The sequence below is a fragment of the Eptesicus fuscus genome, chromosome 2 (genome assembly GCF_027574615.1).
Source record: "Eptesicus fuscus isolate TK198812 chromosome 2, DD_ASM_mEF_20220401, whole genome shotgun sequence".
Taxonomy (NCBI): domain Eukaryota; kingdom Metazoa; phylum Chordata; class Mammalia; order Chiroptera; family Vespertilionidae; genus Eptesicus; species Eptesicus fuscus.
This window is the reverse complement of record NC_072474.1, coordinates 82850864-83134189: the sequence shown is the minus strand read 5'-3', so window position 1 is coordinate 83134189 and position 283326 is coordinate 82850864. Positions and strand designations below refer to the sequence as shown.

Genomic DNA, 283326 nt, shown 5'->3' with positions numbered 1-283326 from the left:
CCTTTTATTATATAGGATGTTTCTATCTCCCTCTCCCTTCAATTCTGTAATCAATAAAAATATATTAAAAAACAACCCCCTACTATAATCATTGAGACCTAGCTTCTTCTAGGAATTTAGTTTAGGGCCAGAGTTAGGGTCAGAGTAGATGGAGCTGCCTGGTTTTCAATTTCAAACACTCTCTAAACATCAATAAGTTCACTCCTAAACTATCACACTCTGGAATAGTACAGATCTTTGGGATATGCTAATACCTAAGATTAAAAATTTTTGACAATTAGTCTTTCATAGTTTTAGCAGCTGTCTTTTTTCTTCCCACTGATCTAACAAATAGTTCTGTGAATAAAGGAAACAAAATATTTACTCTATGGTGTGTTTCCAATGATGTAGGTCTACAGAAAATAAGCTCTTTTTGAAATAAAAATAAAAATTAAAAAATGGTTATGAATAAGAAGCACATGAAATTAAAAAACTATATTTTACCAATTTATTTTAAAAATAAATCTCTTGAGAATATTATTATTAAGAACATATATAATTAAAATTTAAAAAGTGATGAATTAAATATGTAGGAAAGAATCTATATTCTCAAAATAAGAAAACCAAAACTCATTCATATTTTTAAAGTATTTATCTTACAGAAGATCTTAAATTTTGGATGCAGCAGAGTAAAATGTCTCTTGAAAAACAATTAAGAATTCAAGTTCTCCCAAGGAAATTTTCTATTGATTTGTAACCTGGCCTTGAATTTGACCTTGGTGTTCATGTCATGATAATTTGGGTCACTCTGAATATGCCATCTCTTGAACAAGGGCCTCTGCTAATTTTAAATGAACCCAGTTGCCAATTTGCATTCTTCTACTTGTATCACCGTATGTGGGAATGAATTCACAATTAATAAAACATTTCCAATAAGTAGTAAGAAGAAATGAAGGACATTTCTAGTAAGTTTAAAAGGAGATGTTTCATTTTTTGTCTTTTTGGACATAAAAAGGGAAAAGAAAACAGTTTATGTCTTTGAGGGCTTTGATAGAGGCCATGCAACCTCAAATTAGATTTTAGTTAGAGGGAGAGAGAGAGAGAGGAGAGAGAGAGAGAGAGCAGAAATTTAAAAAGAGAATAAATGTAGAAAAGTTTAGGCCTAAATTATTATTTTTTTTTGGCTCTTTCTCTTTTTTCCTCTTGTACTTTCTGTGTTTCCTTCCTTCTCTCTTTGATCAATGAAAATTAATATTTCTCAAGTTTGATTCATGGAGAGAGCTTGTATTTCATAGTAAGTAGTAATCAAAACCTTTGGGTGTTACACATCCTTAAGGCCTACATTCCATCTTGCATCTGACGCTGAATTCATCAATAATATATTGTCAGATACAGGAAAACAAAGGTCCTGCTGAGGAGTAGACCAGGAAACTTAGGAGTCTGGGAGCTCTTTCATCAGAGAAACAAGTGAAGGAACTTAAAAGAAAAGAAACTGGGGAAACCAGGGTAGGCGTTAGGAAAGCCTTAATAGATGGGTTTTCGAGCTTGCTGGTTTCTTTAGAATGTTCCTTCACCTACTTCCCACTTGTTGAAATTCTCCAAGGCCAGATTAGAAAACCATCTACTCTAAGAAGTTTCTTAGATCCTTTTAGTTAGGAACCATCTCCCTACTCTGAACCCCTATTTAGCACTTGCTGCTACCTCTACTATAACACTAGTGGCAGTCCAATTTACCTACCAGTAGATAAGACTACTCAGGGCCTTGAATGCCACCCTAGGTGGTTTATGGGAGCCATTAAGCTTCTGAGCACTGGCATGATTTAAAGTATCAAAGACAGACTAAGAAGGCAGTTCTGGTGTAAACTGAAGGAAAGGGGTGCATAAATCTCTCTCCCATATTACTGTGTGCCAGGCATTATGCATGGTTACTCCATAAAACGTGGGAAGCCAGGTTCCTTCCCGACACATGGTCACCAGGCAGCCTCCACGTCCTCATCACCCCGCTGTACCCTCTGTAATCTGAGGGTAATTTCTCCACTGAAGTCGTGCTTTGAAGGCTCAGCAATGACCTACTACTACGTCTACGGATTGGTCCGCTCATTAACTCATTCTGTTTTGGGCCCGCGATCTTCCCGAAACATTTTCTTCGCACCACTCAAGAGCCGACTGCATTTTTCTCGTTTCCTGTTTTAAAAATTTAGAATGCATTTTTACTGTTGAAACTTAAAAGCGGAGTTTAATTAGTCAAGTGGCTATGGGTGGAGCCTCGAAGAGATTAGGAAGGGTATTTTCGAGCGCTTTAGACTTGAAAGGCGGGTGACAATAGTTCTCAAGAGTCTGGTGTAAGCCTGCAGATTTTTTCTTTGAACAGCTCTATTCTCTAGCGTGCACGCCCGGGCTGGGGGCTCACTTCCCTGTTGTTTATGAAATAAGAAATCAAGGCGAGCTGGGCTTGCTTTTTTGTTTGTTTGTTTTGTTTTTTTGACCTAAGGGCAGCAGTGAGGGTCCCGGCGGAGGAGGTGGGGCTGCCCCTAGGCGCACCCGTCCCCAGCCCAGCTCAGGCCCAGCGCTCCCCACCTTTGCCAAGGGGCGGGGCGCACCCATCGGCCACGCGCGCGGGGCGGCGGAGTGGGCGTGCCCCGCGGGCGCGCGCGGGCGGAGGAGGGGGCGTGTCCCGCGGGCGGCGGCGGCGGCGGCGGCGCGGGCCGGGTGCGCGGCGCAGCCTCCTGTGCTGGAATGTGCGGCTCCCGCGAGCTTGCGGCGCAGCAGCAGAGCGAGCGCCGCCGAGGCCCCGGACCCCAGACCTCGGCGGCGGCCGGGACAGCAGGGCGAGAGCCCGCGGCCTGAGCACTCTGCGGCCCCACTCCCGGGCCTTCGCGGGCCCCGACGGCCCCAGCGCCCAACTTTTCCACCCTCCCTCTCCCCTCCCCCGAAACTCCTGCAACAAAGAAAAGTAGTCGGAGAAGGAGCGGCGACGCCCGGTCCCCAGCCCCTCCTGGCCGAGGAAGGCCGGTAAGCGCGGCGCGGGGCCGGGGGGCTCGGGGCGGGTGGGGGAGGGCCGGCCGGGCGGCGGCGGCGGCGGCGGCGGCGGCCGCGGGAGGGGGAGGGCGCGGAAGGACGCGGAGCGAGGCGCTGTCCAGGGCTGATTTGCAGATACTGTGGCTCCGGCGGCGGCGGCCGCGCCGGACGGGGGCGGGCGGCGGGGCGGGATCGGGTTACACCGGCGCGGCCCCGGGGGCTGGGCCGGGGGCGTCCGTGGGGAGCGGCGCGGCGCCAGGACCCCCTCCCCAGCCGAGGCCGGCCTCTGCCTCCGCGCGGGCCCGGGCGCCTCCCGGAGTCGGGTCCCGAGGCCGCGGCGTGGAGCTGCCTGGGGCCCTAGTCCTGAAACTTCCTCCTCGCCCTCCCGCCGCTCTCAGGTCCCGCCGCAGCCCCTCGCTGCCCGCGGCCCACGTCCCCCTCCCTCTGCGGCCTCTCCCTTTCGCCGGAAGGCGCCGTTGAGTGCGGCTGGGCGGGTTGAGTCAGCCCGGGGCCCGGGCGGTTCCGCCAATGGGGCTGGACAGCGATTTCTGCGCTCGGGCCGTTTCACCGCCGCGGCGCTCCGCGCCCGGCCACCTCGCCGCCCCGGGTGGCAGGACCGGGGCGCGCGTCCCGCGGGGCGCCGTAGGGGAGTGAGTTCGCAGACTTCCGGGGGGCGGCCGGCGCGCGTGGGGGGCCCCCCTCTGGCGCTCGGGGCCGGCGCCTCGGGAGGGCGCCGCGGAGCCTCGGGGCCCTCGGCGGAGGGCTCGCCCCGGAGCCGGGAGAGGAGCAGAGAACGCCGGCGACGCGGTAACTTTCCTCTCCTCGAACGCGGGTCCGAGGGCCGGAGAGAGAGGGCTGCCCTGGGGGGGAAGACCCGGTCTGGCCCCAGCGGCGCCCCGAGTTGGTCCCCCTTGCCTTTTGTCGTGTCGGGGAGCCCAGAGAAGGCTTCAGGACGAGGGGTTGGGGCAGCTCCCGCGAATTGGTGTGCAGATGTGCGCCGCGAGCGGGGCGAGCCGAGAGGAAGCGAGAGCGCCCGAGTTTGCAAAGAGCTGCTTTGTGTTTGGTATTTTGAGAAAATGGCCGAATGCCTATTTCAGCCCGGAATGCCGCCGCCGAGGCAGGCGCGGGCGGCTGCAGCCCATAGGAATCCGCGCAGCGCGTTGGGGGTTTGGAGCTTGGCTTGGACGGTCTTCCGGACAAACGTGGACATTTCTTTAGGGGCGGTAGCTGGGGTTTTGGGGGGGCTGTTAGAAAAGTCGATGTTTGGGTGAATGCCGAGTAGCCCGGACTAGAAGCCTCGGGACAGCTTTTGCCCTCGGCTTGCTTTCTGTGATGGCATTTTGAGTCCAACTTTTGCGGGTTACGGATAGCTCAACCGGTTTGCGTTCATACACTTCGGTTGAAACGGATTACTTTTTTTTTTAATCTTTTTGTATTTTGGGTTAAACTTTTTTTAGTTCTTGCCACTTGTTTTTGATGGGTCTCATGGGCAACAGAACACCTACTCTGAGAACATAGTGCCTTCTGGTTCAGGCGATTTAACAAGCCCTGCATGTTTTCAAGGAGGTGATCTTGTAATGGCTTCCACCAGGCGAGTAGGCCAAGTCAAACACAATGCAAGCAAGTGGCCGGTTGTCGAGCTGAATTGTATGATTATTTTGGTAGGTGGCTGGAAGGATTGTTTTCACTGGTGAAGTTTTGGGTTCGCCAAACTTACTTTTTCGCAGGAAAAAAAATTTCGTAATTTTCCCCCTCCTCTCCCCCCCCTCAAACAGGTCAAATCAGCAAAAGATAAGAAACAAAGTGGTACTTTTTCACAGTAGTTTGCTCCTCCGGAGTTGGTTGAGGTAATGTAAATTTCAGTTCAGTTGACCGATTTATTACAGGCTTCTACTTTCTAGCCATGTTTGCCTGGCTTTTGGATTTCTCCCTTTTCTGATTCAGACCAGTAAATGTTGAAGGGGGGGGATTTGGGAGGCTAGCTGTTTACTCTTCACATACTGAATTTTAAAAGTAATTTTAATCAGCATTACAAACGAAAGCTTCCGTTTTGTTTGGTTTTTGCACCAGAAAAATGAAAAGTGCTTGCCTGTGGTAGACCTACTTGGTGGACCTAGTTATGTCACAAATTTGATAAAGTTTTTCGGAGGGGTGATAGACAATTTTTTTTTCGGTTATGCAGTAAAGAATTTGGAATTACAGAAAGATTTTAAAGGCTTCTTTTTAGTAGTTAATGAAGTTCATTGAGTTTAGAGATTATATTGGAAATGTATTTTTTAAAAGATATGAAGAATTATGGTAATGTTTTGGTTTTAGACCAGTAAAAGTTGTGTTTAAACTGGTGCTTTTGTGTTTTGTTTTGTTTTGAATTCAGAACACAGTGATGGCCACCCAGGTAATGGGGCAGTCTTCTGGAGGAGGAGGGCTGTTCACCGGCAGTGGCAACATCGGCATGGCCTTGCCTAACGATATGTATGACTTGCATGACCTCTCCAAAGCTGAATTGGCTGCTCCTCAGCTCATCATGTTGGCAAATGTGGCCTTAACTGGGGAAGTCAATGGCAGCTGCTGTGATTACCTAGTTGGCGAAGAAAGGCAGATGGCAGAGTTGATGCCTGTTGGGGATAACAACTTTTCAGATAGTGATGAAGAAGGACTTGAGGAGTCTCCTGAAATAAAAGGTGAACCCAATGGCCTGGAAAACATGGAACTGGAAAGTGTGGAACTCAGTGTTGCAGAACCACAGCCTGTGTTTGAGGTATCAGCTGCCCCAGAAATTTACAGCCCAAATAAAGAGCTTCCTCCTGAGACACCTGGAGCAGAGGACAAATGCAAGACCTTGAAGACCAAACCCTTTCGTTGTAAGCCATGCCAATATGAAGCAGAATCTGAAGAACAGTTTGTGCATCACATCAGAGTTCATAGTGCCAAGAAGTTTTTTGTGGAAGAAAGTGCAGAGAAGCAAGCAAAAGCCAGGGAATCTGGCTCTTCCACTGCTGAAGAGGGAGATTTCTCCAAAGGCCCCATTCGCTGTGACCGCTGTGGCTACAATACCAATCGATACGATCACTATACTGCTCACTTGAAACACCACACTAGAGCTGGTGACAATGAGCGAGTCTACAAGTGCATCATTTGCACGTATACCACAGTAAGCGAATATCACTGGAGAAAACACTTAAGGAACCATTTTCCAAGGAAAGTGTACACATGTGGAAAATGCAACTATTTTTCAGACAGAAAAAACAATTATGTTCAGCATGTTCGAACTCATACAGGTAAGAGGACCTTTGTAGTCCATAACTTCAAATCACCTCTGATAGTTAATTGAGTGGGTAGTTAACAATAATGCTAAAAAAAAAGGGGGGTTGGGACTAGGTTCAAACCCTGATTCGATTATTTGCTGTCTTTGTGACCTTTGAACATGTTATTCTCTGTGCCTCAGTTTCTTCATGGAGGTAACTATACTATAGAATTAAGGGACCTAGTGAGGAACACAAATCAAGTACTGACTGTTATATGGAAGAATATTCAAGAGAAATCTTATCAATGTTCTTTCTAAAATACATACTCTAACAACTTGGGATAGACCATTTAACCAGATTAGACTACTGTTTTTGTTAAAACATGTATTTAGTTGGCAGTGAATACATCTAGATGCATACGGTAGTTTCCCAAAGGAATTTAGGACTTTGATAAAAAAGAGAAAAACTAACCCTTGCATAACCACATTTAACAGAGCCTCAAACTATTTAAAACATTTGACTTGGGATATTGAGCTCCTAAATGGAACAACTTGTCCCCAAAACACAGAAATGTGAGAAGTTTTTAAAGCATTGGTGGCATTATCACTCAAATTATTTTCCTAAGAAAGCAACCACATGTGGAAAATGCAACTATTTTTCAAACAAAAAGTAATGTTCAACATATTTGAACTCAGCGGTAAGAGGACCTTTCTAATTTATAAGTAAGTGCCTTCTTTCAAAAAAAGTGGGACAATCTTAAAAATATGAACAATTGCAAATATCTCAAAAGTAAAGAGAATGCTAACACTGCACCAACATATACCCCATCATCTATACCCAACAATTAGGAATATTTTGTCACATTTTGCAATTCATTTAAAAAAAATAACAGCTTTATTGAGATATACTCTACTACCACACAGTTCATCCATTTAAAGTTACGGTTCAGTGGTTTTAATATACAATGCTGGAGAGAATTATGCTAAATGAAATAAGCCAGTCAGAGAAAGGCAAGTGCCATATCATTTCACTTAATATGTGGAATCTAATGAACAAAATAGAAAACAGACACCATGGTAATTACCAGAGGGGAAGGATAGTGGGGGAAGAAGTGTGGCAAGCATCAGTCCCACGAAGTAACACAGTACAAGAAGGGCAAGGATTCTCTGAATGCGCAGGGAAAGCAGCGTTATGACAGGAAGTAGGGTGGCTATGGTGGGCAGACTAAGCCGATTTTCCTAAAAAGGGCTAAAACTACAAAGAAGATTGCTGAGGTTTGAATGTGTTGAGCCCAACTGCAGATCTCAGAATGCTGGCTATTAAGAGATGCAAGCATTTGAATTGGGAGGAGAAAAGAAGAGAAAGGGTCAAGTGATCCAGTTCTAAGCTTCATATTTTGTTTTATTATATGACAATAAAATCTTGATATGTTCACTTCAAAAAAAAAAAAAAAGAAGGTATGGGGATAAATGGTGATGAAAGGAGACTTGACATAGGGTGGTGAACATAATACATTATACAGTTGATGTATTAAACCTGGAACCTATATAATTTTATTAGCCAATGTCACCCCAATAAATTCAATTAAAATATATATATTCACAGTGTTGTGCAGCCATCACCACTATCAATTTTAGGACATCTTCACCCAAAAAGAAACTTTCAGTAGTCACTTCCCATTTCTCCTCAGTACCTCTTAATTGTTGGCTTTTAATTTTACTTTAAAATTTTTGTAATTAGGAATCACACATTTTTCAAATAAATGTTTGTAACTATAGTTATTTTTTTAAAAAACATTTTTATTGATTTCATAGAGGAATGGAGAGGGAAACATTGATGAGAATCATTGATTGGCTGTCTCCTGCACGCCCCCTACTGGAGATTGAGCCTGTAACTCAGCTTGTGCCCTAACGGGAAGTGAACCCTGACTTACTGGTTCTTAGGGTGATGCTCAGCCATTGTGGCCAGGCTGGTAGTTATTTTAATTTACATTACATTTTCCTGGTAAGGGTTGTTACTTTTGAGGTCTGATTACTGGTCTGAACAATCTAGTACTGTACTCTTGGGTCACAGGTGAAAAGGGACTATTGGAATGCTGTTTGGTTGTAGGAGCTGTCTCTAGAACTGAATCCCACAGGTAAAAGTGGGACACGGGGGAGGTAAATTGATATTGCATTGCGTGAGTAGTAGATTTTAAACTTGGAGGTGAAATTCCATTGAAGGAAAGAAGTCTGCAGCAAGCTTTCTAAGCCCCAGCAGATGGCGTCTGCATTTAAAGTTTTACAATCTGGTCAAGTATAGCCCAGCTGGTGTGGCTCAGTGGTTGAGCATTGACCTATGAACCAGGAGGTGATGATTCGATTCCTGGTCAAGGCACATACCTGGGTTGCTGGCTCGATCTGGGGTGGGGCGGGGGGAGTGTGTGGAAAGGATGTGCAGGAGGCAGCCTATCAATGATTCTCTCTCATCATTGATCTTTCTATCTCCCTCTCCCTTCCTCTCTGAAATCAATAAAAATACCTTAAAAAGAAATATAGTCAAGTAAAAGAATTTGTAGTCCTTTGGAATTTGTTGTTAACCTATAAATGAATGTCTCCATGCCAAAACATTTTATTTCAAAACTGAAGTTCAAACATTACAAAAATACTAGAACTGAAGTGCATGACTTTCATGTGTACACCTTGATGAAGTTTTATAAATATATACATACTCATAACCACTGTGCAAGTCAACAGAGAATATTACCTGCACCCCAGTGCCTTTGTCATATTAAATTTGTGGCGGGGAGGGCAGTTTCAGTTGGATAACTTCAGAACTGTTGGGTCACTGAACTGTTTTAAGAGTCCTCCAAAGCTAAAATTGTTTTATTTTTAATTTTTATTCAGTTTATTGGGATGACACTGGTTTAAAAAATGTAAAATGTTTTCAACAATAATCTAAGTTGTTGATTTAAGAACATTTTTAGGAGAAAAAAATGAAGACAGTTGGAAAAATTTCAGTTTTTGTATATTTCCAATTTTTGGTGTAAAGCGTTTTTAAAAACAGGAACTCTACTTTTTGCCATTTCTTAATATTTTTTATTGTAATGGTTATTTTAATCTAGTTATAGTATAGGTGACTAATTTTTCATGGCTATATTTTACATAGTTAACTACACCATCCATTACTTAACATTTTCTCCACATGAATTTGAGGTTGATATTTTCACAGTAAGATTATACTTTACATAGCTAACACTGGTTGTGTGGATTTCACATTTTGTTAAACCGATTTGGTCTTTATGTTTTCTAAAAAGGTTTCTCCATCCTATTGCCTTGTGATTTTTATTTTATTTATTTTATTTTTTTGGAAAATTTTTATTTGAGCCCAAACTGATGACAGTTACTAGGAAGCAAGATCTCCAATGCTTCCTACCTTGTGATTTAAAAAAAAAACACAAACCCACACAATTTGGTGGTATATAAATGGAAGGATAATTTGATTATGTAAATTTTGAGAGTATCTCTGCTGTTAAATGCATGGCTCTAAAAATTGTATTTATGAAAAAATTAATCTAGTGCTGAACAGTAGAGATAAGAAATGACAGCAGAATCACTTATTTCTCATTTTTCATTATGTAGCTGACAGTAGCCTAGTTTTCAGAGTCGGTGGGTTTCTTCTTTTATTGAGTAATAAATGCTAGGTACTTTATTCTTTGCTAATCTTCAGAACAATCCATTAATGAAACAGGTTTGCCAGACATTAGCCTTTGATTACTTACTGAGAGGAAACTTCTGGTTTAAAGCTTGAAGTGCTGGTCCCAAGGTCACATACAGGAGATTCAAAATCCGAATCTCTTTATAGGTAATTCTTTTGGTAGGGGCTGAGGATTGTTTTCATTAGAGTCTTAAATGAAAAGATTTTTAATTTTGTGGCTTAGATATTTAACCAGTTCACAAATTGTACTTTATTTTTTATTGATAAATTTTTTTTTAGAGAGAAAGGAAGAAAGAGAGAGAGAGATTTATTTTGTTTCACCCATCTATGCATTCATTGTGCCCTGAACGAGATCAAACCAGCAACCTTGATATATCTGGACGACACTAGAACCAACTGAGCCACCTGGTCAGGGTCACAAATTCTACTTTAAAAGAGGACATTTTTTGCCTGTATGTGTGACTGAAAAAATCACTGTTTTGTAGATTGTGCCTATAGTGTAGAATTGCACAGATAGAATCAATCTATTTTGTTATAAAGAATTTAAAAGTAAATTATCCTTTATTGATTCTTCATGTTAATCTATACTAGTATTTAATTTTTATTTCATTAACTTTTAGAACATCTTGATAGACTTTACATATCATACAATTCACTATGGATAGGCCAGTTCTGGACATTTCATATATAAGGTGTCCTCAAAAAATGTATACGCACTGAATAATTATAAAGGCATTGTTTATTTAAATGTATATTTCATTTTCAAAATTGAGCTATCAGCTTTTAAAGTGTGGATACATTTTTTGGGGACACCCTGTATATGGAATCATTCAATATGTGGTCCTGTGTGACTACCTTTTCCCCCTTAGTAAAATGCTTTCAAAGTTCATTCATATTGTGTACAATACTTATTTTCCTTTAATTTCCATATAATTTCTTATGGTTACACAACATTTTTTTAAAATTTAAATTCTTTATTGTTTAAAGTATTACATATGTCTCCTTGGGTACACAACATTTTGTTTATCCATCAGTTAATGGGTGTTTGGATTGTTTCCATTTTCTGGCTATTATGAAAGATGCTACTATGAACATTTCTTGAAGTTTTTGTGTGGACAGAAGTTTTGTTTTTTTTTTAAATTTATCTATCTGTATGGAATTGCTGTGCCAAATAGGTAACTATGTTTACTCATTTGAGGAACTGCCAATTATTTTCTGAAGTGGCTGCATTAATTTTACAATCCCGGTAATGTATAAGGGTTCCAATTTCTCCACATCCTAGACAATATTTGTTAATATCTGCCATTTTGATTGTAGGCAACCAAGTGGGTGTGAAGTCTTTATCTTATTTTGATTTGCATTTCCCTCATGGCTGATGATATTGTGCATCTTTGCATTTTCTTATTGGCCATTGTGGATCTTGGATCTTCTGTAAAGAACTACTTTTAATATTTTAAAAACTATCTTAAAATTCTTCCAGGTAAAAGTAGTCATTCTATGCTATGAGTTATTTACAGCTAATCTATAGCTACCAGCCAATTACAGTTGAGCAGTTACATTTACAATTCTCACTGATCACCACATTCTTTCTTCTTCCTTTATTCTGTTCCTTTCTTAATTTTATTAGACACATGTGTTGCTAAATCTTACTATGTAGACAAAAATAATAACTGATATTTATTGAGGGCTTTCTATGTGCCAAGACACAGTGTTAAGTACACTGCTTGTATTAAATTCTCACAATCCTAAGAAGTGAAGGTACTGTTACTTTTCTAGATGCAGAAACTTGCTCAAGGTTGTAATTATTATTTTATGGCCAAAGACTAGATGAAACAAATTTTCAGACTTAAAAAAAAAGTTTTGTGGTTGACAACCCACACTCAAAAACAGACACATTTCCTGTCTTTGTGTCTTAAATTCTTCAGTACTAAATCACTGGCCTCTCATCTTCAATTGCTCTATCCCTATGGCTTTATGAATAAAATTTGTTTTAACACATTTCATAACAGCTGTATCTACCACTGGAAATTTTTAGCTAAATGCAACAAAATCCCTGCTCAAAAGCATTCTTGCTTTAAACTAACAATTTCAAATGGTAGATTTATCCTTTTTTTTTTTTAAGTTTTTTTAAAAAATTGATTTCAGAGAGGAAGGGAGAGGGGGAGAGTGAGATAGAAACATCAGTAATGAGAGAGAATCATTGATCGGCTGCCCCCTGCAGTGGGATTGAGCCCACAACCTGGGCATATGCCCTGACTGGGAATCGAACGCTGACCTCCTGGTTCATAGGTTGATGCTCAACCACTGAGCCACACTGGCTGGGCTAGATTTATCATTTTTACAAGGATTTTTAAAAAGTTAGCCAACCATTAGCTGTTTTGGCTCAGTGGTGGGATAGAGCTTGGCCTGTGGACTGGAAAGTCTGGGTTTGATTCCCAGTAGGGGGCTTGCAGGAGGCAGCTGATAATGATTCTTCTCTTTCATCACTGATGTTTCTGTCTCTCTCCCAATCCCTTCTCCCAATCTCCCTCTCCCAATCCCTCACTGAAGTCAATAAAAAATATATTAAAAAAAAAAAGTTAGCCAAAACAAAAAGAAAAAAAGTTACCCAAGCCATAGCATCAAAAAATTTGGGTAGATTTTCTTTAAGGATAATTCTAAATTAAAAAAAAAAATGCTCCTTGATGCCTTATCAAGATAATTTCTCAGTAGTTAACATTTAATATAGTCTGGCCAGGTAGCTTCAGTTGGTTACCCAGCCTGTTAGGGCACATAAAAGAATCAACCAATGAATGCATACATAAATGGAACAACGAATTGCTGTCTCTCTTTTTCCCTTCCTCTCTCTTAAAAAAATCAAGTTTAATGTAATAATATGTAGTATTTCTGTGAAAATTAGAAGTGCTGTAGAATTCAGAAAGCTAATGATAGTGTCAGCAAAGTTGAAATGATGTAGTTATGTAAACTCTATATGAAATAACTTACATTTCTAATACATTTACACCAATTGACTATGTGCCAGGAATAGGAAAATAATTTTTGTTAGAAAATACACAGTACTGGTTATTGCATATATTAGTGAGAATTATGCTTGCCTTATTTTATCATATTTAAGCACTAATTATATTTTTGCAGGAGAGCGCCCATATAAGTGTGAACTTTGCCCTTACTCAAGTTCTCAGAAGACTCATCTAACTAGACATATGCGTACTCATTCAGGTTGGTAAGAAATGGGAACTTTTCTGTCATTTATAGTAAACTACCATTATAAGGAAGTTCTAGACCTGGAACTGGGTAATTTATGATTCCATTTTTAAAATATAATTTAGAAACTAGTTAAAAATCAGTATTCTATTACTGTGGAGTTGTATTTAAAGGGGGGTTCTTAATGAGTCCATAGGTGGAACTCCTGTAAATGTCAATGTATGTGCACTTTTCTGGGAGGAGGGTCCTTAATTTTCATTAGCTCTTCAATTAGTTCGGTGACACAGAAGTTGAACTGATGTCGTAGACCACAGCTGGTTAGTGCTTTTTGAACAACAGCTACTTTCTCACACTCCTTCAACATAGTATGACACCAAATTTCATAGTGTGTGGTTGCCAGGCTCTAGGGATTCCTTCTGAGCTTCTCAGGTCTTGAAGTTTGGATTTGTTCTATTTTGAAAGTTGATAGGACTGATATACAAAAGCCTACCTTTAAAGAATTATACATAATCTGAGATATTAACTTATTAGCCTATAATAAAAGTTCAGACAGTAACAAGTAGAAAATTCATACTAAAGTGAAAGATCAAGATCACCAACCAGAATTGGACCCCATTATCAAGCTGGCCAAGTTAAAAGTATTAGCATAGGTGGTCTTCTGATTGGTAATTATTTCATTTTGGACATGATTGATCCTTGGTGAACTGCCATTTCTCTTTTCAGATTTAGAATATATGTATATGTACCCCTGTGGGCAAACTATGCTAAATACAATTTTGTTGTTTACAAACGTCTATGTAGACCAAGTATGTCAAACTCGAAGGCTAACACGGGCCAAATAAACAAGTTTTTTTTTTTTTTTTTAGAAATGGAGTTACACTTTATTATTATTATTATTATTATTATTATTATTATTATTATTACGTGCAGGTCCAGAGAAAAATGTCTTTCAAATTTCTGGGCAAAAACATGGAGGAAGCTTTCTCTATTTATAGTTTTTCCAGTTCTTTGTCTCCCAAATAAGGGTTTTTTCCAGTCCCCTTTGCAAGTTCTTAAAGAGCCCTATGTGCTGGGGCTTTGAGACCTCAACCAGCACTTATAACTTCGTCTGGGGAAGGTTTATAAACGGGTCTTGCAGGACCAGACAATTAAAGGGGCAATGGCTAGATTCAGATTTCTAGCCCCCACAAATGTCTCATTTTCCCCATCATCACCTCACAAGTGAGTATGAAGTGATAGTTGCTTAATCTCCTCATTATTTCCACTAATAGAGGCTCAAAATTGAAGATCTATTCATAGCAAGATTCTAGAAGTAAAAGTTTTAAGGTTAAAAAGTCCACTTGTGTTACTAATTCATGTTACTCAAATTTCACTCCATTCTCATTTTTATATCCCATTGCCCTTTGTGCCGACTCCCTTGAAACAGTAACATGCACCTTGTCTCTCACTATACACGAAGGAGATGTGACTTTTGAGGCCCTGGCTAATTATCATTCAGGGTTCCTGAATGGGGAAGGAAGGAAGGAAGGAAGGAAGGAAGGAAGGAAGGAAGGAAGGAAGGAAGGAAGGAAGGAAAGAAGGCAATAAACAAGTTTTAAGTTTATGTGGGCTGCAGAAAAAAGCTTCAATTTTCATAGAAACGTAGGTTTATTTTGATAGAGACATGCTGAATACAAAGGGCTGAAATAAATGAGTAATCATTAACAAAACAATAGAACATTTTAGTAAAAATTAATATTTTTTCTTGAACGTTAACTTAACCAGATACTGAATAACTGCACAAATTAAAAAGCGTAGTGCAAATAAACCTATTTTTCTTGTTTTCCGAAAGCAAAATATTTTCTGTTGTGCACACCAAACAAATCAGTACAAGACTAATGACGGCAAACAGCTGCTAAAATATTCGCTGCTAGTATTAGTGGAGAGAAATGGTGCACTTGCGTGTAAGGCACATAAGGGAAATGAATGCAACACGATTATAGTAGTTAGTCATTAGCAAACTACTTGTAGTTTGTTATTAATAATTATGTATAACAGGATATTGTAAAAGTTAAGTTACAAAATTTTTATTAAAATGTTTCTTACATACTGTTATATTGGCTGGGCCACAAAATTATTCATTGTGGGCCGTGAGTTAACAGTTAACTGTAAATCTGTGTATCCAGTTGGGTAGCCACGAGCTGCATGTAGTTATTGAGCTTGTGAAATGTGGTTGATTGGAATTGAGTTGTATAAAATACTGAAATTCAAACAGTATGAAGAAAATGCAAATACTCTATTTTTAAAATATTGATTACATGTTGACATAATATTGAATATATTAGGTTAAATAGTAAATTCATTTTTACATTTGTAATGTGACTATTAGAAAATATAAAATTAAATGTTGCTCGCATTTAAAATATATATATATATGTTTTTATTGATTTTAGACAGGAAGGGAAAGGGAGGGAGAGAGAAACATCAGCTATGAGAGAGAATCATTGATTGGCTACCTCTTGCAAGCCCCACACTGGGGATCAAGCTGCAATTCGGGCATGTGCCCTGTCTGGGAATTGAACCATAACCTCCTCGCTCATAGGTTGACACTCAACCACTGAGCCACGCTGGTTGGGCTTGCTTGCATTTTATTGTTATTGAATATAGCTGTCTTATGTCAGTGATAACACTGATTATAGCACAGATTTTGATTTGAGTAATTATGAAGGGTTCACATAGTATGCTTGCTAACCTTTCTTGACCCTCCATGCTTGTCATGTTAATATATACTTTGAGTGTGCCTTGTAAATCTCCAGAGCTATTGAGTTGGATCACTTAACCAGAACCTGGCTATGTTACTTTTCAGTGTTTCCTGGTTTCGTTTTTTGAGGGTAACTTGGATGATATCTCAAGCTTTGCTGAGGCTAGTAGACATATGTCCTGTTGGTAGACAATATGCTCTATCCCTTAAATAAAACATTTAAGAGCTTTATATGAGTTAATTCATATAACTATCCTATCCTATATAATAAAACCCTAATATGCAAATTGACCAAACAGCAGAACGACCGATTGCTATGACATTCACTGACCCCCAGGTGGCAGACGCTCAATGCAGGAGCTGCCTCCTGGTGGTCAGTGTGCTCCCACAGGGGGAGCGCCACTCAACCAGAAGCTGGGCTCACAGCAGAGGTGGCAGGAGCCTCTCCTGCCTCCGCTGCAGGCGGACAGTAAGGAGCGAAGGGTCTCGGACTGCAAGAGGGATGTCTGACTGCTGGCTTTGGCCTGATCCTCCCGTGGACATCCCCCAAGGGGTCCTGGGCTGCGAGAGGGCACAGGCCGGGCTGAGGGACCCCAAAGTTATATTCCCATTTTACAAATGTGGAAACTAAGGCATTGAAGAAATGTGGCCATTTTTCTTGTAGAATGCCCTCCTTCTGGATTTGTCCTTATTTGCTTTTTCATGGTGTCATTTAGTTTTTTCTCTGTCCCTGTGCCTTGTATTATTTATATGCCAGAAATTAAATCTAAATGCTTGATACTTCATGATTTAAAGTCATATATCTGGTTGACCCGTACTATTAGAATGACAAAGTACTTGTATCTTCATTGAAATACTTTTGTCATTGTATAAGTATCTATGGTGCTTTAATAATCTTTGCCTGAACAATTTTGAGTGTGTTAACTGTTGCTTTTGGATTTTCTTTGCTATATATATATTTTAAAATTATTGTTATTTTTTAAGGTTTTTTAAAAAATACATATTTTTATTGATTTCAGAGAGGGAGAGAAAGAGGGAGAGGGAAAGAGCGATAGAAAATCAATGATGAAAGAATCATTGATTGGCTGCCTCCTGCATGCCCGCTACTGGAGATGGAGCCCGCAATCTGGGTATATACCCTGAGTGGGAATTGAACCTTGACTTCCTGGTTCATATGTTTATGTTCAACCACTGAGCCACACTGGCCAGGCTTCTTTGCTGTTTTTTCTGAACTATTCTTTAAAGCAAACAAAAAACTATACCGTACTTCATTTTTTTAAAAAAAATGTTTTTATTGATTTTGAGGAGAGGGAAAGGGAGATAAACATTAATTGGCTGTCTCCTGCATGCCCCCTACTGGGGATTGAATCCAAAACCTGGGCATGTCTGGACTGGGAATCAAACCAGCAATCTTTTGGTGCATGGGACACTCAACTGAGTGAGCCACACCAACCAGGGCTGGATTATTTTTGATAAGAACATGTAAAACTTGTAAAAAAAATCTTTCCCCGTTTGAATTTGCCATACACCTATAAATTAATTTGGGAAGAATACAGTAGATAATCTGATACATTTATAAAGGTGAAAAACAGGTAAATACAGGGTGGGGCAAAAGTAGGTTTACAGTTGTTTTGTGGAAAATAATCTCTATTATAAAAACCCCTTGGCCCTGATGCCGTCACACTGTCATAACCAAAGACTGGTCACCAGGAGGCTGCATGCGCAGCGAGGTGCACGCGGGTGGGCGGGTACTTGACTCTGGGTCCTGCGTCTCTCCTGATGCGGCAGGAGTCAGTCTGGGTCCTGCTGGCGCAGCGGGTCTGGTTCTCGTGCAGTATCGCACACTGGGCTCTAGTCCTATATAATAAAAGCCTAATATGCAAATCGACTGAACAGCAGAACGACCCATTGCTATGATGTGCACTGACCACTAGGGGGCAGACGCTCAATGTAGGAGCTGCCCCCTAGTGGTCAGCGTGCTCCCAAGGGGAGTGCCTCTCAGCCAGAAGCTAGGCTCACAGCTGGTGAGCGCAGCAGTGATGGCAGGAGCCTGACTCTCCTCCGTGGCAGCGGCAGCACTAGTGAGCATCGAGCCGAGTGGTAAGGAGTAACGAGCAGGCGGTCGGTAAGGAGTGAGGGGTCCTGGACTGCGAGAGGGTGCTGCTGTGCTCCCTACCCCACCCCGCCCCCAGTGTATGAATTTCGTGCACCAGACCTCTAGTAAAATAATAAACAGTAAATACTGTGTTTTGTGTACTCACAACTGTAAACCTACTTTTGCCCCACCCTATATTACTAGAATTGGAAAAGGGAGTTAAGACTATTGGTACAGGGCAAGGGGTTTTATATTCAGCTATAAAATTGGATGAATAGGTTTTCTAATACAGGCAGGATTTTATTACAATAGAAGGAAAATTGGAGCAAGTAAATTATGCTGCCATCAAATTTTAAACATTTCTACATCTTCCCATACCTTGACTAATGCTTGCTATGTAAATACCCTCATTCACTAGGGTTTTCAAAATGGTGTTGTTTTCCTTATAATTATCACAGATGTTTATTCAGAGGTAGGGTTTATGTGGATAGGCAGGATATGATGACTCCTCCCTTCCCCCCAATACTAAAAATTTAACCAGTTTGTTACTACAGATAATGTATATAGGGTGCCTGGCTAAATTCCCCATGCTAAGTGTTTATATGGCTAAATTATCTAAATATTAGATTAAGTGTACACCTGAGACCCATATAATTTTATTAACCATCAAGTCACCCCAGTAAATTCAAATAAAATTTTGAAAAAGAAAAGAATATTTTACAGATGAGGAAATGAGCCTTTAGAGAGTTTTCAATACCATGCTCAAGATCTCACAGTAAGTTACAGAATCCCACATTTGATCACCTAGATATTGTTACTCCAAAACAGTTCTTAACTATTATGCCACCTATCTTTGCCTATTCTTGTCTGTATGTGTAAAATAAATGCTTGTCTCCATTGTGGTGATTCACTGGAGAGAGGACAAGATACAACCAAGCACTATGGAGTAATGTAGCATGTTGTAGAAACCTATTTACAAATTTGTTAGTGAACTTACATGGAAAAGAGTTGTCCACTTAGCTACATGTCCAATCTGATGTACTTGGATATGTATTTGTTTCTGTGATCGAGTGTTTTATCATCAGACATTTTCTAATCATGTAAAGCATGCCATCTACATCTACATGGTTTTACTTAATGCCTGAGTAGCTTTGCTTTATGAAAATATTAAGATGTAATATGAATTTGAGAATGTTTGAGAGATGAATTTTCATAAATTTCAATTTCCGTTTTTCTACTATGCATTCCATTGGACCAGTGGGGTATGGATACCATTTGGTAATATTTACTAGTGTGTGATCTAGATGGGTATGTATTCAGGTAGAATATGTTACTCTTACGACTTTAATTTGGGGTTGTGGGTTGTTCTGGTTCTGTAATGTACCTGTGATTACTTTGTTTGCTTATTTTTACATACCATATCTATTTGTATGCCCCTTCAAATTTACCTAGTTTCTTTGGCCGTTTTTAAAAAGAAGAAGGTGGGTAAAAATCAAGGAAAGATTTCTGACTAGGCTATATTTTTGCTTTAAAATAGCATCTTTGGCATTGGGAAAATTTGCTGAATGAAGCTTGACTCAGCTTTTGCCTTGATGGATAAAAGGGTTAAATTTAAAGGGGGAAAAAGGCCTTTTGCTCCCTGTGAGGCTAACACAAGTGTTTTAAAACTTGTATCAAAGGTCTGGGAGTGTAGCTTAGAGTATAAGTTATTTCTTTGAAGTCTCAAGACTTATCTTTAAAATATCTGAATTTTATATTCCACTCCATTATACTTTTTTTAACTAAACATAAAACATTTGAAGTTATTTTCTTTGAGGGTCCTTGCTCCAAAATTGAGAGCTGAACTTGGCCAGTAATTTCTGTGTATTAACAAATGTCTGCTCTTTAATAGTTGTTGAGAGCCCTACTTTGATGAAATTTTTAGATGATGATGGCTGACTGTGAGATACTTATTTCTTCGTTTAGTTTCACAATCAATGTCAAGGGATGGAGAAAATATACAAATAAATATGGTAAATGTAAAGTGCATGAAATAGTCTTTTCAATATATAGTTTTTGTGGGTTTTTTTGTTAACATAATCCAATTCCTTATATTTTAATAATCTTGAATTCATTTCTTAATATGTCTTTAACGTCTCCTTTACTTTTAGGTGAGAAGCCATTTAAATGTGATCAGTGCAGTTATGTGGCCTCCAATCAACATGAAGTAACTCGCCATGCAAGACAGGTTCACAATGGGCCTAAACCTCTTAACTGCCCACACTGTGACTATAAAACAGCAGATAGAAGTAACTTCAAAAAACACGTGGAGCTACATGTTAATCCACGGCAATTCAATTGTCCTGTATGCGATTATGCAGCTTCCAAGAAGTGTAATCTGCAGTATCATTTCAAATCTAAGCATCCCACTTGTCCTAATAAAACAATGGATGTTTCAAAAGTGAAACTAAAGAAAACCAAAAAGCGAGAGGCTGACTTGCCTGATAACAATAATACCAATGAAAAAACAGAAACAGAGCAGATAAAAATAAAGGGAGATGTAGCTGGAAAGAAAAATGAGAAGTCTGTAAAAGTGGAGAAAAAAGATAATTCTTCAAAAGAGAAAAAGCCTTGTAATAATGCTTCAATCCAGGTGACTACCAGAACTCGGAAATCAGCGATGGAAGCTAGAGAGATGGATGTGCATTCAAGAACCAGTTCAGAAAAAAACTGTAAAACCAAGAAAGGCAAAAGGAAGATGGAAGCTGAAGCCCATTCCTTACAAGATCCTGTTAATGATGAGGAACCTGTGACAAAAAAGAAAAAGAAGACAGAAAGCAAACCCAAAAATAGTCAGGAAGTACCAAAGTGTGAGAACAAAGTGGAGGAGAATAAAAAACAAAATACTTGTGTGAAAAAAAGTACAAAGAAGAAAACTCTGAAAAATAAGTCAAGTAGAAAAAGCAGCAAGCCTGCTCAGAAGGAGACTGTTCAGAGGGGGCCTGCTCAGACAGCGCCGCCGCCACCCATGGAGCCTCCTCAGGTGGGGCCTGTTCAGACAGAGCCGCCTCCTCCCGTACAGCCTGCTCCGATGGAGGTTGTTCCGATGGAGGAGCCTCCTGCCACGGAGCCTCCTGCCACGGAGTCTCCTCCTCTTGTGGAGCCTCCTCCTCTTACGGAGCCTCCTCCTCTTACGGAGCCTCCAGTTCCCAAAAAGTCTCCTCGAAAAGATAATAAAAAGGAAAAGTCTAACATGCAGAGTGAAATGGCAAGGAAGGAGCAAGTCCTTATTGAAGTTGGCTTGGTGCCTGTTAAAGAGAGCCAACTTCTAAAGGAGAGTGCAAGTGCACAGGATTTCTTACCACCATTGCCAAAGGAAAACTTAAAAGAAGAGGAGTCAAAAGACCAAAAATTACTCACCGAATGTGAAGGAAGTAAAGAAACCCCTCTTCAAAAAGTAGAAGCAGAAGAGGCAGATAAGAGTCTAGCTGTTGTCCAGGAATCTGCCAATATTTCATCCTCAGAACAAAACTTGAATGTGCTAGAGGGTGAAACTTCAGATGGTAAACATCAGACTGACACTAGGCTTTGTGAAACAGATATGGATACAGATGAGAACAAAACAGAGGATCTCCCTGGAAAAGACTCAGCAGTTGAAGAATCAGTTTCACCACTGCTTCTTCCTCTACCAACAGAAAAACAAGAAGCAGTGTCCAAAACTGCTGTCGCATCACCTCCTGTTACCGGGGCAGTAAATGAGTCTCAGGAAATGGATGAAGATGAAGGTATTCATAGTCATGATGGAAGTGACCTAAGTGACAACATGTCGGAGGGTAGTGATGATTCTGGCTTAAATGGGGCCCGGCCAGTTCCACAAGAAGCTGGTAGGGAAAAGGCAAAGGAAGCCTCGACGGTCAAGGTGCCCGAGGGAGATTTTGTTTGTATCTTCTGTGATCGTTCTTTTAGAAAAGAAAAAGATTACAGCAAGCACCTCAATCGCCATTTGGTTAATGTATACTTCCTTGAAAAAGCAGCTAAAGGGCAGGAGTAATTAAACTTTGGAAAAGGCTTCAATTCTTAGTTTGTGAGGTCCTATTACATTTTATATACCTTTATACTAGTAGACAACCATTTAATTTTAAAATTGCTTTAATTAGTGTCCAATGTTGATTTTTAAGTGTCACTCTTTTTCTTAATGACTCTCTCTACCTATTGTATACATTTTAGCAAATCCAAGGAAGTTAGTGTACTAAACCAGCAGACACCTAAATCTGTTAGCTTACACATTTAATTGAAACTAGAAGGCCAAGGTGGCATAGCATTTTATTGCTTTGTCTAGCTATAACTTGTCAGTTTCCCCCTAATGTCTGTCTTCCTATTTCAGTTTATCCTTAGTTTCTTATGTAGCTCTATAAAAATTGGCATGCTTAAATAGCAAATTACTTGAAGAATTTGCCTGCTTTATATACAGTTAGCACTTTAAAATTTTTTTAGAGATGAGAAGAGACATTTAAATTGAAGAAAAATTCTCCAAGCAATGGACATTGTTTCAGTCCAGGTATTTACTCCTGAGTTTTGATCAATATTTCTTATTTGTGTATGTTAATTTTCGTAAAAACAATGATTATGGTGTTTCTTTTTATTTTTAATTTTGGTGCTTTAATGGCTTAAGATATTGCACATTGTTTTTTTTTTAACCTATGCAGTTAAATTTTTTCCTAGTAGTAGCATTTGTGTTGAACAGTAACACTTTATACATATATATGCATGTTTATTTTGTCCTCTTTGGAGGGATGCTTTTAGTCTTGTTTGCAAAAGGGCAGTTTTTCTTTTGCTGCAGTTGTCTTTTTTGCAGAATATTAGTGTGTGCAAGTTGGTGAGCAAATGAAACATACAGGTTCAAGTCATTGATTTTGATTTTCACATCTTATATCTATGCCAGATCTGTATTTCCTATAAGTTATTTATTTTAAATGGATGTAGTAAATTCACAGCTCTCAGCTTGAACTTTGCAATAAATGAACCACTAGACTATATTGATGGATTTTTCTCTCAAATGCCAACCATAAGTAAAATTTATTGGCCTGTTTTAGTACACTACTACTTAAATGTACAGTGTTAAGTCATATCTTTGAGGAAAACCTTTTTTCATAGATGGTTGGTATCCTATGGCTACTCAGCTGAGTAAAGAATTGTAAGTGACATTTGGGAAGTATAAACCTGGAATTCAGAGATATCACATCTTCAAATTATACAGAATATCAATTGTGAGATTCCAAAGCCATAACAATTATACAAAAAACTTAGGATGAGAAAAAGGTAGTATAGTGCTGATAGACCAGCCACAACTTCCTATGAATACAATGAAAAAGGCTGGTGAACCTTAATTACAGTCCAGATTTAAAAATCACACTTTCTCAGGGATCTCCACAAACGCGAGTGGGTTTCCTGGCTGTCACTGTGACAGCCTCTTTGTACAGGTGAGGCCTCAAATGAATTGCAGCTATCTTGGTGTTCCTATACTTTGTAGGGAAAAATGTGTACTCCCAAACTTATTTTGTTTTGATAGGTTCTTTGGCCAGTCGCCAAAGAATATGAAAAAATCCAACAGGATTTTTCTTGTTGATAGTAGTTATTCATTGCAGTAAAAATAAACTATGATCCCAATAGGGAATCTTAAACAATTCTGATCTTCCATTTCCTGTTCTGAAATAACCATTTTATATTTCATTTATTTTCTTCTCTCTGGTGATCTCTTTGAGGTGTAGGTTGCAGAGTGTGGTAGTGCAACATGAAAAAAGATTAGGAAAAGCGTTGATGAAGTGTGGGTGGAAAACTTGTTAAAAATCTAAGAGTGAAGTTTGAGTTAAAAGACATTTGAACTTTGAATTGACTGGGAGGCCAAAGATTCAAAGAAGATGATTCTCTCAAGACATGAGGAGTAAATTGTGTGTTAATAGTGTGTTTTGTGTGCATGAATGGAAATTTGTAAATGATGTTGAATTCTAGGTGAATTCTTGGCTCCGACAATCATTGTCAACAGAAGATCAAGCTGCAAATATTTATGTTTTAAAACTTAAATTATAAAGCTAGTTTAATCTTTCTAACAACTAGTTTTGATGTTCATGGGTACATTTTATGTAAGATACCTTTTACATTATATATGAAAAGATTCATGTTAAGTACAAATTGGAGATTGGGAATCAATTTGGGGGAGAGGTTTTTGTAGATTCTTTTGTACTAAAGAAAAACATTTGACTTCTTGGGGATTGACTTATTTTCTTATCTAGTTTTAAAGACGAGAATGCTAGACAAAAATATGAAAACCCCCTATTGTTAAATTGATCCGTGAAAACATTGTTATTAGAAATTGAGTAGGGCTTCTGAGGCCTTTCTTCCAGAAAACAAGAACTTGATTGTCAGGCCTATATTAGGTTCTGAGCCTTAATGCCATGTATTTGTACTTATTAAAAATTGTTTCAGTGAAAAGCATATTAATAATACGAACTTCTGGTCTAGTTGGGAGTTCTTCCATTTGAAAAATGTGATATTTGCATGAAACTGAATCTTTGTGTTTTCTCCTCCACTGGATAGAATTTAAGCTAGACTTCCCTTTTGATAAAGGAAAAAAAAAGTGAACATGTTATTTGTAAATGGATGTTTAGTGACTAGAGATAAACTTGAAATACTAGAATACATTATAAGCCTAATCCTAGGTAGTCTTATGAAAATGTATCTCTTAACTATCTTTTGAATCTATTGTTTTCAATATATTTTAAGTTATATATATTTTTTCCTCTTTTCAGAGCTGCTTCTTTCAGGCGCTTTTTATTTTATTTTATTGAAGTGTAATTTACAAGGGGCAACATTTTTTTTTTTTTTTTTTTACAAGGTTTCTTATAACTATGGCTGGATGTTTTCACTAGTCTTCCAAGAAGGGTCATTTTATTTTTTAGAGTCACTTCTTAAGTCCTGTGGTCTTTAACTTAGGGACTATTTTTTATATGAGTGCTAATATTTAAACCCAAGTAGACCTCATTACATGTCACCCTATGAATGTTGACAATGGAAGGGACTACCTTGTCTGTAGTATATCAGTTCTGGACTGAAAAGCTGGGGAAGGAATATAATTTTCTTTTTTGCATAAATCAGAAAAATAGCTAGTGTGTGGAGTTTCCTTCTTGACCTCAGCAGATAAACTGAGCTGATAGTGTTAATTCAGATTCAGGAAATTATCTGAATCCTGGTTTGTGTAGATTTGCAATCTACATGCAATATTAACTAAATCAAATAGCTTTTCAGTTTCACATGTATACATAGGCTTTCCCCACTCTTTTCAGCATCCATTAGTTAGTTATTGAACTTTGTAAACTGGCATTGAAACATTGCAACACTGTTTTGTTGTACCAATTTTATAAACTTACAGTGCAATACGTGTTATTTTTCAGAGACAAACCAAAGGTTAATTTCTCAAGGTTCTTGCTGCCTGCTTTAGCAGCCTTTGGAGGATCTTTTATATACATTTGTAATAGATGAAAAATAAAACATTGCAAATCTTTTTTCTTTTCTTTTTTTTTTTAATGTTTAAACCATGTACCAAGTTTTTGGTCCAAATCATGTAAAATAAGTTAAACTTAAATTGCATTCTATTAACCAATATGAGTGTATTTCTGTAAGCATAGTTATGTTGAAATAAAGTTTTAAAAAGCATGTTATGCCTTTGTTTATTATTGGTACATCAAGTATCAAGGAATCCAGATTTATTGTGCTGAAATTACAAATGTATTAATAATTTTCTAAGTTATTTTCTCCAGACAACCCATAGTATCTAAAAAGGTCACAGCAATCTTTATTGCTTGGGGTAACAATCTGGTGGGTGGTAGTTCAAAGCATATCTTCCTGTCTCTGGTTTCTGAAAGGTGGAGGTTGGGAGAAACAAAGATAGGACAATTCATAGAAGGTTTTATGTAGTGAATAGTGTCCCGGTGCATGAATTCGTGCACATTGAAAGGAAATTAATTAGAAGAAATATTTTAATATCGCTATTCCCATCTTGCTAATGAAAAGAACACAGGATTCTACTGAGTCTCCTATCTACCTATTCCAGGACTTTGGTGAGGATCAAATGAGATGAGGCACGGGAAAATGCTTCACAGACATTTGGTTAAACTGGAAAATGTTTGCACCTGGCTATAAAGCACGTCAGGTTCCTGAGCTGAAGAAACTCCTAGGATGCCAGTCATTAGGGAGAGGAAGCCCGGTGTTGCTATGTAACGTCATTACCTGGTACCCACAGCGACTGTTTCTGGGCTGGGCTGTGGTGTGGGCCACATTTTGTGCCATGGGGTCTTGGCAGTGTTGGCTGCGATTTGGTGGGTTGTCGCTCCAAGGTGGTGGGAAGACCTGTGTCCCACTTGGGAGCCGAGTTTTGGTTGGCGCCAGGTCCGTTTATTTTTAAATGGCCAATGCGCGGAATGGCAGCTCCTAGGCTGAACATCTGCCCCCTGGTGGTCAGTGCACGTCATAGGTACTAGTCAGACGGATGGACACTTAGCCTTTTATATATAGAGATTCCTTCCCAACCCCAGGTCACTTTAAGAGTACACTGCCTCTTAGTGACAGGACTGGTATTAGTACATTTTGACTTACAAATAGAAAAGGATGCATTGAAAGGAAGGTAATCGAGATATGTCATGTTCACCGAGTGCCATGACACTTTAAGGATTTTTGCTGTATTTAATGGAACTCTGAGAAGAAAATGAAACTCAAGGGAAAGTGATAGACCATTTTGTTAGGATTTTGCTTTTGTTAATGGGAAAACACAATTGAGCTTATATTTTTGTGAGGTTGAGAGAAAAAGGGAGGAGTTGAAGAACCTCTCTGGCTATGCAAAGCATCAAAGCAACTGGATTTGCATTCTGTCCAGATGCAGTGAGAGACCTGGAATATCCTGAGTCTTACAGCATGGCTATTTTATATTTGAATTGATGAGAGTTATTCACTCTTCTCCCTCCTGTAAGATTCTTTAATAAGCAACAAAGCAAAATGACTTTCTAAGCATTTATTGGCATAGTAGAATCAATGACAAGGAGCTTGGAAGTTTCTGCCTGATCAAGGATATATGGGAAATTTATCTTGAATATACAAATGCTATTGATAACTGGTTTGGTTTGTTGTCTTCAAAGAATCAGAATGATTTTATTCCCTTGGTGCTACTTTCCTAGAGGCCTACCCCGATGCGATTTTTACATGTGACATACATTCGCACTTTTCCCCCACCTAATGTCTCAGGGCTTGACCCTAGTAGTATGAGCTCTTTATAGCTCTCATCTTCAGCTCCATGAAGGCAGATTAGTGAAGGTGCTAAGAACAGTTTGCTAATGTTTGCTAATAGGGAAAATTTCAATATTAAATTGTCTTTGCAAAGGATTTTGTTGCGCACTGTGTCAGGTGCTCTGCAAGACCTAGAGTTAGAGCTGGGTTCACAATAGGGCTTTCTTCCTTACCACTAAAATTGGACAAATGATTTCAACTTTAATAATCCCGTTTCTTCATCTATAAAATGGGGACATCTATACAGTGGCTTTGAGTTTTTTTTTTGTGTGTGTGTGGCTTTGAGTTTTAAATGTTTATTAAACACTTAGCCTAGTGCTTGGCATACAATTGTAAGATTTCTTCTAGGATAAACTGAGTATCCTTAAGTATATAAAATGTTTCCTCTATTTGAGCATGATCAAGTTGTATAATTTTAAAAAAGAGCTATATATTTCATCTGGTTGTCCTGCATGTCTTGCAAAAGTGGGCTTTAAAAAAAATTTCTTTATTGATTAAGGTATCACATATTTGTCCTCATCCCCCCATTCCCATCCCACACCCCTCCCCATGCATGCCCCCACCCCCCTGTTGTCCTTAACCTCTGGTTAGGCTCATATGCATGCACACAGTCCTTTGGTTGATCTCTCCCCTTTACCCCCACCATCCCCTACCCTCCCTCTGAGGCCCAACAGTCTGATTCATGCCTCCTTGTTTCTGGGTCTGTTCTTGTTCATCAGTCTATGTTGTTCATTATTTCCCCTAGATGAGTGAGATCATGTGCTATTAGAAATACACTTATAAGAACTGAAAATGAGACAAGCAATAATGGTTATGCTGACAGGCAAATGAATAAGTCTGTAGTGAGTTTCTTTCTGGGCCAACAGTTCTTTTGAGACCCAATTTCAATGTCAAACAGTTCCTTATGTGTACATGTCAGCAATGACATTTCAGTTCTGGATGGTGGAAAGAGTGGGCTTTTAATGTTAAAGTAGTATGTGGGCTTTTGTGTCCGTTATATCCTTTAGAGTCAGTATGTGCACTGTTTTTTTTTGTTTTTTTTTCCAAGCACCGAAAACAGTATCTGGTCCTTAGTAGGGCAAATACTTGTTGATTGCATAGGCCAAGAATTCTGTGTAAGATGCATATCTTTGTTTTCAATGAATAAATATAGTACAATGGTAATTTTACTATTTTTAAATTTCTGATAATGCAGATATCTCTTGGTTCATAGACAGATTAGGGTATTTTTTCTGGATGGCTTAACATTAAGAAGGCGAGGAAGGTCAACCCAAGTAGCAGAAAATAGCAAAAATTTTAAGAAAGAGACTTTGATAAACTTTATTTTGAGGTGTGTTCAAGCTTACAGAGAAGCTGCAAGAATGTTCCCCTTAAAGTCTGTGTACCCCTCACTTGGATTCACCATTCTCATTTACTTTCTATACGTATTACCAAACCATCAGAAATTATTGCAAGCATACCCCTTCCTCTTTGAATATTTATATCAGTTTGTATATCCTAAAGATAAGGGCATATTTCTGCACAACCACACTAAATCAAATTCAGGACTTTTAAGATTGGTGTATCATTTACTATACAGTCTGTTCGAGTTGTGCCAAATGTCTTAATACTAAACAATCACCCAGTTCCTAATCACCCATTGCATTCAGTTGTCACATCTTTCCAGTTTTCTTTAATTTGGAACAATGCCTTTTTTGTCCTTAATGACAGGAGTTTGAAGAGTACATGCCTGCTGTTTAAAGAATGTTCCTTAATTTGGATTATTCTGATTGTTCCCTCATGCATTTTGTCACAAATACTAACCTTGTGCATTAATTACATAGGAAGGCACATGATGTCAGTTTATCCCATTGTTGGTTGCGTTAATTTCTATTATTTGTTTAAGGTGTTGTCCACCAGGTTTCTGCACTGTGCAGTTATTTTTTCCCTTTATAATTAATATTCTGTGGAAGGATATATTGGAACTCTTATTCCTCAACAAAGCAAATGACCTTTAAAAAATTTTTTTGTTAATCCTCAGATGATATTGTTTCCATTGATTTTTAGAGGGAGGGAGAGAGAGAGAGAGAGAGAAGATAGAGAGAGAGAGAGATTGGTCCCCTCCCACATGTGCCCCTACCAGGACGGGGAAGCAAATTTGCAACCTAGATATGTACCCTTAACCAGGATTCGAACCCTCGACCCTTTGGTGCACAGGCCTAAGCTCTGACCACTGAGCCAGATGGACCAGGGCAAACCCAGTGCTTTTTGCCTGGCTCTTGTACCTTCTGTATAAGCTGATAATCTGATTGTTCCCTTCTCCCTGGAGACTCAGGTTCTTTTCATGTGTATCCTGACAATCATTTCACTTTACCCCAAGTTAGCCAGTGTGTGTGTGGGGGGGTGCCCTTTCCAGCTCCCTAAATGAGACTTCTTACAGTCTGTTAATACACTAAAGAATTCTTATTTATGACCAAATACTTTGGAATGCTGGCACATTAAATTTCTTTCTGCTTAAGTCATAACAGTACTATAACATTTTTTAAATTGCAAATGGAAATTTACTAGTGGTCAAGATTTTCCCACCAGAAGGGGAAATTCTAGAGAACAATAACCTACTTCTTTTATTGATTTTGAAATATCACACCTTTTTCTAATTTTTTAAAAATCACATAATGCATACACTACTACATTTTCATAAAATTTAAACAAAATCCATCTTGACTAGCTTTCTTCCTCTTCCTCTCAGTTTTCCACCTCTTACTCTCATTAGCTTCTTTAGAGTTCGCTACTTTTGATGGTTTACTGGTAACTGTTCACCCCCATGTGTATGCATGTTGAAATGCATGATTTTTATGCTTTTTACATAAATAAGGTTTTGATATCCTGCAATTTGCAAAACTTTTAATTTGAAGTTCATTTTTTATAACTACTGCATAATGTTCTATAGTTACGGATGTATTATGGTTTAGTCACTTTAATGTCTTTTTCTGACATCCTTATTGCCAAAATTTGTTGACAATCTGGAAGTATTTGTGGAGTGGTTCAGAGGACCCATAATTTCTTAAACCTTACAAGTTAAGTTTATGCTTGTGTTATTATGATAGAACTTGCAGATTTGCCAGTAGTAGTCAAGTCTTACACTCTTTATGTTTTGTTTTGTTTTTCACACAGAAGATGTATATATTTGGAGTATTTAATTTAGTGTTGTTTAAAATAACAGTGAATAACATGTCCAATAGCTAACGTTCAGCATAGGTATAGTAGGGGAATAGCACCTCGGCACTTAACATTACTGGGCTGAATGAATTACACACACACACACACACACACACACACACACACACACACACACACAATTTGTTATTGATTTTCAGAGGGAGGGAGAGATAGAAGATATCAATGATGAGAAACGGCTGCCTCTTGCACACCCCCTACTGGGGATGGAGCCCACAACCCAGGCACCTACCCTGACTAGGAATCAAACTGTGATCTCCTGGTTCATGGGTCGATCAATACTCAACCACTGAGCCACAACAGCTGAGCCCTCATAAATGGTATAGTAGATCACAGTTTGATATAAGTAGAGGCTCCTACATGAGCATAAGCTACAACCTCAGCTGGAATTCAGCCATGTCTAGTGGACCAGTGTGGGGAATCCAGTGGGAGCCTTCTTTGCATGAAAGAACAAAGATTTTTTCTGACAAGATACAGCTTACCTTAAAATACTGAGAATAAGGCAAGTTTACTCAGGAGCAAGCATGGGTCCTTGGAGTTAGACGTAGCCGAGGTAACTATGGTGATTGCAGTACCTAGAATCCTGAGAGGGAAGGGCCGTAATGGTCAGAAGCAGTGTTAGAAGCACCGAGAGAACCTCTTCTGTAGGGACACTAGAGAACATGATAATCCCCCTGGTCAGTAATGACAGTAGATATGGGAGGCGACATTGCATGAGGCTGCTCTGCCCTGTGCACACAAGTGGGAAATTCCATTAAAGGGAGCTATTTGGGAGGAAGAAAGTGGCTCATTTCATGAAGAGTAGGCAGATCTTAGTCATGAGTCAGGTGAGTCATCTGGGGGTTCCCGGTATTGGAGAACATTTTGTATGAGACTGGAGAGCCTGCATTAGCATTACGAGTAATCCTAGATGTTCTAACTACGTTACGTGAACTTAGACCCCTTAACATCCCGAAAAACAGGTTATTACTCCCTCCTTGCTTCCTAAAGACGAGTTGCTTGATGTCACACAAGTAGTAAGTGGCAGGCCTGCTGTCACTGACAGATTAAGTGAATAATATAATGTGGGGAAATGGATGCTAAAATAAAAGGAAGAATAGGATGGTTGGTCAAAGGGATTTCAGCCTAATCTGCTTGTTTTTAATTAACAAGGTTGATTATGTTAACATGATACAGAGGGCTCTCTTTAAATAACCTTCCCTCTATAAATAGTCTTCCCTTGCCCTAGCTGGTTTGGCTCAGTGGATAGAGCATCAGCCTACGGACTGAAGGGTCCCGGGTTCCATTCTGGTCAAGGGCACATATCGGTTGCAGGCTCATGGCCCTGGTTGGGGACACACAGGAGGCAACCAATTGATGCCTCTCTCTCACATTGGTGTTTCTCTCTGTCTCTCCCTCTCCCTTCCACTCTCTCTAACAACCAATGGAAAAAATAGCCTCAAGTAAGGATTAAAAAAAAAATAGTCTTCCCTCGATCACAACATCTAACCAGTTTATATTTACTAAAGACCTTAAGAAGCTTACCAGCAGTAATATTACACCATTTTCAGATAAAAGTAAACTAGGGTAAAACAGTGTGCCTTGATTCTGTTCATGCCTACAACTGAATATAAGCTGGCGTTTTTAGACAACAAGCGATATTCATTATCTAGTACCTTTTTGAAAATGTTAAGAACTGGATTTACTTGAAAATGTCCTTGGTTCTGAGTCTGCTGTATTGGCATTGTCTCGTCTGATCAATTTATTAGAATATCAGTTGAGTTGCAGACACTTACAAGAGGTTTACGTGTCTGTCTCCCAGAATTGATAGGTAGTGGTGGAGACATGCCTAATTAAACAGGATATCCATTCTAGACAGCAGCACAGGTGAGAGCAACAAACAGCCTTGACATGGTTGTGTTTCTGCTTGGAATCCACCAGACAGACTGACTCCCTTTCTCCCCCGCCTTCCTCCCCTCCCAACGCCCCCCCCAAACACACACACACACACACACACACACACACCCACACACACACACACACACACCCTCCTGTAAACTGCACTAACACTGGCTGGAGTGCTGGCTGATAAGCAGATGGCTTGTTGGCAAGCAGCCCCAGGTCAGCTCACCCCATGCAGATACAGGCAGAGGATACAGACTTATGTCAGGACTTTGGTGAAAGCCAGAAGGACCCCTGGTGGAGGTAGATCCCCTGGATTTGCTCATATAAATGGAAATGTGCTTTACAGTAGAGCCTGGAAAATCAGAGTATATCCCCAGATCCCAAATCCTGCAAGAACATTTGGTCACTTTCACTAAATGTCAACTAAGTAGTCTTTACAAAGTTAACAACTCTATAAAAATAGGAAATCCATATGTATTTAAAAATCTTTGATGTTACACTTTTTTTACCTAATTTTTTTCTCCCCCTTCCCCCCATTTTGATTTCACATTAAGTGGTGGGGACAGTTCAGTTTCTTTTTGGGTTTCAATCGTTTTGTTTTTCACTTCCAATCCATGTCACCATCCCTCTCCCTTGGCTGTGGAGCCAGGAAAAAAATTTCTAGGGCCTCAGCTTGGATTCTTCCTGAAACCCCGATCCTTTTGTCATTATAGAGTAAACTTTTTAAATTAAATTTATTGATTTTAGAGCAAGAGAGAGAGAAACATCGATTTTGTTGTTCCACTTATTTATTTATTCATTGGTTGATTCTTGTATATGCCCTGATGGGGGATTGAACCTGCAACTTTAGCATATCCGGATAATGATCTTAACCAACTTCGCTACCTGGCCAGGGCACTTTTTTTTTTTTTTCTCTTCTCTTTTAAATTTACCAAAGTAAGAATTTCGCAGCCTCTTCCTTCTTTCCTCAGTCTCATAGCTGCTCTCTATGCATCTGATTCCTGAGGTAAATTTAAATTAGCATCATATTTCTTTTTTATTTTTAAATATATTTTTATTGATTTCAGAGAGGAAGGGAAAGGGAGAGATAGAAACATCAATGATGAGAGAAAATCATTGATCATTGATCCGCTGCCTCCTGCACACCCGCTACTGGGGATTGAGCCCCCAACCCTGGCACGTGCCCTTGACTGGAATCAAACCTGGGACCCTTCAGTCCACAGGCCAACGCTCTATCCACTGAGCCAAACCAGCTAGGGCCACATCTTATTTCTTATTTGATAGATTTACAATGGATTCTCTTCCTATAAGGTCATTAGAACAGGTAACATACTGCATTTTCCTCAAAGTGATCAACATGCTGAAACCTTTTGTTGGATAAAAGTGGCAATGAATTCTTTGCAGCCCTTCCAACCAGCTTGAATCTGTGATGCTATTAGGACTTGCTTTGGCCGATAGAATGTGGCAAAGTGACATTGTTTGGCTTCCAGAGGCCTTGCAGCTTCTACTCTCTCTTACCTCTCTCTCTCTCTCTCTTTTTTTTTTAATATTTTATTTCATCGAGGAAGGGAGAGGGAGAGAGACATAGAAACATCAATGATGAGAGAGAATCATTGATTGGCTGCCTCCTGCACACCCCCTACTGGGGATTGAGCCTGCAACTCAGGCATGTGCCCTTGACCGGAATCGAACCTGTCCACTGAGCCAAACCAGCTAGGGCTACTTATCTTTTTGAACAGTCACCTTGTGAACAAGCCTGAACTAGCCTATTTGAGGACGAGACCCTAGATAGAGTAATGGAAAGAGGCCCAGCTGTTACAGCCATCCCAGCTAAAACTCCTGACATGGAGTGATGTCTGCAAATGCATGTCTTTATAGAGCAGAATCACTGAGCTACTAGCAAGCCCAGATTACACTGCCAAACTAAAGAATGGGAACAAATAAATGCTTGCTTAAAGTCACCAAGTTTTGGAGTGGGTTGTTACTCAGCAATAGATATGATGCAAGCTTAATTATGCCCTCAATCTAGTTAATAAAAAGCATTTCCAAGTAAACTAGCAACTGTACCTGGAAGTGACTTACCCCATGCCAAAAGGAGTTACTGGGTAAATGGGAATGTTAAGCATTATTTTCTTTTGTGGAACAGTTTCATTCAAGTTCCTATGCTAAAAATTTTCAGCACATTTCTCAGAATTAGCTTTATATAATAGCTTTATTCTGTGAAAAAAGACATTTTCTTTAGTGTTTCAATAAAATCATAAAATAATCTTTTATCTGGCATTTTAAAGGAGAGTGATGTTATTAGGACTTGCTTTGGCCGAAATTTCTCTAATTTTCATCCCATTGAGTATTTAACCATAGAGTTTAAAGTCAAAGATAGGAAAAAGAAAAAAAGTTCAATCTTTTTAGGCCAGATGTTAAATGCTGAAAAAAACTGGAGATAATAGAAAGTTTTTCTTGGGCAACCAGGATCCTCTTTTAGTGAAAGTCCGATGTTACAAGGAACAGGAAGCAGGAGGAGTGCTACACAAGTAGAAAAGACAAGGCCATTTAAACAAGGTCAGGGCCAAATTAGTTTTGTTTTTGAAGCTATTTAATTTGCCAGTACTTGGGGACCACCAGTTCTTCTAATTCTATGTCATCAGGAGGGCCAGGATTAAAAATCAGTTTATTTTCTCTGATAGTTTAGTGGTATAATACTTTAGATGTTTCCATTCCAAATTTCCTGTATCTTACAAAATTTTTTTCTTTTTATAAAGTTTTATATATGTATCACTTTTTAAACATTTAAAAATATATTTTATTGATTTTTTTTACAGAGAGGAAGGGAGAGGGATAGAGAGTTAGAAACATCGATGAGAGAGAAACATCAGTTGCCTCCTGCACACCTCCTACTGGGGATGTGCCCACAACAAGGTACATGCCCTAGACTGGAATCCAACCTGGGATCTTTCAGTCTGCAGGCCGATGTTCTTCTATCCACTGAGCCCAACTGGTTAGGGCTTAATTTTTTTTTAAAGGGCGGGGAATAAATCTTTTCCCTTGATTTTAAAAATATTTTCATTGATTTCAGAGAGGAAGGGATAGGAAGAGAGAAACAATAAGAGGGGATCATTGATTGGTTGCCTCCTGCATGGGCCTCCCTCTAGAGACTGAGCCCACAACCCAGGAATGTGCCCTTGACCGGAATCGAACCCGGGACCCTTCAGTCTGCAGGCCGATGCTCAATCCACTGAGCCAAACCAGCTAGTGCTACAACTTTATTTATTTTTTTTAAAGGCAATATTTATGTCACAGAGGTACTGTAATGATCAAATGGGATAATGTGGGAAACATATCTCACATTTAGTACATGTTCAGTGATTAATAACAGATTCCTTTTTTTAAAACGATATTTTCATTGATTTCAGAGAGGAAGGGATAGAAACATCTATGATGAATCATTGATTGCCTGTATACCCCCTACTGGGGATCGAGCCCACAACCTGGGCATGTGCCCTTGACCAGAATCGAACCTGGGACCCTTCAGTCCGCAGGCTGATGCTCTATCCACTGAGCCAAACCAACTAGGGCAGGGTTATAATTTTCTTAATCAGAATTGTAGGTCAGGATCTCCACTCATGCTGTGATCTGTCCGTGGTACTTGGCAAAACTCACTAGCAAATGTGAAAAGATTCCCAGACAGCCATGAAAGTACAGTCAATTTAAAGCTATCTGAGATGGTAAAGCAGCGTGGAAATCACACTGAGACATTTGTTTAGGTTTGGGTAGCACTGGTAAAGTAAGACTGCAAGGATATAGCAAAACACACACACCTTCCCAGCTCTGAGAGGTAATTTTTAGGGTAGAATTGTATATGGTAGGATTCAAAGGAAGCTAAAAAGACAATTAAGTGGCAGTTACAGTTAACAAGAAAATTGTGTCATTACATTTTTGAAAATATATTTTTATTGATTTCAGAGAGGAAGGGAGAGGGAGAGAGAGATAGAATGATGAGAATCATTGATTGGCTGCCTCCTGCATGCCCCACACTGGGGTTCAATCCCACAACCTGGGTGTGTGTCCTGATTGGGAATTGAACCATTACCTTCTGGTTCATAGGTTGATGCTCAAACACTAAGCCATGCTGGCTGGGTTCATTACTTTTGAAGGTCTTCAAAGTGAGCTACCTTTCTTTTTTGAGATAGCATGTTTCCCTCCTGAGGTTGAAAAGTTCTGGCCTTTAGACTTGTGATGGGTTCAGAGAGGAAGTACTGTCCAGTGGTTAAAAACATGGGTGGGTGCTGATGGGCTTGTTCTGTATTCTGATTATTAAATGAACCTCTACAGATATTAAAACCCATAGAACTATATATCAAAAGGAAAACAAGCCAATTTAACTGTATAATTTAAAAAACCCACATGGATGCTGGTTTGAATCAATCACTTATTAGTTGTGTAACCCTGGGCAACTTATTTGTGCCTCACTTTCCTCATCTGTAAATGCAGGTAATAATACATCCTACATGGGGTTGTAAAGATTCAGTTAATATATGTAAAGCACTTCGAATAGTGCTTGGCTCAATACAAGAGCTAGCTACTATCCTATATAATAAAAGCCTAATATGCTTTTATTCTTGATCATCAACCAAGGTACATGCCTTTGACCGGAATCAAACCTGGGACCTTTCAACTATATTTGTTCAGTTTTTTTTAAACTATAGTCCGTCCCTCCAATGGTCTGAGGGACAGTGAACTGGCCCCATTTAAAAAGTTTGAGGACCCCTGTCCTAATTCATTTATTCATGTATTCATTGAATGCCTATTTTCCAGGGACTTACTGAAAAGTAAGAAACTATCTTGGCAGGCTTTCACTGATGGTGTGTTCTTTAGCATGTGTGTGTGTCTTTTTTGTGTGGCCTTAGTTTTCTCAAATTTACTTCAGCTACTGGCCAAAGGTACTGACAATGTCTGTGATTAAGCATCATACCTATTGCATCTACCAATGAAATATTAAGACCCAATACATTCTTCCACTAGGTTGATTCTGAGAATTATTTGGGAAGTAAAAGGAAGCTTTTGAAAAGCAGAAATCAGGGGGTTCAAGCAATGGTTGTTTTAAGGATGATCTAAACAAACTCAGAAATATTCAGATCATGAAACTCCTTTACTAAATATATTTTCAAAGAGAAAATAAGGATGCTCTTTGACATGAAAGAAAACCATGAGGCATCATTCCTAAATGATGTTAAAGTATTAGTCTTGAACCATTTCCTTCCCACTACAGGGCATCAATGGGGCAGACACGATGGAGAGACACTAAGAGCAGGCAGAGGTGCTCTCTATTCGAGTCACATGAGTCTGAAGTCTTGTTTTTAATGTTTAAGCATTACTCTTTGACAGTTGAGAGAAAACAATCCCCCAGGGAGGAGGAAAGCAGCCAAGACAAAATGGAACAGTCTGAGAAAGAATGGAAATGATTCTATTGCTCCACGAGGCAGAGCCAAGTGGGAGGGAAGCCAGGGTAAATGATCAGAGGCTGTCTACGAAACAGCTCTCCCAGCACTGGGTGACTACTCAGTGAGGCAATAACAACTCTGCCATGGCTGGCACAGCTGAAGCTCCAAGTTAGTCATCTGCAGAAAACTAGTCTTGATCTCCATTTTGAAGACGTGTCTGAATGATCAAAAAACACAAGCGCACAAGCTTGCATCTGTACTCCACTTCTTGGTGGCCATGGGAAGTGAGTGTCGTAAGTAACAAACAAATTCAGACTCTGGGGAACTACACAGTAAAGCTCTAAGGATCAGTATGGCTTACCATTTATGGTGATTAAAAATACAAAATGTGTTAAACTTAATTTTGTCTCAGTAACTGGAAAAAAAAGGTGCTGTTTTAAAGGGGGGAAAAGGAGGTGTAACTTTTAAAAATAAAACTTTGACTTGAGCCATGCCGGTGTGGCTCTGTGGTTGAGTGTAGAACTATGAACCAGAACCAGGAGATCAACGGTTCGATTCTCAGTCAGGGCATAAGCCGGGTTGCGGGCTCAATCTTCAGTGTGGCGTGTGCAGGAGGCAGCCCATCAATGATTCTCTCTCATCATTGATGTTTCTATTTCTCTCTCTCCCTTTCCCTTACCCTCTGAAATCAATAAAAATATATTAAAACAAAAAACTTCTGAGTTTAACATTATATTGAAGTAAAAAAGCCCTTTAGTGGCACATACTTTGTCTTTTTAGGTGTCACGAATACAAAGAAGTGACATATTGACCACCACAGGGCTGCAGAGCCAAGTAAATGACCTAATATAAACTTGCTTTTTAGTCACTCAGAACAACCTGTTCTGTGGAAGTGAGGGGGCTGTCCTGACCTAGCTTCAATGATTACTGATTCAAGGGAAGTCTTTATACTCTAATGGATTAAGAAGTATCAGTAAACTGACTAAAGCTAAGAAACCAATACAGTAACAGAATTTTCTTAAAGCACAATCCAGTGTGGAACAGCTGAATAGGCAGCTGTGATCTGGGCTGCATTAGGTTGGCAGGATATGAAGTAAATTAATACCAGATCCTAGCAGAAGTCCTTGACTGTCTAGGCATGGTCTTTTTTGTGTGAGGTTTCAGAACCACCCATTTCCTGCCTTTTGACTGAGAATCATAAAAGGTTCAGACTGAGAAAAATCTGCCATTTCCTCACATTATAGGTGAGAAAATAACTAGGAATACAAACTTATTTAGTAAACTGTAATGTTCAAAACTCCTAGCAAAGCACCCTGGAACATTTTAAGATATGCCTCAGTCAGACTTTATGAAACAAAAGCATTGAATTTTAGAGGCAAAAGACCTGAGAATATGTTATTAATGTTTAAAAATGGAATCTTTGGCCCAGCCGGTGGGCTAATGGTTGAGCATGGACCCACCAACCAGGTCATGGTTTGATTCTCATGCCTGTGTTGCAGGCTTGATCCCCAGTAGGGGGCGTGCAGGAGGCACTTGATCAATGATTCTTATCATTAATGTTTCTATCCCTGTCTCCCTCTCCCATTCTCTCTCTGAAATAAAAAACAACAACACAAAACCTTAAAGGCCTAGAGAGAAGACAAGGAGGGAGAAATGTTTTACTTTTTGAAATACATATTTAGAAGTTATCAGGTTAATGATAGCATCAGTTTTTAGGTTCTGTATTTCTCTGTAAATGCCAATTTTACCATATTTCCTTCATTCTATCTAAAGAGTCAGGCCTAAGCTTCAAACTATGAACAGTAGATATAATGGCTATAATTTAACTTATAAAATTAATGGTATTTCATTCTGTCCATAATGGAAAACTAGAGCCCTGACTGGTTTGGTTCAGTGGATAGAGCGTCGGCTTGTGGACTGAAAGGTCCCAGGTTTGATTCCGGTCAAAGGCATGTACCTTGGTTGCAGGCACATCCCCAGTAGGGGGTGTGCAGGAGGCAGCTGATCGATGTTTCTAACTCTCTATCCCTCTCCCTTCCTCTCTGTAAAAAAATAAAAAAATCAATAAAATATATTGAAACAAACAAAAATAATGTTCTCTGTTGATGTGTATCCTCTAGCCCCCTTCTCTCTAAGGCAGTGGTTCTCAACCTTTCTAATGCTGCGACCCTTTAATACAGTTCCTCATGTTGTGGTGACCCCCAACCATAAAATTATTTTTGTTGCTACTTCATAACTGTAATTTTGCTACTGTTATGAATCGTAATGTAAATATCTGTGTTTTCCAATGGTCTTAGGTGACCCTGCTAGCGGTTCTCAACCTGTGGAACCCACAGGTTGAGAACCACTGCTGTAGAGCCTCTTCCCTCTTCCCTCTCACTGGAAAAGGATGGCCACTTAAACAAGCACCAGAGACCTAGAGATGGAAGCCATGGAGTGTTCCACCAGTTGGATCCTTGGATGACTACAAGGTGCAGAGCCACGTACTCACTTCTATCTTACTTTGGAGAAACTGATTTTCTGCCACTTTTTCATATGCCAATTGCTAAGTGGTTCTCTCATTCAGACTCCAAATAAGAAATGACATCTGGTCTCAATAAAAAAACAATAGTGAAAGAAACTTGATGTAGCAGAACTCCTTTTTAGGCATATTTGGGTCACACATGCATACACACACCCTACAAAAAAACAACTTATAGTTACAAACTCAATACAAATAGGCACAGTTCTGAGTAGTTACAAAGGGTGGGCACAGGGGAGCTTTATTATAGCTATATAGTTAATATCAGCATGAGCAAGGTCAACTTCATATTTTCATGTTTTTCTTCTTCTGCAGATTGCACACAAGGGAAGGAAGCTTCTTGGTTTTATAGGCCACAGTTCCTTTGATGCGATTTCCTTTGATGTTAACAATATGTGGCAAGAGAGGTGGCCGGACCGTCAGCACTGTTCCTTGAGGTGTATAGCCTCGGAGATGCAGTCTGTCTTTAAACTGAGGCGTTACTGCAACCCAACCTATGCAGGCACGCAGCAGAACACAATCTGGTGTTAGCAACTATCTTTCCCCTTGCCCCCCACTATCACAATCATGCAGTTGGGTTTCCCACATTTGGAGAAATCGCAGGGGTCAGCACATCTGGGGTGCAATGGATAAGACTCGCCCTGGGAAGACCACCTTCATGATCATGGTATCTCCCCTGCCAGGTATATTAGTCATCTTATTGAAAACACTAAACTAAAGCTTAAAATGGAGCACAGAGGAAGCTACTGTTCTTTCCCTCTGTATTTTAAAAAAGCATTCCATGCATTTGTGAAAGGTACAAATTTATTTTCAGAGAAGGTTGCATTTTATGAATTACCTAGCATGTATATCCTATCTAACAATAGACAAATATGCAAATTGACCATACCTCCAACACACCCACAAGCCACGCCCACCATCCAATCAGAGTGAGTATGCAAATGAACCCAAACCAAGATGGCTACAGCCACAGAGAGCAAGGTTTCCTAGGTAACAGAAGAAGCCAAGGTTTCCGCCTGCCCTTGCCAGGCCTAAGCCTCCACTCAAGCTACAAAGTTTCAATTATAGAAGGTAAACAAATTCAAACAAATGGCGGCAGAATGGAGCTTGAGAGAGCAGGCCAGGGTTGCCGCCGGCAACAGGGGAAGCAAAGCTTTCTGCACACCCTGGCCAGGCTCACCCGCTTAAGGCAACAAAGTTTCAATTATAACCCCAACATAAATGGCTGCCAGCCTCCTCGGAGGGAGCCCCAGGCTTGGCTCCACTCCAGGCTAAAAAGTTTCAATTGTAGAAGGAAAACAAATTTTATTTTTTTATAAAAATAAAAAAGATACCAGGGCCTCTGCTTGGGTTGCCAGGGGGCATGGCAGGCCTGCAAACCACCACAGGCCCCTCGCTCAGGCCGCCCCACACCCCAAGGGAACCCCCATCTGATCCGGGATGCCCTTCAGGGCAAACCAACTGGCCCCTACCCCTGTACCAGGCCTCTATCCTATCTAATAAAAGAGTAATATGCAGATTGATCATCACTGCAACACACAATATCACTGCCCCCATGTGGTCAAAGATCCTGCCCCCATGTGGACACAAGATGGCCACCACAAGATGGCCAGCAGGAGAGGGCAGTTGGGAGGCACCCGGCCTGCAAGGGAGGGCAGTTGGAGGTGATCAACCCTGCAGGAGAGGGCAGTTAGGGGTGACCAGGCCGGCAGAGGAGGGAAGTTGGGGGCAAACAGGCTGGCAGCAGAGTGGTTAGGGGGTGATCAGGCTGGCAGGCAGAAGCGGTTAGGGGCAATCAGGAAGGCAGGCAGGCAAGCAGTTGGGAGCCAGCAGTCCTGGATTGTGAGAGGGATGTCTGACTGCCCATTTAGGGATCCGACTACCCACCGGGATCGGGCCTAAACAGGCAGTCGGACATCCCTCGAGGGGTCCCATGTTGGAGAGGATACAGGCTGGGCTGAGGGACAACCCCGCTCCGTGCACGAATTTCGTGCCCCGGGCCTCTAGTCTTAAAATACTCACCTTATGTTAGTTAAGATACATTTCTACAAAAATATAAAAAGGCTACTTCATTCATATTTTAAAAAAGTGCTTGGTGCCCTGGCCAGTGTGGCTCAGTTGGTTGGGCATCATCCTGTGCACCAAAAGGTTCCAGTTTGATTCTGGGTCAGGGCACATGCTTGGGTTTGGGCAGATCCCCAGTAGGGGGCATGCAGGAAGCAGCTGATCCATGTTTCTCTTTCACATTAATGTTTCTTCCTCTTTCTCCCTCTCCCTCTCTCTAAAATCAATACAAACATTAAAAAAAAAAGAAAAAAAAAAGTGCCTGGTATAAAATTACCTGCAGAGGAAAACTTGATGTCAGCCACTGCTTCCAAATTCTCAAGTCCTTCTTCTAATGTAATGTCCTCAGCAACAAGAGGAGGAAACTCTGCCATTCGCTCTTTTCCACCCATTGGAACCTTTCATTGAGATAAAATGAAGATGTTTGGAAGTACAAATTCAATTCCCTATAACTCTAATATAAAGTAAAGCACTGATAAGGTAATTCTGTACATGATCAAGAATAAAATCCTTTAATGGTTGAAAAAGCCCCAAATCACTTCTAGTCAAATGAAAAGCACAGGAAGCCTACAGTTCCCAGTGTCAAGGGTCACATGTGTGTGGTGACTCCTGATAGCAGGATCTGCTTTATTAGTTTACACTATTTTTACAGCCCCCTATACAGCTCTACAAAGAGTAATGTTGGGCAATTAAGGCAACATCTTTCCAAATACATTAGCTCTTAGAGTCCTGGCTGCCCACAAAGATTAACCCCTGCCTCATGACAAGTCAAGGGTACACATATAAAGATTCAGCATCTATGCTTACAAATGTTTCCATGAATGGGACGTGACTGGATAGTAATCTATATATATATAAAAGACTAAGCAATGAGCCAACGTGCAGATTGTCTGGTACCTATGATGCGCACTGACCAACAGGGGGTAGATGATCAATGCAGGAGTGGAAACCACAGGCATGGAAACATGGAACAGACTGATGAATCTCAGAGGGAAGCGGGGAGGTGAGAGGGCGGGAAGAGATTAACCAAAGATCTTACGTGCATACTAGAGGCTCGGTGGGTCCCTTGGCCTGGCCTGGGGGAATCGGGCCAAAACCGGCCCGGTGCATGGATTTGTGCACCAGTGGGATCCCTCGGCCTGGCCTGCGGGGATTGGGCTGAAACTGGCTCTCTGATATCCCCTGAGGAGTCCTGGATTGTGAGAGGGCATAGGCCAGGCCGAGGGACCCCACCGGTGCACAAATCCGTGTACTGGGCCTCTAGTTTATTAATAGATGTCTCTGTGTTTAGCACTAGGGACACAAAGATAGATGTTACAGTATAGTCCTGTCCCCCTAGGAAATCAGAAGGTGGAAATAACAAGTAATCCAAGTGCAAGGTAAGAAATGTGATGAGAGGCATATATTACGTATTGTGGTTGTGGAGGCAGTACTGACATTTTGGACCAGGTAATTCTGTGTTGTGAGGGGCTGTCCTGTGCACTGCAGAATGTTTAACATCATCCTTGGCCTCTACCCACTTGATGCCAGTAGCACCCCCCAGTTGTGAGAAAATCTGTAACTTCTCTTCACTCAGCATCATCCAATACAACTTTCTGCAATGATGTGACTACTGAGCAGTTGAAAAGTGGCTAGTGCAACTGAAGAACTAAATTTTAAATTTTATTTAATTAATTTAAATTTAAATAGCCACATGTGGCTACCATATTGGACAGTGTAGTCTAGGGAAAACACAGCTCAGTAGCTATTCTAGGATCAGCCCAACATCCCTTTTCTTACAAGGGTGCACGTCACTTCATAGCCAAATCCTCAAGGAGAACAAGGTGAGGGGAGAGCTAGCTGACAGTATAACAAAGATGGTTCTGACAAAGGCTTTCTTAGCAGAGCTGTGGGACTATCACGGTGTATGTTAACCTAACCATGCAATCATCAGTGTGTCGCCTTACCTTGAGCAATGTATCACCTGCGTGCCTCTGATATATAGCATCTGCCTTCTCCAAGGAGGTAATGTGCACAGGAAGGAAGTTGGAAGCCACTACTGTAAACCAAGCTGACTGACTTCCCTTAAGAAAGAAAGAAGTTATTTTACACAATGAAAAACTTGCAAAACCAGCAAAAGGCACAATTAAAAACAATAACAACACAGCTCCCTTGTAAGTACTGGTAATAAAACTATATTAATGCCTAAGAATAAGGGAACAATATGGCAGAAGCTGTGCATTTCAACAATTGATGTAAAACTATAATTCCTTCTCATAGGCTTATTGATAATTGTTTAAAGAAATGGTAATTTTTTTTTATTTTTAAAATATATTTTATAGATTTTTTAGAGAGGAAGGGAGAAGGAGAGTTAAAACATTGATGAGACCACCATCCAGAACTGAAATGTCATTGCTGACATGTACACATAAGGAACTGTTTGACACTGAAATTGGGTCTCAAAAGAACTGTTGGCCCAGAAAGAAACTCACTACAGACTCATTCATTTGCCTGTCAGCACAACCATTACTGCTATTCTCATTTTCAGTTCTTATAAGTGTATTTCTAATAGCACATGATCTCACTCATCTAGGGGAAATAATGAACAACATAGACTGATGAACAAGAACAGACCCTGAAACAAGGAGGCATCGATCGGACTGTTGGGCCTCAGAGGGAGGGTAAAGGAGGGTGGGGGTAAAGGGGAGAGATCAACCAAAGGACTTGTGTGCACGCATATGAACCTAACCAGCGGTTAAGGACGACAGGGGGGTGGGGGCATGCGTGGGGAGGGGTGTGGGATGGAAATGGGGGGATGAGGACAAATATGTGATACCTTAATCAATAAAGAAATTAAAAAAAAAATAAAAAAAACATCGATGAGAGAGAAACATCAGTCAGCTGCCTCCTGCACACCCCCTGCTGGGGATGTGCCTGCAACCAAGGTACATGCCCTTGACGGGAATCGAATCTGGGACCCTTGAGACCGCAGGCCGACTCTCTATCCACTGAGCCAAACCGGTTAGGGCAGTGGTCGGCAAACTCATTAGTCAACAGAGCCTATCAACAGTACAACGATTGAAATTTCTTTTGAGAGCCAAATTTTTTAAACTTGAACTTCTTCTAACGCCACTTCTTCAAAATAGACTTGCCCAGGCCATGGTATTTTGTGGAAGAGCCACACTCAAGGGGCCAAAGAGCCGCACGTGGCTTGCGAGCCTCAGTATGCCGACCACGGGTTAAGGCAATGGTAATTTTATTAAAAACAAAGGGAAATACTGTCTGCTTCAACTGTCCCTGTTTAAAAAATTAACTTTCTGTGAGCTTCAAAGAAATATATAAGGGTTTTAAGTGTGTAAAGATAAATTTCCAACAAATTATGAACAAACACCAAACCCAAGAAATGTACTAAAGCAATGGCCTGCAAGTTGCAAAATGTGTTGTTGAACATATCCATCTTTCACTTTCCTTGTTCGGGGAGCAGTCCTATAGATACTCTAAAATCCCCAGAATGATGCTATATAAATGAACTCCAAACAAAACCATATATAAAAGCATACATAACATGGGATATAAAGAAGTATGGAATTTATTTAATGCATATTAACCCTGTACTTAAAGGTTTGACCAATGATTTTCCCTGTGAAACAATATCACAGGATAGGGGCAGTATCTTTTCTTAATGCTAAGCTGTATGGGGCCTGAGCATCCTATTGAGGATATAGTTTTAAGCCCACCTACTATATTTCCCTCCCCCCTTTAATTTTACCAAGTTTTTAGAATGGGCATTTTAAAAAAAGAGAGAATAGTATATCAATGTCCCACATAGTCATGATCAGCATTTTGTCAGTCTTGTTCATAAGTCTGCTTCCTTGAAATAAATCTGAAAACTGTCACACTTTTTTAAATTGATTTCAGAGGGAGAGGGAGAGATAGAAACATCAATGATGAAAGAGAATCATTGATTGGCTGCCTCCTGCATGCCTCACACTGGCGACCAAGCCTGTACCCAGGCATGTGCCCTGACCAGGAATCGAACCATGACTGCCAGATTCATAGGTCAACACTCAATCACTGAGCCACACCAGCTGGGCACTAAGTAACTTTTTAATGATACAGACTTCCCTTACCTGCAGAAAATCTATGCGTCCTAAGGCACCCAAAAATAGAACCATTCCAGGTTTAAGCACAAAAGTTCTTGGAATAATGGAGTGTGTTGGCAAGACAATATTCACTTCTTTTTCTGTTAGAAGTTTTAAAATCTGTGAATTAAAGGGTAGATATATTGGGAGAATTACTTTTATTGAAGATATATGATTTACCTAAGAGATAAACAGTGATGAAAAAAAAAATTCCAGACTTCACAATAAACCAAAGTACGTCATAATTTTGCTGCACATTATCGTTTCACAACTTAATCTTGAATAATGACAAAATAAATTTATGAGTATGAGATTTTTTTTATGTCAGTAGAATCCCCCTAATGTCAAAAGTGGCATGAACTGAAAACAATGATGATTCAATTCCAAAATAGAATGTTCTCACAATCAAGGCTTACAGGAGCAGCAGTTCTCAGCTAAATGTAAGGTAATAAGTTATCTTATGTTCTAGTGGCAAGTATGTACAAATTAAATGCAAAATGGTCACAGCATTTTAGGAGCAGGTAAAGAGCTTGAACAAGCTCTTCCTAAATTCTGGTCTTTAGTTTCCTTATGTCCCCCAAATACTCAGCAAAAAGTGAAAGTTATGAATCCTCTGGCTTCTAAGGATAAAGAGTTCCTTAATAGACTAGAGAAAATAGAAAAGGAAAACCAGGAAGTACAATATTCTAGTAAGATTTAAGGAACCAAAATTTGATTTAACAAGAAAAAGAATAGGGAAGGTAAAAAATAGGAAAAAAGAAAACTTTTGTGAACTTGCTTAATGAAATAGAAAATATGTGCTACCACCCTGGCTAGGTGGCTCAGTTGGTTGGAGCGTCCCCCTATACAGTACAAGGTGGTGGGTTCGATTTCTGGTCAGGGCACATACCTAGGTTGTGGGGTTCGATTTTCGGTTGGGGCATGTGTGAGAGAGAAGCAACCAATGGATGTTTTTCTCTCATCCTTCCTCTCTCTAAAATTAAAAAAAAAAAAAAAAAAAAAAAAAGGTGATACCTAGGGAGGCTCACAAGAAAATACATAAGAGGTCGGCAAGTAGTTTTCCCCAGCATTTGTGTTTGAAAAGCATATTAAAAGCCACTTGCAGCCCAGCTGGCATGGCTTAGTGTTGAGCATTGAACTCTGAACCAGGAGGTCATGATTCAATTTCCAGTCAGGGCATATATCTGGGTTGTGGGTTCGATCCCCAGTATGGGGTGTGCAGGAGGCCTCTGATCAATGATTCGTTCTCATCATTGATGTTTCTATCTCTCTCCTTTCCTCTCTCAACTAAAAAAAGCCACCCGCAGTAAAGAAACCTTTAAACACTTTTTAGACCCTAAGACTTCCATTTCACAACAGAATTTCTTGGTTCGGTTTGGGAAACTGATTTAAGGCATCAAATAAATTAATCAATAAGCTAACACTAGAAGCAAAGTACCTTAAACACCTTAAAGACCCTTTATATCTCAACACTTAAGGGTCTGATTCTGCTGGGCTAGAATACTTAGCAAATTCTTGCCTTTCTGACTATTTGACACATGTATATGACTAAAGTAACTGTTATTCTTTTTTTTTTTTAAATAAATATATTTTATTGATTTTTTACAGAGAGGAAGGGAGAGGGATAGAGTTAGAAACATCAATGAGAGAGAAAAATCGATCAGCTGCCTCCTGCACACCCCCTACTGGGGATGTGCCCACAACCAAGGTACATGCCCTTGACCGGAATTGAACCTGGGACCTTTCAGTCCACAGGCTGACGCTCTATCCACTGAGCCAAACCGGTTTCGGCATAACTGCTATTCTTGACCTGATTCTAAAAGGGAAATGTGAGTTGAAGTTAAAGTGATAATACAATTCTGAGAATGAAACTCTTAAGTAATCCTGATGAGGCAAAGGAAGGAAAAGTACCTAAGAAACCAATGTTGTTTCACAGGGAGATACAGAGATTACAGAGATAATTAGGCGAATTAGATTCTGATCAGTAACCAGATTCAAAGGAAGCTGATTAATACATCTGCAGTAAGGCTGTATCCTGGATGTACACTTGAGTCAATGAATGGACGATGATCATTCATGATGATGATCAAAACTGCAAATAAATAAAAAGTTGTGAGACTTAAAAAGTATGTAGGATATAGGTTGAATTTAATGATAGGATCAAAGCTGCCCAGGAGATATTGCAATTGGATTAAAAAGCTGTACAAGGGGCCCTAGATGGTTTGCATCAATGGACAGAGCATTGGCCTGCAGACCAAAGGGTCCCGGGTTTGATTACAGTCAAGGGAAAGTACTCTGGTTGCAGGCTCCTCCCTGGCCCGGGCCCCGGTCACCATGTGCAGGAAGCAACCAATCGATGTGTTTCTCTCACATCCATAGCTCTCTGTCTTTCCCTTTCTTTAAAATAAGTAAATAAATAAAAAATCTATGGGGAAAAAAATGTACAAGGGCAAGACAGGTAGAATTAATCCTGTTCTAAATTATGCTGCAATGAGGGCACTCATACAAAAAATTCCATTCTTTTTCTTTTTTGAATCTTCACCTGAGAGATTTATTGACTTGAGAGAGGGGAAGCGGGGCAGAGAGAGAGAAAATATTGATGGGTTGCCTCCTATATGCACCCTGACCAGGGATAGAACCTGCAACCTTTTTGGTGTATGGGACGATGCTCCAATCAACTGAGCCACGTGGCCGGGCAAGAGAAATTTCATTCTTAGTGTCATACTCTTAACAACAAAAACAAATTAGAAAACATTCTGAAAGGGGCCTGGTTGATGAATAGCCTATCTCTCAGAGAGAACATATGTAGAAAATAAGGACAAATAATCTGGATTATGTCAGCATAGAAAATATTCAATGTTTGTTGGATGAACTAATGAAAGAATAGAGGGAGGAAGAGATAGGACATTATACTTCAAAATATTTCAAAGCTTTGGGGAACAATGGGTACAAGTTATAGGAAGACTGTTCAGATCAATACAAAGAGAAGGTCAAAATCACACAGGTTACCCTGGGAGGCAAGGTGACATTGCTTCAGCTGATGAGGAGTCACTCCTTACTTCAGTTCAAGCTGGGTGCTCTCTGATGGATATGTTCTAGAGGTACTTCAAGCATGGAATAGGTGGCTGGACTGTAGTAATATTTATAGTTTCTTCCAACCTCAAAATCTAAGATTCTATAAATGTCTCCCTAACTAAGGTAACAAGCACAATAACACAAGTAGGGTGTCAGTAGTGAAGCCCAACAAATTAAATATAGAACTTGATGGCATATAGTTTCATCCCTGAACCATTTCCATGAATGAATCAGAACTGAGTCTATCATGAAAGTATATCTCCTTTTTTGTGTTCTACCAATTAAGACAGTACTCATGCAATTGAAAGTTAATGTTCCTACAGTCCAAGTGCCTAACAGTTGATGAGTGGATAAAAAAGCTGTGGTACATTTAAACCCTGGCATACTACGTAGCTGTAAAAAAGAAGGAACTCTTACCCTTTGTGACAGCATGGATGGACCTGGAGATTATTATGCTAAGCAAAATAAGCCATTTAGAGAAAGACAAATATCACCTGATCTCACTTATATGTAGAATCAAAAGAACAAGATAGGACCAGAGGCATAAATAAATAGAATAGACTGACAGATCTCAGAGGGGAGGATGGGAAGAGAGCAATCAAAGAATATATATGCATAACCCATGGATACATACAATAACGTGGTGAAGGCCTAATGGGAAGAGGGGGTGGGACAGGTGGAGAGAGGAGAAAATGGGGGACATCTGTAATAGTCACCAATAAGAGAAAGAAAAAATTAATGTTTTCAAAACACATCAAATACATACACAATTTTCCTTTGTAATTCCAGGGGTGTCATAAAACCAGTGGGCATCTTTCACATCTTCTGGGGTCAGTTCTACTTTTTTGGTGGAATTATCTGCAACCATAACAGGTTCATTTCCCATGTCATAGGCAAGTGAATCAGCATCAAACTCAAAGTCAGCTTCATTCTTTTGTTCTTCTGAATACAAGAATGTTCTTCCAACTCTTCCTAGAATAAGTTATATTGAAATAATTATTACTCCTTTAAAGCCTTTGATTCCAGACAGATAATTCTTATGTTTGCATCAAACAAGTTACTATAACTATGAGCTATGAAAGTGAGACTACAATGATATATAGCTTTGGTTTTTAAAAAAAGGCAGTGGTGGGGGTGGTGGTGGGGAGTAGAGACATAGAAGCATTGAACAGACTGTCCAACGGGATGGCAGGGGAGGGGGAGTTAGATCAACCAAAGGACTTGTATGCATGCATATAAGCATAACCCATGGACACAGACAGTAGGGGGGGTGAGGGCATGTATGGGGGGTGGGAATGGCTGGGGAGAGCTCAATGGGGGAAAAAGGAGACATATGTAATACTACACAACAAAGAATTAAAAAAAAAAAAGTCAGTGGGCCCTGGCCGGTTTGGCTCACTGGATAGAGCTTCAGCCTGTGGACCAAAGGGTCCCAGGCTGGATTTCAGTCAAAGGCACTTGTCAGGGCTCATGCAGGAGGCGACTAATTGCAGGCTCCTCCCCGGCCTGGGCCCTGGTTAGGGCTCATGCAGGAGTGCAACCAATTGATGTGTTTCTCTCATGTCAATGTTTCTCTCTGTCTTTCCCTCTCTCTCTACTCTCCCTAAAAGTCAATGGGAAAATATCCTTGGGTGAGGATTAATAACAACAAAAAAAGGCAGCAGGAGTCACACTCTTGCATTGATCAAGTGTGTGCCTGGCTGTGTACATTGGGCATGAGGGAAATTACTGTAAATCAAACTGTTTTTAGTAAATGAACGTTGAAAAGAGATACCAGGGAAAGGGAGCATCTAATTTGCAGCTGCTGCATGGAGTCAACAACTGTACTGTTCTGCACGGAGGGGCCGTATCTTAGTGGAAATGCTTTTACTGTTGTGTTCCAGGTTGCTCAACAAAGAATTCTAGCATAGACCACACAAGAGTTTCTTGTAGGAGATGCTTACCTACTACATAGCCATGCTTTTTTAAGAGATTAAGTTTTTGTTTTTCTAGCTGACTAAGATCTTCTTCAGCTTCAGATGCATATTTTTTCAGCCTTTTCCCCCTTTCAAACATTCTGTAAGGAGTTGGGTTGCAAATAGGAAACTTCAGAAGGTTTAGTGTAGTACCTGAAATACCAAAAAGGTATATTTTAATAAAATTGCACAAGGGAATATGGGGCAGAAAAGTAACATTTCTGAGGAGCTACACACTGAATTGGGTACTGTGATTTATTTCACTTAACTTCATGACAAAATTATTCTTACTTTATAGATAAGGAAACAGGTTCAGAGACTGGCTTACAGGCTCAACCAGGATGTGAATCCCAAATCTGCAGATCTGATTTCTTTTCATTTTCACATACTACCACCCTACATAAAAGCACTTCTGTGTATAATTCAACCAAAGTCCACAACAGGGAAGTTAAACACTGATTTCGAAGGAACGAATTAGGCAGTTTTGTCAAATCTTAAAAACAAACAGGGTCATCCAAGGATCCATTCTGTAATTACAAAAGTTTCTTGAAACTATAAAATCGAGCCCTATCCAGTTTGGGTCAGTGGATAGAGCATCGGTCCATGACTGAAGGGTCCCAGGTTCAATTCCAGTCAAGGGCATGTACCTCAGGTTGCAGGCTCAATCCCCAGTCCCAAGTCTGGGCTCCTGCGGGAGGCAACCAATCAATGTTTCTCTCACAATGATGACTCTCTCTCTCCCCCCACTCCCTTCCACTCTCTCTAAAAAAAAATCAATGGAAAAATATCCTCGGGTGAGGATGAACAAAACAAACACAGCACAAAATGGACATTTCTTTCAACAAAGCCACACATCATCCTACTGCATTAGTGAATTACTCAAAGGTTAAATGTGTAGAGTATACTGATCACACGAACAAACTCAAGATAGTGGAGGTAGGTTTAGAAAGTCAAAGGACCTCCATGTCAACATCCCAAGTAAAGCTCCAAGGGAAACCTCAGCGAGCAGGCACTCTGCTGCCTCGTTTATCTCTAGGGCCTAGAACAGTGACTGGAACATAGGAGAGCTCCATAAATATTTCTATTAGAAAATGACTGCAACTACTACATTTCCCAGCACTGCGCCGACACAGAAGAGAGGTGTTGTTAAAGTAGGGAGAGAACTGTTAAAGGGAAGACTGCAGACAGTTCCTGGTGGACTTGAAGCATCGCAGAAAACGTAGGGGGCGGACCTCCTAAAGCTCACCGGGCCAGGAGGAGATGGTGGCTCGGTCGATAGCCTCAGCGCCCTTGGCGATGCAATAATCCGACTCCAGGAGCGTGTTGAAGAGAGTAGACTTGCCGGCGTTGGTGGCGCCCACCAGGTAGACGTCGCCGCGGTAGCGCCAGGAGCGCTGAAGGGCGGAAATGAACTCTTCCACGCCGTACCCGGTCTTGGCGCTGATGAGCCGCACGTCCCGGACTACAGTACCACCGGCCTTGGCCGAGGGACTCGAATTCTCTCCCCCACCAGGTGGCCCGCCCCTGCCGGGGGCCAGCTGGAGCCCGGCGCGGACACAGTCGTCCCACAGGCGCTCCCGGAGCCGCTGCAGGTAGCCGGGAGCGTCCTGGGGCAGCAGGTCCACCTTGTTCCCCAGCACGATCAGCTGCTTGGGGCCGACCAGCGCGGGCAGGTCGGGCAGCAGGGCGTCGGGCAGATCGAGCAAGTCCACCATGTAGAGCACCAGGGCGGGCCCGGGCTGCCGCAGCGCCGCGCTCACCAACTCCAGGTACTGCTCGCGGCTCACCTGCAGGCGCAGGGCGCGCCGGTGGTGCACCAGCAGCCAGCAGCGCTGGCACACGGTCCGCGCCAGCCCGTCCGACTGCGCCCTCGCGCTGAGGAACTTCTCGCTGGGCAGGTAGCCGGGCAAGCCAGGGTCCTGGCAGTGCAGCTCCGCCCCGCAGCCGGAGCAGTTCAGGCTGCTGGACGGCACGGTCGGGTCCGGGTGCCCGACGACCGGGTGCACCCGGAGTTTGGCGCGTAGCTTCTGCTGCCGCCGCTCCTCGCGCCGCTGTAGCTTCTGTCGTTCCTCCTCTTCCTGGCGCTGCCGCAGCTCCCGCAGCTGCTCTTCCACGGTCGGAACGGGCTCCGGCTCCAGGACGTATTCGGGGAACAGAAAATGCTCCTCCTCCATGTCATCCCTTCCTTCGTAACCCGCAGTCGCCGTCGGGCCACGAGGAAGCCCGTGTCGCAGGCCCGATGCGTGCTGGGAGGAGGTGGGGGCCGCGCATCTCCTCTCGAGGAACGGCTCCCGGAGGCCATGGCGCGTTACCGTGGAAGGTAGTCCCCGAAGTAAGGGCCAGAGCAGTCTGCGGGTGAAGCGTGCGGGCAGCATGGGGAACCTGGCCCCCGGACCAAGGGGCGGAGCCAAGGGCGCGCACGCGCACTGAGACCCAAGATGCGCGCGCATCAATCCTGACTAAAGCCCGGGACTACCAAACGCTGTCATTAGCCAGCCGCCACACTTCAGCTCCTCCTCCTGCCCCTAATCCCGTCAAGGCTCAGAGGCTTGAGAGCCCGCTTAAAGCTGCGACAAAGGTGCCAGGATCTAGATCGTGCTCCCCGGGCTAAAGAGCCTAGTGAAGATTTTGTCACTTCTCAGGCTTCTTCAACGCGCCACCGCTGGCGCCACCCGCCCATAGTCACGTTTTAAAAAGCACTGAGTTTTGGCTTTAAAAGTGCAAAAACTAGAGCATTAAATGCCGCGGATTTACGGCGCAATTTAAAATTTTTATTAAATATTGGATTTCTTTTTTTCAGATGTCATTACTTGTGTAACAACATTGAAAAAACAAACAAAACCTTCATTGGCTGGATCCGATCCTCAAGACTGTACTTGAGGTTCCCGCAATCAGCCGTACATGGCGTTGGCCCACAATCTGCGCCTGCGCATTGCTAACCGTTACCAAGCTAACCTACCATTCGCGCATGCGCGAACATTACTTGGGCTTTGTAGGTGGCCTTCGGCGGAAGACGCAGAGTGTTCTGGGAACGCCGGATGCGGAAATCACTTTGTCTCACGCTCCAGGTGCCGGTGGTTGCTGCGTGCATTTTTGTCTGATTTCCAGAGTCAGGAGTTCGGGGATCATTTGCCACAATGTATGACGCAGACGAGGGTAGGTGACCGCGGAGACCCGTCTAAGGGGGGAAATGTGGGGAGCTGGACGAACTGAGGATTTGCGGACTTGCCCCAAGCCGGCCATACAAGTGTCCCCAGTCTTGTTTCCCATTTACCCCAGGTCGGGAACGAAGCCGGGATTGCCAGAGGGGGAGGGTGCAGGGAATGTAGTGTTAATGTTCCCCGTCAGGGCGACACTTGTTTCCTCACTGCTTGCTTCTTGATGAATCATACATACTACTTTCTCCTATTGAAATAGAGTGCAGAACCATACAGTCAAAATCCGTTTTGACTTTGAAGTAAAAGGCTCTTTTTAAAATTTCCCTTAAGGCCAGAGTAAATGGATTAATTGGATAGTTTAATTTTTGAGCGTCAACCTGTGCCAGACAACCTGTGCTGGGGCGGGGGGTGGGGGGCGGCACTGTGTGTGGGGTGGGGCTGGGAGTGCGGGGAGGGAGGTTTAGTTTGGCATTTTTTCATGCTGTCATATGTCTAAGTAATTTGTCTTAAAAGATGGCCTTTAAATTTCCTCTTCCCACAACAATGACACAGTTAACTGGGCCATATGTATTTGTGTGTTTTTTCTTTTCACATATAGTAGTCATGTCTAGTGTGTTTTCATGTGTATTTTTAGAACTCCCTCTTCCATTCTCCACAGCTACTGTTTCAAACTTTATTTTCTTCTGCCTCCCAATCCTGTGGCTACTCCTCGCATTTCTTATTCCCTCGATACTCCTTGGAGAAAATAGAAAGACAAAAGCTTAAACTCTACTGATTAAACTTGTCTCATTTATATCTGAGTCTAGAAATTTATTATCATTACGACGTTCTCCTTTCTTAACTTATATCTCAGTGGAAAAGAAATCCAGAAAAGATTTTTTAGCTTTATTTTTTTGAGTAGGTAATACATTCTTGTGTCTCACAAACCAGAAAATATAAAATTGTCAGGTCTCTTTCTTGTCCACCACCGTCTTGTGTGAATCTCCTTCATGGCAGGTAGCCACTGTCCCTCAATTATTTTTTATTTTTTAAAATACATTTTTATTGATTTTGGAGAGGAAGGGAGGGAGAGAGAGATAGAAACATCAATGATGAGAGAGAACCACTGACTGGCTGCTTCCACATACTCCATACTGGGGATCGAGCCTGCAAGCCGGGCATGTGCCCTTGACCAGAATCGAACCCAGGACCCTTCAGTACGCAGGCCGACCCTCTATCCACTGAGCCAAACTGGCTAGGGCTAGATACCTTTTTCTTACCCCTCCCCCCATGTGTAGGGATCAGTAATTCTAGTCTATTTAAGAAGAATTTATTAAATAACTTTATTTTAGATATGTATTCAATTTTGAATCAGAAACTCAGAATATTAAAAAAAATACAGTACACTTATTCTTTAACATAAGATGAGAGATATGTTAGAGCAGTGGTCGGCAAACTCATTAGTCAACAGAGCCAAATATCAACAGTACAATGATTGAAATTTCTTTTGAGAGCCAAATTTTTTAAACTTAAACTTCTAACGCCACTTCTTCAAAATAGACTCGCCCAGGCCGTGGTATTTTGTGGAAGAGCCACACTCAAGGGGCCAAAGAGCCGCATGTGGCTCTCGAGCCGCGATTTGCCGACCACTGTGTTAGAGGATCAGTGCACACTGATTTTTCAAGTGCCCTATTCAAATTATAATTGCTGTATAATTACCCCAACATTTGGCTGTCTAAAAATTAATATGTTTATGGATTTAAGTGGTCAGGAATTTGGGTAGAACATAGTAGTAATGACTTGTCTGCTCCATGTCAGTAGTTGGCCTGGGAAGATTCAAAGGCTGGGTGTTGACTGCTGGGGGCTGGATGATCTGGAGTGTTTACTCACGTGTCTGGCACTTAGCTTAGAAGGACTCAAGGACTTGAATTGCTGACTGGAGTATCTATAAGTAGCTCTCCATATGATTTGGGCTTACTCACAGTACACAGTTTTAGAGTACTAGGACTTCTTAATGGCAATTCAGGGCTCCAGAAGAAAGTGTTTCAACAAACAAGGCGGAACAACACTGCCTTTCTGACCTAGTTTCTAAAGTCACATAACATCGCTTTAGCTGCACTGTTTTAGTTTTGGGAGAGTAAAAAAACCTGCCCAGATTCAAAGGAAGGAAACATAGCTGGTGTGGCTTGGTGGTTGAGTGTTGACCTATGAACTAGGAGGTCACTGTTCAATTCCCCATTGGGGCACATGCCTGGATTGTGGGCTTGATACCCAGTAGGGGATGTGCATGAGGCGGCCGATCAGTGATTCTCTCACATTGATGTTACTATCTTTCCCTTCCTCTCTCTTCCTCTCTGAAATCAATAAATAAACAAACATATATATATATATATATATATAAAGGGAAGGAAATATAGACCCCTATATCTTGTAAAAAAGCTTGTGAAATGGAAAATACAATTGTGGCCATCTTTGGAAAATACAGTTCATATATGAAATGTTTCTGTAATGGACCACCCCACCTTAAGGTATTGCTCAACTATTGGAACTGTTTTCTGTCTCTACACCTTAATCTTTGACCCCAGCCTCTGAGGACTATGAGCTTGCTCCTAGTTACCTGCATAGATTCTGTTAATGAATAGAATAAGAAGATGAGAAACTTACAGATTCACACACTTAAGCTGAACCTTTGTAATGAGGCCTCTTTGTATATTGGGTGAATACCTGTGTGTTGTACACCTATGTGTACATAGATATTTACCCATGTGTGTTATTTCATTACAATTTTATTAATGTAATTGAAATTTTAGAAGAGTGAGGTAAAAGGGTTGCTTTTTAAAAAAATATGTTTTTCATTGATATCAGAGAGGAAGGGAGAGAGAGAGAAACATCATTGATAAGAGAGAATCATTGATTGGTTGCCTCCTGTGTGCCCCACACTGGGGATTGAGCCCGAAATTTGGACATGTGCCCTGACTGGGAATCAAACCGTAACCTCCTGGTTCATAGGTCGACACTCAACCACTGAGCCACACTGGCTGGACAAAAGTATTGCTTTTTATTTAGCAGATTGTTACCTTTGGAGCAAGATGTTAATTAGTAACATTTTTATTCCAGATGAGTACAATATTTTTTTTTCTTGCAGATATGCAATATGATGAGGATGATGATGAAATCACCCCAGATTTGTGGCAAGAAGCATGCTGGATTGTAATCAGGTAATTTAAGGCTTAACTGAATAAGCTTAAAAGGCACTATAACCTATAAAAGGATTTCCTGCTTATTCGCTTCTTGAAAACTAGATGTTCTGTATCAGTGTGCTCCATGAGAGCCAGTTTCTTATTTTGTTTATTTATATTTAACTTTAAGTATTTTGGGCTTATAGAAAGGTTACACAATGAATTCATGTATATACTTCACCTAAATGTTAACCTTATACTATATTTTCTTTGCCTTTTTTTGACTCTCAATATTTTTTTCTGAAACATTTGATAGTAAGTTGCAGACATAGGAACATCCTTTTACATAAATCATCAAAATCAGGAAATTAGTATTAATGTAATAATTTTATTTAATCTGCAACTAGCAATAGTTGTTGCACTAACATTGTTTATAGCAAAATAATTTTTTTTTCTGATTCTGGATCTAACCTAGGATAACATATTGTGTTTTTCATGATTTATTCTTTTATCTCCTATAATCTAAAACAGTTCCTCAGTCTTCCTCGTTTTTTGTTTTTTTTTGACCTTGACATTTTTGAGAAATACAGGACAGTTATTTCCCATTTATTTACTTATTCATTCATTCATTTAAATATGTTTTTATTGATTTTAGAGGAAGGGAGAAGGGAGAGAGAGATAGAAACATCAATGATGAGAGAGAATCATTGATCAACTGCCTCCTGCACACCTCCCACTGGGCATTGAGCTTACAACCAGGGCATGTGCCCTGATCGGGAATTGAACCGTGACCTCCTGGTTCATGGGTTGACGCTCAAACACTGAACCGCACTGGCTGGGCCTGGCCAGTTACTTTTTAGAATGCCCCTTAGTTTGAGATTTGTGTGATTACTTTTGTCAGCAGTGAGGCTCTCCTCTGGAAGTACTATCTTCGGAGCACATGATACCTATTTGTTTAATTATTGGTGATATTAATTTTATTTCTTTGTTTTTTCTTTATTTTTTTATTTATTTAAATATATTTTATTGATTTTTTACAGAGAGGAAGAGAGGGATAGAGAGTTAGAAACATCAATGAGAGAGAAACATTAATCAGCTGCCTCTTGCACACCCCCTATTGGGGATGTGCCCGCAACCAAGGTACATGCCCTTTTTTTAAAAATATATTTTATTGATTTTCTACAGAGAGGAAAGGAGAGGGACAGAGAGCTAGAAACATCGATGAGAGAGAAACATCGACCAGCTGCCTCTTGCACACCCCTTACCGGGTATGTGCCCGCAACCAATGTACATGCCCTTGACCGGAATCGAACCTGGGACCTTTCAGTCCACAGACCGACGCTCTATCCACTGAGCCAAACCGGTTTCAGCGGTACATGCCCTTGACCGGAATCGAACCTGTGACCCTTGAGTCCGAAGGCCGACGCTCTATCCATTCAGCCAAACTGGTTTCGGCAGTTTTTTCTTTATTTTAAATGGATACATTTACAATAGATTGTATTTCAACCCAAATTCCCCTGATTTAAGTGTAATTAAAATGTAATGAAACTCGGGAAGAAACCTTAACTATAGATAAGAAACCTAACTTTAAAAAATATATATATCTTTGTTGATTTCAGAAAGGAAGGGAGAGGGAGAGAGAGATAGAAACATCAATGATGAGAGAGAATCATTGATTGGCTGCCTCCTGCACATCCCACACTAGGGATTAAGCCCACCACCTGGGCATGTGCCTTGACTGGGAATCGAATCAGTGACTTCCTGGTTCACAGGTCGATGCTCAACCATTGAGCCACAATGTCCAGGCAAGAAAACAAAATTTTAAGTAATAAGGTAACATCCTGCTATGTTAGGATGTAAAATGCTGCAACTCTGCTGTCATCAGACTGACAGTTGCTTTGTATGAGTAACATGATGATGTCTCTTTGATCCCTACCTGCTCCAGGATGCACATCTCTTGGTTGACACTTTCTCCCTTTTCAAAGAACACAGGCTTCTGACATTCTGCCAGTTGTATTTGGAATATAACTGAACCTTTTTTCAACATTGCTTGTTAAAAATATTTTGAATTTTTGAGATGTCAGTATATATTTTTCCTATTAAACAGAGGCTATAAATAATTTGTATTGAGACATTAGGATTTTCTATAATATTTGGATATTAAACACCAAGAGTCCTTCTACTAGGAAACAAAAACCAGGTAGATATTCTGTGGGATATGCCTATATTCAAAGAATATTTTGGTTTTAATTGAAAAAGAATTGTTTTCAACATATATGGTAGATTGCTCAAGGATAAAACACTATTGTGAATAGTCACCGCATTTAATATTTGTTACAAAATAAATGATTTGATTTTTACATTTTTTAAAGCATAGTTTATTTTTATTATTTATTTTCGTGTTTTTTTTAAATTTTTATTTTAAAAAAATATATTTTATTGATTTTTTACAGAGAGGAAGGGAGAGGGATAGAGAGTTAGAAACATCGATGAGAGAGAAATATCGATCAGCTGCCTCCTGCACACCTCCTACTGGGGATGTGCCTGCAACCAAGGTACATGCCCTTGACCGGAATTGAACCTGGGACCCTTCAGTCCCCAGGCCAACGCTCTATCCACTGAGTCAAACCAGTTAGGTTATTATTTATTTTTTAAATCCTCACCTGAGGATATTTTTCTATTGAATTTTAGAGAGTGGGAGAGGGAAAGACAGAGAAACATTCATGTGAGAGAAATACATTGATTGGTTGCCTCCTGCACAAGCCCTGACCAGGGCCCAGGCCGGGGAGGAGCCTGCAACCAAGGTACATGCCCTTGATTGGAATCGAACCTGGGACTCTTTGGTCCGAAGGCTGACATTCTATCCACTGAGCCAAACCAGCTAGGGCAATAGATTATTGATTTTTAGAGAGGGGGAGAGAAACATTGATGTGAGAGCACAACATCAATAGGCTGCCTCCTGCATGTCCCCTATAGGGGATAGAGCCTGAAATCAGGGCATGTGCCCTTGACCAGGAATCGAATCCACAACCCTACTGTGTGAGGGCCGATGCTCTACCACTGAGCAACACCAGCCAGGGCTCCTGTAGCCATTCTTAATGCTGTACCTTATACAAGCATTGTGTACTGTGTTACCTACCAGAGGATCAAACTTCTAATATTGCTGGCTGTAGTTGATTGAATAAGGGTGGGACCTTGGCCCAATGCCAATCTCTAGGCATGCCAGTGATCTGTGAGTTGACCTGATGATGCCAAATGGGTGACTGGTGATTAGTTGGGCTATTCATATTGTATCAGAAAATTGATGTGAGTATGGGGAAGTCATTAGGTACTAGGGAGAGAGGAGCAGAAGTAAGGGGGATCACAGATATAAGATGCAGGGCTCACAAGGTAGAGGAGTTGAGATGTGGCGGTGCTGATGGGGCAGCTCCTGTTGCTATGGGGTGATGATCTCAGAGCTCTTGTAGTCTCACTAAAGTCTCACCATGCAGCTGTTCTTGGGTGATGGTGAGGAGTGAGATTCCTCTTGCACTTGTATCTACTTATTTCTTTTTATATATCTCTTTCCCCGTCCCTCACATGAACAAGTATCTATTCCTTATAAACAATGTCTGCTCTTTTGGATTCTCCATCCTTCTTTAGGGCTTGACTGTGTGATTTCTGTATCTACACTACTAGCACTGATCTCTTACCCATGCTCCATCTTTTAATATTCATTCATTTGCTGAGTATTTTCACTTGAATGACTTACTGTCATCTCACCTTTAACATACTCAAAATAGAACTAATAATCTTTAACCTGAAATGGAAATGCTTAATACATTACATATTTTAGTCATTGCTATCTTCCCTCTTATTCAAATTAGAGTTCTTATTTTTATCTTTGACTGGATTTTTTTTAGTTTTTGTCCTGACATTTTTTTGAAGAAATATTTCCAAGAGTTTGGATGAAATTTATCTATAAAGGACATTTGTAAATTAGTGCTCTCTTACTTTTTATTATAATTCTTATGTTGTGCTTTTTTTCTCTTTCTTTTAATCTTTATTGTTGAAAGTATTACATAGGTCTTCCTTTTCCCCTCGTTAATCTCTTCCAGCCCTCTCCCATCCTCCCCTTACGTTGTGCTTTAATTATTTTACTCATATGTATAAGTCTTATTTCCACAAACTTAAGTTATACAAAGACAATATTCATAGTTTTACCTCTTTTTTGGATACTTCATAGTATCTTGTGTAGTGATGGGCATATAGTGGTTGGTATTTAATAACTGTTCGTTGAATTTAATATAATGAAAATGGGGAAATATATTAGAAAACATCACTCACTGTGTTGTAACTAATTATGAACTCAAATATTTTCCTAGTTCCTATTTTGATGAGAAAGGCTTGGTCAGACAACAGCTGGATTCTTTTGATGAGTTTATTCAGATGTCTGTTCAAAGAATTGTGGAAGATGCTCCACCTATAGACCTACAAGCTGAAGCTCAGCATGCTAGTGGAGAAGTTGAAGAACCGGTAAGATAATTATTCTAATAAAGTAACGTAAGTAAAGGAAGACTATTGATATGAAATTTCAGTTCTCTCACCTGCCTTGAAGGCTAAAAAAAAGTTAGTTGGTGTTTTTAGCAGAGTACTTATAGCATCTTCAATCAGCTCCTGATTTATTCTTCTAAGTGGAGAGATGCATTTTTGTAATTATAGTTGACCCTTGAACAACATGGATTTGAACTGCATGGGTCAATGAAATACATGGGTTTCTTTCATTCTTGTACACAAACAATGTAAACTTACAGTATTGGTAAATACAGTGCAGTACTCTAAATGTATTTTCTCTTCCTTAACATTTTCTTTTTCCTAGCTTATTTTATTGTAAGAATATTGTGTTATTGGTAATGCTTCCAGTCAACAGTAGACTATTAGTAGTTAAGTTTTGGGGAGTCAAAAGTTATAAGCGTATTTTTAACTGCATGGAGTGGGGTGTGGGTGTTCAAGGGTCAACTAGAATCCAAAACCCCAATCTTTATCAGATAGTAGGTATTTGATAGTTGGGAAAAGGGAATTCAGAAATAAGATAAAGCAAGGCAGAAATAGTCATATTTCTTCAGAAAAACCCACTTTTTTTCTTTCACAATATAAGAAATCATTAAAGAAAAATGTATTTGAAGGACTTTTTCTCTTGATTATTTGTTGAATGAAATGCATTATAATAGTATAAGAAATTATAAAGGAAAATCACTTAAACATATTAGCTATTTTATTTTTTCTAAGTTCCTTAGTCTTTGTTGACACGTGCATATTTTTAGTATTGTTAAAATCATAGCAAAGATGTAATTTTAATACTCTGGTTTTACATGAATGATTGTAAGGAAGTATATAATCTAAAATAATGACTAGTATTTCAGCGATAGAGAGGCAGTGTGAAAGGCCTCGAGATACAGGTCAAACTGAGAAACAAAGTGAGACAGGGAGAGCCTCAGATACAGAGGTACACTGAGGGAGAGGTTATTATTTTTAGTCTTTTCTGTAGTTAGCTCCTAGGAGCTGATACATTATTCTCATTCTAGTTGGAGATACTGTAAAGACGTGCTGTTAAGAACAAAAATAATAGGCTCTTCAGTCAGTGTGCTGGAAAAATAAGCATAAAATGCCTTTTTTATACTTAAGACATTTTTCTTTATTTTTAAAATATATTTTATTGATTTCAGAGAAGAAGGGAGAGGGAGAGAGAGATAGAAACATCAATGATGAGAGAGAATCATTGATCAGCTGCCTCCTACATGCCCCACACCAGGGATTGAGCCCATAACCCAACCCGGGCATGTTCCCTGACTGGGAATCGAACTTCGACCTTCTGGTTCATAGGTCGACGCTCAACCACTGCTCAACCACTGAACCACGCTGGCCAGGCCATTTTTTCTTTATTGTCTTTGCAAAACAAGAGAGATAACAATGTAACATAGCATATTCAAAGTGCTAGTACCGTAAGTACTGTTGGAGGAAAAGATCTCTGAAGCTGGGGTATCAGAACTTGGTGGAAAAGATGGAGAGACTTAAGCAGACCATGAAGGGCAGGGTAGAATTTATCTTAGTAGAGAAAAGATACTTAGGCATTTCAGCAAGAAAATGCTTGATGTATTTGGTTTGGGTATGGCATGGGGACCACCACAGTCAGTGTATAATTTTTTTTTTTTTATCTGTTTTTTGATAGGTATTAGTGGAAAATAAGATGGAACCAGATGGTCCCAGGCTTTGGATGTCTTTGGGTGACATGGGGCATTGTTGAAATATTGTCAAGTAAAGTGTATATAGCATTATTTTAGAAAGATTACTTTGGAAATGATAGGAAGAGATTGGAGGCAGGTAAAAATCTTGGAATAGCCTAGGTTTAAAATAATAATGTCCTATATTAGGGTAATAGTGGAAATAAGGATACAGATACAGAGGTACACTGAGGGAGAGGTTCTCAGAGAAGAAGATGGATGGCTTTCCTTTGGTTCATTATCATCACTGGTTCTCTGCCCTTTACCTACTCCATTTTAGTAAACTTGAATGTCAATAATTTACCTTCAGTAGTTTGTTTAGTCCCATCTTCCCCTTCTCTGAGATTTGATTAGAGAGAAATTTATTATCCATTTATCTCTGGAAGTTCTCATGGATCTTGTTTTATTGGGGAGCAGGTATATCTTTAATTGAAAAACTTTTTTTTTTTTCTGCTCTGGACTGAGCTACAGTCAACTAGAGTTGGTAGTTCTGGTCTTTCATAGAATAATTAGAATTTTTTGGAAGTTTAATTTAAGAATTAAATGAGGTGCATTCTTTTTTCTGGTGTTCTGTTCATTAGAGGACAACTCTAATTGTATGAATTTAACTTTTCTTTTTTTTCTGGTAACTTTGTACTTCTGACGCTAAGGACAGGGCACATGAGACTATATATATCTTTAATACAAATACTTTTTTATTGTTTGATATAAACTTAGAGCACATGATATGTCCATAGTCTTTATTTACTTATGATATATTAAGTCTCGTTTTCTGCCTTAAGAAACCGATTAAGTATAAAATGGGACATCTTGGAATATGGATGTTGACTTTAGAGAGTCCCTGTATTAGTACAGTGGGTTAATTTTGTCAGTTTCTGGAGTCTTTTCTACTAAAAACGTTAATGTTGATTGAAAAAGAATCATTAAAACTTTTATGGAAAAAATTATTTATCCTCTGGTTTCTTTGGTTTTATTTCAGCCAAGATATTTGCTGAAGTTTGAACAGATTTATCTCTCCAAGCCTACCCACTGGGAAAGAGATGGCGCTCCTTCACCAATGATGCCAAATGAGGCCAGGTTACGAAATCTCACGTAAGACTGTTTTTCCAGCAACTGGTAGTGAAATACAATTCAGAAAATGTAATTTTAACTAGTTGAGAGTTTTAGCAAATACCCACTATTACTAAATTGTGTTCTACTTTTATTTTTGAAGGTATTCTGCTCCACTTTATGTTGATATAACAAAAACAGTCATTAAAGAAGGTGAAGAACAACTTCAGACTCAGCATCAGAAAACTTTTATAGGAAAAATTCCAATTATGTTGCGTTCAACTTATTGCCTGTTGAATGGCTTAACAGATCGTGATCTTTGTGAGTTAAATGAATGCCCCTTGGATCCTGGTGGCTATTTCATTATTAATGGATCAGAAAAGGTATTGTGGTATTAATTTTTAAAAAATTGATTTTAGAGAGAGAGAGGCAGTGAGGGAGGGAGGGATGGAGGGAGGGAGAGAGAAAGAAACATCGATTTGTTGTTCCAACAAATTCATTGGATGATTCTTGTATGTGTCCTGACTTGAGCAGGATTGAACCTGCAACTTTGGTGTATTGCAGTGATGGCGAACCAATGACATGCGTGTCAGCACTGACACGCGTAGCCATTTCTGATGACACGCGGCCGCTGAGGCGGCCGCATGCCGAGGATGAAACATTTGCTGCTCCTGAGGATGAAACATTGGCGAAATAATGTTTTTTCCTCAAAGTGACACACTACCCGAGTTATGCTCAGTTTTTTGGCGAAGTTTGACACACCAAGCTCAAAAGGCTGCCCATCACTGGTGTATTGGGATGATGCTCCAACCAATTGAGCTATCCGGCCAGGGCTAGTTGCATTATTTTAAAAAAATTTACAAAATGATGATTAAAATTTGAAAGTTGAAATTAAAAAGTAAACTTATATACAGAATAATCTGGAAGTGGTAGTTGAAATATTTAGGGTGGGTGACAGTTAAACTTAGGTAAACCAAATATTTGTTTTATTTAAAAAATACATTTTTATTGATTTCAGAGAGGGAGGAAGGGAGAGGGAGAGACAGAAACATCAATGATGAGAGAGAATCATTGATTGGATCTTTCCTGCACATGTCCTACTTGGGATTGAACCCACAAACCAGGCATGTACCCTGACCGGGAATCGAGCCCTGACCTCCTGGTTCATGGGTTGACGCTCAACCACTGAGCCACACTGGCCGGGCAAACCAAAATTTTATTTCGCTGTATTATATAATATTCCCTAAATTGTCTATTATTTGGGCTTGCACATTTCTATGACGCATTTATACAAAATGGAGTTTGTAAAGTTTAAGAATTGATGTTTTAGTGAGCCTATAAAATCAAATTAAATTAAGATACTGATTTCACCTTGTGGGTTTTATGGCTATAACTTTTTTTATTGTCTATATAGGTTCTAATTGCTCAAGAAAAAATGGCAACGAACACAGTCTATGTGTTTGCCAAAAAGGATTCTAAATATGCCTACACAGGAGAGTGTAGATCATGTCTGGAAAATTCTTCTCGACCCACCAGTACTATTTGGGTTAGCATGCTGGCAAGAGGAGGACAGGTAAGGACTGGGTTATGATGTTTGAGTTAATTCCTTTTTGTAGTTTATCAGACTGCATTTTTAGAAAGTTTTTCTTGAACATATTATCAGTGTTACATGATAGGCATTGTATTATTTACTTATTGCTCTGTAAGATTACTCCAATAGCAACATCTATCATTTCATAGTTTCTATAAGTCCAGACTCGGTGTGGCTTAGCTGGGTCCTCTAGTTGAACATCTCTCACAAGGCTGCAGTCATTGTGTTTTCCTGGACTGCAGTCATCTTCAGGGGCAGTCCTGTGGTTGGTGGCAGCATTCAGTTCACCATGGGCTTTTGAACTGAGAGTCTCAGTCCTTGCTGGCTTTTGGTTGGAAGCCTGTCTCAGTTTCTTGCCACATGGGTTCTCTCTATGCAGAAACTGACAACATGGCAGCTTGCTTCAGAGAGAGTAATTGAGAAGAGCCATAGAGTGTACAAACAAGGTGGAAATCACAGTCTTTTATAAAATAATCTTGGAAGCAATATCCTCTTTTTGTTGGATGCAAGTCAGTATCCTCAGCCTCGTACACAATGGGAGGGAATTGCACAGGTAATAATAGTAGTGGATGACAGTTAGGGTGGGTGACAGTTAAACTTAGGTAAACCAAATATTTGTTTTATTTAAAAAATACAACAATCGTCAGGCACTATCTTAGAAGCTGCCCATCATAGGCTTGTTACTTAAAATAATGTAATCTAATAATAGCATTTCTTGAATATTTGCTATGTCAATTATGTTATTTAGATTGCTTGATTTAGTCTTTACAACTATCTTGAAAAGTAGTTGTACTAGTAATTACCTCTATTTAATTTTATGTACATTTAAAAATATATTTTTATTGATTTCACAGATGAAGGGAGAGGGAGCGAGAGATAGAACATCAAGGATGAGAGAGAACCATTGATCGGCTGCCTCCTACATGCCCCCTACTGGGGATGAGCCCACAACCCGGGCATGTGACCTTTACTGAAATCGAACCTGGAATCCTTCAGTCCGCAGGCCGACACTCTATTTACTGAGCCAAACCGGCTGGGGCTCATGTGCATTTTTTTAAAAATTCTCTTTTTTTTTATTGTCTAAAGTTTTACATATGTTTCCTTTTTCCCTGATTGACACCCCCCCCCAGCCATTCCCACCTTGGGCAAGCCCCCACCACCCCAGTGTCTGTGTCCATTGGTTATGCTAATATGCAATGTGCATTTTTTATTAAAGTTTTTTTGAGTAAGTCATACATGCATGTTCAAATAGTTCAAGAAGCACAAGAAAGGATATACTATAAAAAGTAGTCTTTGACTCCCAGATCTCTTCCTCAGAGGTAGCTGCTTTTGATAATTTTTTATGAATCAGTTCAGAAACGGTCTTAATGCAAAAAATACAAGTGGGAGCATACCACATACACTTTGCTGTTATCTTACAAAGATAAACAACTTGAAGATTAGAGAGTTTTAACTGCCTGAAGTTAAATAGAATGTGTTAATTGAAAAGGTTTTTATTAAATGGTGGTGGAATGGGGCCCAAAAAAGATCCCCAAGTGGTTGTGATATGCATTTATTTTCAAGAAGCATTGGCCTTGGTTATGGAGGGCAAAGATAAACGCAAACATATTAGAGTGGATATCATGTTAGCTATGGGCAAAATGAACTAATTAGAGGCAGAGAAAGGAAAATCATCTGGATTTAGTGACAGGTTTGCTATAGTATGAGGATGGATTACTTAAGATTTTATGATTTCTATCCTGAGGTTCTGGATAGAAATCATAACTTTCAAGAATTTATTTTTAGAGAGACTTTATTAAGTTCATTTTTAGACAAAATATATTTTGGGGTTGGGGTGCATGATGTAGGCATTACTTCTTAATGTTTTGAAAAAAATCTATAATGAAACAAATAATGGACTAAATGGAATAATTGATAGAATCAGCCAAATAGTAGTTGGAGATATGAGGGTTGAGGGTACAAGAAAAAGATCAAGATGAAGATTTGGGTATCATTTATGAAGAATTGTTAACTGGACACCCATGAGATGGGATAAGGTTTCTAAGGAAGGAGGCCTGAAGTAGGAAGACAACAGAAACTGTTATTAGAGGGATATGATAATGTAGGGTTTTGAGGCCAAGGGAGGTTTGAATTTGATATTGAAGGAAAGAAATATGATTAAAATTGAGAAGCCACATGGTTGTATACCAGTGTAGGCTAGTAACTTTTATTTCATTACTGTGTGTGTGTGTGTGTGTGTGCAATTAAAGTGAGAAAGAAATTGGAAAAAATGAAGCTTGTGAAAGAGGCTGTTTATTCAACCAAGAAAATACCACACAGACCAGCTCTGAGCTAATACTTCTTTCTCATTCTGTGCTTAGCTTTTTCAACATTTGTCTGTCCATATTCTCTCTCTCTCCCTCTCTTTTTTTCATATTCTCTCTTTTTGAGCCCTTCTCTATTTCTTCCAGATATGTTTTGTTTTTATTGGTTTTCTTGGTGGATGGAGAGGGTGAGGGGTCAATGTTCATGTTCTCTTGCAGCCAAAAGTCATTTCCAGATACAGTATTGGGTAATTCTGATAAAATCTTGGCAGGCCGATAGTAGAGAATGGAAGTTTTTTCAGGTCTAAATGACCAGCCTGTCCATAAAATTAGTAAATCTGTTGCAGTGGCTTTGAAAAGCAGCCATTCCTTAGAGTATAAGAAGCATGCTTCTTTTGAAATACATACAGTGATGAGCATATATGTAAAATGGTTCTCACTGATACTTTTCTATGGCTGTGATCTCTGTACACTCATACACTAATGTTATTTTTTCTAGGGTGCAAAAAAGAGTGCTATTGGTCAGCGCATTGTGGCAACTCTACCATATATCAAGCAAGAAGTTCCCATTATTATTGTGTTCAGAGCATTAGGTTTTGTGTCTGACAGAGATATTTTAGAGCATATTATTTATGATTTTGAAGATCCAGAGATGATGGAAATGGTAATGTATAAGCAAAATATATTCATAGTGTTTTATAAGAGGTTTAAAGTTACTGACTGTTGCTAATCTTTTTTTTAAAATTCTCACCCAAGAGAGATAGTACGGGAGAGTGAGAAACACCCTTGTGACAGTGAAACATTGATTGGTTGCCTCCTGCATGCCGACCAGGGATGGAACCTGAGACCTTTTGGTGTACAGGATGACTCTCCAACCAACTGAGCCACATTGGCCAGGGCTGTTGCTAATCTTAAAACAAGTAGAAAGCCACTCTGAAGAGCAGTTTACTTGTCACAAATCTCATGCTATTTACTGTTACATTTTCACTTTTTATTTTGAAGTAATTTCACACTTACAGAAAGTTGCAAAGAACTCCTATATACTCTTCACCCAGATTCACCAGTTGTTACCTTTGGCACATTTGCTTTAGCATTCTCTTTATATACATACTAGAGGCCCGGTGCATGAAATTCGTGCATGGTGTGTGTGTGTGTGTGTGTGTGTGTGTGTGTGTGTGTGTGTGTCCCTCAGCCCAGCCTGCACCCTCTCCAATCTGGGACTCCTCGAGGGATGTCCGACTGCTCATTTAACGGGAAGTCGGACATCCCTCTCACAATCCAGGACTGCTGGCTCCCAACTGCTCGTCTGCCTGCCTGCCTGCCTTATTGCCCCTAACTGCTTCTGCCTGCCAGCCTGATCACCCCCTAACCACTCCCCTGCTAGCCTGATCGACACCTAACTGTCCCCTGCTGGCCCGATTGCCCCTAACTGCCCTCCCCTGCCAGCCTGGTCGCCCCTAACTGCCCTCCCCTGCCGGCCTGGTCGCCCCTAACTGTCCTCCCCTGCAGGCCTGGTCACCCCTAACTGCTCTCCCTTGCAGGCCTGGGTCTCCCCCAACTATCCTCCCCTGCCGGCTCGGTTGCCCCTAACTGCCCTCCCCTGCTGGTGTGGTCGCCCCGAACTGCCCTCCCCTGCCAGCCTGGTCACCCCTAATTGCCCTCCCCTGCTGGCCTGATCGCCCACAACTGCCCTCCCCTGCTGGCCATCTTGTGGCAGCCATCTTGTGTGTTGGAGTGATGGTCAGTTTGCATATTGCCTCTTTATTATATAGGATTTATGTGTATATATATATGTATATACGTGTGTGTGTATTTATATTATTTTTTTCTAGAACATACCAGAGTTATTTCATGGATCATGCTCTTTTACACCTAAATGCTTCAGTGTATATTTTCTGAGAACCAGGACATTCACTTACATGATCAAAGTACAATTATTAAACCAGGACATTTAACATAGGTACAGTTCTAGTAACCCACAGACCTTTTTCAGGTTTTTGCCAGTTCTGATAATTTTCTTAATGGCATTTTATTTTCTGGTTCAGAATTCAATACAGGATCATATACTCCATGTTGTTTTTATGTCTCCTCGTCTTTTTCTTCAGTGTTTTATAACATTGAAATTTTTGGTGATGATAGGCCATTTATTTTGTAGAATTTCCCTCAGTTTTTCTCCTTCTGTTTTTTGATATTTCCTCCTGATTCGATTCAATTTATGCATTTTTTGGCAGGAAAAATACAGAAATAATATTGTGTGCTTCCCAGGACATTGCATCAGGAGTCACATGATGTCCTTTTGTCCCATTATTTGGAATGTTAACTCTGCAGTGTGGTGTCTGTTAGGTTCCTCTACTGTAAAGTTACAATTTTTGTGGGAAGGTTTTTTTGAATCTAGATAAAGATTAATTTCCTTATCAGTCTTTCCCATTAATGATCTTTGTCTCAATAAATAGTTGATGGTCTTAAAGTTGTCCTGAATTGTTCAGAGACTTTAAAACTACAGAGAAATAAGGTAAAATACAGGCTAAGCATTGGTCACAAAGTTAGAAAGTGGAGTAGGATTACATTGTAATTATTAGAGTATTTATTTATTGATAAGTTACATGAGAAAAATGAGTTCTGGTTATATTTTACTTTAAGCTTTCACCAATAGTATGCTTTAAATTTTATTTTATTATTTTATTTATTTGTTTATGTTAATCTTTATTCGAGGATATTCTTTTTTTTTTTTAAGAGACTGAAGGGAAGGGAAAGGGAAGGGGGCGGGAGAGACATCAATTGCATGCATCCCGACTGGGGCCCAAGATAGAACCTGCAACCCACACTCTAACCACTGAGAACCACTGGCCAGGGCTGCTTTTTAAAAATTTAAATACTTAATGTGTAAGTTTTTAAGTATTTAAAAGAAAAGATAATACATGTTATCTTTTATCCAAAAAGCATTCCAAATGATTCGAACTGGATTAAGACAGTATTCAAACTGGAATTTTCTTAGTAAAGTGAAAGACCTGATTTGCTTTATGTATATTGTCTTTTTGAAAAAACTGTTTGTTCATATAGCTCCTATGAAGCTTAAGTCAAATTTACAAGTCTGTGAGTCAAACATTCACTGTGCAAAAGTGTTTAATTTCTTCTTCTGAAAATACATTATTATTATTATACCTTTTTCCAAATCCATATTAACCTTAAAACAATTTCATAACAATGACAATTTCCTTTAAAAAGATCATTTTTCTTTACCATACTGTGGCCTTACTTTGACTGGTTTACCTGACCTTTTTCTGATCTTTGATTCTGTAATTGGAATTTGGATGCTTAAACTAGTGAATCAGTGATAATTAGACATAGGAAGTCAAAGGCGGGAAAGGCATGTCAGTATATGTGATAGGATTTAAAATGTATTTACAGGGGTCAAAGTTATGAAATGTTACCCCCATTTCTCATGCTCATTGTTGTATAAAATTGGAACTTTAGAATGTTAGAAAAAGAGTGGAATTTAGATATTATTTTATCTAGCCTCTTTGTAGATGAGGAAACTTATTACATGGCTGCTCAGATACCAGAGGTTTGGAATGCAGGTCTCCATAGCAATGTGTCTTTAAAATATTATCTTTTACAAAAAACTGAGTGTTTTTATTTATAGGATAAAAACCTCTTAAACCAAGTTTTTTGTGTTTTTTTTTAAACAGACAGTTAACTTATTTTTAAGGTGAAAATATGAATTTTAAAGTAACTTATTTAAATGATCTGATAGGTTAAACCTTCTCTTGATGAAGCTTTTGTCATCCAAGAACAAAATGTTGCACTAAATTTCATTGGCTCAAGAGGGGCAAAGCCTGGTGTCACTAAAGAGAAAAGAATTAAATATGCAAAAGAAGTCTTACAGAAAGAAATGCTCCCTCACGTTGGTGTCAGTGATTTTTGTGAGACCAAAAAAGCTTATTTCTTGGGGTATGTTAACTTTCATTGTTTTAAGTTCTTTGCAAAATATGTATTTGAGATAAAGCTTTTCTTAAAGCCCAAAATGTCAAACATGATGTTTTCAATATATAAATTTTTAAAAAATCCCAAAACCATGTGTTTTCTTTTTCTCACCTTTGTTGTTGTTGTTGTTGTTAAAGGTATATGGTGCATAGGTTACTTCTAGCAGCTTTGGGTAGAAGAGAATTAGATGACAGAGATCACTATGGAAACAAAAGACTGGATCTTGCTGGACCACTACTTGCATTCTTATTTAGAGGGTAAGGAATTATAAGATGACATTATTAAAAGAGATTTCACTTTAGATTGGCATTGTACGTTGAAGTGCTGAACTATCTTGGCATTCATATTGGGTGCATGTGAAGTTAACTTACGTTCTCTTTGCCACTTGCCCAGATTTAATTTTGCTTCATGTCTAAGAATTTCAAGTTTGTGAGGACAATTTATTATAGTCCTTGCTTACATTTTCTCTATTCCTCTGGTAGTTTTGCAAGGCTTTTGAAAAAGCCGAATTACTGCTTTAACCTTTTGCACTCGGATGTCGAGTGTGACGGTTATCGAATGTATCAATAATTTGAAATATTAAAAAATCCAAATAAGTTGGTATGAAAAGAAAATCCAGCTTTTTAATTCTATTGCCACGCTTTGTAAAATCTGGGGTATTTAAAAAATTAAATCCCGAGTAGAATAAAGGAATCGAGAAAAAAGCAAGAGAGTGCAAAGGGTTAATTTTTGAAGGCTGATATTAGAACTTTCGTTACTCCTGTTTTGTATTTTATAAAAACACAAAGGCTGCAGGGAACTCTATCAAAATATTAGTAGTGGTTGTCTCACAGTATTGGAGTCATATGTGATTTGTATTTTTATTTTAAATGTTTTTATACTTGCCATAATGAACATATATTTTTATAATTAGAAACAAGTTATTTTAAAAATAAAATATGTAGACAGTTTAATAAAAAGATGTTAGCAATGTTTTATACATGTTCTGTTATTTAGTGTGTTGCAGATTAGTATTTTTCAAATTTATTTTTGTTATCATCCCACTAAAGAACCTCTTGACACTTTTCCCCCCAATTGCTCTCCCCATATATGCTTATGTTCTGTATGTACATCTGTGCTTTATACATAAAAGGAGTAATAACTCTTCTCTCTCTCTAGTCCAACCACTTTTGTCCCCTTATGGGCAATATTGTCCCTGTTGAGAATGTATGCTGTAGACCTTCACATGTTTAAAGCAGTACCATTTTATTTGGCAGCATGTTTAAGAATTTGCTTAAAGAAGTACGGATCTATGCACAGAAGTTTATTGATCGAGGAAAGGATTTTAACTTGGAGTTGGCAATTAAAACAAGGATTATATCTGATGGCCTAAAATACTCTTTAGCTACTGGAAACTGGGGTGACCAAAAGAAAGCTCATCAAGCCAGAGCTGGAGTATCTCAGGTAAAGATGTCGACTATGATTACAGGCCTGATTGCAAAATGTTATGGGACTAACAGATACTTTCATTCGTTAAATATAAATTATTTTGTTTATTTCCCCCCATTTGGTCAGATGTAAGAGCATTGGAGACTTTTGAATTATGAAAATGAAATTTTTCTTTTTTAAAAGCCTTTATTGTTAAAAGTATTACATATGTCCCCTTTTTCCCCCATTGACCCCTTCTAGTCCACCCCTATTCCCCCTGAAATTTTTCTTAAATTAGCTACTACTATTACTAATAGAGACTTAGAGTTTTGGCATGCATCAAAATAGTTAATAAAGTAGAGTAGCCATTTGGAAGGTGAGATAGACCACGTTAGTGAAATTTTTATGTCTTAAAAGCTTCATATTAGAAGTTGACAGAGGAAAATATAACACTGATTTCTAACACTGATTTCTTTGTTGGCTGGTCGTATGTACAGGGACTGCAATAGCTACTCTTAGATGGAATAATGGGGGAATGTTTCACAAGGCACTTTAATTTTTTCTATTTATTTTTCATAGAAGATTGAAAATCTATATGTATATGTCTAGCTTTATGGAACTTTTTCTTTTGGATCTTGGCCTCTGCCTTTTTTTTTTAAAACTAGCCTGTATCACCTGGTTAATTTGGCATTCAGACACCAACTTCAAGTGCTTGATTCCTAGAAACCCAGAGGCTCTGAGAAATAGCAAAGTTAAATTTCTAATTCCTTTTAATTTAGTAAGGATTTATTGAGTATACTTGGTGTTTGTGATGCTGGATTCACAAACACGAATGAGATACTATTCAAGCTTTCAAGGAGCTCACCATCTATCAGAGGAGACAGATTCATCTGTATACAGCCTACTAGGCTGTGGGCTGCATTATGATAAATGCCACGTTGCCAGTTCAGTTCAGTGGATGGTTATTGGAACTTTTGATGAGCCAGTCACTGTGCAACACACTTGAGTTACACACATGAATGAAACATGATCCCTGATCTGCAGTAATTTACCATCTGTACTCATAGATAGATGTAAACAGATAGTTACAACATGGTGCAGTAAGTAGTATAATGAAGGATGTGCACAACCTGTCTGTGGGAATGCTGCAGAAAATCACTTTATGCAGCTTGAGAGGGTGAAAAGTCTTTCTTTAGCAAGTAACACCTAGCCGAATCTTGAAGGGTAATTGGGAAATAGTCCAAGCCTGGGAGGAGTGGAGAACCAGTGGCTCACAGGAAACTTGGAGAAAATTTCTTAATATCCTGAACAAAGGGATGGAGAAAGGAATGAGTGAATGTAGGAGGAGCTAGAGCAGTGTAGGATTTTCAACTCCAAGTGGGAGAATTAGGAAGATGAGGTTGGAGAGGGGAGCTGGGAACAGCTCATTGAAGGGAATGACATACTCATTTTTGATTTTTAGGTAAAGTCGCAGTAATTGGCAGTGTGGAGAAAAGATTTGAGAAGGTTACACTTGGTGGGAGGAAGATTGTTGCAACAGGCTTAGTGAGAAATAACTAGGGCCTTGACCAGACTGTCTTGTAGATGGAGTCAAATGTGAGAAATATTTAGGAAGTGCATTTTGTAAGACTTCGTGATTGATTAGCTAAGTGTGGCTTGGTGGTTGGATGTTGACTTATGAACCAGGAGGTCATGGTTCAGTTCCAGGTCAGGGTATGTGCTAGGGTTGCAGGCTCGGTCTCCAGTGTGGGGGGTGGCTGGTCGGTGATTCTCTCTTATAATTGATGTTTCAGTCTCTCTATTCCTCTCACTTTCTCTCTGAAATCAGTAAAAAATATATTGAAAAAAGAAAACTCCATAGAGTATAGAAAAGGGAACAGTTCTTCCTGGAAGTGGGTCAGATGGCTTTTGTAGAGGTGGTAGCATTTCAGCAAGCAGAATAGAATGGGGAAGTGCATTCCATTCTGTGGCAATAGCATGGACAAAGGTGTGGAGGTGAGAGGGTGTTTGGCAATGTTGATGAGTTTAGGAGTTTGGAGACTGGTAGGGGAAGGTCCTTTGGAACTTTGTTGAGAAGAATTTTAATGTCATGCTCCTCTCTAGTTGGTGGGGAGCTGTTTTAAAATTGTATAAATGGGTGAGAGATGTGAACATATCTGTGTTTTAATCTGTAACTAGGAGTATAGGTCGGGGGGACATTGCAGGGACTTGTGAGGTGTTGGCAGTAGTATAGGTAAGAGGTAAGGGGCTAGTGTATTTCTGAGACATTGGGAATGGAGGGATTGGGTTTTTGAGGAAATTTGAAAATAGAATTGACAGGATAATGTTTATTGATGTGTGATACGAGGAAGTCAGAGGCAAAAAACTATTTTGAGATTTCTGGATTGGAAGATTAAGGGAAGGATGATGCCATCAACCTTGAGGGGAGACTTAGGAAGAGGAAGGAGGTTTGGGTTGTTGTAGGGCTAGGGAAGATAGTGATTTGTTATTGGGCATATTGAGCTTGTATTGCTTACTCTGTATGCCTTTAAATGTTACCTTATAAGTATTACCTTGCTTAATATCCTGTAAATTTTGAATCTCCTTATTGGATTTAGAGGTCTCAGGATGGATTAGAGATGTCTGCTATGGTCAAAGGAATGTGAGTGGATAACTTGATATATGCCAAGTACTGTTTTAGGCACTGGGATGCAGAGAATAAAACAAAAATCCCCACCCTTGTGTAACTAATGACCTAGTGGTTGGAGACAGACCATAAAGAAAACATGTGGTATGGTGGTATGTTAGAACTATATATTAAATATTTACCATTCCTGTTTAAGTTATGGAAGTTATGGGGGTGCACAAGATTATCCAGGGAAAGATGGAGAAAGGAGGGATGGGCTCAATTTCAAGCTCAGTGGATTATCTGTAAAAATATGACTTTGCCTCATTCTAGTATTTGCCAAAAATGTGATAGTTTTACAGAAATGCCCAAACTTAAAAGATTTGCCATTGTGTTGTAGGTATTAAACCGCCTGACATTTGCATCTACTCTTTCTCACCTGCGTCGTTTAAATTCTCCAATTGGTAGAGATGGCAAGCTGGCAAAACCAAGACAGTTGCATAATACATTGTGGGGAATGGTGTGTCCTGCTGAGACTCCAGAGGTAATGCATTAAAATTTGTGTTCAGAACAAAGAGTCTGCCAATAATTATATAGGATATAATTATTTTCAGAGTGAGTTTTTATGTAATCATGTAGTGTGGTTTAGAACTAAGATAATTTTGTTCTTAGAAAGTAGAAGTAAATCCTGAAATCAAATTGAAGGAAAAGTGTTTATGGAAAATCATTTTGGTACTTTGCTAAAGCAGTGTGGCTAATACTTTGTTTGTCATTTTAAGGGCCATGCTGTAGGACTTGTGAAGAATTTAGCCCTGATGGCTTATATTTCAGTTGGATCTCAACCTTCTCCAATTCTGGAATTTTTAGAAGAATGGAGTATGGAAAATTTAGAAGAAATTTCTCCTGCAGCTATTGCTGAGTGTGTATAAATGTAATTTTTAAAAAAGCTATTATTAATCTTTGGTTATAGCTTAATATAGAGTTACTAAATGCAAAATGCTTTTGGTTTTGTATTTTAGTGCAACCAAGATTTTTGTTAATGGCTGCTGGGTTGGAATACATAAAGATCCTGAACAACTTATGAACACTCTAAGGAAATTGCGGCGTCAGATGGACATCATTGTTTCTGAAGTAAGAGTCTTTAATTAATAGGCCAGGATCTGTGGGATTTCTAAACAGGGAATAACACTAGAGAAAATTATCTTTGTATTGGCGTCTTTCTTTAACTGATTTCTCTTTAATTGTAAACTACATTGTCAAAAGTGTAGGTAATGTTTTGATCTAAATTCAATTAGTAAAAGGTATTGCTTGCTCTAAGGCTTTAGATATATGCTTCTAAAAATTTGACATGTAAATTTAAGTTATTAAATTATATTTTAGAACTCAAATTATATTTTAAAGTAAAAGGAATTTTTTTGAGGATCTTTTTGTAAGGCTGACAACAATGCTTTTAAAAGGAATAAGCACGTCTGATTCTTTGTCTAAATTCAGAAATTCATACCAATAATAGACAAATATGTAAATTGATCATATCTCTGTGATGCCCACAGCCAATCAGGAGTGAGTATGCAAATTAACCCTACAAAGATGGCGGGCCTTTGGGCAGCCTGCACGTGCTGAGCAGCCAGCGTGGGGTGGGACACCCACCCATCCTCTGCGTAGCCGGGGTGACTTGGCGGGTGTCCCCAGGACCCTGCCCACTTCAAGCCTGTGGCCAGCGCACATGTGCTGGCGCTGAGTGGGCCGCGGTGCCCGGGACGCCACTGGAGTGTCTGGTCCTGTCAGCCCCGCCTGGAGGCCCAGGTGGCTGGAGATCGCAGTCCTTTTGGTTTGTGCAGCCCCTGGACCGGAAGCGGAAACCAAGAGCGCAGGGAGCTCCAGGAATCCTGGGAATCGTAGTTCTGGTGACAGCCCCTGGACTGGAAGCGGAAGCCCAGAGCAGGGGGAGCACCAGGAATGCTAGGAATTGTACTTCTGGTGGCAGACATGTTGTGGGATTTCCTAGACACTAGAGCAAAGTGAGTCTGGAGCAAGTTACTGTTGTGGGTGGGGGATGGAGGGAAAGCAAAGGTGAGGGACATAAGTAAAGTCAGAGTGTCGAGGAAAAATTAAAGGGAAGATATTCTGCAACTTCTAGGAAATCTCCACCAATGGAGCAAAGAAAAAAAAAGACCTCTATTATTCTGCGAGCACCAAACCAAACTGGGTTGGGGTCTCAGACAATTCGCTCATAGAAACTCCCGAATTGGAGAGGGCTCCCCTGAGGGCTCCCAGATTGGAGAGGGTGCAGGTCGGGCTAAGGGACCTACCCCCCTTCCGTACACGAATCTTCGTGCACTGGGCCCCTACTTCATTCATAAAGAGTGATACACCTCTAATAGATTGTCATATTTAGTTGGGTATTGAAATACTTTGGGATAAGGATGGATTTTTAAAAAAATCATTAAAATGTAGTATATACTTTATTACTCTCCAAAATAGAACTTTTGCTTTTAGTGTACTGTATTAGGGATATGGCTCAGGCTTTTGATTCTCCCAAATCTACCCTTGGGGTCTGTTTAGGTGAAAGTGGACTTGAAAGAAAGCTACAATACACTTCAGCCAATAGTTGGCCATCTTTTTACCTAGCAAAGCAGAGAAGAGAGTTTTGTGGCTCCAGACTTTCCTCTAGAAGGCAGACACCCTAGGTTTTGACCCAGGCATTTTCACAGCTTGAAGGCAGTTTCATTTGAGGGCAGGCAGGGCTAAGAGAAAGCCTAAGAAACAAAATTGGCTGTATTTTTATGATTGAGAACTTTGTTAATGCCATGTTTTTCTGCTGAGAGCCTCCTTTAGATTTTCTGTATTCTCTGAGGTAAAATTAAATTCCTCATGCTGTTTTAGGCCTTTTTACTTTCAATGGGCCCATACCTTAAACCTAGAATATTTCTGCTCCCTGTCCCCCAATGGCTCCTCAAAAACAGGCTGAAAGGAGAAAGGTAGCTTATTATTTTTTCAGGTAAATCTCATTTATTCTGCAAAACATATATTAACACTCATCTTTTTCAGGATACCTTACCTGACCTCCCAGTTTGACTTAGATCAAGACAGACATTTTCTATAAAGGCCAGATATTAAATATTTCAGGCTTTGTTTACAATACAGTGTCTGTTGTGTATTCAACCCTGCTGTTGTAGTGAAAAGCAGTCACAGACAAAATGCGAACGAATAAAACTTTATTTACAAAAATAGATGGGAGGTGAGGGCAGATTTGACCTGTAGGCTGTTTTCTGACCCCAACATTAAGATGTCTGACTCACGCACTACACTATTAACTCAGAGACAGGAAATATGTCTTACTGTGACTGTTATTTTCCACTTTGAGCATGGTGCCTGACATATAGTAGATTTTTTTTTTCTCCAGAGAGGAAGGGAGAGGGAGAGAGAGATAGAAATACCAATGGTGAGAGAGAATCATTGATTGGTTGCCTCCCGCACACCCCCTACTGGGGTTCAAGCCTGCAACCCTTGCATGTGCCCTTGACCGGAATCGAACCCGGGACCCTTCAGTCCGCAGGCTGACACTCTATCCACTGAGCCAAACCAGCTAGGGCATATAATAGATCTTGAAAGTTTGTTGAACATTATAAATGGACCTGTGTAGGCACTTTAGAAGTTGTCTGGTACTTTTTCTTTTCCTTCATATTTTCTGATAACCAGAAGTTCTCATTTTACCCATTTCTAACTTGAATCATCTATTAGGCTTGTTCGGCTTTCCTGTCAGTAGTCCTCTGTATACCTACAAAAGAACACCTGTTTCCTTTGGAATGTAAGATACTGTTTGGCCTTTGGGAGGACACACTCAATTTATGTCCTCCTGGTAAGTTAATAGAGCTATATTCTACTAGGAATTCTCTAAGGATTCAAGGCAGTGCATTGAAAGCAAGGTCTTTTCTGGGACTTGAGAATGCCACTCGTCATGTTTTGCTCATAGACACAATGTTTCTCCTCAGATTGTTTTCTAAGGACAGGAAGTGGGCTAAGAACTTGGAACATTTTCTTTTTATTGGCTTTGACTCTAGTTTTGAGGAACTTGATGTTTTTGATAAAGCTTTTATTATTTTTACTATTGTTTTTAAACTGAGTAATCCAGATCTTTTCTTAAATAGACCCAATCTTTTCTTTAATAAAAGTATCCAGATGTGATTTCACTTTTTAAAAGTACTTTTGTGGAGAAATAATAGCAATAGAATATGTTTCCATTTTTCAACTCCTTGGCAATTTATTTCATAGTTGACTTCCAAGATTACTAGTATATATTAGATTTAGGCAATTCACTTGAAAATCTTTTTTCCTTTTGACTTACTTTTTAATAAATGTATGTGTACTCCAAGTTCTGCAGTGCTTTTAATAATTATGTTCTTTATTGAAAATTTTTGATATTGTCTAGGAATATATATTTAGCACTATTCAGTAGAAATACAATGTTAGCTACATATTCATTTAAAATTTTTTTAGTTGCTATATTATAAAAGTAAAAAACGAGTGAAAATAATTTAAATAATATATTATTTGACCCGATACATCTAAAACATTAAAATTTCAACGTATATTCAAAATGAATATTAACGAAAGTTTTTACATTTTTTTTCTGGTACTACCTTTGAAATGCAGTGTTTAGTTTATACTTACAGCCTGTCTCATTTCCCATTGGTCACATTTCAGGTGCTCAGTAGTCACATGTGGCTGGCAATTGACTACTGCATTGGACGGCTAGACTGTAAGCCAGGCGTCCTCAAACTACGGCCCGCTGGCCACATGCGGCTGTTTTTGCCGTTTTGTTTTTTTACTTCAAAATAAGATATGTGCAGTGTGCATAGGAATTTGTTCATAGTTTTTTTTAAACTATAGTCCGGCCCTCCAACGGTCTGAGGGACAGTGAACTGGCCCCCTATTTAAAAAGTTTGAGGACCCCTGCGCCATTTGTCTAATAGGTGACTGGGAGGAGTCAAGCTTATTCCTGGGAAAGTATTGTCAAGGCAAAGTGATACAGGGCTGGTTATTGAAAGGTTACAGAGTGAAGTATATGTGATTATAAAAGAAACAAAATAAAAAATTGTCATTTACTAGTGTTTGTGATACCTGAAACAGTTTTTTATTTTACTTTATCTTGCATGACATTATTACCAGATGTTGTTGTTCAGGTCTATAATTACCAAGGTTAAATATTTATCCTTTATAAAATTTTACATTATACCTAGCCTTTTAATGTATTAAACAATGGTAATCTATTAAGATTTGTCCATTTTATTTGACAAGTGGGTACTCCTGGAATTCATTAGGAGCTTTATTGTATTTTTAGCTAAGCCTTAATGATAGAGAAAATAACAGTCCATGCGACTTTTGTTTTTTTACATCTAGGTTTCTATGATCAGAGATATTAGAGAGAGGGAGATTCGGATCTATACAGACGCAGGTCGTATTTGTAGACCACTTCTGATTGTGGAAAAACAAAAGCTTCTTTTGAAGAAGAGACATATTGATCAATTGAAAGAGAGAGAATATAACAACTACAGGTAAGTACATGCAGTGAGAAAAAAGTTGAGATACAATTCACATACAATAAAATTAATGATTTTCAAGTATATAGTTCAGTGGTTTTTAGTATATTCACAAGGTTGTGCAACCATCACCACTATCTAATTCCAGAATATTTTCATTGACCCAAAAAGAAACTATTCATTAGCAGTGATATTTAAAAATATACATATTTTTTATTGATTTCAGAGAGGAAGGGAGAGGGAGAGAGAGATAGAAACATCAATGATGAGAGCGAATCATTGATCGGCTGCCTCCTGCATGCCCCACACTGGGGATTGAGTCTGAAACCCGGACATGTACCCTGACCAGGAATTGAATCCTGACCTCCTGGTTCGTAGACTGACGCTCAACCACTGAGCCATGCCAGCTGGGCGAGTGATATATCCTATCTATCTATATATATAAAAAGCCAGTGAACCGTAATTGCCAGAATGACCGGTCGCTATGACACCCACTGTGGCCAGCAAACCGGCTGATCAGGGGGTGGGGCCGGTGGCCAACCTCCCGCAGCCCCTCCCCTGGGCTGGCCCGCCCCCCCCAACCCCCAATAGGACTCTCCCATGCTGATTAAGGGCAGTGTTGGCCAGCCAAACCTCGCCCCCCCTGCCGTCCCCCCTAGCCCCGCCCCTGATCGGCCCACCCCACCACGATAGGCCTGCAGCCCTTTCCCCTGGCTGGCCCTGCCTCTGATCGCACCCCCCACCTCAACAGGGGCAGGGCCAGCTGGATAACCTCCCGAAGCCCCTCCCCCAGCTGGCCCCGCCCATGATTGCCCCACCCCAATAGGGGCGGGGCTGGCTGGCCAACCTATAGCTCCTCCCCCACACCTGGCCCCACCCCAGATTGGCCCCCCTGACCCCAATTGGCCCCCTTGTCCTGATCAGGGGCAGGGCCGGCGGGGCAACCACCCATGGCCCCTCCTTCAGGCTGCAGGCCCCTGATCGTCACCCCCAACCCCAATCGGGGGCGGGGCATGCTGTCCAATCACCCGTGGTCCCTCCAGCCGGCCCAGCTCTGATCGGCTCCATTTGGGGCTAGGCCAGCCGGACCCCACCTGTGCATTAATTCATGCACTGGGCCTTTAGTACTAGTAATAAGAAACCACAGTCTCTTCTGTGATTTTGGGATACTTTTTATTAGGTAGAATGCCTAGTTAAAAGAGTTCAGGAATTAAGGAAATTAAGAGAATTATTCTTTTTTAGTTGGCAGGATCTTGTGGCCAGTGGGGTAGTGGAATATATTGATACTCTAGAAGAAGAAACAGTGATGCTGGCAATGACTCCAGATGATTTACAAGAGAAAGAAGTAGCTTATTGTTCCACATATACACACTGTGAGATTCACCCATCAATGATTCTTGGTGTCTGTGCATCTATTATTCCATTTCCTGATCATAATCAGGTTGGTAGCCATTTTTAACTTCTTACTTGTGAGGAATTAGGGGAAATAGAATAAAAGTTAGAGATTAGTCTCTAGTTTTTAAAGAAAAGCCTTTTAATGAAAGGCTGCAAACTCCTATAGAATCAGCATTTAACATGCTTATTCTTGTGTTTCATTGTTAGAAGCCATAATTAACTATTCCAAAGGGTTATCACTTACCTTTCAGAAAACCCCCCAGAAACTTTACCAATCCTTCTGATTTATGTCATAACCTGTAGAGTCTGTTCTTTTAGGAATAATTACATTTTTATTGATTCTGCTGTTCATTTCTACCTTTAGTCCCCTAGGAACACATATCAGTCTGCTATGGGTAAGCAGGCCATGGGAGTTTATATCACCAACTTTCACGTCCGTATGGATACATTGGCCCATGTTCTCTATTATCCTCAAAAACCGCTTGTGACTACACGGTCTATGGAATATCTACGATTTAGAGAGCTGCCAGCGGGTATGTTCAGTTTTGTTCTACGTTTTTTAAGGTCCTGTCATGCTTAAGGCACTTTTCTGGGTGCTTGGGAAGGTTAATAAAATGCATATGACATAGTCTCTTTTTCCATGGAATTTATAATGTGGTGGGAAGCATGAACACAATTAAATAAAAATGTAGATATGTCAAAAGTGTTATGATGGAGATACAGGGTCCTTTGGTAGCACAGAGGAAGGGAATGATGTATTCTTGTTGAAAATCTAGAGCCAGTTTCACGGGGAAGGTAGCATTTTAGACTAAAGTTGATGAAAGGATATTTGAATTTGAGAGAAGGTTTCAGCAGGGCCTAGATCCAGGAACACATGAGATATGGGAATAGTCAGTAGTCATGTCCTTTTAATATGACTGAAGTATAAGTGCATGTGAGTAAAGCTTGGTCTCACAGTGTGGAGGAGAGCAGGTTGAATTTCATTTTGTGAATGAGGACCTTTTTGAGCAAGGAAGTAATACAATTAGAATTTTATTTTAGGAATATCATGTGGCAGTCATCTGAGGAGTAGATCAGAGTCAGATACAATATTAGCACAGAGGTAATTTAGAGGTTTTTGCCTCGGTCTAAGTGAGAAATGGTAAGGTCCTAAAGAAATGAAAAAGACTAAGGGGTGATACATGTTAGAATACACATGATAGGACTTGTTGACAGATTGGATGTGGAACAATGAAGAGATGGTTCCGGGCTTGAGTGAGCAAGGAGAGAGAGGTGCTATTAATAAAATTGGTGCACATCAGAAGAAGGAAGAAGTTTTAGAGGTAAGATAAATTCAGTTTTTGACATGTTGATTTTGAGTTGCTACCAGAGTATCTAAGAAATGATCTTCCAATAGTGAGTTGCAAATATGGTTTAGAAGAAAGTCAGATCTAGAGCTGTTAAGTTTTTGATCTATTAATGGTAACTATAGATTACTATGAAATTGCTGAGGTTAAATTCAGAGTTAGAATACAGCCAGAGACAGAACTTTAGGCACCAGGAAAGGAAATCGGGAGAGGGGTTTTGAGTCGTAGCTGATAAAATAGGAGAATCAGGAGTTTGCCGGAGGAGATTCTCAAGGAGACTGGACAACAGACAAAAGGTTGCTGAGAAGCTTAAGGCTATGAGAGTGTTGAATATCAAAGGAGACAGCATAGTTCTTTGGCACAATTGTCTTGTTAGTATTATTAGCAGAATTTTGTCTTTGGGGGTAACATTTATTTAATAAAGTGTGCCTTGTAAGTAGTGCCTTTAAATTATTAACTACAATAAAGGATCTAACATTTTAATAACAGATTCTCACAGGTTAGAGAATGATTTATTTTTAAAGTCCTCCACAAGGGGTTACTCTTGTCTAGAACAGGGGTCCTCAAACTTTTTAAACAGGGGGCCAGTTCACTGTCCCTCAGACCGTTGGAGGGCCGAATTATAGTTTAAAAAAAACTATGAACAAATTCCTATGCACACTGCACATACCTTATTTTGAAGTAAAAAAACAAAACGGCAAAAACACCCGCATGTGGCCCGCGGGCCGTAGTTTGAGGACGCCTGGTCTAGAAAAACAAAATGATAGGTTTTCTACAGTACGCTCATATCTTTGGGCTTACAGTGCTGTGTTTTCTTCAACATTTAGATACTAGTTTCTTTATAGCTAGAGAAGAAAAGAAATATAAGTTAAGGGTTGGATTTGAAATAAAATGTTCCTTTGGTACTGAGATGAAGTGTTGAGGGCATGGCTGGTAGGAACTATATGCCTTTTAGTTCTGTTATTATTTCATGCCTTAATCATGTTATCTATTTTAAAAGCTTTTATTTTGAGATAATTTCAAACTTAAAGAAAAGTTGTAAGACTAGTACAAATAACTCCTATAAACTCTTCATCCAGATCTCCTAGTTCACATTTTACCACATTTGCCTTATTCTTTCCCTTTCCCTCTCTGAACCATTTGAAAATAAGTTGTAGACATGAAGCCACATCACTCTTTAATTCTTCAGTGTATGTTTTTTAAAACAAGGACGACTCCATACTGCAGTCTTCAAAATCAGGTGGTTAACATCAATACTCATCTAGTCATTTGTTGCCAGTTGTGCTCTTAATGTCCTGTTTGGGTCTAGGATCTAATTTAGGACTGTGCGTTGCAATAGTTGCATGTCTCTTTAGTCTCCTTAATCTGGAACAGTTCCTTAGTCTTTCCTTGTCTCATGACCTTGATGTCTTTGAAGAGTTCAGGCAAGTTACTTTGTACATTATCTCTCAAATTGGGTTTGACTGTTTTCCCTCATAATTATATTCAGGTTATGAATTTTTGGCAGAATTAGCATGGGAGCGATGCTGTATTCTTAGTGCATCATAGAAGGCCCCATAGTGATTTTAACTTTTATCATGTGGTCAAGATGGTATCTGTTCCTCCACTTTTCGTTAAATAAAGTATTTTATACTTTTAGTAAGTAATAAGTCTTTTGTGAGGATACACTTTGAGGCAATGTAAATATCCTGTTCCTTGCCCAACTTTCAGCGATTAGCTTACCATGATTGCTGCCAAATGGCAATTTTCTAATTCCATAATTTCTCCCATTTGGAGGCTGAAATTGTTCCAGATTTTCCAGTGGGAGCGTCTTCAAGATAACTCCTCATTATTCTTCAAGTACTTCCTTACATTTTGCCTCGGCTTGTGCTTTCCTCAGCTATTTCTCCTTTTAGTGAGGATAGTATGTAGAAACCAGAATTTGGGTGTGAGATATGCTACATGTTATTAGAATGTCATCTAAGTTCTCTCAACTGACAGAACTAGGAAAAAATATATATGCATATGCCCCCATACACACCCTGTTCTCTATTTAAAAAAATGTTTTTATTGATTTCAGAGAGAAGAAGGGAGGGGGGAAGAGGGATAGAAACATCATTGATGAAAGAGAATCATCGATTGGCTGCCTCCTATACACCCCCTACTGGGGATCAAGCCTGTAACACCGACATGTGCCCTGACTGGGAATTGAACCGTGACCTCCTGGTTTATAGGTCGATGCTCAACCACTGAGCCATGCTGGCCAGGCCTTTTCTCATTTTTATATCTCTTCTTGCTGGGGTTCTTGTTCCAGCATTAAGAAGGGTTCAGCAATCTGGAGAAAGGCCGTGTGTAACTGAAGTAAGAGTCCAGAGACAAAAGATAATTTTGAAAGGCATTGGGGGTCAGAGGAGCTTTAATTAAAGGAGCTAAGTTCTCCTTGTCTCAGGACCCCTTGCTTTTTATTAACACAATTTGTTATAAGGCAAGGTGGAGATATATACTTCAAAGGCCAGGGTTTCCATACAGAAGCATTATCAGATTGGGGAATAGCCTACGGCTGTTCAGGTGTTTGGCCAGTAGGAGGCAATGCCATGTAGATTAAGATGCCCTGAGCTGTCTGGCAGCAAACAATTATCTATTCAAATCTTTTTCAGGTTTGGGGAAATGCCTTTAGCCATTCCAACAGGCAATAACATGTGACTCAGCCCTTGTTGAGTCCCCAAGTTCCATCAACCTTTTGATGAAACTTGCAATTATGACATGCTGGAACTGACTTCCGGTATCTACTCGAGGCCTGGTGCACAACATTCATGCACGGGACAGAGGAGGGCGGGGGGTCCCTCAGCCCAGCCTGCGCCCTTTCACAGTTTGTGAGCCGTCGGTCGGACCACCAGGAGGCAGATACTCACTGCAGGAACTGCTGTGGAGAAAGGAGAGACTATCTCCACCACTGCTGCGCTTGCCAGCCATTAGCCTGGCTTCTGGCTGAGCAGCGCTCCCCCTGTGGGAGTGCACTGACCACCAGGGGCAGCTCCTGCATTGAGTGTCTGCCCCCTGGTGGTCAGTGCGTGTCATCGCGACCAGTTGTTCTGCAGTTTGGTTGATTTGCATATTTTTTATTATATAGGAGGATATATCAAAGAGTCATGAGTTCACACTTAATATCTCCCATCCCAATCCAACACCATAGTGTTTATTTTAGACTGCATTCTCCTATTGTCTTCAGTGTATTTACTTCTTTGCTCAATGTACTGATGGATCCAATCTCCTGACCATCCTGGCTGAATTTTTGGATCTGGCCCCTGCCTAACACACCAGCTGGCAGTGGCTAAATTCTGAGCCCTAACCAATGGGAATAGGCTCATCTGTTTATTATAAGGAATGTCTTTTAAAAAATATACATATATATATTTATTGATTTCAGAGGGAGAGAGAGATAGAAACATCAATGACGAGAGAATCATTGATTGGTTGCCGCCTGCATGCCCCCTACTGGGGATTGAGCCCACAACCTTGGGCATGTGCCTTTGACTGGAATCGAACCCGGGACCCTTCAGTCCACAGGCCGATGCTCTATCCACTGAGCCATACCGGCTAGGGCAGGAATGTCTTTTTGATTAGGATCATTCCTATTCCTGTAGAGTACTGTTATCTTGATTTATATCTTCTGCGAGCAGAGATCCTTGTGACAAGTTCACCTTGACTTAAAGTGGGTCGGGACTTAGAGCTGAGGCTTGAAGTGGGTGAGAACAAAGTGGCAGGAAGTGTTTGAACTTGGCTGGCAGGTGGGTTGCAATCCCAGATTTCAAATGTATATAGTCCTTGAGCTGACAGATATTTTTAACAAAGTTATTAATATTTATTGAGCATTCAGTTTGTGTGAAACACCATCCAGGGTGCTTTTATACATATTATTTCTAAGCATCATAAAAGCTTTTTGGTGTTTCTTCACCTGCAAAATGAAAACGATAATAGTACCTACATTATAAAGCTTTGGGGATGATTTAATGGTTAAATCCACTTGAAACTTGTAGCTTAGTGCCTAGCAGTAAGGGAGGAATAAATGTTAGTTGATTGGTAATAGTGATGGTTATGTCATCTCTGTTTTACAAATGTGGAGACAGGATCAGAAAGGTTATTTGCCTACAGTTACATCACTTAAAAATATAAATCCAGAATTTAAACTGGCTTATTTTTTTCCTTTTTGACCAGATGTGGCCTTGACCTGAACCCCCTCTCCCCCCATCTCCCTTTCTTATGCTCTTTCCTCTTCACTACATTGCTTCCTGATTTTGGACTTTTAAGCGAAGAAAAATTATTGGATACATAATTCAAAAGCTCACTGTTTTTAGCTAAACTTAGCTGATCTCTCATACCTGCCTAAATACCATGGATAAAGGTTGTAGGATGGAGGATGTTGCCTCCTGGGCTGTAGTAGATGTGGCCTATGCAGGCAATCTAGGGATTGTCACCCTCACAAGGGCCCATACAGTTGAGCACATAGGCTGTGCATACCTGGAGAAGAGTGGCCATAGAAGTGCTCCATGGAAACGTGGGGACTTTCTGGGGAAGTCTTCCCATGCCACGTTTCACAAGTGCCACATATCTCCTAGGATCACATAATTTCTACCCAGACCCTGAGATTTCTGAAAATTCGCAGTTCTTTTTAGGAACCCTCGCCTCCAGAATCCTACATTATGCTGCTTGACGGTGTGAAACTTAAAATTATTCTAGCTCTCCCAAAGAATGCATACAAAAGGATGATGACTAACGTGGATGTTACTAAATAGTTCTTAGAGGAGGAAATAATTTAGATTTCAAGAGGAGTTTTTATTGCGCACCTGAGAAGTGACTATTTGACTTTTCGGATCTCTTCTTGACTGCCTGCTACTGGGAGCTTTATCTCTGGCCTTTCCCAGGAAAGGCTCAGCTTCCCTGACACTACCCTTCTCTTGGAGAATTTCACTCCCCGCTTCCTCCCTGAGCAGAGGATTCTGTTTTTCTGCTCCCAGTGTAAATATACCAAGCTATTACTCTCAGAATAACAAATGTACTCTTGTTTCTGTGATCCTTTTTCCTTAGAGAGCAGACAAGGTTATATTTAGCACAAGTATTTATAGTGTTATCTGTTAAATGGGTTTGCAATCTCAAATTTGTACAAGGTTAAGCCGGATTGGTGAGTAGTAGGTGAGTGGAGAGAGGTTTTGCCTTTCTATTGGGTTTAGCCCTATTAAGCTTCAGCTGTGGTTGTGATGTGTATGTGCAGACCCAGTGATCTGATCAGAGCTGATCTTTCAAGTAAAGTTTGAAATCTAAGCTTTTGTGTGAATTTACTTTTTAAAATGTTAGGAAGGAATTCAGGTTAAAAACTAACTGGAATCAGCTACCTTGGGCCAGTGTGTTTAAAACAGCCAGTAGAAAGCTTTCTATGGCATAGCAGCCAGAGCTTATGAGGAGCAAATGTAGTTGTCAGGGAGGAGGACCTGCCCTTTGCATATATCTCTTTCTCCAAATCTGTTTCTAGTTTGGGTTGGGAATTAGAGACTTGGAGGAGTGTGTCTAAAGTGTCCCAGACCCAGTCCAGCAGCACTGCCACCCCTTACCTGCACTCCACTTGTTTAAACTTACATTCCTGCTGTACACATAAAGGAGTAAATGAATGGTCTGTCTTTCTATGAAGGGTAGGTTGTTTGAAAATTGAATTTAGCTTTAAGGAAGCAAATATAAAAGATTTATTATTCAGGATTCAGATAAACAGAACATCTGGTCATCCAGATTGTGGGTTCTTTATATTCTGTGGTCATAGTTTTTATTCCATATTTGAAATATTTAAGTCACGATATTATGTTAACTACCAGAGGCCCGATGCACGAAATTCATGCAAGAGTAGGCCTTCCTTCCCCTGGCACCTGGGACCCGGGCTTCCCTCTGGGCTTCCCTCCTCTGGCCACTGGCAGGCACCCGGGACCCGGGCTGCTTCCCTCCTCCAGCTGCTGGCAGGCACCCGGGATCCGGGCCGGCTTCCCTTGGGCGGCCCGCAGACACCTGGGACCCAGGCCGGCTTCCCTCTGGCCCCGGCTTTGTCAGGAAGGATGTCCCGAATGATGTCTGTAAGAGGTCCAGACTAATTAGCATATTATCCTTTATTATTATAGATAGCTTTAGAGTGTATTTTCATTTTTGGAAAATCTCTTGATTGACAAATATGTGGGTTATGTTAATTGAAACCGCTTTCACACTGAATAATAGTTCCTTATATTGTAATCTAGTGTGTTTTCAACTTTTTTCCTTCTTGATTACTTGTTTTTTTTTTACAGTCTCATCAAAAGTAGTCTTGGCAGCAGCAACTAAGAGTAAGATTGTGGTGGCTAAGATATAATAGCACTTTTTTGGTGGTGTAGGGAGAGGATCTAGGAGCAGAGTAGCGCTGGAAAGAAGTAGTACCAGGTTCAAACCTAAAAACAGAAATCAGCTTAGTGCTTTTCAACTTGGATCACGAATAAATTACTTAATTAGTGCTTTCTGATAATGAGAATAATAACTACCTTGTTTATGGCACAGGGTTACTGTGAGAATCATGAAACTTGGTTTGGGGAGTTACTTTATAAGTCAGAGGTAACTTGTATGTATAATCACTAATTATCAGAAAGGATACATTGGGAATGACCGCTCTTAGGGTTTGCTTGTGTTAAATGTTAAGCCATCAGAGTGGTTGCTCACAGACTGCTATTCCAGGAGGAGTGGACTTTGACAATTACCATGGTGAAAACCTTTGTGGCAAATATGGCGAAATAAAATTGATGTAGAAGAGGAGGGCAATTTTTCTTTGTTTCCCAGATGATGCTTTAATGTATGTTCTTCAATGCACCACAGGTATCAACTCAATTGTGGCCATTGCATCATACACTGGATATAATCAAGAAGACTCTGTTATCATGAATCGTTCAGCTGTAGACCGAGGCTTTTTCAGGTCAGCTATTTATAAAAGTTGTCAAACACAGATACAGTGGAAATACTAATATTTTAATAAAAAAAATTCTCTAAAAATAGGTTTGACTTTTCTATGTTCAGACTTTTTGGTGATTTTGAAGGTCAGCTGGAAGAAATTTTGATCTGACAGCAGATAAATTTTTCTGTTAAGAGACCTAATCTTTTGCCTCAATTCATGAAGCTTAGTGGCAATCTGGCAGGCACATGCTGTTGTGTGGATGCCTGTATAGAGTTTTGTGTGTGAAATGAATGCCTTACTCCAGAAAGCAGATGGCCTGGTTGATGGTCATGAACAACTGAAGACACTGCTTCCTGCATCTCAGGATTTTCAGATGCTAATATTTTGACCCCACCCCCACCCCTTTTGTAAGCAAATAACATGTTTGCATTTTGATATAGTAGAAACATCTAAGAAGTAAAAATAAATCTATAATCTTAGGACCATAAATAATTGTTAAAATTATTATGTGTGTGTTTTTTCCATCTTCTTTTCTATTATGCTGTTATTTTATTAACAAGCAATTTCAAATCCACTGCATATGAAGATTGGTTAAAAAACTGGGAATTTAGAAGAGGATGAATTTTTTCTTTCTGTGTGGTTTCAGATATAGCACTAGGACCAGAGGTTGGAAATTATAGCTTAATATGTCACAGACTTCTCATTTGAACTACTGGAACAGATCCTGGGTGACCATCTCTGGAGGTCCTATGGAAGGATTCTTATTTTGGGGAGGTTGGACTCAGTGACATTAGGTCCTTCCTGTTCTCACATGTAATTCCAGCTGTGTTCAGGTTATGGGTCAAGTGCTACATGTATGACCCATGTGACAGCATTTAGGACTTCACTTTGACCCTTAATATAGTTAAATAACTCTTACCCTCGATTCATGATTTAGATTATTTTCCAAATATCAATTAAGTAAAAATTATTGGTATATTCTAAGTCCTATTATTAGAGGAAAATAGAAGTTACCTTCAGAACTATGTGTTTTTTAGGTCTGTTTTCTATCGATCATACAAAGAACAGGAGTCTCAAAAAGGATTTGACCAAGAAGAAGTTTTTGAGAAGCCTACACGTGAAACATGCCAGGGTAAGTGATACTGGCATTTAAATTATGGAATTCAAACTTAGCATGGTTTTCCTAATTACTTTTTCTGGGGTTTATTACACCCCTTTAATTTTTTGCTGCATGGGAGTTGTTTTTATGTCATTCTTAGAACTCATATTTAAGAAAATATGCGTGTTTGCCAAAATATTTTGTACCTAGGAGTGGGCTTGGTACAAGTTCTTCTATCCTGGTAGATCCTGCTTTGAGGAGGGTATTTGGAAATCAGAGAGGTTGTGTGATATCATGGGACACACTCAGCTTCATTTTCACTTGTTCTGTGTGTGTCCTGTCCCTCAGTTTATGTATTAGCATGGGAACTCACTCCTCTCTTCACATAGTGGTGTGACCATATTTATCTACTCACAGTATTTGTATACATTTAACAAATAAATGAGAGGATACCTAGCTTTTTTTTTTTCTTTTTTCTAAAAACTCAAACTTCTTTTCTAGTTGTTACTATTTTCACCGACACCCACAAATATGTATACGGTATTATGGATAGAATGTCCTAGGGAAATGGGGTATCTTTGCTTCAATTTTGACTTCTAATAGTATTGCATGAAGTACAGTGGGTTTTGTTTCCCTGGGCATCTTCCTATTACTCCGTTTCCTGGGATGGTTCTATATAATAGTGAATTGGTGTCCCGATTTACATAAGATAACATTGAAAATTTCTGTGGGAGGATGTGTGTAGAGGCCATAGATATATTCTCATGTAATATAGAGGTCAGAAGATGGCAACACACTTATCCAAGGTCACCCAGCAGATGGAGAATTTGATTTTCCAGTGCTCAGTCTAGTGCTTTTTAGAGTTCAGAATAATTTATAATATTTGGAACTAGAGGGCCCAGTGCACGAATTTGTGCACGAGTGGGGTCCCTCGGCCTGGCCTGCAGGATTGGGCCAAAACCAGCTCTCCGACATCCCCCAAGGGGTCCCGGATTGCGTGAGGGTGCAGGCCAGGCTGAGAGATCCCATTGGTGCACGATTGGAGCCAGGGAGGGACACGGGAGGGCTCCGGGGTGTGTCCGGCCTGTCTCGTTCAGTCCCAATCGGCCAGACCCCAGCAGCAAGCTAACCTACTGGTTGGAGTGTCTGTCCCCTGGTGGTCAGTACACCTCATAGTGAGTGGTTGGTTGTTCCGCTGTTTGGTCTATTTGCATATTAGCTTTTCATTATATAGGATGGTCATGGTGTGTTAGAGATTCCTGTTAACTTCTCAGACTTAGAATTGATTTATGTATTTGGTTTTTAATCTTTGTGGAGAGGATTATGTGACATTTTAAATACTTTTCTATGTGGTAGTACCATTCTAGAAATGCCATGTCTGTTTCTTTTTAGGTATGAGGCATGCCATATATGACAAGCTGGATGATGATGGTCTGATAGCTCCCGGGGTCCGTGTATCGGGAGATGATGTTATTATAGGCAAAACAGTCACCCTGCCTGAAAATGAAGATGAACTGGAGAGCACTAATAGACGCTATACCAAGAGAGACTGTAGCACTTTTCTCAGGACCAGTGAGACAGGCATTGTGGACCAAGTTATGGTAACTCTCAACCAGGAAGGATATAAATTTTGTAAAATAAGGGTGAGTATAGCTTTGTCATATCGCTATTTATGGAAAATAAACCAGATTGACTTAACTAACCTATTTTTATATGAATTCAGGTACGCTCTGTTAGAATTCCACAGATTGGAGACAAATTTGCCAGTCGACATGGTCAAAAGGGTACTTGTGGTATTCAGTATAGACAAGAGGTAGGTATTTTTTATCTGCCTCACTCCTAACCCAGAGTTTTAACATTTTATAAATCAAATGATTTAACTTAAGAGCCCAAAGGTGATAAAGGCTTGACTTTTAATTTTAGTGTTGAATAAGTATATGAACATGCTGTATTGGACAGAATTTAGGACACAGAAAAGTTCAGATAAGAGGGATCAGTTCTTGTTCCATAGCTAAGAGATTTAAGTTTAAGATTTTTTTAAAAAATTCATTTATAGGATATGCCTTTCACCTGCGAAGGAATCACCCCTGATATCATCATAAATCCCCATGCCATCCCCTCTCGTATGACAATTGGTCACTTGATTGAATGTCTTCAAGGGAAGGTAAGAGGTTTTCTTTAACAGTATGGGTTCCAAATTGATGTTCTTTCCAAAATGATGATAGGTAATTTCTCTTATATTTAACTCAGGGTACTTTGGAAAAAGCTAATGTGGCATAATCATAACCAATCACAAATTGTTTATGATTAATTATGCCTTTTTTCTTTTTGCAAAAAAATTGCAGTTATAGGTAAGTCAGAATTTTTATAAAATTTACTATATCAAAGCAGTATATATATATAAATATATATATGTTGATTACCCTTTTTACTGGTTCTTTTCTATAGATAAGAGTTAACTCATTGATGGTTAGTTCGTTGAGAACTTAAATTTATAGCTATATTATTAGCTGTGTGTGCATCTTTTGGTGGAGGTTTTTCTATTTTTAAGTATCTTGTTAGGGTAGAATGGCTGCAGCTTAACAAGTAGAGTAATTGGTTTTAGGGCATTAAAATGTATTTTCCTTGAGCCATAGGAAGTGTTTAGAAGTCTCTCTCTTTTTTTAAATTTTCTCATGGATAGCTTCCTATTTGAAGACTTATAATTGAGTTTTTATTTTTTAGGTAACTTATAAATACTATGTTAATAAAATGAACCTATGATATTATACCTTTCCATAACAGATTTTTTAAAGTTCAGAATGAGCTTTTTTAATTGAATATATTTTTGATACAGCTTTCTAAGGGAAAATAGAAGGAAGCAGCCTTTTAAAGATTACTTTTTTTGGTAAAGGTTTCAGCTAACAAGGGTGAAATTGGTGATGCCACTCCATTTAATGATGCCGTTAATGTGCAGAAGATTTCTAACCTTTTGTCTGATTATGGCTACCATCTCAGAGGAAATGAGGTATGTTTGTGCTTATGTATTTTTTTGTATGTGTGTAGTTTCATTCTTTTTTTTAAAACATATTTTTATTGATTTCAGAGAGGAAGGGAGAGGAGAGAGAGATAGAAACATCAATGATGAAAAAGAATCATTCATCGGCTGCCTCCTGCATGCCCCTTACAGGGAATCAAGCCTGCAACCCTCGTATAAAACTGTGACCTCTGGGTTCATAGGTTGACACTCAACCAGTGAGCCACACTGGCCAGGCCCTTATTCTTTTGTATGCTTACATTTTATTCCATTGAATGGCTGTATCAATGTAGTTTCATTCTTAAAGAATTTAAACCTTTTATTGAAGTATATACTTCAAATATGTGTACAAATTATAAATGTATAGCTTGAATTTTCACAAAGTGAACATACCCATGTGACTGGCCTCCACATCCTGAAAATTAAATGACCAGAACTCTTTTATGCATAGATGCCCCCTCTTGTGTCTCCCTCCAGTAACTAGCTCCCCCGCTTCACTCTATTGACATCTAACAGTATAGATTATTTTTTCTGTTTTGATTTTTATATAGATGGAATCATACAGTGTATGTACATATATTCTTTGAACTTGTTCAATATTTTTAAGTCTGTGCTTCAAAATCTGTTTCAGGTCTTGTACAATGGATTCACTGGTAGAAAGATCACATCACAAATTTTCATTGGCCCCACTTATTACCAGCGTTTGAAGCATATGGTGGATGACAAGATTCATTCTCGTGCTAGGGGGCCTATTCAGATTCTTAACAGACAGCCCATGGAGGGTAGATCCCGGTAAGAGAGCTGTATCATTGTCAATGACATAGTTCACATAGTAAAGGCAAGATAAATGTTTATTTCATTCCCTTTACTTATCAGCTAATGAGTTGGTTATCTAGCATCCTTCAAAGTTGACCAGTGATTTGTTTTTCAGTAATAACATTAGAAACTCAGCTGATTTCATGTTTTTGTGTATTAAGAATACTAAGGAAGCCATCACCATCCACCAGTCTGGTGATCTGAACAATGCATTTTATTTCACCCCCATGCTGGGAAAACCTCTCATTCACTCGTTTTTTCCACTCCTTTTGCCAGCAGCAGTTTATCATTTCAGGCTTGATTGCCTGGGAGACTCATTCATTGAAAAGCTACTTTATTGAGATCAAATTTTGTTACTCATTTTTGAGTACAGAGTTGAATTCTAGTAAGTTAAATGATAGCATGATAAGACTCAACTCTGTACTACATTGTATTTTATGAGGAAAATTACCTATATATATAAAAGGCTAATATGCTAAGTGTTCCTCCCTCCATCCGACTGGTCACTATGATGTGCACTGACCACTAGGGGGCAGACACTCAATGCAGGAGCTGCCATGACGTGCACTGGCCATTTACAGGGAAATGGCACCACAGACCTGGCTCCCACAAAGCAACATTCGGCTTCCCCCAAGTGGGATACAGGCCTCATCACCACCCTGGAGTGACAGCCCACCAAATCACAGCTGATGCTGCCGAGACCCCATGGTGCAAAACGCGGCCCACAGCCCAGTCCAGCCCAGAAACAGCGGCTGTAGGCTCCGGGTAATGATGTCACGTAGCAACGCCTGGCTTTCTTTCCCTAGCGACTAGCCTCCTTGGAGTTTCTTCAGCCCAGGAAGATGACTTTGCTTTATAGCCAGGTGCAAACATTTTACACTTTAACCAAATGTCTGTGAAGTTTTTTCCTGTGTCATGCCTCATCTCATTTGATCCTCACAGAAGTCCTGGAGTAGGTAGATAGGAGACTTGGTGGAATCCTATTTTCTTTTCATGAGCTGGAAAATGGAGATTTAGAAAGCTTAGAAACTTGATCCGACTGAAAAGAAGTAAGAAATGGTGGACCTTGAAAATGACTTCAGGTTTTCTCACTGCGCAGAATATAGTCAAACACTGCTGCAGTTAGATATTTTACCCTTTGTTCGTCCTGCATGATCTACAATAATAATGTGCTTTGTGTTGATATTTACTGCTGTGTTGCTGACAGTTACCTGAAAGAGAAGTTGGGGTGCTTCACTGGACTGGAAAAAGTTTAGCTACATCAGAAAAGCAGTTCTAATTAAAGCAAGTTTATTCTATATGTAAGGCTAAGTTTACTCGCACATGCGTGATACATATAAAGCTCTTGTGCCAATCACATGCTTGTGTTTCGATCTGTCATTGATGATTGTGAATTTGGTTGACAATTCTATTATAGAGAAAGGGCGAATAGTGTTGTTAAAACACTTCTTCTAATTAATTTCAACGTGCATGAATTCGTGCACTGGACCACTAGTATGCTATATGAGAGAATCTAATGTGTTTACTCTATGTTGGGACCTTCTAATGCACATTAAATAGTTGGTAGACTTCTCTGCTTCCCCCCATGTAGAAAAAATGCTAGTATATACAAATTAGAGTCTAATTCTTCTTTACTAATGTCATTCTTTACCTATGCCATTAGTCACGGTGCTGTTGATATCTATATATATAAAAGGCTAATATGCAAAGTGCCCCCTTGGGAGTTCAACCAGGAGAATGGGAGCTCGTTCGCTTGCTATGATGTGTGCTGACCACCAGGGGGCGGTGCAGAACATGGCGGGTGACCAGCGGTGACGGTGGGGCGCTGAGGGAGTGAGGGAAGGTGGAGGCAGGGGAAGCAGTGTGGGGGAGGCGTGCAGGTGGCGAGGGAAGGAGGAGGCAGAGGCGGGGAACCTGATCGGCCCTAATCGCCGGCCAGGCCGAGGGACCCTACCTGTGCACAAATTTTGTGCCCTGGGCCTCTAGTAGAAAATAATACAAAATAATCTGTTTTTCTCTTAACAGGGATGGTGGCCTGCGTTTTGGAGAAATGGAACGAGACTGTCAGATTGCCCATGGGGCAGCCCAGTTTTTAAGGGAAAGACTGTTTGAGGCATCAGATCCATATCAGGTTCATGTTTGCAATCTTTGTGGAATAATGGCGATTGCTAACACCAGGACCCATACGTATGAATGCAGGGGCTGTCGGAATAAAACCCAGGTGCGTATAGACTTTCTGGCCAGTTGTTAACTGTTTAGGATATAACCATGTTGGGCTAATTACCCAGGCAGATGTAGTGTGATGGGACAGATTGGCATTTTCACAATTTTGAACAGCATGCCTCTGTAAGATTCCTAGTTTTAAATGAGGAAAAAAAAATTTGATTTTTTCCTAAAAACAGTTTAAACATTACTATGTTAATATCACTAAGCTGTTCATTTTTTCAGAAAAAGCCTTGTACAGGAACTTTTCAAAAGCGGGTTTTTAAAAAGCCTTTTACTTAAGGAGGGTGCTTATGTCTGGCAGAAAGGGTCAAATACCAAAGCCTATTAGGAGAAAGAATCACCTTGGGCCAAGTTAGTAGAATGAGTTGTATCAGCCTTTCCATTTGTTCATCATCTTCAGCACCAAGTCTTTGCCTTTTTTTGGGGTAGGGAAGTAGGCTCATTTCAGTATAACTTTGCTAATTACTTTTTTTCTCTTTCTTTCAGATTTCTTTGGTGCGAATGCCTTATGCATGCAAACTGTTGTTTCAGGAGCTTATGTCTATGAGTATTGCACCTCGAATGATGAGTGTTTAGCTCTTTCAAAAGATTCTCAACAAGACACTTATAAATGCCTTTTGTGTCTTATTTTTATGATACGGCTTTTAAAAATAACAAATATGTGTTACATTGTGAGAAAAAGCATTTTATTTGTTTTGTTTGATGATATGCATGCTTTTCTTCTGTAAATAGGTAATAAATTTTTGTAGATAGTCTTGATGTGTTATCTTTATGTAAAGTTGGTGATATAACTAAGGTGTTAGTGGACTGGATGAAAAGAAACTGGTTATTAGGCAAGAACAGGGTAGTAGTTATCCATGACTACGTTTAGCTATGCAGACTAATATATTCTTCAGGTTTATAGCTTGGCACTTTCACCTGTTTAAAAAAAAGAAAAAAATTAGTTACATGTATGTACATGGTTGACTTTCTAATTTTTAGGTAGCTTAGTGTTTCCAAATAAATGATGTTAAAATGTGGGGGATAAAGGATATGTAACTGTATAGATGATAGATGGTGGAGTGCTCTTTAGAATTTGAGCTATACAATTTTAAATGTGGAAGGCAATTTTGTTGTATTGGTCTGTGTGTAAGAGATGGACTTTTTTTTTTTATTGACTTCAGAATGGAAGTGAGGGAGAGAGAGGTAGAAACATCAATGATGAGAGAGAATCATTGATCGGCTACCTCCTGCACGTCCCCTACTGGGGATTGAGCCCGCAACCCGGGCATGTGCCCTTGACCAGGAATCAAACCTGGGACCCTCCAGTCCGAAGGCCGACGCTCTGATCACTGAGCCAAACCAGCCAGGGCAAGAGATGGACTTTACAGAACTGGCAGAGCACATTTCACAAACCAGCAAGTTGAGATCCAGAGAGGGTAAGGACCTTTCCTTTGTCATCCAGCTGTCATTCACAATTTAAAGTGGAATAGTGGCAGAGCTGAGACTCAAACATATGACTCTTAGCTCTATCTGTTTCATCTCCTGGCTTTACACATCTTGGCTGAAGAGAATCTGATCAAACATCTTTACTTGGTATTTCTTCCTTTCATACCACAGATGAGTGATCCACACAGAGGAATGGTTTGACAAATGCTGATAATAAATTTTGTTCTTATTTTTGGCTTAAGGAAAAGCCAATCCAGACATCAGTCTAATAGAACTATATACTTGTAAAGTAGTATCATTCTGATACTACTAGGATGGGTGCTTAAGAGGAAGCTTTGACACGAGAGTGGATAGAGGCAGAACAGAGTTGGGTACTTGCCAATATACTCTCCTCTCTGGCTTTTTTAAACAACGAGCTCAAAGGGAAGGACCCACAATCATTTCCTTTTAAATGGGAATTTAATATAATAGTCACAACACCAAGGAAAAATGCCATGTGGATAGTCATGGGAAATGTAAGCCATCCCAGTCAAGTTTGAGTTTTTGTCTCATGTATAAGGTGAAAGCATCTGAGTCTACTGTAATAACAGCATTCCATCAACCGCCCGGATGTACTTCTGGAGCTGTGTGCTCTACATTTTGATTACACACTTAATGCCCCTGTGGATTCCTGACATTACAGAATTTCATTAAGGGCTGTCGGATACTTTCTAACTTGGTTCTGTTCTTCATTAAGCAAAAGCACTAGTCCTTAAGTGGCCTTGAGATTAGTGCCTACCTTTAGTCACTGGTATTTCATGTAAGCTGTCGACCACTGTAATTTTTGCTGATGCTGAAGCTTGTCCTTGGGAGTTGGATGCATGGCACTCATATTCTCCAGCATCTTCCTTACTGAGTGGAGATAACTGTGAACGGAAAAGAATCTTTAGTGCCTCTATGCTGGTCCTCTCTTTTTCTAGTGGTCTCAATGAAGTCGTTTTGTTTCCTAAGATAACTAGGGAATTCACAGCAAAGATACTGCTAGAAATAGTGCTAGACCTGTCCTAGGAGAATTATACAACTACTGGATTTGGTCTGCTGGGGAGATGCTGAGGAAATGTTACCTACAACTTTCGGTCACACTGCAGAGGTTAACAACTGGAGAGGTGCACACAGCAGTTGGAGGAAGACCTTGATAGGGTGGGTGTATGATCTTGGTACTGCACAGTGAGTATCTACAACTATCAAAGGTCAAGTAAAATAACTATTAATCAGTACTTGATTAAAGTACTTAATGCGTGGATCAGGTCTGAGAGAATTTTGCTTTGAAGTAGAGGGAAAAAAATTAGTTCTTATTTGTTGGTCATTGCCAAACATCCCATGAACTTCAGCTGTTCTCAGCTGCATCTGGAAGTGGAGCAGCAGCTCCGTGTGAGTGCTTCCAGCCGGGCAGTGCACCGGGCGTCTCTGCCAGGCCCGCCGTGTCTGATTCCAACAACGAGAGCCCTGCCAGCTCCTGCTACTCACCAGCACCCAGCCCGTTACTTCATGCTTTTCTGGGCCACCTCGGGTCTGAATGGCCAGGTTGTCCCGGTCACCAGGCAAGAGTTCTGTCCTGTGAAATCTGTTATCGTCCTTTTTTACCTGCAAAAAAGAGGGAAATAGTCTGCATTCTCTGCCCTGAATCATCAACTTGGAAGTGACCACATTTCTATAATGGCACAAGGAGTACATCAGATTTTTTAACTGGATTAAAACTAGCAATTTTCATATTACTTTTTCCTGAACAGGTACATAAAATATAGATCCTCTTATCCCTGTCAGTTTCCCTCCCCATATTTTAAATTATATAACCTTATATGTATTAATGTATTTTTCTGCATGCTTGGGGAATACACATCATACTCCTGCCACTGGACACCATCATTTACTTATGCCCTTATAAATCCTGCTTCTCTGTGCTGGGCCTTTTCTTGCTTCCCAAGACGTGTTTGAGTGGCAAATGGTATCACCCAGTGCTAGGTAGGTTTGATGCTTGGGATCTTCTGCAGGAGCCCAGATGCCAGGGGTTCTTTCTGCAACAGCCTCATCAATGAAAAACAGTAGGTTTAGTTAAATACCACTTCTTTGTTTTGAGGGCTAAGGGTTCATCAAATATTTACTAAAGTCCTGAGAACAAAAACGTCTGTCAAATAAATGCCTATGTCATTCTCATGACAAAACTTGCTGCCTATCCCTGTGTGTATCATGAGATTCAGGATGGGTTAAGAAATGCAGTTTCCTTGGTTTGAGGCCAATAGTAACTTTCCCCCTTTTTATGAAGGCAAACTATGGCCTAGGCCGGGTGGCTCAGTTGTTCAGAGTGTCGTCCCATGAACCAAAAGATTGAGGGTTCTATTCCCAGTCAGGGCACATATCTAGGTTGCAGGTTAACATCACAAGATAACTACTGACCAGGAAATCACAGACCACTCAGGCTGTGACCACCATAGAACTGTTGCTGTTGCCTGGTGTCTGGAGAGAAGGGGTGTCCTGATAGTTCAGGTGTTGCTGAGAATCCTGGAGCATGAAAGACATGCCACCTTTGAACCTCAGTGTTCTAATATTTATACCCAAAAACCAGTTCTGTGCTTTAAAGTGGAGTTGGACATGGGAATGCATAGAAAGCCTGTATTCTCAGCAGTTTGGTTACAAGGACAGTGGAGAGAGAACAAAAGTCCTGTTTAATTATTTAAGCCATGACTTTTAAAGTGAATTGACATGGCCCAAAGTAAGAAATACATTTTGCATTGTGACGTGGAACATACCAAAGGAAGGTTTTAGGAAATGATGCCTTTACTAAAAGTGATGCCTTAAGATATTTTCTGTTCTATTTTTTATTTTTAAGAAAATGCTGGCTGTGATTCCTACATTACACTCAGAACTCACTGGTGGTTCATGATCTGCAGGTTGAAACAACTGCTTTATGCCACCCATGTGACAAATTACACGCTGAAGGCAGAGGGAAATCAGCAGAGTCTAGCAGCTGCGTTTTTGCTTGTTTCTGGCAAATTTGTAGAAAATTATTTTTTCCTTTCCCCCAACTCCCCTCCCCCCAGTTGACAAGCCCTAGGGAAGCCCATGGGATCTGCCCCACACAATCGGGGAAGCTTAAAGGAAAAGATTCCCGGGGCAGATTTATTCCCCGGGTATGTGTACGTTAGCTGGGAAGGGGCAGAAGAAGGGCTGGAGAAATTATTCTGCTGGATTTGTCAATAGGTCACACGCCTTGGACACTTGGGTCACCCTGGTTTCCACTGTGTAATCCCTAGAGTGCTGCAGAGCTTTGTGTGGACATTCTTTGGAAATATTGTTCCTCTGCCTCTCCTCCTCCCCCCCTCCCCGCCCCCCAAACAAACCAGTAGCCTCCAAACAAGAAAAGAGGAACAGCAGCTTTCGCCATGAAGGCCAGAAGGTACACGCCCATCAGCTGCATTTTTGCTCTTCATTGCTTCTCACTCCCCTTTAAAAAAATAACTTATTGAGGTGAAATTTCACTGCTTCCTTTAACAAATTTCAGCTGCAAAGGATAGTTGTAATGCAGCTGGTGCTGTCCCTGCCCACCCCCAGGCATTTTCTGGGGAAAAACGCTGACTTCATTCCCACCAGAGGGCCTGATGGGGGCGATGCAGCCTTCTGGCCACATGGGGGCGTCAGAGGCTGGCAGGTGATCCAATGTGAATCAAGGTCCTACGGGGGAATTGTACAATGCAGTAGAGAGAGGGGAACAAAATTTCCTCTGGGATCATGAAGCCGTGATAATGTGAACTTGGCGCTGCCAGTGACAATATCGCTCACAGTGAGGAGGAAGCAAAGAATAAGACCAGTACATTGGGAGCAGAGTCAAGGCTGGGCACACTGTATCTGGATCCAGCTGCCCTTGAAGTTGGAATCACCACCCACTCGACCTCCCACCCCCATTATTTTTGCCTAGACTAGTTTGAAGTGAGTTCTACAACTTGCAACAAAAAGAGTTCTGGTGCCAAAATCCCTCCCAGAGTTCCAGAAACTGCTCCTCTGGTCAGACACCAAGCAAACAAAATAATCAAGTGACCGTCATTCATCTTAGAACTTGCTAGAGAAGTAAACCTGCTACAGATAAGTGTCTGGTTATCCTTTTTTACGGAAATAGATTTCCTTTTTGTTTGCACTAGTCTGATGAAATTTACTTAATAGGATTTTTGTGGGGGGGGGGGTGCTAAAAACAAGTCAAAATATACAAATAGGGAAATATAAAATACTGTACAGGGCAATCATTAAGTATTTGACCTGGCAAATATTTTCCCTTCTACAGACATGCTGAGAATATGTTGTCCTTCAAATCAGAAGATAGTTACACAAAACAATACGACCTGAAGGGAAACATTTCCAGGAATAGTAACTAACAAGTGGTGCCAACGACATATCTGACAAGCCAAGTGATTTTACCTGCCTTTATGTAATCTTTCCAAGGATTATAAGCTACTTTCATGACACAGAGGAGGAAACTGAGGCTTAGGGCAGTGGCTCTCAATCTAGGTAATTTTTTCCCCCAGGGGACATTGGCAATGTCCGGAGAATTGTCACAAGTGAGGGGGTGGGTGCTACTGGCATGTAATGGGTAGAGGCCAGGGATACTGCTAAACACCTTACAAGGCATAGGGCAGCCCCCACAACACAGAATTATCTGCCTTAAAGTATCAACAGTGCTTGAGGCTAAGAAATCCTGACTTAGAACTCAGCTAACCTGGCTAAGGAACTCACCCTCCAAGGGGCACACCCCTCTCCATGCACGCACATGCTGACACTCATACTGAAGCACAGGCATGCTCACACATGCACAACGAGGGTGAGTTTGGGCGTTCAGCATTATAGTTTCCCAGCTCCTGAGGCTCCCTGCTCCAGCACTGCTAACAAAAGCAGAGCAGGGGCTATTTGGAGGTCAGTAAAAATGTTGGTTAGATCCCAGGGACATTTCTAGAAGATTGCCATAGGTCTCATGGAGGAGCAGCAGGCAATGGAACCACTGAGGGTTTCAGGTTAGTACCGTCCTTGTGCAGTGAGAGGAGCACGTCGGTCCAGGATGTGTTCTTAAAGTCTGTGTCACTGACCTTGTTCCAGATGAGGACAGGGGTTGGGATTCCGATGACCTCACAGCTCAAGTACACCTTGGCACCAGTGACATTCCAGATGTTCTTGGGGGGAGTCACAATGGAAGGACCTACAAGAGAGGGCACAAAGCCAAATGAATTTTTTTAAAGCAATCTTTAGCGTCAGCATGCTAGGAGATCAATACTTGATTATGTTTATGACGCTGTCCCCTCTGTGAATGATCTGAAGCAAATTTCAAAGACCAGGCTGGCATCCCTTGGCCACCAGCATGACTTTAAGCTATGGTTTGAGAATGTGTACATCTAGACAAAAACAAAAATAGGAAGAAAATTTTATTGTTTATAAGGTTTTCTACTCTCTCAAGTCATGCTTAAATGAGTTTGAACTTACCAGCTGTTTTGCATTATCTGGGTCTTTCCAATTAATATAGTGAAAATTTAGTTCCAAAATGTTCCATGTTTTTCTTTCTTGTTTACCAGAATTTTTTTTTTTTTTTTGTGGCAACATACAACAATCTACGAAGATATTTGAAAATGTGCTGAGTACCCTGAAAAGATGGTAGGTAGTTCCTGCCTTAAGAAGCTTGGCATCTGAGGTTGGCGAGTCAGTGGTGATAAGGCAGGGATGGTAACTTTCATCAAAGAGATCAACATGAGGTGCTGGGCGCCCTGGGAGACACTTCTGAACAGAAGTGGCCTGAGTGTTAAGGAAGAAGGTGGAAGGAGGAGGCAGTGGGTAAAAGAGAAGTGGTGACAGATCTACTGGGTGTGACCAGGGCCCCCAAGGAGAGGGCTCTTTCTAGGATTCTCAGGTTCCAGGTCACTGGCAGAGGGCATTGGCAAGTGGGGGCACCTGCGGAAAGCATTGTCTGATTTGAGTCCTGGGTATGGGACCACCCAGGGAGAGCCCAGAGTGACACCTCCTATCCCCTCAATCCTGGCACACATCCCTCGGCCTTCTCTATCATATCCCCTCCAGTGAGAAGGTCCTTAGCACTAACATCAATGTAGGCATCCTTTTTGTGACAGAAGAGCTCTTGGGGTTGGCAAACTCTGGCCTGTGGGCCAAATCTATCCTCTTCCTTGTTTCTACATGGCTTGTGAGTGGTCTTTACATCTTTAAGTGGTTGAAAAAAAAAAGAGTCCTATATAATAAAAGCATAATATGCAAATTAACCGAACAGCCAAACAGAGGAACGACCATCTGGGACCACGCTATGACACCCACTGGCGCCAGGCTAGCCAAGGCGGGTGTGATGTGATTGGTTGGGGGCCCGGCCATCGCCCCATGATCGCCCCACAGAGGGAGGCCCAGGCCACCAGCGATCAACTGGGGGGCTCCACAATCGCCCCAAAGTGGAAGTCCCAGGCCACCAACCGGCAGGCTGCAGTGGGTGGGCGAGGCCTCTCTCTGTGCGGGAAGCCCGGGTCCCGGGTGCCAGAGGGAAGTCAGTGCCAGCAGCAGGGGGAAGGAAGGCCTATTCTTGCACGAATTTCGTGCACCGGGTCCTAGTATATCATAATGTTAAAAATTTAAGAAATTTACAGTTCATTGTCCATAAAATAAAATGTTATTGGGCCCTGGCCGGTTTGGCTCAGTGGATAGAGTGTTGGCCTGTGGACTGAAGGGTCCCATGTTCGATTCTGGTCAAGGGCACATGCCCGGGGTACAGGCTCAATCCCCAGTTGGGGGAATGCAAGGAGGCAGCCAATCAATAATTCTCTCTCATCACTGATGTTTCTATCTCTCCCTCTCCCTTCCTCTAAAAATATATTTTAAAAAATGTTATTGGAATACAGCCATGCTCAGAGTGAAGCATTTATGGCAAAGACTCTTTGGCCTAAAGGATTTACCATTTGGCTCTACACAGAAGACGTGCTGATCCCTGCTCTAATCATGAGAGGCAACCAAACCTAGATAAGACATTACGGGAAAGTCTCAGGACTTCAATGTGTTACGTGTTACCCAGAGCAGATGCAAGTAAACCCAGTGGATGATTTCTGGTCCAGCTCTGAAATGCAACATCTTTTTATTTTAAATTTATTTTTCATTGATTTTAGAAAGAGAAGAAGGTGTGTGTGTGGGGGGAGAAACAAGATTTATTGTTCCCCTTATTCATGCAGTCATTGATAGGTTCTTATATGTGCCCTAACGGGGGTTCGAACCCACAACCTTGGCACATTAGGACCACATTCTAACCAACTGAGCTCTCTGCCAGGGTGAAATGCAACGCTTTGGAAGCCAACAGACACTGAAAGATCTGGCCTCCCTGCTCTTTTCTGCTGAGGTGCCAGCTCCCCAAATCTGCAGGAGAGATGTGCACATCTACTTTTTAACAGGTGGAACCTGGAATTTTACTTCTAACTCTGAATGCCAGGTTTCAGGCCCCCAGTCCCCCAGAGAGACCAGGGACAGTCCACAGAGGAGGGAGCGGAGCTGGGGGCCTGGGCTCTGGGTGGGACAGCCACCACTCCAGGACCAAACCTATCAGGCTCAGTGCGCTTCTCGAGTGAATGAGTTAAGAATTCCCTCCGAATGCCCGGCCGGTGTGGTTCAGTGGTTGAGCGTCATCCTATGAACCAGGAGGTCAGGGTTTGATTCCCGGTCAGGGCATATGTCCAGGTTGCAGGCTCAATCCCAAGTGTGGGGAGTGCAGGAGGTAGCCAATCAGTGATTCTCTCTCATCACTGATGTTTCTATCTCTCTGTCCCTCTCCCTTCCACTCTGAAATAAATAAAAATATATTAAAAAAAGAAAGAAAAGAATTCACTCTGAATCTCAGCTCTCTGCCGCCTGTGTCTTGCAGCCGAATGTCTAACTGCAGGGTCAGCTTGCCTCGGAGTCCTGGGAAAGGCACAACCTCCCCTTAGGCCTGGAAAGTTTTCTGGCATCATCAGCATTCAAGGGACACGAAGTCTCCCCTTTTGCAACAGGCTATTTCCAGCAAACCATTAATTTCTCGAAACGGAAAGGAAATGCTCCCAGCATGTAAGATTTTTCCCACTCATCTGAAGTATTAGAAGCTGATATTTTTTGTTAGTAATCCCTGGGGCATTTTTATCCCCCCTTCCCCCCCCCCCCCCCCAACTTTGCAAGAATGTGCCAAACAATCAAAGTTTTGAAAGCCCAAAATATATTCCATGCTTCCTTCCCTCTGCACCATAGGCCTAAAGAGGAAGCCGGGGGTCTTGGCCGGGGGTCTTGGTTTTTCTGTTGCAAACGTGGATGTGGTGAGCCTGGCGGTGCTGTGTTTATGTGTGTTTCTGGCTGTCTCCGATGCTTCCTAGTCTGACGGCACCAACACAGGACCCTGCAAAGGGCTTGGCCGGGCCTCCCCCCACCCCAGGCTTCCTCCCGGACCCTGGGACTGCAAGGGCTTGGACACCAGAGGACCGGATCTGCTGGACTTTGAACTACTTTCGCTCACCTCTCTGAGGGCCCCCATGTGGCTTTGTCCTCTTTTCCACACGAGGATTTAGCAGGATGACATCAAAGCTCAGGGGATCTCAAGGGACTGTTCCGAGAAGAGATTTGGAGGGCTTGGAACAAAGCTGCCTTTCACGTATTCAAAGCCACACAAGGATTGTCAGGCGTTTTCATTGGGAGGTCTCAGCCTTGCAGCAAAGCCCTGAGTTTAACCTGTGTGTCTCCCTCCAGTCAGGCAGTTAGTCACCTATCTCGGTCAGGGCAGAGAGCGTACAGGGAAGCTTCCCTGCCTGATTTCCCGCCAGGGCATGCTATGGATTCTTCCCAGGGCATAAAATTAAAAACTAAGATAGTCTTTGTTTTAATGTAGTCCAATTTATCAAGTTTTTCTCTTATGATTTGTGTCCGGTTAAAGAAATTTTTGCCTAGCTCAAGTCCAGAGAGATCTCCTGTTTTCTCCTATAAGCTTTATGGTTTCATCTTTCACTTTAGGTTTGTGATCATCTTGAATTAATTTTTGTGTGTGCTATGAAGCAGAGGTCTAGGTTCATCCACTTCCCCCTAAGGATATCTACTTGCCTTGGCATCATTTGCTGAAAAGACCATCCTTTTCCTATTCTATATAATAAAAGGTTAATATGCAAATTGACCCCAACGGCGGAACGACCAGTCACTATGATGCGCACTGACCACCAGGGGGCAGAATGCTCAATGCAGGAGCTGCCCCCTGGTGGTCAGTGCGCTCCCACAGGGTGAGCTCCATTCAGCCACAAGCCAGGCTGACAGCTGCAAGCTCAGTGGCGGTGGCAGGAGCCTCTCCTGCCTCCTTGGCAGTGCTAAGGATGTCCGACTGCGGCTTAGACCCGATCCCTCAGGTAGTGGGCCTAAGATGGCAGGTGGACATTCCCCGAGGGGTCCTGGGCTGCGAGAGGGTCAGGCTGGGCTGAGGGACCCCCTCGAATGCACAAATTTTCGTGCACTGGGCCTCTAGTTGAATTATAATGGTGCCTTTGTAGTAAATCTGTTAACCATACATGAGTGAGTCTACTTCTGGATTCTCCATTCTGTTCCACTGGTCTTGTGTCTATCCTTGCACCAACAATCGTAGTATAAATTTAGAATGAATTGTATTAAAACTGAAGCACTGAATAGAGGGGATCCATTATATTCATCTCCCTCTAATCTCCTCCTTCCAGGAAGCTGAACATTTAAGGAGGAGCAAGAAGAATTTTAAAATATTTAAACCTAGGAATACGTTTTTCTTCTTTTTTTAAAGAATAGTTTATTGATTTTTTTTTTTAGAGAGAGAGGAAGGGAGAAGAGAGGAACATTGATGTGAGAGCGAAATGTTGATAGGCTGCCTCCTGCATGCCCCTACTGGGATCCAGCCTGCAACCAGGGCATGTGCCCTGACCAGGAGTTGAACCAACAACTTCTTGGTGCATCAGACAATACCCAACCAACTGAGCCACACCAGCCAGGGCAAACCCACAAATACTTTCAATGAGAGCCATCACTGGGGATTCAAGATTAGGACAAATTATACTATGGGTTCCTCCTCTCTCCCAATCCCTGGAATACATATAATACTTTAGGATAATGGGCTGAGTCAATATTTGGTCCATTCTAAAATCATAAATGATTCTGTCAATTCTGCTACCAGGGTATCCCTAGAATTCTATAAAATTTCTAAGTAACAAAACTCTGTATTGCCCAGCCTGTGTGGCTCAGTGGTTGAGTGGTTGAGCATCGACCCAAAAGTTCTGTTCTACCGCAGGAGAGTGCAGCAAAAATGACTCTTTACCAAATGACTTCTAACTCTTTCCACTCTGCCTTCTTTCCAAGAATGCCAAACCAGGTCCAGAATTTATTTCTGTTTGTAAGAATAAAGGAACTTTTAGTTCCTTAGCTCATTTTCAGGCAGAAAGCTCAAAATCAATCCTGGAGGCCAGGCCAAGGATAATAATAAACACTACCATCTAAGCCATGCTCCGTGTTTGGATTCCACTTAAAGCAAGTCTCAACATATGTACATGTACAGGAACAAACAGCAGAATAGGCTCAACTATTTATTTATTCTTACCCTTGTTCTGGTAAGGACTTTAGGCTGCTCGCATACACTTGTGTCTAGCAAACATCCTGTCCATAGAATTAAATGACTGCCCACTACCTCCCTGCTCCCCTTTCCCACCCTGGGCAACTCCAGGCAGCAACCAAGTCATCTGCAGTGCCGCCTGGTGGCTGGTGTGAGAATGTCTATTCCAAAGCATTCTCCACCTCAAACCCACCCATATCTTTCTGTCTCAGATGACTGTACCCAAACTAGGCTACTCCATTTTCTTTCTTACATTTCACGACTCAGCTCTTATTCAATCTCTTTTGATTTTCTGAACTCTTTAAGTTCATGTAGCAATCCCTTATTTATTTTTTAAATATAATTCTTGTCTAGTTTCCTTAGATGGTGTCTTTAAAAAAAATAAAATCATTCCTTGAAAGAAAAGAGGAAGAAGGAAGAAGGGAGGGAGGAGGTGGAAGAGAGGGAGAAAAAAGAAAGAAATGAAATGAGAAAAGCCAGATCTTAAATGAAGATGTAGCAAGGAAGAATAATGTTTCAAATTTGGAAGAAAATTAAAAATTTAATTTAATGAAGCAGTGCCTCCTTAAAAGGACCTAGAAGGAGTTAGGTGTCTCCTGCACAATCTCCACCTATCTGCATCACACTCCTTAGGCCCTTCGAATTGAGTTCTAGATAAATGACCCACAGACTAGCAGAGGACTTTTGTCCTCTTATTTGATTATAACCCAGAAATAACTATGTTCTGGGAAATCACTAAAGCTATAAAAAAGAAAGAATTAGAGATAGATTTTAAAAATTAAATTTATTGGGGTGACATTGGTTAATATGGGTGGATTTAAATCTGGAATATTTTGACTTTGTTCTGAAGAAGCTAAAAAGGGCAGTTATCACAAAACACACAAATGTCATGAGGAGAAGACCCTGCAATGAAATTAATTTTGAACTTGACCAGCAATTCATTCATTTATGGTTTTACATAAAATTGTAATAATGAAAACAGAGTTAAAACTTATCATCCTATCAAAACATGGGGGTAATGTAAAAGAAGTATGTGAACAATTTCCTAGTCTCCTACAGAGCACAAAACACTCTCCAGACATGACCTAAGATGTCCTTACTATGTTTCTATTAAAAAAACAAAACAAAACAAAACAAAAAACCCAAAGCACTCTTGGGGACAGAAAACTTGGCTCTGGAATCTTGTCTGCCAATTATAGCCAAGTGACCTCGAACCAGCCACTTACCTATTTTTACAGAAGAGGAAACCAGAGCAGGTCTGAAAATCTCTCTCGGTTTGGAAGTGAATGTCCCTATCATGAATGTTTGAGAGCACGGTCACAGGGCACCTTCAACATCCATGAAGCGCTGAGATTCTAAGGTTGTACCACCTGGCTTTGGGGCTCTCGTCCCCTGTAAACCAGCCCATTGTTCCTCCTCATCTCCTAAATGTATGTACTACGGTAACCAAACTGTAACCAGATTCCTGATCCACAGAAACTATAAGATAATGTTTATTGTTTTAAGTCACTATGATTGGGACAATTTGTTACACAGCAATGAAAACTAATACAGGGGTAAGTCACCTATTGTTTGCACTTTGGTTGAAGGTGAAAGGAATTTTAGAGACAAAATAGGCAGGTTTAGGGAATAAAGATGGTCCATGGGGGAGGAATGCATATGTGAAGGACAGAGATGTCTCTGGCCTGAGCAATTAGAGCAAGTACTAGTATGTGACTCACAACGAAGTTCTTTCTTTCTCCCAGTGATGGAAAGAAAAAAGAGCTTATCAAGATATCAGCTGTTACTTAGTTAGCCGATTGTTTTTTATCTGAAAGAGCTACATAGAAGCTGTTAGGAGAAGTCATGTTTTGAAGTTGAATATACTCCATTGAGCTTGGGAAATAATGAAAAGTTAAATTCTCTTTAATAGTCAGTTTTTGTCCAATTTTGTTGTATTCAATGACATAATGGTTTTTGCTTCATTGCCTCCTTCATTTCCCCCATCATCTCTTCTACTTTTTTTCCTACTTCCACAAATCCACTTTCTTTCCTACTTCTCACTTCAACCCAAACTCATGCTCTGACACTGGCAATCATGCTCACCTACCGTTACCTTCTCATTACCTCTTTGCAGAGTGCCCTCTGGCACTCCGGGACCCCTCAGGGGATGTCAGAGAACTGGTTTTGGCCCAATCCCCACAGTCTAGGCCAAGGGACCCCACCTGCTGGAGGGACCCCGCTCACTCTGCAGATGCCCTTCGAGCCTGGCACCGCCCCAGGTGCACCCGGCCAGGGAGGGACTGCGGGAGGTTGTCGAGCGTGTCCAGCCCATATAGCCCAGTCCCATCCCACCAGCCACCTTCTAATTAATTTCCTTTCAATGTGCATGAATCCATGCACTGGGCCTCTAGTAATGTTGTTATTCTTGATTTACTGATGCCCTTTCCCACTGCACACACTCTTGGCTGCCCCTCCTCCCAATGAACATGAAGGACATCTGATTCCAGACTTCCTGACTCCAGTCTGACTGCATCAGGACACTGGCATCTTCAGTTAGCCCAGCTGGGGAAAGCATTAGAGAACAAGGATGCACTAAGTTGTGTGGCACTAACTCTGAACCCAGCAGGATCCCAGAGGAGAACTAAGTGGGAACTGGAGCTGTTCAAAATGTCAAAAGGAGATGAGGCTTAGAGCTTCAAGTCAAGGGTAGGGCATCGATAATAGATGAGAGGAGGGAGGACAACCCAGTAAGCAAGGACATCACCAGTAAGCAACGATTCTTGGCCACTCACCAACCAATTAGTGTATGATCAGGGGATGAGAATTAATTTAAATATATAGTAATCAAGTGAATCCTAATGAGAAGAGTAAATCTGCTAGGGAGAAAAGATAATCTGTCATCCCCACACATGCTGGCTTCTGCTATTTGCATTATAGCTCTCCCTGAGTATGTATCAATATGGCTAAGACAGCGGAGTACAAAGACTTCTGTAGTTACGGTAGGCTTGTAAACCACACTCATCTGGACTCTCAGTGATGCTGGGTCCTGGAAGAGTGTGTGCCGAGTATGTGTATTCACACCAAAAAAGGAGCGTTTAGGAAAGAACCGAGATACCACATATGGAGATAGAGTCCACACAACTTGGCAAAAATCCGCAGATGGAGTTCTGATAACACATCGAAGGGAAAAGCACCAAACAACAGTACAAAATGGGAAAAGAATAGTAGGAAAGCACTATGGCCAAGACGGGGAAGAAGATGAAACACGTGCAGACTTCCTGATGTTAAATTAGGGGAAGCAGTAACGGTATGGCTAATAAAAGAGCAGAGCCACTTGCCAAGGCAGGTCATTTTGGGAACTTCCGGAGGTGCGGTGATGTGGCAGCTGGACCTCGGGATGGAAATCCAGCTCACAGTCTCAAGGATGTCAGCCGAGGACAGCAAGAGCAGGAGAAAAAAAGGACTAAACCCGCAGCAGCAGAGTTTAGGTTTAATTTCAGGGCATTAGTTTAAGGAAACGTTACCTAGTCATGGTAGCTAACTGTTAGTCATTTACACTTTAGCGGGAATGAAAAACCAATAGTTTATCATGATGGGGCCCTGCCAAACATTGGCAGGGAAAGGTGTGTAAGAATTGCTTCCTCTTTTCCAAATGTAATCTATTGCGGTGGGGATGGGGGAGGTTCAACACATGGAGATTGAGAATAAGATGCTGGGGAGGGAATGGTCTGTAGTGAGTCTGGAGCACAGACTTTGGAAGCAGGAATTCTGCACTACCACATCTGAGTTATGTAGCATTGTACATGTTATTTAACTTCTCAGTTTATTCATCTGTGAAATGGGGCAGTAACACCGAAGTCTTTAAGATGATCAGAAAGATTAAACAAGATACAGCAAATAAACAATTTACCCCTGGCCTGGGGTAAATGCTCAGCAAGTATTAGCTATTGTTTTTATTTCAAAGTAAATTCCTTATGACTGGAGCTGAGACAAATTGCTCGTCCAGGGAATGGAGGCAACACATCCCTTGAACCAGGGGTGGCTGGGAAAAGGAGACGGCATCTGAGCAGGCCCTGCAGTTCGGAAGCAGGCCTCTGCCCAGGAAGGTTTCACCCTCAGACAGCAGGGGTGCAGAGACAGGAAAGCACCACCCTGCCAGAGGAACAGCGAGGGAGCCCACCAGTCTGGCTCGGGGAGAGCGCTGCGTCAAGGACAGAAGCTGGGATTCCAGCATCTCTGAATGTTGGAGAGACGTGACTCAAGTGGCAACTTCAGAGGCCTCTGCAGCAGGATTGAGACAGGGTGGGCCTAGGGACCTGAGTCAGGTTTGCAGCAATGGGACAGAGAGGGAAGAGGCCGACTGGAGGGACTATTCAGGAAGAACTACCACGACCCAGTAACGGATAGGCTGTGGGGAAGACGGGAATGAGTCCACGGCTGTGGGCCGAGGTGAGAGGAGGCTGCCATCCCATGGACAGGAGCAGGGGTGTCAGTCTGAGGGAGGCACTGGATTGAAGAAGGGGGAAAGGCTGGATCTGGGCTTAGATTTGCTGCATTTGAGGTACCACCTGAGCAGCCCCATGGAGAAAGGGGAGAGGGTCCAGATGGGGCAGTGGTGCTAAGGAAAACATTCCAGCCCTGGGTAGGCAGGTGGGTTCTTCTGCATGGAAGGAAGGCAGCTTTGGCGCTCCTTCCCCCGGCAGCTTCTCTGGAGGGAATCCCATCAGCTTGCTGGTGACCCCCGGCCCATCCTCACCCCACCCAATCCCACCCCAGGAAAGGCAGAAGTCGACAGCTAAGGCATTGCTTAGCCGCCAGCCGCTTATTTACAGGGGCAGCCCATCCGAGAGCAGACTTCCCAATAGGATACCAGCCTGGGGATGGCACACGCGGACCCCGTAAATGACATTTCCGACTCATCGTTGCCTCTGGGTTAATGGGACACCCCATGTTGGCTCCCATCTCTGATGCTGAGCATCCTCCCGGAGTGTAACGGGTTATTTTTCCGTATAACAGACATCACAGCACTCAGATGTCTTTCCATGACGATTGTGAATCTTGCAGGGTCTCAAAATGATCACCCCGCGTTTGAACTTATCATGGAGCAAAAACAGAAAGTTGAGTCTTCACAATTTGTTGCTTGCAAACCAATCCCTTATGGGGCCATGTTTTCTTATTCCTTTGCTCTCACTTGAATGGGTCTAGCTCAAGAAAGAGGAGGATACTGACCAAGGGTCTGACTCCAGGGCGTGGTCCCCACCCCCACGTGACCTGGTTGTCTAGGGCCGTGGTCGGCAAACTGCAGCTCGAGAGCCACATGTGGCTCTTTGGCCCCTTGAGTGTGGCTCTTCCACAAAATACCACGGCCTGGGCGAGTCTATTTTGAAGAAGTGGCGTTAGAAGAAGTTTAAGTTTAAAAAATTTGGCTCTCAAAAGAAATTTCAATCGTTGTACTGTTGATATTTGGCTCCGTTGACTAATGAGTTTGCCGACCACTGGCCTAGGGCCACCCGTGGAGGAAGCCTGCGTTAGGCAAGGTAAATCCAGGAAGGATTTAGGTTAAGTTCAGGCGCCTAAGGGGGAGCGATCTCTCCGGTCGCCACGTGGTGGATGAGCTCAGCGGGGCTGTGCCGGCCACCTTGCCAAGGGATGAGCTCATTTACTCAGCGGCACTGCCATGGAAGCCAAACTACCATCATAACACCAGACTGACTGAAGTCCACACCAGTTAGACCCGCCGGCTGGATTTTTATTTGGTTTGCGCACCATGGAAGAACTGGCGTCACAGGGAGTCCCTTTACGAAGGGAAACGCCCTAGCTAGGTGGGTGCATCTTGTCCATGGTACCATAGTCTTGGAAATGCTTTTCACCACATCTCACGGGCTAGGACACACCTTAAATTCAACGAATTAAAACTGCGGGTCACCTTTTCCTGTCCCACAAGCACTGGTTTGAGGGGGGAAGTTTCCACAGGAGGGACTTACTGCCTCCTCCTCCTGGGATTCCTAGAAGCCTGGACAGTGAGTTCCCGGAACACTGATCTTGGAGATCCTGCCCGCCCTCCCCCTGCGCACACCCCCGGTGCCGGCCTGTCAGGCGTCAGGAAGTGTTTCCCCCACGAGCGGTAAGGGGAAGTCTTCCGGAGCCCGGAGCCCGCAGGCTCCCCTCCCCTGCGACCTGTCTCGGTCCGTGGGCCCTGGCCTATCACAAGGGCTGCAGTCTGTGGGGTCCCAAAGAAATAGATGCTCTTGAACCCTCCCCTGGGGGGAAGGATGTGAGGGACTCCCACATGGCCTTCAACTCCAGGAGGGTTGGCCTCACTAAACCTAGTGCCTAGGACAGTGGTCGGCAAACTCATTAGTCAACGGAGCCAAATAGCAACAGCACAACGATTGAAATTTCTTTTGAGAGCCAAATTTTTTTAAACTTAAACTTCGTCTAACGCCACTTCTTCAAAATAGACTCGCCCAGGCCTTGGTATTTTGGGGAAGAGCCACACTCAAGGGGCCTAAGAGCCGCATGTGGCTCGCGAGCCGCAGTTTGCCAACCACGGGCCTAGAACATCTTGGAAAGCTGAAGGAGGCCGAGGCCTGAACTCCCAGGAGGCCTCGGGGGGGCTTCTGCTCTTCCTTGTCCAGTGGACAGCCGGGTCCCGGGGAGCTTCCCACCTGGGTCTTTAGTGGAAGATCTATGTTCTCCAGCTCCCTGAGAGCTCGGGAAGCCCTCAGTCCCACTCTCTGACCAAGGAAGGGCTTTGACTGTAGGAGTCCCAGCAAAGCCTCAGGCCAGGCCGAGGGCTCCACAACAGCCTGCGGAAACTGGCCGGGCAGCACAGGGCCCCTGTTAGACTAGGAGTTTCCAAAGATGGCAGGTTTGTTCAGTCTCGTTATGCATGTTGGAAAAGGCCTCGCAGAGGGGTGCCAGCAGGAATAACAGGCACCAGACACACCGAGCCAAACAGGCCAGCTCCCCACCTGGAAAGCAGCTCCCAGCAGGAGTCTGTCTGGCAGTGCTTGCCACTCCTGGCTGCACACTGGGCTCCCGGGGCTCTACCGAGTGCCCAGGCCCGGGCTGCGCTCCCAGCTTCACGTTGGGTGTGGCGTCTGGCGCTGGCATTGTTTAAAAACTCCTTGGGAGGAACCACTTAATTAAAACAGAGCAGGAGCTCGATGACGAGGAAGACGGGAGGGTGGAGAGGAAGAGAGGAGGAGGAGGGGACAGATTTGAAGACATAATGTTCCCAAGTCTTTTTAGCGAGAGTCTAGACACGTGGGAGACACAAGTATTGAAGGAGAAGCGAGAAAAGGCCCGGGAACTGGGGTGCAGGGTGACGGGCAGCGAGACCTGATGACAAGGACAACTTTGTTATTGTGACTGTCGTTGCTTTAAGCCACGTGGGGGCACGGTGAGTCTTAACAGTTCTCCTGTGTTCTTTTCCCCTTTCCTAAAATAAAGCATTTGGTTCACACCCTCAGCCCCACCCCTGCCCCTCTCCTACCTTCCTAATTCCTTCCCTCGATGGTAGAGGGCAGAGATGGGGCTGTATCCGGAGTTTGTGCGTCTCAGTTAAAATCCGACTAAATCGGGACCCTTTCCTTTGCCTCATCTGGTGTCAGATTGCCTCTCCGTTAAGGACCAGGAGCAGGAAGAAACACAAGGGATCTGTGTGTGAGGAAACAGCCCCCCGAGGCGGGGAGCAGAGCTGGGGCTCACAGTGCTTGCTCCTGGCATTTCTGCTGGGTGATGTGTTTGCCTGGGGGCCCAGCCTCCTTTTCACTGCTCTCTTGGTTACTGTTGCCTCCTTGGCCCACAACCCCAGACACTAATCAGCCGACGTAACAGCTCCCCCCCTGTTCTTTCCCAGTGTTTTTCCCTCTTTCCCCCGTGCCCTCTGGTTATTTTCTGTGCGCCTTTGTGATGTCCACAGACTGGAGAGCTCTCAGCTGTTTACCCCAAGTCTCATCCTTTGTTTAGCTCTGCTTTGCTGGGTGTTCTCAGATTTCCTCCCAGCTCCCTAGCAGGACTGGACATTTCCTTTCCCCTGTTCTGTGTTCGCTCGCGCTGTCCCTCAGGCTCAAACTGGAACAGAACCCATCCTCACCCCGTCGGCATACGTGTCCTGGGTACTTAGGGCGCCTGGGCCTGTGCACCCGCTTTGGGCACCCCTGTGAACACCCCACGTGCTCCAGCACAACTAGAGAGCTTCTTTCTGCATCTGAGAGGAAAACTCACATCAGACAAGATGCTGGCGGTGGGTGCAGGGGGCCATTCGGGCTGGGAAAAGAGCTAGGTTGTGCAATGAGGCTCAAATGGGAAGGGTCTGACCCTCGGATCACAGGGGAGGAGGCCCTGTATAGTGGGGACTGGGGGGCTTTGAATAAGGATTGTGTATTTTTCACTAGTTAGGCACGTCCCACTGGCTCTTATCTGGTGGGGGACAACCTGGCGTCCAACCTGCTGGGGGTGAGCTCTGAGACGTGAGAAACCACACCCGCAGACGGGGTGGGTAGCTGCCCCAGAAAGGGGCCCTGGAGCCTGGGTTTGCTCTTTGCTGCTCGTGCTGGTATTACAGGACCAGACATTTTTTCTTTGGCACTTAGGTTATTTTTAGGCAGTGATTCCTTTTCTGTAATTCTGGTGCTTTTTTTTTTTGGTGTTCCTTGGGTTGCTAATTGCTTTTACAATGCAAGCAGCAGCCAGGAAAGGGGTTTCCCTGGACGATTGGGTTTGAAAGGCGAGGATGTAGCATCTTGTCAAGAACTGGGAGCAGCTACAGGCAAGGTCTCCACAGGTGAGCCCCAGGGAGAAGACCCGGGCCGCTTGGAGAGCCTCCCTTTCCCTCCGCAGGTCCTCCTGCCAGGGCAGCCATCAACCCCAGCCCTGGAGAGTCTCTTCTTTTGTTTAAGCAACGGGAAAGGGAAAGAATTTCCTCACGGAGCAGCTGGGCTTTCAGATTTGGCACCTCTTCAGAGCAGCCATGCATAAAAGTAGAAAACTTGTTCTTTATGGACTTGGAAAGAAAATGTCCTCCATCTTCCTGAAATTGACATGGAAGCTGCAGTGTATGCCTCCTCAGTCCTTTGGGTACGTTTTCAGGGAATCTCTTTAGCAAATGTGTGACTCCTTTGGGAAGCCAGGGGCTTCGAAGATGATGCTTTTGACAAGGGGAGGATGCTGTTCTGCTTGTGAGCTAGGGAGGAGAGGGGCAAGATCCAGGTTGATGTGTCCTTGGGAAAGGATCATGGTCTCTGGGCCGTAAATCAGTTATATTGACACATGAAGAAAAGGAAACGTCCAGGTAACTCAAATAGGAAACATAAGAACAAGACCCCTGGGGCAAGAATGACGTTGGCTAAACACGCAACCTGTTTCCAATTCTGCCCACATATCCATGAGAGATGGGTCTGCATGAAAACTGAGGGTCATGATCTCTGGAGCTGACAGAGATAAATCCCATTTACAGACAGTTCTAAGCAATTTTTGAAAATGAGAAAGCAGCATTTTTACCTACATGATAATAATGAGGAATAACAAGTCCACAAATAGTCCATAATGTCAGCACTAGATAGCTTTCCCAATGTCATGTAACATGCTCAGAAGATGATTAAAAAATGGTCTGGAACATATTGATCACCAGGTGTAAAATTGGGCTGGCCAGACATTTAATTCCTAATAATTAGGGGATGTCAAAAGAAAAATGTCATCCATTCATCACTAATTTAATGTCCATCTCTTAGTTAGAGCACTAACTTCCACTATTGCCCAGCTGAATTTATTCTTTAATGGAAAAGCTCTATTGGAAATGGTATAAAAGTTGAGAAAGATCCACAGGGATACTAAATAAATCAATTTTCAGCACTGCATGGCATTGAGCAGATAAAACATGGAGCAGATTAATTTATATATTTTTTAAAATCCTCACCTGAGGGTATTTTTCCATTGATTTTTAGAGAGTGGAAGAGGAGGGAAAGACCGAGAGAAACATCAATGTGAGAGAGACACATCGACTGGTTGCCTCCTGCACGCGCCCTGACCAGGGCCCAGGCTGGGGAGGAGCCTGCAACTGAGGTACGTACTCTTGACTGGAATCAAACCGGGGACCCTTCAGTCCATAGGCTGGCGCTCTATCCTCTGAGCCAAACCAGCTAGGGCACAACTTGGAGCAGATTAATTCATTCAGGTCCTCCCTGAACTGAGTGCTGTGCTGGGTGATGTGAGGGGATGGAAAGATGTGGTCCGACTCCTTACCTGATACAGGTTTACAATCCAGGAAGTGTAGACAAATATGCAAATACATAAACAAATATAATATACTAGAGGCCAGGTGCATGAATTCAGGCATGGGTGGGGTCCCTTGGCCTGGTTGGTGATGGGGGTCGATTGGGGGGGTGGGGGGAGGAGAGGGCTGGCAGCCAGCCAGGGGAAGGGACCACGGGAGGTTGGCCTAGCAGCGGGCCAGGGGGAGGGACTGTGGGAGGTTGGCCAGCCATGGGAAGTTGGCTGTGGGAGCACACTGACCACTAGGGGGCAGCTCCTGCATTGAGCGTCTGCCCCCTGGTGGTCAGTGCATGTCATAGCAACTGGTTGACTGGTCGTTCGGTCGCTTAGGCTTTTATATATATAGATACCCTAGCCAGTTTGTCTCAGTGGATAGAGCCATTGGCCCATGGACTGAAGGGTCCCAGGTTTGATTCTGGTCAAGGGCACGTACCTCGGTTGCAGGCTCAATCCCCAGCCCTGGTCAGGGCACGTGCAGGAGGCAACCAACGTGTCTCTCTCACATTGATGTTTCTCTCTCTGTCTCTCTGTCTCTCTCCCTTACCCTTCCACTCTCTAAAAATCCATGGAAAGATATCCTCGGGTGAGGATTAACAACAAAAACAGAAACAACAACAAAAACAAAACAAAACATAAACAATTATAACATAGATGAATTATGACTGATAAATATAAACATAAAAATATTTTGACTGAGTGGGTCAGAACTGAACCATGGGAGAGGAAAAGGGCTTTCCAAAGTTAAAGATGGCGGGTGAGGCAGGTAAGGATATTCCAGGCAAGGGGATCAGCATGCTCAGAGGTGAAATGTCACCTGGGGTGTTCCTTGCAGGAAAAATAATAATAGTTAATATTGGTATTGGGCTTTACACCCCACAAAGAGTTTTTATGTCCATTACTTCATTTTTATTTTCCCAACAATCTTGTGAGCTAAGGTAGTTATTTTACAGATAAAGGAACCGAGGTTCAGTAAGGTTAAGTATCTTGTGCAAAGTAACATAGACTGGGAGTGGTGTGGCCAGGACATGAATCTAGGTCTTCAGAATTCAAACTCAGAGCTTTCTCTAAGCTACTGTGGTGCCTCTATACATAATCAGCTGAAGTATTCTGTCTTGTTTTGTTCTGTTGGAGGGAGAGGTATTTCAAGCAAAGGAAAAGAACTCTGGAGAACTGGAGGCCAGCTAGATTGCAGAAGTTTTCAATGTCAAGCCAATGAGATTAGCTATGCCTACCAGTTATTATTATGAAAGGAAAACCAAGAGAATAAAAACATTAGCATATTTTGGAGAACATGTTACACAATTGCTGGGAACATAGAATAGAGGTCATGGCTCACCATTTACACTCTGGGCCTGAAAAGTTTCAGAGGTGTTATCTCACTGGTTCTGGGTAACTTGAACTTGCAGCTCCAAATAGGTGAGCATTATCCTCCTTATGAATAATGCTGGGACAGTGTTAGTCCTACTATGACCATATGGCTAGAGTCCTACCCACATCTTAGAATAAAAAAATCTGCAAACTCCAGCCCTTTTTATTGGATTTTAATGGTTCCAATGAATGTTTAATGTGAAAATCAGCGTTTGAAAATATGCTTCATGTTTTTTCTTGCAAATGACTAAGATGATGCCATACTCTTAGAAAGTACCTTATATAGGCAGGAATCCTGTGAGAACTTTAAAAGTCAATGTTAACACTGAGTAAACATTCCCGGGTAGAGCCAAGTAATCTTTATATTAGTGAAAATGTTTCCTCTCTAAGATTAGATATGGTTTAGATCTGTATCTTCATCTGGAGAAAAAATTCATAACTGCCAGAAAAGAAATGAGAGTCCTAAAGGAATGTATTTACTAAACTATAAAATCCAGAATAAATAAGACCTGGCCCTGAGTATCTTCCCAGCCTCATTTCTTGTCACATCCCTCCTGAACTTGAGCTCCAGCCATAAGGAACTTCTTGTGTTCCTCAAATGTGTCCTGCTCTTTCCAGACCCTAGCCTTTGCACATGCCATTCCTATTTCTAGGATATTCCCCCCACTTACCATTCCTCCCCACTTTTGCCTGGTTAACTCCTAGATATCCTTTGTCTTGGTTTGGTTATCTTTTTATTTGGCAAACCTCCTTTGACAAACCTTCTTTCTCCATCACTTTCTATGCTTCATCCCTTTGTCGCGCCCCTCCCCCCCTAATGTAGAATGGCGGCTTCCTTCCTGCTTCTAGAGGTCTCTGTATTTATCCTTATTACAGCATTTCCACAAGGCATCATCATTGTGTCTGCAGAGCCCACTAGATTGAGGGCTTAATGCTGGTAAGGACCCGTCAATTTATTCTCTCTACTTCTCTGTGTGCCAATGGCTAACACTGAGTGGATGGTCAACAAACTGCTGAGCAGTTGGGAGACCAATGCTACTATCAACATACACACCAGGTTCAGGATTTTTATATGAAGGTTCAAATACTAAGAGCTTAGGAACCATTCCAAGAAACTGTCTTTCTTTGCTGTTGATTATTAAAAAGACTTTGGGGTCTAGCTAGCTATAACTACAGTTAATCCTTGAACAACGTGGGGCTCGGGGGTGCTGACCTCTGCACAGTTGAAAATCCACGTATAACTACAGTCAGCACTCCATATATGCAGAGTTGACTGTTGAACAAAATGGGTTTGAACTGTGTGGGCCAATTGACCTACACAGGTCAATTGAAAAAAATCCCACGTACAGTGGAACCGCACAGTTCAAACCTATGTTGTTCAAGGGTCAACTGCAATTTTATTCCACAGTTTGTACAAGGGCATATTTTAGCATTTAGGGAAGGTTGAAGTATAGAGATTTTGATTAACTGTGGCCTATTTAAAAATTGGTACTCAGCTGTTCCTAAGTACAAAGAGGTCAATGTTCAGGCATGTCCTTCTTATGTCCCTGATTCAGCTACTCAACGGGAGCAGTAAAATGGCCAAAGGTGCTGATTCTGTACTTCTACACTTATACTAACATAGATCATATGTTAAAAACCTATAAAGAAATAGCTATCCCATTAAACAATATAGATAAAATCCAGGAGACAAATGGATGGACTCTATAGCAAAATGCCCCCTTATAATTTATAAGGTTTAAAAATGGGCGGTATGCCCTAGCCGGTTTGGCTCAGTGGATAGAATATCAGCCTTCCGACTGAAGAGTCCCAGGTTCAATTCCGGTCAAGGGCACATGCCCGGGTTGCGGGCTCGATCCCCAGTAGGGGGTGTGCAGGAGGCAGCCAATCACTGATTCTCTCTCATCATTGATGTTTCTATTTCTCTCTCTCTCCCCTCTCCCTTCCTCTCTGAAATCAATAAAAATATATTTAAAAAAATTAGGGGTCATCGGTCAGACTTTTAGTGGGAGAAATTACAGCAAAGTTTTGGGCAACCACTTAAAAGTACAAAAGCGCAATTCTGTGTTACCAAGCAACAACAGTGCATTGGAACAGTTGGATTTAAAAGAAAACTGGCTTCGGATCAGTCCCACTTGTGCAAAGACGTTAAAAACATTTATAAGGGTCAACTTAAAATCTGTTTGCAGACACGAAAGAAGACTTGCTGATTTCATATGTAGAGGAAAAGCTCCCACTAAGGGACAGGCCAGGCCCTTCCTAGTGGGATGGGTGATAGGAGACCGCATTGAGATTCTTCTCTCGTAGGATGGAACCCCTCCCTGTTAAAACACTTTCATATTCCTAAATTATCACATAACCAGTGAACTTTTAAAGAAGAACCCTAAGATCTACGTTGTCCAAATTCTCATTTTATAGATGAGGCTTGTGGGGATTAAACATTTTGACGAAGCTCATTCCTGGATGCTGGCAGAAAAAGAACTAAAACTATATGACTTCATCTCCTTGTGCTTTATAAGTAACACAGAAACAACCATTATCTCTTCTCAATCAGCTGGCTACCATTTAAACAGTGTGAAACGGAGAGATTAGCAAGGCACTGAGCAAAGCCATTAGGCACCCACAGCTCCGTTTCCCAGGCAAGAGGGGCAGCAGGCAGCATAGTTGTGGGAGTATTTCCAATTTGCATGAATGGAACATGGACAAATAAGATAAGGCCAACTCCAGGAAAGTAATTCCCCTTGTTCCCCAGAGCCTTGGATTTGGAAAACTGCAGCCTGCTCTGGAATTCAGGACCATCACCGGGCAGAACTCCCCATGTGACCTCAGCCCACGCATGGAGGCTTGTCAAGGTCCCAGGTGCTGGCTCGCCCACGGGCTGTGGCTGAGACAGAAAAACAAAGAAAAAAAAAATCCTCCCAAAACACACACATAAGCAAGAACCGTCTTCCTGTGTTCTCTGCCAAGAGAGCTGGAGCCAAAGAGATGAGTTCGCAACTCTGATTCATCCATCAAGACAAATAAACTCGGTCTATGGAGGTTAGGAGGCCAATTTAGGAAGTAAACACAAGTTCAGCTTTGGGAAAAAACACAGAAGCCATCCCTGGAATCTAACCCGACAGTGAGAAAAGGGCTCACTCTTAAGGCGTGGAGGTTCTGAAAATGCCAACAGATGAACCGCTTCAAAGAAGCAACTCCAGAGGCAAAGAGCACCAAGACGTGAGCCTTCCTCTCACTGCACAGACGTGTGGAATCGGAGCTGCGGAGCATTGCTGGTGGAGAAGGGGCCTCATGGCATCGTAAAGGCAGCAAATGGAAGCCTGAGGGGTGAATAGCACTTCCTCCCTCCAGGAGTGCCAAGCTTCTGGGCTGGGCTGGAGCATCCACTTTAGTTCCCTGATCAACACTGCCCTTACCTATATCACTTCTCTGCTCTGGGTAGCTAGTTGTTCCCCTGGTTCTTACCCAGCTCCTACCCCAGGCCCCAGCAACCACAGTTGTGAGCTTGAGCCCACATTCTCTTTGTCTCCCAGCATCACTAGAGTATCTGGTCCAGGTCCTGTTCGTCCCTTCTGCTGCATGGGTCTCCCATCCCCTTATTAAATCCTTCTTATGTAGAGCCTAATTCTGCTCCCCTTGCCGGTGGGCTGGACTTAGTAACTCACTTCTAACGAACAGAATATGGTAGACGTGACAATGTGTGACTCCCGGGCCTAGGTCTTTAAAGGCATTGCAGCTCCTTCTTGCTTTTCCTGGGATCCCTTGCCATGGGAGAAGCCAGCTTCCATGTCGTTAGGATGCGCAGGCAGTACAATGCACAGGCCTGGGTGATGAGGAACTAAATCCTCCTGCCTGTAGTCATAGGAGCGAGCCAATGTGGAGACAGATCCTGCAGTCCCAGTTAAGCTTGCAGATGTCAGTTCTAGAGATCAGCTGTACAACACTGTGCATATAGATAATAATACTGTACTGTACACTTAAAAACCTAAGAGGAGATATTTCATGTTAGGGTTTTTAACCACAATGAAAAGAAACAGTGAGGGGAGAAACCAAGATGGCGGCATAGGTTAAACACCTAACCTGCAGCCGGGCACAACAATTTCAAAAATACAACTAGAGGTCAGAACGGACATCGTCCAGAACCACAGGAGAGCTGGCGGACTGAAATACCCACAGCTGGGGGAAAGGAGAAGGCCACGGGGACAGTCGGGGAAGCCGTAAAAGCCTGAGGTATGGAGAAACGGGCGGAGACACGAGCACACGCGCCTGCGGGGAGGATGGAACCGGAGAGGAGGGGGCGGCTGATGCCCTGGCCGGAGTTCACTGGCAGGAAGGAGATAAAGGCTCCGGAGTGCGCTGAGCACCGGCTCCGAATGCACTGAACCCCATTCCGGGCGAAACCCTGGGAAACTCACTCACTTTCGCAACTCCGCCGCCCCCGCAGGCCGCCCGGCCCGGGACGCTGGGGACGCCGCCGCAGCGGCGGCGCCCGGAGCCCGGCGGCCTCCCAGCACCCGTCCCCGCCGCGCAGCCCCCGCGCGCCTGGTGTCGCGGGCCACGCACCCCGCACACCGGACGGAGGCCCGGGCGCCCTCTCCGTGCACCTCCTGGCGGCGCTAGACTTCAGTAGAGTTGACTGAATTCAAGGGATTAAGAAGTATAAATTGGGGGGACGCCGCGGCGGCGACGTCCGGAACGCGGCGATGGCGGTGCCTGGAGCTCGGCGGCCGCCCAGCGCCCGTCCCAGCCGCGCGGCCCTCGCGCACCTGGATCCGCGGGACGCGCGCACCGCGCACCGGACGGAGGCCCGGGCGCCCTTTCCGTGCACCTCCCGGCGGCGCTAGACTTCAGTAGAGTTGACTGAAATGAAGGGATTAAGAGGTACGGATTGAGAAGTTTGAAAAAGATGGCGGCGGAGGTTAGGGGCTGTTCTGTTGCCTCGTACCCAGCGAAATCGGAGGGGATGAGGTGTGGAGGTGCGTGGGTCTGGCTGGTGGCGGGGGAGAGGGGCTTTTGTTCCAAACCCAGGGGAGATTGGCTCTCCATCACCCTGAAACCCATCTTCTGGCGAACCCCGGGAGACCCAGATGCCTGCGGGGAGAGGCGGGACTCTTGCGGAGGTGCGCCCAGCAATCAGTGTTTGCTGCGCTGGAGTGCGGAACGAGGGGACTTAGATACGTGGAAGGCAGAAGGACCAGACTCACAGCCATCTTGGCTCGCCGCACCATGGCCTGTGGGCGCCCTGAGACCCCGCCCCGCCCTGGGACCCGCCCTGCACGTTTTGAAGACCTGCCCCGCAAGTCTCGCAGGCACACCTGCGCCCCAAGCAACGGCTTATGCATGTGGGTGGCCTGCCCTCTGGCAGCGGACCAGATGATCTGCTGTTCTAGTCGGACTGCTCCAGGGCCTCTCAGACAGGAGGAAGAAACTACAGTTTTTGCTGTAATCCTTGCTGAGTGCCTAAGGCAGTAGCTGATCTACACCCCATTGGAGACCCAGAAACGAGGGCATCTAGTGGTCTGTAGGAGATGACACCAGATTTCAACCACGTGCATAAGGGACACATTCAACGGGAATATTCAGAGAGCGCCAAAGCTTTGCTGCACCAAGACCCGGCCCATAAACGTGTCTCCTGCACAGCAACTCTTCCTTTATAGACAAAGAGAGCCCCCCCAGTGACACCAACAACAATCAAGACTTAACTATACAAAGGAGGACCAAGATGGAGGCATAGGGCGGAAGCCTGATTGTTGCCTACCACAACAACTTTGAGACTACGACAAGAGAGCAGAGCAGACACCATCCAAGACCACCATAAGGCTGGCTGAGTAGATGCTCTACAACTAGAATAAAAGAGGGGTATGTGGGATGATGCTGATGCCGGTGACCCAAAGACCACACTTTAAGAACTACAGCTCAGGCGACACAAAAGAACTATGGCTCAGGCGATACAACAGCGGCCTGGAACATGCTCGGCGCAGTTCCCCCGGCGGTCTCCGGCTGAGGGGACGGCTCCACTGGCAGTCAAGCACGGACAGACGAACCCCTATGAGACATGGGGTGGGAGACTCCGCGCTTGCTGACCTCTGAGTCCGTCAAGAATCTCAACGCCTCGGAAGCGGCCAGGTGCGCATGCTCGGCGACCGGCCACCGATGCAGACCCAAGGGCCGACGCAGCGACGCCAGACTGGCCCACCGCCATGCACCGGGTGCACCGGAGCTTTGCCGAGCCGCCACCCGACGAGTTCTGCAGCAGCCATACTGGAGCTCTGGAAGGATGGCCAGGGGAATTGCTGAGGGGGGATTGACCGGCAGGAATTGGGATCGGGAAGACGGGGCCCCGCTGAGACCCGGGTGCGGGCGGGGTTGCGCGCCTCTGGGCTCGGGTGTGGTCACACGCCTCTGGGTATAAGTGAGGCCTCAAGTCCCTGGGTCTAGGTGAGGCCACATGCCCCTGGGTCCAGGTGAGGCCGGACTCCGGGTCCGGGTGAGGCCAAGTGCCCCTGGACCCGGATGACGCTGGATCCCTTGCCCGGGCGAGGCCAAGCGCCCCTGGGTCTGGGAGAGCCCACACACCCCTGGGTCCAGGCGAGACCATGTGTCCCTGGATCCGGGTGAGGCCGCGTGCACCTAGGCCCGGGTGAGCCCAAGTGGCCCTGGGTCTGGGAGAGGCCAAGCGTCCCTGGGTCCGGGTGAGACCATGCGTCCCTGGATCCGGGTGAGGCCTCGTGCACCTAGGCCCGGGTGAGCCCAAGTGGCCCTGGGTCTGGGAGAGGCCAAGCGTCCCTGGGTCCGGGTGAGACCATGCGTCCCTGGATCCGGGTGAGGCCTCGTGCACCTAGGCCCGGGTGAGCCCAAGTGGCCCTGGGTCTGGGAGAGGCCAAGCGTCCCTGGGTCCGGGTGAGACCATGTGTCCCTGGATCCGGATGAGGCCTCGTGCACCTAGGCCCGGGTGAGCCCAAGTGGCCCTGGGTCTGGGAGAGGCCAAGCATCCCTAGTCCGGGTGAGACCATGTGTCCCTGGATCCGGGTGAGGCCTCGTGCACCTAGGCCCGGGTGAGCCCAAGTGGCCCTGGGTCTGGGAGAGGCCAAGCGTCCCTGGGTCCGGGTGAGACCATGTGTCCCAGGACCCGGGTGAGGCCTCGTGCACCTAGGCCCGGGTGAGCCCAAGTGGCCCTGGGTCTGGGAGAGGCCAAGCGCCCCTGGGTCCGGGTGAGACCATGCGTCCCTGGATCCGGATGAGGCCTCGTGCACCTAGGCCCGGGTGAGCCCAAGTGGCCCTGGGTCTGGGAGAGGCCAAGCGTCCCTGGGTCCGGGTGAGACCATGCGTCCCTGGATCCGGGTGAGGCCTCGTGCACCTAGGCCCGGGTGAGCCCAAGTGGCCCTGGGTCTGGGAGAGGCCAAGCGTCCCTGTGTCCGGGTGAGACCATGTGTCCCTGGATCCGGGTGAGGCCTCGTGCACCTAGGCCCGGGTGAGCCCAAGTGGCCCTGGGTCTGGGAGAGGCCAAGCGTCCCTGGGTCCGGGTGAGACCATGTGTCCCAGGATCCGGGTGAGGCCTCGTGCACCTAGGCCCGGGTGAGCCCAAGTGGCCCTGGGTCTGGGGGAGGCCACGCGCCCCTGGGTCCGGGTGAGACCATGTGTCCCTGGATCCGGGTGAGGCCTTGTGCACCTAGGCCCGGGTGAGCCCAAGTGGCCCTGGGTCTGGGAGAGGCCAAGCGTCCCTGGGTCCGGGTGAGACCATGTGTCCCTGGATCCGGGTGAGGCCTTGTGCACCTAGGCCCGGGTGAGCCCAAGTGGCCCTGGGTCTGGGAGAGGCCAAGCGTCCCTGGGTCCGGGTGAGACCATGTGTCCCTGGATCCAGATGAGGCCTCGTGCACCTAGGCCCGGGTGAGCCCAAGTGGCCCTGGGTCTGGGAGAGGCCAAGCGTCCCTGGGTCTGGGTGAGACCATGTGTCCCTGGATCTGGGTGAGGCCTCGTGCACCTAGGCCCGGGTGAGCCCAAGTGGCCCCGGTTCTGGGAGAGGCCAAGCATCCCTGGGTCCGGGTGAGACCATGTGTCCCAGGATCCGGGTGAGGCCTCGTGCACCTAGGCCCGGGTGAGCCCAAGTGGCCCTGGGTCTGGGAGAGGCCAAGCATCCCTAGTCCGGGTGAGACCATGTGTCCCTGGATCCGGGTGAGGCCTCGTGCACCTAGGCCCGGGTGAGCCCAAGTGGCCCTGGGTCTGGGAGAGGCCAAGCGCCCCTGGGTCCGGGTGAGACCATGCGTCCCTGGATCTGGATGAGGCCTCGTGCACCTAGGCCCGGGTGAGCCCAAGTGGCCCGGGGTCTGGGAGAGGCCAAGCGTCCCTGGGTCCGGGTGAGACCATGCGTCCCTGGATCCGGGTGAGGCCTCGTGCACCTAGGCCCGGGTGAGCCCAAGTGGCCCTGGGTCTGGGAGAGGCCAAGCGTCCCTGGGTCCGGGTGAGACCATGTGTCCCTGGATCCGGATGAGGCCTCGTGCACCTAGGCCCGGGTGAGCCCAAGTGGCCCTGGGTCTGGGAGAGGCCAAGCATCCCTAGTCCGGGTGAGACCATGTGTCCCTGGATCCGGGTGAGGCCTCGTGCACCTAGGCCCGGGTGAGCCCAAGTGGCCCTGGGTCTGGGAGAGGCCAAGCGTCCCTGGGTCCGGGTGAGACCATGTGTCCCTGGATCCGGGTGAGGCCTCGTGCACCTAGGCCCGGGTGAGCCCAAGTGGCCCTGGGTCTGGGAGAGGCCAAGCGTCCCTGGGTCCGGGTGAGACCATGTGTCCCAGGATCCGGGTGAGGCCTCGTGCACCTAGGCCCGGGTGAGCCCAAGTGGCCCTGGGTCTGGGGGAGGCCAAGCGCCCCTGGGTCCGGGTGAGACCATGTGTCCCTGGATCCGGGTGAGGCCTTGTGCACCTAGGCCCGGGTGAGCCCAAGTGGCCCTGGGTCTGGGAGAGGCCAAGCGTCCCTGGGTCCGGGTGAGACCATGTGTCCCTGGATCCGTGTGAGGCCTTGTGCACCTAGGCCCGGGTGAGCCCAAGTGGCCCTGGGTCTGGGAGAGGCCAAGCGTCCCTGGGTCCGGGTGAGACCATGTGTCCCTGGATCCAGATGAGGCCTCGTGCACCTAGGCCCGGGTGAGCCCAAGTGGCCCTGGGTCTGGGAGAGGCCAAGCGTCCCTGGGTCCGGGTGAGACCATGTGTCCCTGGATCTGGGTGAGGCCTCGTGCACCTAGGCCCGGGTGAGCCCAAGTGGCCCCGGGTCTGGGAGAGGCCAAGCATCCCTGGGTCCGGGTGAGACCATGTGTCCCAGGATCCGGGTGAGGCCTCGTGCACCTAGGCCCGGGTGAGCCCAAGTGACCCTGGGTCTGGGAGAGGCCAAGCATCCCTAGTCCGGGTGAGACCATGTGTCCCTGGATCCGGGTGAGGCCTCGTGCACCTAGGCCCGGGTGAGCCCAAGTGGCCCTGGGTCTGGGAGAGGCCAAGCGTCCCTGGGTCCGGGTGAGACCATGTGTCCCAGGATCCGGGTGAGGCCTCGTGCACCTAGGCCCGGGTGAGCCTAAGTGGCCCTGGGTCTGGGGGAGGCCAAGCGCCCCTGGGTCCGGGTGAGACCATGCGTCCCTGGATCCGGATGAGGCCTCGTGCACCTAGGCCCGGGTGAGCCCAAGTGGCCCTCGGTCTGGGAGAGGCCAAGCGTCCCTGGGTCCGGGTGAGACCATGCGTCCCTGGATCCGGGTGAGGCCTCGTGCACCTAGGCCCGGGTGAGCCCAAGTGGCCCTGGGTCTGGGAGTGGCCAAACGTTCCTGGGTCTGGGTGAGACCGTGCGTCCCTGGATCCGGGTGAGGCCTCGTGCACCTAGGCCCGGGTGAGCCCAAGTGGCCCTGGGTCGGGGAGAGGCCAAGCGTCCCTGGGTCCGGGTGAGACCATGCGTCCCTGGATCCGGGTGAGGCCTCGTGCACCTAGGCCCGGGTGAGCCCAAGTGGCCCTGGGTCTGGGAGAGGCCAAGCATCCCTGGGTCTGGGTGAGACCATGCGTCCCTGGATCCGGATGAGGCCTCGTGCACCTAGGCCCGGGTGAGCCCAAGTGGCCCTGGGTCTGGGAGAGGCCAAGCGTCCCTGGGTCCGGGAGAGACCATGTGTCCCTGGATCCAGGTGAGGCCTTGTGCAACTAAGCCCGGGTGAGGCCACGTGCCCCTGGGTCTGGGAGAGGCCAAGCGTCCCTGGGTACGGGTGAAGCCATATCCTGGGTCCGGGTGAGGCCGTGCGCCCCTGGATCCATCCGGGTGAGGCTGGGTCCCAGGCCCGGGTGAAACCACGTGCCCCTTGGGTATGGGTGAGGCCACGTGCCCCTTAGTCTGGGTGACGCCGTGCCCCTGGGTTCGGCCGAGACCAAACCAGAGGGAGTCGGACCTCCGTTACCACCATTTGTCCACCATCCAGAGCTGAGGGGTCAGTGCTGACATGTACACATAAGGAACTACTGGACATCGAAATTGGGTCTCAAAAGAACTGTTGGTCCACGGGAAGCTCGCTACAGATTGATTCATTTGCCTGTCAGCATAAATATTATTGCTCGTCTCACATTCAGTTCTTATTAGTATATATCTAGTGACATATGATCTCGTTCATCTAGAGGAAATGATGAACAACATAGACTGAGGAACAAGAACAGAACCAGAAGCAAGGAGGCATCGATCGGACTATCGGGCCTCAGAGGGAGGATAGAAGAGGGTAGGGGGAGGGGGGGGGGGAGGGGGAGAGTTCAACCAAAGGACCTGTATGCATGCATATAAGCCTATCCAACGGTTAAGTTCAACAGGGGATTGGGGCATGCATGGGGAGAGGGGTGGGATGGGAATGGGGGGATGAGGACAAATATGTGACACCTTAATCAATAAAGAAATTAAAAAAAAAAATAAAAATAAAAAATAAACAAACAAACAAAAACGAAAAAAAAAAAAAAAAAAAAAAAAAAAAAAAAAAAAAGAAACAGTGAGATCAAAATGACCTTTCAATAATTCCAAGGTTCACAGCAATGATTCATTTTTTTGGTAATTCTCCAGAACTGAGTGGCATACTGATTCAAAACACCTCAAAAGAAAAAAAAAAACACAAACCCTTATTTTCACATTAAAACAAAAATGTTGCTCCCTTCTTCCTGGAGGACTGGCAGGGTGAGAAGGGAGATAGGAGGGCAGATAACCGAACATAACGATAGGGGTTGTAATCCCAAGAAGTCTGGGAATCACTGATCTAGATTTGAGGTTTCAAAAGAAATGGGCTTAAGAAAAATACCTGGGCCTTTGAAAAGACAAATTCCAACCAAAGAACTGACATCACCAGTTTTCTTTCTAATTGTCCTCACAGCAAAGACCGTGTAGACACAATACCCAAGGAAAAGGGCAGAGGGCAAGACAGAAAACTCAGATAAGCAATGAGCTAATGCACAGATAAGAGGGGTGTGCATTACATCAGCAAAGGCAGAGACAAATAAAGAAGACTGACATCTATTCATTAATATATGACTGGGTCAAACATAAAGAACATATAGATGACAAGTTTCTGTTATCTCCCACAAAAATTAGGAAAAAAATTATCAAAAGGGGGGAAAGGGCACATGAAGGGTTCTTTTTATGGTGCATATACCTAATTGTCATTGCCATATAGAAAACTAGGAATAGGATTAGTAAAAGGCATGTGGGGATGTGAAAGGAAACTGGATATTATTAGGACAAGGAGAAAGGGTCAAGTTCTCATAAAATTTAGAACATACACTAATGCTCTCAAAGTTGATTGACAGTTGAAGTTTGCTTTCTCTTTAGTTATTCCTCAGTCTGCTACTTTTTTTTTTTTTTTTTTTACATTAAATGCTAATTCTGTGAAGCTTTTCAATGACCACGGTTGGGTGCAGGCCCCTCTGGAAGGACATGAGAGAAAAACCAAAGCTCTAAAGAAGTCTTTCTGGCCAAGACTAGAGCACTGTTCTGAGCCCCTTTTTGCCCAGACATTAGTGGGGGTCCAAGGTAGGTGACTGAATTCTGGGCTGCCTCCCCCAGGCCTACGGTTCTCAGGCCTTCCTCTAAGTGAGCTTCCAGGAGTCAGGATGAAGGAGAACAATACCCTGCCCTTGTGTTGTTTCAAGACAGAATATTTCCATCAAGACACACTGACTTGCCCAGGAAAGAAACAAACTGGTGTGAAAACTGGGATGCCCACCAGAGTCTCTTGGGCCATCTACGGGGCTGGAGAGGGCAGAAGAGAAGATAAGGACAGAAAATAAGCAGAGAGAAGTTGGGCAGGAACCACCATCTCCCAATCATTGAGCTTTCTATCTCTCTAGGTTGCTTATGGTACCTTCCCAACAAAACACACACGGAAGCTGCTCCAGCAGGAGCCTCTCGGCACCAGGAATTCTCTCTAGATTTCCTATGGGATCCGGATGTGAGTCTTTCTCTCTTTCTTCTGGAAGTCCTGCCAGAGCGAGACATTTCTCCATCAAAATGTTGATCAGGCTCACTGTACATTGTTGTCCTATTAAGAAATTCATTTCAGCCCAGCCGGCATGGCTCAGGGGTTGAGCGCTGACCTATGAACCAGGAGTTCATGGTTCAATTCCCAGTCAGGGTACATGCCCCGGTTGTGGGCTCAGTGATCTTGCAGGAGGAAACCAATCAATGATTCTCTCTCATCATTGATGTTTCTCTCTCTCTCTCTCTTCTTTCCTCTCTGAAATCAATACAAATATATTAAAAAAAAGAAATTAGTTTCATAAAGAGATAAAGAGGAGGCTGGTTTACATAAAAATGAAAACCAAAGAAATACCCATTTCAAGTTTGACAGCTTTTTCTAGCTTTGTTCCCTGTCCTCCCCCACCCCCAAACTCTGATTGACTTGTTATATTAACACAAGTTCTGTTTATGCATTTTCATTACGGATAACAAATAAAAAAAAGCACATTTCCCACTGAAAGGAAATCACATTTAAAAAAATCCCTTTAGGGACAGGAAAAAGTGCAAACCATTTAAAAAGATTAATTTGTGGGAGGGCGAGGTCAGTCCCAAATCACTCCCTTGCATTAAGCTCTGGTTCAGCGAGGCGGAAGCCCCAGGCCACGTTTATAATGAGGGAAGGTTTTCTGTCACTGCAGGCCTGAACCTCTCTGAGCCCATAATCATTCTCAAATCAAAACATGCAAAAATGTAAAACCAAAAGCTTAAATAAGAACCCCTTTGATTTTTCTCATCTGGATGCCCAAGACAATGCAAGCCAGCTCAAAAATTGGGGAGGAGGGTAACGGGCAACGAACATGGGGGGGCCTCGGCGCATATTTCTATTTGATTAAGACTAATTCATCCTAAACAACAAATGTGATCAATCTTGTAGATCCATGTTGAATGGTACAATGCACACATTTCAATGTACTAAATAATTTATTGAAATAAAATGGCTATTTGAAAAGGCCAGTTTATCTGTGTCCGGGCTCTCCCCACGTGTTCAGGATGAAGGAGAGCCCGGGTACAGATACACATGTACTATGCCCTGTTTCTTCTGCTCTGAACACACCTGGTCCACAGGTTAAGGAAGCCCCTCTGGTCCACGTGCATAAAAGATGGTGGTGAGACCTGGCTGGAAGAATTATGGAAATTGGTACAAGGTGCAGCATGAGTATATTTTGGCCTAAAGTGATGCCCATCGGAATCAAACCGGCGACCTTTTGGGGCACGGGTCCACGCTCATCCACTAGCCGCACTGGCCGGGCTGAAGGCATGTATCTGGGTATGAAACACTAGCAGGGAGTTTAAAGAATGCCCCCCTGCTCCAGCCTTTGGAAAGCCTCTTCTAGCCAAGCACTACATTCCATGCCGTCACTGAGAACAGGTCTCAGCAAATCAGGGGACTTCTGCGTGCCTAAGAAGGGAGGGTCAGTCAGTAGGAGGTCCATTTGGGGCTCTCACAGGTAGCATGCCTATTTCCTTTCTCCATCTGTGCTGGGGGAAAAAAAAAAAAAAAGCTTGCTTTTGGTCTGGCATTGTACTCGACTCTGGACCACTCAGGCTTTAGCTAAGCAATCCCAGATCTTCAGCCCTGGCGAGTTCCCGCATACACAAGGTGAGATCCTCTCTCTGTTCCCCCCTGGAGGGTCACTGAGTAGACAGGGTCCTAATAGCATACGCTAGGTCCTCAGTACCCATCCACAGTCCCAGGCTCCGCCCAGCAGAGGGGCCAGGCCTTGGCCAGCATCTCACACGTCTAAGGGAGCCACATTGATATTGTGCCATACTTGGCGTGGCGGATATCAGGGTACTCAGGAAGGGAGGTCCACACTGGCTTTCAAAATTTTGGGTCTGCTTAGGAGGGCTTGAAGAGCTTTTCTCGGAGTATTGGGAACCCTGGATGGGGGGCGGGAGGTGGTTATAAAGAATGTCCCAGAACTGCCCAAGATTACTAGGGTCTCCAGATCATGAGGGTCAGACTTGGATGGGCAATTTATGTGGCTATAAACTTCCACGACTACTCAGTAACTGGCCAAGCTATAAGTCAGCCCAGTAAAACACCACCGTCACCACCACCCCCTCCAACTTCCCTACCATTCCTGGCCGTATATGGGGAGCTCTCTAAAGTGTGTTTTATACTCAGCCATCAGCACAGCCACCATGACCCCTATGGCGCAGAGGTGAGGATGGGAGCGGGGGAAGGGGTGAGAGAGGACGCAGTAACCTGCCTGAGGCCAGGGGCTCACACAGAGGCTCTCCCCGTGTGAGCACGCAGATCCCAACACTGCCTGGTCCATTTCCTCTTTGGAAAATGCCTCTCTAACCCAGAACATAACCATCCTATGGTTTCCCTTCCTCCTCCCCTTCCTCTCTCCTGTTGCCTCTGAAGGTGAGGAAAGGTAAAAGTGAGCCATACCTGGCACCTGGGCTCCGCTTGCCATTCAGGCGAGTCTGAAAGCACTACAGGCTTCACTTAGGTGTCTCATTACATGAGCGGCTCGAGTTGACTCTCCAGCCTTCCTTACTTCAGGGGCTGAGTCACCCTGGCGAAGCTCTCCATCCCTCTTCCTTTACCTTTTGAAGTTGAAGGAAGGCTCCTCTGCCACAGTACCACTTGTGTTCTATCCTATTTATGCCTTCTAACACGGGGCCCTCTTTTTCCTTTTAATCCTCACCCATGGATATGCTTTTTCATGGATTTGAGAGAGAGAGAGGAAGGGTGAGGGGGAGAGAGAAACATTGATATGAGAAAGAAACATTGATGGGCTGCATCCCATAGGCATCCCAACTGGGGATTGAACCTGCAACTCAGGTATGTGCCCTGACTGGGAATCGAACACATCACCTTTTGATGTATGGGACGACGCTCCAACCAACTGAGCCACACCAGCCAGGGCCTGAGCCCTCTTTTTCTAAACACCCTTTCAGATGGCTTGCTTCTTTTAAGTACTTCAATTTTAAAAGGCCAATAATAATAATAATAATAATAATAATAATAATAAAAGTCACCAGCACCCAGGTACTGTCACGTTGTAGGGACTTAAACGTTCCTTCATTTGCTATAATCTGTGTTAAAATAATACAGTATTATATACTTTGAATGCACTAGAAGCCCCCAGGGCACATTTTTTGTATAAGATATTAAACCTGGTTGAAACCCAACAAGAAACAGTGTCATGCGGAGAAATCCATGCCTATTGGACCCTTGACTGATCACATTTCAAAGCCTAGAGCTTTGCTAAAAGGCGTCTTTCGTAAAAAATAAGCAATCCTGTTACTCAGCGCCTTCTCTGCACACCATAGCTTTGAAGGAATTTGATCGTTTGCAAATTCAAAGTTGAAAATTAAAAACCCACAACTAAGACTTGAGTCCATTTATTCGTGGTAAAATGAATACAGCTTTGAAAAGTCTATCCTCATTAGGATCATTTCCATGTACTCTGTAACCTGGTGTGAGGCTGCTTAACTAGCCTCTTGCCCACGAATGGAGATTAGTTTTCTAATATGAGCTCTGTCTTCAAAGGACTCAGGAGATACCACAGAATAAGAGTAACTTTCATATAGTTATTTTTTCAAGAGTATTTCATTGTTGTCTTCATCAGTGATATTTTTATTTTGCCAGATTGAGAGTATTTCTTCCCCTTCCCAGCCCTTGCGGGAATGATCAAAGCTTCCCCATTCACAGAGGAATGTCCATTCCTCCGAGCTGGGGAGGTTTCCTAACTAATGAGCTAGAACACTGTCAGACGTCTGGTTGCCAAGTCATATATTAAAGGGCCTTTCTAATGAGATCTCTGCAAGGTAACTATAAAACCATAAAAAGCACACAGCTTCAGTGAAGCAAAAAACGTTAAAAAAATAACTAAATGCCTTTAAGGGAAAGAAGAGTTCAACACAGCAGGTACAAAGCTAAAGAGAATTTGACAAGTGGAAAAATGAAGTCCAATAATTTCACCTCTGAGAAAAAGGGTGGACACAAAGCAGAGCAGCATGGCCGTTAGATTATAAAGGAGCCGCCCGAGTAGCTCAGGATTGGGCTTTAAATAGCTCCCTTTCCACGCATCCATGTCCATCTGTAACACGGATCTGTGATCAACACAGTCACGAATGCCCCCTGTTTTGAAAAGAAGGACCATCTCTTCACTCCTAAAACTCATACCTGAGAACTTAGGAATCTAATCTAATAATAGACAAATATGCAAATTGACCGCACCTTCGCTACACCTAAGCCACACCCACCAGCCAAGCCACGCCCACCGGCCAATCAGGATGAGTATGCAAATTACCCCAACAAAGATGGCGGCTAATTTGCATATCAAGACAGCGTCGAAAGAAGCCAAGAGCTGCAGAAGGGAGTAAAGCTTCGAAGAAGCAAGCAAGCCGGGAGGGGGGCGGAAGGAGAAGGGAGGAGCAAAGTCAGGGCCGGGGGCGAAGGGGAAAGCAGGCGGGCTGGCGGAGAAGGCGGGGCGGGCGACAAGGGCGGAGGGGTGGCGGGGTAGAGTGCAGCAGGAAATCCTATTGCAGGATTTTTCCTGCAACGGGAACGCTAGTAGTCTATAAAAATCTTGAATACCAAGGCTCTCTTTGCTGGAACCCATATAATGAGAAATTCTCACTTGGAATGCAAGCAGCAGCAAGGACACGAAGCCTCGGCCAGGGAGCACTCTGCAACAGGTTTTGGAAGCTCTTCCCTTGGCTGGCTCATCACGGCCTTCCGTTACCTAACCGTGGAGCCCACCGTGACATTACAGAGGCGGAGCGCTGGAGGCCAGCCCGCTGGGTCTGTACTGGCATCGCCCACAGCTCCGCTGTGTGCTGTACTGATCCGAGCAGCCATGCAGCCTTGGGTCCCGTTCAAGAGATTAAGAGTAGCACTGACCCTTCAGAGGATGGGATGGGGTCTGAAAACCCACACAGACGGTATGTGGGTGTGTAGCCAAAGAAGAGAAGCCCGAGGTGGGGAAGGAAGTACCTGTTAAATATCTTCTTGCCCTGACTGGTTTGGCTCGGTGGATAGAGCGTCGGCCTGTGGACTGAAAGGTCCCAGGTTCAATTCTGGTCAAGGGCATGTACCTTGGTTGCGGGCACATCCCCAGTAGGGGGTGTGCAGGAGGCAGCTGAATCGATGTTTCTATCTCATCGATGTTTCTCTCTGTCCCTCTCCCTTCCTCTCTGTAAAAAAATCAATAAAATATATTAAAAATAAATCATGTAACACCTGAAGGGAAGCCATGCCAGGGAATGAAAAGTCTGGATTTCAGTTACTCCCAGAGGAAGCACTAAGATCAAAGATGTGTTACATCTTTAAGGTCAAGGTAACAAAGTGCTTGTCGGCAGATAAAGCTGCCCAACGACAAACAAGACTTCCTTAAATGCAGTCGCGTGTGTCTGAGCAATGGCTTAGAGTTGTCAGGGAGGAAGTCTTCATTTTATTTAATCAAATGCACTCCATTGATTCCAAAGAAAAAATTTTATTATTTAATATTAGCAAATCGTTTAAATAGCTGACATCACTAGCACTGGGAAGTGCTTTATTCAAGATTAATACAATTATTTTTCCAAATACGGTGCCCTGATTTACATGCAAGAAACAAAGCATGGATATTAAATAATTGCTTCTATGAGACCACAGAACATAATTAATCAGTCCTCCCTTTGCAGATGGTCTCCAATGTAAGCACATTTTATTTATTTATTTTTTAAAAAAATATACTTTTACTGATTTCAGAGAGGAAGGGAGAGGGAGAGAGAGATAGAAATATCAATGATGAGAGAGAATCATCGATCAGCTGCCTCCTGCATGTCTCCCACTGAGGATCGAGCCCACAATCCGACCATGTGCCCTGACTGGGAATTGAACTGTGACCTCCTGGTTCATAGGTCAACGCTCAACCACTGAGCCACACTGGCTGGGTGTAAGCACATTTTAAAAAGCCAAATAACTGACAGAACAATTACCCTGGCACTCCATGTCAAAGGCAAATGCTGGGATATAGTAGCCTTCAAGTGAAGTCTGCACCAAAGCTCTAGTCTTTAGGTAGGTAATAGAAAATGGAATGCAAAGGGAAGGGAATTGCTGCATTAACATAATCTCTGGATTCAGACAGATCTAGGTTCTAATCTAGGTGACTCTGGGTAAGTTACTAACATTTTGAGCCTCAGTTTTCTCATCTATAAAATGGGGTAATAACATTACCCAGGCTTTGTAAGGTTGTTATGATACATGCACAGGACTTCCCATGCTGTCTGGCACACAGTGAGTACTCAATAAATGGTCACTGTTATTTATGATTTCAAGATAATTATTTTAAAACTAGTAGCCCGTTTGCACGAAGATTCGTGCAATAGACCTTCATTCACCTGGCTGCCTGCACCAGTTTTCTGCCCGCACCAGGGACCCAGGCCTTGGCTGTGGCCACCGCCTCTGCCTTCTTTCAGGGTTGGGGCTTGGCCCCGGGCGGTGGCCTTGGGCTCGGCCGCACCCAGCGTCCCTGGTACTGATTGTAGGAGCCGACCCCCTGGTCTTTGCCTGTGATCTGTGCAGGCTCCACGCTGGTGCCCAAGGCTGGGAAAGTCTCCACCCAAGGCTTTCCTGGCCTTGGGCTCCGCCACACCCCAATGTCCCTGCAACGGTTTCCTGGTGGGCGTGGTTGGTGGGCGTGGCTTGGTTGGTGGGCGTGGCTTGGGCATAGAGAAGGTGTGGTCAATTTGCATATTTGTCTATTATAAGGTAAGATGTGTTAGGAGTTTTTTTCCTGGCTAAGGAGGAGGCTGAATTAAACGACTTTCATAGTTCCTTCCAACCACCACACTCTAAGATCCTATATATCCTATTCCACATTACTTTTTCCCCTCAACTCACTCCTGCCCCTCCCCACTTTCCCACCAGGGGCCATTAACAGAAACAACAGCAACAGCTATTCGTTGATTGCTAAGGGCACCCAGCAACCTTTTGAGGTTAGGGCTATCTCCCATTTTACAGAGGTGAAAACTGAGGCACAGAATGGTTGAGTGTTTTGCCTAAAGTCACAAGGCTCAAAAATGGGACAGCTGAGATTCAAAACTAGGCAGTCTAGAACTCAGGTTCCTAACCACTATCCCATATTACCTTATTGTTAACCAAAAATTCTGCCTTGACAAATTAATTAACCAACATACAAGTCAACTACTTGTTGCAGTTGATGGAAAAGTGGTAATAGATCCAGTGTTTGCTTTCAATCTCCTCAGTCTTCAACATAGTTCTAGCTTGAAATCCCAGAGCTTCATTCCTAATTATCAATTTTCCTCTCTCTTCCCTCATGGGTCAGTGATATAAATATGCATTTCTCATTCACCTGTGGGTTTAGAGTTGTTTTTTTTTTTTAAAGGCTCTACCACATTCCTCTGATCTTTGCTTGTGATGCAGATTGGCTGCATGGAGGGCTGGCTAATCCAGAGCTTACAGAGCCCTGAGCAGTCAGGCATTTCAGAAATGCACTTGTATGATGACCAGGAGGTTTCTCTAACAATGGAAAGTTACCAACAGAGCTGTAGGGCTCTAGGCAACCAGCTTCACCACCCTCCCCGCCAGCCTGGGGGCTGGGCAGAGCTGGCTGGACACAGGGCCCTCCATCCTCCTGTCTCAACTCAATGCCTCCTGCAACAGTTGCTCATTTCTCCTTGTCCCAAACATTGTTCTCCGGCCCCAATGATCAATGCCTTCTATATAAGGTGAGAAAAATGACCTTGCCATTCCTGTAAGTGGTCATCATTCATTCCGTCTACGAGAGAAGCACAAAGCCACTTGGCTCAACCAGCTCAGAGTATTCCTCTTTGCTGTCTCCTTGCTGAATACCATCACTTCTTCAAGCAAGGTACTATACTGCCTTGTAATTTACTTTTCTTTTTAAAACAAAAACAAATTGCAGGTGATTCACTGCATCTTGTGTTGCCAAAATTCGCCTCCCACTGTACTTCATTAGTAAAAGCCCCTTCTTCCCCACCCTCCAACACTGCTCGATGAGATGCAAATAAAAACCATTGCAGTTTTCCAGCTGAACAACCACGAAAAAAGGAAAAGAGCAGCGCCTTGCTTATCTCCGTGTTACACATTAACACAGTCCTCCTCTGCAGAGGTTCTCCATGGTAAGCACACTTTAAAAAGTCAAATAATTGACAGAATAATTACTCTGGCACTCCAAGGTCAATGCAAACGCTGGGATGGAGCCTTCAGTTGAATGTGGTACCAAAGCTGCAGTCCTCAGGAATGGAATAGAAAAGGTAGTGCAAAGGGAAAGGGGTGTCCCGACTTCTCCACTAAGATGTGATTGAAAAGAATAGAGCTCAAATGAAAGAAAGCTAGCAAGTCAAATTTCATATGACTCTTCCCAAGTTACCTCCTTTCCCGAAATCTCTGCCCCACTGATACAGTCCCTCCCCAACTGATATTTCATAGTGCTTCACCCTATTACTCTTACGATATTCGTCTCGTTACTAATAACTATTAATAATAAAAATTACTACTGCCCTTACCATCACCACTAATACTGCCGCTGCTACTACCATTCTTGAGCTTATTATATGCCTGGCACAGTACAGCTCTTCCTTATGTTACTCCAGCTAATTCTCACAAGAATCCAATGAGGTGGTTATGCTTATATTGACCCCATTTTACAGATGAGAAATCAGAGGTTCTGAAAGGTTTAATAACTTGCATAGATTCCCAGAGCTTATCAGTAGCAGGGCCAGGATTCTATGGTAGGTTAACCTCAGAGCTTTCATCCTGACTATGACTCCCACTTTTCTAAGTCATGGCCCATTGACAGGACTCTTTCCATCCCCATGAATGAATGAGTGAATGAGTGAATGAGTGAATGACTACATGGACAAACAAACCAACAAAACAAGTGAATGTGTTTCTGAACACTAGCTTTTAAAAATAAAATATGCTCTCTCAGAAAAGTGAAAAATATCTAAAACTGAGTATGGGAATACTTATGATTTCAAAAGGTGATCCTTTCTTTACCTGCTTAAAATTCAAAGGGGAAGAAGTGGCAGAAATGCATTCTGTCTTGAGTGCTCCAGGCCACAGGGGTAATGGCTGACATAACAGGCAAAAACAATCTTGGTTTTGGAGGGTTTTACTAAAGTTAACATCAATGTCTTTCCTTCCAAGACATTTATATTTTTTACTTTTTATTAGAATTGCTTAAAGAGAATGCCAGTCGGTCTTACCCATCCCCACCCATCCCCCCCATCCCCCGCCACACACACCCTTCCAGGAAATGTGAGGAGACAAACCAAATGGCCAACGGGAAAGAAAGTGCGCAAAGACATTAGTTGGATCAGTACTACCAATGAAAGCGCTTCGTGTCTCAAAAACCATGCTGCTTTCCTTCCCCTGCCAAGGGGTATCCATGTTGGCTCTCTGCTCTTTGCTCTCTCTCCTCCCTGTCCTGGCCCGGTGCTCCCGGAATTCCTTGGGTATGATGAGAATGCTGAGAGGTGCCATCTGCTCCACCTCACCTTTCCTCCCCTGGAAGTCAACACCCATTTCCCCTCCAGAGCTTCCCCCCTTTGTCAGCACAGGAAGTGAGAATCCCAACCTAGGTGCTTCAAGTGGGCCTGAGTGGACACCTTCGGGGGCTTTCCTGGCCTCTGTGTGGGAACCAGGGAAACTGGCCCCAGTGTCCAGCTTCGTTTTAAACGTGCTTGGTAATCACTTTGGAATTTCCCGTTCTTCACAGATCCTATCCCTCTTTTCTGTGGCTCGCACCCAGCGGAGTGGTACAAGTATGAGAGCCTGTCAGGGAATTAAAAATGGCTGTTGCTGAAATGCTTAAGAATTATGAAAGGAGGAAGCTGATGTTTAGATTTATTATCCTCCATCTCCTCCCACTCACACCCTAGGCCACATAGCTTCCCCCCTCAGAAAGGAAAACATTCTTAACTTCTGTTTAAATGTTTATCAGAAGTTGTCTGGACTTGCAGTGTCTCTGAAGTCACATTTTTCTTAGTCACATCCTTCTTGGTGTGTGGTGTGACCCCCATATCAGATGAGGAGGAATGCTTGGACCTTGTGCAGAAATCATTTGGTGTGGGAAGCACCCACTGCTCCCCAGGGATTTTCACTTGCTCAACACAAGCAGATGCTGAGCAAAGAACCCGAGCTTCTCCATGGCTTCAGTTTTGAATAAGTATATATATATATATATATATATATATTTTAAAAATCCCCTTGGTTCCTAGTCTGGGGGGCCTTGATTTTAAAACGAAGCCCCAGCATGGAGCCTGGAACCAGAGAGGGGAGAGTGGAGGTCCTCGGCACAAAATGAGGAGCTGTTCAGGGTTTTATCCTGGCCCTGAAACACTCCTACTTTGCCTTCCTGGGCCTTCGACAAAGATAAGGTAGTTTATACTTCGGATGTTATGGAAGGAGTATGCGCCTGACAGGCCTGGTATCAGTAAGTAAAAGACCCGTGTGAAGGACGAGGGCAACAGAAAGTGCACTGCTTGGCAGGTAGGTAAGTGGGTTTTGGCACCGGTTCTCAACCACAGGCAGGTCCCACATTCTACTTGGTTCTCAGTTTTTTCCTTCTTTGAAAGGGGAAGGTTGAAGCCGTCACATAGGAGGTCCTTTTGAGGCCAAGGATCATTTCTGATTCTTTGTCTCTAATGTCTGAAGTGGAGGAAATGGGTGTCAGCTTCAGCCCAAAGGATATCAGTCACAATAAGAAAGACTTTCCTGAGAGTAAACCTAAGTTTACTAGTACAAAGGATACTCTGGAATTTCTCTTTCTAGACCAGTGTGGGTCCCCAACTGTGGTCTGAGAGAGCTCTTCTGGTACTAGCATCTTCAGAGTTGTCATGTTTGAAATCTCAGACTGGAATGAAATAGGGATGCGGGAAGGGGACAGTTAATGAAAAACAGTATGGAGGTTCTTAAAAAATTAAAAATATAACTACCATATGATCTAGCAATTTCATTTCTGGGTATTTATCTGAAGGAAATAAAAACAGTAACTAGAAAAGTTATCTCTATCCCCATGTTGACTGCAACATTGACAATAGCCCAAACATGAAAACAAGGTAATTATCCATTGGGATGAATGGATAAAGAAAATGTGATACATACCAATCAGAAAGGATATATGCACCCCTATGGTCATAGCAGCACAATTTACCATAGCTAAGATTTGGAAACAGCCTAAGTGCCCATCAGCAGATGAGTGGATTAGAAAACTGTGTTACATCTACACAATGGAATACTATGCTGCTGTAAAAAAGAAGGAATTCTTACCATTTGCAACAGCATGGATGGAAATGGAGAGCATTATGCTAAGCGAAATAAGCCAGTGAGAGAAAGATAAATATCACATGATCTCACTCATTTGTGGAATATAATGAACAACATAAACTGATGAACAAAAATAGAACCAGAGACATAGAAGCATCAAACAGACTGTCCAACCTATGAGGGAAGGTGAGGGTTGAGGGGGTAAGAGATCAAACAAAACTTGTATGTATCCATATGAGCATAACCAATGGACACAGACAGTATGGGGGTGAGGGCATGTGCTGGGGGATGGGAGTGGCCAGGGAGAGGTCAATGGGGGAAAAAGGAGACTCATGTAATACTTTAAACAATAAGGAATTTAAATTAAAAAAGAAAATGTGATACATATATACAATAAGATATTATTCAGCCATAAAAAGAAGAAAGTCTCACCTTTTGCAACAATATGGATGGACCTTGAAGGTATTACATTAAATGAAATAAGTCAAAAAGAGAAAGGCAAACATTGTAGATTCCACCTATATATGGAATCTAAATCAAACAAACAAAAAACCAAACTCAAGGATATATAGAACAGATTGGTGGTTGCCAGAGGCGGGGTTGGGGGTGTGAGAGAGGGCCAAATGGGTGAAGGGTGTCAAAAGGTACACAATTCCAGTTATAAATAAATAAGTCATGGGTATGTACTGTACAGCTGATGACTAGAGTTAATAATACTGTATTATCTATTTGAACGTTGGTAAGAGAGTAGATCTTAAAAGTTGTCATCACAAGAAAAATAATTTGTAACCAGGTAGTGAAGGATGTTAACTAAACTTACTGTGGTGATCATTTCGCAATATATAAAAATATCAAATCATTATATTGTATATCTGAAATGAATGTAATGTTATATGCCAATTAGCTACACTAATAAAAGAGAAACATGCAAATTGACCATCCCTTTGCCACACCCACCAGCCAATCAGGAGCAAGTATGCAAATTAACCCAACAAAGACGGCAGTTAATTTGCATACGCAGGCTCGGAGCGAAGACTGAAGACAGTGTAGAAGGAAGCCAAGTGCTGCAGAAGGGAGCGAAGAGGTGGAGAAGGGAGCAAGGCAATGGAGAAGGGAGGGAGCGAAGCAGTGGAGAAGGGAGGGAGAGAAGCAGTGGAGACGGGAGGGAGCGAGGCAGCGAGCGAGGCAGCGAGCGAGGCAGCGGAGAAGGGAGCGAGGCAGCAGAGAAGGGCCGCAGGAAGCCCTATTCTTGCAGGAATCTTCCTGCAATGGGCCTCTAGTATCTTAATAAAACTTTAATAAAATGATTACATGTCTTGTTATGCAATATGATTAAGATATTATAAAAACTGTTGGTGTTGGAAGGAATCTTAGAGCTTATAGTCCAGCCTTCAAACCAGATACAAAATTCTTCTCTCCAACAGCTATGGGTCCTGCTTGAATACTCCCAGAAACCCTCACCCAAGGCTCCCAAATCCATTGTTGAATCACTGTTATTGTTATAAAGTTTTTCCTTAGATGAACTAAAAATCAGCCTTCCTGAAACTTCTACCATTGATTATAGTTCCATCCTCCATCATGAAATAAATTGTTTTTCCATCTGATGTTAAAAAAAAGCATTTGCTCATTGTAACAATTCAAACAATATACAAGGATATAAAGAGGCAGTAAATTGTCCTCTTTAATCTCACGATAATCTTAACCCCCCAAATGACTTACATTAACTGTTTATACATTTTCATTTTTTAAAAAAATGCTTTTATTGATTTCAGAGAGAGGAAGGGAGAGGGAGAGATGAGAATCATTGATCAGCTGCCTCCTGCACGCCTCCTTCTGGGGATTGAGCTCACAACGGGGACATGTGCCCTGACCAGGAATCAACCGTGGGACCTCCTGGTTCATGGGTTGACACTCAACCACTGCACCACCTGTCAGGGTTATACTTTTTTCATTTTATTTTTTAATTAAAAATTTCATACCAATTATCCTACAAATTGCCTTGTTGGTGAACAATCACTATACCATATATTGATCTTATTAGATCAATACATGTAAATAAAATTCATTCTTTCAAAAGCTGTAAAATGTTCCATAACTTGGACATACCTTTTTAAGAATATTCAGATGTTTCATTTTTCTATATATAAACTATGACATAATAAATATTTGTATACATATTTCCTTATGTATTAGTGCTTTTGTTTCTGTAGGATAGGTTCACATTTCTGGGTCAAAGGGTATGAGAATGTTTAATTTTAATAGACACTCCTAGTATCTATTAAATAGATACTCCTACTATCAAAAAGGTTGCTAGGAATTCTTGGACATGTCACTAGTGTGTGAGGGTGCTCATTTCCTTCCACATTTCCCAGCAGCAGGAGTTAGAAATTTTAAAAAATGAGGTCACACTAAAGGGGGAAACACTTTATGTCACTGTTGTTCTAACAGCACTATTGGGACTATTGAGGTTGAGCAACTCTTCACATGTTTATTGGCCATTTGTAGTTGCTGTGTGTGTGTGTGTGTGTGTGTGTGTGTGTGTGTTTGCTTTTCTTTTAATTTTCTATTTGTAACATCTACTCATTTTCCTCTTGGGTTAGTTATCAATTTATATAAACTCTTGTTGTTGTTTTTATAGATATTTACTCTTTATCATATATTTTGCAAATAATTCTCCAGACATCACCGTCTTTCAGTTTTGTCTATGGCCATTTGTTTATGGTATTGGCTGCCATAAGGCATGTCAGCTTTATGAGAGCAGTGACAATGGTTGTTTAGTACAGTGCTGTATCCTATCCTAGGTATCCAGAACAGTGCCTGGCACATAGTATCTTCTCAATAAAAATAATGAATGAATGAATGAATGAATACATCAGCTTAAAATTTTCATGTAGCTAAGTCTGTCAATCTTTTCCTTTATGGTTTCTGGGTTATCAGGATAGTTCTATTTTATTAGTTTTACTTTTTGGCAATTAGTCCTTTAATTCATCTTGAATTTCTTTTATTTATTTTTTAATCCTCACTCGAGGATATGTTTTTCATTGAATCTAGAGAAAGAGAGGAAGAGGGAGGGAGAGAGAGAGAGAGAGAAACATTGATCGGTTGCCTTCTACACATGCCTCAAACTGAGACAGAACCCGCAACCAAGGCATGTGCCCTGACCTGGAATGGAACCTTGATCTCTTGGTTCCTAGGTTGATGCTCAACCACTGAACCACACCAGCCCAATTAGAAATTTATCTTTACTTAGACCTGAGGATGAAGTGAAGCTTCTCTTTATACAATGAATGAAAATCAAAGTATGCTTGTTTTCTAAGCATTTTATAGCACTTATCTGCATATAAACAGTATAAAAATTTTTGTATTGTTTGAATTAATTTCAAATGATCCCTTTTTATGTAGTAAAGCAAACCAGGCAGGGATTCTCAAATCTGTTGGCTATCATTTCTGTTAAGAAAACGGTTAAGGAGTGAAATATAATTTCTTTTAAAATGGTTTCTGTGAAGATCTTTGACATATTTTAGAAAGGACTTCTTCCCTCTTCCCACTGAATTTTGGAAATGGCATATTTTGCTACAAAGCTTGTTTCATCCCTGCTCCCCCCCCTCCCCCCGCCATGATATTTTATTTTACTTTTTAATTTTTATTGATTTCAGAGGGGAAGGGAGAGGGAGAGAGAGATAGAATCATCAATGATGAGAGAGAATCACTGATGGACCACTCCCTTCTGGGGATGGAGCCCGAAATCTGGACATGTGCCCTGACCAGGAATCGAACTGTGACCATAGGTTGATGCCCAACCACTGATCAACACTGGCCGGGCCATGATCTCTTTTATCATCGTTTTCAAAAGTGATTGATTACTATTCTGATGGGGTCTCTGGATTCTATGATACTAAACTTCCAGTCATCCTTTAAAATTGCCTTCAGCAACCGTTTTTGAAATGTAAATAAAACCAGAAACTGCTGCCCAGCTATGGCAGACACTGTGGGTAGGCTGACTCTGCCCTATTCTCCACCCTCCTTCTTCTCAGTCTTTCTTGCTGCTAGGGGTAGCTAAGTGACCATTCCTGGCCAGTGAGATTAGGCGACGTTTGCCGAGAGGTGAGCTTCTGAGAAACTTTCGCTCACCTGATAAAATGGGATGTGTGATTGGCACAATCCTTTTCCTTGTTCCTCTAACCATTAGGATTCAGCCCTGCCATGGTGGCTCAGTGGTTGAGTGTCGACCTATGAACCAGGAGGTGACAGTTTGATTCCTGGTCAGGGCATATGCCCGTGTTGCAGGCTCCATCCCCAGTGTGGGGCGTGCAGGAGGCAGCTGATCAATGATTCTCTCTCATCATTGATGTCTCTCTCTCACTCCTTACCTCCCTGAAATCAATAAAGATATATTAAAAAAAAAAAAAAAGGAAAAAGAAATAGGACTCAATAATGGGAGGGGCACCTCCCTTCTTTTGATCATTTAGTTTGGGTTCTCAACAGCACTGTTGAGTGGTTAAATCCACACCAGCAGCAGTCTACACCTGGACTCCTTGTTCTGCAAATACAGTTGGCCCTCCATATCTGTGGGTTCCGCATCTGCAGATTCAACCAGTCGTGATTGCAAGTATTTTTTTATAAAAATGTTAATGTTGCTGATGTGTATCATGTACTTAGGCTTAGATGGTTGCTTCTGTACAGAACATGCACATACCTTTTTTCCCCTTGTCATTACTCCCCAAACAATAAAGTATAACAACTATTTACAGAGCATTTATACTGTATTAGGTACTGTAAATAATCAAGAATGATTTAAGGTATACGGAAAGATGTGCATAAGTTATATGCAAATACTACACCGTTTAATTTAAGGGGGTCCTGGCATCAATGCCCCTCAGATACCGAGGGGTGACTGTAAGCCCCTTTTACCTCTTTTGGGGTGAACCACTGTAGCCAGGTTTCTATTACTTGCAGCTGAACACATTCCTTACTGATACAAGAGCGGCTGCCTTTTGGGTAATCATTCTTCTTTTTTCCTTCCCCAAAATTCAACCATCCCCTTACACGCTGAAGGAACTAGTATGGAATAGCACTCTCACCTCAGGCACAGGCGTACCTAAAACAATTTACAAACTAAAATATAATACAAGTTACCTACGGACTCAATGACATGACTAATGCAGAATATTGCTGAGAAATGTTTCTTCACCTCTTTGTCTAAAAATTTCCCGAGTCTGAGACAAATGTCATGCTTTCATGAGAAACTCACCATTTCCTGCTTTCTTTGGCAGTGTCCACAGCTAGGCTTTCTAGTCCTTATCATACACCCTGTTAGTTTCAAGGACTTTTCAGTGGGTCACATGCTCATTCCACAGAGATGAAACACACACAGGAAAAAAATTAAATCTCCCCCAAACTCAAGTGTACTCAAATAGATTATGATTTTAAATTTGTTTTTCATAAAGGTCATTTTATACTCTTCAGTTATGTTTTATTTTTAGAAAAGATATATACAAGCAGCAATTTATCTGATTCACCTTTTCTAACGTATTTTGCATTTTACTCAGGGAATGTATGTCACCTTGGTTATTTTATCGAGTAAAGTTAACAGGTCCAGGCTGTGTATGCACTTTGGGAGTTGGACTTAATCTATAATTAAGCAAGTTAATCATGGGCACTTGGAGAATGATTTTATCATGCTACATTAGACAACTGCCATTGCCCAAACCTGGAATTTAAACTATGTTAATTTACTAAAGCAACATCTTCAGATTCTCTGGATATTTTTCTTCAAACACACCTATACTGTTTAACAAAACAAGCACAAGCATGTGCCTACCCACTCATTCATTACAATCAGAGTAAATGGAGATGGTGAAAATGTAGTATATTAACAACAGAGGATATTTAATGAAGGAGACACAGACTTAGAAATGAAGACAAAATCCACTGACTAAGAATTGGAATGAGGCATCTCATGTTTAACGGGCTCTAAAACTCAATTTTAGCTTCCTGTGGCTTTAATTGTGAGCACACATGTGTGCGCACCTATGTACACAGCAGTTCATCCCAAATCCCTGCTCCAGCTTCCCTTGGTTCCCATGAATTAGGGCACTCAAATGCACCGAATCTTGGTTGCTGATTATATAATGCGGGGATAACACTTACAACACAGCATTCTTGTGAGGATTAAAATGGCAATCTACGTATGAAAGTCTGTGAAGATTTTTATAAACCATACTGTGCTATGTTAATTTAAAGCATGGTTCTATTCCTATCTTCTGGTCAGATATGGGAAAAATTCTTCCAGAAAAATCACCTGTGGCTTCATCACTTTTCTAAATATACTAGAGGTCCGGTGCACAAAATTCATACATGGGCGGGGAGGAGTCCCTCAGCCTGGCCTGCATCCTCTTGCAATCAGAACTGCTGGCTCCTAACTGCTTGCCTGCCTGCCTGATCGCCCCTAACCCCTCTGCCTGCTGGCCTGATCACCCCTAACTGCTCCCCTGCTGGCCTGATAGCCCCTAACCACCTCTGCCTTGGCCCCTGAACCCAGGACTGTGGGCGGCTTCGCCTGGGCCTGGCTTTTTCAGGAAGGATGTCTGAAGGTCATCCAGAAGACGTCCGGTCTAATTAGCATATTACCCTTTTATTAGTATAGATCAGTGATGGCGAACCTATGATACGTGTGTCAGCACTGACACTCGTAGCCATTTCTGATGACACGTGGCCGCTGAGGTGGCCGCATGCCGAGGCTGAAACATTTGCTGCTCCTGAGGATGAAACATTTGCGAAATAATGTTTTTTCCTCAAAGTGACACACTACCCGAGTTATGCTCAGTTTTTTGGCGAAGTTTGACACACCAAGCTCAAAAGGTTGCCCATCACTGGTATAGATCCTCAGCATTGTCTAGTTACTTTGTTACTGGGAATAACTGCCTAACAAAGAACTATTATTGCTGAATATGCTGGAAATGAAAGATCTGAGCAAAACAGAAACACTTTGCCAATCTCTTTAAGGACCCAAGGACACGTGCAGGAAAAGGTTGTGAGCAGATTCTCCTCCAGTTGTAATACTCTCCAGGTCTCAGGCCAGAGGCGATCCCTGAGACCTGGAGAGTAACAGTGCATCTCACACACTCAGATGAAACAAGTGGTGGAGCCACGGTCTCAGCGTTATGCATGGAGATGCCGAGAATCAATTGTGTATTTGACTGTAGTCAAATCAAGTTGGGAAGGTCATTACTTTCTTCTGTGAAAAATTGCTAAAGACAAAACCTCCAAATTGCACAAAATTTTTACTGTTCACATCTCATGTAGGTGGCTGCCATTACAACGGATGTTTTCAAGCTACTCTAGCAGGGATGCACATGTTTTTTTTTATCAGCCCCAATGCAATGGTGTATAAAAAGGCATATTCTCCATTTCCCTATTCTTTTTGAAATATTTTATTGGCCAAATGGACTCTACCAAAAGGAAAGCATGATAGCAAACATACAGCCTTTTTGTTCTTGCTGGAAGAGTTGTGGATGATCTGGACCACTCCCGATGGCTGGCAATCTTGGATGCAGACTAGACAATTGGCAGGGCTCTTGTTTTTCTGGCCAGTCATTACAAATTTCATAAATAGGAACTGGGGTGAAAATACTACTCTCAATGGTCTTTATGCCACTGGGGACGGACAGTTGCAAGTATAATCCAAGTCTGAAGATAATTAAAAAGTAGTTTTGACCGCATATTGGAATGCTTTGCTTTGGCTTTTTATGTTTTGGAGAAAAATGTGTCTAAATTATTTAGAAGAGGCTAATTTTTAAACTGGAATCACCAATGGCTACATATATAAACTTAAAAATAAATGTTCATAGCTTTGAATCAGTAATTCCAATTTGGGATCTATTCTAAAGAAATAATGCAGAAGAAATAAGACCTTAATGCCCAAAGATATAAATTCAAAGGTTATTTGTGACAGAGAAAAACTGGAGTAAATCATGTAGCATTATAAATATTATTTATAAAATATTTTGAACAGAGAAAATATTTATAAATTAAAAACAAGATGTCTAAAAAGATATAAATAGATGTCTAAAAAGAAAATATTTATAAATTAAAAACAAGATGTCTAAAAAGATATAAAAATATATTAATACCAATTATATGTGTCTAAAACACACTAGATTAAAATGCAGCAAAATATGGAGGGGGTATAATGAAAATATTAATGATTGTCTTTGATTTCAATGAGTTGTACAAATTTCAATGCTTATGTTTTTCTCCAATAACAAAAAGGTCTTTTTAAAAAGGAAGTTAAATTAGTTCATATTCCCACAGTACACAAAAACTGCATGGCAGCTGAAATTAATTAACAAGGATATGTAAGTCTAGAATTAAAAACCCACTGTGGTTTGTCCAAACAGCTAAACATCTGACAATGGATCACTAATTGCAAAATAGTATCCTCGTGGTCTCAACAGGTCATTGTGCCATTAAAAATTTTGCTTTTACGCATTTTCTGGGAGCTAGGAAGAGCAAAGTGAATTTACTGCATATTTTCCCCCTGGTGTTTACTGAGTTAAACACAATCTTTAAGGATTTTTTTTTGATCCATATTCTATCCTTAGCTCAATTCTGAGCAAACAAAAACAAAATTCACTCATCTCCACTCCAGAATGTCACTTTGGGCAAAGTAATAACCAATTCATTCATGTACCACACATCTAGCCACAGTTACATTATTTATAAGCTCATATAGTCTATAATTAAATTATAATGTATTTATAGGCTGCAAATATAAATGTACCGTTGTTCATTTTTCTCTTCCAGTAGAAAATGCACAGGAAATATATGCTTCCAATGATTGAAAACAGTTGAGGAGTGTACATATGTGTGTGCACTCTTTGCTTGTATGCATTTTTAAAATATGTTTTTATTGATTTTAGAGAGAGGGGAAGGGAGAGGGGTAGAGAGACAGAAACATCGATGAGAGAGAAACATTGATCGGCTGCCTCCTGCATGCCCCTGACTAGGGATGGAGCCTGTAACCCAGGAATCGAACCAGTGACCTTCTGGTGCATGTATTGTCGCTCAACCACTGAACCACCCCAGCCGGGCTTAAATGCATTTTTATTGACTTGACTTACTTGGGTCTCTTTCATTTTAATCTAATTGCCTCTTTTGCCTTCACACACTCCAGAAACCACCAGACGGACCACAGGTTTGCAGGCTCCTTAGAGAAGGGGCATTATCTGTCTCATCCCTGCAGATTTCCTTAGCGCACCTAACACAGCATTTACAAAAAGCGAGCATTTGACATGAGTGACAGGGAATCATCACAATTTTCCCCTTCTAATGATAATGAGAATCCAGCTAACCTTTGTTTCCTGAGCTGCGTGATGGGTAGACGTGGAGGAGCCTGGACAGAGTCTAATTGCTGAGCTTAACCCTGGAGAGAGATGAGAGGCCTGGTTGTGGGCAGAGTGAAAGACAGGCGGGCTTGGTGTGAGGGAAGGGCCAAGCAGGAGACTCTAGCTGGTGGGAAGACTGGAGAGAGAAGTGGAGGGGCCTTCCTGCTGCTCCTCTGAAAGTTTAGAAAAACCTATACTTTTCACTAACGCTTGTGCACTGGGAGTCCTACCCCTGTGTTGACTGTCTCTATGAGGAGCCTCTGTTGCCCTGTACCCACGTGGGTACAGGGCAACAGAGGCTCCTCATAGAGACAGTCAACACAGGGGTAGTACATGCGTTTATTGAATTGGATCCTGAATCCAAAAATTATCTACTAAGCACCCACTCTGTGCCCAGAACGATGTTAAATGCTTTGGGATGTTCAAAGGAAGCATAACTCATACATGCTCTCCGTCCTCAGAAATCCTGGTAGTTCCCTAATACTTGTCACTGATCTGACCATTTCCAACACAGTCGCTCTTCATTATTCACCGATTCCATATTTGCAGATCCACCTACTGCTGAAATTTGTTTGTAACCCCTCCAAATAAAACCATTCTTGGACATGCGCAAAATGGCAAAAAAAAAAAAAAAAAAAATCTCAGGTGCCAGCTAGGGGGACGAGACAATGCTCTACCTTCTTATTTCAGCTTTCATACTGAAACAACCATCCCTTTCACAGTCTACTTAATACCACTTTTTTTTTTTTTGCATTTATGTGCTTTCTGTTGGCGATCTTGCTGTTTAAAATGATCCCCAAGTGTAGTGGGGGAAGTGCTGTCTAGGATCCTTAAGGGGAAAAAAAGGCTATAATGTGTCCTAGAGAAAAATATGTGTGTTAGATCATCTTTATTTGGGCATGAGTTAGAGGCTATTGGCTTTGATTCTCCTCTGTATTCGCTAATTGCTCTGTATTCTCTAATTCAGTGTTTGCAAGACTTTATAGAGCATAACTACCTTGAATAATGAGAATGGATTGTATTTGTGCCTTCCTCTATTGCTGTTTAACTAAAGGGGAAAGTAGGCTGGCAGTAACCTTTATTAAATACCGATTGTGGGTCAAACACTGTGCTAAGCATTTAAAATACATTAACTAGCCGAAACCGGTTTGGCTCAGTGGATAGAGCGTCGGCCTACGGACTGAAGGGTCCCAGGTTCGATTCCGGTCAAGGGCATGTACCTTGGTTGCGGGCACATCCCCGGTAGGGGGTGTGCAGGAGGCAGCTGGTTGATGTTTCTCTCTCATCAATGTTTCTACCTCTCTATCCCTCTCTCTTCCTCTCTGTAAAAAATCAATAAAATATATTTAAAAAAAAATACATTAACTCATTGTAGTGATGTGAAAACTGAAGCCCAGAGAAGTTGAGTAAATTTCTCAAGGTCACACAGCCAGTGGTAGAATACCATTCTCATTGCCTGGGAAATGATTAGGGGGAGGTGGTAACTTTGAGTTGAACATTTGCTCTCCGTCACAGAGTTTTTGTGATAGTAGAAAGTAAGTACAAGGGTCCATGGGAGAAGATGCAAAGTAACAAGAAATTCTCCTCTAGGATGGGGGACCTATAAGCTGGACAGAGACACCTTTCCTTATCAGAGATCCCAGAGTGGGTGACAGAGGGGGGGGGGAGGGAGGGAGGAGGGCTTCCACCAGGTTCCCCTTTCCAACAGGGCACATTGTAATCCACTCTTAATTACTCATTCACTTACTCAACAAGTATGTATTGAGTACCTACTACATCCCAAGGACTGTTTAGACACAGGGGTCAACAGTGTCTGAACAGATAAAAAACACTGGGCACGTGGAACCTGCATTCTAGTAACATAAATGAAAGATTATATTGTTGTGGCTTTAGGTGAATACTTTTCTTAAAGTATTGTAGTACTCGAACTTTTAGTAACACCCATAGTACTGATAGATGTAGAAATATTATTAGGATTAGGATCCTAAGACATCTGTAACCACTTCATCCCAAAGTAGCACAAAAAAAAAGAAGGGATAGCCCTGGCCAGAGTTTCTCAGTGGTTAGAGTGTTGGCCGTGCACAAAAGGGTCGAGGGTTCGATTCCCCATCAAGGGCATGTACCTGGGTTGCAGATTTGATCCCCAGCCCCAGTTGGGGCGTATGCAGGAGGCAACCAATATATGCATCTCTCTTACATCAATGTTTCTCCACCCTCCCCGCCCCGCCGTCCCTTCCACTCTCTCTAAAAATCAATGGAAAAAATATTCTTGGGTGAGGATTAATACACACACACACACACACACACACACACACACACACACACACAGAAGGGACAACCATCTCCTGAATGATGTGGACTGAGCTGGCTGCCTCTCAGGGGTGGCATGCCAAGTTTGGGGGCAATGCCAGAGGCGGCTCATGAGTCTGGGGATGGCGTTGGAGGAGCAGATTGAGTGGAGCTCACCATTTCTAGAGTTGCTGGCCAAGCCTTGTAACTGAGAAAGGGTTGGGGGTGGAAAAGAAAACCACATTTGTGCTCAGTTAGGAAAAAGGGGCAGCAGGCAATGAGAGGCCAGGCAGAGCGGGTGAAAAGCAAGAGGCCTCAGACGAGGCAGAGATGAGGTAGAGAGCCGGTAACATGTCCACATCACCACTGGGTCCTGAACAGCCTGCTCCTCCCTGACAGTTATCCGCTAGCGAACCAAAGGCTCGGCGGTGCAGAAAGAGCCTGCTGGTAGCCTCTCCCTCCTGCCCTACAGTTCTGATCTGCGACACATCTGAGCGGGGAGGGGCCTCTGGCTCTGCAGCCCTGGCCCTCAAAACTCGGTAGCATCTTGATCTCTGTCCCAGCCTGCCCTCTCCGGCTGGGCTGAGCATCTCTAATACGCAGCCTCGCTGCAGGAGCCCCTCCACGGGCCTTCTCTAACTCAGAGCGGCACTGTTGCCTAAGCATTTCATTTTCTTCTTTTTCTTTTTTAAAAAGCGTTTCATTTTTTTATCACGCGCTCTATGGCTTCCTGAGGTTGGGGGGCGGGGCAGGGTTGCAGAGTAATTGCTGCAGCTGCTATGGAAATTTCACTTTTGGATTTCTGTTCTCTGAGCAGAGAGTTCTGAAAACTCCCACGTAGGAGGAGCAGGCTTTGCATCCTGCAGGCTGGGGCTACCCTGACAAATTCCTAAAGCCTCGTTTCTGTGTGGTCCCTTTCAAAACCTTCTCAATGTTCCAGGAGATCTATTTCTTGATAAAATTTTCTCCCTGGCTTGGGGTCAGGCCGGAGGAGAGCAGAACAGATGTTAGATCTAAAGCTTCCCCAATTCAACCACTTGACCGCTGGCCCATTAATCTGCCGCGATGTAAATGAATGTCTTTGAGCCTTTCTCACTCAGGGAAAGAGACAGCCTTCCCCAAAAGCTGGTTCTTCAAGAAGAACAAGAAAGAACAAGATGATCAGAGGCGACTGCATTTCTGCCTGAGAATACGAAAGTGCTCTCTTCCCTCCCCCCACCCTCAGAAAGTCAAATGGGTTATAGGTACTTGAGTTCTCAAATCCCTACATGGATTTTCCTTCTCCTGGAAGTTGTCACCTGACAACACATATGCTTCAGTCCCTAAAAATGCAAATTCCCTCCAGAGAGTGGCCCAATAGTGAACCTCAGCTTAGGTGTGGAGTAAATATTATCCCGGCTGGGAAAATTGATGGTAGAGTGGTGCTTAGGGCAGGGCTCTGTCAGCACGCAGGGCTAAAATCTCCGGTGAAAATGAACACTTGAGCATGTTGACAGTTATCTGAGTGATTTTTCTCCTCCTTTTCCTTACTCGGAGTTACCTGAAAGGCCTGGCAAGTGATCAAACACCACACATAAATGCTATGCCCCAAGAAGTCCTGCTTGGGAAAATATCCATGCCTGCTGCCCCCAACACACTGGCCCTTCAAGGGCCTGTTGGTTGTGGATGAGGAGACTGGCTCTCGTATTTCCAATCTGGCCCTGGAGGGACGGATGCCACACTCATCAGGGATCTGTCCAAAGAGACATTCATTCATTTAAGAAATACCATCTTTCCCAGAATGGAATATGACATTTACTATAAAGTGCACCACATTATCACAAAAGCCAATTAAACTATGACATAAACTTTGTTATCATATAGAATTTCTACTTTGTGTTAATTGAAAGAGCTCTTTTAGAGCTATTTAATCAGGAATGTATCATACATCCCCCTGGTCAATTCATCAAAAAAGAAAATATAAGCAGGATAAATTCATTAGGATCTTTCTAAAACTTTTCACACCCAAGAGTTTGACTCTTGTGAATCACTTTTGTTTTAAACTGTTTATTTTGTTAATCCTCACTGGAGGATAATTTTCCATTGGTTTTTAGAGGGAGTGGGAGGGAGGGGGAGAGACAGAGAGAGAACATCGATGTGAGAGAGACACATTGATTGGTTGCCTCCCACATGCACTCCCGACCAGGGCCAGGGATCCAGCCGGTAACCCATGTACATGCTCTTGACCAGAATCGTAACTGGGACCCTTCAGTCCACAGGCTGATGCTCTATCCACTGAGCCAAACTGGCTAGGGCTAAACTGTTTATTTTGGTACAGTTTTAGGGTTATAGAAGAGAAAGATAGCGCAGAGAGCCGGTGCTGCTGGTCTACCTGCCATACTTTGAATAGCAAGGCTGTAGCTCAATGCCTACATTTACGTACCAGCACTGCTATTTACCTGGCTGTGTGATGGGTGGCCTTCGGGTTTCTTATTTGGAAGCTGGGACAGTAATTCCCCTTACTTCCCCAAAGTGTAACAAACAAGGACACGTCCACAGAAGCCCCCAGCAAACTGTAAAGCACTACAAACCTCAGTTATCATGATCACCATCTACAAGGTACTGACTGGAATTCTTGCCCCAAAGTAGTTTCCAGACCAGTCAATAAGATTCTTTATATTTATTTTAATTGTAAAACAAATAACACCTTATTCTTAGCAACTGTTTTGATATCTGTTCACACCGCGTTTTCACATCTGTTTAATAATGTGACCTTTGGCCCTAACCCGTTTGGCTCACTGGATAGAGCCTCGGCCTGCGAACTGAAAGGTCCCAGGTTCGATTCCGGTCAAGGGCATGTACCTTGGTTGTGGGCATATCCCCAGTAGGAGGTGTGCAGGAGGCAGCTGATCGATGTTTCTCTCTCATCGATGTTTCTGACTCTCTATCCCTCTCCCTTCCTCTCTGTAAAAAAATCAATAAAATATATTTTAAAAAAATAATGTGACCTTTGCAAAAATCTTCTGAAGCAGACTAAACTACTTTCACTTATAATATGTATTATCCTTAAGTTTTGAGGGTGTTGCTTTATCATAGTGGTAAACTCTACTTTGAACATGTCTGCTTGTCCACAGCCTTGTCAACACTCCTACCGTAAGAAACTTCATGCCAAATGAATGGGGCTTTGTCAAAATGAGGTTACTTGATCTGGTTTACCTGGTCTGAACCTTTCTTACTTTTCAGACACAAAACTTCTTTGCAACCCTGGCCCGCTTTTGGGCCCTGTGGGCTTCAGGGACAGCACCTCTCTCTGGTAACCCAGTGCGTGGTCGAGGCATTCAGGGGGCACGTTTATTGCTAGCTCTAGCTATTTCTAACTAACTCCACCATATCTTTTGCCATTAATTCAACTATTTAACACATCAATTTTAGGTAAAAAAAATAAACATTCCCCCCTCCACATTATCAACCATGGCTTTCTCCACCTGACCTCACTTTATCTTTGAGGCTGCTTGGGGTGGGGTCCTCTTGGGGTGATGGTCTTGATCAACTTGGAAAACCACATGAAACAGGCTTGGGAGAGCTTTCCTGTGACATTTCTAGTCCTTATCACCTTCCTACCCCCTCATAAAAAGGCTTCACTGGGAAATTTTGAAAATTGCCTAAAATAAGCACTTGTTAATTGATATACTTCTAAGTCTTTTTCCATCTCTAGGCTCTAAAGGTGCCACTCCTGGATCTAAATTACAAAAAAGGTTACACACATACATTCTCTGGCCTAAAAGTCTTTCTTACACAAATTCAGGGTTCCCTTTCTAACAGTTGCTAAGAATAAGATGCTATTTGTCTTACAATTAAAAATACTGTACAGATGAGGTCAGATCATTAGCAGGGTATTTCGAGGTTAGAGGAAGCATCATAATCTTATACACTGTGGGGGAGGAATTTAGAACGAGGGAAGGCCGGCTGGCCTTGGACTCTACCCAAGGAAGTTCTGTCACTGAACTATTCAAAAGAGACTTATAAGGCAGTTTCTTCTAGAAGGCAAGTCTACAGTAAACCAGAGGGCAGGCTCTATGGACAGGATGCAAATTATATTTAAGGATGATAATAAACACTTGCTCAGCTTCATCATTCCATCTAATATCTAGAGTGTAAAAGATCTTAAAAGTCCTACCATCCTCTCCCAGCTTCCCCTCCTCACTTAGGTAACCGCTCAGCTCTCCAACAGAACGTCTCGCAACAGAATTCTCCTGACTCCCATGTGAGCATGTAACGGTATTCAACAGTTTTTACCTACAAGTTCTCCCTGGTGTGTAATCTAACTGTGCTTTGTGGTGTGGACCCTGGGAAAGAAAATACCTAATAAGAAGGGCTCTCAGTGGTTTGACGGGGCTCAAATTTAAAACACCGCCCAGCAGCTGTTTCTGCACAGGGGCCTTTCACAAAAACTGCTCTTCAGGAGAAGCCTGCACTAAGCTACCTGCCTCTGCTCTGAACTGCCTGCCTGCACTGTATTCCTGCCACCTGAACCAGCTCTTATGGAATTCCTGGAATCCTATTACAACCAATAGGACCGAGACTTTCCCCATCCAATTGGAGCTGCACAGGTATATCCCCATTAGCATCTTCACCAACCAATCAGGGCAGCTCCATTCTGACCAATCAGGACAGTGCCCTTTGGACTAATCAAACTTTGAGGATTTGGAGTTCTTCTTTGCATGAGGATGGACCCATCAGGAACCAGGGGTAGTCTATATAAGCAAGTTCCCCCAGGGCACTTTTCCTTTCCATCCAAGACTGAAGATTGCATTTCTCCAGCTGGAGTTGAAACACCAAAGACATCTTGCCATAGCAAAGGAGCAGAGTGAGGCAGACTGGCGCAGGTGAGCAGACCAGAGCTGCCTAGCTGAAGAGGGGTCTCACTCCAGGGCCACCTCGCTCCAGGGCCTCTTAATTGAGCTACAACACTATTGAGTTATTCCACAGCTGTGCTGTCTCACAGTTGAGCTGTTTGCACTGAATAAAGTTTCCTTCTTCACCACATTCCAAATTGGGAATTCCTATTGGCATTGAATTGGCACCAATGACCTTCGGTTGAGAGTGGCTATTTAATTCCAGGCCTTTTAATTCTGTCTCCTGAAGAATTGTAGAAAAGTAGGTCAAGCACCTTCCATTTAATAACTAATTCCCAAACCATGACGAAACATTAACTTGTTCTTTGGATTCTTTTCCTTGAAAAGAATCCTAGGTCCTTTAAGGCCCTTCTTCAAGCCTGCCTATTTTCTTTTCCAGAGAAAATATAACAAATATTTAACAAAAATGTTAATATCCCCAATAATTCAAAATAAATATGAAAAATACAAATAATACACGCACAGAAAAATTGGCAAGGCATACATAGGCAATTCACAGAAGAAATACAAGATGTTCAATCTCACTAGAGAGCAGGAAATTGCAAACTAAACAGGAGATACTGCTTTTCAGCTCAACAAGAATTAAAGAGATTGATAATACCCATGTTGGCAAGGGTGTGGGAAAAAGGATACTCACATATACAGTTGGAGGGAGTATTAACCTTTTAGGAAGGCAACTTGCCTGTAACAGTTAAAATGTGAATAACCTTTATTCCATCAATTCTACTGCTAGTAAACTATTATAGATACATAAAAATACATGTGTAGGATGTACAGTAAAATAACTAAGTTGATTGTGAATAAATGTGAGCCCATATATAAATATGTTACACTTATATCTTTGCTATATATGTTACATATACACACAAAAATGTGAATAGGAAAAGGTTTGGAAGTTTACACAACTGTTAATGGTATCAATTCCTGGTAAGAAGGATCGGAGAACAATTTTTTCTAAAGCTGCTTCGGGTTTTCAAACCTTTCCTAAAATGCAGGGATTAGTGGTAAGAAAGAACCGGTGATTCACTTAGCGTTCTAGAAGTTTCTGTGTTCAAGAAGGGCAACTGAGGCTAGAAGAAAAAACTTGAAAGCATTTCTATGGGGTTAGGGTAGACTTTTCGGGATGTGGCTTTTTCTGTTTCTGAACTGAAAGTAGAGAAAGGGAGGAACGGGGCTTATAGGGGGAAAAGCCTCTTGAAATGAAATGAGCAAGTGGCTGTAATTTGGGAGCTGGGCTGGCTAATGAGAAAGAGATGCCAGGGCACGTTGTGAGGAGTCATTTAATAAGGAAAAAGCACAGTTCAGACTTTTCAAGTAATAAACAGCTTGCCGTGGCAGGTTAGGACCCGGGGTTCAACAATACTTCTAAGGTCTGAAACAGAAACTAAAGGTCATGTATAGTAGGAGGAGTTAGGCATCTCTTGCTGGGATTACTGTAACAGCTTCCTAATGGGAGTCCCTGATGACAGTCTTGCCCCTTCCTAAGGGCCTCAGAGATTTTTTAAAAGCACAAATCCAATTACGTCACTCAACGGCCCACTGCTCTTATGACAGTGTCTAGACTCCTTAACGGGCCACAAGGCCCTTGGTCACTAAGCCCTGTTAAGTGTCTGGCTGCCCCTTGGCCCTCCCTCTCTGTGGGGCAGCCCCATGGAACCATGTGCTGTGCTTTCTGCTCTCTTCCTTCTAGCTCACTCCAAGCGCCATGCTAGCTCTTCTCCAGCCAATTCCTTCTCACCCCTGTCTCAATCAGGACATCACTCTTCTAGGAAGTCTTTCCTGGCTCTTCATAAACCCGGGCTAAGGATCCCCCCAGGGGGCTCTCTGTCTGTCTTTGTGGTATGACAGTGGTAGTTTTATAAAGTATTGCACTGACTTGCATTGCCCCACTCCCCAACCCTTTGCCACAGGATAAGCCAGACCATTAAAATTTCATTTAAAATTGGAACACTCTGTATCAACTTTCTTATTTTATTTTATTTTTTTGCTATTTATTTATTTATTTATTTATTTATTTATTTATTTATTTATTATCTTTTTCTTCTGTATCACCTTTCAATGACGTTTTACCATTCTGACCCCAGTTGCATATGTATTTTCTCTCACATCCCCAAGCAATTCTCCAACACCAGCTGGGTGTCCTACAATTCTGACACTCTCTGCCTTGGGATAGCATCAGATCACACCGGTTAAAGGCTCAGTCCAACAAGACTTCCCCCTTCACCCGCCTCACACACTTCTTATGCCAATTACAAGTCCATGTTGTCACCTGTGCTTCTGACTGACTGGCTACAGATTGGAGGTTCCAACAACCCCCTCCCGGGGTTCCATTAATTTGTTAGAGTGGCTCACAGGACTCAGAAACATTTTACGGACTTACTAGGTTACCAGCTTGTTATAAAAGGATGTAACTCAGGAACAGCCAGATGGAAGAGATGCAGAGGGAAAGGTCTGAAGAAAGGACACGGAGCTTCCATGTTCACTGTGTGAGCCACTCTCCCAGCATCTCCGTATGTTCACCAACCCAGAAGCTCTCCAAACCCGTCCTTTTGTGTTGTTTTTTTAAAAAAATATTTTCAATGATTTCAGAGAGGAAGGGAGAGGGAGAGATAGAAACATCAATGATGAGAGAGATTCATTGATCAGCTGCCTCCTGCACCCTGGGGATGTAGCCCACAACCCAGCCATATGCCCTGACTGGGGAATTCAATCGTGACCTTCTGGTTCATAGGTTGATGCTCAGCCACTGAGCCACGCCTGCTGGGCCCTTTTGGGTTTTAATGGAGGCTTCATTACATAGGCATGATTGATTAAATCAACCCAATCATTCAATCATTGGTGACTGAACTCAATCTCCAGCTCCTCTTCCTCCCAGGAGGTTGGAGGGGTGGGATTGAAAGTTCCAACCCACTAATCACATGGTTGGCTCCACTGGCAATCAACCCCTACCCTTAGATGACTTAGGGGTTTTCTGAAAGCCACCTCCTTAGTTTAAGAAAAGGACACCTTGTTACTCTCAGCACTTGGAAAATTCCAAAGGTTTGAGTAGCTACATGGGATGAAGATCTAATATATATATTTCTTATTACAAATCACAATATCACAAATTCATAAATTCACAGAAAAAATAGTAATAGAAAAGAGGTATTTAAATAATATGTTATTAACATAAAAATGAGCATACAATGAGATTCGCAAAGAATGAATGTTTAAAATCCATCAAAATGAGTTTCTGAAAAGAAAAATCGTCACTGAAGCTTTTTCCATTTAGACCTAATTCTAACCAGCAAGGGGATGGGGAAATGTTGATATTTGAGGGGAGGGGGGGGCGGCGGTGACAATCTAATGTTAGAGTTCAGGATAGCAGAGGAGGGGAAGATGAATCAGTGTTAGATGTATTCCCTGGCCTGGACTTCATAAAGGCAGAAGATACAAGGAGAAGAGAGAGCAGACAGCCAGGAGAGTCCATTGCCTGCATTTCCAAAAGGGAAGGCACTTTCTTAAGAGATTCCCTTGTTTAATCAAAAAATACTTATGAAGTGTCCAACTATTAGCCAGCCACTGTGTTTATAAAGAACTAGAGGCCCGGTGCATGAAATTCGTGCACGGGGTGGGGGAGGTGTCCCTCAGCCCAGCCTGCACCCTCTCTAATCTGGGACCCCTTGGGGGATGTCTGAATGCCCGTTTAGCAGCCAATCAGAGCAGGCAATCAGACAATCCCTCTCACTAATCAGGCAATTGGACATCCCTCTCACAATCCAGCACTGCTGGTTCCCAACTGCTCGCCTGCCTGCCTTCCTGATTGTCCCTAACTGCTTCTGCCTGTCAGCCTGATCACACCCTAACCACTCCCCTGCCAGCCTGATTGATGCCTAACTGCTCCCCTGCCAGCCTGTTTGCCCCTAACTGTCCTCCCCTGCAGGCCAGGTCCCCCAACAGCTCTCCCCTGCAGGCCGGGCCCCCCCCCCCCAACAGCCCTTCCCTGCAGGCCTGGTCACCCTTAACTGCCCTCCCCTGCAGGCTTGATCGCCCCCAACTGCCCTCCCTTGCAGGCTTGGTCCCTCTCAACTTCCCTCCCCTGCCTGCCATCTTGTGGTGGCCATCTTGTGTCCACATGGGGGCAGGATCTTTGACCACATGGGGGCAGTCATCTTGTGTGTTGGAGTGATGGTAAATATGCATATTACTCATTTATTAGATAAGATTACTAGCTGGAGCTTCTCTGTTAAAAGGCTTCCAGTCCTGTGCAGAAGACAGACATTCAGAGTGTGCTTCGGAGGCTGTGCGGAGGCGCTATACTAACTAGCAGAGCTGTTGTCACCTCTGCCCGCTTTGCTGAAATCCTCACATGGGTCCTCTGCATGGCTTGGCCCACCCCATTTACTGCTGCTCATCCACCTCTGGTTTCTATCCTATTTCCCTTTTGCACATTCTTCACAGCACATATGACTGTGTGAAAATGTCTGTTTACTTATTTCTGTGTAAAGCTTACAGTAATTGCCATCAGAGAGGGGTCAATCCTGTCTATCTTATTCTAGGCTGAGATTAGAACAGTACCTGGAAAATTCATTCATTCATTCATTCATTCATTCATTCATTCAACATATATCTAGAGCATCTACTAGTACCAGGCACTGATCCAGGCCCTTGGAGATAGATCAGGGAGCAAAAATTCCCTTCCTTCATGGAGTTTACTTGAAGGTTGAATGATGACAACAATGAATATTCATTAGGTTATTTCTATGAATAATCTTCAAAATATTGACTCTTCACAACTCTATGAGATAGGGATGATGATAGTACTTACATTATAGGTGAGGAAACACAAGCCCAGACAGGTCAAGTAACTTGTTCAAGGCTAAGGAAGTGGCAGAGTTAAGATTCACACCCAGGGAATCTAGCCCAGAGTACTAGAGCTCATCATCTTAACTGTTCTGCTAGAATAGCTCTTGTTTACATGTACACAGTATGTGTGCAATAAACATTGTTGAAAAAATGGCTGGAAGAGACAAAGGACAAGGACACCCCTGGGGGGTGGGAGAATCAAGGAGCTTCACAGAGAAAGTGACACCTGCTGATCCTTGAAAACTAAGAGTTCAAAGTGAGGGTGAGAGTGTGGGTATGACTGCAAACAGCAGCAAAGAGCAAGCCTTGTGGCTGGACTATAAAGGAGTTGGGGAGAAGAGGCCAAAATAACAGGGTAGAGTTATTGTGAAGAGCCTCATATTCCCTGCTAGGTAATTTGAACTTGGTCTTAAAGGTATAATAAGGCAGACCCTTAAGAATGAATTCTGATTTCACAAGTGAAAATTAATTCTGAGGGGGGACAAAGAGAAGATGGGATTCAAAGGGACAAAGGGGGTTGAAATGGGATTACCCAGGGGCTCAGATTGATAGGGCCATGAACAGGAAATAACCAAGAGCTGGAATAAAGGCACACCATGTTCTCTTCCAACGTGAGATCTTATTATACATTTCAGCTTCTCTATATTAACTTTTTATCAAACTGAACTGTCAAATCCTCTCTTCCAGTTATTCATGACTTCAGGGACCTTGATAAGTTCTAATGGCAGTAAATTCATGATGACAGGTCTAAGATGTGCTATTATGAGCTCATTACCTTTCAAACAAATTTTCAGGAAGATGGCTTTGTCTCTTATCACAGAGGTACAGCAAACAAGCAGACCAAGTTCCTCTCCAGAAGGAGGGTAAGTGGTGATCTCATAAAATAAGGGAAGATTTGGGAGTGTCTCCAGGTCTCCAGCGAAAGCACTCAGGGAAGTGAGTTTGCAATTTGTATGAATACTTTCTTAGTCAGCAAGACCAGTTCTGTTTTGCCTAGCTGGTGTGGCTCAGTGGTTGAGTGTCGACCTATGAACCAGGAGGTCACGGTTTGAGTCTAGGTCAGGCCACATGCCTGGGTTTTGGGTTTGATCTCCAGCAGGGGGTGTGCAGGAGGCAGCTGATCAGTAATTCTCTCTCATCATTGATGTTTCTATCTCTCTCTCCCTCTCCCTTCTTCTCTGAAATAAAAATATATTTTAAAAAAAGGACCAGTTCAGTTTTGTGTATCCCTTGTTCTATAGCACCTAGCACAGTGCTGCCACCCTTTAGATGCCCAATAAGTGTGGGTTATATGAGACCAACACAGAGAACACAGATGGAACCACACCATTGTGACTGAGTCCTACAATGTCCCTTCCCTCTCAATACATGAGGAAGCATAACTCAAGTTTCTTCTGAGGGAAGGAATGGCTGGAGGAACCTAGAAATGCATTTCCTTTTTTTTAAAAAAATTTATTTTTATTGATTTCAGAGAGGAAGGGAGAGGGAGAGAAATAGGAACATCAATGATGAGAGAACTATTGACCGGCTGTCTCCTGCACGCCCCCCACTGGGGACCGAGCCCGTAACCTGGGCATGTGCCCTTGTCAGGAATCAAACCGGGGACCCTTCAGTCCACAGGCCGATGCTCTATCTACTGAGCCAAACCAGCTAGGGCTAGAAATGCATTTCTTATTCTTTGCAAAGCCCCAATACTAAATGGCACAGAAGACAATGGCACTACATCAGGTTTGCTTCTATAATTTTCAAAACACATTCAGGAGTCAGAGCAATATATTAGAAAATCTGGTTTTAGGCCTAATTGTCTCTGCTGTGGAAAAGTACTCTGGTGGTCCTTATCTTCTTTTCTAAGTTCTCCTATAAATGGTCCCAGGCACTAGACCCCGTTTCTAAACTTAGGTTGGGAAGAAAAGGCTAATTTGTGTCTAGGTTTCCAGTTTTAGATGCTATTTTTCTGAACATTTTCCCAAACACAAAGTAAAACCAGGCCTGTACCCTCATGGGGCTTGCCATCTGGAAAGATTCATGGTAATGAGGTTATAAGACCTTAGGTACGCCTCATTTTATTGTACTTCTCTTTATTGCATTTTGTAGGTGTTGCTTTTTTTTTTTTTTTTTTTTTTAAAGAAATAATTTAAAGGCAAGGCTCCCTCATCTAAAGAAAGGTGATGACTCACTCTATTTCAGTGGCTTGGAACCTAAGTGCATTATCTCTGAGATATGCCTGCTATTCTATCTGACTATCAGTCTCAGCTACGAGCTAGAACGGATAGTACTTAAACAATCACCAAGCTAACTTTCTTTAGCTAACCTGCTCCGATCGGGGAAAAATCCCCCTTACGGTGTTTAAGGAAATCTTAATATGTGGAATGAACTCTTAAGCTATGGACATTTCTCTTTCATGATAGGACTTTGATCCAAAGGAGCAAATGACTGTTTCTGTTGGAAAAGGATGCAGGCTACTTTGGGTTGTGACTTTCTAAGTTTCAGTGATAATAAAACAAGTACCAGTAAGTTACACAATTTAAGGCTTTTAATAGTGAACTCTGACATGGGTGACATACGACCTCTTAGCACATGGACTTCTGGGAAAAGCTCTAAAAAGGAATTATTGGGAAAGTTTGGTGAAAGTCTGAGCTGTTGAAGAAGCAACTGCTTCTGTCCTTTCAGGAGAATGGCCGCGCTCCCACGTTCCACTTTGGCTGGGCCCAGGAGAAGGACTGCTAGGTTGGATTTCTAACCTTCCCTTGAAACGACCGCCCATGGAAAATGTTATTTCAGGCATTAGAGTTAAAATCTGTGTGTGTTTTTTCCCCCCACGCCTGAACTCTACTTATTTTCCACTTTCACTTATGGCAAGATTGGACTTGTTTGAAATAAAATAAACCATTAAACATAACCTCAAAGCCATTCCTGCTGAACAGTGCATCCTGGGGACATATAACACGAAAAAGGGAACAAGAAAGAAAAACAAAATGGTCATAAGGTTCCCAACAAAACTACATCATAAAGACATTCTTCCAAGAGTCTGTATTTTTGTTTTTGCCCACAAATAATTCGCTTGATTACTGTTTCAGAATCTGTAATTTCCAGTAAGTGAATTATTTTCTCAATATTAAGAAACCATGAAATCTTAGTTTTATAGTTCTGACAATCTAGCCATCTAAAGGTGAGACAAACAACTTCTCTCTGAAAGTCCTTACTTCGCATTTCGGCGTCAAACTTCTTCCCCCCCCCCCCCCCATTTCTTGACTTCACCTTTATCTATATACCCAGGCCAAGAAAAAGATGATGATAACATGACATATTTTGTCTCGCCAAAGAATAGGGGCTGCTTTTGCGAATCTACTTGCCAGCTGTTAGCATCAGTTGGGTGAGTTTTTGGGATGGGATGCGGGAGTCTGAAATATCGCTAAATCACACACACACACACACACACACACACACACACACACACACACACACTGGCCTTGCAAGTCCTCACTTTCTTGGTGCACGCAGCAAACGCTAAAACTAAAACCTCCAAAATAAGAGAAGAGGAGGCGTCTCCCATCTCTGCCGGCATCCCCGCGGCTGCCAGTTCCTTTCCTCGCCTCTGATCCCTGGGATGCCCAGGGGAGGAGCTGCGGGAACCAGCGCGGGGCGCACCGGTGGCCGGCGCCCTGTCGGGTCTGACCCGCTAGGGGGAGCCCGGTTCTACAGCAGCGCGGGCCAGGGGGGCGGGGTCGGAGAGGAAAGCGCTGGTGCCCACCTTGCTCGCAGGTGCCCTTGCTGACCTGGGTGATGGCCTTCTCCCCGCGGTTCTCGGCCCTCAGGCTGGCGGCGCGCAGCTGGCACCCGGTGGGGTAGGTGTTGCCGTCGCTGCCGCACACGGGGTAGCGGTTCTTGCACATGCACACGCCGCTCACTCCCGGGCCCCCGGCTGCTGCCCCGGCTTTACCCTTCCGCCTCTTGCGGCTCTTCACGCACTCCATGCCCGGCGCGCAGTACCCCCTGCCGGCGCCGCCGCCCCCGCAGGGCTCGCCCTCGCCGCGGGCGCACATGGGGCAGCAGCCACACGCGTCGCGGGTCTCGCCCAGCGGACAGCCCCGCGGGGGCAGGGGCGGGCAGGAGGCCGGCTCGCAGGGGCCGCAGACGTCCGAAGAGGAGGAAGAGGAGAGGGGCAGGAGCAGGAGCAGCAGCCCGGCGGCTCCGAAGAGCAGGGCGCGTGCCGGCGGCCGTTCCATGGTGGGGTACGGTGGCGGCGGTGGCGGGAGCGCGAGTGAGCCGGGACCCGCTGGCCAGCGCCTTAAACGCGGCGCCCCTCCCGCTCTGGCCCACAGGAACCACACCCCGGGGCGGCGAGAGCGCGGCCGCCCCGCCCGGGCCGCGGGACTCCAGCGCGCTCCTGCTGGCGGGGCGGGGCGGGGCGGCCGCGGTGACCGGGGCGCGGAGGCTCCGGCCCGCTGCGCTGCGCTCCGGCCTCAGAGCGCACCCGCCGGCTCCCGTTTACCCCCTGGCCCCTCGCCCCGCAGGCTGCGCCCCAGTCTCTCATAGTCACCCTCTGGACCCTCGTTTTTCCTAGCCAGATATTTGTACTTCTTTCTTAACTACAACGACTTTGAACGGAACCAGTGTTCAGTGTATGAACTTCTAAGTGGGCCCTGGAGACCTGAGTACTGATTGCCCCGCGGTTTGGGAAGCTCTTCCAAGCACAATTGGTTTTACAACCCCACAGGGGGATTGTGGGTCCCCGTGGGCCCCAGACGCCCCATGTGGTTTTGGGTTGCAGGCTGAAAGGGACAGATCGTTGCCAACCACTACTCTTTTTGGAACCTTGTAACTGCCTCCTCCCCCTCTGCTTTCTTATGCCAAGTCAAGTTGTAAGTGTGAGTACGGGACTCCATCCATGAGCGCGCTGTGCCATTGTTTTACGTTCCTACTAAACTGTGGTGGATCTCCCATCAGACTCTCCGGAGAACTGAGCGGAGGTGCCACTGAGAACCGAGTTTTCCCCAGCAATCCTGTGAGGCTTATGTAAGCGGTGGACAATTCCTCCTTCATCTTTCTGTAAAACTCCACTTCAAAGCCTCTTTCCGAGAATATTGGTCCTTCAAAGTCCTCCTTCAAAATCCAGACATTTAAGTTGCTCCTATTTTTTTACTGAACATAAAACACTGCAGTGTACGTGATTCTGCATGTCATGTTTTAGTTATTTTTTTTTTTCTTAGCATAAATACAAGGATTTATAGGCTTTTGAGCTAAATCAAAGCGTGTGGTTTACAATGACATCAGCAATACATACATGTCACTCTCACCAGAGTCTTCCTAGGATTAGTATTGTAAATGTTTTTGAAAATTAAGTAATCACAACATTGAGGGAATATAAAAACCAAGCACCTTCCTATTCATAAAACCTGGTACTGCTTTTTGGCTTCTCCTTACCATGCTCTTAAAAAAGTGGTACTTAAAAAAAAAAGTTCATATGTTGACATGACATTTGTTTAAAAAACAATGAAAAGTCTTTAGAGCAGGATTTTCCTAAGTATTTTTGCCTTTGTCCCAAGTAAGAGATACAATTTACAGTCTCAAGTTGAAACAAATACAGAGTGTACTCTGGTATTTCCTATTCTATTCTATTTCAATTTTATTAATTTGCTGGTCAAAGTCCACTAAGGACCTACTATGACGATCTGTCACAGTTTTAGGTTCCCCAGAAGCCAAATGCTAGACAAAGATCCCAGTGCAAGTAGCTTACCTGAGAGGCCAGGCCAGGATACACCATTGAGAAGCAGGGAGTGAGCAGAAAGGGAAGACAGCAATAAAGATGCTTATCAATGGGCTTCCAGACAAGACCCCAGGCTCTACAAACTGTGTGTGTGGGGGGAGAGGGGGAGCACAGGGGTACCGACAGCACCACTAATAGCTGCTCCCCACAGTGTTTTTCAAGGCTGCATGGGAACCAGCAGTTAGAACACAGGCAGGTGGTGGGACAGTAGAGAAGGGGCCTGGGCTGTGTGATACTGGGAGAGTTGGAAATAGGAAGAGAACTCCTTCCTTCCAAGAAAGAAGACATTGTCACCCATTCATCTTCAGCGAGATGAAGAGCCTGGATATGGAGACAGGATATGCCCTCTGTAAATATAATTTTACTTCTTCCTGTTGAATCTGGGTGGCCTTTATTTCTTTTTTTGCCTAATGGCAAGAAAAAGGTTAGGATCTCCAGTATAATGTGGAATAGAAGTGGCAAGAGTGGACATCCTTGTTTTCTTCCTGATTATAGAGGGAAAGCTTTTAGTCTTGCACCATTAAGCATGACTAGAAGCCTGGTGCACGTGCACTGCGTGGGGGGGTGTGGTGTCCCTCAGCCCGGCCTGCACCCTCTCGCAGTCTGGGGCCCCTCAGGGGATGTCCGCCTGCCCGCTTACGGTGGTCAGCGCACGTCATAGCGAGTGGTCAAACTCCCAAACTCCTGGTCGAACAATTTGCATTTTAGGCTTTTATTATATAGGATAGGGGATCAGGCCTAAGCCAGCAGTCAGACATCCCTCTCGCAGTCCGGGGCTCTCGCACTCCGGGACCTCTCGCTCCTTACTGCCTGCCAGTAGTGGAGGCAGAAGAGGCTCCTGCCACCACCGCTGTGCTCACCAGCCATGAGCCCAGCTTCTGGCTAAGCGGTGCTCCCCTTGCAGGAGCGTGCTGACCATCAAGGGGCAGCTTCTGCACTGAGCGTCTGCCCCCTGGTGGTCAGTGCATGTCATAGCGACCAGTCATTCTGCCATTCAGTTGATTTGCATATTAGCCTTTTATTATATAGGATGTTACCTGTGGGTTCTTTATAGATGATCTTATAAGGTGGAGGAAATGCCTTTCTATCCCCAGTTAGTTAAGAGCTTTGATCATGAAGAGGTGTTGAATTTTGTCAAATGCCTTTTTTGCATCTATTGAGATGATATATTTTATTCTGTTGATATAATATATTACATTGATTGACTTTTGAATGCTAAACCAAATTTGTATTCCTCGGATAAATCATACTTGGTCATGATGTATAATCTTTTTTTTCATACGTTTCTGGGTTTAATTTGCTAATATTTTGTTGAGGACTTTTTCATCTATATTCAAGGAGATATTGGACATCTTTCTTGTGACATCGTTGGTTTTGATGTCAGGGTAATAGTGGCCTCATAGAATGAGTTAGGAAGTGCTCCCTCATTTTCTGTGTGTGTGTGTGTGTGTGTGTGTGTGTGTGTTTTAAAGAGTCTGTGAATAATTGGTATCAATTCGTCTTTAAATGCTTAGTAGACTTCACCAGTGAAGCCATCTGGGCCCGGCCTTTTCTTCATGGGAAGAGTTCTGGTTACTACTTCAATCATTTTATTTGTTACTAGAGGCCTGGTGCATGAATGCATGCATGGGTGGGGTCCCTCGGGGTGGCCGGTGGGGATCGGGCCCCAGCTTGTGTCCCCAGCCTTGCAGCCCCGCAGCCCTGCTTGGCACCCTGCCATGGCCTGGCGCCACCCCCTCACCTGCTCCACCTTCCCCCCGTGGGACGATTGATGGGTGCCAGCCCCCCCCCCACACCCCCACCCGGCTCCCTCAGAGTCTGGGAGCTGGGCAGCGGCCCCACCCCCCGCCACTGCCGCTGGTCACCGTCTGCGGGGTAATCACCAGGGCGATCAGGCCCTCGCTCATACCCGCCTTGGCCTAGTGCCGCCTGCTCACTTGCTCCACCATCCCACTGCTGTCCTGCTGTTGTTGGGGCCCATCGGGGCCAGTGGTGCCTCCACTGCCGCCCGCTGCCAGAGCCGCGTCGCTGACACCCGCCATGTTCCGCGCTGTCCCCTGGTGATCAGCGCACGTCATAGCGAGTGGTCAAACTTCCAGTCAAACTCCTGGTCGAACAATTTGCATATTAGGCTTTTATTATATAGGATAGGCCTGTATTAGTTTGCTAGGAATGCCAAAATACCAACATACCAAAATAAAATACCACAGACTGGGTGGCTTACATAATATTTTTATTTTCTCACAGTTCTAAAGGCTGGAAGTCCAAGGTCAAGATGCCAGCAGGCTTGGTTTCCTCTGAGGGCCATAAAGGCCAGATCTCTCCCCAGTTCAGACGAGGTGCCACCACAAAATACCAAGCACCCCTCTCTCTCTCACTAAACAAGGCTGCTACTTTACCAATCATAGCTTTCTACTGCTTGAGTCTGCCTTTACTACAGATAAGATTTAGTGAGATAATCATAGAATTATCCCCATCCAGAGTGAGCTCCTGCTTCGTTTGACCTTCCCCCAAATTACTCAATCAAAGCCCAAACCCCATAATAGGTTCTGTCCTCTCACTGAGGCACCCCACAGTTCCTTATGCAGTCCATTCCCTCTTGGTACGATGAGTAATACACCCAATTTATTTGACTCCAGGTGTGTTCCTGGTGCTCTTTGCATGAAGGGCAATGACACATGAGAGATCTGCCTATCAGCTCCTTCCCTTCTATACCACTTCATCCCAACATTCCCCCGCTCCAACCCACAGTACACTCCAAAACCCTTTGCTGACAAGTACCCTTCTTGGTGGGACATCTCCAAGACTTCCCAGGCCAGCAAATTTCAATGGCATCTGTGGAAAACGTATGGCTTCATGCAACCTGCCCTTCTGTGTCTCTCTGTGTCCGGCCTCCCCAGCAGATGTCTAACTGGGGAAGGGAATGTGTGTCTCCCTTTCTCAGTGTTTGTCATGCGGACATTCCAGGTATGTTGGCTTCTCCCTGCTCACTTGGCTACTTTGGGTGGGGTGGGAGAACGGGCCTGGGAAAGCCCACGCGTCCTCCACCGGGTTGTCCCGGGAGCCTAGTGTGCCGGGTGGATTGGTTGTGGCGGGGCCATTGAACTCTGAGGGACACTCTGCTCCAGTCCTTGGTGGCTCTCTTTTAGAATGTGGGGACCATAGTACCTGCAGTTTTGGGTTGTGTCATTTGGCTAGTGCCATTTCCCAGCAAAGGAAAAATTGTTCTATTCAAAAGTTGTTATGGTAGTTACCATTAAAAATATATATTTTTTATTGATTTCAGAGAGGAAGGGAGAGGGAGAGAGAGAATCATCGATCAGCTGCCTCTTGCAAGCACCCCACCGGGGGTCGAGCCCGCAACCTGTGCATGTGCCCTGACTGGGAATTGAACCGTGACCTCTTGGTTCATAGGTTGATGTTCAACCACTCAGCCATGTGGCTAGGCAGTAGTTATCATGTTTATCATCAATTCATTTTTCCTCCTTTCCTTCTTCCTTCATCATCATCGGTCAGTAGATTGTCAGATGGTGGCGTGGTGTGTGGATGATCACCCAAGCTCAGATAAACGGCATGTGGAAAGGAATGAAGCCATTGCAAATCATTTTGGCACATTCTAGCAACCAAAGAAAGTCCAGCACAGGCGAAGTAAGGTGTGTATGGGGAGAAATGAGTCTAGAGAGAGGGCAGATGCCAGATGACCAAGGACTTTGCACACCATGCCCAGGACTTTGGACTGGAGCTTATAGGTGACAGTGAGCAGGATGCAGGAGAGAGGCAAGAGCAGGCTTGCAATGCAGGAAGGCCAATACAGAAGAGGGGAATGGATTCTAATAGGGACAGACTTGACGAAGGAATGTAATTTCCACAAGGTCTTTATGTGAGTTAGACAAAAGCCGCCCCCCCCCCCCCGCCCTCCCCCCCCTTCCCCGCCCCGCACTGGGCAGATGCAGCAGAGAGTGCAAGCCTCGGCAAGCAGATGGTGTTCCGCCTCACTCACTACCTGGGCTGGGTGCCCTGGTGCAATGGGCAGACTGCACCGTCTTACAGGGAAGCCCTACCCGGTGCCAACATGGTGTCTGGTACAGAATTAGCACTCAATTAAAAATTTGAAAAAGTAAATGGATGAAAGGGAAGATCAGTTGGGTAGCTACTTCCCCTCATTATTGCCAACTACTGCTACCATCCAGGTGAAGTTGTGGTGATGGGAATGGACCATATTACTTATTGTCCATCCTGAACACTTTTGTGGGGCAACAGACATAAATCTAGATTGTCCTGGACAACAGGGACACAGGATCACCCTACACAGAAGGTGAGGAATGGATGAGAGATCTATTAATGTAATGTAATGTAATTAATTAATTTTTTATTGTTTAAAGTATTACATATGTCTCCTTTTTTCCTGATTGACCCACCAGGGCCAGCTGAGAGAGCTTTAAGAAATAAAATATATGAGCCTTGGAAAGTCTCTGAGAGGAAATCAAGAAAAACCTGGACAGTTTTTGCACGGGAGAGTGGGGGGAAGCTGCGGTTAATGCAGGTTTGTGTTGAGGGAAGGTGACAAGCTGGATTTTGGACATGCTAATTTCTTTTACAAAATCAGGTCTGCCCCATTTGGAAGGGAAGGGGGCTCCTTATGGTCATAGCGCATTGTTGTAGAGACATGGATGGCCATTTGACTTAGGGTAAACCCTTGATGTTTATTCTCTTGATATAGGTGAAGTCCCTCAATGATACAGTCCCACTGTTTAATAAAGGACAGAAACGGATTTCTTATCAGCATTCTGTATCTGATCTTTTAAAAGAGTTATGGCCATGCAGGGAAATAGCTAATGATAGAATTGAAACGGCATTAATAGACTATTAAATTCAATATTTAGAGACAGAACTTGAAGGACTGTCTGGGGGTCATTTAAAGCTAGGTGGTGCTGGAGCGTGCTGTTAGTCCTGATCATTAGTTATGACGGCTCGGAGATACTGAAGAACTCTTAGGGATCATCAAGGAAGGTGATCTCTCTTGTATTCTGCTATATTATTCGACAGCCTTTCAAGATTTCAGAAGGTCACTGAATAATAAGCCAACTTCCAAACATATACAGTTGCAATTTAAATTTAGATTTAAACTCTAATCCTCACTATGCCACACATATCATGCATGCCATGTTGTTAAACCTCTAGGAGCTTCATTTCCTGGCTTAAAAAACATTTTACACTTTAACTTTGAATTAACACAGACGTTTACATTTATATCCCTCTATAAACTAAACTAGAGAGCATTGCTTTTTGTGACAATAAATGGAAAGAGATCTGTGGGCTATTCCATAATTAGGCCTCATCCTTTTTTGTTATGGGGGAAATGATATGATCATTTGGTGGTAAATGATGCAGGGCCCCCATATTAATCTTCCAGTTGCCTGATTGCATAATTCACCTTGGCAAAGGCAAAAAATAAAAAAGAAAACATTTCTCCGCATCGTTATCAGAGGCCTGGGAGAAGAAACTAGGATGAATAAGTTATTTTCAGGGAATAAGTTGTCATAAACTTAACTGAGTATAAAAACTTAGTGCTCATGAAGGGGTTATGTGGGCGTCTGAAAGTTTGTGAGTGTGTTTATCCTGAGAGTGCTGATTCCTTCCCATCTGAACAGATCATCAGCTAGGATGTTAGGTGTTGAGTAACAGACTGATGCTTTTTTGTTTAAAAAAGTTTACTAGCACAGGTGAAGTAAGGTGTGATTAGAATAGCAATTATTCCTTTCACTGATGCTAAACACTTACTAGGGGATTAGAATAGCAATTATTCCTTTCACTGATGCTAAACACTTACTTTAAAAAAAAAATTGATTTCAGAGAGGAAGGGAGAGGAAGAGATACAAATATCAATGATCGGCTGCCTCCTGCAACCCTCCCCTCCCCCGGGGGATTGAGCCTGCACCTGGGCATGTGCCCAGATCAGGAATCGAACCCTGACCTCCTGGTTCATAGGTCGATATTCAACCACTGAGCCACATCAGCTGGGCTAAACATTTACCTTTTATTATTATTATTTATTAAAAACTTAAAAAAACATTTTTGTTGATTTCAGAGAGGAAGGGAGAGGGAAGAGAGAGATAGAAACATCAATAATGAGAATCATTGATCAACAACTGCCGCCTGTAAGCCCCCCACTGGGGATCGAGCCCACAACCCAGGCATGTGCCCTTGACTGGAATCGAACCTGGGACCCTTTATAGTCCACAGGCGGATGCTCTATCCACTGAGCCAAACCAGCTAGGGCAAACATTTATTTTTTATTTTTTAAATAAATCTTTATTGTTCAGATTATTACAAGTGTTCCTCTTTTTTTCCCCATAGCTCCCCTCCACCCGGTTCCCACCCCACCCTCTGCCCTTACCACCTCCCCGCCCCCCCCCTCCCGCCCCGCACCCGCCACTTCTGTGTTGGAGACAGCCTTATGAGACAAGACTTGCAAAATTGCAAAGGCCTCTGTGCTCAGCTTGGATGGGGCGGAGTCTCAGGGCAGAGCAGACAGTAATGGCTTCCCATCAGCCCTGCCCTAAGAGGCCCTTGGGTCTCAGTGTCCCTCGGTAATCGCTGCAAGCACCTCTGTGAGAAAGCCGCCCTCGAGTTTCACCCACTGCCAGACAGTCCAGTTTCTCCCCAAATGAGTCTGGATCCCCAGAGTCTCGCCCAGAACTGGAGTTCAGAGTTGTCGGGAGCTTTTGTCTCCCTCCCGATTGAGAAAGCCAGCTGCGTACTCAGTTGCCAGCCCTCTCCGCGCGTGCGCCTCCGTACCTCTGCCTTCTGCAGCTCCTCTGAGTCTCAGTGTGCTTTTCGCTTTCCTTCTAGTGGTAGAATTTCCACTCAGCCAGCCTTCCTGTGGTTCTGGATGATGTCTGTTTTGTCTTTTAGTTGTAGTTTTGAAATCGTTATGCGAGGCACAGTTCAGGTGTTTACCTATGCTGCCATCTTGGTTTCTCCAAACATTTACTTTTTAAATGACATGATTGTTGGTTTATTTACTCCTGCAATGGCTTCATTTACTCCTGGATAGGGTATCAGCCTCTTAGGTGAATAACAAGCTAATTCCAGTTTAGATTATTGTCATAATCTATTGCTATCGAGCCTCAAATTCAAATTCCTTAATGCCAAGCTGCATCCCTCATTAGTACCTTCTCATGGTATTCATATTTAATAGAAATGTTTGCTTTTAAGAGAAACATTGATGTGCCAGAACAGAGGGAATGCTGGGAAAATTTAAGTCCCTCTTCTTTTTTGATTCTTGTTGAGTGGATTCCTCTCAAGATTTGAGTATATTGTTATACCTTATTGAGAAGCAACATTTTAAAGTTTTCTCTAAGGTTCAAAGGTGAAATTTTGGTCCTCCTGTTACTTGACCTTGCATCCTGGGAGCCCATGAGATGCACTGGTGGTTGGCTTGAAAATTAGGGCCTTCAGGGGCAGGGGAGGTTCCCCAGTGATTCTCTTCCTGCAGAAAACGTAATTTGGAATGAGATAGTCAAGAGAGGGGAGAGAGGATACACCTGCAAGAGAAAGGAACTAGTGTACCAATAGCATTTTCAAGAGGCTCATTGGGGACCGAATAAAAGTTATTACCAAGTATAATGGCATCAAACCCCAATTAGAACATAGAGAATTCTTATTTAAATTGAATTTTTTTGGGTGACATCCTACCTAATAATAGACAAATATGCAAATTGACCATACCTCTGACACACCCACAAGCCATGCCCACAAGCCACACCCACCATCCAATCAGAGCGAGTATACAAATTAACTCAAACCAAGATGGCTACAGCCACAGAGAGCAAGGTTTCCTAGGTAACAGAGGAAGCCAAGCTTTCCTGCCTGCCCTTGCCAGGCCTAAGCCTCCACTCAAGCTACAAAGTTTCAATTATAGAAGGTAAACAAATTTAAACAGAAATGGCGGCAGAATGGAGCTTGAGAGAGCAGGCCAGGGTTGCCCCCGGCAACAGGGGAAGCAAAGCTTTCCGCACACCCTGGCCGGGCCCAGTCCTCGGCTTAAGGCTACAAAGTTTCAATTATAACCCCAACAGAAATGGCTGCCAGCTGCGGTGGGAGCCCCAGGCTTGGCTCCACTCCAGGCTACAAAGTTTCAATTGTAGAAGGAAAATAAATTCCAGATACCAGGGCCTCCGCTTGGGTTGCCAGGGGGCATGGCTGGCCTGCAAACCACCACAGGCCCCTCACTCAGGCCGCCCCATGCCCCAAGGGAACCCCATCCTGATCAGGGACACTCTTCAGGGCAAACCAGCTGGCCCCTACCCCTGTACCAGGCCTCTATCCTATCTAATAAAAAAGTAATATGCAGATTGATCATCACTGCAACACACATATAGCTGCCCCATGTGGTCAAAGATCCTGCCCCCATGTGGACACAAAGATGGCCACCACAAGATGACCAGCAGGAGAGGGCAGTTGGGAGGCACCCTGCCTGCAAGGGAGGGCAGTTGAGAGGGACCAGGCCTGCAAGGGAGGGCAGTTGGAGGTGATCAACCCTGCAGGAGAGGGCAGTTAGGGGTGACCAGGCCAGCAGAGGAGGGAAGTTGGGGGCAAACAGGCTGGCAGTGGAGTGGTTTAGGGGGTGATCAGGCTGGCAGGCAGAAGCGGTCAGGGGCAATCAGGAAGGCAGGCAGGCAAGTAGTTGGGAGCCAGCAGTCCTGGATTGTGAGAGGGATGTCCGACTGCCTGTTTAGGATGTCGGACCTTTAGCAGTCCAACAACAGGACTTAAGGTCTGCAGACACCTAAACGGGCAGTCAGACATCCCTCCAGGGGTCCCAGATTGGATAGGGTACAGGCTGGGCTGAGGGACAACCCCCCTCCGTGCACGAATTTCGTGAACCGGGCCTCTAGTTAATTAATAAAATTATATAGGTTTCAGGTGTACAGCTCTACAGTACATCATCTGTATATTGTATTGTGTTTACCACCCCAAATCAAGTCTCCTTCCATCGGCATGAATCCCCTCCTACCCTTTTCTACCTTACCCCACCCCTCCTTCCTTTTCACAATAACCATATGTTGTCTATGTCCATGAATATATATATATTTTTTTGCTTAATCCCTTCACCCATCTCACCCAGCCCTTAATCACCCTCCCCTTTGATAGCTGTCAGTCTCTTCCCTGTATCTATGAGGCTGTCTCCACTTTGTTTATTTTGTTCAATTCCACATATAAGTGACTGGCTTATTTCACTTAGCATAATGCTCTCAGGTCCATCCATGCTGTAGTAGAATATAAGATTTCCTTCTTTTATAGTTGAGTAGTATTCATTGTGTAAACATACCATGGCTTTTGTATCCACTCATCTACGGATGGGCACTTGAGCTGCTTCCAAATGTTGGCTATTGTAAATAACGCTGCAATGAACATAGGAGTGCATATATTATTTTGAATTAGTGTTCCAGGTTTCTTCAGATATATTCCCAGAAGTGGAACTGCTGGCTCATAAGGCAGTTCAATTTTTAATTTTTTGAGGTAACACCATACTGTTTTCCACAGTGGCTGCACCAATCTGCATTCCCACCAGCAGTGCATAAGGGTTTCCTTTTCTCCACATCCTTGCCAACACTTGTTTGATTTATTGATGATAGTCATTCTGACAAGTGTGAGGTGATATCTCATTGTAGTTTTAATTTTCACTTCTCTAATGATTAGTGACATTGCGCATCTTTTCACATGTCTATTGGTCATCTGTGTGTCCTCTTTGGGGAGTGTCTATTCAGGTCCTTTGCCCATTTTTAAACTGGATTTTTTTTTTTTGGGTGCTGAGTTTTGTTTTTTTTTTTAATATATATACATTTAGGATATTAAGCCATTATCAGATGTATTGAGAACATAGAGAATTCTTAATCTGGGCCTCTTGAGGCCACTCTGGTTAGTTGAGGGTTTATATGGAAAAAAAATACTATTGATTTACCACCCAGTTTGATAAGAAGAATGATGGACTTTTTACAGTTTTCTTTATAAAACACTTAAAAACCTGTACTACAGCTGCATCCTCAACTTCTCCCTTTTGACCTCCCTGCCAAACCAAAATACTCTGCTTCCCTGGATGTGCCATCCTCTCTACATGTTATTTATTCTTTGTGGAATTCTTAAATGTTATTTATTCTTTTTGGAATCCTCTGGAGAATTTACCTTATTCCCAAGACTCTGTTTCCTCCTTCTGGGGTGCTTTGCCTCCTTTGCCCATTTCCCTTCTGGAAGTTGTCTTTCTTCTGAACCGCAGCCAAGTCTGGACTTCTGCAGTTGTTATCAGGTGTGGATGAAAAAGGGGCCATATCTTAACCCTGACAAGCTCAAGGGATTCCTGCATGGCAGGCCTACGAACTCAGAGACCTAAAGTAATGACATAGGATGGTCTGAACATAAACATTTCTAAGTAAAAGTGGATCATGGTGGGTAGTCATATCCTAGGCCTATAGCTTCCTTGCAAAGGTCAATGCTTTTCTTAAAGAGCCTGTCTAATCTTTTCCTGACCACTCATGACACAACTACCACACCAGAACACAAGATCACAAACCCCTTATTGTTATCTTGTTCCCAGAATACCATCTCTGTGTGCTGTAAATGCTAATTGTGAGCTATCCTGTATCCACCAATATAAAGGAGGTATGCGTCTCTCCGTTTTACTCTTTATCCAATCTCAGGGATTTCCCTGCTGAGCTTTCTCCCACCCTTTTAATCTACCACCAGTGGATTTCAGGTACGCTTCCTCCCATGTTTCCTCCTTAGATTCTAATATATAAAATAAGCTGTAAAACTGCCATTCTCTGGAGCATTTTGTCAATCCATGGAGATTTTGCTTTCCAACAACTGTCAGTTTGGCTCAAATAAACTCACAAAAAGTCTCTACAGGTTTGGACATTTCCTATGTCAACACAGGCCTAACTGATGCCCGCCTGGCCATGTAGACCTCTGTGTGTTGTCTACTCCAGAAGTTCAGTTCCTTCTTACTGGACCTTTCTGGGTTGGCTGTTCACATGGCCTACTCTCATTAGCCTGTGTCCTATTCTCCACACGCATGTCCATACCCCAGGCATGTTCTTCCACAGCCTCTGTAGCTGCATCTGCCCACAAGAGCTCCCTTCTTCCCAGACGTTCCCAGTTTGTCTCTCCTGCCCTGCTCTGCCTTTGTCGAATCCTTTCTCTTTCCCTGGAGGTTTTTAGGGTAGGAGGGAAAATAAACTATGACTGGGCTCATGTGGAATTTGGCTGTCGGAATCTTGTTCTTCTCTTCTTTTTGGGTCTATTTTTAAAACATTGAGGGCTCAGAGGAAGCAAACCGTTCTTAAAAGGCTAAGGCAGTCATCTCTGACCCCCAGAGCATTCTTGCTCATCCTCCAGCTCAGACATTGTTGTCTGTAACCCTCAGGTCTGGTGGATGAGCCCCTCTAACCCTCAGGTGTGGGGGAGGAGCCCATCCTGGGTGCATTTTCCCTCTTAGAGTTACTAACCACCAGACTGTGCAATCTCAGGAAAATGACTAGCTTTAAAAAGTGATTTACTATTTTTTTTTTCAGTTTTCCAGTACTTATTATCCTATCTAATAAAGAGGGAATATGCTAATTGACCATCACTCCATCACAAAGATGGCTGCACCCACAGCTGAGGCCAAGTTCCCATAAAGAGCCTTAACAAGCAATCAGCAGGGACCTGAGGCTACGCCCTCCCCCGTCCCCATGGGGCTTGACAGGGGACCTCAGGCTGCATCCCCCACCCTGGCGTCAGGCTGGGGGACCTCAGGCTGCTCCCCCTGTCCCAGCGCCAGGCCGGGGGACCTCAGGCCACACCCCCTGCCCCAGCACCGGGCCAGGGGACATGAGGCTGCGCCCCCCCTGCCTGGCTGGGCTTGACAGGGGAACTCAGGCCGAGCCTCCCACCCAGCGGGGCTTGACGGGGGACCTGAGACTGTGCCCCCCTCCCGGTGCTGGGCCAGGGGACCTGAGGCTGCACCCCCCTGCCTGGCGGGGCTTGACGGGGGACCTCAGGCCATGCCTCCCACCCAGCAGGACTTGACAGGGGATCTTAGGCCGTGTCCCCCACCTGGTGGGGCTTGATGGAGGACCTCAAGGCATGCCCCCGCCCTGGTCTGGGGGACCTCAGGCCATGCCCCCCATCCTGGTGCTGGGCCAGGGGCCTGAGGCTACGCCCCCTGCCCAGAAGGGTTTGACAAGGGTGGGACTGGTCAGGTCTGGATCTAGCCAAATGTGGGGGGCCAGCCGGGTCTGGGTCTCACGCAATTTTGGGGTGCATGTGGGTGGGCGGGGACTTGACTCTGGGTCCCTTGGTGAGCACCAGACTCTGACAGGAGGAAGGTTTTCATATACATTTCACTAATTTTCTTTCATCTCTGACACTTCTATTATAGAGAAAGGGCAAATAGCAATATTAAATTATTTCCACTAATTAATCCCCTTTTAATGTGCACGAATTTCGTGCACCAGGCCACTAGTTATATACATAATTTTTAAAAGTAGGGATGGAGCAGAAACATGCGGGGGATGGTATACAAAACGTGAAATTTTTCATAGGTAAATTTTCAGTTTTTTTATCTTAAAAAAAAAGGTGATTTACTATTGCTGTATCTCTAGCACTCAGCCCAATGGGTGAATGTATGCATGCATGAGTGAATAAATGAATGAGTGAATGAATGAGTGAGTGAATGAATGAATACGTTATTCATTTCCTACTGGTTAGCTCTCTGTTGCCTAAGACATCTTAGTTGCCATATAATTTTCAGATTTTTTTGTGTGTGTGGGAGGGGGAACCTGTTTCTTCTCTTATTCCAGTTTCCAGCCTAACTGTATTACCTTGAGTAAGTAACCTCTCCGTGCCTCAATTTTCTGATCTTTAATTTGAGAATAGGAGTAGTACCTACCTCACAAAGTTGTAGGGGCCTTAAGTGAACTAATGCACATAGAATACTTGGAGCAGTGCTTGGGACATAATTAACCCCCAATAAATGTTATCCTATATAATAAAAAGGTAATATGCAAATTGACCATCACTCCAACACACAACATGGCCGCCCCATGTGGTCAAAGATGGCTGCCCCCATGTGGATACAAGATGGCTGCCACAAGATGGCCAGCAGGGGAGGGCAGTTGTGGGAGATAAGGCCAGCAGGGGAGAGCAGTTGGGGGTGACCAGGATGGCAGGGGAGGGCAGTTGGGGGCAATCAGGCCTGCAGGGAGGGGAGTTGGGGGCGACCAGGCTGGCAGGGGAGGGCAGTTGGGAGGGACCAAGCCTGCAGGGGAGGGCAGTTGGGGGCGACCAGGATGGCAGGGGAGGGCAGTTGGGGGCAATCAGGCCTGCAGGGAGAGCAGTTAGGGGTGACCAGGCTGGCAGGGGAGGGCAGTTAGGGGCGCCAGTCTGGCAGGGGAGGGCAGTTGGGGGCAAACAGGCTGGCAGGGGAGCAGTTAGACATCGATCAGGCTGACAGGGGAGTGGTTAGGGGGTGATCAGGCTGGCAGGCAGAAGCAGTTAGGGGCAATTAGGCAGGCAGGCAGGCAAGCAGTTGGGAGCCAGCAGTCCTGGATTGTGAGAAGGATGTCCAACTGTCGGTTTAGGCCCAATCCTGGGCAGGCGGACATCCCTCGAGGGGTCCCAGATTGGAGAGAGTGCTGGCTGGGCTGAGGGACACCCCCTCTTCATGCACAAATTTCATGCACCGGGCCTCTAGTTATTTAATAATTGCATGTGCTTTCCTTGGTGTTTTCACAGGACTACTAAACCAATGATACTTGACACAATTGATTAACAGAATAAAATAGATCACTTGTTGGACATTCCCCTCTCACTAAGTTAGAGGGAACTATGTTAATACAGCTTTATTTTCCTTTTCCTTTGCTCCCCTGTTTGATTCCTCCCATGTTTTTTGGAGGGACTCAGGGTATTGAGGAGGGTGGGTGGGTAGCTCTGCTGGTGGCCCTTAGGATTAAATGTCTTTGCAGGCCACACTTTGAATATGAGAGATACCTGATGTTTGCCCTAAGTTTGAAAATCTTCCAATAGTTTTACAAGGCCAATGTTTTTTGAAAAACTTATGCAAACACATTAATGTGAAATGGTGACTGGTACAAAACGGAAACTCATTTGCATATGGCTGGTCTTTCTAGCTCAAATTGCAAAGACTTGTAAGCTAGATTTCTGAGGTGTGGGCTGATGGGAAAATCTCGGGGAGAACAGCACTTCTTGAAAAGCATGGCCTCCTCTGCTCCCATGGAAGCTTCAGTTTCACAATTGGTGCTTTAGAACCTGCCGAGATTTGGGAATTCTCTTTCCTCATTCTTCAAAAATAATCAATAAGGCAGAGGTTCCAAAGCATCAAAGGGTTTTTCTATCACTCTTTCATTCTCTGTCTCAAAGAATAGTAAATGACATGTGAATATACCCCATACTGGTTTCAGCCCCCTGCTAGTGAGCTACTTTTTCCCTCAAAAGGCTGAGTAGTTCTAGTCCTTCACTTAAAAACAAGTTTTTATTGATTTCAGAGAGAGGTATAGAGAGGTAAAGAGAAATAGGAATATAAATGATAAGAGAGAATCATCAATGGGCTGCCTCCTGCACTCCCCCTACTGGGGTTTGAGCCTTAAACCTGGGCATGTGCCCTGATGGCGAATCAAACTGTGACTTCCTGGTTCATGGGTTGACACTTAACCATTGACACACATTGGCCTGGCTAGTCCTTCACTTTTTTTTAGCAGTAAATTTTATTTTATTTCTAAAAATTTCTTTCTTGATTAAGGTGTTACATGTGTCCTTATTCCCCCATTACCCCCTCTCCCCAAACTCCCCTCTCATGCCCTCACTCCCCTGTTGTCTGTGTCCATTGGTTAGGGTTATATGCATGCATACAAGTCCTTTGGTTGATCTCTCCCCCTTACCCCACCCTCCCCTACCTTCCCTCTTCCCTCTGAGGTTTAATGGTCTGATCGATGATTCTCTGTCTCTGGATCTATTTTTGTTCATCAGTTTATGTTGGTCCTTCACTTTTAAGGGCAAAGTGGACGGGTCCTGCTGACTATCTGGAGCTGGGTCAAAGGGGATGGGGCTGTTTTATTCCCTTTTATTATCTCCCATGTTGCAGAAGAGATGGTCAGTGCTAATATCCAGTCTGAATGTAATCATTGCATTTGAAGCAGGTTCATGGTTAATTCTGCCTCTGCTCCAAAGTAGCAACACTGAACCGCAAACTGGCCCAATTTTGTTGAGAGAGGTGTCTCCCAGGAATCTCACAAGCATTACCTGTTCCACCAGTTGCAGTATTTGTTTTTCTGGAAAAGGTTTGTACAGATCGCAATGTAACTTGCTTAATATTCATAGTTCTCAATTCTATTTTTTTCTTCCCGATAGAAGTATTATTAATTTCATGGTGAGGGCTGGTCTTAAGAATTTGATCAAGCAGAGCCTTGATAAGGAAAGCCAATAGATGCTTCGAAAATGTCCCGTCATTCTGGCCTTAATAATGGAGGAAATGGTGGTTAGCTTAGTTTTCTATTGCTGCTTAACAAATGAACACAAGTTTAGCAGCTTTCAGGATTGACTGGGTTCTCTGCTTAGGCTGAAATGAAAGTGTGGGATGGATTGGGTTCTTATCTCAAGGGTCTGGGGGAAGAATCCACTTCTAAGATCATTCATGTTGTTGGCAGAATTTACTTGCTGTGATTGTAGGACTGAAGTCCCCTCTTTCTTGCTGGCTGGTGGCTGGACGGCTCTCTGGCCCTTGCATGTGGCCCTCTCTCTTCATCTTCAAAGCCAGCAAATCCTTTAAGCGTCTCAAATCTCTCTGACTTCCGGGTCTGCCTCCAACCAGAGAATACTGTCTGCCTTTAAAGAGTTCATTGGATTAGAGTAGGCCTGTGGTCGGCAAACTGTGGCTCAAGAGCCACATGCGGCTCTTTGGCCCCTTGAGTGTGGCTCTTCCACAAAATACCACGGCCTGGGCGAGTCTATTTTGAAGAAGTGGCGTTGGAAGAAGTTTAAGTTTAAAAAAATTGGCTCTCAAAAGAAATTTCAATCGTTGTACTGTTGATGTTTGGCTCCGTTGACTAATGAGTTTGCCGACCCCTGGACGAGGCTCACCCGGATAGTCTCCCTTTGAGTAACTCAACGTCAGTTGATCAGTGATAATTTAGTTACATCTGAAAAGTCTTTTTTGCTACCCAATGTAGCATAATTATGGACATGATATCTCATCATATTTACAGTCCAGGAAGGTAGGGTAGGAAATCTTGGGTGGTCGGTTTAGAATTCAGCTTATTACAACTGTCAGATATTGTCTTCTGAAATTAATTATTCGCTGCAGCCAAGCTCTGTCACCCCCTTTCTTGCTTTTGTGAGCCTGTGCACCTCACAGTGTGTTGCCTAGGTTCTATATCTGAATCAATGGATTTTCTCATGTGTTTCAAAGAGGGGAGGGGGGCCAGTCTTCCTATAGGGGGGCACTGATTCCTGGTTTCATCTGTTGGCTTTGGACCTTGAGGTTTGATGTCCCAAGCACCCATCTTTGCTTGGACTGCACAAGGAGAGAGTTGAGAAGCGGACAGCAGCCGACAGAACTCCGGCCAGCCTGAAAACCGGTGTGTTTTAATGTTACAAGCAAATAAGAAATTGCTGTTGTACTCACAGACCAACAATTATCTCATTAAATAACTTCTCAGACCTTGATTTAGCCATTATGAATGATGTTTTGATAAAGAACATCTGGTGTTGTTTTCAAGGAATATTATACCACTAAACGTTGATTAAAAACTGATTTAAAAACTTAATAGCCTCCTTCTTTAGAAGATAGCTAAATGCAAAAAGAAAAATGTCACTTATTTAAATTGTTTTTTCTCCCTCCCTTGTTGCTCTGTTTGAACCGGATTCCCATTAATGACTGTTTAAAACCCACACAATTTGGGATACAGTAAATCTTAATAAATAAGATTACCATACCAATACTGCTGTTCTCACTCTTTTACTATCGATACCTCATTTTATTTTTATGCTTTAATTAAATTGAGTATTTTATGTTTCAGTTTGCTTTGAAACAACTGCAGTGCATATAATTGACACTATTTCATCCTTGTTAGAAAGTGCTGAGTTGAATTAAACACACCAGTTCCATTTTCTTTTACATTTAATCTGTGTACAAGAGAGAAATAATATAAACTGTATTTCTTTTCCAAGTTACCCTGATAGGTGAAAATAGCTAACCACCTAGTAATTACTAATAAAGACTGAAATGAAATTTTTATCATTAGCATAACTCATATCTATATAAGAATAGATATTTAGTGGTATAAAGGAATTTTACTTAGTAATTTTTCCAAATGGTATGTAACAAATAATAAACACATTGTTGCTATTCCATGTACTACATATAAAGCATAAATCTCCAAGCACATATTTTAATATATTTTTACTTAAATTGTCATGTTTAGTCTAAGTATTTTGGGTGGAGAAACGATACTGTGCCATATTTCTATGGAGCAGACCTCCACATACTTTTTGGTAAAGGGCCACACAAGAAATATTTTCCACCGTCCAGGCTTTATATGATCTTGAAACTATACAACTCTACTGTTGTAGCATAAAAGCAGCCATAAACGATAAGTAAACAAATGAATGTGGCTGTGTTCCAATAAAACTTTATTTACAAAAACAGGTAGTGAGCAGGATTTGACTGTGGGCCATAGTTTGATGACCCCTGCTGTCAAGGATAGTGACCAAACACTGGCTAATGTTGACAGCTGAGAAAAAATCAATAGGTCAGTTCATGAATAAAAGTACTGATTAGGATGCTTTTGTTATCATAGGTTATTTTTTGTTTGTCTTGCAAGAGTTTGTCTAAATTTAATCTGTTGATTCCCATGTTGGAATTCCTTCCCACATTTGTATTTTCAAGTAGGAACATAGGCTCATTAGTATTTTCACAAGCATAAGTCAACAAATAATTACCCTGAAGAAAATGTGCTATTTTCTCTTCTTTAATGTTTTTATTGATTTTTTTAGAGAGAGAAGAAGAAAGAGGGAGAGAGAGAGAGAAATATCAATTGAGCCCACAACCAGGGCATACGCCCTGACCTAACCTGTGACCTCTCGGTGCATTGGATGACACTCAAACAAGTGAGCCACAGTGGCCAGGGCAACAACATGTTTATCTTACACACAAACTTGGCTTAGGTCAGGCCAGAGCTCACAGGCTTTCAGCTTTATACAGTTGTATTTTTTTTTATTTCATTTCAGTTTTGGGTGGAAAGAACGTTAAGTACAGTGAAAAAGTCAGGAAGTGTTTCTTTAATGGAACTTGGGAAATGGATACTATGATTTTGCTAATAAAAAACAGGAAAATGTGAGGGCGCCGGGCAAAGGCAGCCATCTGCTAGTCAAGAAGAGGGGCCTCAGGAAAAACCAGCCCTGCTGACTCCATGATTTTGGACTTCAGCCTCCAGAACTGTGAGAAAATAAATTTCTATTGTTGAAGCCAAAACAACAAAACAAAACAAAAAACCAGGAAAGTTATTTCTCCTTGTCTTTTGTGCATGATGATGTTTCCCCCCTTAGATACAAATGTGCCTGAAAAATGTGATAGATGCCTGGCCAGAACATGTGATGTTCCCACAGTGCCTTTTCACCCATTGCTTTCGGTAGGCACAGCATTCTTACTCAAGAGCAGTTGAGTAGCTCCCTGTCAGTTGCTTTGTGGCAGAATAGCTGCCTCCTGGTCTGTAGTTACTGACACAGATGTTACTTATTAGGGGCCTTTTCCCTCAATGAGAAGTCAGAGTCTGGGTGATGTTAATCTTCAGAGAGGCATCCATCCATCCCGCCATGCAGCTTTCTTCTATGACTGGGCTCAGGTGGCCCATGCAGAAACAAAGCGGTCCTTTTCCTTATAGCACGAGTGTTTTGTCCTGTAGGCAACATTGCCTGTGTGTTGAAACCATAGAGTACTAAGTATCATTCTGCAACAGCTTGTGGAGGGAGGCATTAATAATACTTATGCCTGGCCGGCGTAGCTCAGTGGTTGCGCTTCGACCTATGAAACAGCAGGTCACAGTTCAATTCCCAATCAGGGCACATCCCCGCGTTGCGGGCTCAATCCCCAGTGTGGGGCATGCAGGAGGCAGCCGATTAATGATTCTCTCTCATCATTGATGTTTCTCTCTCTCTCTCTCTCTCTCTCTCTCTCTCTCTCTCTCCCCCTTTTTCTCTGAAATCAATAAAAAATATTTTAAAAAATAATACTTATATCCACCATTTCATTGAGGGCCTATTGTGTTCTAGTAATGTCTAACATGCTTTATCTAATCCTCACAATAACCATATGAGGTAGGAACTGTTAGCACCATTTCACTTGCATGGAAAGGGAAACGCAGAGAGACTCAGTGGCTTACAGAAGCTGGTGAAGCTGGTAAAGGGTGGGGTTGGGCCTCGTGCTGAGCCCCCTTTGAAACCAAAGCCCTCGTCTTTCTCTTAGGGTATGGGTTTCGGTATAGCTCAAGGCCAGTGGTTCTCAATGGCCGTGTTCTGACTCAGAGCAATTAAGTCACAATCTCTAGAGTGGGCTATGAGCGTGGATATTTTTCAAAAGCACCCCAGTGACATTAACCTACCAGTGATAACCAGTGATCTCAAGGGCAAAATCTGGAGACAGCCTGCATTTGGGCAAAGACTGGGCTTATCGTAGTTGTATAACGGGCAAAACGTACCCTGTGACCCTCGCTGCCTCCTTCCATGTCATGTTGTGCTGCCTCGTCACTCTCCAAAGCCCACCTTCGGGAGCCCGTGCCCTCTGTGTGAACACACTCATGGTAGCCGCCTGTGTCTGGCATGGGTGCCACCCTTCAGCTCCATCTTTCTGTGAATAAGACTGTAAGGGGTTTTTATGTGGCATTTTGTTATCGGATTCTTTTCTTTTCTTTCTTTCTTTCTTTCTTTCTTTCTTTCTTTCTTTCTTTCTTTAAATTTCTTTATTGATTAAGGTATCACATATTTGTCCTCATCCCCCCATTCCCATCCCACACCCCTCCCCACACATGCCCCCACCTCCCTGTTGTCCTTAACCGCCGGTTAGGCTCATATGCTTGCACACAAGTCCTTTGGTTGATCTCCCCCTTTACCCCCACCCTTCCCTACCCTCCCTCTGAGGCCCGACAGTCTGATCCACGCCTCCTTGTTTCTGGGTCTGTTCTTGTTCATCAGTCTATGTTGTTCATTATTTCCCCTAGATGAGTGAGATCATGTGCTATTAGAAATACACTTATAAGAACCGAAAATGAGACAAGCAATAATGGTTATGGTGACAGGGAAATGAATCAGTCTGTAGTGAGTTTCTTTCTGGGCCAACAGTTCTTTTGAGACCCAATTTCAATGTCCAACAGTTCCTTATGTGTACATGTCAGCACTGACATTACAGTTCTGGATGGTGGACAAATGGTGGTAATGCAGGTCCGACTCTCTCTGGTTTGGTCCTGGGCAACCTACAGTGATGCACAGCTGCTAACTGCTAGTATGGGAGGGCCACGTCAGCGTCTTCCATCTCTGGACTGCTTCTCTTCTGTCTTCATGGCTGGAGTAGTCCTGTCGATTCCTCTCTGTTGCTGGAATCCACATGGCCTCGGAGTTGTTTTCTGAAAACATACAAACATATTCTCGACCAAAAGTTAATAAAGGAATATTTTCTATAAATTTGACTTGGGCTCCTATTTCATTTTTTGCCCAAATGATTTTCCTCTGGCTTGTTTTGACACCTTGTGTGTTTTTCATGGGTGTCTTGCTTTTAGCCTTACAATTAATTTTCTAAAGTATTAATTTTCTAGATGTAATTTACTTACAGGGTATTTTTCCTTACATGATATTCTTTTACTATCCCCTCCTTTTTTGATTTAAATGTTAGGAGGCTTTTGAAAATTTTATAATGTAGTCTTGATGGCTTTTAAATTGTAATTTTTTGCACTATAATATTACTGTTTTCGGTTCATTACATGGTGCACAATTTTATCATGAGATGAAGTACCAATAAAAATTTTAGTTAACACTTTAGGAACACCTTTTTGTCCAGTACAATTAATTTTTCTAGAATATTCGCTTGTTTCAACTAGCCAATTTAAATTTGCCTGAAAACTTGACTACTATTTTACTGTCAAATTTATTACTCTAACAACAATCTTATTTTACCCTGTAAATATTGGTGGAAGGGATTATTTGCCTTCTTGAGTAGGTCCTGAGCATTCCTGGTGGTAGGCTGGATTTAGATTGTTATCGGATTCTTAACCTTTCTCTCGGAAAGAAGCCGGGAGTAGGTCCCTAGCAGAGGTTGCAGCAAGGTGATTCCTGGGTTTGGGGAAAGGAGTGACTAATTCCGAATGGCAGAATCTGGGAGAGGTGAAACCTGAGAATTCCGAAGTGAGGCTATAACATCCACACACTGATAGAGGGTGTTGGCTTAGTTAGGGCGAACCTTTCGGGCAGAGAGGGATAAGCTTGAGGCAAGATCTAACGACACCCCAAAGGCCCCACCTCCAAATAACATTGCAGTGGGGTTTGGTTTCAACATGTGAATTTTGGGGGGACACAAACATTTGGTCCATCGTAATGATAAAGGCAATGGAATGATAAAACAGGGTCATCTGACACAGTATAATTGGGAGAGCCAGATATCAAATAGGAGGGTCGGGGAAGGTCTTTCCAAGAAGATGACAGAGCCAGAGCCTGCTCAGCCTGGGGGCCATGGCAACAAGTAGGAAAGTAGTTGTGGGGAGAGGAGGGGGAGCAGGGCGCGGGGTGGGAGAGGAGCAGTGAGGAAACTGGAGGTGGGAGAGGCTATGTGGTCTCAGAGATATAGGGAGCCAGGGGTGATTTCTGGTGGGTTTCTGGTTCCTTTGAGCCCTGGAGCTATTTCTGCTATTTCCTCTCTTGCATTTCTTCACTAACACACACACACACACACACACACACACACACACACACACACCCCCTCTCTTTGGAGGTACCTTGATTGGGTCTGATGTTTTGCAAGCCAAAGTGCTTCAACTGAAAACAGAGATAAAGTGAGGACTCTTCTGAATGGCAGGCTGCAGGTTTGGACTTGGTTCTGTCTCCGGAAGAGCTTTTGAGCAGCGTACAGCAAGTTCACGTTCTGGTGTCAGGGTAAACATTCCTTTTTCAAGGATGGAAGGCCACTGATAGCACGGAAGCATGCATTCCTCTGCCAACTGCTGGAACGAGAAAAACAACCACCACCTCCCTGACTGCCAGCGATCCGGCCAGCCACCACCTGTTCTCAATGCTGTGCGTCGTGCTTAGCTGAGCTAGGCAGCTCCCACAGCACCTGGGATGCACAAACATTCTGAATTTCTCCAAACACCGCAGCAGGGCTCTTTAAACAGCACGATATTCAGGAAATAGTCATTATCTCCACACCTCCTGCATCCTGTGGGGTGGATTATTGGATGAACTTCAGAGGCTTGAGCTCCAGCGAGTGCCAAGCCCTACCGGCCCAGATCTCTCATCCACACAGATACCCTACAAGCCGGGCAGTAGAGCCAGGCTGCTCCTCAGTTTTGTTGGAGGGGGATTTGGGCTTGATTCTCTCCACCTGGGTGGGATCTTCGCTGCCCACCAAATGAACTGCCTGCATCAGCACAAAAAATAGGTGCAGATTTGTAGGAGAGCAGAAGTGACTGTTGGTGTTGCACATATTTTCCACAGGGGGCAATACAGGGGAAAAGAGACTCATCTCTCTTCACTTTGGGGGGGGGGGGGGGCAACACTGTCAGCCGTCAACTGGTTTCAGCCATCTTTCCTTCATGTTTCCTTTCCTTCCCACATCTGGCAGCAATCCAAGCTGACCTTCAGAGATAAAGCAATTTTTGTCAGCCTGGGCTGGGTGAGGGAAACAGAGGTTGGTAGTCAATAACTACATGAAACTTTAAAAATACTCTTTATTTTCAACTACATATTGTAACTCTCTAGTGTCCCCTGATGTGCACACCTATTCTTTTGTGAGTTTTAAACTTTACTTAAAAGCCAAACACTTTCAAGTGAATTTTGTAGAGCCGGATTAAGAAGCAGGTTAGCTGAGCTACTTCCTAGGGAGGCAACTTTAAGGGATTCTGAAATAAATCAGAACTATGATGCTTTTAAACTCATGCTTCCCCCTGCTATTATTTTTAAAAGCATCAACATGCATATTGTTCCTAATACTAATGAAGTAGAGGCCCTCATGTGGAAATAAAAATGAAAACAAAAAAAACAAAAAAAACAACACAAAACACTCTTCGATGACGGTGGCCAAGTTTGTTGGACTGGTTTCATGACTCTAGTATGTGTGGACTTCGTCAGCCCAACCAACCCTCGCTAGCCAGCCAGCCTCGAGTTGGCAGCCGGAATCAGCTGACAAAACCCAACAGTACATCACTTAGTTCTGCTGACTGAGAACAAATGATTTATTTTGTTGCATACATTTTAAGCCCTTTAATGTCTACTAAAATGTATCTGGTTTGGATACACCCCAATTTACATCCTAAATGAGACAAAAAATTTCAGAAGAGAGAAAGACAAAACAAAACCGGATAAAAACACCAGAAAGACAAAACAAAAACATGATAAAAGCACAATGAAAAAGCCACGTCAGCTCTTCCATCCCAGTGAGCTTGAGGGTCTGGGTGTGAGTGAATAGTGCTTTGTAGTTAGGAGTAATGGAAATTCAGTGAAGTGAAAGACAAATAAGTTAAAATATATGTTAATGATAAGTGTATGTAACTGTCCCTTGTTCTGAACTTAAAAGGATATATAATTTTTATCAACAGAAGACAGAAGTCAATTTCTTTCTACTGTCACTATTTGCTATTTATCCCTCAATATTGAAAGAATTGCTCCAAACCATTAGCCAGTTGAGAAGAACCCTTGCATCCCAGACTAGGCTGATTGGGTGGATGCCCAATGCAGTGCGTTGAATGAAAGGAAGGCCTCTGGTTGAAGTGGGAGCCTGGACACACACAGCTTTTGATGTTTTCCTCCTTCCCTACAGCTGCTCTACTGAATCATTGTCTGATGGTCCCTAATCCTCCTTTTTCCCCCTCTGCATTCAGTAGTCGGCCCAGACTTCATTCTTATCTTTTCTACCACCTTGATGCTGGTAGTTCTCAAATGCCAGTGCTTAGAGCAGCTCTGGCCCTGACTGTTCACACTACACATTGAGTGGTGAAAGAAAACAGCTTAGTGAGTTTTTGCAAAGCCAAATTATTCCATTTAAAACATCTTGTTTCATTATGAGATAATGTCTACCCTACTTGTATGGTCGTTAAAGTACTCTGTTTTAAAAATTATTTATTTATTTATTTATCTTTAGAGAGAGAGGAAGGGGGGAGAGAAAGAGAGAGAGAGAGAGAGGAGAGAGAAACATCAGTTTATTGTTCTACTTATTTATGCATTCATTGGTTGATTCTTGTATGTACTCTGACTGGGGATCAAACCCACATCTTAGCATATCAGGATGGTATTCTAACTAACTAAACTACGTGGCCAGGTCCAAATACTCTCTCTCTCTCTCTCTCTCTCTCTCTCCCTCTCTTTTAATGAAATGATGAGGATTGCAGATTTAAAACTAATTCTGTGTTTGGGCAAAATATAAAGTTATTATCTCTGAGTTAGTCCTCAGAATTAAAAAAAATATTTTTATTGATTTCAGAGAGGGAGAGAGATAGAAACATCAATGATGAGAGAGAGTCATTGATTGGCTGTCCCACACTGGGAATCAAGCCCACAACCCAGACATATTCCCTGACAGGGAACTGAACCTTGACCTCCTGGTTCATAGGTCGATGCTCATACACTGAGCCATGCTGGCCAGGCAGTCCTCAGGATTTTTATTAAAATAGTATATGTTTATAAAATTCTAAATCTGGACACCAGTGTTTTATGGTACATTTTAAAGATGCTGTATTGAAAAAAGAAAATATGATTTTTTTTTCTGATTACAAAGTTACATATGTTCACATCTGATAAGGGGTTAATATCCAGAATTTATAAAAAATTCATATTACTCAACACCAAAAAAACCCCCAAAAAACCAAAAACACACAACAATCAAATTTAAAAATGGGCAAAGGATCTGAATAGACACTTTTCCAAAGAGGACATATAGATAGATGGCCAATAGACATGAAAAGATGCTCAACGTTACTAATCATCAGAGCAATGCAAATTAAAACTCACAATGAGATATCACCTCACACCTGTCAGAATGACTCATCAATAAATCTACAAATAACAAGTGTCGGTAAGGGTGTGAAGAAACGGGAACCCTTGTGCACTTTTGGTGGGAATGCAGATTGGTGCAGCCACTATGGAAAACAGTATGAAGTTTCCTCAAAAAATTAAAAATGGAACTACCTTTTGACTCAATGATTTCATTTCTGAGAATTTATTCAAAGAAATCCAAAACACTAATTCAACAATAATATATGCACTCGTATGTTCACTGCAGCACTATTTACAATAGCCCAAGTATCCATCAGTAGACGAGTGGATGGACCCAGAGGGTATTATGCTTAGTGAAATAAGTCAGTCAGAGAATGACAAATACCATCTGATTTCACTTATATATGGAAGCTAAAGAACAAAATAAACAAACAAAATTGAAGCAGACTCATAAACACACAGAGCAGACTGATGGTTGCCAGAGGGGAGAGAGGTTAGGGGATTGGTGGACGGGGTGAAGGGATTAAGAAGTATAAATTGGTAGTTACAAAATAGTCACAGGGTTGTATAGCATAGGGAATATAGGCAATAATATTGCAATAACTATGTTTGGTGCTGGGTGGGTACTGGAAATATCAGGGGGAACACTTTGTAAAGTATATGATTGGCTAACTACTAAGTTTTACACCTGAAACTAATGCCATTGTAATAATCTGGTTATTATTTAACAGGAAAGGAGTAAAGGGAAGACTAGATAATATAGACATGTCATTTATACAGCTTTGCCAAAAAGCCACATTTAACATTCTCCAAGTCTGCTCCCCTCCGATCGATGGGGGTAGGGACTATTTAGACGCATGCCCAGTAAGGTCTGAGTGATGTGGGAAGGTGTCTGTCTGTCAGTCACAGTGGAACCCAAGAAATGTAACTCCAAGCCAATAAAATCTTCTTCCACACCCCATCTTCCTGTGGGGACTTCTGAAAATTCTGATTTCAAGCGGGGCCCCAAGAACCTACACCTCGCTCCCACAAGTGACAAGGGAGTTTAATTCTCTGGTAACAAAACCAACACAAATAAAATTGAAAGGAAAAAAATTACATTTTACACAATTAAAAGTTACGCATGTTCCATTAAAATGAAAAACAGATATGATAGAATTGGTGACATTAGAAAGTATTAATGTATATATAAGTAAGTAATCGCAGCTTTCCCCACTGCTAGTCTAGTCTCTTTCTGCGGATTCTGCAGCCTCACGTGTCCTTAGGCTAGGATCTAGTGTTTTCTGTGCAAATTGAGGACATGTGAGGCTGCAGAACCAGAAGACAGGAACTAGACTGATTTTTAGTGGAAAGAGTGCAGACCTAATGGAAGAACAGAATAGATTTGAGAACAAGAGGTTGGGGTGGGAGGGAGAGGAAGAAGGATGGAGTTTTGTATGGAGTTGCCGAAGAGGGGGAAAAAAACACACAACATTTAAAGAAGTTTCCCCAAGTTTCACTCCATCTAATACCCCTTTCCCATTCTTTCCAAAAGATTTCTATATACACATTTAAATTGCTTCTCAGTGTCTTCTTTTTGGAATCTTTTGCATGCAAAACTGTGTTGAAACTGATCATGAAATATCCAGTTTTATTTGGGTTACAAAGAGAAAGAACAAAGAAGAAAATATAAAAAATTCATGATCCCATCTTCAGAATGTATTAGGTTTTCAAAACTTGTGGTAAAGATAGTATTTCACATTTATTATCTTTTGTTCCTCCAAGGAGAACAAGCATGTGGGAAAATATGTCATGTTCTCTTCAAATAGGTAGGAACTTACTACCCCCTGGCTTCTCTTGATAATGGGACCCTCGTGCCATCATTAGCTGTCTCTATGATGTTTCTTTCTCATAAAGGCCTTCCGGCTTTTGGATCTTGTGATCCATGAAAAAGCTTTAGGAACAATCTCTGAGGACTTAAGACACGGACACCTTCCTTTCCTCCTGCGAAAGAGAATTCTCTTCCACATGGAGAATTGTTGATCAATCATCTTTAGCTTAAATGATTACATGGAGCTTCTAGTTTCAAATAAAATATGGATTCCCTTCTGCAAGCCTCTATACACTTCCACCGAAACAAAGAAATGGCTAAAATTTTGGAGTATAAAAGTGCTACATGATTTCAAAACAACCAAGGCTAAAATAGGGGCAGGGCCTTACTCAAGGATGCCTTTTCAAAAGAGTTGGAAGGGACCTTCCCTAGAGAAGCGTGCATCTTTCTTCTCTCTGGACCTAAGATGAGGTATTTTTTAGTTTCTGGAATTCTATGCCAAATGATTCTTTGATGTTCTTTTAGATGATTAATCCTCCCTCCAGTTTCTTCTTCCTCTTTTCCCTGCACCCAACCCAAATAAGTTTAAAATTCTTGCTGTTTTTTTTTTTTTTTTACAAAAGGGAGAATTGCCATAAAAAATACTTTATGACTGAAAATACCCATAGAAATATTGTGAATCATTCAAAAAATTTTAAAGAAATGTATTATTGGTATTATTTTTAGAAAGGAGTAGAGAACCAAATGTCAGAATCCCTTGTTCTGACAATCTTTAGTTTCTTAACTCTCGGCCCCCCTCCCACCCCCGCCCTGTGGTGATCAAGGCACCTCCTGCCTTACCTTTCTCCTCTTGTCCATTTCTAGATAGTTGCTCTTGAATTCCAGGAATTTCTTATTTATTTATTAAATACATTTTTATTGATTTCAGAGAGGAAGGGAGAGAGAAACATCAATGATGAGAATCACTGATCAGCTGCCTCCTGCATGCCTCTTACTGGGGACAGAGCCTGCAATCCAGGCACATTCCCTGACTGGGACTTCCTGGTTCATAGGTTGACATTCAACCACTGAGCCATGCCAGCCGGGCCCAGGAATTTCTTGGCATTTCTGAAAATCCTGTGTGTTTTTTTCCTTCCATAGTTCTATGGCATCTGGTATTATCTTTACTATCATCTCCAGTTATCTCTGTTGCATGTTCGTTCAACAGACAGGTAATAAACAGCTCCCATCTGACAGGCGTGTCTCTTGGGGCTGGAGATAGGTACAAAGATCATTGAGATCATGGCTCCTGCCCTTGGTGGTGGGGGACGGGAAAATCCCACTTGATTCACTATGTACAATCCCGCCACATTGTCAACAACCCACAGCATTAAATAGATACGTTGGTAACTGGGGGAGCTGGGAGGGACACCTACATCTGCCTGGCCCTAAAGAGCTGTCTGTGCTCTTTCACCGTGTGGCACCGCCCAGGCTCGGCTGGAAGGCTGAGGAACAAATCCATCACAAGTTGGGGGAAGAGAGCTGCAGTATTTGGAGCATCCACAGTGTGACTGGCACTTTAGATGTATGGCTTAAAAGACATAAAGCTTAGTCATTGAACTAGTCTTTGCACTTGTTATGTGGAGAGAGGATTGTGATGTTCTTTTAATTGGGTGAGTCAGGTGCATATTTACAGAAAGAGAGAGTAAAAGGGTGGAGGGAAGGGAGCATTTATGATGAGGTGGTGGATTGGAGTAGAACGTTAACATTTCAAGATACAACAGAAGGAAAATGGACAAGAGGAGGAGAAAGCTGAGGTGTTTTTCTCCAAAGGGAGGTGGTGTAGCATTTATCTTGAGACGGGCTTGAAGGAGGAATGATGGATAATGAGATGAGTACATTCCAAGAGTGAGAGTAGAGAATTTGGAGGATTTATCCCCAGCCAGGTTTTCTCAGGGGCCGGTAGGTCCTTTGATGAAGGTTACATTGGATAATCTCAGGTGAGTTTGACCTAAAACACAAGAGATAATCTGATATACGTGAAGTAGGTGGGCTGGGAGCGTCTACATGATCAGTGCCACCTCTATCTGTAAAAGTCACATAAAACAAGCCAGAAAAGCAAGTGAATATGGGAGCTCTGGGCAATTATAGGATCCTTTTAGAGCAGAAGAATGTCAGTCAGTAGAGACCTTCCTGAAAAGAGATGATAAAGAGGTCTAAGTATCAATTGAGAGTGTGGGGAGGAACTGACTCTGCTCTTACTTGAGGGAAGGAGAAAGATGATTAAGTCAGAGGGGGAGAGATGATTAAATCATTCGTTAGACAAAGCAAGAGCTGACAGCAATGATAAAGCTTTGGTATATCTAAGGAAAAAAATTTTTTTGTGCTGCTCTAACTGCGATATTTTATACTATAAAAAAAGGTGAAGTCAACTAATTTGTCTTGCTGATTATATTAAGCATTAAAAACCTATCTAATGACACTCGATTATACTAAATGGTGTGTTTCTCTTCTTCAAATCCTCCATGCCGTCAGTGTCTTCCCGGCGATCCTGTTCCCCTCATTAGGCATCTGGGATCAACCGATGAAGTGAGTTACAGAGCTGGAAAGGTGTGAAAATCCTCTCCTGGGACTCACTGAGGTTCCAGGAATGTCCTGTGCAATTCTGCCCTAACCATAGGACATTTCACTGGCACTGATTTCTCCTACAAACTGGACTCATGTTTTACTCAAACGGATCCTGGCTTACTTTGGAGAGCAGGTATCCGTGGTATCTTTCTGAATTTTTTTTCCTGTGATGCTCTTCCTCTTCCTCACATCTCTCTAAGTTGGGATGATTCATGTTCTCATAAAGCCTTGTGGTCAGAGCCTGTCATCTTAGAAGACGTTTCTGAGAAGGCGGAGGTAATAGTTAGCCCTCTCAGTGGTATTAGCATTTTTATAAGGGCCACTTAGAGACCCTGATTTGATTGAGCTCTAATGCAACACATTTTTAATGGTGACATTTTAGGTACAATAGGTTGCTGAGGAAAGATTTTGGGATGAGGGGGAACTTTTGGGAACCTTTGAATTCTGCAATTCTTATCCTGTGATAAACTTTGTTCTTAGAATCTCTGAGTTCACCAGACCCTGATGTCCTGGGTTTATGAGTAGCACAATGTTAGAGTTTGTGAGTGGATGACGCTGATGCTCAGACAGACTGTTCTTTTCCTCTGCTGACCAGCAATGACCAAACAACTTCCTCTGTGCAATTGGCAGGTATCCTGGCAGCCAAGTTAGCCAGTAATCCTGAGTGTGTTTGACCATCAGAGAGTGATGACAACGAACAACTACTGCTGCGTGTGAGCAGGGAAGATGAAGTCTGGTCTGGCTTGGGGTGAGATGATGACACCGTGTGTGTGCTGGTTTCTGTTTGGTCCCATTCACCGCCAAGCATAAGGTGTGTACAGCCTGGGGTAGGTCTAGCCATCAGAGATATAAGCCGTTAAATAGCTGGGCCTGGGACTATGGGGTGACTTTTGAGGAATTCAATTCTGAGAAAGATGAAAGACTATGAAAGTGCCTTCATCTTAGTCAAACGGAGCAATCAGTCTGCCTTTTGCATGCAACCCACGGGGACCTCCGAAGAGAAGATCAGATAATCCAAGATGGAAAATTGGCTGGAGACCATCTAGCCTGACCTGGATGTGGACATTTCTCCTGCCTTGTCTTGTCTTTTGCTACAAATCATCCTGCGGGGACTAGGCAAGAGCAACTTCAATTCACACACATTTGAAGGATGGTGACTTCTGCATTATCCATGGTGAAATTCACAGCCAACAATCAATATGTGTTCTTCAGGCAAAGAACCATCATTCACTTCTGTTATTGGAGAATCTCAGGCCGAGATCATATCTCTTGTGACCTGAAGGCAGAGCATCTCAACTGCTTTATTACAGGAGCTGAGAGCAGGCGTTCAGCTGCTGAAGTTCTCTGAACTGGCACTTGTGTTGGGGTATCGAGGACGTGTGGGAGTTTTCACCATGTGGGCGGAAAAGGGGCCACATATTAAACCTGACAAGCTCAGGGGAGGTGGGCATGACAGGCCTTACAAACTCAGAGACAGAAAGTAACCACATAAGATGCTCTGAACATAAAATTCCTGACTGAAAGTGCATCATGGCGGGTAGTCACATTCTAGGCCTGTAGCTTCCTTAAGAAAGGTCAAGCTTCACCTTAAATAGGCCTATCTTTGTCTTTTTTCATCTAAGATAGCAAACCTTTGAAATGTCAGAGTAATCTCCTTTTCCAGACCGATCAGGGCACACCTTCACACTAGAGCACGAGACCAAAGAATCCCTCATCGTTCTCTTGTTCCCCAAATACCGCCTTCATGTGCTATAAATGTTAATTGTTAACTATCCTATACCCACCAAGGTAAAAGAAGTATGTGTGTCTCCATTTTAATCTTATCCAATCTCAGCGATTTGCTCCACTTTGCTTTCTCCCACCCTTCTGATCTACCCCAATGAATTTCATGTAACCCCTTACATCTCCTCCTTTGATTCTAACGTATAAAATAAGCTGTAAAACTACCATTCTCTGGAGCATTTTCTCAATCTGTTGAAACTTTGCTTCCCGGCAATTGTTGTCAGTTTGGCTCAAATAAACTCATAAAAATTCTCTCCAGGTTTGAACGTTTCTTACGTCCACCGACAGTTAGCTTAGAGCTGTGTCATTTGTTATCATTGACACTGAGTGTAATGTTGATTTAACTTTTGCATTGGGGTTATTGATTTTATAGTGAAATGCCAGACTCCAGCCATTGTCTAACAGTGACCAGCACATCGGAATTTCAGACCCAGCATGATATAGAGGAGGAAAGACTGCCAGGAGATAAAGGATCTTGTCCTGGCCCTGATTAATTAGCTGGGTAACATTAGCCAAGTCCTTTTACCTTTGTTGGCTTCAGATTTTGCATCTATCAGAAGGTAGATGTGGAATACCTGACCTAACGTGCCTTCTAGCTCGGAGTCTGTGTTTTACTCTTCATTAGCATCATAAATGCATAAAATGAGACAGGGTTCTGTTGAATGACACTAGGCTAGTACCAACTCTTCGCTGCAGCAAACAGTGCTTCAATGAACATGATTGTACACACACGGGGAAGTGACTAATACACGGGGGAATGAATGGGAGCGAAAGCTTATTTAATAAGGTATGTTTATGTCAACTCTTCCCAGTCTGATAAGAATGCTCTTCTCTTCATGGAATGAGATTTGGAGGGGAATACCTTCACAGAGGAAAATGAATGCCCTGGTTTTAGGAAGGTAAGAGGAGGACAGAGAACTCTTTCCACATCTGTTGATTCTCAGTTACCTTTAGCTCAAAATAATCTTGATGCTAAAGCAGCCTAGTTTGGGTTGGTACATTCTGGACCCCTTCACTGGGTAGAGGATTCAGTGACCTGGCAGAGGCAAGGCTGGTGAAACTCAGATGTGAGCTAGAGCATCATCATCATGTTATGTCATATAGGCTGAGAGAGTCAGGGCGATAGTCACCCAGCACAGGGAAGTGATGCTTGGATTAAGTAATTATTGAAAGGACTAGTAAAGTTAGATTTCATGTATTTTTATTTAAAAATATTTTCTTAATTACTTGTTATATTTTAGAGATTTAATGAAGAATTCTATTTGGGCTGTTAGAAAATATCCATGTTAACCATGCCTTGTAAAGAATAGCTATTTTTACCCATTGACAATTATTAAAGGACTATTGTCCACCATATGCCCACTATGGGCAATGTAACTAGGAAGAAATAAACAGTAAATGCAAATCTATAAAGTCATAGCAAATGTCGTGATCCTCTTGCCTTAAAATATCTTCCCAACCTGGAACCCCATGCTTGGGTTCCACATTAGCCCCTTGCTGAGTCATCTTTGTTTTCTGCATGTCACTCTAAAGGAGTTCGTTTCTCAATCACTTCCCTCATAATAGGAGGGATCTAAGGCAGCATAGAGACAGGGAGGCAAAGCAGAGGATGATGGGTGGGAACACAGGAAGGGGTGCAGGGGTTTGCTGATGTGACCATGTGGATGAGATAACTCCCCTCAGGATTTATATATTACTAGAGGCCCAGTGCACGAAATTTGGGCCTTGCAGTCCGGGAGCCCTTGGGGGCTCAGTCGGACATCCTTAGCACTGCCACGGAGGCGGGAGAGGCTCCCACCACCACTGCTGTGCTCACCAGCCGTGAGCCTGGCTTCTGGCTGAGTGGCATTGCCCCTGTGTTGAGCATCTGCCCCCTGGTAGTCAGTGCACGTCATAGCGACCGGTCGTTTCACTGTTTGGTCTATTTGCATATTAACCTTTTATTATATAGGACTAGAGGCCTGGTGCATGAAAATTCGTGCACTGGGCAGGGGGTCCCTCAGCCCGGCCTGCCCCCTCTCACAGTCTGGGAGCCCTCAGGGGATGTCCTCCTGACGGGAGGTGACCAGGCTGCTCAGGGGAAGGCGCCGCCCCCATCACCCCGCTGCTGCTGCTGCTGCCGGCCATGGCAGCCGCAAGGCCTGAGCCCCGGGCCTCACAGCTGCCTAAGCCCATGGCTGCCTGAGCCCTAGGCCTCGCAGCCGCTGTGGCTTTGTCCGGGTGGATGTCCGGAAGATGTCTGTCCTAATTAGCATATTACCCTTTTATTAGTATAGATTTTCTCTCTCCAATTCTGGAAGGAAAGGGATTGTAGTCAGCAGTTGGCCAGGTGGGAGGAGTATTTTGAGTTAGGGGACCTTCCAAGAAACCTGAAATCTCATTGAAAGGTGGCTGCAGTTTTCCTCCCTCTCTGCTCTTCCCTTAGAGGGGTTCACCCTGTCCCTAACTTTGTGGTACATTTCAGGTCACCAGCAATTCACTCGAAAGGTCTTCCCGCCAGCAAGCCCAGCGTGGTGGCGCACACGCATGAGGGATCAACCCCACTTCTGCCAAGGGCAAGTTAATGAATCTCTTAGAGCCTTGGTTTCCTCCATTTTATATATGCTAATAGTATGTGTCATAAATAGTTCAGAGTAAGAGGGGCAATGTATGTGAAATATCCAGAATAATAGAACCTAGGCCATTGCAGGTCGGGTTTTCAGAAGCAGATGCTGAGATGGAGTTGGATGTGTACAGCCTGGGGTAGGTCTAGCCCAGTGGTCGGCAAACTGCGGCTCACAAGCCACATGCGGCTCTTTGGCCCCTTGAGTGTGGCTCTTCCACAAAATACCACGGCCTGGGCGAGTCTATTTTGAAGAAGTGGCGTTAGAAGAAGTATAAAAATTTGGCTCTCAAAAGAAATTTCAATCGTTGTACTGTTGATATTTGGCTAGCACAGTGGTGGGCAAACTCATTAGTCAACAGAGCCAAATATCAACCAAATATTAAAAAAAATATTAATTTTTTTATTGAGGTATTATATGTGTACATATCTTACCATTACCCCCCCACCCCACACCCATACATGCCCTCACCCCCCAGAGTTTTGCGTCCATTGTTTATAAAGAAATTTCAATCGCTGTACTGTTGATATTTGGCTCTGTTGACTAATGAGTTTGCCCACCACTGTGCTAGCCAAATATCAACAGTACAACGATTGAAATTTCTTTTGAGAGCCAAATTTTTTAAACTTAAACTTCTTCTAACGACACTTCTTCAAAATAGACTCGCCCAGGCCATGGTATTTTGTGGAAGAGCCACACTCAAGGGGCCAAAGAGCCACATGTGGCTGGCGAGCCGCGGTTTGCTGACCACGAGTCTAGCCTAATAAAGTCCTCATTAGGGAGAAATGAGCTGCAGGCTCTGCAGAGCCTCATCCATGTCAGGAGCCCGGGAGTGAGTACTGTCCAAGGAAGGCGCCCCTTGGGCGAGGCGGCTCCAGGGGCAGAGGCAGACCCGGAGTGGACATCTGGAGGCTGCCTGCTGCCCACACGCCTGCAGCGAAGCGGCAGGGCCTGCCCTGAAGCCTGGGCTGGGCAGCTTCATTTCACGTCTACCAGGTAGGCGTCTTCCCTGTCACTAAAGCCACCCTCCTTTTCACCGTTTCTCCACCTTCTTTCCCTCCTCCACGTGCCTGCTCCTCTGCACCTGCTTCCCGAGGTCCTGTCCTCCCCAGCAGACCTGAGAGAGGGCGATGCCCTGCAGGGTGCCTCCCAGTGCTGCGTGCTTCCCCTGCTCCTCCGCACAGTTCCACGGAAGCAGGAGGTGTCTTAACCTTTTTGTTTTTGTTTTTGTTTGTCTCGCTGAGATAATTAACGAGGTACTCATGATTCCCTTTTCACTTTGGGGGAGAGAAGGAAACAGCCAGGGCTTTCTTCTGCAGACGAGAAAACAACACATGCCTGCGACTGCTTTGTCAGCCCACGGCCTGCAGCTGGTACCAACAACCCTGAAGAAGGCGCTGGAAGCCTTGCTTGCAGATTTCCAAGACCACCAAGGGCCCCAAGCCACGTGGGCTTGTTCCTTTTCCCTCTGTTACCTTCCTGAGAGATAGAGAGGCTGACGGATCATGAATGGGGACATGGATTTGATAACCTTTGGCAGGAGGTTAATGTCAAGGGAGCTAGGAAGCCAATGCAGAAATCAGAGACTAGGAGAAGACGGTAGATTTCTAAATGCCTCTGACATCCACAAGCTCTTAGGGACATTCGAAGGTGCGTGCGCAATGGGATTGGACGCAGCTGCGAGGGCCACAGGTGCGTCGGTAATTGTCTTCCTCACGTGACTGCTTCTGGCGTCATTCCCTGCAGGTGTCCCCGGCCACGTCTCCCTGAGCTCCTGGGGATATTCCCAAACTGGCAGAGAGCGTGGGAGCGAGGTCTTTGCTCACACCACGGAGAGTGGGCTGATTCTGTGTCCCCGCAGCTGGTTTGTTCTCCGTGAATCTCCTGCGTCTTGACCAGAAGCTCACGCTGGGGGCTGCGAAGGGCCACCAGCTCCCTCCATGGACTGCACCTTCTTACTTCCTAAAAGGTGCCCTTCCTATGGGCTTACGTTAGATTCACCTGCATCCCCCAATGGCTTCATGTTTAGCCTCTGCTTCTCATTTGACATCACTGTTACTGGTGGGCGCTGGGGAGGCCCTGTGCATGGACCTGGACACCTAGAAGGCAGTTCCCTGCCTGGGTGTTATTTCACACTCAGGTAAGCGTGGCCACAGTCAGGGGCTCCGAGGGGACTCGGCAGTTTAGTGTCAGTGAAGAAGCCGCTTACGGGTCATGCCTCATTCATTCAGCAAAGATTTATGTAGCATCTTCTTTTTTTTTTTTAAAAAAGTATATTTTATTGATTTTAGAGAGGAAGGGAGAGGAGAGAGAGAAACATCAATGATGAGAGAGAATCATTGATTGGCTGCCTCCTGCATGCCCCCTACTGGGGATCAAGCCCAAAACCCAGGCATGTGCCCTTGGCTGGAATCGAACCTGGGACCCTTCAGTCCACAGGCTGACGCTCTATCCACTGTGCCAAACCAGCTAGGGCGATGTAGCATCTTCTTGATGATGGACTATTATACCAGCTCTGGGCCTATGTCTGGGAACAAGAAATAGTCACTGGCCTCGGGGAGCTTATATTCTGGGAGGGGCAATGGACATTGTGCTGGCGAATTTTATCTGCCAACTTGACTGAGCCGTGGAGTGCCCAGATAGTTGGCCTGACGTTATTCTGTGAGGGTGTTTTTGGATGTATTATTTGAATCGATAGGCTGAGTAAAGCAGATTGCTCACCCCCATGTGGGCGGGCCTCATCCAATCAGTTGACAGCCTGAGTGAACTAAAAGGCCGAGTGAAAGGGAACTTCAGTGGCCTGACTGCTTAAGCTGGACATCGGTCTTTCCCTTTTTTCAGCCTTGTACTGGGGCTACGCCACCAGCTCTGCTGAGTCTCCAGCTTGCTGACTCCAGATCTTGGGACTTTCCAGCCTCCATAGTCATGTGAGCAAATGCCTTATAATACATATCTTTCTCTCTCTCTCCATATTCTCTCCGTGTGTGTGTGTGTGTGTGTGTGTGTGTGTGTGTACTCCTATTTGTTTTTATTTTTTGTTTTGAGCACCCTGGCTACTACAACTTTCATACTGAACAATTGCGTAACTGCTTGGGGGTGTGGTGTGTGGTGAGGTGGTTGGGAGGATCTAGAGGCGAAGTCTAGCCTAATACCCTCAGGTTACCCTAGGCTCTGGCCTTTCCCTAAAGGGTTCTGGACCACTGGACCATCTCCCACAGTTTGGCCACCTCCTTGTGTCCACAGGTCTATACCCCAAGCCTGACCTAGAGTGGAAAGGCTTTTTATTACTTAAATTTCCTTTGGTAAGGTAAATTACTGAAAATACACACCTTGAACACCTCTGCCACTTGGCATTCTGCATCTTTTATGAAGTTTTGACAGTGAAACTAGAAATGTCATAATTTTTTATATCCCTCAACACCATGCTTGCATTCCTGGTGGAGAGCCTACATTGGGTGGGTGCTGCATTGCAGGGGAAGCACGCGGATTTGGGATGTGGTGGGAGTGTGGTCTGGTTAGCGTGGATGTGAGTGCTGGCTGTCTGCTGTCGATGTGACCATGGGCAAGTCACTCAAAGGTTGCTTGACCGCAGCTTCCTTGTCGGTACAATGGGGCTCATGCCGCACACTGGGTGGGTTGCCAGGAGAATAAGTGACAAAATACAGAAGGCGCCTAGCACCGCTCTAGCATTTAATATGTGTCTAATTAATGGTTCTTATTGGTGGTGGGGTGGTGATTTTCACACTGAGACCCCTATGCTTCTGTTAGTTGGTCCTGTGTTGGTCAGGATGCTAGAGGGTCAGAATCTGAGCACTTACATTAGAACAACTTTCTGGATATCTACGACGTGTTCCACACTTTGTTTTGAGTGTGGATCCTATGGCTCAGGGATCTGGACATCACACCCAGGGATATCTTATCTGCTCCACTGCTCCACCATGTCTGGGGCTCATGGGAAGACTTGACTGACGGGCTGGAATCATCTAGAAGGTTCTTCACACACGTCTGGCTGAGTGTGAAGTGATAACTTACTGAGGCTTTGACTTGCATTTCCCTGATGGTGAATATGCTGATGATCTTTTCATGTGCTTACTGGCCATTTGTGTATCTTCTTTTTATTATTAACTTATGCAAAATTTTAATACATTTTAGACACAATTTCCGTATCTGATACTTGATTTGCAAATGTTTCCTCTCATTCTTTTCACTTTTTAGAGAGTATCTTCAGAGTGTCCTTCAAATAGGTCCAATTTATTATTTTTACTTTTGTTCTTTGTGCTTTTAATGTCATACCTGAGAAGGCTTTGCCTAACCTGAGATTATGAAGATTTACTCCCATATTTTCTTCTAAGACATTTTTAGTTTTGGCTCTGATGTTTAGATCTATAAACCAACTTCATTGTTTTACTTGTGGATATCCGGTATTCCCAGCATTTGTTGAAAAGGCTATTTTCTCACATTGAGTTTTCTTGGCATCTTGGTAAAAAATCAATTGACCATCGTATTAGGTTTATTCCGGGCTCTCCATTTCATTCCATTTACACGTCAGTCCTTGTGCCAGGACCACACTTACGCCACGGGCACCGCAGATTCGCAGTGAGTTTGGAAGTGTGAGTCCTCCGCCTTTGCTCTCTTTCAGTATCTGATATTTTGGCACCAAAACAGCCTCCCATCGTCAAAGCCAAAGCTCTGGGCAAAACACCGAAATAGGCAACTCTGGGCAAACTCCCTCCCCGTCTCTATCCCTTTTCTTTTCATTCAACTCTTTGTGTGTGTCCTATCCATCTCCTTATCAAAAGCTGCTCTGGGGGAAGAGTGTAATAAACTTGTTCTTACTTAGGGATAAGTGACGGAAAACTTATTGCCATTCTCAGGAGAGTTGCTTTCCCAAAAAGGGAACAGAACTGCCTTAAACTAGAGGAATTATTCTCTAATGGTCACATTTTCTCTACAGGCAGGCAGGGAAAGTGCTTTTTTTTTCAGGCAGGGAAGTCCTAATTATTGCATCTAAAATGATGTTATGGATGGTCCCTTATGCTGCTTAAGTCCAGGGCTGGCTTTGTTCAAAGTTTCTTGATTCCCTCTCCCCCAGTTAAGAATTTACTGCTCCTCACTTACGTGCTTTGTGACCTTGAGCAATTAACCTCCATGCACCTCAGTTTTCTCCTTTGTGATACGGAGAAAATCATGCACACTGCAAAGACACCTAGCTCTGGTGTGTTTAGCTGTTAAAAATAAGACCGCGATATATTTTGAGCGGACAAATTCTACTCCAAAAACCAAATGCCCTCACCATTCTCTGGTGTCTGTTCTCCAGGATGGAGGTATGCTTTTTATTTTTATTTTTTTTACGTATTTTTTATTGTTGATAGTATTACAGATGTTCCCCCCTCTTTACCCCCTTTCTCCCAGCCCCTGCCCCCAGGTGTTGTGTTTTTTATGAAAGCGATTTAACTATTCTTTACAAGATCCTTAGGGATGGTATGGGAGGGCCATTCTGGAAGCCAGGTTTTGTTGAACACAGTATTGGGGGGGGGGGGGGGGGACGGGAATAAAGTGGAGATTCGCAAACTCTCGCTGCAACACTGACCACTGCCAGATGGCATCTCGCTCTGATTTGGAAGGAGAATTGGTACTCGGTCTCATCCAGGGACACCGAGCTTTATACTTCCCACGCTCTTCTCAAGGATCAGTAGATCTGGTCCTCAAAGCATTCCCGTGCGGCTGACTTTATTGCCATGTTATAGACAAGAAACGGCGCCCAGGGAAGCTAACAGACTGAAGATCTAGACCCCTTTCCCACGTGCTTCACAGATCTGTGAGTCTGTGAGGCTGAGAATGACCTTGGACCTTAACACCACCACCCACACCTCCCAGACCCGAGACAGACGTGCTTTGTTTTACATGCACTTATTGGAGATGTTTATCTGGTTCGGCCATGGGAGTGCTTCTTTCCTCTTTTTTTTTTTTTTTAATATATTTTTATTGATTTCAGAGAGGAAGGGAGAGGGAGAGAGAGAGAAACATCAGTGATGAGTGAGAATCATTGTTGGGCTGCCTCCTGCATGCCGCTCATTGGGGATTGTGCCTGCAACCCGGGCATGTGCCCTTGACCAGGAATCAAACCGTGACCTCCTGGTTCATAGTTCAATGCTCAACCAGCAACCCACGCCCGCTGGGCTGTGGGAGTGTTTCTGCGTGTTTCTGCTTCCAGAAGCTTCTTTTTTCTTTTCTTTTTTTTTTTTACAGAGAGGAAGGGAGAGGGATAGATAGAGAATTAGAAACATCAATGAGAGAGAATCATCGATCAGCTGCCTCCTGCACACCCCCCACTGGGGATGTGCCCACAACCAAGGTACATGCCCTTGACCGGAATCGAACCTGGGACCTTCCAGTCTGCAGGCCGACGCTCTATCCACTGAGCCAAACCGGTTTTGGCAGAAGCTTCTTTGTTGTTGCTATAACATGGAAAACCCAAATCCCCCAGACACAAAACACCTGAGTTGTTTTTTCCTGAGTTGCTAGGCGAGGCAGAGAGTGCCTGCGTTGTTAAGCCTGAAAACCGCCTTCTCACAACAGATCCCGGTGCTACTGTTGAGCTGGACACGCTCCCACTGCATGGACGGGCCATGGCCACCGGCGCGCTCCGGGCAGGCCGAGCATTCCCGGGGCTGTCCGCTAGATGGCAGCATTGTGCAGCCGATGCCTGCTCGCACGGCGCTAGTTGGCTTCTTCCCTCTCCCGTTCCCTGGGCTGGGCTGCAAGGCGCAGGCAGCAACGCCTTCCGACTCCGGGATGCCTGCCGTGCTGCACCCTCTACAGCTGCTCTGTGCCTGGCGGGTCACAACAGGTCTGAGTCCACATTATGGGGCTGACTCAGACTCGGTTATTTGTGTGGCTTTGGGCATAACTGTTGCTTTGGCTAATTGGCCGAGCTTGCTTGAAATTTATTTTTTACCCCTTCACGAAGTAGAAGTGCAGGAAAAGCTGATAAACGTCGCCCATCCAAATGGTTTCTTCCCCCATTTCTTTGGTGCTGTGAGGCCCCCTGGGCAGCCCGCCGCTCAGGGTCCCAGGTCGCGCCTCTTGCTGGGGTCTCCTGCCAACAGGGGCTCCGTGGGCCCTGCGATGCTGACTATCGCCACTAGAGGGCACCGTCGTCACGTGTTGCACAGGAGCCCGCCTTGGGGCAGGCACGACCTTGGGACCCGCGACCGCCTGTGGTGGAGACATTCCCTGTTCCCAGGTGTGATCTTTCACTGGGTGCTTTGGGTCCCAAACCCTCGATATAATCTCATTCTACTCACCTCCCACTCTCACCTCTTTCTCAACCTCTCTGAATAGGTTGGCTTTTCCCCATCAGCTTTTAAACATTTTCAAATAAACTGCATCCTGGGAAAAAGATTCTCCGGGACCTACGCTCCCCTCCTCTGTCCACCCCTGTCTCCCAGGGCATGCCTCAGCCCCCTTCACAACTCTTCCCCTCCTCCCACCCACTCCCCTCCACTTCTCAGCAGTTCATCCTTACCTCATTTGATCTCTCTACAATTTACACCCTCTCCTCTCCTCCAAACTCTATCCCATCTTAGCTGGGTTCTGGTTTTCTGTTCCACGGGGATTTCCTTCCTTTGCCAGCCCTAGAAATATCCCAGCATCCTGTCTCCAAGGAGCCCGCCATCCCTCCACAACATGGTGAAAGCATTCACATGCTACAGGAGTATAAGAGGGTTTATTAGTTCTGCCTCCAGTGGGTGTGGGAAGCAGATAGGGAGACTTTAAAGGAAAGGTGAACTTTGACCTGGACCTTGGAGGATGAGTAGGAGTTTGCCAGACAGAGGGAGAGGGGTTTGCATTCTAGGGAGAGAGAAAAGGCTGGGAGATACATCAGCACCTGGTGTGTGCAAAGATTTGTGGTTTGGCAGTGTGTGTGTGGGAGGGAGGGGGGTGGGTGTCGCTGGCAGCAGAAGACACCAGGGAAAAGGGAGATTAAAGCCAGCACGTGAAGGCTCTCCAATGTCATGGAGCTTGGACTTGACATCCGGAGGACACTGTGGAGCTCCCGAGGCTTTTAATCAGGGAGGCAGCGCCCTCAGAGCTGCCTCTGGAAGGATGACTGGAGGCTGCGTGGAGGATGCCTGGAGAGAGGAGCGAGGAGAGGAGGTCAATCACAGCAGCGTGATCTCAGCCGTATCTGACAAACTCTCTAGAAATAGCCCGAGGCTCAGATAAGAACCGTGGGCAGGTCATAAATTGCAGCTGATTGGAGCCTGTACCCAGAAGGCGATGCCTCCATGCATGCTCCCGTCACCGCAGGGGTCAGTGTTCTGTGGCTGTGCCGCGGGGTGCTGCAGTCCTTCATTTAGCAAAAACGTTCACTGAATGTCAAGCACAGCGCTGGGTGCTGGGGATGCCACGGGGAGAAGGCAGGTGTGGCCCCTCCTGTCACAGAATCTATTGCTGAGTACAGGAGAGAGCTGTACTAACATTTTGTGACTGAATGCATGCATTTTCCACTTGGAAGGAAAAGAATGTGGTTCTGTGAGTTTATAACAAAGAACTCTGACCTCAGCTTGAGCTGAGACACTAAGGTGAAGGGAGGGGGGTGTCAGGTGGGAGCAGAATGTGTCAAGGCCCTGTGGCCCCAGAGAGCATGGTGTGGGCGAGGAGCTGGAGGCCCGAGTGTGAGAGGAACTGGTGCGAGAGACAGGACCAAGGTGCAGGAGCGTGTCTGGTCCAGGCCGAGCTTTCTATGACGTGTCTGAGGAGACCGGCCCCGTGCACTCTGAGTGACACAAAGCTGGGAGGAAAGTGGAAGAGTGGAATTGCAGCGTTGAGATCCAAGAAAACCTCACAGATGTAATTAAAAGTGATGGAGTTCAACAAATGTGAAGTTCTACACTTAGGTTGAAAATTTTAATTGCCTCTCCAAGATTTATGTTTATCACTGCACATTTATAATAGTGAAAAAACGAGGAAAATGAAACATCCAGCTCTAGGAGAATGATGAGCTACCCCGTGTGTGCAGAATTGGGTTCAGATGCTGGCTTCTCCACAGTAACGCTGTGTCATTGGGCGGGTTACCTGACCTCTTTGGGCCTCGGTTTCCTTATCTAGAACATAGGGTTTTTAATACCACCACACATGTGAGCGCCACACAAGCACATGTGTTAGCTGATGTCATTACCTACGGATGTTGTTTCCAAATATGTTGAATGTCATTAGAAAATGCTCATTAGACAATGTTGATTGAGGAAAAATATACACGATGTGGTTTCATTCCCTTTTTTTTTTTGATTTTTTACAGAGAGGAAGGGAGAGGGATAGAGAGTTAGAAACATCGATGAAAGAGAAACATAGAGAAACATCGACCAGCTGCCTCCTGCACACCCCCTACCGGGGATGTGCCCGCAACCACGGTACTTGCCCTTGACCGGAATCGAACTTGGGACCTTTCAGTCCGCAGGCCGACGCTCTATCCACTGAGCCAAACCGGTTTCGGCTCATTCCCTTTTGTTGCACAGTATGCGGGTTTGTGGATTTGTGTGCTTTAGATCTTCTGCCTCGTCAGTGTGGGGCAGAAGGTACGGTCACAGGTCTCCGGTGAGCTGAGCAGAGTAGGAGAGAACACCCTCTTTCCCGGCGGTCTCCTTCTCGTGATAGAGTGAAGGGTCCTCGGTTCTGGTGTTTTCAGACGGAATGATCGGAGACACTCCCCAGTGCCTGTGGAGAGAGCCCTGGAGACCCTGGCCCGTCACTGGGGCTGCGCCTGCTGCTCCCACACCAGTGCCCAGGGAAAGCGGCCCCACCACCGCTGTGGGCCATCCTGGCGGTGCCATCACAGCTGGCCAGCGGTGGTTCTCCTGGTGCCAGGAAGGGGAGCTTTCTCCTCATTGTTCTGAACCAGCCATGGCCTGGGCTCCCGGTGTTTCAGGTTCTCGGTTTGCCCTCAGACACGTTTTTGTCAGACTTGCCTTTGGTGCCCCCGTGGCTGCTGCTGGAGAAGGTTCCTGTGTTGGTCTCACGCTGTGCCCAAACCACCCCCGCTGCAGCACCAACAGTTCAGTGTAAGACCGGCGTCCGGCGCCGGCAGGGGACCGCCTGAACTCATCAGACGTGCTGGAGGTGAGTGGGCCCGGGGGGAGGGAGCTGGGGTCTCTTGCTTTGCTCCCAGGAAGCGCCCAGGCCCGCTCTCAGGTGGGCGCACTGACTTCCCAGTGCCGTTGGGCATCAGTCCCTGGATGGGATGGACAGCCTTTGTCAGGAAGAGCATTGTCCTGTGACTGACGTTCTTGCCTCTGGGTGGTGATGGGTGCCTCTGCCTACATCTGCAAAACCGAAAGAAACCGCCCATGTGATTGTTTTCAGGACAAAAGTGCGTCCCAAGATGACTTGTTAGACGTAGACATGGAAGCGGCTGTCAACTTTTAACTTGCAGATTTTCCTGCTTACAAAAAAAGGTTAGACTCTGTCTCAGCAGGGACAGTGCTGTATATTCACGAGAGAGAAAGTGACTGGAAATAACGACACGGCAGTATTAGCCGTGCTTACCTCTGGGCGGTGGGCTGCCAATGGGCTGTTTTCTTTCTTATACATTTTCTTACATGTCCCAGATTTTCAACAGTGAATATGTCATACTTTCACAATTAGAACCATAGGTCCTGCCAATAATTTATTTAAAAATAAACCCCACTCGTATGAATGGATACCAGATGGCGAGATCTGCGTGAATGTTTGCCCCTGGCCTAGATCCACCCCAGTTATTCTGGATGACAACCCCGTTTTCTCCAGGCGGAGCTCCTACCAGTGTGACAGGCCAGTGGGTCTGTTATGTAAGAGTCCCACATGACTCCCCTGGGGAGGGGAGGGATTAGTCTTTGGGTTGGGTACTAGGTCTGGTTCCAAGCCTCCCAACAGCCACCCCCTCACCAATTCTGCCATTGTGAGGTCTGTATGGGGTCCCTGGGATGACCCTCAGGTTTGACAATTTGCTAGAAGGACACACAGAACTCAGAAAAGATGTTATACCCATGGTTATGGTTCATTACCGTGAAAGGCTAGAGATTGAAATCGGTCAAGGAGACAGGTGTATGGAGTTGGGTCCAGGAGAAGCCAGGCATGCGCTTCCAGTTGTCCACACCCAGGGGAGTCGAGTGGACAGCATGTACTTTCCCCAGCCTGACACCTTGAGCCTTGGTGGCCAGGGTTTCTGTGAGGGTCTGTCACGCAGCCATGGAGTGACCCTGTGGCTGACATAGCTCTTCAGGCTCCAGCCTCCCCAGAGGTCAAGCTGGTAGAGTCTGGCCCAAGGCCCCAGGCAAACAAAAAGAGGCAGTTACCACATCTCTCACCGTGTGTATAAACTATCTATCGTGGCCCAAGGCTCCAGGTACACAGAGATACTCTTACCAGCAGGATATCCCAAGGGTTTGCAGGTCGTCTCCTCATAACTGGTTTAAGGCTTATTCTTTGGATTGTGCAGCTTTAAGTGCCCCCTGTCTGCCACGTTAACCTTACCCCCACAGAAGGTCAAACTCAACCAGCTTGGGCCTAACTCCCTTCTGTCTGGATCTTGGAGACGTGGCATTTTTTTCTGTTTTTCATGCCTTTCTAGATTGTGGGGCCTGAGCCAGGTGGGCAAAGCCTCGATTTATTCTTCTCATGGCTCATCCACTGTTCTCTGGGGCTCTATTGGAGGCAGAACTTTGTGTAGGACCTTGGGTTAGCTTGACATTCTCATGGTCAATAGTTTGTACTTCTGAAGCGGGGTCCCTGCCCCATCTCCCCACAGGACTTGCTGAGACCCTGGCAATGGGCTGCATTGGCTGCGTGTCTACTTGAAATAGAGTTTGGACAGTCGATGGCCTATCATGGGGCCATAGCTCTGCCCACACAGCCCTGAACCTCTCCCAGCCTGGTCTAGCCCCTTCCTCCCAACATGCCTTGCAATGAATGCTCCACCTGGAAATCACATACATCCTGCTGGGTGCAAATCCTTAAATATGTGCAGGTGAAAGAGGCTGGGCATTGTAGTTAACCACAATTTTGTTTTTTAACCCACCAGTTTCTTGTTTTTCCAATTACAGGTGACTGTCAATATTATTTTATATTAGTTCAGGTGTGCAGCACACTGGTTAGACATTTATATAATGTATGACGTAATCCCTCTGATAAGTCTGGTACCCACCTGGCACCATGCATAGTTATTATAGCAGAATGCACTGTAGTCTCTGTGCTGTACTTGACATCCCCATGGCTGCTCTGTAACTACCAATTTGTACTTCTTTCTCCCTTCACCTCCTTCACCCAGCCTTCCAACCCTCCTCCCCTCGGGCAACCAACAGTTCTGCTCTCTGTATGTATGAGTCTGTGTCCGTTTTGTTTGTTTATTTACATTGAGTTAACCACATGTTTTAATGAAACAGCAGGTGTGTAATCACTAGGAAAATATTCGGCAGAATGAACTGTTGCAAAGAGTGACAGCTTTGGAGTCAAACACTGCTGAACTCGAACCCCTGCTTATCTGTTTTCTAGTTCTGTGAACATGAGCAAGTTATTTGCTCTCTGAGTTTAAGTTTGTTTTTTTTCTTCATTTGTAGTTTGGGAATATGAAAATTGGCCATGGTTATGATTAGAAATAATGTATGCAGTTGGCTAGCCCAGTATCTGGCATGCAGTGGGCTACAATGAGTAGTAACCACTACTGCTGTTATTGGGCTGTATTAGCAGAGTAGGTATTTCTAGATTAAAGAAGGCTTTGTCTAGGGACACGTGTTCAATTAAGGGCACCCACTCCAGGATGTGTGTGTGTGTGCATGCATTTGTGTGTACATGATTGAACATTGACAACCTTTTCACGGATGCTGGTCAGGAAGGCAAAGAGTCTGGAAAACATGTCCTATGAAGAAAACGGGGATCTTTAGCTTAGAAAAGAGAAAGCTTTCCTTTTGCTGCCTTTAACTATTTGCTGGGTTACCAGGTAGAAGTAGACACACGCAGTATAGCTGCAAAGAACCTAACCAGACAGGGAAACTCTAGGGAGGCCCTCCCCCGCGGGAAACAATTCTAGCTGTCCAACAATTGAAGACTCGGCCGCCCCTGCATTGTCCTGGCCCTGGAATGGTGCACTGGGAGATGTGTGACTTGTGGGAACATGGAGAAGATTTCGACTTTGGTTGGGAAGCTGGTTGAGAATGAACTCCAAGGCTCCATGCCCTTCGTGGCTGTCCTGCCCATTTTTCTTGTTAAGACCCTCTAGGAGGCACTTCCCATAAAGCTCCTTGACATGAAACACCACTGCGACTCTGAAGGAGCAGCAAACGCCCAGGGACTGTGAAAAGCGAGGTCCTCTGCTCCTATACATTGTTATCTCCCTAGAATGAAATTTCAACTTGGTTTAGGAGAGATCGTCCCAGCAAGTGTTTCTCTTCAGAATGATTAAAACCTTTGGGTCCATCTGGACTCATTCATTTTAACTATTCCATTTCCCAAGAATATCATCTCATTACTTTTTCAATGACCCAATATTTTCAGCACAAGTGAATGAGTCCAGAAAGTCATTTCAGCCATTGATTATTTTTGGTAACCTTCTGATCTGTTCTGAATCCCTTTTAATTTCCATTTATGTCCTCCTGTCTCGTCATCTGTTCTGAGCTGAAAATAGTAACTTGGCTTGACCTTATTATCTGTCATTTAAGATTTTATAGTCTTTGGTTAAATCTAATCTTAATAAGTGTTGCTAGGCTGTAGACTGTAGTTTTCCCTTTTTTAAGGCTGCTCTTTGCAGCTCATATCCGTCAGCGCAGGACTTTACTGTCCTTCTCTATGTATGCCAAAATCTCACTTCATCTTTTTGATAAGAGCTAGCTTCAAAGTCAGCCTTACTAAAATATACCGGCTTGCTTAGGAACACCTCCTCTTTAGCCTTGAACTTGTCTCCTAAATCTGTTTGTGAATATTCAAAAAAATCTGTTTATGAATATACAAAAAGATTCCTACTTACACGGGATTTAAAATGCTTCTGGTAGCAGGGCAACACACTCAGTGGTGTTAGATCTTCATGTGGCTGAATTTATCACTCCTTTCTAAGGAGTAAATGTTGATGTGGCAGAAGAGATAGGGCAATAGGAGAACCCTGGGCATTTCTTTGGCTAACCAATATACATTTTTTTAAAAAAAATATATTTTTATAGATTTCAGAGAGGAAGAGAGAGGGAAGAGAGAGATAGAAACATCAATGATGAGAGAGAATTATTGATTGGCTGCCTCCTGCAGGCCCCCAACTGGGGATCGAGCCCACAACCCGAGCATGTGCCCTTGACCAGAATTGAACCCAGGACCCTTTAGTCCACAGGTCGATGCACTTTCCACTGAGCCAAACCACTAGGGCAAACAATATTTTTTTTTTTAGCAAACATTTATTGAATGCCCAGATATGATTTGCCAGTTATATACGGGAATAAACATGGAAAAGACCCTATGGTTGACCTCAAGGACCAGGGCTACAGGGCTGTGGGTTAAATCATGTAACAAAACAGATAGGGACGTTTCAGAGCCTATAAGACAAACTTCAGATTTTGAGAAGAACAGGATCTGGGTGACCTAAACTGGGTTTTATACTCAGAAGTTGGGGGAAAAGAGACAGAAAGTGTTGGAAAAGAATAATCTTCTTCCACCTCCTGGGGATGCTTTTTTCATTGAGACATAAGTGTTTCTGTAGATTTTTAATTATATTTTTAGTGTGTCCTTCCTGGTTGGGCATCACTAAAAACCCACTCAGCCCTGGGAGGTTTGGGCAGACTTCTGATGCACGTCCTCAGGGCTGGCAAGTCCCATTTAAAAGGAGGCAGCGGATCAATAGGCAAGGAAAAGATTCCGTTTTCTTCGTGGCCAAAGCCCTTCTCCCCTTCTCGTGCCATCGAGTCCTCTTTGAGTTCCCAGGCCCAGTCCGCATCCCACCTCCCCCGGCGGACCTTCTCTCAACATGAAGCTCCGCTTTGCCACAGCGCATCCACCCACCATTCTCCAGCGCTCTCCGGGTCTCACTGCCCGCACTGCCCGTTGTCCTCTCCCGCTTAGAGAGGGAGGCTGGCCACGATCCCATCACTCTCATCACTCCCAGACAGTGGGAGAAGGGCTACAGGCCACGGTGGGTGCTGCGGGTCTCATAAAGGACCACGCTTGGGCCTGCCCTCCATCAAGGGCTCACACTCTGGTACAGTCTTTCTCCATCCAAGTGGGGCTCACTGCTATTACCTGAGTCCTATGAATTCTGTGAGAACTTTAAGAAATGATGCTATCCTTTCAATAGTGAAAACATACCTTTATCAGTTATAAGGATTGGAATTCTCTTTTGCAATGACCATTTGCTACTGAGAGGTATAGTCAAAGAATGAGAATGAACTTCCTTAAGGTTGTATTATATGAATTGTGCTTTTGTACATAATCTCTGGAGTTAAGAGACAGTTATTTCTTCAAAAGAGATCCTTATGTTACACAAGAGTGAGGTACATTGGTTAGGTGACTTCATTCACTCATTCAGTGAACATATATGGCATGCCTGTATGTTATGTACCAGGCACTGTGTCAGTCACGTGAGCCGGTGGTCAGGACGTGTTCTAGGCCCCAGAATCCTCCCTGCTGTTACTGACTTAGCAGGTGGCACCTCCTACATGGGCCCGGCTGTTAGTTTCTCTCTGTTTTCTTTCTCTATCAAAGGTGAGAGTATTTTGTCTATTTCTGTTCTCTCAGAGGTGTAGGAAAAGATACCCTGGGATTATAAAAATACCCACAAAGAATTACTTGTATCCAAATTTGATGTTTCTAAATCGGCTGCAAGTGCTAAATCCACACGTCTTCCTACCTCCTGCTCATCCCAGTGGGAGGGATCCTGGCCACGGCGGGTCTCAACAGCCCCCGCAGAAACGGGTTCCACACAGCGCAGCACGTTTTTCACAAGAGCTATTTTCAGATTTGCTGACCCTGCCACCGACCTCCAATTTCACTAACCCCTCGGGGGACCCAGGGATTACACCCTAGGATTCTCCTCTGCTCAGCAGGGGCTCCAGTGCAGCGTGCCTGCTCATAGGTCTCCTGCTTAAAGAACTATCTGTCAAAAGCTAACGGGCTTATTACTCATTCTAATAGTGAGCGCTAAATAAACATCAGACTAGGTGGAGAAAAACCTGGGACCTTTGAAACAGAGCTAATACGAATAGCCATCCAAGTAGCACATTTGCAAACCCACCACCCACGGAAACCGTTCTTGTTAAAAATGCCTGACCATCGGCACACAGTTGCAATGCACTCAGCAGGAACTACAGCATGATGCTGACCAGGTCTCAGTAAATCTCTATCAGGGCCACTTCCCTATGGCTCTCTGCTGATGGAGTAGTAGGTGGGGTGCACTTTGCTTTAAAGGGAGAAATTATTTTTTTAAGTATTCTAACACACATGTGGATACGGGATCACTCAGCCCCGGTGGGCAAGGTTTTCTTTGTTTTTACATATCTATATATTATTGATTTGAGAGAGGAAGGGAGAGGGAGAGAGAGATAGAAACATCAATGATGAGAGAATCATTGATCGGCTGCCTCCTGCACGCTCCCTACTGGGGATCGAGCCCGCAACTTGGGCATGTGCCCTTGACCAGAATCAAACCCTGGACCCTTCAGTCCACAGGCCGTTGCTCTATCCACTGAGCCAAACCAGCTAGGGCAAAACCTATATAATCTTATTAACCAACGTCACCCCAATAAGCTTAATAAAAAATATCAAAACAAACAAAACCCAAAACTTAAAAAACAAAAATAACCTCTCAAGTAACCTTTTCAGTTGGAAGGTTTAGCTTGCTTGGTTGAAGGCTATTTAGAAATAAAACGATGGTCTCTTTTCTTGCTCTAAGTCAGGGTGAGGAAGACATCACATGTGAGGCTAGTCATCGCAGGGGCTTTGACATAGTATTTGCTAAGCTTCCAAATGCTCAACAGAAAGTTCAGATTTTTAAGAAAAAAAGTTACCAGGGAGACTTGGTATAGAGACAGAAGAAACTGTGCCAGAGGGATGCTAGGAGCAACTCTCACATGTGAATGCCAGACAGCTGAGGGTGAGGTCGTGCAGAAGCAGCAATTGTGGTCCTGTGAATAAGATGGTGACTGCTGGGTGACAAGAGGGGTTGTCAAATCAAGACAGCAGATGTAATTAACAATAAGAACAATATCACCTCTTGACATGACAGTTCATATGTTCAAAGGATGTTGCAATAGTTAAGCTATTGGCTCAGCTGCTGTATTAGAGAACAAAATAACAGCGGATTTAATAAAATAGAAGGATTATTTCTTTATCCCTTAGAAAAATGAGCTGGTAGGTGGCCCAGGGGTAGTAAGGAGATCTGCTTCATGAGGTTGTGCAGGACCCAGACATATTTTATTTGGTTCATCCACCATCCTCTAAGGTCAAATATGACTCATCACCACTAAGTCCAAATCTAATTTGAAGGAAGAAGGAAAGGGTACTGCCGGAAGCTAATTCCAGCATGTCAGCAGGGCTGAATCATCTGGAATGGCTGAGAGCATTTCCCCCAACTTGAAAAGGATGCATAAATGATTGCTTGCTGCCAGACAGCTGAGGGCATTTCAATTACATGTTATTGCCTCCTGCTGGCCAAACATCTGAACAGCCGTAGGCAGTTCCTCCAATCTGACAATGGATTCTGTATACTAAACCTTGCCTTTGATATGTATATCTACCTTGCTTTAGGACAATTTGTATTAATAAAAAGCAAGGGGTCCAGAGAGACAGGAGGACTTGGTTTCTTTAGCTAAGTCTTCTCTGGCCCCCCCAAAATGTCTTCTAAAATTATGTTTCGTCTCTGGACTCTTGATTATTTTACAGCAGCCCCTTTTCCAGATTCCTGAACCCTTCTAGAAGCTGGACAAGGCCCCCAGCAAGGTACAATAGGTCAAGCAGCTCCTTTTTAAAGGTATGGCCTGAGAGGTGCAGATGTCATTTCTCTTTGTATTGCATTGGTAAGCAAGGGTTGCTTGGCTACATGTAGCTGCAATGAAGGCTGGGCGCAGTAGTCTCTGGCTGGTCAGTGTGTATTTAGCTGAAGTTTGAAGTGTTATTGCCAAGGGAAAGAGGGGAGAATGGATAGAGAATGGCAATCTCTTTCATAGATGTTTATCTCCATCATGTTATTTGACCCTCTCAAAAACCTTGTTAGAAAGGAGACAGAATATTTATCCTTCTGTTGTATATGAGGACATTGAGACGGAAAGATCAAGGGGCTTGGTCAATATTATGCAACATAGCCACATGGCACAGTAGGACAGCTGTGAAAAGCTTGGTCATGAGGTGCCATGGTAGGTGCCACACTATTAATAGCAAGGCTTCTAAAGCTTAGAACTGCTTGGAACAGCAGATGCTGCTATAGTTCCTTTCAAGAAAAATTTTAAGGTAATCATGAGTTAGAGTTTCGAAGAGCACAAGTCCAAGCACATTTTTTTTTTTTAGAGGAAGGCAATTTTATTTCTCCAATCTGCAAATTAACAATTTTTTAAAAAAGAAACAAATTATCAGAATAATGGGTAGTATCATATAGATATTTCTCACTCCACTAGGTCAAAAGAAAAGGAGATAAGAACAGAAAGACAAACTTTCTAAAAAATTTTCTGTTCCATCTACCGTCAATATGAAGAGGTGGCCTTTGAGGCCACAAAAAAGATTAAATCATAGTTGATTATGTTGTTCCTGAAGGAATCAGTCTTGCTAGTAGCAGTAAGCAACAACTCAAATGTCCATGTATAGCATCAGGATCCCTGAACAAAGAGCCTTCTTTTAGTTCTTCTGGCTCTCTCCACCAAGGATATAGAGCAAGATCATAACAAATGTTCCTTCTGTTTCAGGTGAGACATCCACTGACGATAAGAACAGAGAAGGACTCCTGGAGATAAATGGGGAGTGTTTCCCACCAAAAAAAAGCTGAGACCCACGAAAGATCCTGTGTTTCTGTCTTGGAGGTGAGCTGATGCTGAAGTCAACTGGGCTATTCCAATTCTGATTTGAACATAAAACACCCACTGGGTGTAATGAGGTGCCGTGCAGTGAAGACGCAGGAGCAACCAGGAAGCACAAAGTCCAAGGCCCACTCTTCTAGTGCTGGGTCCACTTGATGCTCTTAAGGTCAATGCCATCCTGCACCATCTCCCAGAGAGGGCTCATTTCGCGAAGACGCTTCACATGGTAAATGCACTTCTCTACTGTGTAGTCCACTTCCTCCTCTGTAGTGAAATGGCCAATGCCAAACCTGATAGAAGAGTGAGCTAAATCCTCATCAGTGCCAATTGCTCGAAGGACATAAGAGGGCTCCAGGGATGCAGAAGTGCACGCACTCCCCGAAGATAAGGCAACATCCTTGAGTGCCATCAGTAGACTCTCCCCTTCCACATAGGCAAAGGAGAGGTTGATACAACCTGGGTAATGGTGATCAGGGTCCCCATTCATCACCACATCCCGAAGGCTCTTCATTATCTTCTGTATCAGTCGCTCTGCTTTGGGACCATAGATTTTGTGACCACTGATGCTCATGAGATCAATTTTCATGTCGTTGACATCAAGTGGGATTTTTCCAACAGCCTGGGCTGCATCGGTATGGAAATAGACCTTTCTGGAACTGCAAATCCGCCCTATTTCCGAAATGGGCTGCTTCACTCCAATCTCATTGTTCACAGACATGACTGAGGCCAGGCTGGTATTGGGCAGGATAGCAGCCTCTAGTTCCTTCAGGTCAATGATCCCACTCTTCTTCACTGGGAGGTAGGTGACCTGAAAGCCCTCAGCTTCCAGTGAACGGCAAGAGTCCAAGACACATTTGTGTTCTGTCTGGGAGGTGATCAAGTGCTTTTTCCGTGACCTATAAAACCTGGCCACCCCCTTAATTGCTATGTTATTGGATTCAGTAGCACCACTAGTGAAAATGATCTCATGAGGATCGGCCCCAGTGAGAGATGCTACTTGCTGGCAAGCACGTTCCATGGCTGCCTCACTCTCCCAGCCATAAGCATGTGTCCGGGAGTGTGGGTTCCCATAGTAGTTGACTAGGTAAGGGAGCATGGCATCAAGTACCCGAGGGTCCAGAGGAGTTGTAGCTTGCACATTCATATACAGAGGTCGCAGCACTGACTCCATCTCTGGAGCAGTGGCTGTATTTGAGGGAACAGCAGACTGGGGAGCATGGTCTGCAACGCGCAGGCGCAGACCCCGGGTGGGCGCCTCGGGCCTCGGCCCCTGAGCTGCTGGCAGGGCCGCAGCCACCCGCCTCCAAGCTGTCCACAGCAACATGGTCCCGGAGGCACAGCCTCCAAGGGCATTTTGAACATGGGCCTGTGTGGATGTGGTCTGGCTGACCTTGTCTTACTTTGCTTCTTTTTAAGAGAAAATATTTTTACTCATTTCAGAGAGGAAGGGAGAGGGAGAGAGAGATAGAAGCATCAATGATGAGAGAGAATCGTTGATTGGCTGCTTCCTTCACCCCCCACACTAGTGATCAAGCCTACAACCTGGGTATGTGATCTCCTGGTTCACAGGTTGATGCTCAACCACTGAGCCACACCAGCTTGGCTGTTCCTTACTTTTTCACTTAAACTTTATTAGGAGCATTCCACATATCTTTCCATATTCTTTGATGACATATGTAACAAATGTATGATATTCTGTTATACACACACACATATATGTGTGTAAGTATGATCTATTTAGTCAATTAATAATTTTATGGATTTTTAGGTTATTTCCAAGTTATTTACTCTTATTTAATATCTTGTTATGAATATCTCTTTTATTAATCTTTCTGTACATTTCTGATCCCTTTCTTAAAATATAGGATTAGAAGCAGAGTTACTGGGGCAAAGATTGTGGACTTTAAAAAATTTTATTACAAAATTATTCTCCAGGAAATTTATGCCATGGGGCATGCCCAATGAGGGTGGAAGAGAGTGCCAGTGCCACTGCATCCTCAGACACACGGCATGTTATCAGTTTAAAGCTTGTTTCGCCAGTTTCTGTTAGAAATATTACGCAATGATGTTCTGTACAGTAGGTATTATGATTTAGGGTGTGAGGCCTAAAATTCCAGACCCTGATTTTTTCAACACACTCTAAAATAAGTGATGGGTGTGAAAGTGCTTTGTTAGCTCTACGAGCCACATAATCCTGAAGATATTATTGTGATTGTCATTCCATACTGAGGTTGGTCAAGCTAGGTTGATGCTGAGATGCAGTTTGGTGCAGTAGAAGCTGACTTTGTATCAAGCCCTTGCTCCATTACTTACTGGGTGAGTAACTATCTTAGTCAGTTTGCTGATATTTAATTCTCCCGGTTCTGGAGGCTGAGAGAACAAGATCAAGGTGGTGGGTAATTTGGTTCCTGGTGAGGGCTCTCTTCCTGGTCGCCTTCTTGCTATGTCCTTATATCGACAAGAGAGATCATCTCTCTGTGTCTGTTCTTATAAAGGCACTAATCCCATTCATGAGGACTCTATCTTCATGACCTAATTTCCTCCCAAAGGCCCTACCTCCTTACACCATCACATTGGGGGTTAAGACTTCAATATTTTTTTTTGGGGGGGATACAAATATTCTATGTATAGCAATAACTTAGTAATTTATTTACCAAGAGCCTCAGTTTCTTCATTTGTAAACTGGGAGAAAAATGCATGCTTATGGGATTGTTGTGAAAATTACATTACATAATATGTGTACATATAATATCTACTTGATCAAAATTAGGTATTACTTATGGAAATAGTCCTATAATTTCTAAAAAGTTTCATAATTACCAAAAGGTAATCACTTCTACATTGAAATTGGGTCTCAAAAGAACTGTTGGCCCAGAAAGAAACTCACTACAGACCGATTCATTTGCCTGTCACCATAACCATTATTGCTTGTCTCATTTTCGGTTCTTATAAGTGTATTTCTAAGAGCACATGATCTCACTCATCTAGGGGAAATAATGAACAACATAGACTGATGAACAAGAACAGACCCAGAAACAAGGAGGCATGGATCAGACTGTCGGGCCTCGGGGGGAGGGTAGGGAAGGGTGGGGATAAAGGGAGAGATCAACCAAAGGACTTGTGTGCAGACATATGAGCCCAACCAGTGGTTAAGGACAACAGGGGGGTGGGGGCATATGTGGGGAGGGGGGTGGGATGGAAATGGGGGGACGAGGACAAATATGTGATACCTTAATCAATAAAGAAATTAAAAAAAAAAAAGAAAGTTAAAGTTAAGGTAAAAAGTGAAAACAAAAACAAAAACAAAAACAAAAAACAAAAAACAACAACAACAACAAAAAAACAAACAAAAGGTAATCACTTCTTATGCTTCTGGATATTACTTAGAAGGATCATATATTTAGGAACCAAAGTGGAGTCCACCCCTGCAAAAACAAATAAAGCCTTTAAAAATTATTGAGAAATGCACACACACAAAGTACACACACAGACACACACTCTTGCTGACGTAAGAACAATAAATGGGACAGGGATTTTAGCCCTTAGTGACAGGTTTACCCTGGGGAGGTAGCAGGGATCCATTGGTTGATCATCATTGTCATTTCTCCTGTGTTTTTTCTTTATTATTATTTTTTAAAAGACACAGAAGAAATCTAGAATATGAAGGTTTAATCTCTGTTATTGAAAAAAAATATTTTTATTGATTTCAGAGAGGAAGGGAGGAGAGAGAGATCGAAACATCAATGATGAGGGAATCATTGATCAGCTACCTCCTGCACACTCCTCACTGGGGATTGAACCTGCAACCCAGGCATGTGCCCAGACTAGGAATTGAACTGTGACCTTCTGATTCATAGGTCGACGCCCAACCACCGAGCCATGCTGCCTGGGCTCTCCGTCCTTTTTGAACACTGCTCACAGGCACAGAAAGCAAACTGATTTTAGTTTCTGCATTTATTTTAGTATTTTAAATGACCACCATTGAAAAAGTCCTTCCTAGAGCTTCATTTGCAGTCCTCACCTCTGACCTGATTCAAAGCTCTGATCCGAGCTCCCTGCCTTTCCCATTTTCCCTGCCCGCTCACCCAGTGCTGGCCCTCTTTCCTTTTCAGACACCTCGGTGACAAGTGACTCCAGAAACATTTTTCCTCTTTAAGTCTGCTCCACAGGCCACTTTCTTCCCGCATCATTTCTCATTTCTCAGCATGAAAATCTCCTCTGTCTCTCTCTATGGCTTCCTGAGACCCTGAAATGGAGGTAATATACATTTGGTAAGTATGATGATAATGGAACAACTTTTGCAGAAAAGCAGAGTTTACAATTCAGGAGTTTTGCCTGGCTGGTGTGTCTCAGAAGTTGAGTGTCAGTCCATGAACCAGGAGGCCGTAGTTCCATTCCTGGTCAGATCGCATGCCTGGGTTGCAGGCTCCATTACCAATAGGGGTGTGTGCAGAAGGCACCGAAGTTTCTCTCTCATGGATGTTTCTATCTCTCTATCCTCCCTTCCTCTCTCTAACATCAATAAAAATATATTTTAAAAAATACCCTGGTTTAACAAAAAATAAAAAAAAATCAAGAGTTTTCTGCTGTTGAAACCTAACTTTTTCTTTGCCTTTATTTTATAGGTACTTCTTGAGGGTCTTTGTCCCGCCCCCCACTGCCCCCCTACCCGATTGTGAATACTGCAGGATGAGAAACAGCTGTCACAGCCAGGCTGGTGACTTCTACCACTTCTGAGGAGTGGAGTTGGGGGCGGGATCAACCAAAATTACCAGGTTCAGGTTCAGCCTGGCCTTCCTACCCCCCCCCACCCCCCCACCCCCCGCGTGGAACCTTGGCCCTCCCACCTGTACCCTGCAGGGGACTCTCCCGTGCCCCAGCCACGTGGTGGCATTCGGCGGCTGGAGTCAGGAGTGGGAGGTCGGAAGGGTGCGGTTTCTTCCCTCCCAGGGACCAGGTGAAGGAGCTCCCGCGGGCTGCTCACCGCAACCTCTTCCTCCATCCTTGAACCAGGGCCTCTGGAGACTCCGCCCTCTCCGTGGTAAGTGCTTTGAGCTCTCCAAAAGTCAACGGTGAATGTATCAGTGCAATTAACAACCTACTTTCCTGGCACACATCTAGGCTGCCTCTTAAACAACCTGCTCCCATTCTCAGTTAAAAAAAAAAAAAATCTGCTAACATCCGGTTTCAGAAGGAGGACCCGGGAGGCATATAATATCAAGCCCACCTCCCGACGCGAGCCATCTGTTCTCATTAGAGTGATCTAGCGGCGCCGGCGGAGGACAGAGCGGCCCCAGGTGCGCAGAAGGAAGCCTGCTCCCGTGTTAGCCTTCCGGAGACTTGGCTTTTTTGTTTTGTTTCTGTCTGCCAGGCTCAAAGAGACACTGTCCTACTTTCCAAGAGAACAATGGCTCCAAGATTTTAAGAAATTAAGTCCCCGGGGTAAAAAAATTCCTTTCGAGAGGGTTTCTAATGGCTCCTTGACCACATGCTGTGCTGCCCAATTTATAACAGAGAAATATTACAGAAGTTGGGAGCCAACGTTGGTGTGCACAGCCGTTGCTTTAAAAAGTGATGGATGCTTCCTGGGGACAGTGATCCTCCCCCCCGCACCCCCCCCCCCCCGCGTTTATTCAGTCTGGAGAGAATCTGTCTGCCAGGCTCCCACTCCTATGTTCCAGGGAGAGCCAGGCCCATTCATTGTCCTCTGCATTGGAAAGTGATAATAATTCCTCTGACCCAGTCCTGCTGGTGATTAGAACTGCCTCGAGGTTACGAGTGTGTGTGTGTGTGTGTGTGTGTGTGTGTGTGTGTGTGTTGGGGGTGGGGGGGATTCATTTTGCAGGTATCTTTCTATTACCAGCCTGCGGAGATGCCCACTAAGTAAAAAAATATATTACCATCAAGGCACTCCTCTTGGGGGTGTCTTTTATCACATTGTAGGGAAAGGCAGGTGAAATGACAAGCGTATTTGGGCCCAAATAAAAAACGATTCTTCCCTAGATTTTATATTTAGACTTTTGCCTGCAAGATTGGCCTAAAGTGGGACTCCAGGTCTCCTGCATTCTTGTAAAATCCTCCTCCTCTCTGGGGGGGTGGGGGAGGGGAGGTCTCTTTCCTACCTGTGCCCACACCCTTTACACAGGCTCCTACTCTGCCTCCTCTCATTGCTTGTTTGTGTATCATGTCCTGTCAGCTGATTTCTGCTAAAATGTTAGCTGGTGTGAGGATATTCTCACAGGGGGATATTTGCATTTTAATAGGGTGGCTTGGATATGGAAACGCTTCTGCCTAAAGCAGGGAAGCCTCATTGGGAAGAGTCAGGTGATTTTGGACGGGAGCAAGGATGTGTGAGAACGGAGACATGATCACATCCTGCTGTGTGTATTCCACGGAACTAGCCCATTTATTTCTCTCTTTTTCTTTTGTCCCCAAACCTCTGAGTATATGGCACCTTATACACCCTTGTGGGGCTGAAAGGATGCCTTTTATAGGCGAGTAGGAAATAAGACAGCAATTTTTCCAAGAGAATGAGAACTCAACATGTCCCAGGGTGAAAGCAGTAACGGCCCCTCTATAAAGGGGTGATTTAAGCTATTTTTTTTCTTAGAGCACACAGTGAAAGTTTGCTTTGGAATTTGGGAAGAAGATCATTGATGTGGCTTCTGAGCAGAAGTTCAAGACAGAATAAAAGGTGCTTCCTTCTGTTCCTGAACCTGGGAGCACACAAGGGGTGTGGTGGGAACATGGCAGTGACCTTGCTATGATGTTGCTGCATTTAGCAAATAAAAATGCAAGACACCCGGTTAAGTGTGAATTTCTGATAAACCATGAATACTATTTTTTTTTTAGTGTGAATATGTTCCATGCGATATTTGGGACATATTTATACAAAAAAATTCTTGCTTATCTGAATTCCAATTTAACTGGGTATTTTGTATATTCTCTGGCAGACTAGCCTTTTGCAATTCCTTGTATATGCTGCTAAAATAATTTCTGAAAAAGGTAAAATTGTAACTCTTATGTGAACATAAAATGAACTCATGTCAAAGATTTTTTAACTCATTGATTAATGAAGGAACCAGTAAGATGTCATGACAGGTTCAAAGGAGAATTAAGAACACACACACACACACACACACACACACACACACACACACAACTGGGAAATGTTGAAATGAATTTGGTAATAGATGCAAAACTAGCCATATTCATAGGGCAGTAATCAATTGCATTCCATTTGGAAAAATTAACTTGCCTTTCTATGGACAAGTGTCATTTGCATCACTCTTAGTTTTCTGCAAGTTGCAATAGTTGTAAAATAGGTAAAAGATAATAAAAGCACAGGAAATCAGGAAGGGTGTGTTAGATACAGCACCCACTAATTATGTTTGCCTTTTAAAAAAATCTTTCACAATTTCTCCTAACAGTGTCATGCTCTCTCCTGTCTCAGGGCCTTTGCACATGATGGTTCTTCCACCTCCTTAGTTATCTTACACTTATGGTTGATATCTTATCTCAAACATCATTACCTCTTAGAATCCCTCCCAATCCAGGGCAGATTCATGTGTCAAATGTTCTCATTAGAGCACGTTTCTTTCATTAGAGCATTTATTCAGTTTATAATTCATGCTCCTTACTGAGATCTATAATTCCTTGCATAACCTAGGCCCTGTTCTAATCAGTGTTCCCTTCAATAATTATGTTCTGGTCAGACTTTTCTGTTCCTTGATCCTAACAAGTTCTTTCCTGCCTGAGAGACTTTGCACCTGCTGTTCCCTGTACTTGGAATTATTATTTTTTTTTTGGCTTTTGAGTGGCTCCTTCCTTCCTTCCTTCCTTCCTTCCTTCCTTCCTTCCTTCCTTCCTTCCTTCCTTCCTTCCTTCCTCTCTCAGGACTCAGTTTGAATGTCAGAAAGGCCTCTCCTGATGATCTTATCTAAAGATGCTCTCCTCCCCACCCTTACTTTCTTTTTTTTTTTAATTTCTTTATTTTTTTTTTTTTAAATTTCTTTATTGATTAAGGTGTCACATATTTGTCCTCATCCCCCCATTCCCATCCCACCCCTCTCCCCACGCATGCCCCAATCCCCTGTTGAACTTAACCGTTGGATAGGCTTATATGCATGCATACAGGTCCTTTGGTTGAACTCTCCCCCTCCCCCCACCCTCCCCCTACCCTCCCCTATCCTCTCTCTGAGGCCCGATAGTCCGATCGATGCCTCCTTGCTTCTGGTTCTGTTCTTGTTCCTCAGTCTATGTTGTTCATCATTTCCCCTAGATGAGCGAGATCATATGTCACTAGATATATACTAATAAGAACTGAATGTGAGACGAGCAATAATAGTTATGCTGACAGGCAAATGAATCAATCTGTAGCGAGCTTCCCCCTGGACCAACAGTTCTTTTGAGACCCAATTTCAATGTCCAGTAGTTCCTTATGTGTACATGTCAGCACTGACCCCTCAGCTCTGGATGGTGGACAAATGGTGGTAATGGAGGTCCGACTCCCTCTGGTTTGGTCTCGGCCGAACCCAGGGGCACGGCGTCACCCAGACTAAGGGGCACGTGGCCTCACCCCTACCCAAGGGGCGCGTGGTCTCACCCGGGCCTGGGACCCAGCCTCACCCGGATGGATCCAGGGGCGCACAGCCTCACCCGGACCCAGGATCTGGCTTCACCCGTACCCAGGGACGCTTGGCCTCTCCCAGACCCAGGGGCACGTGGCCTCACCCGGGCCTAGGTGCACGAGGCCTCATCCGGATCCAGGGACACATGGACGCACCCGGACCCAGGGACGCTTGGCCTCTCCCAGACCCAGGGCCACTTGGGCTCACCCGGGCCTAGGTGTACGAGGCCTCACCCGGATCCAGGGACACATGGTCTCACCCGGACCCAGGGACGCTTGGCCTCTTCCAGACCCAGGGCCACTTGGGCTCACCTGGGCCTAGGTGCACGAGGCCTCATCCGGATCCAGGGACACATGGTCGCACCCGGACCCAGGGACGCTTGGCCTCTCCCAGACCCAGGGCCACTTGGGCTCACCCGGGCCTAGGTGCACGCGGCCTCACCCGGATCCAGGGACACATGGTCTCACCCGGACCCAGGGATGCTTGGCCTCTCCCAGACCCAGGGCCACTTGGGCTCACCCGGGCCTAGGTGCACGAGGCCTCACCCGGATCCAGGGACACATGGTCTCGCCCGGACCCAGGGGTGCGTGGCCTCTCTCAGACCCAGGGGCACGTGGCCTCACCTGGACCTAGGTGCACGAGGCCTCACCCGGATCCAGGGACACATGGTCTCACCCGGACCCAGGCGCGCGTGGCCTCCCCCAGACCCAGGGGCACGTGGCCTCACCCGGGCCTAGGCGCATGAGGCCTCACCTGGATCCAGGGACACATGGTCTCACCCGGACCCAGGGACGCTTGGCCTCTCCCAGACCCAGGGGCAAGTGGCCTCACCCGGGCCTAGGTGCACAAGGCCTCACCCAGATCCAGGGACACATGGTCTCACCCGGACCCAGGGACGCTTGGCCTCTCCCAGCCCCAGGGGCACGTGGCCTACCCGGGCCTAGGTGCATGAGGCCTCACCCGGATCCAGGGACACACGGTCTCACCCGGACCCAGGGACGCCTGGCCTCTCCCAGCCCCAGGGGCACGTGGCCTCACCCGGGCCTAGGTGTACGAGGCCGCACCCGGATCCAGGGACACATGGTCTCGCCCGGACCCAGGGGTGCGTGGCCTCTTCCAGGCCCAGGGCATGTGGCCTCACCTGGACCTAGGTGCATGAGGCCTCCCCCGGATCCAGGGACACATGGTCTCACCCGGACCCAGGGGCGCTTGGCCTCTCCCAGACCCAGGGGCGCTTGGCCTCACCCGGGCACGGGACCCAGCGTCATCTGGGTCCAGGGGCACTTGGCCTCACCAGGACCCGGATTCCGGCCTCACCTGGACCCAGGGGCACGGGGCCCCACCCAGACCCAGGGACGTGAGGCCCCACCCATACCCGGAGGCGCGCGACCACTCCCGAGCCCAGAGGCGCGCAACCCCGCCCGCACCTGGGTCCCAGCGGGGCCCCGTCCTCCCGATCCCAATTCCCGCCTGTCAACCCCCCCCCCAGCAATCCCCCTGGCCATCCTGCCAGAGCTCCAGGACGGCCGCCGCAGAACTCGTCGGGCGGCGGCTCGGCGAAGCTCCGGTGCGCCCGGTGCGTGGTGGCGGGCCGGTCCGGCGTCGCCGCGCCGGCCCCTGGGTCCGCAGCGGCGGCCGGTCGCCGAGCATGCGCACCCGTCTGCCCCCGGGGCACCGAGATTCCTGAAGGACTCGGAGGCCAGCAAGCGCGGAGTCCCCCACCCCACGTCTCACAGGGGCCCGTCTGTCCGTGCTCGGCAGCCAGTGGAGCCGCCCCCTCAGCCGGACACCACCGGGGGGACCACGCTGAGCACGCTCCAGGTCGCCACTGCGTCGCCCGAGCCGCAGTTCCCAAAGTGTGGTCCTTGGGTCATCTGCATCAGCATCATCCCGCATACCCCTCTTTTATTATAGCTGCAGAGCATCCACTCAGCCAGCCCTACGGTGGTCTTGGGTGGTGTCTGCTCCATTCTCCCGTCGCAGCCTCAAAGTTGTTGTGGGAGGCAACATCCAGGCCTCCGCCCTATGCCTCCATCCCGGTCCTCCCTTGTATAGTTAAGTCTTGATTGTTGCTGGTGTCACTGGGAGGGCTCTCTTTGTCTATAAAGGAAGAGTTGCTGTGCAGGAGACACTCCTATGGGCCGGGTCTTGGTGCAGCAAGGCTTTGGCGCTCACTGAATCTGCCTGTTGGATGTGTCCCTTATGCGCGTGGTTGAAGTCTGGTGTCATTTCCCACAGACCACCAGATGCCCTCGTTTCTGGGTCCCCAATGGGGCGTAGATCAGCCACTGCCTTAGGCACTCAGCAGGGATTACAGCAAAAACTGTAGTTTCCTCCTCCTGTCTGAGTGGCCCTGGAGCAGTCCGACTAGAACAGCAGTTCATCTGGTCCGCTGCCAGTGGGCAGGCCACCCACATGCATAAGCCGTTGCTTGGAGCGTATATGCGCCTGCAAGACTTGCGGGGCAGGTCTACAAAACGTGCGGGGCGGGTCCCAGGGTGGGGCGGGTCTCAGGGTGGGTCGGGTCCCAGGGTGGGGCGGGGTCTCAGGGCGCCAACAGGCCATGGTTCGGCAAGCCGCAATGGCTGCGAGTCTGCTCCTTCTGCCTTCCAAGTTTCTAAGTCCCCTCGTTCCGAGCTCTAGCGCAGCAAACACTGATTGCTGGGCGCACCTCCGCAAGAGTCCCGCCTCTCCCCGCAGGCATCTGGGTCTCCCGCGGGTCCCCAGAAGCTGGATTTCAGGGTGATAGAGAGCTAATCTCCCCTAGGTTTGGAACAAAAGCCCCTTTCCCCCGCCACCAGCCCGACCCACGCGCCTCCGCACCTCGTCCCCTCCGATTTAGCTGGTTTCCTCTTCCCTCTTAGCTGTAAATCTGCCATTCAGCCATCTCTCCTGTAGTTCTGGGCTGCAGGCGCTCCGTCCTCCAGTCGCGCCCCTGAAACCGCTGCGCGCGGCGCAGTTCGCAGTTCCTTTGTTTAGCCCAGCCGTCCTCTTGATTCTCCTCCATCAAAATGGCTAGAGGACTTGAATGTAAGATGAGAACTCCTAAGAATCCTCCAAATCGGTGTTGGCGGCGTCCGGGGCCCCGAGGATCTCAGTGCGCAGCTCGGCCAGGTCGGTGGCGCGGATTAGCCCCTCCTGTAGAAAGATGGTCTCTTCCTTCACCGAGAGCCGCTGCGCCGAGTCTGCGGCCGCCGCCACAGCAGCCGCCGCGGCGCCCACGAGTCCATGGCCCCGGCTGCGGTACTGACTGAGAGGAGCAGCTGCCTGGTCTGGGGAGACGCGAGCAGCAGTCGCCCCCCTCACCAGCCCATGTTTCAGTTGTATTTCCGAAACTGCCATGCGAGGCAACAGATCAGCCTTTCACCTCCGCCGCCATCTTTTCCCCACCCTTACTTTCTATCCCAGTTGTTCTTTTTAAAATATATTTTATTGATTTTTTTACGGAGAGGAAGGGAGAGGGATAGAGAGTTAGAAACATCAGTGAGAGAGAGAAACATTGATCAGCTGCTTCCTGCACACCCCCTACTGGGGATGTGCCTGCAACCAAGGTACATGCCCTTGACCGGAGTTGAACCTGGGACCCTTCAGTCTGCAGGCCGACGCTTTATTCACTGAGCCAAACCGGTTAGGGCTATCCCAGTTGTTCTTTAACCTTAGTACAGATCAGAATTCCCTGAAAGGCTTGTTAAAACACAGATTGCTGGCCCCATGCCCAGAGTTTTTGATTCAGTAGGTCTGAGGAAGGGTGTGAGGATCTGTGTTTTAACAAGTTCTTGGGTGAGACTGATGCTGTTGGTTTGGGCACCACTCTTGAAGAAACAATACTTTGATTATTTTTTCCCTAAAACATAACATTATCTTTTTTCCCCTTTACTGATTTGCTTTTTGTCTTCTACACAATAGAAAGAAAGTTCCAGTTGGGGAGGGACATTGATCCTCTTATTCTTTCTTTTATCTGAAGTACCAAGAGCAATGTCTGGTTTATAAAAAATATTCAATAAATATTTTTGAATGAATTAACCATTTTCTCTCTTCTTGTTTTGTATTCTTAAAAGGGACAGAGGGGCCCCAGGTGCGCAGTTCACCAATGCACTGCTAAATTCTGGTGCCGAGATTAAACCAGAGGGATTGGCTTTCATCACTAGGATGAGTTTGTGGATGAACGGTCTTGGTAAACCACACTGATGTCTGATCAGCAGCTTGGATAATATAAAGGCCAGTGATGGTTGGTCCTGTGCGGTCCCATGAGTGTGTCCTCCTCCCTAGGACCAATGTAACTGGCCTACTGTTGGTTCGATGACATCAGGGCTTTGGGTACTGTTGGCAGGGCCCACGCTGACCTGGGTTTTGCTAAGACCAGCAGCTATGAAGAGCATTCAGAAGCCCTGCAGGTGGAGGACTATGAGAGGCTTGTGCTTTGGCCTCAGGTGTGTCTCCCAGACAAGGCAGCTTGGCTAAAGGAACAGAGAGTGCAGGGAGCAGGGGCCACCTACCTCTGAGCTAGGCTAGTGTGCTCTCACATCTCTAGTCCTAGCACCTTCTTAAAGGTCTCAGGGTCCTTTCCCTTCTGGTCCTAACTCCTGGGCCCCCTGATGCCAACGTTCTGCTCCAAAGCCACCAGCCCAGGTTTGAGAGCACACCCCCAGCAGCTCTCCTGGTTCCGGCTCTTTCCCTTCCCTTCCCTTCCCTTCCCTTCCCTTCCCTTCCCTTCCCTTCCCTTCCCTTCCCTTCCCTTCCCTTCCCTTCCCTTCCCTTCCCTTCCCTTCCTTTCCCTTCCTTTCCCTTCCCTTCCCTTCCCTTCCCTTCCCTTCCCTTCCCTTCCCTTCCCTTCCCTTCCCTTCCCTTCCCTTCCCTTCCCTTCCCTTCCCTTCCCTTCCCTTCTCTTGATCCCCTCTAGGCTTTCCTCTCACCACATTATGTGTAAACTAATGGGTCCTTGAGAGTGGGAGAGATAACATGGCTTAGTACTTGAGGTACTTAAGGTACTTGCTTAGTACTTAAGGTACTTGCTTTGAAGTCAGCCCTGGATTCTAATCTTATTCCTGCTAAATACTGTGTGTCCTTAGAAAGTTCATTAACCATCTGTACTTCAGATTATGGGAGAGCAATAGCACTCAACCATAGGGCTGATGCAGGTATAAAAGAGGTGATGCTTGTAAAGAGTCTAGTCCCTATGCCTTGTAGTTCCCAAGAAGATGAACTCATACTCCTTTATGGAAACAACTGTCCACTTTAATAAGGGACTTGGGTAGATACATGCTTTGACTGCAAGAGTCTTGTCAGGTCAGATATTTGGGAGTCTTCAGATGACAGCATGTGAGCAGATGTCCACTCTGTGTGTGGGTTAGAGGACCCTCTGCAGACCTTTCTGGGTGACAGAGCACTAGGTGGCATGGCTGTTGACTCCGGTCCTAAGAGAGAAGCCCTGCTCAGACCTGGCAATTGAGGATAAGACAGTAATAGCAATGTTGTATTCAGGAGCGTTGCTTTAAATAATCCTTCTCCTTAATAGCTTTGCCCCTGGCGTGTGACAGGTGTTTACATTATTAAGTAAAAGCCTTTAAACAGCGACCTCCTTGGTATAAGGGTGAAGGAGATTAAAATCCAAGCAGTGCTCCAGCCATTTAAATCAATGAGACTTGTCAGATCTGTAACACATGAGCTACTTAGAGGGCGCAGGCACCTATTGTTTTTGAGCTTCGACTAATATCTCAATATGCTGGTTCCTTTAAAGTCTGGCCAGGCCTGGGATGCTCATTAAAGGCTGGTCTGGCCATGGCCTCTCTCCCTTTGGAAACAGCATTATTTAACAGTTGGCTAAATGTGCACCCAGGAGTTATGCTCTTAGGGAAGGAATGTCAGAGCTTGCGTTGATTCCTGCTTTCAAGCAATCCCAGTAGTCAAGTCTCTGAGCTCATCAGAAGCAGGGAACGTGAAAGCTGCCCCTCCTCCTGAGGGCGTTCACCTGGCCTGCTGGGCCCTACCCACAGTCACCCTTCTCAAGTTGTGCTGTCTCAGTCCTTAGCCACAACATGGGCAACCTCATGCCCACCAGCAGCATTGAGGAACCAAGTTTCTGAGATTTAAAGCTTTTTTTTTTTTTAAGTTCATGTGGTCATCATGCACTGGAACCTTCTCTCTCCCTTAATAATCAAACCTAGGTCTTCCAGGGAAATGTCCATGCAAGAATTGCAGCTAGGACTTAAAGATCCAACCCTTACTCCTCAAGGTCTATCTTCCCGTTGGGAGTGGAGGGTCTCTAGTCAATTTCAACAGGCCCCACCAAGCTGGTTTCAGGACGCTGATTCAGTATTAATGCTCCGGCTCTAAAGGGGAGACTTGACCCTGCTTTCAATTCCTTAGATTCACAGTTGAGTCAGGCTGGCCCCAGAAGCAAGTACATGCAGGTGGGGTAACATGGCAGAGTTACTCTCCTTCCTGTTATGGCCCCCTATGCCAGCCTGCAGGAGAAGTGTTGGGGGGGGGGGTGGAAGGAACCTTCATCCTCAAGGGACTGGTCCAGTCTTAGCTGTGGACATGTTGGTCCAGCAGAGGGCAAGGAATTTCCTCTCTAGATGATCTGAAGGTGTCTTTTCTAGGTGACTGACTTGCAGAATGTTTTCCGCTTCAGAGGAAAGCCCTCCTCCGACTCATAGCAGTGAGCTGAGACCGTGGCCTCTAGTCTCTATAGAACTTTGTCACAATGAGCCATCAAGGCCTTCACACTGAGAAGATATACGTGTAAATAATACCTGGCCACCCACAGCATCGGGACCAGCGGCACCGGCATCCCTCGCTGAGTCTTGATGCTCAGTATTGCTGGGGAGGAGAAATAAACAGCCAGTACCGTGCTGAGTAGGATAAACACCTTGTTGTGGTTCTGAAGGGTAACACGCTCATTCATGCACCCCACACTGGGTTCTACCCCTCACATGTTTGACCCTACCCTCTTGTCCCATAACTGGGTGACAGGAGGAGGTCTCAGCAGAGAGGCTTTTCCAGAGCCACCAAACAAGCTTGCAAAGGACACGTCCTTTCTAAAGAACAGTCACTCTTGCCGCGTGACTCCTGGGGCTTAAATAGCACACTGCTCTCCACCGGCAAATGATTTCAGGTGGAGAGATCCTGTGACATTAATAAGGCAGGTAGACTTGAATTTTTTTTTTTTTATTCTGGAAGCAAACTGTTGAAAGCAAAAGTTAAAAAGAAAAGCTCTCCCTCTGTCTAGTCTCTGGGAGGAGCTGAAAATGCAGAGAGGGTTCGGATGGCCCGTTGGCCTTGAGCTGAGCTCCCCCTTTCCGATCCATCCCTTTGATCTTCTATTCTCTGTGTTCAGGTTCCCTTTTGTGCCTGTCTGAACCACGTGAAACAAATCATCTTAATTACTTCAGGCCTGGCTTCCTCCTCTGCGTCTCATTTTCTGGGGTTCCTGCAGCGCTTACCAAATAAGTCTGTGTGGGGCCCCAGCCCTTGGAAACAGCACGGAGGCACCTGCAGCAGCGAAAGGAATTTCAAAGTTAGTTAAAAGGCACAGGAGGAGTGAGGGAAATGAATGAGAACCCCCCTGGGTTTCAGCCTGGAGATGTAATGCTGACTGTACTCCAAGTTCATGCTCCTCGCAGGCACAGAGCCTCACCCCTTTGTTTGTAGAAGGGAGAATCATTCATGCTGTGTGTCCTTGGCATGGTACTCAGCGCCTGGCTTCCATCAGCCCTGCCCCCAAACCTGGAGGCACCCGGAGAAGAAGCTCAGGTGGGCAGAGAGGGGAAGGAGATGGTGGTGGGCTGTCGCCTTCTGGGGCTCCCAGTTTAGCCAGTAGGAAGCCCCAAGCAATGCACAGGGTCCGAGGGAGGGTGGGCCAACTCCTGAGACCTGTCACTGAGTTGGAGTCAGATCGTGTGGGACTGCATTTTAAGTGGATTCTGAATGAAGAACCTCTGGCAGAGCGGTGCGGAGGCAGGCCAGGCTGTGATCCCGAACTCTGGGTGGTCCAAGGGGAGGTAATTAGGAGCAAGGAGCTGAAATTGCTGAAAAGAAAATGTAAGGTGAGCAGCATAAACCTTCCTGACAGTGATGTCTCTTAGCCGATGGCATCCCCTCCCGAGGGAATTGCGAAAGACCCATCACTGGAGGCATTTGAGGGGGCCCTAGTCACACCGGTGGGAGTGAGCTGCTGGAAATTGCACCAGTCCTTCTCAGGGCTGGGGCCCTACCAGAGTTGGCTTGAGGTTAATTGCTTGACTCCCACCCCTTCAGTGCCGTTGGAAGGGCCAGTTAACACAAGTTCCTTCAGTGGGATCACTCCATCTTGGAGTGATTTCTGCCTCTGCAAAGGGAAGGTGCTGTGTAGGCACATCCTATATAATAAAACCCCAATATGCAAATTGACCAAATGGTGGAACGAGCGGTTGCTATGATACGCACTGACCACCTGGGGCAGATACTTAACACAGGAGCTGCCCCCTGGTGGTCAGTGCGCTCCCACAGGAGGAGCACCACTCAGCCAGAAGCTGGGCACATGGCTGGAGAGTGCAGAGGTGGTAGTGGGAGCCTCTCCTGCCTCCGCTGCAGGTGGGCGGTAAGGAGCGAGGGGTCCCAGACTGCGCGAGCCTCAGACTATGAAAGCCCCAGACTGTGAGAGGATGTCCAATGGGGATGTCCAGTGGGCCTAAGCCGGCAGGCGGACATCCCCCAAAGGGTCCTGGACTGCAAGCGTAGGCCAGGCTGAGGAAACCCCCACCCCCAGTGCACGAATATCGTGCACCAGGCCTCTAGTCTATAATATACACAGCACACTCATGGCCACTCAGGTGGGGAGGGATTGTGGGGTCTGGTGAGAGAATTTTGATAACAAAATTTTCACTGGTTGGGTGATGGTTTGTGAAGTATTTTTGAGGGAGTGTTATTTGAGGTGGGTAGATTAACTCATCTAGCATCCTTAATTTTTAAAATGTAGCAATGAAGCAGGTTTGGGTCCACCAAATAGAAGGTGTTACTCCTCCACCCCCTCTCCCTGGTGACCACAGTGTTCAGGGGCACTTTGGGGGTCACCCAAGTGGTAAGGAAGTAGCTTCTCCTGATATAACCATCGTGGTCCTCTTTCTTTACTTCATTCTAGTCACAAAACACAGTAGTGTGTTAGGCACGCTAGGGAGACTAATTGAGTTAGACTTGGGCCCACATCTCCAGGTCTTTGCACTCTCTGTTCTTATACCCTTCCTTCCCCACCTATAGAAGGGCCTCTGGCAGCTCCTGGCCAGGCCGCTGTTTAGAATGAATGCAAAGCTATACTAAGTAAATGTCTTGAATTTGTAGTTCCTGTGAGCTCTAATTTTCCCTTGATTGTCCCATTCTATCAGTCCCATAGCCCCCATAGCCCTGTTGACACTTTTCATAATATTGCTCATGTTTACTGTCTTCATCTCGTTAGATGATCAAGGACTCATTTTTGGATAATCGCTATTTTACAACTTCCCTGTTTTTATAGTACTCGTTCCTTGTAACCCATCTTTCTACTATAGCCAAGTTCATCTTTGGTCCACTTTTTCATCCTAGCAAAACCTGTCAACGATTCCCTGTGGCCTTCAGAGTGCAATACTAGGCTGAAAAGAATGCCCATTTCCTACCTATAAAAATAGTTGTTTCTGGTAATATTTTGAAAGATCCAAACATTCATTTCAGGAATTGACCAGGATTGACATTAAGGACTAGTCATTTCCTTCATGATTTATGATTTAAAAATATATTTAAACATTGACATTGATAATTAAGTTGCATTCTGAGCCCTAGCCGGTTTGGCTCAGTGGATAGAAAGGTCCTGTGGATGGAAAGGTTCCAGGATCGATTCTGGTCAAGGACACGTACCTCAGTTGCGGACTCACTCCCTGGCCTTGGTCGGGGTACATGCGGGAGGCTGTTTCTCTCTCTCTGTCTCCTCCCTTCTACTCTTTCTAAAAATCAATGGAAAAATATCCTTGGGTGAGGATTTACCAAAAAAAAAAAAAAAAAAAAAAAAAAAGGTCTCACTTTCTAGTGGACATCTGTAGTTGTTATCACCATTCACTTATTCTCCTATTAAATTTGGGAGAAGACATTTATTCTCCATTGCTCAATTGTTATGTAGGGACTTCTGTAGAGTAATACCCCTATCTTCTCTACTCCCTGTAACCTCCTTTCCCTTAACCTCAAGGGAGAGAGGGTAACTTACCTGATGGGTGAGTTTTGGTGCAGTGGCTGAGCATGTTAAACTTTCTCTCGGTTTTTCCTTTGTTACCTATCACCTTGCAGAGAGCTCTCCATGCCATAAATCTGACAGGAGCAGGCCTCCATGAAAGACTGGATGTGTACGATGTGGCAGGTCTGTCTAATTCGGGGAGCAGCCAGCCCACTTGGTTAACCTAAAACCAGTAATAAAGGGGACATTTTTGTGCCTTTCTAACATGGCTCTCGGCTTTTCTCTCAACTGGTTCCAAAGATGTTAGCCTTCAAATAATTACTTTCAAGAAGCCCTAGCCTTCTCAGACCCCAACAGTAACCACACCCTAATTGCTCTTTAGGGAATCACCTTCTTCAATGCATAGTTAGTTTGGACGAAGAGAAACTGAACCCTCACATGAGACCCCCAATGAATTCCTCCTGCCTATAATGATTGGTTTAAAGGTGACACATGACACAATCAGATCCAGTGAGCCACAGTGATGTCTTCCTCACTGAGGAACTCTTGATCTTCTGTGTTGGACCTAAAGAGGATGTAGGGGTTAGAACCATTGCTGCCATTTCATTCCAACATGAAGCTGAGAGGTGGAGAAAAAATATTCCTGATAACATTGGCTAAGCTCAGGATTCAGCCAGGAATGAAGCTAAGAATGCCTCTGGACTTTTTATCCTAAGTGAAACAATAAATTTGATTTTTTGCTGAAGCTAGTTTGGGTTGGTTTTATGCTATTTGCAATGGGTAAATGAGCCTCTCTGTGTATTATCTTCACATTGTTAGTTTTAATTGATTTTAGAAGCTGACAGGTCACCTTCATAACTCACATTAGATTCCAGGAGCTAGAGATGTCTTTAGAAAGCATTAACTCACCATAAGGAGAGTAGTTAGGGTATAATGTCACAACACTAATTATTTTAGGCACTTTTTATTACTTATTTCCTTTGGTTATTTATTCGCTATTTTTAGGGGGGAACATTTTGATGTTATACTGACTCTAGCAAATCTTTATATAAAAAACTTTCAAAATGCAAACAGTTTAATTATCCTTCTGATTAACTAGAGAAAAATGAATTTTGTTCTTTAAAGTTACAATGATTATAATAAACTAGAGGCCCGGTGCACGAAATTCGTGCACGGAGGGGGGTTGTCCCTCAGCCCAGCCTGTACCCTCTCCAATCTGGGACCCCTGGAGGGATGTCCGACTTTATTTTTTATTATGAAAATAGGACATTTTCTAGAGCTAGCCAAATTTAGGCAGTCTCTTTGCTCTGAGCAAGATCATATTTTGGTATGCTTCCAGCACAATGAGATGGAAATTTTAGAACACCAAAGGACAGATGCTTGCCTGAGGAGTTTTCCTTTTCCTTTAATCCTTATCAAATTTCCAGATATTACCTGTACTGCCACCGGGATCGGGCCTAAACGGGCAGTCGGACATCCCTCTCACAATCCAGGACTGCTGGCTCCCAACTGCTTGCCTGCCTGCCTTCCTGATTGCCCCGAACCGCTTCTGCCTGCCAGCCTGATCAGCCCCTAACCACTCTGCTGCCAGCCTGTTTGCCCCCAACTTCCCTTCTCTGCCAGCCTGGTTACCCCTAACTGCCCTCTCCTTCAGGGTTGATCACCTCCAACTGCCCTCCCTTGCAGGCCTGGTCCTTCTCAACTGCCCTCCCTTGCAGGCCGGGTGCCTCCCAACTGCCCTCCCCTGCTGGCCATCTTGTGGTGGCCATCTTGTGTCCACATGGGGGCAGGATCTTTGACCACATGGGGGCAGCTATATTGTGTGTTGCAGTGATGATAAATCTGCATAATATTCTTTTATTAGATAGGATAGAGGCCTGGTGCACGGGTGGGGGCCAGCTGGTTTGCCCTGAAGGGTGTCCCAGATCAGGTGGGGGTTCCCTTGTGGTGTGGGGCAGCCTGAGCGAGGGGCCTGTGGTGGTTTGCAGGCCAGCCATGCCCCCTGGCAACCCAAGCGGAGGCCCTGGGATCTGGAATTTATTTTCCTTCTACAATTGAAACTTTGTAGCCTGGAGCGGAGCCAATCCTGGGGCTCCCTCCACGGCCCGTAGCCATTTGTGTTGGGGTTATAATTAAAACTGTTGCCTTAAGCGGGTGGGCCCAGCCAGGGTGTGCAGAAAACTTTGCTTCCCCTGTTGTCGGCGGCAACCCTGGCCTGCTCTCTCAAGCTCCGTTCTGCCGCCATTTGTTTGAATTTGTTTACCTTCTATAATTGAAACTTTGTAGCTTGAGTGGAGGCTTAGGCCTGGCAAGGGCAGGTGGAAAGCTTGGCTTCCTCTGTTACCTAGGAAACCTTGCTCTCTGTGGCTGTAGTCATCTTGGTTTGGGTTAATTTGCATACTCGCTCTGATTGGATGGTGGGCATGGCTTGTGGGCGTGCCCGAGGTATGGTCAATTTGCATATTTGTCTATTATTAGATAGGATATCTCGAATGAAACAACACACTCCTTGGGGAAAGTTATTTTAGCTACTTACCAATGTAAAAGACTGGACATTTTTTTAAAATTGGAATTCTGGTGGAGGTGAAATATAACCAGAAGTGTGTGGAGGTTTGGATGGGCAACAAGAATGGAGAAGAGCCTTCTGATAAATTCGAAGGAAGTTAACAAAGAAGAGAAAAAGCGAGCCATATTATGGCTGCTGAGGCAGAGATGTCCACAAAAATGTGTGTTTTCCCCTCCATTTTATAAAATTGCTATTGGGAATTTCCTGCCCCTCTAGGTACTATGTTTCCCAGAATGTTTTGTATCTAGATATGGTCATGTGATTAGTTTCACCAGTGAAATGTGAAGCAGTACAGCAGATTGCTGAGAATGTGGGCCCAGTGTTTTCCGATCTAAATACTTTTAAAGACAACTGGAAGTTTGGTATTTCATGTCAAATCTTCTGGTTTGTATACGTTAACTTAGAAAAATAAAAATAAGCAAAACCAAAAAACTTTGTGTGGTCAAACATGCCTGAATGGTGAGTTTGGCCCCTGAGCTGCCAGTTTTCTAACCTTTGTCTGAAAGAACTGGGGGGAACCAGTCAGGCTGGCTATCTTGTCTTAGTCATTAGGAGGCAAAATAACTTTTACACGAATGATGAGCTCCAAAGGAAGGAGAAATAAGAGCTATACAAAGTAGTTGCCAAGGTAACATCTTGCTGATCAGAAAGGGATGGCTATTGGGTTTTATGTAGACGCAGTGGGAGAATGAAACATAATCTTTCTCTGTATTCTTTCTGTTTAGGATCAGTGAGGAAATGGATGTGGATGCAGTGTGGCTTCTAAGATTAGCAGGAAGCAATTCCTTTCCTACTTGGAGAGACCCTAGTGAGACCTGATCACCAACTAGCAACGTATGGAAGTCACACCATTAAGTCTTCCAATTTGCCAGCAGCAAATCAATGAACTCCGATATCTGCTGCCTTAAGCTAACATCCAGGGGAGTGTGGATAAGCTATTTGATATCTGAATTGTAGTGAAGAAAAGTTAAATCTTTCTCCTAAAGCAGGGGACAGGAGATTGTATTAAGCAATGAGAGAAGAGAGGTAAAGTTTTGTGAAAGAGTTGGTTGTTTTAAATTGAATCTTTACTTAAATGTGTTAGAAAGCTATTAGTATTTAGTGTTTTGTTGTATATTTATACTAACGAATTAATATGAAAGGCTTTTATATTTTATTTCATTTCATTGAAGCTGGACTTTACTTTTTATTATGAAAATAGGACATTTTCTAGAGCTAGCCAAATTTAGGCAGTCTCTTTGCTCTGAGCAAGATCATATTTTGGTATGCTTCCAGCACAATGAGATGGAAATTTTAGAACACCGAAGGACAGATGCTTGCCTGAGGAGTTTTCCTTTTCCTTTAATCCTTATCAAATTTCCAGATATTACCTGTACTGCCTTGGCATGCTGCCTGAAGGTGGGCTTCTTTGATTGTATAAAGAGTTTTGGGCCCAAGAGGTGGTTTGACTAACTGCACTGCAGGCAAATAATAGAGCGTTACCTATGCCCGCAGTCAAGCCTCTTTTTTTTCCACGTAACCGATGTATTTCTGAGATCCATTTCATCCCTTTTAATAACTGCATAGACTCCTGGACATTTGGAGGTCTCCAAATATTGGTTGTCATTTATGGTATATTCTGTTTTGTTATTATGATAATATTGCAATAACTATTCTAGCAATCCACTTTTGTTTATATGTGACATAGCATTTTTGAAGGATAAATTCCTCTACATGAAAATGAAGGGTCAACGTATATATGGGTTTGAAATTCTAATAGTTGTTACCTAATTGCTCTACGATGGGATTATAACAATTTCCATTTCCATGAATAGTTTATGAAACTGCTGGTTTCCCCTCTGCCTTGCTACATGTTATAAAATTTCTAGTCTTGTCCAACTTGGTATGGAAAAAAATAGCATTTCATCGCTCCAGTTTGTTTTCCTTTCATTATGAGAGAGTTTGAATACCCTTTCATGTTTTGAAGACATTTGCATTCCCTTTTCAGTGAAATATCTCTTCAGATACTTTGTAAAAACTGTTGGCATTTTTTTTCCTCTTTAAAAGCTCTTTATATATTAAGCAATTTAGCCTTTTGTCACATAAGATTGGTTTAAAAAATAAATATTCGAAATATTCATAGTCTCAGCCTAAGTACCTGGGGAAAGTCTCTAGACAATGGCTATACACACCTAGCTATCCAGGGAAAACTGCATGAATCTCAGGCACAGGGGATAACCTAGAAAGACCTGCACATGAAAATGTATAAAGCAAGACAAAATCTTAAGACCATCTCATCTGCCCACGATCTACTGAATGCGTAGGGCAGTGTGATAGGCACAGGTGATGGTTGTTGAGGAGGTGGGTGAATGTGTGCTGCGTGGGAAGATAGGGCGAGGTCTGAGCTGGGAAGAGTAGAATGATTTGTGTGGGCATCTCAGGTTAGAATGCTCATGGCAGGGTTTCTTTTCATTCTTATTCAAGGACAGCCATTTTGTTCCCGGAGAAAATGTTTTTCTGTGTTGTGGGAAAATAATTTCAGGGACACATAGGAGGATCTTAAGTGATTGTGGCAAGATTTATTAGAGTGAAAAGAGATAGTATTGATGTATCATAAATCAGCAAATGAGATACAGGACGCCTTAATGAGCCAATTAATTAGGAGTCCTTTATTGCGTGCGGCCCAGAGGGAGGTGTCTCTTCCAAATCTCTGAGCACCACATATAGGAAGTTTCCCATATTTATATTTTTCGAGCCTCTTTGTTTGCAGATATAAAGAGCTTTGTGTGAGTTATTGTTACAGACCGTTGTAACCTTGAATACATAATGCGTTAGTACTTGGCATAAGAAAGAATATGGGAATTGCCCTGGCCAGTTTGGCTCAGTGGATAGAGTGCCAGCCTGCAGACTGAAGGGTCCCAGGTTCGATTCTGGTCAAGGGCACGTACCTTACGTTGGTTGCGGGCACATCCTCAGTAGGGGATGTGCAGGAGGCGGCTGATTGATGTTTCTCTCTCATCAATGTTTCTAGCTCTCTATCCCTCTCCCTTCCTCTCTGTAAAAAATCAATAAAATATATTTTAAAAAAAGAATATGGGAATTACTATCAGTATTAGTCTATTTCAGTGGATGGCTAGCTTGCAAGGTCAGACAGTTCAGTTTACCTTTTTCTATTATTTGAACTAAAAAAAAAGTCATTTTATAGAATAAGAGACTGACTTAAAGTGACAGAGTTTACAGGACTAGGGACTATCTAACAATAGCAGAGAATTCCAGCAGCAGTTTTATACAAGATGGAGGTTACTATGCTTCCGTATGTCCTCGGAGAGGCAGAGAGCGTGCAGGCAGGAGTGGCAGCTGCATGGACACAGGAAAGGCAGTTACTGTTCGCTGCTCCCCTGGCTGCCGGTCTTGTCAGGAGAAAAGAAGGCAAAAAGTATGTGCCGGAGAGAGAGGCACGGGTGTGCTCTGGGGAGGGCGCATGCTGGGTTCTCTGCCTAGCTTCCATATGTTTCCTTGGGTTCGAGGCCAGACCAGGCTTTCTCTCAACTATCCAATCTCTTTCCTGGATCTCCTGGGGCCCGTGCTCTTCTCCTATCAGATACTCTTTCCAGATTTTCCCACGCTGGTTTCCTCCCCCTTTTAATGGTCGCTCTCTAGGCTTCTACTGCGCATGCCTCATAGTTCTGCTTCAGTATTTTAGCTTCTACTGCGCACGCGCTTACCCTACGGCACCGTCTTGGCTTCTACTGCGCATGTGCGAAGTGAAAGGCATTGCCCTTCCCTGTTTCCCTGTTCATCCCGCTGACAGGTGCCCGTTGCTCTCTGGGGTGACTGAAACGTGTCATTCCTGCCCAGTAGGACCCGGTGAACCTGTCCTTTCCCAGCTAATCTGGCTTAAGCAGATGTCTGGTTCTGTTTGCTCCCTTCCTTTTTTGTTAATATCTAACCGCCTCCCGCAACACTGGCTCCTTGCTTGTGCATGGAGAACGGTGGTTTCCCGCGGATCCCCTTTGCGGTCCCCTTTCCAGGCCAGCACCAGGCTCTCTTGGGGATCACAGGCAGATTTTCTTTTGAATACCCTGTGTGGTCCCCACATGAGACTTTTCCTCATTTTGGGCCCCAGGCTGGCCTAAAGCTCTCTGTAAAAGCTAATGGTAAAGCCACAGAGTTAACCCGGTTTTCCTCCCTTGGTATTTATAAAAAGCAACACTTTAAAACCTTGAAATTTACTTAACAACAAAAGCCTTTGCTCCATTAATTCCTTCTCAGAGATGGTTCTTTCTTCTTAAATAGTCCGCTTTTCAGACTGGAAATCACCCCAAATCCTCAAATGGCCCTGTGTTTTTCACGTGTGATTCTAGCAAATTGCTCTTTGCATGATGCCTTGGTAGGGACTCACTTAAGAACTAGATTTGTTACTGTATTTACTGACATTTTAACATGACGTTTTCAGCTGCCTAAATAATTGTAATATTTACCTGAAAAAAGCAATAAAAATAATGAAAGGTACCTGCAATTATTCATATCTCAACATTACAAACCTTAATTTCCTGCCTGTAGCAAGATGAATGACTCATTTTTAAAGTCATCTGTAGCTACTGGGAGTCTATGGTGATGTATATAGATTGGGAAAATCAATGAATATGGCAGGTTGTTAAGATAGGAGGTGTGATTATAGAATAATGAGATCAGCTAAAAAACATTGGATCTCAGACATTCAAATGGTAGGAAGAAAATGAGGGCCAGAGGGAGGGGGGAAGTAACTTGGTCAGTCTTGTACCAAACAGTAGAGCAGTATTTTTCCTGTGTCTAAGACCTGCTCTTACCCACATGCAGTTCCTTTTGCTCTCACCACAGGCTTAGGCAGGCCAGGAAGTGGCTTTTCGGGAGCAGAGGACTGTGAACTGGGCTTGGGGGCTGGGCTCTCTAGTTTTACCCTTGGCTGTACCTACTCTGGGAGAGGCCTGTGACAGGTGTTGTCATTCTCCGTAGCTTAGTTTCTAGGTAGACAGAGAAGGAAGCCCTTGTAATTTTAATAAACAGAAAAATGCTTATTTGATTAAAAAATACTTATTTCTTCTGATAGAAACTGCTATATTTAGGGTCTCTCCTTAAGGAATTATCAGTGTAAAGACGCATTTTAATGGGCTAAGTACGCTTCTTACTGGGAGGGATAATGCATTAATTAGGAAAATAAACATGTAAGTGTTATATCCTCCCTTCCCCTATATCTGATCTCAATAACCCATATTCATTTTTATGCCTCTAAGTTTTTGCTCATATTATTCTCTTGACCTGGAAAGACCTTCCACCCTAGATAAATGTCAATTTTCAAAGGCTCAGATTAAATATCACTTCTTATTATGATTTTCTTGATCCTTACTCCAAGTAGAAACAGCACCGTATATAAATCTGTACAATTTACTTGCAATGATTATAAACCTCCTTGTTCTACAGAGAGTTTGAGATATCTTACCAACATACCTATGAAAGGATAAAGGAGGATTGAAGGTCAAGGGGAAACTAGGGCAGCAAAATAGATGCCAACCACCCACTCTCACAGAGTTGCTAGAAGAGGAGTTTGAATTTGGTCCTAAGTTTCTAGCAGCTAAAGCAAAAATGGAAACAATGAATTATATTATTTTGCTGTATCCATACGACAAAAGCAAACGAGCTATTCTGAGAAAGCTCTTCCTGAATCTGAGATCTGAGAAGAACTTCTCCCCTGGGGTCCTTAGAAAATGAGTCCAATGTGATGTAGGGGAGGACACTCCCAACATTCCTACTTAAGTTACATATTTAAATTTATTCAGCAGTTTTAAAAATGTTGCTCAATTTAGGCAGATGATGAGACAGCAAGGTTCAGCTGAGTAAAAGCAGTTCCACTGAGGTGTGAAAACAGGCCATGGATCATGTTGTTTTAGTTCTTCATGGTTTTTTTTAAAAAAAATCTGAATTATGCTTCTGTGTACGTGAATAGTAAATTTCTGGACATCTAAAGTAATAAATGGGCTGTTTTTCTTTTAGGTAAACCTCCATAAATTATTTACTATAAGTATAGTTGATAAGGAGGATATGACTGAGAGTTCAAGGTTGCAATTTTTCCCAGTAAGAACTAAGAGTACAGATAACCTGCAGCCAATTGAAGACAGATCTTCATGGTTTGTCAATCAATCTGTCAGGGTGTACCCATAATGTAGCACTTATCACTTTGTTTTATAGACATCTGTGTCCCTAGCATAACTGCATACTCTTCAAGGGCAGGAACTATTTCTTTTTCATCTTTGCATCTCTAGCCTTTAGCATAATGCCTGAAGCATAGCATCTCCATAATAGACTTTGTTGAATCAAATCAACTTAAAAGCTTCCCAGTGCTGCTTTGCAGAAATAGGAGTCTTGAGAAGACAAGGGCAGGGAACATATGATAGCTAAGCTTTGAAGGAGGTGCAAAGGCAAACAGGTAGGGAAGGACAGGAACTGGGAGTACGGTCTGAGAAAGCAAGTCTAGATGGGGTGTCCCAGTGAATGGTGGTGATTGGACCCTTACATGTAGAGCAGACAACATTAGGGCTTCAGGAGATTAAAACGAGGGGGACTGGAAGGTGTTCTAAAAGAGCAGGTGGAATGGGGAGTTATGAAAATGACTGGAGAAAACCTTTTTCTATTGTGCCAGCTGCTGTCTGTTAGTCCTACTCCCACCCTTATTTCCTCTCTCCTAAATTGCAGGCTGCTGGAAACCATTCCAGACCCCCTTGGTAGCTGGACTCTAGATAGGATTTGTCAATGAAAGCACTCTTGGGGGATTGGAAAGTGGAAGGAAGGGAAGGCCATTCATTTGGCTGTAACAGTGGTAGCAGTGGGTAGTGCCATGGGTGACTAGGGCTTCAATAGCATTGGTGGTGGTTCCAGCACCATCAGTAGGAGCTTGTGTGCCTGGGTTTCTGCTAAGCAGCTATAATCAATAGCCTCCAAGATGGCCTTTAGTAATCTTTGCCTCTTGGTGTTCATAGCCTTGAGTAATCTTCAACCCTTGGGTAATTTACTGCTAGGCAATAGAATATAACAATATTGAGAGATGCCACTTCTGAGATTGGTTACAAAAGATTTTGACAACTGTTTTGCTAGAAGACTCTCTCTACTGCCTGCTTGGCTTGCATGCTTTAATGAAGCAATTGCCATGATCATGAGACCCATGTGGCAAGGAACTAAGGCCCAACCCTACAAGGAACTGAATCCTGCTAACATCTACATGAGCCTGAAACTGTATCCTTCTCCATTTGAGCCTTCAGATGAATATAACCTAACCAACACCTTGATCGCATCCTATCAGACACCTTGGAGCAGAGAAAGGACTCAGCCAAGCCATGCCCAGATCCCTGACCTGCAGAAACCGTGAGATAGTGAATGTGTGTTGTTTCAATTCATTCTGTTTTAAAATGATTTGTTACACAATAGCAACTGATACCTAATACATTGGCAAACCCATCAGTTCCAACATTGGCAGCAAGTGTGTGCTGGTGGACTCTGGGGAGCACCACATTCACCCCTTTGCTCCTCTAAGTACAGGGGCAATGGCAACTGTAGTTGCCAATCTTGAGGTAATGCCACATTCCTTTTACCCAGAGTTTTCAACACCTTTGTCATTCTTTCCCTGAATTAAATCCCCTTTGCCTGAAATATCTGAATGGTGCCTGATATAGCCACATAACTATTTTTCATGGGAAAGAGATAAAGGAAAGGATCACATTATTCTAAATGCAGTTATGTTTTTTTAGATGTTAAAAAATAGTGATGCGACTTTTAGTGCTATTTTCTTAAAAGCGTATAGAGGTTTGCTTCTCTGCAGGCCTTGGTTTCTGGGGAAGGCCGACTTCAAAAGGTGGAGTCATCTGTACCTTCTTTCCAGGGTGTAGTGGTATATATCCCTGTCTCCTGCAGGCAGCTAAGGCAATGGATGAGGGACTCTGAAGGACACACAGTGGTTTCTTCTCCATTTTCATGTGTGAGTCCATGGAAGTACAATCATTGCATGCTTCCTGTAACCAGAATAAAATAATACAGCATGTGTAGGAAAGCCAACTCTTAACTCAGCAGGCGAATAACCATATCAACTCCATCCCTCCGGGAGACCATGAAACTAGAAAGAAACCTACGCATCAGGCCAGAGCAGACCTCGATGAGGCTCAAAGGAGAGGTGGCAGAGTCAGGACTACATAGCAAAAAACCAAGTCAGAGGCAGCAAAAACTGTAGCTTGACAACAAATGGAGATAAAAGATGAAAGAGGCCACATCTACCCACCCACGGAACATCTAGTGAAGAAAATGAGCTGCACTTCTCCCACTGGAAGGTTTGGGAGCGGGGAGGAGACATTCAGAAAATCCATGGGAGCAGAAAATTAGATAGTTTTTTTTTTAAATATATTTTATTGATTTTTCACAGAGAGGAAGGGAGAGGGATAGAGAGCTAGAAACATCGATGAGAGAGAAACATCGACCAGCTGCCTCCTGCACACCCCCTACCGGGGATGTGCCCGCAACCAATGTACATGCCCTTGACCGGAATCGAACCTGGGACCCTTCAGTCCGCAGGCCGACGCTCTATCCACTGAGCCAAACTGGTTTCGGCGAAAATTAGATAGTTTATCTGAAACAGGAAAAAGGAACTAACGTGTGCTTTTGATATATGGCTCCAAGTGAGAACAAAGGCATAACACCAACGTATACTTGGCATAGGAGGAATGCCTTTTAACCCAAAGATCTCAAAATAGTTTGAGTCTATTAACCCTGAATTAAATCCCCTCTGTTCATTTCTATGCTGCATTTTTCCCCCTAAAATTTGCTAAGCATTTTACACCTCAAATATATCAGTTATTCCCCACATAATCTGGTAATGTACGATGTGGCCATTCCTGTTTAACACATGTGGAAACTCACCTTCAGAGAAGTTTCAGAACATACTGAGGATCAGAGGAGAATAGGAGATCAGAAATCCTATCTAATAAAAGAGTAATATGCAAATTGACCATATACCCACTACGCCCACAAGCCACGCCCACCAGCCAATCAGAAGTGAGTATGCAAATTAACCCAACCAAGATGGCTGCACCCATGGAGTGAGCAAAAGGCTTGGGTTTCCCCGGCAATGGAGGATGCCAAGCTTCTGGCACATCCTGGCTGGCCCAGGCCTCCACTCAAAGCTACAAAGTTTCAATTATAGAAGATAAATAAATCCCAACAAAAATGGCTACAGCCATGGAGCGAGCAGGAGGCTTGGGTTTCCCTGGCGATAGAGGAAGCCAAGTTCCTGGCCTGCCCAGGCCTCTGCTGAAGGCTACAAAGTTTCAATTATAGAAGATAAATAAATCCCAGATACCAGGGCCTCTGCTTGGATTGCCGAGGGGGCATGGCTGGCCTGCAAACCACCACAGGCCCCTCGCCCAGGCCACCCTATACCCCAAGGGAACCCTCACCCTGATCCAGGACACCCTTCAGGGCAAATCAGTTGGCCCCCACCCATGCACCAGGCCTCTATCCTCCTATCTAATAAAAGAGTAATATGCAAATTGACCATCACTCCAACACACACACACAAGAAGGCTGCCCCCATTAGTTAAATATGGCTGCCCTCATGTGGACACAAGATGGCTGCCACAAGTGGGCAGCAGGGGAGGGCAGTTGGGAGGGATCAGGCTAGCAGGGGAGGGCAGTTGGGAGGGACCAGGCCTGCAAGGGAGGGCAGTTAGGGGTGGCCAGGCCGGCAGAGGAGGGAAGTTGGGGGCGACCAGGCCTGCAGGGATGGGCAGTTGTGGGGGACCAGGCCTGCAGGGGAGGGCAGTTAGGCATCAATCAGGCTGGCAGGGGAGTGATTAGGGGGTGATCAGGCTGGCAGGCAGAAGCAGTTAGGGGCAATCAGGAAGGCAGGCAAGCAAGCAGTTGGGAGCCAGCAGTCCAGCAGTCCTGGATTGTGAGAGGGATATCCGACTGCCTAAACAGGCAGTTGGACATCCCTCGAGGGGTCCCAGATTGGAGAGGGTGCAGGCTGGGCTAAGGGACACACACCCCGTGCACAAATTTCGTGCACTGGGCCTCTAGTGAGTATATAAACACTGAATAAGGAATGGGGAACTCTGTGGAGACAGCTCAGTCTTTTCTCTGGCTAGTGCTTCATGGCATCTGTGGAAGGCAAAATAATGCCCCTCCAAAGATGTCCATGTTCTAATCCCTGGAACCTGTGAATATGTTACTTTACATGACATGGGAGACTTTGCAGATATGATCAAGTTAAGGATCTTGAGAGAGGAGATTATCCTGGATTATCTGGGTGGGTCCAGTGTAATCACAAAGATCTTTGTAAGAGAAAGAGAAGGTAGGAGAGTTAAAGGAGATGTGATGAAAGCAGTGATTGGAGGGATGCGAGGTCATGAGACAAGGACTATGGGAAACTTCTAAAGAAACATTCTCCTCTAAAGTCTCCTGACAACCCAGTTTAGTGTTTGACTTCCAGAACTATAAAATAACAACTTTGGGTTGTTGGAAGCTGTTAAGTTGGTCGTCATTTGCTACAGCAGCAATAGGAAACTAATACAACTTCTTTGAGGAGTGGACATCTGGATGAATCCCTGACACTAAAACCGAAAATTTCATTTTCTGAATTACTTGGGTAACACAATTAAAAATTTGGGGGGGGGGGCGGAGGCAAGAATGACAATAATGGATTTAATGACTTGTAGGAGAAGAACAATGGCAGTAACCACAGTAATAGCAATGGGTAGTAGCCATTGAGGTTTAATATGTGCCAAGTTCTGTGTCAGGCTCTGGATGTGCCTTCTGTCTGGTTTCTTATAACAGTTCTCCGAGGGAATAATTGTCCTCATATTACAGAGGAGGAAACTCTGAGTCTGAGAGAGCCATGTCTTTAGTCACTGCTATGATTACCACTATTGTAGTTTCTCTTACTATTATTGCCATTGCCTACCTCTGCTACCATCATTATTATTTCAACTAGAGGCCCAGTGCATGATTGAATCATGCACGTGTAGTGTCCCCTACACGCTTTCGCTTTCGATCACGGGGGAGCTGGGTGCCTGTCCGCTGGTGCACCAGGCCTTTCAGAAGCCTCTGGCTCGGCGGAGGCTTCCGAAAGGCCTGGTGCTGGAGCAGACGAGCTCAGCGTCCCGCTGGCCCAATCGGCTACCCCGGCCACCCCGAGTCCCACCCCCTGAGCCTCCCGCTGGCCCAATCGTGGGTGTAGCAGAGTGATGGTAATTTACATATTACCATTTTATTAGGTAGGTTACTGCCATTACTGCTACTATTACTGCTATTGTCAGTACAACAATTACTATGATCACTACCATTACCACTGTTGTCAAGGTCCAGGCATAGCTTCTATTAAAATATATATGCAAATGCTTCTATGATAATAAATATGCAACATAGACTTTTGTACTTTCAAAAAGGGGTGGCTACAGCAAGCTCTCAGGTCATCCTAAGTTTGTTTGACAATACTTCCTCAAACAGCTGTTGCCATCCTTTTACTACTGCCCAGGCTGGGACAAAGTGGCTGTCATTGCTCTGAGCTCTCTGAGGTAGCAACTCTGCTTGCTTCACTAATCCTTGTCAGTGACAAATACTCCTCCAATCCATTCCCAATGGCCCTTTGAAGTGGACAAACAACCCCACAGCCATGAAATATCATGTTTTAAATAGAAGGCGCTATGTCAAATGTCATCAACAGCTCAGTCATGAGGCTGCTGATCTCAGACTGATTCAGATAGTTGGAGAATAATAAGAAGAACTAACCTTTATAAAGTGCTTATCAGGTCTTAGTAAGTGCTTTTTGAGGTTCTAAACACAGATTGACTTTTTAATAATTGATTTTAGAGAGAGAGGAGGGGACACACACACACACATACACACACACACACACACACACAGAGAGAGAGAGAGAGAGAGAGAGAGAGAGAGAGAGAGAGAGAGAGAAATTTCAATTTGTTGTTTCACTTACTATGCATTCATTGGTTGATTCTTGTATGTGCCCTGACTGGGGATTGAACCTGCAAGCTTGACATATCCAGACGGCTCTCTAACCAACTGAGCTACCTGACCAGGGCCCACAGAGTGAGGTTTTTTGTTTTTTTTTATAACCCTTCACAAAACTGTATAAGGTATTTTATACTATTAATCATATTTTACACATGAGAACACTGAGGCACAGACAAGTTAAGACTTTTTTTTCAAGACAACACAGTACGTGGAAGAGCCGGAATTTGAACAAGCAGTCTAACTCCATGGAAGACGCTGCTGGCTACCACAAAGCAGCACACTGGCTTCACTGTTCACAGCATTCTAGTCAAAGGAGATCAAGGCCTAGTAAAGACAGCTGCCCATCGTCGGTGCTCAAGAAATGTTAGACCAGTGAATGAATGAATAAGTAAAGAGTGGAAGAATGAGAGTTACCTAAAATGTCATTTGTGTGAGTAAAGAAAGGAAGTGGCATTATGAGGGACAGCTCAGTTATTGGCAGGAACACATTGGAAAGGGAGTCACAGAGGTCCAGAAGAAATTGATGAGGAGGTATGTATAGAGACCTACTTTGCTGGAGATCTAGGGAATTTGTCACTAGGTTTTCAGATGCTAAGGATTTTCCTGGGCTTTCTGGGCCATCTGGTGGTTGGGGAAGCAGAAGGCATTTCGGTGGCGGGAGGCACGAGGACTTCTGGACACCTGGCCTCTCCTTAGACCTGCTGTGGCACATGATATGGTTCCATCCTCTACAAGTCAGAACCTTTCTCTGATGGGGAGAGTGATTTGTTTGCTTCTCTTGGGTATTAAAAATTGTCATAGAATTTTAGTTCTGGAAAACTCCTTAAAGGTCAAGCCTTCTCAATCTACTGCTTAGGAAACTGAGTTCCAAAGGGGTCAAGTGACTTGACAAGGCCACTGAACTAGAAAGGGGCAAGTTCCCCTGATTCTTCAGGCAGGAAACCACACTGTTAACTATGGTTGGTTGGTTTGTTTGCCCTGCCCTGTGACAGTCCCTTGTGCTGACTTACCTGCTTTGGTGTTTCAGATAAAAAGACTGGCTGAGCCAGGGTCACAGGCATACTTTGCCTTTCATAACATTGCATATAATAAGGATCTAATTAACTAACTAATCTACACTGCATTCCCTTGATACAAGGTCATACAACTTTCAACTTTAAGATGGACAAACTAAGGTAGTTTGCATTTTCCTTCATTTAATATTTAAAACCTCTTTATAAGAGGAAGCAGCCCCAAAGAATTCTATTTGCACTTATATTAATATCACTTAATTAAAAACATTTTTCAGCATTTTAACAAATAGAACTACTACCTTAGCTGTAATATATGTTCTTCTAGCAGCAAAATTTAGCCTCTTTATATAGTTAACAAATGTGAGCATCATAAGATCGTAATAAATTATTTAGATAGAGGGTATTTTAATTATTATTTTTCTCAATAAATTCTAAAATTCAATTCCAAAGCAACTAAGATGACTTAGTTATGTATGAATGTTTCACACTGGACTCATTTTGGCTTTATGGAAGTGACTACATTACTTTATTAAAATTTTCTTTTGCCTGTAATAAGGGAGAAAGGAAGAGACCACTGTGTCATTTAATCACTCATTCTGTCCTGCTTAGCATGTTAACTTCTCTGTAATTATTGTACTTTCCCATAGCTTCTCCTCCTGAATAGAAAATATCAAATATCCTCTCAAAATCTTCACTCTAATTATTACTCTTATCTGACATAAAACAGTGATTAAAGTAACTCATGTCTAGAACCAATTTGACAATAAAAGTTTCTTGTCTAATTCCAATGATTCTATCCTGTTATTGATTTTCCCTACTTTGATAATTTAGCACTATTTGGGGTTTTCACTAGTTTAAAAGGGGAAAAAATTTATTCCTACTCTCACCAAACATTTTACTTATAGGTGACCATTTGGCCAAAGTCCATAGATTCTGCAGTATTTTAATCCAGATGTGTAATCTAGTTTTCATACCTTTAGGTTGTGGATGGGCACACACACTTTTGCTGGTTCATGGCTTACAATTTGACCTGATCCCAAGATTCTCTCTATTTCCCATCCCTCTTATATTTCTCTCTTCTATTATTTCATTATTTGACCTTGTGGGATTGGCATGAATTAGCACAAAAAAATGGAACTCACATGTCTGGTTTGAAGCCCCTTTCTTCCTATGTGGAGCTCACAGCAGAGACAAATGTAGCTCCCAGAATCTCTCCCTTTTATTTGTGACCCCACTAAGGACCCACTATTATTTTTATAGATGGAGATATTAAGACAAACCAGCTTGAGACTTGCTTGAGGTTATATAGTGAATCAGGATTGCAGTCAAGAAGAACAAAACAGGAATAAAAGTAGGTTAAATAAATAAACTCCCTGCCCCAAACACAGTGTTCGCTGAAAATGCTAGTATAAACCTCAAGGAGGGTTTAAGTAAAGTTGTGGATGATAAAACCTTAATAAGAGCTTAAGGACATTTAGGGAGTTGCTTCTAAGCTTGTGAGGTCGTGATTATGGAGGAAGTTGCAACTCTTTCCTACAAAATGTCTCTTGGTACTAATGTCAAACAGTTGGTCTAAGCCCGTGCGGCAATTCTTATTTTGTTGTTTCTCAAAACCCCTTTTGGTGTTTTATCTACTGGAGCGTTCACTTGAGACAAACAGCTTATGTACTCTTTCTAGCCAAGCAGAAAACAAAATGAATGAGAAAATCGCATAAGAAAATCTGTCCTCCTGATTTCCCCCATGAAACTGGCCGGAGAGTCAGTGTTCCCCTGACAGAGACCCGTGCAGGCTCCACCAATCCTTGTCAACTGCTTGGCTTGTTGTGGGGATGGTGGCAGCTGCTGCTTCCACTTCAAAATAAAAACTGCAAGTAAGTATATTTAAAAAGTGTATCCATCCTAATTTATCTTGCCAGCTGTTTTCCTGGTGGCATTAGATTAGCCGTGTAAATAAAATATTTTCTGAACCTCATTGAAATCCAGATTTGCCTAGTCAGTGGCTTCATTTATTTATTTTTATTTAAATATATTTTCATTTATATATTTTTCTTATTTTATGAACATTTGTTATATATCAGGCACTATGCAAAAAGCTTTATATACTATCTTAGGCAGTTTGGGCTGCTATAACAAGATACCAGCTCTGGAAGTTGGGGGGGTCCAAGATCAGGTGCCAGCAGATTTGATGTCAGGTGAGGGCTCTCTTCCTGGCTTGCAGACAGCCGTCTTCTCATTCTATTCTCACATGGTGGAGAGAGTGAGCCCTGGTCTCCCTCTCTTTATAAGGACACTAATTTCATTATGGGGGCTCCACTCTAATGACCTCATCTAAACCTAATTACCCTCAAAGGCTCCACCTCCTAATAGCATCCCATTGTGGGTAGGGTTTCAACATATGAATTTGGGGAGACACATACACGCAGTCTATAATGCATAGGCTATCTGGTGCTCTGATCTCGCCTTCAGTGTTTATATATCCTCATTGGCAATTTTCAGAAACACTTAGCTTCTTTACTCACCAGGCGAGGGCAGTGGCTGGGCTTGCTTTCTGTTAAAAGGTTCTGGAGTCTCTATAGTTCAAGGATCCATCCTGGGAACATCTTCACCCAAGTTCAGCTTCCTGCAATAAAGGCAAAGCTCACCTTGCTTCTAGTTGCACAACTTTGCATTTCCTGTTGGATTTCTTGCCATTTCCTACTTTGGTCTTAAAGGATATCTCTTGTGCTCATTTTCAGACCTGAGGTTCTTGGAAGAACTCTACCATGTTATCAATCATTCCACTTCCTTAGTTACTCTTGGGGATTCACCCCACCAGAGGAATAGTTAACAGTAGAAAAATCTCTTACACATAGAGTAGCAATAATAAACATATGAATAAAAAAGACTTTTCATTTTCTGTATGCCTTTCTCATATTATTATAAGATGTAAAATAGGAACCTTGAATAACAATGAGCTTTTTGGAAAGCATACTTTTTTCCCTTAGGGTATCCTCCATTCTGTGCTTCAGTCTCACATTCGTGGAACCTTAGAATGATGGATATCAGTTATGATGTTTTGAGTTGCCGGTAACAGAGATTAGCTCTGACTCTGTGGTCATGCTGCTGTTGCAAATACATTTCGCCAACCCTGGATCTTTGCTTCACTTGTTCAAAATTCAGGTGAGTGAGCATCTGACAGGCTGAGCTTGACTGTGAGCCAGCATGCCTACCAGGGCGTGGGGAGAGGAAGGATGTAGCTTCCTCTTGGGAGCTATTGGGAACCCTCTAATATTATGCTCAAGGGGTTCTTCAAAACCAGGAGGCGGCAGGTTGGATGGTAGGGTGCCATCAAATAAATAAATAAATAAATAAATAAATAGACAATAAAGACAAATAATTTCAATGGAAGAAAAAAAATAATCCCAGAGCCAGTCCAATGTATTTCCTCAGGACTGTTCTTTCTTAATCTCAATGAGTAATCTTAACACTGTTCTCAATCTCTATAGTCCTCCCTTTTGTTCTTTTTCTTAAATACACACTTTTTTTGGGTTAGCAATGCCTTAATACTGTCACCATTTTATACCGAGACCATACAGTTGCTGCTAACGTGTAGAGTCAGAAATGGATTCAGAAGATTGATGTCCTCTTCAGGCTGCAGACCATCTGATTACTGGATCTCCTCTGGGCAATGAAGCTGCCTCTTTTTTCTCCTCTCTCGACCGTCAAGCTTGCACCACAGTAATAATATTTAATAAGAGCCGCAGTAAAACTATGTCATTGCTTCTCTGATGGTCAGAGTGGAACGCAGCTGCAAATAAAACAGGAGTGATTGTCATACAGATAATACAGTTGTTTTAGTTCTTTCACCTTGAGGAAGGATGAGGTAGCCTGAATGTTGATTGATGCTTGTCTCTCATAGCCGACTGGAATAATACATTAGGTGTTTGGGTGAAATTGTGAGGTGCACTTGATCATGTATTAAACATTTGTGAGCTATTTGCTGCTGTACATTCTGACAGGATCTTATAAAACAGTCTTGCTAGTTCAGGGTAAAGGAAACAAAGCCTTGGTGGTTTTGCCTGCTGTATTGGAATCAGGTGACTCTTTTCCTGAGGCTATCCACGCACTTTGCCACATTCCTTTGTCTCTTTCTCATGTCCTCCCAGAATAAGTGAAGATAATGTAATACAGGGGAACCTCATTTAAAAGAAACTTCTACACACAGAAATCTGAATTTCCCAAACAGGGAAATTGTGGGGAGGTTACTTACATTAGAAAATACTTTTCTTTTTGTTTTTATGAAAGGATTCACGTTAAGATTTCTGTAAATAGCAAAGTCCCATACTGGATTAAAAATGTGACTGAAATGCTCTCTCACAAATACAGCTACATGAAAACAAGCCATGTTTTATGTCATCCAATTTTATAACTGTGGAACTCGGACTAATTCAGAAAAAAGGCATAAAACCTTGTGTAGCTTTAGAAAGAGGATCTAGTATAGCAGATTTTCACCCCCTTACTCTCATAGAAAGAGAATAACTTCCATGGAAATAGAGGACTGGTACCCTTCTTTCCAAAAACCTAGAAGATTTCTGCATTAAGTCATGACATATCATCAGGTCATTCTACTATTCATGGTGACATTTTCAAACTATATTGTGAATAAGATATCACATTGATGGCATGATTTTTCTGCCTTGGAACAAAGAATTTTGGCAAGTTTAACTGCTAAAAATAAAATACATTCCAAGAAAATCTTCAGATTCTAGTTTGTAATTTAGGGAAGACATTTTACTGTAACCTTCCTGGGCCTTAGTTTCCTCACCTGCAAACTAAAGGATTTTTTAAAAAAATTGAAATATAATTGACATATAACATTGTATTTTATTAGTTTCAGATGTACAACATAATGACTTAATATTTGTATATATTGTGAAATGATCACAGTAAGTCTAGTTACCACCCAAAATGAAAATTTTGAAGTAGATAAACCTCTGAGGCCTTTTGTAGCTCCCAAATTTACTACCTAGTTCTTTATAAGATAACATGAATCCTATGATTCTGAGATACTATCCCCTTTCCTTTGCTTAATTCAAATCCTACATTAAATCACTGGTGGATTTATTCTATGCTTTATCTTCTCATCTTATACATACACTTCTTTAGCATTTATAAAGCCTGTGTCCAGACTTGTAGCTAGTAAGAGGTTTGAAGAACAGAGCAAAAGAATGTTAGGTATACCTAAATACTGTTCTTCTTTTTCTATTGTAACAAGGAATGAAATCTTAGAGGTGCAAAAGGAATCCTATATAATAAAAGGCTAATATGCAAATTGTCTCTTTGACTGGGAGTTCCATTGGGAGTTCAACCAGGGGGCAGGCTGGCCAGCCAACCTCCTGCATCCCCTCCCCGCAGCTGGCCCAGCCCGATAGGCCCCTATCAGGGTGGGCCAGCCAGACCCCGCCTGTGCACTGGGCCTCTAGTAAAAGTATAAGGGAGAAAAACTCATAGAGCCAATGAGCAGAGATTCCTGTCTGGTGAAGGTCTTGAAGCAGCTGTGCTGGTTAATCATTATCCTGTGTCTTTTGGGTTCAAGTAAGATCATCTGGTTAGGAGGCACAATGATACACGGACATGGAATCAACAGCCTTTAGAGAATTGTTGCTCGAGAGAGCCACGTTATGGTCAGTTCTGAATCCTCAAAATTTATTTTAGCCAAGTAGAGGTGAATATAGAACTTTACACATAACTTTGAGCAATGACTTCTGACACTAACTACCCAGACTTAGGCCAAACTTCACAGGGTAAGGGCACAGTCTTCCACAAGACTGTTCTACTTCAGACACCAGCCACAAGCTCAGGGGTTCCCAGGCCTTGCTCACTTACGATCAATTCGCTACACATTTGGGGGTTTCCACTAATTTAGGATAATTTGCTAGAATGACTCACAGAACTCAGGAAAATGCTATACTTGTGATTACTGTTTTATTATAGCAAAGAGGATAAAAATCAGAACCAGCCAAAGGAAGAAATGCAGAGCATGAGGTGTCTTCTCCCTGTGGAGTCAGGAGGCATCACTCTTCTAGCTCATTGATGTGTAACAATATACAGATTATTGCCAACCAGTGAAGGTCTCCTGGGCTTCTGTGTCTGGAATCTTACCGGGGCTTCATTACATGGGCATGGTTAGTTGAATTTTTGGCTGAAACGTTGAATTCAATCTCCAGCCCCCTTCTCCATAAGTGGGACTCATATCAGGTGATGGAAATATTAAGCACTCTAATCACAGGTTGGTCTTTCTGGTGTGGCCAACCCCCACCCTGAGTGATGTCATTAGCTTAAATTATTTAGGGCTTGCCTTTAGTGAATGGCATAAACTATCAGTGCCCGCTGAGAGTAACAAGGACACTATTACTCTGGAAATTCCAAGGATTTAGAAGCTCTATTTCAGGCACTCGGGACAAAGGTCATTCAAATTCTTTAGTATATAACACCTTGCTTTTGCGTTTCTCTGTTCTGTAGTCTTTTTAAGGCGCACATGTTGCTAGTGCTAGCTGTCTTTCTCTGACAAGAACTTCAGGACTGGACTGAGGTAATTGTTTGGGTTAGAGACCAAGTAGCAGAATGGTTAACAGCAAGGGCTGTTTTGGATTGCTGTGCGTGGGGTAAATTGGATTGGAACCACGAGACACCCCCCCCCCCCCCCCCCCCCGCACCCAATAGCCAGGGCCTCTGGGCCTCCTGCAAGCCCGTAGACTTGTAGCCACACGTGAAGTTCACTTTCCTAACTGCATCCCCGGGGCCCCTGCAGCTCTTCTGGGCCAGAGCACGGTCCTGCACACCCAACCTGGCACTTGGGACAAGTCGCTTAGGCACGGGGACTCGGTGTGGTGCGGGGACATGTCCGTGAGGCCTGGGGTTTGCTTGAAAGGTGACATGAACCAGAACGCATACTGATAAGTCTGGGACAAGGAGCCTCTGGCGACTGGGTGTTTCTTAGCCTAGGAGTCTCCATCCACCCCACAGAACTCCTGCGATCCCGTGAGACCCGGTTAACCTGGGAGGGGAGGCGAGGAGGTGGCAGCGCTTTGGCTTTGGTCCTGCTTCCCCAGCCTCCGGTGGATCCTGAAGCTCCGCGCATCTGAGCTCATCCTCTTCCTGCCCCCAAATCTGGACTCAGCCTTGTTTCCCCTTCCTGCCCACAGTTACAAAGTGCACCCTGAAGACTCCAGCCGTGCCCTCTTTCCTCCTTGGGAAACCCCACGCCTCACCCACCAGACCGGGCCCCCAGCCTCCGGGGTGCTTACAGGAGAAATTGCCTGACTGAGGGGCTTGGGTGAAGGAGCCAGCGGCCCCCTCGCAGGGTGCTAGCACCGGGCTGGGTCAGAGAGCGTGCCATGCTCCGAGCCTGTCCTTCTGGGAAAGAGATGACTTCTGAGCCCCTCAGGGCTACGGGCTCTGCCAGGAGCCACAGCCGGCCCCAGGACAATGGAGCGGTGCGTTTGGGGCCGCTGCAGCCCGGACTTGGGCAGAGAAGCCGGGTTGGCGCTCCAGGAGCCCAGGGCAGCAGTGGCCGCTAAAGCGAATGGAGCTTAGGCTGCTTGGCTTCACCCACCGCTCGCCAGCTTGGTGATACTTAGGCAAGTTACCTCATTTTTCTAAACTTGGATTTTCTCATCGGTACAATGGTGGCTTATCGTGGAAATACATTAATGTCTGTAATGTGCTTAGCACCTAGGAGAAGCGCAAGGTTTGCTATGAACGTTGCTTTTGGACTTTTGAATAGCCACTGCATAGTACTAAGTGTTTATTTTTTTGAAGGCGGTATACCCTAACTGGCTCCAGGTCAGATTTCTAGAAGTTAATGCCTTTGTTAAAAGGGAACCTTTCACAAAATCCTCATCTATACAGCAGATACAATCTGTGCAAAGCGCAGCTTCTCTAGCTCAAGAGGGCCTGCTTCTCTAGCCACCCTCCGCTCGGGGCATTGAGACCTGCATGAGGAAGGCCTTTGGACCCTGGTGTAGACACTGCCAATCAGGCTCCCTTCCAGCCTCCCCAGCCGGCTCCTGCACCAGGGTTAACAGAAGCACTTCTGTGTAGTGTCGAAGTCACGCTGTAATATTCTTACTTCAGCTTCTCCATCAGAAAACGGAGAAGATAATGCCAGCTTTGTTATGACAGCGATTAGATAATGTCTGTAAACTTTTTGAGCCTTTAGAGAGCAGCTTTAGGGACAAAAGCCCTTGCTGTCTTTTAATTTCTAGCTTGTTTTTGAAATATGGTGTTGAAACACTAAAAAATGGGCTAGGCCACTGGTCGGCAAACTCATTAGTCAACAGAGCCAAATATCAACAGTACAACGATTGAACTTTCTTTTGAGAGCCAAATTTTTTAAAACTTAAACTTCTTCTAACGCCACTTCTTCAAAATAGACTCGCCCAGGCGGTGGTATTTTGTGGAAGAGCCACACTCAAGGGGCCAAAGAGCCGCATGTGGCTTGCGAGCTGCGGTTTGCCGACCACTGGGCTAGATAGACCCTTATTCTGTGTAATTTTAGGATAGGGTGGAAGCAGCGACTTCACTAAAGAAAAAAATATGCTCTGATGGAGAAGTCTTGTTGAATAAGAGTTATTTAGAACGTCTGTTGGGAGACCAGGAGAAAGGAGACTGACTATGTGGCAGCATCCAGAAAGCTGGTCATGAAGCTGGGTGGTAACTTGGTCTTTCTGGTCCTTTCTGCAACTAAATGCCCTTTGCTGAGCCCTGCAATCAGCCCTTACTACAAGGTTGCTGTTCCAGTACAACTAGTTTCACAGCTGGGCCTAATGTAGTCATTAACCCTATTAGGAGGTGAGAAGGCATGGCTGTTCATAGCATGGCTTTGTCGTTAGACTTGAGTTGGTACTGTTTCCATCGTTTTACCAGAGGCAAGTCTGTGATTTATTATGAGCATTGGAAGAATGGAAATAATAACATCTATTTCAAAGGTTTGCTGTGAAGATAATTCATGGAAAACACAATGTCTGTTGCATAGTAAATGATAATTAGATAGCAACTATTTAAACATCATCATTAGTACTATTAATATGTTCATTCTTTTCTATTGTGGTGTTATTGATATAAAATTATATTAATCTTAGGGGTACAGTGTAATGATTTGATATTTGTATATATTGTAAAATGATCACCAAGGTAAGTCCAGTTAACATCCATCACCATACATAGCTACATTTTTTTCTCCTGATGAATTTTCAAGACTCACTCTCCTAGCTACTTTCAAATATGCAATACATTATTATTAACTATAGTCACCATACTGTACATTATATCCCAATGATTTATTCATTTTATAACTGGAAATATGTGCCTTTTGACTCCCTTTACTCATTTCACCCACCCCTGACCTCCGGCCTCAGGCAGCCACCAATCTGTTCTCTATATCCATGAGCTTGGTTTTGTTTTTTTTAGATTCCACATATAAGTAGGATCATACGATGTTTGTATTCTCTGTGTGACTTATTTCACTTAGCATAATGCCCTCAAGGCCCATCCATGTTGTCACAAGTGACAAGATTTTATTTTTTTCTTTGGCTTAAGAATATTTCATTATATATGTATGAATATACATAATTTTATTTGTCCATTCATCCATCCTTGAACACTTGGGTTGCTTCCATGTCTTGGCTATAATAAATAATGCTGCAATGAACATGAAATTGCTGAATCACATGGTAGTTCTTTGAAAAAAATTCTGTTCAGATCCTCTGCTCATTTTTAATTGGATTGGTAGTTCTTTGAAAAAAATTCTGTTCAGATCCTCTGCTCATTTTTAATTGGATTGGTAGTTCTTTGAAAAAAATTCTGTTCAGATCCTCTGCTCATTTTTAATTGGATTGTTTGTTTTTGCTATTGAGTTATATGAGTTTTTTATATTAGTTTAGATACTAACCTCTTGCCAGATATATAATTTGCAAATATTTTCTCCCATTTAGTAGGTTTCCTTTTCATTTTGTCGATGATTTCCTTTGTTGTGCAGAAGCCTTTTAGTTTGATGTAGCCCCACTTCTTTATTTTTGCTTTTGTTTCCTTTGCTTATGGTGTCAAGTCCAAAAAAATCATCTCCAAGACTCATGTTAAGATGCTTACTGCCTATATATTATTTTAGTTTTATGATTTCAGTTCTTACACTTAAGTCTTTAACCCATTTTGAGTTAATTTTGTGTATGATATGAGATAGTGGTCATTTCATTCTTTTGCATGCTGCTTTCCAATCTTTCCAACACTATTTATTAAAAAACTAGAGGCCCAGTGCATGATTGGGATCCGGCCAGATTGGCTCCAATCAGGGCGGATCAAGGCTGGGACTGTCAGGAGGAGGAGACATCGAGAGGTTGACCAGCCGGCCCGTCTGGATTGGGGTCTTGATCCCAGCCCTTGATCAATGCCGAGCTGGCTGGGGGAAGGGGCTGCAGGCGATTGGCCAGCAAGCCATGCTCCAGATTGTGGTTGGGGGGCAGACTGGTAGTGGGGCAGGCCCATGGAGAAGAGCTGTGGGTGGTGGCCTGCCTGCCTGCCCTACCCTAGGCGGGGGATGCCGATCAGTGGCCAGTGGCCTGAGGGAAGTGTCATGGGTGGTTGGCCGGCTGGCCCTGCCCCTTATAGGGATGGGGGGGGATGGGGCGATCTGGGATGAGGCAGGGGTTGGCTGGCCAGCCCCAACCACTATTGGGGTAGGGGGGCGATCAGGGGTAGGTGCCGGCCAGAGGGAGGAGCTGCGGGCCGATCAGGGCAGTGGGGACGCGTCGGGGGCGTGGCCGGCCAGGCAGAGGGGCTGGAGGAGGTTGGCCAGACAGCCCTGCCTCCTATTGAAGTGGGGTGGTGATCAGGGATGGGGGCTGGTAGGGGAGGGGCTGCAGGCCAATCAGTTTTGTGGTGACCCATGGGGGCATGGCTTGCCATGGGGAGGTGCTGTAGGAGGTTGGCTGTCCCCCTATTGAGATGGGGTGGAGATAAGGGGCAGGGTTGGACAGGGGGAGGAGCTGCAGGAGGTTGGCCGCCCAGCCCTGCCCCCTATTGGGTTGGCGGGGGCAGGGGGGGGTGCTATCAGCAGCAGGCTGGCCAGGGGAGGGCCTGCAGGCCTATCATGTTGGGGCAGGCTGATCAGGGGCGTGGCTGGCCGGGTGGGACGGGAGGGGGCATTTGGCCAGCAGGCCCCACCCCCTGATCAGGCCAGTTCGCTGGCCACAGTGGGCGTCATAGTGACTGGTTGTTAGATCATTATGGCCGTTAGAGTAGCTGCCTTTTTATATATATAGATTGTCCTTTCCATATTTTATATTCCTGACTCCTTTGTCATAAATTGACCATATATATGTGGGTTTATTTCTGGTCTTTCTATTCTGTTCTATTGAGCTATGTGTATGTCTTTATGCCAATACCATACTGTTTTGATTATTATAGCTTTGTAATATAGTTTGAAATCAGGGAATGCGATATGTACTATTAATTATAAATTTATTATCATGGATGCTAAATATCTGCCCATCTATATCTAAGTTTTAAAATTGCCAAGAAGTTAGAACTTGAGAGGTAATGGCCTTCCACAATTGAAAAACCTGAAGCTGGAATAGATTTTGATTTGCTCAAAGTGTCCTTGTTATTTAAGTCTTCATTATCTGGAAGCAGAGCTTCCCCCCAAATGAAGTGACCATGCACAATATTAATTCCCATTTCAATATCCTTAGGTAATACCTCTGCTTATCCATATCTTTTTAAACTAGTCTCTTGTTGATTGCCTTAAGTTGTTAACGTCAGGCAATGCAATAAAAAGAAAAGGAAAACTGGTTGCAAAGTAAAATTACAAATCTTGTAAAGGATGCAGGATTTTATAAAGGTGACTAAAGTGGTATTGGAGAACTGTTGAATTAGTCATTAATTAAACAAATATTTATTGGGCACCTTCTATGCAGTAGGTACCAGGTATTGGAAACTGGCCCTGAATAAGAAGGCAGATAAAAACCCCAGCCCTCATGGACCTGCCATGCCAAATATACACAGAACCAATGACAAATGGATCTGGCAGAGCTGAATCAGTCAATAACCGGAAGAGAAAAATCAGCAAAGAGGATGACATAATAGACGTTTTTGGTAATTTTAAAACATGTCCACAAGCTGCCCATGAAAGGTAGAGCCTAATTCTTCTTCCCTTGAAAATGGGTTGGCTTTAAAAATTTGCAACTAAGGAATAGAATGGGGGCAGAAGTGATGCTGTGTGACTTCCCAGACAATCAGGTCATAAAAAATGATAAAGATTCTGTGTTCTGTCGCAGGGGTCTTGAGGTGCCATGGAAATAATATCTAGCTACATGAAGTCACTATGCTAGAAAGACATTGGATTGTGGGTGGGGAGAGAGAGAGAGGAAGAGAGAGAGAGAGAGAGAGAGAGAGAGAGAGAGAGAGAGAGAGAGATAGAGAGAGAGAGAGAAAAACACCTGAGGAGGCCTTGCTGTTGGCCTCCAGCTCAGTGTTCCCAGTCCAGGTGCCAGACATAGGAATGAACAGCTGGCAGATGATCCCAGCTCAGACTTCGACTGCTCCCGCTGATGACAAGTGGAACAGTGATGAGCTGTCCCCACTGTTTACTGCTCAAATTGTCCATTTGTGAGCAAGATAGGTGGTGTTATCTGAAGCCACTAAGTTTTGGGTGGAATCTGTTACACAGTTGTAATAACTAGAACAATGCCTCAAAAGAGAATGTTATGAATATCAAAGAAAAATAGAGACCCCTGAGAAAACTGAAGAAACTTTTGAATATTTTTGTAAAAACAACCCTCTTTATGACTATTCTGTGAAAGGTAAGCAGGAAGTGATAGATCTTAAATTGTGTTGTTATGCAGTTCTTTGTGGGGAAAATAAATGAAAAAAGCCACATTAACTTAATGTTTAAAGATGTTTAGAACTTACATTCTGTTAAATATAAGAGATAATACACATGTTCTCATAATACATACTTTCACATTTCCAAATAAAGTCCTAATCCAATTCTTTCTGCTCACCATGATTTACTCCTAGAATTTGTTCTCTACTTTCAGTGAAGTCACCTTAAGCAGTCTTTCTCACTTAATTTTCTTTGGACATCTTGTAGCAGTGACAGGAAGGGAAGTGGGGCTGATGAGTAGTTCGGTTTATTGTTATACAGTGGCTTTCTTCTGGAGAGCTCTGGAGAAAGTATGGCGTGCCGTCTTGTAATCAACCCAAAGCATAAACAGTGACTTAGTCAAGAGGAAGAAGAGTACATATAGAGTCACTGTTGTATTTAGGTGTCAGGTGATGGTCTCATCAGAGAATGCTATACAGCTAAGCAGTTGTTCCTGAAGGTTCCTGAAACAAAGGCCCTCCAATTGGTAAAAAAGGCCTTACCTTCCATCAGCCTAGAGCAGCACAACCCATGGTTCACTAGAACAAGCTTTCATTTTGAAAACCAAGATGTTTAAGTATCTCGGAGAGGGTGCCACACAAAGAATAAGGGGTCAGCTGTTTAAGTTTTGGAATTGAGGTGCTTAGAGTTTTCATTTTGCAGTCAGGAATCCCTCAGGATGAACCTGGTGTTTTTTCTATCGATCGCTTTCTGCACTAATGTAGTTAGGAAGAAGAGAATTTTTGCAGACTGTGGCATTGAACAGAGGGAGAATATATGAGACTGGCTGTGTTTCCTTGCCTCCAGGCATGGTTTGTTCCTTGAAGGTTAGAGCCAAGGGGATTCTTTATCTTCCAACATTTTCATTTAGAACAATCAACACCACAATTTGCAGTCTTCAGCTTTAGGGAATCTCGGACTTCAATAAAGAGGATGGTATTTTATTATTTCCTCCGGTTGTTTTCGTAACTTTGAAAAAAAAATCACATAAATACTTCTACTGACTGGGTGACTGTAACAGTGCAGAACAAACCACTTGAGTCTAGTTTCACTTAGGAAAGCAATTTTCATTGTTCAAGACACTTGTTGTAAGGATACGACTGCACGTAAGGGTTTAGGTTTCTTAGAAACCTCTTTAAGCAGCCAGCACTTCCATTTTATTGAGTGCACGGAGAGGGAAGGTTGCAAGTCAAAGGGGTTGTTCATGGTAGACAAATGGAGGTCTCCAGAACGTTGTTTTTCAAGCTCCTATTAGTCAGTGAAAACCTTGGATTTATTTTTTTCCCCTTCAAAAATAAATCTGCCCCTGAAATCTTGTAGAGATACATGTAGGGAGAGCTGCTGATGTGTGTGAATGCGGAGTCAGTTTTCAGTCCCAGCCATGGCTCTCTGACTGCTACACAATGTGCCACTGAACCTGTTGGGTCTCAGTTTCCATATCTCTAAATTGGGGGTAGGTAATAGCTTCCTTGTGGCTATGATCAGGGGCTTGCATGAGGTGACTTGTGTCGTAGACAGTACCTAGCTTAAAGTAGACGCTCTGTGAGTGTTAATTAGCAACTTACATATTCCTCTCAGCCTTACCTTTCTTATCTTTCTCATCACCTCAGGAGGCTGTGAGGATCAGATGTGTGTGACAGGGAAACTGTCATGCAAGAGACAGACAGAAGGCATGTGGCTATTCACTTCCTTGTAGGCAGTAAGGAGGGTGTCAGTAAAAGATACGAAGAGGGTGTCCTGAATGAGCCATTTTTAAAGCGACTTGTGTAACAGCCCGGAGCCAGGTGGCCAGAAGGATTGGTCAGTAGGACCTGGGCTGAAGGACTAATGCTTCCATTACAAATGTGGGCCCTACCCTTTATCCTTGGAGGCCATTTACTTGTTGCATTTAACGGGATAGATGTGGAAGTTTTCTTGGTGTTGGAGTCTTCCTCTGATTTTGTGTCTCTCTTTAGCCCTCTGTCTCTTTGTTTCTGTTTCTCTTTCAGGCAAAGTCTGCCTCTCCCTGTCTCTGCCTGTGTCGAATCTGTCTGCTGCCTTTCTCTTCTCTCAGTCTCTCTTTGCCTTTCTTTCTCTGTCTCTGTGTCTCTCTTTTTCTCAGAGGAAGGAGGTTTTCTTTTCTTTCTTTTTTTTAAATTAATCCTCACCCGAGGATATTCCACCCCCCATCTCTATTGATTTTTAGAGAGTGGAAGGGAGGGGAAGAGACAGAGAGAAATGTTGATGTGAGAGAGACACATTAATTGGTTGCCTTCCACATGTGCCCTAACCGGAGCCAGGGATCGAGCTTGCAATCCCTGTATGTGCCCTTCACTGGAATCGAACCCAGGACCTTTCAGTTTGTAGGCTGACTCTCTATCTACTGAGCCAAACTGGCTAGGGCCAGGTTTTCTTTCTTACATTTCTAGTAGATACTGAAAAAAAAAAAAAAAAAAACAGTGAGTGAAAAAAGCAATCCTCTCACCCCCCATCCATTGCCTAAATAAGAGACCTTGGATCCTGATACCATCTCCTCACATTGGCAGAGAGTATGCAGTAATGTCAGAATGCTCTCATCTTGGATGGCCTTAAGCAGTCTTCATGGAAACTAACCCTAGACAGACGCAGGGCAGAAACTGTCCTTATGTTTTAAGTAGGTCAGTCTCAGAGGGGTTGGAAACTTGCCCAAGGTCAGCTGGGCAGTGGGCTGGTGGCAGGGAGAGGCTGGAGCATATGTTTCCACTGAGGGGCCTCTCCGTCCACCACAGAGATGGAGTCTAATCAGGACCAAGGTGTTCCAACCCAGGCCCATCTGGTCTGATCTGAAATATAAGTTCTGGGCCCAGGTTTAGGGTCACTCCCAAGTGTGCTGTGCACTCCACCTTCCAGCCATTTTTCTCCAAAGTTAATGTAAAGGAACACCAAGAGGAAAAGAGGGATGCCTGGGGTGGGGGGAAGAGGAAGAAATCGCAAAATGGAACTTGCATCCTGAGGGGATGTGTGGAAGGGTGTGTTTAATTTCATGCAAACTGGGATCAAATTTCCTGTTTCCAAATACCAGCTCAGGCCACTAACTGACTGTGTGATCTTGGGCAAGGAGCTTAACGCCTCCGAACCTCCCCTCATCCGGAAAATAAGGATAATTGTATTACTTACATAATTGGGTTGCTGTGAGTATAGAATGAGACGGTTCACATCAAAGTGTGTAGTACAGTGAAGCCCTCAGTGAAGGATGGAACCAGGGCCCAGTTATTTGGTTCTGTTCTGCTTTTCACATTAGCGGGCACTGGTGCTGCCCTTACAGCCTGCCTCCTGAGTCGCTGTATTTGTGGAGTGCTTATATCAGCTGGGCACAGTGCCGACTCTGTGGAAACAAAAGTAAACTAAACCTATTTTCTGATCATAGAGATATTACTGCCTGCTGGGTGAGACCTGACATCGTGTTCCTGGGCAATTTCATTTCAGTGTGATTGATGTGTGTTGAGATGAGGTAAACACGGGGTGTTTCTATGGAGAGCTAGGATGAGGTATCCAATCAGCGCTCCCCAAATCTGGACCCTGGCCCTACCCCTTTGACTCGCAGACCTCACTCAGGCACACTCTGCACAAAGACCTCTGCTTCCCCAGGCTTAGCAGGTAGGAATTGAGAACTAGATGGTCTCAAAAGTGTGGGTCAGCCCTAGCCGGTTTGGCTCAGTGGATAGAGCATCAGCCTGGGGACTGAAGGGTCCCGGTTTTGATTCTGGCCAAGGGCACATGCCTGAGTTGCTGGCTCGATCCCCAGTAGGGAGCGTGCAGGAGGCAGCTGACCAGTGATTCTCTCTCATTGATGTTTCTAGGTCTCTCGCTCTCCCTTCCTCTCTGAAATCAATAAAAATATATTTGAAAAAAAAAAAAAAGTGTGGGTCACCCCGTGGGCCAGAAGCCTTGCCTTGCGGGTCTGAGACCACCGCTGAGCCCACAGGCCTTCTTAGAGCTTAGAACATAAATAAAAGCGGAGACTAATATGTTCCAGCCAGTTTGTTTGATCTTTTGCGACTGGCTCTCCGCAACGCACACTGCTGATGGAGATGTTTTAGCAGTGGGAGAGCAAGCGGGGCTCAGCTCGGAGGGGCCTCCCAGCAGCACTCTTAGCAGTGGCAGGCGTATTCACATTTTGTGGAGAACTAAAGTCATTTTCAACAGGCCCGCTGTCCCAGCTTTATCTCCCTATGAATCTGTTCTTATAATAGCGTTTACAGAAAAGAAACTGCAGGGTATAGAAAAAATAAAGCCATGGCCTGCCCTCCGGAGGCAGAGGCAGGGAGGATGCTGGAGTAGATCCTCAGTTCCAGTTCTTCATGGGCAGCGGCCACAATCGTGATGGCTGCTACCCACCTGGCAGGCTGCAGACAGAAGTGACAGGTGTTTGGGATACAGCGTGGACTCGTCTCTGGCCTTGTCATGGTCTGCAACACAGCACTGTGCTTCCATTCGTGTTTTCTGCTTCTTGGGAACAAAGACATTTTCTTCTAGATTAGACCACAGTTTTAAAAAGAATTCTTGGCATTGGAAAATAATAATGATGTGAATATCCCTCTGTGATAAGATGAAGTTTTGGGAGGAAATTCACTGCTGTTGCTGATATATATAATACTTATCATCATTGATCATCACATTGCCCAACATGGATTCAAAACATCATTTTTTGGCAGGTGAGCAGGCTGATGGGTTAAAAACAGAACCCCAAGGCTCTGGCTCCACGAATGAGTGTGCCAATCTGGGCCAAGCCCTTTACCTCTCTGCTTCAGTTTTTGCATCTATAAAATGGGCACAATATACTCCCTGCCTTAGAGGGCTGAGGTAAGGATAAGCTAATTATTGAAAACAGTAATTGGCTCACAGTGAGTTGTGTATAAGGATTGCTGTTATTATTGCTGCGAATACACAACCAAACTTTACATGCTAGATATTTTTTGTGGTGAACTGAAATGTATTTCATGTAGTGACCAGCATGTTAAGACTGGCTTTGGGGTCAGTTGGATGACTTTGAACCCTGGTTTATTTTTATTTTATTTTTAAAATAATTCTTTATTGTTGAAAGTATTACATATGTCCCCCGCTTTTCCCCATTGACCCACTCCGGTCTGCCCCCGAGTTTAGTACTTACCTGATGTGTGACCTTGGCCAAATCATTAACCTCTTTGTGCTTCCGTTTTCTTACCTATAACTGGGGACAAAGAATAATAACTCTCTCAAAGCATTGTGGTGAGGATTAAATGAGATAGCACATGAAAATAAACCACTTAATCTCTCTGTGCCCCAGTCCCCTCAAAGGCAAAATGGGGATAATCATGGAAGCTACCTTGTGGGGATTTTGTTAGGATTAAGTGAGTGTTAGATGGGGTAAGTATAGTGCAGTGAACACAGGGAGAACACGACACACTTTAGCTATTATTTTATTAAATGATTGCCATACCCATTATGTCATTATACTACTACTACTACTACTACTACTACTACTACTACCATTTATTCAATGTGCATTGTATTTAAGATTATGAGTTAGTGACCTACATATTCCAACTTGCCTCATTCAATATTTTCTCAGGAACTGGCAATTTTGAATCTTCCTTTTCCCCACCACCCCATTTCAGCCTGTTTATCCACTCTGATTTTTTTTATTGACTCAATTACTGCTTCCCTGAGTACCATCTCCACACACCAAGTTAATGGCATGCTATTTGCTGAGTGAGGCTTTTCCCCATCTTGCTTCAGTCTGTGAATGGTCTCTTGAGCTCCCCCCTGACATAAAGAGCTCAGGTGTAATGTTATTAAAGCTCCCAGTGGACTCTTGGTGAATCTTGGAATTTGTGACTATAACTGCTTTTAAGCAATTTCAGAATGTTATTAGCCGGAGGCCTTTGCTCAGGCAGGAAGAGTTAGCATTAATTAATTAATGCTCCCAATCTTGGGCTATTTGGAATAGTTGTATGTTTTACCTTCCAGGGTGATTGTCAGAACATATAAACTCTGACTCGTATAATTAATTCCTCAATCTCCTCCAATCCTGGGAGCTGCAGAATATAAAAAGCTGATAATAATAGTTTAAATCTTCCATGGAATATTCACTTTTTCATTCACTATTGGAAGCATTTACTCAGTGCCTACTACATGCCACACACATAGGAGGTAGAGGTGACAATGAGAAGGCCTAGGGGAAGAGAAAGATGTCCCAGAAGTGCCCAGACTTATCTCGATAGTGTAAAAAGGAATGAATAAATGAATAAGAAGAATAATTAACCCTTATTGAGCTCTTAATATTGGTTATGCATGCTTTACCATATTTAATCATTGAGAACAACTATCATTATACCCATTTCCCAGAGGCACAAGCTGAGGCTTAGGGATATCAAGCAACTTGCCCAAGATTATGCTGCCAGAAAGTGGGAGAACCATGATGAGAATCTGGGCTGTTTAATTCAGAGCCCACGATCTTAAACACTACTCTTTGTTGCCTCTCAGTCATGCAGCTGAGGCCTCAAAGCCAATGATCTGTTTTCATCCCTAAGGGAAAATGAGACGCTGGGAGATCATGCTGGTTCCTACGTCCCCGTCCCCAGTGAGAGGACAGCTCCATCAGATGTGGAAGAACAAGCTCCTGCTGCCTTTTCATTCACCTCTTTGCCAAGTGAGGCTTGTGAATAAAAGAGCCTCATCTGGTGTCTTTATTGCTTGGGGCTGATGCTTCATGGCCCAACTACATGATTCAAGATATAATGTTGATAAAAAGAATAGCCAATAATTATGCAACCCTCGCTAGGTTCTATTCTAAATATCAATTTATTTAATCATCACAGTAACAAATGCCAGTCTTAATTTGGGGTCCTTAGTACCCACCTCGTCTATACTGAGGCTAGGGTTTTAGTGTAAGTGGTTTATTGGGAGGCGAGAAACCCCCGTAGGGAAATGGGGAATTGTATGGGAATAGGGAATGGGCAGGCAGCCAATAAAGGGTGGGAAACTGGAGGTGAATACAGCTAGGGACTCTGGGAACCTGTGGGGAAGGTGTGCTTAGGAAGGCCATCAAGGGGGTAGCAACTTCTGTAGGGGGCTGGTTGAGGACCTCTCTGGGGAGTATTCATTCTCTGAAATTTCTGCCAGCTGTGGCAGAGCCAGAAGGACTGGCTGATGGAGAGAGCCTTGAGGCCAGTGGTCGGCAAACTCATTAGTCAACAGAGCCAAATATCAACAGTACAACGATTGAAATTTCTTTTGAGAGCCAAATTTTTTAAACTTAAACTTCTTCTAACGCCACTTCTTCAAAATAGACTCACCCAGGCCGTGGTATTTTGTGGAAGAGCCACACTCAAGGGGCCAAAGAGCCGCATGTGGCTCGCGAGCCGCAGTTTGTCAACCACAGCTTTAGGTGGTTGGTTGAAAGCCCCACAATGGCAAGGCCCAAACGCATGTGAGGAGTGGGCACCAGCAGCTCTGCTACAGCCCTTGCTCAAGCCCCGAGGAACCAGGTATAGAGGCATAGTGACTTGTTCAGGGTGACATGGCTATTTAGTGGTATTATGGATTGAATTGTGACCCCATCCCATTCATATACTGAAGAACTAGCCCCCAGTGCATCAGAATGTGACCTGATTTGAAAATGGGGTCATTACAGATGTAATTAGCTAAGATGAGGTCATCGGAGGTGGGCCCTAATCCAATTTGACTCTTGTTCTTAAGAAAAGGGGAAGTTTGGACACATACACCCAGCGAGGATGCCAAGTGAGGATGAAGGCAGAGATCAGGATAATGCTTCTACAAGCCAAGGAACACCAAAGATTGCCAACGAACCTCAGAAGCCAGCAGGGAGGCATGGGCAGCTTCTCCCTCAGAGTCTCAGAAGGAGACAACCTTGCTGGCATCTTGCTCTTAGGTCTGCAGCTTCCAGAACTGTGGACAATAAATTTTTGTTGTTTAAGCCATCCAGTTAGTGGTATTTGATAAGGCAGCCCTCACAAACTAATACATGCGGCAGTTGTTACTTGTTGGTTACGATTTCCAGCCCCAACCTGTGGCTGCAAGGATCATGGTGTAGGGAGATGTAGGAGAAGACAGGTGCTAGCTAGCATTGTCAGACCACCATGGCGCTTCTCACTTCCTTTTTGCTTGTCTCTTTCCATGTCTCCTCCTCCTCCTCACCATCAAACATTATAGTGTGCTGAACTCGTTACATGCATTACTCCTTTTAAGCTCCATGCAGCCAGAACTAGAAGGTAATACTGGTATCTCTGTCTTACAGATGAGGTAACTGTGGATTCAGAGAGGTCAATTTACTTGTCCAAGGACACAGAGTAGGTAGTGGCGAGCTAGGATGCAAACCCAGGCTGTCTGACTCTTGCTACACTACCTCCTCCATTGCAGAAGCCAGACTGACCCACGTCCATAAAACAGACATCTGTTTTAGAGCCCTCTGAAGGACCAGCTGAAGATGCTGCAGGGGAGACCTGACATGCAGGGATGGAAAGGGTTTCTTAAGAAGAAACACTGAGCAGCAGAATAATATGTGTCATCAGAACACAAAGTCCTGAATGGCTTATTGGACTTCTATTCTTATTATCTTCTATTTTGGGCACTTAAATGCAGTCTCCATCTCTATCATTGTGCGGATATATGCAAAGGAGATATTTTGCTCCTATCCCAAAGGTGTCTGGAGAGCATTTTCTGTGTGGAGCTAGAGTACCTGAGGACATGCTTCTGCAGAATTGCCCTTGTTTGCCACCCCTGCCTGGCTCCCCACCCCATCACCAATACTGCAAGGAATTTGGTTCTGCTGCTTTGTCAGTCTTTTTCAGCCAGAAAAATGTTCTGCCGTGTGTCCTTTGTTCTTTTCCAAGGCAGCTGCAAAGTTATAATTTAGT

The 283326-nt window shown here is 43.8% G+C and overlaps 5 protein-coding genes and 1 non-coding gene across 9 annotated transcripts; 2 read left to right on the top strand and 4 right to left on the bottom strand.

The window, feature by feature from the left end:
* The first annotated feature begins 2850 nt into the window (after positions 1 to 2850).
* Positions 2851 to 22338, top strand: REST (RE1 silencing transcription factor). Of its 2 annotated transcripts, XM_054728822.1 has the most exons (4): positions 2851 to 2991; positions 5372 to 6275; positions 13074 to 13157; positions 20128 to 22338. In XM_054728822.1, the coding sequence occupies exons 2-4, from the start codon at positions 5381 to 5383 to the stop codon at positions 22005 to 22007; spliced, it is 2859 nt and encodes a 952-aa protein (XP_054584797.1). In that variant the 5' UTR covers positions 2851 to 2991; positions 5372 to 5380; the 3' UTR covers positions 22008 to 22338. The 2 variants fall into 2 exon arrangements, with proteins under 2 accessions (XP_054584797.1, XP_054584793.1); XM_054728818.1 differs by lacking the exons at positions 2851 to 2991; positions 13074 to 13157.
* An 18116-nt stretch (positions 22339 to 40454) lies between these two features.
* Positions 40455 to 53950, bottom strand: NOA1 (nitric oxide associated 1). 2 transcript variants are annotated; one of them, XM_008140383.3, is made up of 7 exons: positions 52810 to 53950; positions 51552 to 51716; positions 50375 to 50580; positions 46522 to 46653; positions 44359 to 44475; positions 42690 to 42810; positions 40455 to 40842 (listed from the first exon to the last, which is right to left on the bottom strand). In XM_008140383.3, the coding sequence occupies exons 1-7, from the start codon at positions 53936 to 53938 to the stop codon at positions 40634 to 40636; spliced, it is 2079 nt and encodes a 692-aa protein (XP_008138605.3). In that variant the 5' UTR covers positions 53939 to 53950; the 3' UTR covers positions 40455 to 40633. The 2 variants fall into 2 exon arrangements, with proteins under 2 accessions (XP_008138605.3, XP_027999660.2); XM_028143859.2 differs by lacking the exon at positions 46522 to 46653.
* LOC114231094 (U1 spliceosomal RNA) lies at positions 40870 to 41039 on the bottom strand. Its single transcript, XR_003617073.1, has one exon. It is a non-coding gene; the product is annotated as a U1 spliceosomal RNA (small nuclear RNA).
* A 621-nt stretch (positions 53951 to 54571) lies between the features above and the next one.
* Positions 54572 to 100203, top strand: POLR2B (RNA polymerase II subunit B). Of its 2 annotated transcripts, XM_008140335.3 has the most exons (25): positions 54572 to 54719; positions 57846 to 57918; positions 62244 to 62394; positions 65119 to 65231; positions 65353 to 65572; positions 66604 to 66762; positions 69583 to 69747; positions 72838 to 73034; positions 73205 to 73324; positions 74324 to 74510; positions 77480 to 77623; positions 77859 to 77998; positions 78099 to 78210; positions 82480 to 82634; positions 83862 to 84060; positions 84379 to 84547; positions 92216 to 92312; positions 93329 to 93423; positions 94783 to 95033; positions 95114 to 95203; positions 95447 to 95554; positions 96284 to 96397; positions 97038 to 97198; positions 99248 to 99443; positions 99935 to 100203. In XM_008140335.3, exons 1-25 carry the CDS (start codon positions 54701 to 54703, stop codon positions 100022 to 100024), a joined length of 3525 nt encoding a protein of 1174 aa, XP_008138557.1. In that variant the 5' UTR covers positions 54572 to 54700; the 3' UTR covers positions 100025 to 100203. The 2 variants fall into 2 exon arrangements, with proteins under 2 accessions (XP_008138557.1, XP_054584771.1); XM_054728796.1 differs by lacking the exons at positions 54572 to 54719; positions 57846 to 57918; positions 62244 to 62394; positions 65119 to 65231 and having other exon boundaries at positions 65492 to 65510.
* IGFBP7 (insulin like growth factor binding protein 7) lies at positions 100113 to 172619 on the bottom strand. The gene is made up of 5 exons (XM_008140334.3): positions 172064 to 172619; positions 105985 to 106094; positions 102383 to 102499; positions 101655 to 101781; positions 100113 to 100366 (listed from the first exon to the last, which is right to left on the bottom strand). The coding sequence occupies exons 1-5, from the start codon at positions 172536 to 172538 to the stop codon at positions 100347 to 100349; spliced, it is 849 nt and encodes a 282-aa protein (XP_008138556.1). The 5' UTR covers positions 172539 to 172619; the 3' UTR covers positions 100113 to 100346.
* A 54637-nt stretch (positions 172620 to 227256) lies between these two features.
* LOC103285055 (cysteine desulfurase-like) lies at positions 227257 to 228474 on the bottom strand. The gene has a single exon (XM_054723610.1). It carries the CDS (start codon positions 228461 to 228463, stop codon positions 227276 to 227278), a length of 1188 nt encoding a protein of 395 aa, XP_054579585.1. The 5' UTR covers positions 228464 to 228474; the 3' UTR covers positions 227257 to 227275.
* Between the last annotated feature and the right edge of the window lie 54852 nt (positions 228475 to 283326).

Coding starts and splice junctions, on each gene's coding strand:
- IGFBP7 (XM_008140334.3), bottom strand. CDS start 172,538: ATGGAACGGCCGCCGGCACGCGCCCTGCTCTTCGGAGCCGCCGGGCTG. Junction 106,095..172,063: donor CAAGGGCACCTGCGAGCAAG/GTGGGCACCAGC, acceptor CCTCTCTTGTAG/GTCCTTCCATTGTGACTCCC. Junction 101,782..102,382: donor AAGTAACGGGCTGGGTGCTG/GTGAGTAGCAGG, acceptor TTCCGTTCACAG/TTATCTCCACTCAGTAAGGA.
- POLR2B (XM_008140335.3), top strand. Junction 62,395..65,118: donor GTGGAGAAGTTGAAGAACCG/GTAAGATAATTA, acceptor GTTTTATTTCAG/CCAAGATATTTGCTGAAGTT. Junction 65,232..65,352: donor GCCAGGTTACGAAATCTCAC/GTAAGACTGTTT, acceptor TTATTTTTGAAG/GTATTCTGCTCCACTTTATG.
- REST (XM_054728822.1), top strand. CDS start 5,381: ATGGCCACCCAGGTAATGGGGCAGTCTTCTGGAGGAGGAGGGCTGTTC. Junction 6,276..13,073: donor GCATGTTCGAACTCATACAG/GTAAGAGGACCT, acceptor ATATTTTTGCAG/GAGAGCGCCCATATAAGTGT. Junction 13,158..20,127: donor ACATATGCGTACTCATTCAG/GTTGGTAAGAAA, acceptor CTTTACTTTTAG/GTGAGAAGCCATTTAAATGT.
- NOA1 (XM_008140383.3), bottom strand. CDS start 53,938: ATGCTGCCCGCACGCTTCACCCGCAGACTGCTCTGGCCCTTACTTCGG. Junction 46,654..50,374: donor GAATTACAAAGGAAAATTGT/GTATGTATTTGA, acceptor TTTAATTCACAG/ATTTTAAAACTTCTAACAGA. Junction 44,476..46,521: donor GACGCATAGATTTTCTGCAG/GTAAGGGAAGTC, acceptor TTCTTTCTTAAG/GGAAGTCAGTCAGCTTGGTT.
- LOC103285055 (XM_054723610.1), bottom strand. CDS start 228,463: ATGTTGCTGTGGACAGCTTGGAGGCGGGTGGCTGCGGCCCTGCCAGCA.